The sequence below is a fragment of the Schistocerca nitens genome, chromosome 2, assembly GCF_023898315.1.
Source record: "Schistocerca nitens isolate TAMUIC-IGC-003100 chromosome 2, iqSchNite1.1, whole genome shotgun sequence".
Classification (NCBI taxonomy): Eukaryota; Metazoa; Arthropoda; class Insecta; order Orthoptera; family Acrididae; genus Schistocerca; species Schistocerca nitens.
Genome location: NC_064615.1, coordinates 83,799,466 through 84,087,823, shown reverse-complemented (window position 1 = coordinate 84,087,823; position 288,358 = coordinate 83,799,466). Strand labels below are relative to the sequence as shown.

At 43.4% G+C, this 288,358-nt stretch overlaps 1 pseudogene; it reads right to left on the bottom strand.

Annotated features, from left to right (window-relative positions):
- Positions 1 to 170,759: 170,759 nt before the first annotated feature.
- Positions 170,760 to 170,877, bottom strand: LOC126238327 (5S ribosomal RNA; annotated as a pseudogene).
- Positions 170,878 to 288,358: the final 117,481 nt, after the last annotated feature.

Below are 288,358 nucleotides of genomic sequence, written 5' to 3'. Positions count from 1 at the left end.
GGAAACTAGCAATGTGTCTTGACAAAAATAAGATAAAAATGTAAAGCTCGTTGCTGTACTGGTCCAAGTAATTTAATCCTAGCTTCGGAGCAGAACTAAGACAATCGTGGATAAAATATTGTTGCTTTGGTTTTTTGTAACTGCGAGTCATGTAAATTTCGAGCGGCCTTTTAGCGATTTGTGTGAAACTGCTGCTCCGAAACGCGCCTAAAATTAAAAAAAAAAGAAAAAGAATTTATGATCGATTTTTTTTGAGAACCGAACGTGCAGTGGTAATGGAGGACACAACAGATAGTTTGTTGGACGAGGATATGATGGGGACAGTTAGTATTCGCGTCCACTATAATTTCGAACCCCCTATGATTAATTCTGAAAGGATGTCATTATATGCAAAAGGTCCTATTTAAGCTATTACCGATTTCGGGTGATTTTGTCCGCCTTCGAGTGCCTATATATGTCTTTATTACAGGGTTGGTGTCGTCAGCAAAATGTTGTTATCCTGCCATTCTGCGAAGGGAAATTTCCGCATTTAATGGTCCCGACAGCTAACAGAGGTTCTATAATAAAGGGAAGGGATATAGAATCGTGGTTTAAAAATACGCTTAACAGCTTTCGGATGTAACGCTTCGTCTGTGGCTATTGGATGCTCAGAATATAAAAATGACAAGCTAAGACGTGCGCAGTGGAACGCTTCGAAAACATGCAGCAGAGAGTGCAGCCGAAAGTTGCACTGAGTTATTAATTTTCATTTCTGAACTTTTAACGCTAATTCAGAACGGAAGTCGCAATGAGACATTAGCCTTACGATATCTCCATAGTCCTGGCAAAAATTATTACGCTATTTCCTAAGTACACGAGTAAGTTTATTACGGGAACGGCGCCGAGATGGTTAATGCTATCCCACGAGTTGCCAGCAAAATATTGGTTCCGCCTCTTCGGTATTGCTCACATACATGGATGGCAAAGCGGGAAACATTCGTCTATTCGCTCTTTGCGAAACAACCGGCATTTCTTTTTCTTTTTAGTAAAGCAGCGAGTGTGTCGTGTTGCGGGAAAAGCGCGCCCCCAGACTTCCTGGTTTGCGCTGGCTGGACGCTATCTCGGCTGGCGACCAGATCTCAGCTTCGCCGAGCCGCTGGCCTGTGACACAATATTGCGCTCGCGCTGTATTCCCTTCCACTTCCTTCTCGTCTCTTAGTCTTTTGACTTTTATTTCGTTCTCGTATCACTGTCAGGAGCAATGCGTACTCTACTTTGTCATGTGCACTCTTTTATTTAATTCATGCATTAATAAAAAAATATTTCTGACTTCAGTTGTGAACAGTGTAGACACACAAATATTGCCCTACCGGGGCATTGTAGTCAAATTATGTTGTTCTTAGATGTAGAGACTGCAAATTTTTAGATAGATAATTTAGGCCTCTAGTAGATGCTTCGTGTCAGGTACCATTGCGTTGACGCACTATTGAGGCTGAGATGGAACGTAGGTGCGGGGTATTGTAAAGTTGCCTCGATACAACAAATTTCAGACCTATAAGTTTTTTTGCCGCCGTTTTACTTTTCCCTGTCAGCGGAAATTTATTTTCAAGCTGTTGCATACTAGTGTACGGTGTGACTTAATTGTGTCACCTATGACAACTACCTCGCTGTTTCTTAAAATATGTTTTTGTAGTTTCTTTTAATGTTATTAACGTCGCTAGTGTGACTGGGCAGGTAACCTAAGAGAAGGCTTCTCTGAGATTTTATGTAGATAATAGGCCTGCGCCTGTTTCACGAACGCAATACACGAGAACGTAATGTTTTCGTACTCCACAGAAAAACACAAATACTCATTTCCCGTACTGTCTTAATTCAATATGCAAATACACTACTATAACTGGCTCGTCTTAAGAACTTAGTTATACTGCGAAACGTTACTACGATTTCTTGTAGTGTAAATAACGGTCTAGCTTTCATTTCTTTTTAAATTAATTTTTCTAAATTTAGTGCATAATCCATTTGTTATTTGCCGTTTTCACTAATGACTCGATTTCAAGCTTGGGATTATTGTGCGAGAAAAATTGGAATACTGTATCAGTTTTCAGCGACTTACGTTTAATTATCGGTCACTTTTCGATCAGAAAAGGACGAAGATTCCGTGGAAATGGACTTGGTGCTAAGATCGACAGACGTCGAAAGTATGTTAAGTAGGGCAAAATTACTTTGCACAGACAGCCTCAAGTAAACGCTTGCATGTCAGTATGTATAGGCCACGCCGGCCGAAGTGGCCGTGCGGTTAAAGGCGCTGCAGTCTGGAACAGCAAGACCGCTACGGTCGCAGGTTCGAATCCTGCCTCGGGCATGGATGTTTGTGATGTCCTTAGGTTAGTTAGGTTTAACCAGTTCTAAGTTCTAGGGGACTAATGACCTAAGCAGTTGAGTCCCACAGTGCTCAGAGCCATCTATAGGCCACCAAAGGAAGCCATTTGGGATAGATGATCACAACATACGATCAGAGCGATCAGCTAAGTCTTATTTAACGAAAGAATTAAAAATATAAATTCTTCTCTACCGCCATTGCATACTTTTTGCTGGTTTTATCATTAAATCGCAGGCACGTTTGCCTTTTTTTTAATTTACCTGTTTCCTGAGTGACAATGAAAGACAGATTAAAAAATATAGGATGACAGTGGAGTAGGAAACCATATCTTAGCGGCCAGAAGTTCGTTAATATTATTCGCTGCACCTACCGTCACGACTTTGTTTGCAGAAATCCGTACCGGAAAGTCAGAATAAAGTGCTTGGATGTTTTCTCCGAAAGGTACGAATCCGTCTATACCCTTGACAGTCTGCCTGTACCCTTGTCACTATGAAGATCACGTCTATCATCTTTTTTTTTAATTTACCTGTTTCCCGAGTAGAACTGTACTACTATCGTCAGTATTTTCGCAGAACAAATGTAAGTGCGCTAAATTTAGCGACTCAGATCTCATTCATAACATTACGTGTAGCAGCACAGTGGCTTGCGAGTAGCCACGGTACAGACACGAGCTGTTGGTGAGAGCGCGCGTGAGGCCCGCACGGTTGGACAAGGACGGAGCGCAGTCCGCGGCGATGCGGCCGCTGATGCCGGGAAGCGCGGGGTGTGCGGCCGGGAGGTCGCGCGCCGGCCGCCGCACCTCACGGCTGCCTCCGCCGCCGCCGCTGCTCGTTCGCGCAGCGTTGTCGTCGGCTACGCAGTTACGGTGGCACAACGCGGTTGTTTTGTAATGCGCTTCTCGGCAAGGGGGAATGCTCCTTGCCGGACAAGGAACATCTACTCTGTGCCGATTCTACGCTGTACAAAACCTGATTCCCAAAAAAAAAAAAAATCATGCAAGTCACGAGCGCTTTCTAATCTAACGTCGTCATATGCAGTGGAACGCATATCCATTTCAATTACTGTTTTCTTCTGCTCACGAACGAAAGAAACGAAAACTTCCTGAGTATTATTTTAGCGAATCTTCAGTGGTTTCGCGTGACACACAGAGACAGTAAAATATGTTTGATGACTAAAAGTCTGTTGATTGTATTTCAGTTTTTATTTCCGATACGTATTTCGTATCGAAAATTCCATGGACATTATTTGCAAGCCTTACGAAAAAATTTATACAAAACTTTGAAAGCGTGCCGATGGAGCTTACGCACCGAAATACGTATCGGAAAAGAAAATAGAAATACGCACAGTCGACAGATTTCCTAACAATGAATCAACAACGTACTACTAATCGTAATTGTAATAAAAGTACCTAACAGCAGACACCGCCTCGTAATTATTCAGCATCACCGCTCACGTTGGGTAAACATCTAAAACTGGGAACAAGTAAAATTCTAAAAAAAATATTTCTGTCTCCTACGTTGTCTGCATACGTAATGACAGTAAGTTTGAAATGTACATATTACACCTCAGCTCTTTCTATGACCGTCTGAGAAAATACGTTATCCAGCCAACGTCATTTAAAATTTTCTTCCCCGCCCTACATTTGTACGCGCCGACATGAGATCTTGCTTTTTTCCTTTAAATTCATTATGTTTGCGACAGCATATTGTATACCTTACGTAAATGCGTAAGGCATGTTAGCCGTTCGCGTGTCATTTGGATGTAACGGTAGCGTCGAAATACGCACGTACAGTCCTCGCTACTGTCGCACAACTAAGCGTTGTCTGGCGCCAGATGAAACGGCCACTTTTAGATTTCGCGAGTGACAATTGATAATTTCGACACAATTTTTCTGATTATTGTTGCTTACTACTTGACGAGAAAAGAGGACAACTAACCGTTGCTGATTGGGCAGAAGGGCCGACGTAAGTCGTTGACTGACGCGGATACTCGCACATGTTCGACGCCAAACTGCTGACGAAGTGCTCTGCCTGGAACGCAATTGCACGAAAGTAATTTCCCGTTTCGTCGACCCGGCTTTCGTGCAGAAATCCTGCGATCGGGACACGCCAAGTGCGCACCTCGCTATGTGGCGCTGCGATTGGAACTCCAGATAACTTGTCTCATTAGCCTGCGAAATATCACGCGGGAACGGAAAGTTTGCGCCTTCAGCATAATTCTAACAATTTCAGCGAGGCGATGACATATAACGACAGATTTTGTGTTTTGCAGAGGATTACGATTTTTAATCGTTCGGTGGCTAATGTTCGCCTCAGACGAATGAGAATCTTCTGTCCATTCAATTAGTATCTTAACACAGATTAAGGAAAGAACTTCATGGCGATGGATCCTTAAAATATTCAAACTACAGACAACACTTGGTCGTAGTATTATAGAAACTTATGCAACGGGTGACAAAGAAAGACAGTAAAAAAAATAGGGTGGCAGTGGAATAAGAAATCCTAATTTAGCGCCCAGAAGTTTGTTAATATTATTTTCTGGTCTTGCCATCACGACATTAGCGGAAAATCAGAATAAAGTGCTTGGGTGCTCTCTCCGGACGATACGAATGTGTGTGTACCCTTGTCACTGTGAAAAGCAACTGGTGGACAGCAAAATCAGGCACCACTGATAGAACCCGTAAAAGGCGTGTCACGAGAAAAGGATGATGTCTCCTGGGAACTTCATCAATGGTTAGAAACTGCGGAAAAGACAGCGACATCTATCGCAAAATGAATGATCAGTTCTTGTTGGGTATGTCTCATAACGAAAAGAGCGATAGATGCGAGGCAGGTTTTGGCCAGCATATGGCACAATGAGATGTACTCAAACGATTTTTTAACTCTAGGAATGCCAGAGTCACAGAGACAAATACACGAGAAAAAGTCTATCCGAGACGAAAGCCCACTGACAGCGTTCGTTAGAAGCGTGTCACGAGGAAAGGGCTGCCCCACGGAAACCTGTTAACCGTTAGGAATTAACGGAAAAACAGCGATAGTTACCACAAAATGAATGACACGGCTCCTGCTGGGCTTGTGCCATGGCCAAAAAGCGACAGGTGCGTGGCAGAGATTTGGATAGAATGTGGTGCAACATGACGCACTAAAAAGCTTTTCAACTGTAGCGCTGTTAGACACGAAGAGGCAGATACAGAAGAAACACAGTCGGTCACACGACGCTACCCAAATCCTTACCTTGCATCTCTGGCACATACCCAACAGCAATCGTGACATTCATTTTGTAATAACTGTCGCTTTATTTCCCGCTATACGGTCCCTAAAGATTAATCACCTGCATGATGCTTTCCACGAGACGTTATCCTTTTCTCGTGACACAGCCCTAACGAACCTAGAAATGATGCTGTGGAGCAACAGGCCTTCAACCGCAGACGTTAGCGAAGGTTGATATCTCGGTGGCGAGTGACATTTGAAATAATCCTATCACAGTCTCACAGACGTAGCCCTACAGCGCGAACTGTTCCGGATCTCTTCGAAAGATATGCTGTACGAAGAGGTGCTGCCGTCTCAGCGCCATAGAACCTAGCCGTCAGTCTGACGCGAACAGTTCCAGCGACCTTAGGCTAACAACCTCACGAATACGAGCTACCTGTAACTATAGGATACGGCGTAAGTTGTCGGCAATTCCACCGGGGTTGCCTCGCGCTCGCACTAGAATAGTGCGAAGAGTTTCCCGGCGACACTCGGTGCAGTCTGCAGGTACCAACCTTCCTGATATAATCCGTACGTGGTTCCGGCTGGCAGGGACGTCTCGTTAGTGAACCGGCCTCATCGGCGACGCGACGAGACCCCGGCGCGCAGCTCCGCATACGGCGGCGCTCATCTGCTGACGCACTCACTCTCACACTGGCCGTCCCAGACACCTGGCAGTTGTCAACGCACGAAGGAGCAACTGCTGCCGCAACTAACGGGTGACAGTTTGCTGGCAACACGCAATTCGACAGGGCAGGGGCGAACACAGGTTGCGCTAACTCGTGGCAGCAAAACTGTCGCGCGGACGGGAGGGCTGGCGGCTGTCGCGCGTCTGCGGCTCTCTCGCGGCACTGTGCTGTTCCCGCGCTGGGTCGGGGCACACTGGTCGCCGAGAGCGAACGGCGGACTCGCCTGCTTGCAGCCCGCTAACTGCAGCTATCGCAAGCTCGGCGGGTGGCCGCGTGTCAGGGGCTGCCTTCGCGCCGCTCGTCCGCGGCCGGCCGCTATTGGCTGACGCTGGAGTCCGGGCCACGCCCTGAGCTCCGCCTCTTCCCCCACCAGCGCGCCGCGGGGCGGGCGAGAGGCGCCGGCACGCCGGGCGCGCGCGCGCGCGCTCTCCGCGCACACACACACACACACACACACACACACACACACAGGGAGCGGCGCGGGCTATGCGAGTCGTAATAAACCGGCCGCCTCTACCCCTCCCGCGCCCCCACCTACCCCGCAGCTTCCATGTACCAGCCCTGCGACGCCGAGCCGGCGCGGTTATTTACGAAAAACATCCGGCGAGATGCGGTGGCGCCGGCAAACTCCCGAAAGACGGGCGCCGTCGTCGTCGGCGACGCCGGCCGCCCAGGGACCGGCGTCGCGACGCTCATCCCGCGCTGGGCTCGGCGCGGCGCGGCGCTGTGCGGTCGCGGTCCGCGGTCTCTGCGGTTTTGCTTCAGCCAGGCCCCCGCTTATTACAGAGGCTCTGCAAATGGGGATCGGATATAACGCTACCTTTGTTGCGCGCTAATCCCGACATCCACCTAAAGTGACAGTGTGATTACCTGACGTAGACCGAAAGACGAAAAATCGAATCTCATCCGATATCTGACGGTAGTTTTAAGATCTTCCTCCCTGTGTTGAGAGATGCCGTAAAGACGAGATACGCCAAGTGCATCAGTGATATTCGTGAATTCTCCAGGCCCATTGTTAACGTAGCGGTTCTACGTTTTTCCTAAAGACTCCACGTAATGTGCTGGGTATATTTTTTCGTCTTTGTTTTACCTTTCATGTCCAACCAAAATAAGCAGGGCAGGTAGTTACAAAACTACACATCCCGGCGACAAATGTAAACGGATCTTGGTGCGAGCCCCGGGGAAGTGTGTTGGCACCCTTATTGGCAGAAAATATTAATAGTAAACTTATATATTTTGGCAGATGGTGCAGTTGTCTATAATGAAGTACTCTGAAAAAAAAAAAAGAATCCTCCGCCCATACAGGTCTCGGAAGGCCCATCGGTACCGACCGATCACCGTATCATCCTAAGCAACTTGCGTCATCGGATACGGGCAAGAAGGGTCGTGGGGTCGTCATACCGCTCACGCTGCCGTTTCAAGTTTACGTGACCTGGAGCCGGTATCGGTCAAGCAGCTACAGAGGCTGAATGCACGCCGGTAGGTCAACACTGCATATCGACCCAGTGGGTCACCCACTCAAGTGCCAACAATGTCTGACGGTGCTTAACTTCAGCGATATGAAGCGACTTGGAAAAAAGCTGCACAAATATGCAGCCAGATCTCGATAAGATTTCAAAGTAGTGCAAACATGACATCTTGTTTTAAACGCTCAGAAGTGTAAAACTGTGCATTTTACCAACGAAAAATCTAGTAAACAGTGACACCAATGTCAATTTTGTAGGTAAAGCAAGTAGCAGATTTAGCTTGGTAGGTCATCTGGAAAATGCAGTCTACAAAGTACACTATACTCGTGCAACCCTTAGTAAAATATTGTTCAAGTGTGCGAGACGGGTACTACATAGGACTAAAAGGGGCTTTGAAAGCAAACAAAGAAGGGCACCACAACAGCTCGCACGTTTGTTTGACCCACTTGAGAGCGTCACAGATATGCTGAAAAACCGGATCTGGCCGACGATTGAAGGTAGATGCCATTTGCCTTAGCTACAACCCAAGGTAAGTTCCTGAAAACGTTGGTGGGAACTCGGGGAGTCGATCAGTATCAATGTATTGCCAGCATTGTGGCTAGTGGGTGGAACTGAGTATGCGTCAAAGAGTGTATTCAACGACTTGACAAGACTAAGTTCCTAACACACTCGTTCCGGAGGGATCACCGCTTTAAACTGAGACATCGCGTGCGGACTGTCAGGCTAATTTCGAACTGTAGATGGTGGTCTACCCTTCTTTAGTCTCACCCCCGTATGGATGCGGCGCTTACTTCGAGGCCAGATCTTTCTGAGACCACAGCGACAGGTTTCCATTGCTAATGCTGGCCCGCCAAACCTGCTATGCTAACTTGGTTTATCGGCACGAGTTAATAGTGAAAGACGCTAACTGTATTCACCTGATTACGACGCCGACTCTCTCCGTAATGTATGTGTGTCCCCTCTTTACAGCGCGTGTTGAAGTCCTGACTTGACCGTCGCCTTACCAAAGCAGTCTGAACAAGACTCCGTAAGTACTGGCGTGGTGCACATCACCAGGTAAGCCGAGCAGCGTGTTTTCTCTCGACAGTTCGCCTTGCTTTAAACGGAGCTTTAACTGTTTTCTCGTCATATTCAGGCGTAGTTCAATGCGACGCCTGTAATGGCGGAGACTTTTCTCTGTTGCGTTATCCATCTCATTGTAGGAAGTTCGACTTGCTGGTCTCCTGTAGCACACGTGCGGCGCCTGTATCTGGACGGACAGCTTTACTGGCGTCCAATTGCTACTTTTTTACATGGCACACAACTTCCGGAAGACTAAAACTGCGGGAATCGTTGCCCACTGTTGTGTTTATATCTTAATTCTTGAATCGATTTTCTAACCTGGTCAAGTATCGGTTTGTCGAGCGTCGTTTTACTCGAATGGCGTATGGAGATCAGTAGCTCCGGTTGCCGATTTAGAGCACGATGGTTCTCTTCAGTTCATTATATGAGGTGAATAAATTCTTTCTCAGACCAATATTTTATTCCGGTTCTGTGGGCAAAATGTCATTCCATGTAGATTAGATATTTTTAAAAACAAGAAGGAGCCTGACGACGTAAGCACGTACCAAGCACGGTTGAGGGTTTACATGAGAGCGAAAATCGAATGTGCAGGAGGTAATTGGAAAGTAGTGTTTTTACATGACCAATCAGAAGCGCTTTTGCAAAATCTGTGTACGAAACCCCACGGAAACGTAGTAGAAGTGACATCTTAATCTGCGGAGGAAAATGTGCTCGCAACCTGCCAAAGAATCGTAAAAGTCTATTATGTGTGTTGTTATACATATCGTCCTGTCGACGACAACGTCACTAATGACACAGCACAAGCTTCGACAGGACAAGGTTGGGGAAGGAAATGTGCCGCGTCATTTTTAAACGAACATGCTGGTTTCTCCTTAGTCGACGCGGGGAAAGTACAGAAAACCTACCCTGGTGGGCCGAACTTGTAGGTCGACTCCTTCCGAATGAGGAACCAGCGTTCTCTAAGATGCTGGTGTGCTACGTTTCTTTTGAGGAGATAGAGAACCATGGCAGCGCCTGTTCAAATGACGGCGAGAAACCGCCTAAAAACCACGCCCAGACTTGTTTGTGCGCCAGACGTGTGGTTGTTAAGCCGCCTCCGCAGCTTATCTCCATCTCTCTGATGCTGGAGTTCTGTGCGTTACGCTACACAGCCTAGTCTATCTTGGTTTGCTCTAGTTTAAAATCGTATATTACTTTTGAATTAGGCAACAGCGAACAGAAACGCCAAACGAACATATCTGGATTCGAAGCCACGATCTACTGGTCCCGGTGTCAAGCCCTAGCTAGCCCGACTGACGGGACCGACAGTGACTATTTTTTCCGAGAGAGGAATGTAACAATGGGTATGGAGTCAGGAACGTGATATCACCAGAAATGAGCGATTGCCGATGTGATTTACGTTTGTAGCTCTGCTTACGCAAAAGAAGCCTCAGAATTTACAAACAGGAATGCTGTACAGTCGGACGTACGTACAGTGATGGTATATGGAATACGTTTCCTTCTAGAAGCAGCACCCCAAAGCAACTCCTGTCCCTGACTGCTGTTTTAGCAAACGCCAACGATCATTAAACCAGCACAGCTATCCCACAACCTGTTGTCTGCCAATTAACGTCATCCTCTGAGAACTTGGACGGGTGGAGAGATACTGCAGAGGAAAAGTGGGGAAAATGGAAAGATGAAAACGACACTGACGTTTAGTACATGAACGCGACATTCCCATGTTCACTGTGTTGGTAGCTTTTCTTGTCCTTATCTTCTGTCGCCATCTCTGCACCTCCCACAGAAAACTGAAGAGTGCTCCACTTTAAGCATTTCATATGAAAGAAATAAGCGAGAACGCTGTGGGTTTACCAGTTGTGGAGTAATTTCCGCAGCGAGCTGCTCCGTAGACTTAAGTACAGTGCGAGTTTTCCGAGGATTGTGTTGTTTCTTCAAGGTTTTCAGTGTGTAATCGATTTTAGGAGAAGCACAAACGAATGTAAGATCGTCTAGAGCGTTACAGTATAGTACTCCTGCCTGGTTATTTAATCATACATGTTTAGAAAACCACTCTAAGCACTGACACAATCTCTCACCCCACTGCATACGTGTTCACCATAAAATAGAATTATCAGCAGAAGACACCAAAAGAAATCATGCGGACAACGGACGTATAGGTGGGAATTCAAGTTGTGCCACCAGCAGGATTCGAACGCTTTGTTGACGTTAAGTTCCGTTAGAAAGTGGAATTACAAAGACACGTAATGTCAACCTCTATGGTGCCCCTCGCCCAAGTTCTCGTCACAGCACGTATGAATCACAGCACAGCTGAAGTATAAATAACTATACAATAAAGAAATAACACTATACATAAAAGAATGTCAAAACAAATAAAGTATCGAACAAGTGATCGTTGTCGAGCTCGAATAAGTTATTCGGTTTAGCAAGTGTGTAAATATTTCTTGGCTTAACGCTTTCGTTGACTTAATTACTGATTAGGTTCCGTTTCGTATCGCCGATTTTCATTTCGTTAAGGTATTAGCAGCTGTAACTTACTGCTGAAGATGGATGAGAAAGCGGACGAGATTTGACAGACTAAACATAAATCGATATGAACAAGTTATCATTAAGGTTTTCTCGAGTATACTTTAGTGGGCCGATTTACAGAATGCTCTTATTAGCCATTCCTTATATTAGTCAAAACGTAGAAAACTACCGGTCAGCGGTTGCTAAGGTAACAACCGGCACATTTTTCTCTTGGCAACAGACCTGTGTAAACCTAACAAAATACGAGCGTACGGAATATAACACCAACAGTGTGTTAGGGTTAAAGAGTTACTAGCAAACAAAACATTGCACGTCATTCTCGATGGAAATAAGTTTTCAGACGTAAAAGTACCTTCGGGTATGCTCTAAGGGAGTGTTATAGGTCCATTACTTTTCGGAATATGCATAAATGGCATACTAGACAACATCGGAAGTACCATGAGGTTTATCGCGAATGATGCTGTGTTGTACAGAGAAGGCGCAACGCTACAAAACTGTAGCGAAATACGAGAAGACCCGCGGACGATCGACGTTTGGTGCAGGGGTTGGCAAATGACCCTCGACCTAAGCAAATGTGACGTACTGCGTATCGTATACGAAGACAGAAAGAGCCATTATTGTACGATTACACGTTTGCGGAACAGTCAGAGGAAGCAGTTGTTTCCACAAAATATCTAGGAGTATGATTAAAGACCTATTTAAAGTGGAATGAGCACATAAAACTAATCCTAGGATATACATTGGAAGAATCTCTAGGAAATGTTGCCCGTCAACATACGAGGTAGCTTCCATACACTCGTTCGACCAATACTTGAATACTGTTCGTCAGTACTGGATGTTTACCAGATGGGTTTGATAGAGAAAATCCGCAAATCTTAAGGCTCTACTTTCGAATACATGAGAGTCCGCAAGAGAGGCGTTCTTGCTTTCCTTGAGGAGTCAACCAATGCATTGCTTCCTCCAGCGTATATCTCGCGAGAATAGCCTCAGGATAAAATTAGAGAGAAGCTTACCGGCAGTTGTTCTTCCCGCGAAGCATTCGCGACTGGATCAGGAAAGGAGGGTAAATAACAGTGCTACTCAAAGTACCCTTTGCCAAACACCACAAGGTGGCGGAGTGTATATGTAGATGTAAATACAGGTATTGGTTCGAGACGGGATCCTTCGTTGTTTGACAATAGCTCCTCACATGCAAAATCACTAATTGGTACTTACATAAAAAAGGTAAGACAGTCACCGCCTCAATGCGGATCTGAAGACCACATTCCTTTGCTAGGCTGTCTTGATCTTGTCTTTCTGCGATGTGAGAACCATCTCAGCTAACCAGTTGTTGAGGAAGGTTAGGTAGCTGCAGAAATTCTGAGAGCGTTGTGTTGCAAGAAGGTTTGGGCATGATCACGAGGAAATCCCAGAAATTATAGCTTCTGACGCACCATTTGCGCGTCGAACAGGGAAAGGGGGAGGGAATTGACAGCGGTATCGAAAGTACCCTCTGCCACACGCCGTAAAGTGGCTTGCGCAGTAGCGTAGATATAGATGTAGCTTAACAAGTAACGCGTGATCCGATTTACAGTGCGAAAAGCAGTTCAATTCACCGTCAGTATCAGAAAGAGTCTCACAGTCTCTTGGATAAACCATCTATTCGAACATAGAACGTTAGGATCTATGGTCAGATGCTCCCAGAGCGAACAGGCAAACACAAAATAAGACATGAATATTTTGTCAGCGTTCATGAGTCATCGGCATCGGGTCCTTGGTAAGAAAACACTATCCTATTCCGAGAAAGATCAAGACAACTTCGGTTGTGGCTTAGCTGAAAGAACTTATTCAGTATAAAATAAAAAAAGTAACAGATGGAACAGCGATGAATGACCTGAGGTTTGAACGGGCATCCCATGAATCCAGGTCCAGTCCCTTAACCACAGCACAGCCTCACACGAAAAAGTCGGAAAATGTTACACGTTTCTAGCCGAAAGTGCTGAAATTTCGCGTTTCTAAAAGCGATCCCCTATTTAGTAGTTCTTCTGTGTATACCATTTTGTGAAACGCCAATGTTTCAGTCCCTACTCGTACATTAACGTACATATGAGAGATTCTAGCGTATTCACATGGCGCGAATAACAAGATAAAATTACGTAAAAACGTGGCACGGTATCAGTGTCTGCAAATTATGAGGCAATTTCGTGGCTATAGAGCACTCACGGGCCTCAATAAATGCGATTACTAACGCGTCGTTTGGGACGGCGGATCTGCAACAATTGAAATTATTTCGGTTCATTGCGCGCGTTGCTAAACACGGTGTTGGCGGCGGCAGGCGACGCTCGCGGATCGCAATAGCGGCCATTAGGCTTTCACAAAAGCTAGGGCAGCGCCATACATCCGATTTTTCTTTTTTGTAGATATCCTATAACTCTCATCTGGTGACACTGCGATAGCGGTCGCTCGCAGGGTACGTCTTTGAACTTAAAGCATCTATCTTTTTTTTTTTTAGAGCTCCGAACCTCGTGTTGGTTTTCATAAATAAGCAAGCAGCGAGTTTGCGGTTTCGAAAAGCACTGCCGTTGGGTAAAATTCGGACGATAGCAGCTTTCGGATTGTTTAACTGTTTCACAATAATTTGATGTAGAACTGCATTTGTTTGTTATTATGAATAGTCATTTATGGAACTCAGTTATTTGTTTGCTTGAATACTTGGTTTAAGTGTCTCCGAAGCTAACTTCTGAGCAGTAAGTTGTGTTTGAGCAGTTTGGATAGTGACAATTTTCTCCACTCTTTCATTTCCGTTTTGTGAATAGATTGGGAAGTTGTGCATCCTGCAATAGTACGAGACATCGCAAGGTGGACCATTTAGATGGGCGTAACTCGGTGGAGACCATCTGAGGACAGATGACATCACGGCTATTGCCGCGCGACCGTCCCAACAAATCCGCACGACCCGTCTTGGAGCAAGTGCAGTGTCGTTGACCTCCAGCACGTTACCAGCGCACTTCAAAGTGAACCTGAGCAGTCGAGAAGACTGACAACGTTAAGATGGCAAATGTTCGTAAATGTATTGATGTCAATTGTGTTTTACTTAAGTATACTCCTGAACCATAGATATTCCCGACTAGTAAACTACGTCTACCTTCTAGTCAATATTAGATTGCGTATCGTGTATGAGAGGGGAAGATGCTTTATAAGATATAGCCTACTTGCATTCTTATCCTCCGCTACACTGCTTTGCAAGACTGCCACTCCCATGTCATTATTTGCCTATCATTATTTTCTCTTTCACGACAGTTACCTGAAATAAATTAAATAATTATTTTTCTTTTATATTAGAAGCGGCTTTTCGGAGCGAATTGAATAAGCGGCAGCAAATGAAAACGAGACAAATCGGAAAAAAAGTATTATACAAAAGTAAACGCCATAATTGGTAATACATCTATCCAGCTATGAAACAAGAAAAAGTGTTTGCGGTTGCCTACGGAACCGTGATTGTACCTCTTCGTCCGAAGCAAATCGGAGGCCACGAACGTCTTTCTTCAGGGCTACGAAAATGCAGAAATCGCATGGGGAGAGATCGGAACTGTGTGGAGGATGTCTAATGGCGTCCCAGCGAAACTAATGCAGCGTACTTGAAACAACGTTGGCAACATGTGAGCGGTCATTTGGTTTTGCAGGTTGCTCCGACTGCGCCGCAGAAATGTCGCTGGAACGCCCTCAGACATCCTCCTTACAGTTCCGATCTCTCCCCATGCAATTTTCGTATTGTTAGAGCGCTCACGAAAGACATTCGTGGCCGCCGTTTTGCTTTGGATAAAGGGGTGCGTGCCTGGACACGATCATGGTTACGTAGGCAACCGCAAACATTTTTCCATGACCGCCTTGTCTCGCAGTGGGATAAATGCATTGTTATGGAGATTACTTTTGAAATATTAAACAGTTTAGTTACTTTTTTCCATCTGTCTCGTTTTCACTTGACTTCCCCTCATAATCGCAATAACAGCGACACTCAGAAAAATGAAAATTTCTACTTCTTTTCACAATGGGGCTATCTTTCGTCTCCTAAACTGTTAGAAAGAATTCAGTTAAACACAGTCACTTGTGATTTCGCCAACGTCCTTCTAATTTCCAAACTATTAGCTGTAGTATCAAGTATTAAATACTAGTAAGCCTTGAATGGTACGCACGACACTGGAGTTTGGCAATGACAAGACTATAGCTACTTCTAGATCAGGCGCGAAAATGTGAAAAACGTGAACCAAAAATGATCGAATAACTAAAGTGTTTTAGGCCTTCGCTGCCCGTAAGAAAACTGTAATGTCATATGCGTACCTATCAGGAACAACGAACAGTAGAATAAGATGACACTATCTCCGTTTTAGGTAGGGTGTGGTGGGTTGCGACCAGTAGGCGCATACATCGTCAGACTATATAATCTGCAGGACTTTCGGACCACAAGGAGTCTTTTACTGTACTCCAGCCCTGAACTGGAACGGAAAACCCTGAACTCGGTAACGTATCTCATGCACGAATAAATGCTTTCTGTTTTTCATTCAACAAGAACGCAAGTTCATACAATGCAACTCCCGTACAGCGCATGATGGAAGAGAAAATCTTGTTTTTTACTTTTTTTCATTTTTTCCTATTTGCTCTTCTTATTCTACTCATCAAAACTGTGCACGGGCATTATTGCTTTTACGCTTCCTTGCGTGGTAAAAACAGTAATTTCTCTACTTTTTTCATCGTGGTATCTACGCGGTACGCACTTAACGCGTCTGTCAGTACGCCTTTTCGCTCCTTCGCCGCTCTTGCAATACCCCAACCGTAAGTTTGCCGAACACGTGTGTAACGCACTTGAGGCGAGAGAATAGAGCTACCGCGACTTGTGTCACTCTTATTTGAGTGTTTTCAGTCTTTACGCCCGCACAAGTGTCTTATAGCAGACTTCTTGCGTTAAGCTCGAGATATTCGAGATTCTCCCAGTGAGCCGCTTTCGACCACTCGCTTCTTCTGCAACGGTGATATTCTAACACATTAAATCACTTAGAAGCCCTGTGCTATTTCACTGATGTCGCTCCAGTGATTTATCACCCACCACTGGTGTACGAAACCGCGTGGTTTTTCGTGCTCGCGTGCACCATGAGGCTATTAAAACGCCCTTTCAGTCGTCTCTGGAAGTAAGCAGCACTTCAAGTGACATACGAAGACTTTCTTCCGGTGTTCGATGCTGAGTTTTGCTATGCACACATGTGACGTAGCTTCTTGACAGAACAGACCTTGGATCTTTCCGTTTCACGAAAAACGCTTTAGCTGTGCGACAGATATCTTTGATAGCTTCAGCGAAGATTTTACTGGCATGAAACTTTGAGTCATATATGAGGTGTGCACTGATAGTCAGTTGTATGCTACGCACGGAAAGCAACTCTCTGGGTTCTAATCCCAGGCTGTTACACCATTTTAGCTACTTTTATTTATTGATTTATTAAACTTTACAAGATTAGAGGCATCATACTCTCTCTTACACGCCGCTACAAAATGAGAATTTACTTTTTGATAAGTGTAAAGTCCTAGGGCTAATATAGGCATTAATTTGATGATGATGATGATGATGTTTGGTTTATGGGGCGCTCAATTGCGCTGTCATCAGCACCCGTACAAAGTTACAGTTTTTGCGCAGTCCAGTTTCTTTTCACAATTTAGTCTAGTCACTCTCACAAATGATGATCATTATGAAATGATGAGGACAACACAAACACCCAGTCTCCGGACAGAGAAAATCACCAACACGACCGGGAATCGAACACGGGATCCCGTGATCCAGAGGCAACATTAGTTTGAGGAAAAAATTTCTGAGAATGCGTCGGAAGCATAGCGTTGTATGTAATTGAATCATAGCCCTTGGGAAAAATTGGAAAGAAGGGAATCGAAGTGACTGAAACGTGGTGTTATTTTAACATGCTGAAAACTGTGTGGACTGATAAGATAAGAAAGGAGTAAGCTCTCCGCAGAATCGGCGAAGAAAAGAATATACGGAAAAAATTGACTGGAAAATGGTACAGGAAAACAGGACAATGACTAATACGTCCGGGAATAGCCTCCTGTGGCGAGCCGCAGAGGACATAAACTTTATAGAGAACAAGAGAGACAGAAATATATCTACAGAAATAATCGAGGACGTTGTGCCTAACTTCTACTCTGGGATGAAGAGGTTAGTACAGGAAAGGAAGTGTGATGGACCAATCAGAAGACTAATGACAAAAGAAGGTGATAACTCAATGAAGACGCCATGTATCGATGTAGTAAGATGTGTGTCGGGATATGGTTGAACTGAAATTCCGTTAACAGCGTCATTTGCCGGTATACTTATTCACAGTTCCACATGCTATAAAACTGATTTGCCCATCTCATATTTCATTACAGCAAAGATTTACGAACCATGTGACTCACTTTTATGTTACCTCTATATCCAAATAGCTTCAGGCCATTACGATGCATTTATTAATATTGTAACCTTAATTGATGTACATATGTTGACAATAAACGAAACTGGTCGCATTGCTAAGGAACTACATGTCGTGGCATATAATTGTGCGACTGTTTCCCGACCTGGAACTCTATCATTTCGCTGTGAAAAGTTCCATGGCGATCGATCAGTTCATTGCTAGTGGGCGAGAATTTCGTTACATTTGTAGTGTTACGCTCCGCAGGAAGGCAAACAGGGAAGGAATCCGGCACATACTCACAGAAACCGTCATCGATAAATGTTTTGAGCTATGAAAATAATGGGTACGGACATATGCAGACTGAAAGTGTCCTTAGCTGGAAGGCGACGCCATTTTGTAAGTTCTAACAAGGGAACCTCGCCATCGCACCCCCCTCAGATTTAGTTATAAGTTGGCACAGTGGATAGGCCTTGAAAAACTGAACACAGATCAATCGAGAAAACAGGCAGAAGTTGTGTGGAACTATGAAAAAAATTAGCAAAATATACAAACTAAGTAGTCCATGCGAAGATAGGCAACATCAAGAAGACTAGGAGCCAAGGAGCGCCGTGGTCCCGTGGTTAGCGAGAGCAGCTTCGAAACGAGAGGTCGTAGGTTCAAGTCATCCCTCCACTGAAAAGTTTAATTTTTTATTTTCAATTTACGTGACAAACTCTTATGTTTTCATCACTTTTTTGGGAGTGATTATCACATCCACAAGAAAACCTAAATCGGGCAAGGTAGAAGAATCTTTTTACCCATTCGCCAAGTGTACAAGTTAGGGGGTCGACAACATATTCCTGTCATGTGACGCACATGCCGTCACCAGTGTCGTATAGAATATATCAGACGTGTTTTCCCGTGGAGGAATCGGTTGACCTATGACCCTGCGATCAAATGTTTTCGGTTCCCATTGGAGAGACACGTCCTTTCGTCTACTAATCGCACGGTTTTGCGGTGCGGTGGCAAAACACAGACACTAAACTTATTACAGTGAACAGTGACGTCAATGAACGAACGGACAGATCATAACTTTGCGAAAATAAAGAAAATAAAATTTTCAGTCCAGGGAAGACTTGAACCAAGGACCTCTCGTTCTCTAGCTAATCACGCTAACCACGGGACCACGGCGCACCTTAACTACTAGTGCTCTTCATGTTACCTATGTTCGCATGGACTACTCAGTTTGTATATTTTACTAATTTTTTTCACTGTTGCACACAACTTCTTCCTGTTTTCTCGATTGATCTGTGTTCAGTTTTTCAAGGTCTATCCACTGTGCCAACTTATAACTAAATCTGAGGGGGGTGCGATGGGGAGGTTCCCTTGTAAGTTCTGCTGAATGAGTATCGTTTGTCGTGTGTCAGACCTCATTAGTTAACATTTTTCAGCGGAAGACTAAACTACGTCCGCAGTAAACTGCTCATCCACTCCCACTGAGTTGAACGATTCCGATGAAATGAATCACGTAGCACGGACACACAAAGAAAAACAAACAAACAAACCAGTCTTCCACTAGTTTGCTGCGACCAGGAGTTTCATAGCAGTGGAAGGAGCTTCATATTGTGTTCACTGCACCAGCCGAAGATTTTACTTAAGTAGCACTTTTAGCAAAATTCTCACACGAACTGTTTGCGGAAGAGTGCAAAAGCTGATAGAAATTGACCCCGGGTAAGATCGGTTTGGGGGAGAAATGTGGAAACATGCGAGGCAATACTGACCGTGCGACTTATCTTAGAGACTGAAAAACGTAAACCTACGTTTATAGTATTTGTAGATTTAGAGAAAGATTTTGACAATGTTACCAGGAATACAGTTTTTGAAATTCTGAAGGTAGCAGTGAGCGGAAGGTTCAAAAAATGGCTCCGAGCACTATGGGACTTGACATCTGAGGTCATCAGTCCCCTAGAACTTAGAACTACTTAAACCTAACTAACCTAAGGACAGCACACAGCCATGCCCGAGGCAGGATTCGAACCCGCGACCGTAGCGGTCGCTCGGTTCCATGAGCGGAAGGGTATCTACAGTTTGTACAGAAACTGTTCTGCAGTTACAGGAGTCGAAGGAAATGAAAGGAGGACATAGTTAAGGAGGAGATAGACAAGCTTGTAGCTTATCCCCACTGCTGTTCAATCTGTACACTGAACACGCAGTAACGTAGAAGAAACGTGGAAGAGGAATTAAATTTCAGCAAGAAGAAATGAAACCTTTGATGTTTGCCGATGGCATTGTAATTCTGTCAGAGGCAGCAAAGGACTTGGAAAGGCAATTGAACGGGATGGATAGTGCCTTGACAAGAGGTTATAAGATGAGCGTTAACAAAAGTAAAACAAGGATAATAGAATGTAGTCGAACTAAATTAGGCGATGCCACGGATATTAGATTAGAATATGAGACACTGAAAGGAACAGATGACTTTTATTGTTTGGAGAGCGAAAAAACTGATGATGGCCGAAGTAGGGAGAATATAAAATGCAGACTGTCATAGAAAGAAAAATGAGAAATTTGTCAACTTTGAACATAAATTTAGGTGTAATATCTTGTGGTCATGCGGTAGCGTTCTCGCTTCCCGCGCACGGGGTTCCGGGTTCGATTCCCGGCGTGGTCAGGGATTTTTCCCTGCCTCGAGATGACTCGGTGTTGTTGTGTCGTCTTCATCACCATCATTCATTCCCATTACGGTCGGAGGAAGGCAATGGCAAACCACCTCCGCTAGGACCCTGCCTAGTTGACGGTGCGGTCTCCCGCATCGTCCCCTACGCTCCTCAGAGTATGGGACCTCATGATCATCTTTTCTACAGATATAAGTCTGAAGTGTAGCCTTGCGCAGAAGCGAAAGGTGGACGATAAACAGTTCGGACAGAAACAGAATTCATGCTTTTAATATGTTATGATGCAGAAGAATGGCAAAGCGTTGGGTTGGACAACTTCTGTGAGGGTAGTGAACCGAACGACGGAAAAAGTAAATTTACAGTTATCGGATGATGGGGCGCATGTGGGGCATGAAAGATTTTTCAGTTTGCTAATGGAGGGAACAGTGCGGGCTAAGCATTGTACAGGATGGTGAAGAAGGGGTACAGATACTAATGGAGAAGTTCAAATATGTAGAAGGCTGGATAGAGCCAAACATCCACGAGAAAGAACCCTTTGCATCAGGGGTAAGCAACATGGAAACAGTATATCAACAACTAAAAGCGTCTACAAGAAGAAATCGACGTTAATTTCCAAGATAAGACTTTGCTGCGCAGTGATACGATCGGAGACTCTGTACGCCACACAGTGGGTTTCTATGAACAGGATAGGTCTGATTGAGAAATTAGACATAAGAGAAATTCTAATCCCAATGAAAGAAGACGATGAAGCGACACAACCATGAACTCCAAACACATTTAGGAAGAGAACTGCTTTCTGTGGTCACATTGCCTGTACGAGTCTTACAAAATTAAAAAAGCGAGGTTTACCGAGGTAGAAAAATACTTGCAAGAAATGGGGATTGCGCTGGAGGTTATCCATAAACGCTCAAGAATAAACTCCAATAGCACATTAGTTTCCAAGAAAAGCCGGAATTAAAAACTAGCAGAACATGGACTGAGGTGAGAAAGGAACAGCAAAGGAAAGAAATGCGGGATACTGGGCTAAAAGCAAAGTCCAGGCACAAGAAAAAGGAAGAGTGCAGTTGAAATACCGACATCGGGAGATGGCCGACACGAAAAGAAGAGAAGAAGAAGAAGGGGAGATCAATGCTCAACTACAGTAAGCAGGTTCAAATGGATGTAGTCCTAGGCTGCAGTAGATAATGAAGAGGTTGGCACGGGATAGGCTATCACGTAGAGCCGCGTCGAAACAGTCTTCAGACTGAAGACTGCAAGAACAACAACAACGACGACGACGATATTTTTGGAATGAGCATGAGCTGACGTGGTCGCTAGCTGACCCATTGCTGCACGGCTGCAGCAGAGTCTGGTTGTGGCGTTCGTATAACGCCAGGCGCCGCTGACTCCCCCACCCCCTCCCACGACACCGCCTCCGCCGCCGCCGCCGCCGCCGCCCAGCCTTACGTAACTCGCAGCTCGCAGAGAGCGCGTAGCCTCCGGCCTCAAGCAGAGCGCATTGAGAAATTGCTCTGCCGTTGTACCCCAAGTTCGTACTCACAAATCGCTGCAAGTCGGGTCATCTAATTTTTCGGTGATCTATGAAGTGGTACAGGGTGTTTCAAAAAGAATATACCTATTTCGAACATATATATTTATTAAGCAGTAAGACACACAACTATGTAACTTGGGACACATATTTACGAATCTCTCAAATCTAGATTACAGATGTCCAATTAGATTAGATTAGATTAGTACTTGTTCCATAGATCATGAATACGACACTTCGTAATGATGTGGAACGTGTCAGGTTAATAAAAGGTATCTATACAAGACACTTAATATTTTTAATTTTTTGGGGGGGTTTGGGAAATTACCCACTTACTATATCCAAAAATTCATCTAATGAGTAGGAGGAGTTGCCATTAAGAAATTCTTTTAATTTCCTTTTAAATGCTATATGGCTATCTGTCAGACTTTTGATGCTATTAGGTGAGTGACCAAAGACTTTTGTGGCAGCATAATTTACCCCCTTCTGAGCCAAAGTTAGATTTAACCTTGAGTAGTGAAAACCATCCTTTCTCCTAGTGTTGTAGCCATGTACACTGCTATTACTTTTGAATTCGTTCGGATTGTTAATAACAAATTTCATAAGTGAATATATATATATATATATATATATATATATATATATATATATATATATATATATATATCGTGAGGCTACAGTGAAGATCTCTAGCCAGGATGATCTGCTATGAGCTCCAGCAATTATTCTGATTACACGCTTTTGTGCAGTGAACACTCTTTTACTCAATGATGAGTTATACCCCAGAATATGATGCCATACGAAAGCAGAGAATGAAAATAGGCGTGGTAAGCTAATTTACTGAAATGTATATCGCCAAAATTTGCAATGACCCTAGTAGCATAAGCAGCTGAACTCAAACGTTTCAGCAGATCCTCAGTGTGTTTTTTCCAGTTCAACCCCTCATCAGTGCATACACCTAGAAATTTTGAATATTCTACCTTAGCTACCGATTTCTGATCGAAGTATATATTTATTATTGGTTTCATTCCATTTATTGTGTGGAACTCTATATAATGTGTTTTGTCAAAGTTTTATCAGAGCCCATTTGCACAGAAGCACTTAATGATTTTCTGAAAAACATCGTTTACAATTTCACCAGTTAATTCTTGTCTGTTGGGTGTGATAGCTATACTTGTATCATCGGCAAAAAGTACCAGCTTTGCATCTTCAATATGTTCTCCACCAGTAACGCGAAAAATACGGGATGTTCAAAAGGTCTCTCCGCAGTGCCGTATGATTGTTAGCCGCGCGTGCCGTATGCGGCAGTGAATATACCGAAATGAAACTCAGTGAAATACAAGTTATTAATTTATTGAATATTCATTTTTACTTACAAATTTTCACATTCAATGTTGCAAGTGTCCCCCCTGTTGTTGAATACGCAATTCAATTCGTCTAATCATGTTTCTAAACACAAGCTGTAACATTTCTTCTGTAGCAGAAGCATTGAAAGTGGATATTGCAGGTTTCAATTCATCGATGGGTTTTGGACGGTTTTTATAGACAGTTGCTTTCGCTGCACCCCAGAAGAAAAAGTCAGGTGGCGTTAGGCCAGGTGATCGTGTAGTCCAAAGTCCCTGTGAAATTATGCGAGCACCAGAAACATCAGCAAGCAGTGACATTGAAACGGGAGCTGTATGCGCGGTTGCACCATCTTGTTGAAAATAACCGTTCAGTATTTCACTTAACACAAGTTCTCCTACGGATGGGTACAGAATATCACTGCAGTATAGTTGTGCGTTTATTATTTCGTTGAAAAATATGGGACCCACAATCCGACATCTAGAAATTGCAATCCAAACTCCTATTTTCACAAAATGAAGTGGTTCCTCATGAATACACGATGGATTTGCAGTACTCCACATACGAGAATTTTGCGAGTTCATGTACCCGGATAAATGAAACCACGCCTCATCAGTGAAAAACGTTTCATTAAGAATATCCCTTGCATTTTGTTGAACGAAATTTTTGAACCATTGACAATAATGCAGTCTCTTGCCGTGATCAGTATTTTTCAGTTCTTGCACGACTGTCACTTTGTATGGGAAAAGTTCTAATTTTTTCCTTGCAGTTGTGTGGGCCGTTCCGACACTAACATCGATTTCCTGGGCGAGTTTTCCTACTGGCTTGTTCGGACTCATGGACGTTTTATCGGAAATATCGAGTAGTTTATCCTCAGACGAAACGCTAGGACGACCACTTCTCGGTGCATCTGTCACTGAACCCGCACTTCGAAATTTGTTAATCAAATCTCGCACAGTATCGCGATGTGGGAGTGTTGTCTCCGGGAAAACTGAACTAAGGGGGGTAGGACGTCAAACGGGCCGACTTGGAGCAAGAGAGGCACTACAGGAGATTTTAATTTCCACTGGCTATACTTTTACAAATAAATTCATAAAGCTTTGTCAGCATGACCAGGAAGGATTAAGGATTCACACTCATAGCAGTGGAAGTTCAAAAACATAACAAAATAATTTTTTTACATGTGAAATTTCATCATTTTTTCACTTACTATTGACTGCATTTGTTGCTATAGGTACATTTTTCTTCACAAGTAAGAGAGATTCTTTGATGAATTTTGCACAGCATACAAACCATACTTACAGGTGTATGAAACTCTAGAATTTTCCAAATCTATTAAAAACAATGGTAAAAATTGAGATAATTAACCACAAATTTTTTTCTAAACATAAAGCTTAAAACGTAAGAGTGTAGTGTCGGCAGACTTGCCAACACTACGTACACTAATTGAAAGAGGCGGCCAAGATGCACGCGCTAACTCACGAAGGATAGAGTGAGGTCTGCAACAGGAGACGTAATGAAAGCTATAAAGAAAAGTATGTAGCTTCTCGAATACTTAACTTTAATCCATCCTTTATATACATCGTTCTTGATGAATCAAGTGAGACATCTGGATAATGTGGCGATACAAGTGAGGCTCTTTAGATACAAGCTATCTAAGGCTAATGGCGCCTTGCTAGGTCGTAGACATGGACTTAGCTGAAGGCTATTCTAACTGTCTCTCGGCAAATGAGAGAAAGGCTTCGTCAGTGTAGTCGCTAGCAACGTAGTCGTACAACTGGGGCGAGTGCTAGTACGTCTCTCGAGACCTGCCGTGTGGTGGCGCTCGGTCTGCGATCCTGACAGTGGCGACACGCGGGTCCGACATGTACTAATGGACCGCGGCCGATTTAAGCTACCACCTAGCAAGTGTGGTGTCTGGCGGTGACACCACAAAGAGCTCATTCATTTTTTCATAAATTAAATAGATTCTAGAGTTTTAGACACCTGTAAGTATGGTTTGTATGCTTTGCAAAATTCATCGACCAGTCTCTCCTACTTATGAAGAAAAGTGTACCTATAGCAACAAAGTGAAAAAATGATGAAATTTCAAACGTAAAAAAATTTATTTTGTTTTGTTTTTGAACTTCCGCTGTTATGAGTGTGAATCTTGAATCCTTCCTGGTCATGTTGACAAAGTTTTATGAATTTACTTGTAAAAGTATAGCCAAGGAAATTAAAATCTCCTGTGGTGCCTCTCCTGCTCCAAGTCAGCCCGTTTGACGTCCTACCCCCCTTAAATGCTTGACGAACTGAAACTGTGTATTTACCGCCAGCTTTGAACACTTGTTCGACTAAAAACACACGTTCTTCAATGGTTAGCATTTTAACAGTGACAAAAACGAAACAAACGAACAAAGGAACTAAACTTAAACGTTCACGTCAACACGTAACGACACACACCAACGATACTACTGACGCTGCGTGAACTAAACAAAACAGGGGAATGTCGGGAGAGTCCACTTGAAGGGAAGTAACGCAGGCCGGCGAACAATCATACGGCACGCGCGGCTAACCATCATACGGCACTGCGGAGAAACTTTCTGAACACCACGTATTTCGTCGATACTCTAATTCCTCCCTTACTCGAGTAGGCATACCCTTCGTTACTGATGTAATGGCAGAACGGATACGGTTCTTCAACTCTTCTAGGTTTTGAGGTAGTGGTTATGCATAAACGTTGTCCTTAATGAAACGACACATAAAGAAGTCACAGGCCGTCAAACTCCGGCGACCTTGGAGGCCAGCTGCGAAGTGCTCAGTCACCGGCTGTTTTACGACCACTCCAACTTTGGATGTATCTCGTACAAGTTCAGTGCGTCCGTGTGGGTTCTGTAGACCCCGAATTCGAACTTCGCTTTTGTTTACTTTCCCATTAAGGAAGAAAGTCGCTTCATCATTGAACACGCGGCGTTGTGCGAAAGTGTTATCATTGTCAATAGCATTCTGAACCTCGTCAGAAGGTGCCACACGTTTGCGTTTATCATCGTGAAGTAGAGCCCGTAACAGCTGTAACTTCTACGGCTTCATAACCAACGGACGTCTCAAAACACTTCAGACTGTTGTTGTATGCATTTCTAAATCCCGACTTATGACGACCTGATTTTGTAGGTCTACCTCGGAAAGCGGCTTGACTTCGTACGGGCCGGCCTGTGTGATCGAGCGGTTCTAGGCGCTTCAGTCTGTAACCGCGCGACCGCTACGGTCGCAGGTTCGAATCCTGCCTCGGGCATGGAAGTGTGTGATGTCCTTAGGTTAGTTAGGTTTGAGTAGTTCTAAGTTCTTGGGGACTGATGACCTCAGATGTTAAGTCCCATAGTGCTCAGAGCCATTTGAACCACTTTTTGAATTCGTACGATATTTTCGTCGGAAATATGAGAGCGGCTACGACTCTTTCATTTACATACACATCCTCTGTCTACAAACTGTCGGTGCCATCTACAAATGTTCCATCCCTTTGGAGGATCAGTTTGGTATCTCAGCCTGAAACGTCTACGCAGTGTAATCACGGAATAACACTTCACGAACTCGAGAACACAAAGTGGTTTCTGCTGCAGAGCGGCAGTTTGGCAAACAGAAGACAACCGACTTCCAGCGGCAATGAATATAAATTAGACAATGTATTCGTTCCTCCAATAACGGAGCTGTGCCGCAGAGATCGATAGTTTTGACAACATAATAGTTTGAATTACGTACATTCTTTTTGAAACATCCTGTACATTGTTTTAGATAATTTAGACAAAAATCGCATGAGACATTAATAGCTGGGAGAAAAATAAAGCTTGCTGTAAGTAGTTAACTTGGTAATGTTGCAATGGCGCAGCGATCCGCCGGGCGTCATCAGCAGACATTGCAGCAAAAGGGGGACAACGCCGATGCTAACTAAACTCGTCGTCTGGAATCCAAATGTCATTTACCGAATGAAATTCAGTGGCAGACAATTGGTATACGAAGGCAAGTTGAACTCAAACAGAAGTAGTGGGTGGTCAAATGTTTGCTCTTCTGTAGTTTAAATACTGTGGTTGCGATTTGGGAGAACAGATTCTGCTTTACAAGGTTCAAGTAACGACGGGTAAGCTTGTGACGTGCGCCAATGGTAACTTTGCGGCGAGATTTTCTCGGTGGAAACACGCCGTGCCAAGTACACAGTCACTTTCTGGATATCAGAGAGAGAATACGCATTAATCACAGCAGTCTTACCAGAGGTAATGTTCATTTTATGGCAGAACACGGTTCGTACCTCCAATGCAGAATTGGTAAGAGACCATCAGTAATGTGTGAATACTGTAACTTAAGTCGCCTTTCACAGGAAAGTTGCCGCGGGAGATTAGCCGAGCGGTCTCAGGTGCTACAGTCATGGACTGTGCGGCTGGTCCCGGCGGAGGTTCGAGTCCTCCCTCGGGCATGGGTGTGTGTGTTTGTCCTTAGGATAATTTAGGTTAAGTAGTGTGTAAGCTTAGCGACTGATGACCTTAGCAGTTAAGTCCCATAAGATTTCATACACATTTGAACTTTTTTTTTTTTTAAATATGAAAGTTGCAGTCAACGTAAAACTCGCAGACATGACCACCACAACGCTACCGAACGCTGCGGTTTGCTCACACGGTCCGTGTACGGTAACGTGATCATAACACGGCCGCAGTGCTCTACAGCAGGAATCGGCGTCTAAAGTTGACGCAATCATGAACTGGCTTTTCACTTTATCAAAGACAGGAGATAGTGTCTCCACGCTATAGTGTTTATGATAATTTGCACATTTGACGATGTACAAGTACTGTTCTTTAAGTGGATTTATCAATACATAGGCCCATCATTCTTCTCGAGTTCAAGCAGACATGATGCTTTCGTTCGTTAATTTGCCGCGTGGATCCGGGTGTCGTTCACTTCCCTCTCACAAGCTAGCACACGCTAAGCTATACCAGCTGCTCAATTAGAATACGTTCCCGGTCGGGTCGGAGATTTTCTCCGCTAGGGGACTGGGTGTTGTGTTGGCCTTACGTTCATATCATCACAACTGACATTCGACAACTGAGGTGGCTGAATGGAAACATCCCGAAAGCCAATAACTTGCACAAATAAGAATTAGGATACAATTAGTATTGTCCGCAAAACACGCTCGATGCTGTGTTGACTCCAGAGATGACGAAACACACACTAACCGAAGTACTACTTATGCTAAAATAACGTAAGTACCATTATGTAATAAGACCTGTAGAAAATTTAAATGAAGCGGTAGTTGTCGGAGGTTTTCCTACTTAGTGCAAGCAAAACTCGTCATCTATCGAGGTAGCCTCAAACCGGAGATTATCAATAGAATTTCGTTCAGCTGAAGGTTCTAAAAACTGATTATCACTGTAATTTTTCGTTTTTGTTTTATTAATTAGTTAATTTCACTTAATTAATGTCTAATTATGTGTTTGATTTCTTTTATTACTCACAGCTATACTGTATAAACTACTGTTTTTAGTAGTACATTATTAAAACCAAGAATTATAAATACCTTTACGTAAATGATATTCAGTGATGTGTTTTGCGATCTGATTTTGTCATACAAGACATCTTCAGGAAACAAATAACTGAATAAAAATCAAGTAACTATGTAGGCTTACGCGTCCGGTGTCAAGATGATTGAAGTCCATGAATCAATGTCGTACAGTGGAACGAATATGATCGCTGTACATCAGAAGCGGCCGTCTGCATTTGCTGTAAGTGCAAGGATAACGATGTCATGCGAACGATGCGTTGCGGGCTTCATGGAGGCGTTATTACACGAAAGGAGTAGCGTCTTATAATCGCCCTCAAGAAAGAAAGGAAAAGGGAAGAAAGGTTACAATTTTAACTACCGTGGATGCAAAGGTTAGCAAAATCAGAACACAATTTCGGATTGGGCAGCGCTGGGGAGAAAATGAACTTTCACTTAGAAACTATCGTAATGTCTGTGGAAACCACGGACTGCCTAAATCATTGAGTCATTTTCCGATCGAACGCGATTTTTAAGCGCTGCGGCACCTCGCAGATGTCAACCAAAGGGCCGGACGGGGTGGCCGAGCGGTTCTAGGCGCTACAGTCTGGAACCGCGCGACCGCTACGGTCGCAGGTTCGAATGCTGCCTCGGGCATGGATGTGTGTGATGTCCTTAGGTTAGTTAGGTTTAAGTAGTTTTAAGTTCTAGGGGACTGATGACCTCAGAAGTTAAGACCCATAGTGCTCAGAGTAATTTGAACCACTTTTTTGCGCATACATTTCAGCAAGATATTGCCCGCCCGCTCACGGCGACTGTTTCTTGTGCTCGTCCTCGTGGTTGCCAAACGCTATCTTGGCCGGCAAGATCGCCGGATCTCTCGACAACTGATAACGTTTGGAGCATTATGCGCAGCACCCTCCAACCATCTTTGGGTTTTGACGATCAAACAGGCCAATTGGACAGAATTTGGTACCATACCCCTCAGGCGGACGTCCAACAGCTCTGTCAATCCTTGTCAAGCCAAACAAGAGCTCTAATAAGAGCCAGAGGTGGACCAACGCATTATAGACTTGCTCAGTTTGTGAAGCTCGTACTCTTGGATAAATGATGTAGTTGCTATGAAATTGCATTCATTTGTTTGCCTGTATTTGTACATCACAGCTACCGATTTCCACCACAGTCGGATAATTCCTTCGTGGTACGACCTTTTTTTCTTAGAGTGTATCTTGTACACTGCTGGCCATTAAAATTGCTACACCACGAAGATGACGTGCTACAGATGCGAAATTTAACCGACAGGAAGAAGACGCTGTGATATGCAAGTGATTAGCTTTTCTGAGCATTCACACAAGGTTGGCGCCAGTGGCGACACCTACAACGTGCTGATATGAGGAAAGTTGCCAACCGATTTCTCATACACAAACAGCAGTTGACCGGCGTTCCCTGGTGAAACGTTGTTGTGATGCCTCGTGTAAGGAGGAGAAATGCGTACCATCACGTTTCCGACTTTGATAAAGGTCGGATTGTAGCCTATCGCGATTGCGGTTTATCGTATCGCGACAATGCTGCTTGCGTGTGTCGAGATCCAATGACTGTTAGCAGAATATGGAATCGGTGGGTTCAGGAGGGTAATACGGAACGCCGTGGTGGATCCCAACGGCCTCGTATCACTAGCAGTCGAGATGACAGGCATCTTATCCGCATGGCTGTAACGGATCGTGCAGCCACGTCTCGATCCCTGAGTCAACAGATGGGGACGTTTGCAAGACAACAACCATCAGCACGAACTGTTCGACGACGTTTGCAGCAGCATGGACTATCAGCTTCGAGATCATGGCTGCGGTTACCCTTGACGCTGCATCACAGACAGGAGCGCCTGCGATGGTGTACTCAACGACGAACTTGGGTGCACGAATGGCAAAACGTCAATTTTTCGGATGAATCCAGGTTCTGTTACAGCATCATGATGGTCGCATCCGTGTTTGGCGACATCCCGGTGAACGCACATTGGAAGAAGCGTGTATTCGTTGAAACGTCCCCTTTGAACAATTATACATGACTGTGCTTACACTGACAGACAATATTTTTTGGCGCAACGCAATCTGACTTTCAAAAATCCCTACAAAAGAATGGCCCTGACTAACATTAACCTATACGTTTCACAAATCACTTACCTCACAAAAATCTTCGTTATTCGAACTACTGCAATATACAAATTTACTGTCTCTGTCCAAAACTCCGCCATCTCACTCCCCACATCCACCACTGCTGGCGGCTCACCTCCAACTGCGCAACGCTACGCGCTGTTAACAGCTAACAGCCCAACACTACAATAGCGAATATTACAACAATGCCACCCAGCCACAGACAGCACAGCCAGTGATTTTCATACAGAGCGCTACGTGGCGTTACCAATATAAATACCTAGACAGCCTACTTACATCGTCATCGCCATACTGGCGTATCACCCGGCGTGATGGTATGGGAAGCCATTGGTTACACGTCTCGGTCACCTCTTGTTCGCATTGACGGCACTTTGAACAGTGGACGTTACATTTCAGGTGTGTTACAACCCGTGGCTCTACCCTTCATTTGATCCCTGCGAAACCCTACATTTCAGCAGGATAATGCACGACCGCATGTTGCAGGTCCTGTACGGGCATTTCTGGATACAGAAAATGTTCGACTGCTGCCTTGGCCAGCACATTCTCCAGATCTCTCACCAATTGGAAACGTCTGGTCAATGGTGGCCGAGCAACTGCCTCGTCACAATACGCCACTCACTACTCTTGATGAACTGTGGTATCGTGTTGAAGCTGCATGGGCAGCTGTACCTCTACACGCCATCCAAGCTCTGTTTGACTCAATGCCCAGGCGTATCAAGGCCGTTATTACGGCCAGAGGTGGTTGTTCTGGGTACTGATTTCTCAGGATCTATGCACCCAAATTGCGTGATAATGTAATCACATGTCAGTTCTAGTATAATATTATATTTGTCCAGTGAATACCCGTGTATCATCTGCATTTATTCTTGGTGTAGCGATTGTAATGGCCAGTAGTGTATTTTCTCGCACAATTTTGTTCACCTTTTATTAATTTGTTTGTAAGTTATCTAATACGCAATCTTTAAACTATGTACCTACTCGCTCCGTGACTTAGTAGCTATGGCTCGCTTGGTCAGATGGAAACAGATGGATAAATAAATAAATAAACTATGTAGAATGGTCGTTAGCCGTGTGCAGAGATTTACGGTAAACTGACCGCAACGCTTCATCCGGGTGCTGAGGGGGGACAGCGTGACGCAGTGAGAGTGCAGGATTAATAAGGACGACTTGTGCGCTCTGCACCGGGCGCAGCGCTCTTTTTGTCCGGCTGTGGCGCGGGGGCGGCGCGTCAGCTATCGGCAGGACGCGCTGCGGCATTACTGCGCAGCTCATTTCAGACGACTTAACTCCCACTTCTGCTGCAATATCGCGGATTAATAATAAAATTACTCTTTTATGCAGCTCTGTTTTACTCTCAGTGTATTGAAAAAGATAGTGCACTTGCTCAAGGCACAGAGATTGCTGTCCGCATACAAAAATCCGAAACCGATGCAGATTTAGTGGGAAATCTAGTTAAATTAAAACGAATATTAAGTTTTTGATGTTTTATTCGAAACCCTACTTTTATACGAACGCTAGATTCTCATATGAAAATTAAATTTGCACTGCTCGGTTACGAAAATGTAACTTTGTCAGCTTACGACTTTCACTGTTTAATTCCTTGTACATTTACACTCTATCTCTCTCTCTCTCTCTCCCCCCCCCCCCCTCTCTCTCTCTCTCACAGTCACACACACACACACAAAGAGACACACACGCACACTTCCAAGCAATGTTAACGATATTTTGTCCTAAGCCATTTTTATATACTGACTACAAATGATTTACTGTACAAATCTGTAAGCGATTTAAGTCTAGGCGAAATATACGATCGTGATAGCTCTACTGGTCCACAGTCTTCTTCAAATATCGGTTCTCTCTAAATTTATCTAACAGAGTTTCACGAGAGGAACGTCGTCTTTCTTCAAGGAGTGCGATTCAAGTTCGTCGAGTATCTTTGTTACATCTTGATATGGGCCCTTCCATTCTATGAGTCGGGGAGTGGAATGTCAGAAGGTTGAACGTGGTAGGAAAGCTAGAAAATCTGAAAAGGGAAATGCGAAGGCTCAAACTAGCTATAGTAGGGGTCAATGAAATGAAATGGAAAGAAGACAAGGATTTCTGGTCAGATGAGTATAGGGTATTATTAACAGCAGCAGAAAATGGTATAACAGGAACAGGATTCGTTATGAATAGGAACGTAGTGCAGACAGTGTGTTACTACGAACAGTTCAGTGACAGGGTTGTTCTTAACACAACCGACAGCAAACCAACACCGACAACGATAGTTCAGGTATACATGCTGACGTCGCAAGCTGAAAATGAAGAGATAGAGAAAGTATATGAGAATATTGAAAGGATAATACAGTACGAAAAGGGAGATGAAAATCTAATAGTCATGGGTGACAGGAATCCAGTTGTAGGGGAAGGACTGGAAGAAGAGGTTACAGGAGAATATGGGCTTGGGACAAAGAATGAGAGAGGAGAAAGACTAATAAATTTCAGCTCGCAATAGCGAATACTCTTTTTAAGAGTCACAAGAGGAGGAGGTTTACTTGGAAAAGTCCGGGTGATACAGGAAGATTTCAGTTAGATTACATCACGATCAGTCAGAGATTCCGAAATTAGATACTGAATTATAAGGCGTACCCAGGAGCAGAAATAAACTCAGTTCACAGTTTAGTAGTGATGAAGAGTAGGGTGAAATTTAAGAGACTAGTCAGGTCCAATCAATATGCAGAGAATTGGAATACGTAAGTACTGACGAATCAAGAGTAATGCTTGAAGTTCTCTGAGGCTATACATACTGCGATAAGGAATAGTTCAGTAGGCATCTCAGTTGAAAAGGAATGGACATCTCTAAAAATAGCAATTACAGAAGTTGGAAAGAAAAATATAGGTGTAACGTATTATCCTGAGTGAAGTATTTCTTCTGTTATCCATGGTTTCTTTGCAGTTACCTTCTGCAAAGAAATCGCGGGTAACAGGAGAAATACTTCAGTTGATCGATGAAACAAGGAAGTACAAGAATGTTCAGGGAAATTCAGGAATACGGAAATACAAGTCATTGAGGAGTGATGTAAATAGGAAGTGCAGGGAAGCTGAGACGAGATGGCTGCATAAAAAATGTGAAGAAATCGAAAAAGAAATGATTGTCGGAAGGACTGACTCAGCATATAGGAAAGTGAAAACACCTTCGCTGAAATTAAAAGCAAGGGTGGTAACATTAAGAGTGCAAGAGGAGAGAGCGGATAAGTGGAAAGAGTATGTCGAAGGCCTCTATGAGGGGAAGATTTGTCTGATATGATAGAAGAAGAAACAGGAGTCGATTTAGAAGCGATTGAGGGTCCAGTATTAGACTCGGAGTTTAAGAGAGCTTTGGAGGACTTAAGATCAAATAAGACAGAAGGAATAGATAACACTTCATCAGAATTTCGAAAATCATTGGGGGAAGTGGCAACAAAACGACTATTCACGTTGGTGTGTAATCTGTGTGAGTCTCTCGACGTACTTTCGGAAAAATTTCATTCACACAATTCACGAAGACTGCAAGAGCCGACAAGTGCGAGAATTATCACACAATCAGATCAACAGTTCATACATCCAAGTGTCTGACAAGAATGAAATACAGAAGAATGGAAAAGAAAATTGAGGATGTATTAGATGATGATCAATTTGGCTTTAGGAAAGGTAAACGCACTAGAGAGACGATTATGACGTTGCGATTGATAATGGAAGCTAGACTAAAGAAAAATCAAGGCACGTTCATAGGATTTGTTCATCTGTAAAAAGCGTTGGACAGTGTAAAATGGTGGAAGATGTTCGAAATACTGAGAAAAATTGGGGTAAGCTACAGGGAGAGATGGGCAATACACAATATGTAGAAGTGTCAACAAGGAATAATAAGAGTGGAGAACCAAGAACGAAGTGCTCGGATTAAAAAGGGTGTCAGAGATGGATGTAGTCTTTCGATCTTACTGTTCAATCTGTACATCGAAGGAGCAAAGATGGAAATAAAAGAAAGATTCAGGACTGGAATTAAAATTCAAGGTGAAAGGATATTAATGATACGATTCGTTGATGACATTGCTATCCTCAGTGAACGTGAATAAGAATTGCAGGATCTGCTGAATGGAATGAACAGTCTCATGAGTACCGACTACGGCTTCAGAGTAAATCAAAGAAAGACGAAAGTAATGATTAGTAGTAAAAACGAGAACAGCGAGAAACTTAACATCAGTATTGTTGGTCACGAAGTGGATGAATTTAAGGAATTCTGCTACCTAGGCAGCAAAATAATTAATGACGAACGGAGCAAAGAGGACATCAACAGCAGACTAGCACTGGCAAAAAGGGCGTTCCTGGCCAAGAGAAGACTACTAGTATCAAATAGAGGCCTTAATTTCAGGGAGAAATTTCTGAGAATGTGCATCTGGAGCACAGTGAAACATGGACTGGGGGAAAACCGGAACAGAAGAGAATGTAAGCGTTTCAGATGTGGTGCTGCAGATGAATGTTGAAAATTAGGTGGACTTATAAGATAGTGAATGAGGAGGTTCTGTGCAGAATCGGAAAGCGGTATGTGGAAAACTAATATTTTGAAGAATCAGCCTCAGTTGCGCAAATTTTCTGGTCTTTACCAGGTTTCGGCTAAATTAATGTAGCCTTCTTCAGGAGCATAAAATTGCTATAACATGCCAGAGTAAATCACAGTCAACATTAAAATTAAAACCTATAGTAATGTGGTACCATGTCAAATTAAAACTACTTAAGGGGAGGTTTACTATCTTTTGGTTCAAAAAATCGATTTTTTTTTAAATTGCATTTTTGGTTTCATAAAAGTGTTTAGAAACCACCCCTGAAACAGTTTTTCCGAATACGGAACGGAAATGTTTGTTATTCGCGGTTGAACAAAAAAATGAACCTGCCTGCAATCGGCCTTTTTCACGCACCAATTTTTTTCGGGAATTTCGAGTTTGTAGCCGCGAAAAATTATTCTATGTGCTTGCCCATGACTAAAACTGATAAAGTGATCAAGGAGCTTACGACGTACTACGGGTTGGCAATCCGACGGCATTCCAATTCGGTGGAACAGATGAAGGCCATTTGGGCAACGTATTTCCACAAGTGTTCGACGGATGACCACACACAACACCAAAACTGTCCGGCTGGGGTAACTAGTTGGTGCAAGTGGCGCATTGCAGAGGCTACCGGACATGTGGACGAATATCAACACGACCAACCGTTCTCCAAAGAAGTTCAAAAAGTGATTCATCCGATCTACGAGGCCCTTTCAGAGGACGAGTTATTGTACCGGTGCTTGGGAAGAAACGCACAAAATTCAAATGAAAGTTTGAACGCATGTGTTTGGAAGCTAGCCCCCAAGCATTTGCATTCTGATGCGAAGACTGTGGAGACTGCGACTTTCCTGGCAGTGAGCAGCTTCAACGAAGGGTATTCAGCAATTCTGAAGACCATGACAACGATGGACGTCACCCTGGGATTCTATCCGACGCAGTTCGCCAAGCATTCGGATGACCACCGGATTCAAGCGGCCGAAAACCGCTTGTCACCGGCCGTGCGAGCGGCTCTGGAGCAGCGCAGGATGGCCCAGATCGAGCAGAAGTCCTCTATGAGGAAGAGGAAGGACTAGTTTATGGACCCTTAATAGCAAATTGAACGTAAGTTGCATAATATTGCATTTAGATGAAGTCAAAACTTAAAACGCGTTTTTTCGAAATGACTTTTTTTTATCCCGCGGTATTGTAACTTCAAATCTATTGAACCGATTGGCGTGATTCTTTGTTTCCGACGAAGCTAACTAAATTGTCTAGGAGTTGTACCACATTTATTCCGATCCATCAACTATAAATATTTTTACTTGGCCGACGAAGTCGAGAAATCGATGAAAGAACCCCATTTTTTTCAAATGGCCGCCATTTTGTTTCCTATGGTGCAAATAACTTAAGCGAGGTACAACTCCTAAAGAATCTTATATACTTCGCTAACGTCAACTAAATTTTGATTTCAGACGAGCCGGCTGACCTGCGACATACCGCGCGTGGAGGTCTACATCGAAATTTTGTTTCGTTCCGACGGCACTTCCGCTTTTGCTCTTCGACATTTCCGGTCGAAAAAATTCCTGTTTGTAGAGGCAATATTAATAAAAATTTTGACCAAATTTGACATTGATATCTATAACACATACCGCGAAAAAAATTCTTAAAGAACATGCTTCTTTCGGGCGAAAGATAGTAAACCTACGTAGTTGCCGCTGCCATGCGACTACGAGGTGTAGAGATGCCGGGACTGCACTTCAGTTAAGCAGTTTTAATTCGACAGGGTACCACAGTCCTATAGGTTTTGATTTTAATGTTGACTGTACTTTACTCTGGCATGTTATAGTAATTTTATGCTTCTGAACAAGGCTAGATTAATTTAGCCGAAACCTGGTAAAGACTAGAAAATTTGCGCAACTGAGGCTGATTCTTCAAAATATTAGTCTTTCACAGTTGCTGACGGGACTGCAATATGCTAAAATTGTTATGTGGACATTGACAAGGAGAAGGGACAGGATAATAGAACATCTATTATGACATCAGGGAATATCGTCCATGGTACTAGAGGGAGCCGTAGAGGGCTATAACTGTAGAGGAAGACAGAGATTGGAATACATCCAGGAACGAATTGAGGACATAGGTTGTAAGTGGTACTCTGAGATGATAGGAATTCTTGCATTCTACTTCGTTGACAGATGCGCCGTACTTCCCTTGTAACAAATCTAAGCATTCCTTTCGCCTCCCGCGCAACGGACTTCACATCACTTCTTATTATACCGTTAAACATTTATATGATGTGACGTGCTCCAGATACTCAGCGCTAATCTTGCAATCGGGTACTATAGTGCTCTTTCTCTTTCTTATGGGCTACATCTTGAATGAGGCGCAACTTTCCCCCAGGATGGAATGTTGTATCCGACCTGTCTGCGTTCAGTATCAGAACGTCTTCTAAGAGTTTCTGAAACATGTATGAGGCGGAGTGTAAGTTCCACCGTGGTATTACTCTGGTCGGATATGGGAAAGCGCCTAAAACCCACATCGAGGCCAGCAGGAACACCAGCCTTCATCATGAATTCGCTGGGTGCATTCGATATGTGATCGGCGCGCCTTGTCCATGTCCCGAAAGCTGGCGCCTTAAGGCACTCGGCTATCCGGGCAGGTCCTTGATCCTAAACTTAATTATAAAAATTACGGCAGGATTGTGTGCTCATGCATATAGAAGATATAACTTCGTGAAATCGGATGTTTATTTTGAAAATTAAGTCTGTTTAGGCCTGTGCGTAAGTTGCAATGTACCCGAAGCTTCTGTGTTTATTCTTGTACTAGATATGGTCTTGCGAAAGAGGATGAATCTTTTTGAAAGAGAATTTGATATAAATTAGCTACATTGTTTTAGCTAATGTTTTTCTGCTTTCTATGTGTCTTGCGTAGATGTAAGTAACATATTTTCTACATTCGTTTCCATAAAAACGGACAAAGTTTTGCTCATATTTCCGTTGATTACGCACGGGAGCAACTAAATGAAAATCACTCAGTTTTTTGAACAGAGGTAGGAGGAATATTTGATGAGTGGTTTTGGAAGATGGCTTGCAGTATAGTAAAGCCGTGTCTTCGGCGACCTTTCGATGCATCGTTAGATGAGAGTACGAGATTGTGCGTGCTCACTCTTGTTGGGTGAAAACTTTTCTATGCGACAGTGATATATGACTGCGCGAGCTGTTAGCAACCAATCTACTTCACGAAAGTCGGTCGGAGTTGGCGTCCGGCTAAGTGCGGTCCTCTGTATTCCTTTATCGAGTTTAGGGCAGTTGGCGGCGGACGCTTTCGTAGGTCACAAGCTGCCTGCAGTAGGCTCGCAGGAGATTTCTGTTCACGCAGTCGCTCTGGTGTCTTTTTCCAGTTAATGTGTTCTCCACCTGATGCGAGCAACAGAGACTGATGCTACGCTAGGCGGCAGGCAGTCAAATCAGTCGTTGTACGGAACGTAACATGCACGTCAGAGTTGCAGGCTTCGAATTACAGGAGCATCATGGGAAAGGAAAGGGGCGCGTCTGCTGTTTCCCACGAATGAAGGAATCCAGCGCAAAATTTCAGCTTGCGAAGCGTTGCTGTCGACCGGATGCCGCAGTGCGGCACGTAGCGAAATTGTACGCTTCCAGTAAGGAAAGAACAAACCCTCATCTAGATGACAGCTCTCGGCGGTGGCTTCTTATTGAAATCTTAGACGTAGCCTGACGCTGAAAACCTGATAGTTGCTAATAGTATCGTAAGTAAGACACTGAAAACCAAGGAGGAGTGATGAACTGAGAAAAAAGAAAAGAAAGTTCCTATTAAGAAATATGTAAGGCAACTTTGCTGATTATTGCTACTGTTGTGCAACGAGTATATCAAATACGTAAGGAAGGGAAAGAAAGGTTCAAATGGCTCTGAGCACTATGGGACTCAACTGCTGTGGTCATCAGTCCCCTAGAACTTAGAACTACTTAAACCTAACTAACCTAAGGACATCACACACATCCATGCCCGAGGCAGGATTCGAACCTGCGACCGTAGCAGTCGCACGGTTCCGGATTGCGCGCCTAGAACCGCGAGACCACCGCGGCCGGCTGGAAAGAAAGCTGAACACGATAGAAGTACATGCAGAAGTAGAGCTGCGCTCTACCAAAACTACGGTTCGGTACTTTTAGCCCACTATGTAAATGACGTACTAAACAATAGGGTTACCTGTGGTATTGGTAGCACTGACAGGGAAAGATACATAAAGAATGTGTAAGAGAGACACTGGGAGCCGGCGACTTCTCCTTGTTCTTTCTTTGTTTGGTTCTTTTGTTTCGCTCATTATTAGAACCGCACATGATTTAGTGTAAGACCATTGTGTGTTTTACATCCTTAAAGAATATAGATTGCATTTTATAAGCAATAAAAATTAGTTGATGGCTTAACTTCTGCGCTTTTATGTAACCAAGGCAATTACTTTCGATGCAAGTGCATTTTACAAGCACGAAAGTAAAAAATATGTAATTATTGTTATTTTTTACTCACTAGAACGTTCTTCATCATGTCGAAAGGCAAGACAGGATGTTTTATGTAAGTTAGACAAAGTATTGAAGAAATGTTTTGCGGGTATTTTTTCTTTTACTTTTTTGGTGAGGAAGTTGAGTTTGCTCGCGCTATATGATAAATCTGTGTTGTTTTCTTTGTTTTTACAACTACATCTCTATGTTTCATGTTATAAATCAACCATTTTGAATAAGACTTGATTTAAACATTGGCAATTTTAGATGTGCTATGAGTACTGTTTATTTTCAGAGAAGAGAGAGGAGGATAACCATGTAGAACAAAAATGTTCTGTAGGTTGCCCGGCCCTTTGTATATTCTCACTCCGTTTCTAGACAGTTCATCGCTTCCGGCTTGTAGGGGAACCTAGTAAGACACTGATCGCATATGTGAAGAAAGCGGTCATTGTGAGGTAGCACCCGACAGTTACGCAACACATGTAACGTACAGGTAATGCAGGGACGACCTTAAGTGACCAAATATACTAGGGGAACTACCGCAGCCTTCGCTTACTTATGATAGTATACCGTAGCCTACTGTAGTTTTACAGCTGTATACAGAAGAGATGCCAAAAATACGATACCGAGATGATTTTAGTTCTTGTAGTCAACGATTGGAAGATGTGTTGTAAATGGTGAGGTTACGAAGCACAGGCTAGCAGAAGATTAAGAATAAACAAAGCGAAGACGAAACTGAAAGTCATAGTAGACTTCTTTGCAGAGAGCTCAATACGTCGCTCTTAACGGAACAATAGTGACAGGTTTAGCGAATACCCACAGGAAAAATGGTAGAACCGTTATATGTGTGTGTGTGTGTGAGAGAGAGAGAGAGAGAGAGAGAGAGCGCGAGCCCGCCTGCGCCCGTGTGAACTAGTAGAAAATGTTGAAAGATCCATGACGCTACTCGCAAATGATGCGGTTGTCTACAAGAAGGTAGGAGCGCCAGAAGACTGTTGCATTTTGCAAAAGGGCCTGCAGAGGACTGATGAATGGTGCAGGGGTTGGCTGTTAAAGCCTGACATTATTTTGGTCTTTTACAGTTACATGGACCGGTTAGGAGAGAGGACCGAACCACACTTCTTGTAGTTTGTGAAATATGTCAGTTTATCAATTCATGCACCGTATCTTTGTGAACAAGGGAAGATAACACGATTTAGGAGCAAGACCATTTTTCTCCCCGGTATATTTCTTCGTTCGAGAAAACGGTTTAGGCTCAAAATATGTGCCTAGAAACAACAGGCGTACCACAAGGAGATAAAATTGCATTGGGAAGTAGAATGTCTTTGGTGGAGCTGTTACTTGCAGATTTAACAACGCCTACACAAGAAAGCCCTTACAGATGACAGGCGGACTTTTCAAAGTACACGCGCGCACATATGATTAGTTCTGCCATTGTTTTAGCAGATAGGGACTGCAGAAACACAGCAACGGTACATTCTCAAGTTCCACGCCTTTAGTCGAGGCTGGGCGTGAACTTGTGACCTCCGTTTTACAAGACAGCGCCACCGCCCAAGACCCGAGAGGCCGGCCAGTCACCCTTTTATTCTTCTACATCTACATCCATACTCCGCAAGCCACCTGACGGTGTGTGGCGGAGGGTACCTTGAGTACCTCTATCGGTTCTCCCTTCTATTCCAGTCTCGTATTGTTCGTGGAAAGAAGGATTGTCGGTATGCCTCTGTGTGGGCTCTGTTGTTGTTGTGGTCTTCAGTCCTGAGACTGGTTTGATGCAGCTCTCCATGCTACTCTATCCTGTGCAAGCTTCATCTCCCAGTACCTACTGCAACCTACATCCTTCTGAATCTGTTTAGTGTATTCATCTCTTGGTCTCCCTCTACGATTTTTACCCTCCACGCTGCCCTCCAATACTAAACTGGTAATCCCTTGTTGCCTCAGAACATGTCCTACCAACCGATCCCTTCTTCTAGTCAAGTTGTGCCACAAACTTCTCTTCTGCCCAATCCTATTCAATACCTCCTCATTAGTTATATGATCTACCCATCTAATCTTCAGCATTCTTCTGTAGCACCACATTTCGAAAGCTTCTAATCTCTTCTTGTCCAAACTAGTCATCGTCCATGTTTCACTTCCATACATGGCTACACTCCATACAAATACTTTCAGAAACGACTTCCTGACACTTAAATCTATACTCGATGTTAACAAATTTCTCTTCTTCAGAAACGCTTTACTTGCCATTGCCAGTCTACATTTGATATCCTCTCTACTTCGACCATCATCAGTTATTTTGCTTCCCAAATAGCAAAACGCCTTTACTACTTTAAGTGTCTCATTTCCTAATATAATTCCATCAGCATCACCCGACTTAATTCGACTACATTCCATTATCCTCATTTTGATTTTGTTGATGTTCATCTTATACCCTGCTTTCAAGACACTGTCCATTCCGTTCAACTGCTCTTCCAAGTCCTTTGCTGTCTCTGACAGAATTACAATGTCATCGGCGAACCTCAAAATTTTTACTTCTTCTCCATGAATTTTAATACCTACTCCGAATTTTTCTTTTGTTTCCTTTACTGCTTGCTCAATATACAGATTGAATAACATCGGGGATAGGCTACAACCCTGTCTCACTGCCTTCCCAACCACTGCTTCCCTTTCATGCCCCTCGACTCTTATATCTGCCATCTGGTTTCTGTACAAATTGTAAATAGCCTTTCGCTCCCTGTATTTTACCCCTGCCACCTTCAGAATTTGAAACAGAGTATTCCAATCAACATTGTCAAAAGCTTTCTCTAAGTTTACAAATGCTAGAAACGTAGGTTTGGCTTTCCTTAATCTTTCTTCTAAGATAAGTCGTAGGGTCAGTATTGCCTCACGTGTTCCAATATTTCTACGGAATTCAAACTGATCTTCCCCGAGGTCGGCTTCTACCAGTTTTTCATTCGTCTGTAAAGAATTCGCGTTAGTATTTTGCATCCGTGACTTATTAAACTGATAGTTCGGTAATTTTCACATTTGTCAGCACCTGCTTTCTTTGGGATTGGAATTATTATATTCTTCTTGAAGTCTGAGGGTATTTCGCCTGTCTCATACATCTTGCTCACCAGATGGTAGAGTTTTGTCAGGACTGGCTCTCCAAAGGCTGTCAGTAGTTCTAATAGAATGTTGTCTACTCCCGGGCTCTAATCTCTCTGATTTTATCCTCATGGTCTCTTCGCGAGATATACGTAGGAGGGAGCAATATACTGCTTGACTCCTCGGTGAAGGTAAGTTCTCGAAACTTCAATAAAAGCCCGTACCGAGCTACTGAGCGTCTCTCCTGTCGAGACTTCCACTGGAGTTTATCTATCATCTCCGTAACGCTTTCGCGATTACTAAATGATCCTGTAACGAAGCGCCGCTCTCCGTTGGATCTTCTCTATCTCTTCCATCAACCCTATCTGGTACGGATCCCACACTGCTGAGGAGTATTCAAGCAGTGGGCGAACAAGCGTACTGTAACCTTCTTCCTTTGTTTTCGGATTTCATTCCTTAGGATTCTTCTAATGAATCTCAGTCTGGCATCTGCTTTACCGACGATTAATTGTATATGATCATTCCATTTTAAATCACTCCTAATGCGTACTCCCAGATAATTTATGGAATTAACTGCTTCCAGTTGCTGACCTGCTGTAGTGTAGCTAAATGATAAGGGATCTTTCTTTCTATGTATTCGCAGCACATTACACTTGTCTACTTTGAGATTCAATTGCCATTCCCTGCACCATGCGTCAATTCGCTGCAGATCCTCCTGCATTTCAGTACAATTTTCCATTGTTACAACCTCTCGATAAACCACAGCATTATCCGCAAAAAGCCTGAGTGAACTTCCGATGTCATCCACAAGGTCATTTATGTATATTGTGAACAGCAACGGTCCTACAACCCTCCCCTGCGGCACACCTGAAATCACTCTTACTTCGGAAGACTTCTCTCTATTGAGAATGACATGCTGCGTTCTGTTATCTAGGAACTCTTCAATCCAATTACACAATTGGTCTGGTAGTCCATATGTTCTTACTTTGTTCATTAAACGACTGTGGGGAACTGTATCGAACGCCTTGCGGAAGTCAAGAAACACGGCATCTACCTGGGAACCCGTGTCTATGGCCCTCTGAGTCTCGTGGACGAATAGCGCGAGCTGGGTTTCGCACGACCGTCTTTTTCGAAACCCATGCTGATTCCTACAGAGTAGATTTCTAGTCTCCAGAAAAGTCATTATACCCGAACGTAAGATGTGTTCCAAAATTCTACAACTGATCGACGTTAGAGATATAGGTCTATAGTTCTGCACATCTGTTCGACGTCCCTTCTTGAAAACGGGGATGACCTGTGCCCTTTTCCAATCCTTTGGAACGGTACGCTCTTCGAGAGACCTACGGTACACCGCAGCAAGAAGGGGGGCACGTTCCTTCGCGTACTCTGTGTAAACTACTTTGCCGAACACTGGTAAGCTGTATTTCCGGCTTCATTCGTGGATTTGCACTCGCCGTCTGTCTGATCTACCTAAATCGCTTTCTTTGTGAAAGACGCTTCCGACTTCCTTCATCATTCTTTCTCGGTCCGAGCTTGCGCTCTAATGATCTGGCAGTCGATCTCGCTTTTTTGTTTCACTACTATCCTTTTTACCAGCTCTGTCAAAGATTTTCCGGACATCTTGCGAAGCTTAATTCTCTTTAAAAAGCAAAGGGGAGTGGGTAATTGTGCGTAGCGAGTATTCGCATGGGTTCAGTATCCGAAGCTCACGGTAAATAAGACGATTTGCAATTACTGATGCCTCTTGTGATTCCTGAAGTAGCAAAGAACGACAGTGAAACAACTGTGGCATGCATGCGTGTGAGGTAAATATAACAGGCCAGTTGTTTTTTTCAGCAGTCAAAAAACGAGAAGCTAAGCGTACAGTTATTACTGATTTACTTCTGTCTGAATATGTTATTAAAATATGTAATTTGTTGTATCACTGCATGGATTTACATTTTAAATATAACGGCTTAAGATACAGAATCTGTATCTATTTCTCTGTCTCTTCCGTTAATTCGAATTGGTGATGACCGTAGACTGAGGAACAGTACTCCGAATTGCGTGTACTATTTCGTGAAGCGGCGAGTTGAACAAATCCATAATTTATGGTAGATGAGAGTACAGGAGCCACTTGCGGACCGACTCGCCCCGGTGTGGTGTGGGAAGCCGCGACAGCTGCTACAGAGTACGCACCGCATCTGTCGGCAGGAAGCGGCGGGCCACAGAGGCGAGCGCTTGTTGTGGCTGCCGAAAGTACGGCCTATGAAATTTATATCAGTGTAGAGTATTTCCGATGCCACGACTGCCAATGGCGCCGCTGTTAGTTGCAGGTGGCCTATCCATTCCGCAGGGGCGTCTCCCTTAACTGGTGTCCCGTGCTGTGTACACGTTACCTTTCTCCATACAGTAGGAGGCGGAGGGTCTGTGCAAGAAGTCTGTATGAGGACGTAACCCCATGACGACCTGCTCTCGAAAGCAACACCGTCAATGACCAAAACTCGCTCAAGGATAAATTTACCCACTATCCAGAATATACAAATAACAATATCCGGTGAAATTTCTTACTTTGGAAGAACTTATAACTGCAATATGGTTTCTTGCAGTGAACATATGGTGTGTCGTGGGGCGATCAATCTGTTTTTAAAATAATTGAAAAGCCACGATCGCTTCAATCATTTATTAGATGACCGGTTTCAGCACTCTGAAGGCGCCATCATCAGATCTGAAACGTGGATTAACATTTATAAAACCATATGGACATCGTGGCGTATGAGGCAGACCATCACCGAGTGATGATGCCGACCGATGTTAGGCGAGCAGTGGTAGTTTCTTCTGGTGACTTCAGTTTTATATTTTATGGAAAGAATGACCAGGAGAGCAGTTTTTTATTATTTTTTATTGGTTGTGACAATGATTTTATCAGATGGTCTGCCTCAAATGCCATGATGTCCATATGGTTTTATAAATGTTGAGAGGCACCCACTTGCCTTTCTCATACTGTGGCATCAAGCAGTCAGGCCTGCAAGATGAGTGGTTTGCCAAGCGAGTGGATTCTTCCTTAATTTATCGAGTAACATGAATTCTCGTATCTTATTATTTAGTTACAAATTACTCTCCTGTATGAATAATACGCAACGGAAACACGCATCTGACTATCAGTCGTTTATAGAACTCTGACTGTACACTACGCACTGGCAATACCACATTTACTTTTTGTCTTTTATTTAACGGCTTTTATATAAATTCGGAACATTATGACAACATACAATTTAATGAAAAAGGCCACCAATCTCTTTCTTTTCACTATCTGATTTATTCCTAAACACACAAATTCTACAACCTACAACAATATCACATGAGAAATTCCGCCCAGTGGGCATGGCTTTACATTAGTGGATCTCTATATTATGGTCTCGTAATTTATTTTAAGGCTACAGTGCACTTTCTGGATAGGATGGTGGATCTTTTATTATACCTCACACTTCAACTCTCACAATCATCCTCACGAAACTTTCCTCCAGATCGAGCGATACAGAAGGAACAAGCATAACCCACAAATCTTTTGAAACTACCTAGCTACTCCCCCATGCAAACCACACATACCCAAATTACATGACATACACCACACAACAATATGAAATACTACACAAAGAATGGTTACAACATGATCACTTTCAGCTTTCCCACTTCAGTTAATATTGATCCCAGTTTCACACGACACTGCCCCACTTTGTAATTCTACTTTCCTACTGTGAACTCTGGAGATAAACGCACGTCTTCCTGTGCAATGCAAGCCACGTGGCGTTGCTGGATAGACGGCCGACTCACCTTGATTCTCTCTCAGAGTTTAAATCTAGCGTCACACGGAATGATATTTCTTAAATATTTCAACTTATGATACACACGCTATTTCTTAAATATTTCAGCTTATTGTACACACGCTAGTAATTCAGCTTAACTTAAGCACACGGAAGTATCTCAACTTATAACTACACGTGGTTTCATTGTGACCGTTGGTTTACTACAATCCCCTTAAAATTACCTGCCTGACATTTAATTCTCCCCACAAAAGTTCCTGAGATAGAGAAATTATTAATTCAAGCTACTCTTAAATATTCCACATCCATACCATGCCTCCACTCTTTCATTACGGAGCACAACAAAAACAGGTCTTTACAGCAGAAGGTCCAGCGGCAGAGTGCTGAAACATGGCCGTATTCTGGTTCTCTCGCACCTCTGTCGAAGTGGGAGAAGCACCTTGCTACCTTATTGGTCAGCCACATTTCAGGCGCTCAAAGCTCTGGTACCTTTCATCTCTTTGGTCCCACCAAAGGTGGCCAAAGGATCGACTCAAAGATGATCATATATCCACATTCACTATCTGCAGTTAGCAGATGACCATACATTCATTCATTTCACAGATCTCACCAAACTGGATGTAGGGATTTACTTTGTGGGAGTGTACATGCGATCAATTAAATAAATAAATTGTCATTCTTTCCCACACTGGTATCCGGCTTCGCTGCATTAATTGAAATTGAGTTATTTTTACACAAAAAATGTGTTGTTCTGACAAAAATAATGAAGTATTTCGTACCTATTTTCAATGTTGGGCGGTACTGTACCCTTTCAATGTTAATCCACGTTTCAGATCTGATGATGGCACCTTCAGAGTGCTGAACCGGTCATCTAATAAATGACTGATGCGATCGTGGCTTTTCAATTGTTTTAAAAATATGGTTTCTGTACAAGTTTTAGATGACCTTTCGCTCCCTGCTGCCTTCAGAATTTCAAAGATTACATTCCAGTCGACATTGTCAAAATCGGTCTCTAAATTTCATTACTCGTACATGTCGCGAGATGATGAACCTGGTGAAAGAGTCACTTTACAACCCTTTGTTATTGTGCAACTTCTGTGAGTGGAATTGGACGGTAGAAAATGTACCCTCCACCATACACTGTACTGTAACTTGTGGATTACGGACGTGTATGCAGGAAACCAGTAATTATTAGAGCACCAATGTCACCAAGTTTTTTCCGTGACATTCGTTGACTAAGTAAATTACGTTCTTATAAATAGTATTGTCGGTTTCCTATCTGATATGTTTCATCTCTCTCTCTCTCTCTCTCTCTCTCTCTCTGTCTCTCTGTGTGGCACAGACGGAATGTGAAGAACGTAGCAAGTTGCACGAACTTATGGTAGGTATGGATTCTCCGTTTCCTTCTTAAGGGGGATAGGACGTAAACGGGACGACTTGGAGCAGGAGAGACACCACGGGAATTTTTAATTTCCACTGTTTATAATTGTAAAAATAAATTCATAAAGCTTTGTCAGAATGACCAGAAAGGATTCTGGATTTACACTTATAGTGGTGAAAGATCAAAAATATCAGAAAATAATTTATTTTTTTACACATGTATTTCACCTTTTTTTCACTTACCGTTGGCTGCATTTGTTGCTATATGTACACTTTTCTTCATAAGTAAGGGAGATTCTTCGATGAATTTTGCACAGCATACAAACCATACTTACAGGTGTATGAAACTCTAGAATTTTCCAAATCTATTAAAAACTGTGGTAAAAATTGAGGCAGTTAACTATAAAATTTGAGTTTTTTTCTAAACATGAAGTTTAAAATGTAAAATCACATTCATTTTTTTCATAAATTAAATAATTTCTAGAGTTTCATACACCTGTAAGTATGGTTTGTATGCTGTAAAAATTGTTATTTTTTTGAACTTCCACTGCTATGATTGTGAATCCTGAATCCTTCCTGGTCATGCTGACGAATTTTTATGAATTTATTCTTAAAAGTATAGACAGTGGAAATTAAAATGTCCTGTGGTGTCTCTCCTGCTCTTAGACGGCCCGTTTGACGTCCTACCCCCCTTAACTACAGAGAGTACCGCGTCAGTTCATCAGGAAGACGAAACCGTGTCACCGCTCCACACAGCCAAGTGCAGTTTTTCTTTTTTATTCTGATATTGAGACCCACCCAATTAGCGTAATCCAAGCTATGTTTCTGCAAATAATTGTGTCAATAAGTGTAGTCACCGTGTTCTTGGTGTCTCGTCTTTCATTCGTTGCTAAGCAAAATGCCCCGAGTCCCACGTTTATTCCCAGGCACTGCACAGATTTTAAATAAAAATAGTCTGCAATGACGGCTGAAGACTTGCAGTGCGTGAAATCAATCTCACTCTGCCAATGGGTTTCTCGAAGAAGGCCGAAGAGCAGATAGAGGTTCAGGGCGTCTTCTCGTCCCAGTGGTGGCACAGTGCCCCTAAAGACAGCAATTACCAATGATCAACGGTATGAGGGCGCAGAAGGCAAGGGAAACCACTGAATTAAAGACACTGGAAATGTTGTTTGTAGTTGAAAAAAAGTCTCAAATGGCAAAAGATGCCACATTAGTCTCACAGTCGTATCTCCGGAAGGGGACTGCCAAGGGTGAGGGAAACATGAAAAAAAAAAAAAAAGATAAGAAAACCAGTGAAAGGGTAACATTCTTTGAGTCGGCACATGATATGCCAGAAATCTGAATAGAAAAGCTTGAAAATCTATAACAGAAAATTGCAAAAGCTGGTCCTAGATATAACAGGAGTCAGTGAACTGGTACAAGTGGAAGATAAATAAACATAGGTTAAGATCAACGGCAGGTAAAACTGGAGTAATTGGAGTAGGATTCGTCATGAGTAGGAGAGTAGCTTCTGGGAACAGTTCAGTGAATGGACAAAAAAACCAACGACAACAATTTTGCAGGTACACATGTCGACGTCACAAGCTGTATGTAAAGAGACACAGAGAGAGTATATGAGAGAACTGAACGGTTAGCTCAATATTTAAAACGAGACGAAAATTTATTGATACATGGAGTATTGGAACGCTGTAACAGGGACAGAGGTAGTGAAGAGTGTGGGCTCCGTAGCAGGAATGAGAGAGGAAATAAGACCCTTGAGTTCTGCAATAAATTTCAGCTAATAATCGCAAATACACTATTGAAGAATCACAAGAAGAAACTTTGTACTTGGAAAAGGCCTGAAGACACCGGTATATTCCAGCTGGATTAGATCATGATCAGACAGAGATTCCGAAATCAGTTATTAGATAGTAAGGCTTGCTCAGAAGCAGATATAGACTCCGATCACAGTTTAGTGATGATGAAGAGTGTATCATAGGGGTAAGAGAATCACCCAGAACCCTCACGGAAAGAAGTGGGATACTGAAGTACTGAGGAACTGTAAGGTGGTCTTTAAGGTCTCTAACGCTGTAGATACTGTGTTGATGAGTCTCCTAATGGATTTATCTAAAAAGCGCTATTGCAGAAGTTGGACAGACAAATATAGGTGCGGGGAAAGTAACGGCCAAGAAACCTTGGGTAACACAGGAAATACTTAAATATTTCGCTGAAAGAAGGAAGTAAAAAAAACTGAAGGCAAAATCTTTTACTATGTTAGGTGATGTCATGTTCAATTTCTTAAAGAAGATTAACGTTTCGACCGCTCTGCTCGGATCTACTTTGAGATATGCTGATGTTTACGGTTAGCTGAACACTAAAAGGTCCTGAAGAAGATCCCAGCAGAGGGGTCGAAACGTCGATAGTGTAGAAGAAACTCATGTTTAATATAACGTGACCTAACACCCTAGAAGTTTTTATCATTGGTGAGAACGTCGACGAAAGTCTACAGGCTTACACAAGTACAAAAATGTTCAACGAAAAACTAGAATACAACAATATTTAACTAAAGACACAAATAAATAGGATTGGAGGGAAACCAAAGCGAAGTGATTCCGGGAAAAATGTGGAGAAATCATCGGAAGGACAGAATCAGCATATACAAAAGAAAAATAACTTGGTATGGAATTCAAAGCAAAACCGTCAGCATTAAGACGTAAGAGGAATACCAATGTTAAGGGATTTTTCCAGTCCAGAGGTTTCAAAAAAATAGTTATTTTACGTATTTTTACTCCTTCTAATCTTAAGAACATATGGTCAGAAGGATTTTGTCTGGAAAATATTCTTTATATCTGAAAATCACGTTTCAGTGGAACCACGCATGTACACCTCTTGGCTCTTGCGCCGTTTGCGACTTCGATCAATATTTATTTCTCTCCAAAGCTACTGAGACACTGTAAGTCGGAGAAGATATCAATATTGGAGTTGTGCTTGCCCACCAGATCGCTCAAGCATATGCTTTCGACAAAAGTGAGATGAAAAAAGCGTTTATGGCGACACTACGTCACAGGAGTTCAACGAATGACAACCCTCAGCAGGATCACTGTTCTGAAATTAGTGTAAATGGAAGCAAGCTGAGATGAACGGGACTCTGGATACCTTTTATCATAAGCCCCCACTGAGGAATGATGTTACTGAAACTATTGCTGATGTGATGTGTACTAACATCTGATGAAGACAGTTTGATGGAGAGATGACTGCAGGTACTAGTAGATGGGAACAATGGCAGGAGGGTGTCCACAATGAAGAAATCAAAGAAAAACTGGGAATGGACTCTATAGATGTAGCAGTCAGGGCGAACAGGCTTAGATGGTGAGGTCATGTTACACGCATGGGAGAAGCAAGGTTACCCAAGAGACTCATGGGTTCAGCAGTAGAGGTTAGGAGGAGTCGGGGTAGACCAAGGAGAAGATACCTGGATTCGGTTAAGAATGATTTTGAAGTAATAGGCTTAACATCAGAAGAGGCGTCAGTGTTAGCACTGAATAGGGGATCATGGAGGAATTTTATAAGGGGGACTATGCTCCTGACTGAACGCTGAAAGGCATAATCAGTCTTAAATGATGATGATGATGATGACATTTATATTAACAGTTTCTGGAGACCAGTCTATTGCTAAATATTGTTGAATCTCTGGTACTCTCTCCAGATGCGTATAACAAACATCAGCGGATAAATGGAGCTCTGAAAACTCACACATTTGCCCGAGGAGCTGATATTGATACTAATAACAATAATAATAAGCTACAAGTTCTTCGTCTGCGATTTCCTGTGTAGTCTCCTGGCGTCGAAAATGCAAATTGTCGGCCATATCACCATATAAGACCGCACCCGAATCGGGGTCTAGGGTTGACGAAAGGTGAAGAAAACCTTGACACCGCAAAACGCAAGAAATAAACGGTTAACAAATTCAAGTAGGATGTGATTCAGAAATGGTGCTTCGATACGCAAAACTTCAACAGGAATATTATAAATAAATATCTCGGTAAGAATGGGATGTTGCCCGCATCTCGTGGTCGTGCGGTAGCGTTCTCGCTTCCCACGCCCAGGTTCCCGGGTTCGATTCCCGGCGGGGTCAGGGATTTTCTCTGCCTCGTGATGGCTGGGTGTTGTGTGATGTCCTTAGGTTAGTTAGGTTTAAGTAGTTCTAAGTTCTAGTGGACTGATGACCATAGATGTTAAGTCCCATAGTGCTCAGAGCCATTTGAACCATTTAGCCAATGGGATGCAAATCCACAGAATTTGATATTTTACCTTCCATAAGCAAACCAAAAACGCTCGTGGAGATTAGATTCAATGCTCTCTGAATCAAACGGTCAGGGGAACACAGAATATTTCACAACACTTTTAAATCCTAGAGATTCTTTGCTTGGTACGTATAAAACTCCAGGGGGCTGTACCATTGACCTAATAATTATTTTCTAAACATAAAAATGTTGTAATATGGAAATGAAGACTTTGCCATCCGATTTAGAGAACACGAAACGTTTTATCCAAGTCTATGAACACTTTTTGGAACACATAGCCTAAAAAAACCAAACCTCCATATGTCAGAAATTGGTTCAAATGGCTCTGAGCACTATGGGACTTAACATCTGTGGTCATCAGTCCCCTAGAACTTAGAACTACTTAAACCTAACTAACCTAAGGACATCACACACATCCATGCCCGAGGCAGGATTCGAACCTGCGACCGTAGCAGTCGCGCGGTTCCGGACTGCGCGCCTAGAACCGCTAGACCACGGCGGCCGGCTCCATATGTCAGAACATTTGATGCTTGCACAAACATTATATGATTCCCGCCAGAAAGGGGCATTCGATGTCATCGTCGTTTTAACCTGTCGAGGCATGAAATACTTTTTACGTTACTGTACAATTCCTGTGTTGACAACTCACGTTATGCATAGTTACTTTAGACATGCAGGCGAACTGTTCCTCCAGACATGTGTGCATGTCTGAAAGAACATTGTATGTCGTGAATTGTCAACACCGACCTTGTACAATGTTATGATAAGTACTTCTTATATGTGTGGTTGCGGCCACGGCTTTTTCATCTTGTATTTAGGACCGATGTGAAATAGGACGATCACGTAAATTAGTGTTAGGGAAGACGAATAGAAGACACTTTTTTTAGTAGGATTCTGGGAAAATGCTAAACACCTATAAAGGGAATCGCACACAAGAAGGCAGTGCGTCCAATTCTAGAGTACTGTTCCTGTTTGTGAAGTTCTTACCAAGTACGTGTGACATCGGAAATCAAATTCATAAGCGCACTGCCAGGATCGTAATAGGTCGGTATAGCCCATACGATAGGGTAACGGAAATGCTCGGCTTATATGCAAATCTTTGGGAAAAAAAGGCGATGAATTCTCGCGAAATCATGTTGGGTAAATTTAGAGAATATGTAATTGAAGAAGACTAAGCGATTATCAAGAGTAGGGCGCGTACAGAAACTTACAGGCAGTGACTTTCCCCTCGTTCAATACGCGAGTGGGATAGAAAAGAAAATCGGAATTATTGATACGATGCATTCTCCGTCGTGCTGCACAGTGACTTGCGGAGTATATATGTAGGTGTCACATCCAAAAAATTTATCACGTAATATGCAATATTTTCACACTTATTGGGTAATGTTAGTGAGAAGTTCCGTACACTAAGACTACTAAAACCATTAGCATTGCGAAAAAGGGTGTTCCACAACGTAGTTCCTACGGACCAGTCACACACTGTGCGCCACGAAATGGTGCCTAATGCCTGCATGTCCGTCTGACTCAACGATTCGTAAGTCTTCGTCATCGTTATTTCTGTCACCATTCTCTTGTGAGTCAGTGTACTCCGCTGACCGAGACAACGTAGAAAGCTCGGTTAGTACTAACCAGACTGTACTAAGCTAATATATACTAAAAAGATCTGTTGTAGTCTGCTGCTACTTTGAGCTAGAATAGCCAGTAAAGAAACCAACTGTGCAAAAAATGTCAGCAGCGATTAATCACTGAGCAGGAAGTAATTCATTACGTTTACAATGAACGCCATACAGTTGTTTTTGTGGTATTCAGCCCGACGGTTGGTTCGATGCAACTCTTCATCGTGTGCAAGCCTCTTCATCTCTGCATAAATACAAGCTACATCCATTTGAACTTGCTTGCTATAGTTAAGTCGTTGTCTCCCTCTACAATTTTAACCTCCCCCCTCCCCCTCACTGCATTCCCGCCACTTCATAATTCCTTCATACGTCAAGATATGCGTTATCAACCTACCGCTTCTTTTAGTCATGTACCATAAATTTATTTCTCCCCGTGTCGGTTCAGTACGTTCTCACCAATTTTCGACCCATCCGTCTAATCTACGTTCTTCTGTAGCACCATTCCTAAACATTTTTAATCTCTTCTTGTCTGTTTAGTTGCCCACCTTTCACTTCCGTACAGTGCACATTTCAGACAGATAGCTTCACTAAGCATGTACAATGCTACTAATATTCGATGCCAGTCAATTTTCCGTATTTCAGACACGCATTTCTTGCTACTGACAGTCTGCATTTTTGTATACTCTATGCTTTGGCGATCGTCATTTTGCTGTCCGTAAAGTAAAACTCAACTTTTAGTGTCTCATTTCCTAATCTAATTCTCTCGTCATCGCCTTATTTAATTCGGCTACATTTCATGACTCTTGCTTTGTTTTTGCAGATATTCATCTTTAACTTATCATCGACACACTATTCATTCCGTTCAACCGCTCTTTCAATATCTTTCCCCTCTCTGGCAGAGTTATAAAATAATGAAAAACCTCAATTTTATACGATATTGCAGTGCCTGTGTTATTCTGAATTAAGTTTAAATGTTTCTTTGGACACACATGCATGTTTTTTTTATCTCTGTTACCTTCAGAATGCCAAAGATTGTACTCTAGTCAACATTGGTGAAAGTTTTCTTTAAGCCCACAAATGCTTTAAACGTTTGTTTGTCTATCTTCAACATATGTTCTAAGACAAGTCGTAGTGACAATACTGCCTCAGTATAGAAAACTAAAATAGAATCTAACGAGGAGGTGTTTTGAGAAACTATCGGCTCATATTCGGGTCGATCTGATTTGAAATTCCGATCTGCATGTCCAAAGGAACAAGCTCTATGGAGACTACAGCCGTTATGAAATACATGAAATGTGTTCACAATTGCGAATAATGACAACCATCAGCTGTATAATGAAATGAAGACAATGAAAATTTGTCCGGACCGGATCTCGAACCCGGATTTCACGCTTATTGTGAGCGGTCGCCTTAGCATTGAACAATCAGTAATGGAAAGCAATGAGAAAGCTATCCGAGCACGGCTCGCCGGCCAGACCCAAACTTCGGTACGTCGTCGACCATGTCTCATTTTTGTTTCTTCTCCCTGACCTTTATATACCCATTTTCAAATTTCTCATTGCTTTCCATTACTGATTGTTCAATGCATAGATTGAATAACATCGTATGGAGCCTATAATGGTGCCACACATCGTTCTTAAACTATTGCTTTCGTTTCTTGTCCTTGACTCTTATAACTACCGTCTGGCACCGTAAGAGTTGTAGATAATCTTTCATCTACATCTACATCTACATCTACATGGATACTCTGCAAATCGAATTTAAGTGCCTGGCAGGGGGTTAATCGAACCACCTTCACAATTCTCTATTATTCCAATCTCGTATAGCGCGCGGAAAGAATGAACACCCATATCTTTCCGTACGAGCTCTGATATCCCTTACTTTATCGTAGTGATCGTTCCTCCCTATGTAGGTCGGTGTCACAAAATATTTTCGCATTCGGAGGAGAAACTTGGTGATTGGAATTTCGTGAGAAGATTCCGTCGCAACGAAAAACGTCTTTCTTTTAATGATGTCCAGCCCAAATCCTGTATCATTTCCGTGACACTCGCTCCAATATTTCGCGATAATACAAAACGTGCTGCCCTTCTTTGAACTTTTTCGATGTACTCCGTCAGTCCTATCTGGTAAGGATCCCACATCGCACAACAGTATTCTATAAGAGGACGGACAAGCGTAGTGTAGGCAGTCTCCTTAGAAGTTCTGGTACATTTTCTAAGTGTCCTGGCAATAAAACGCAGCCTTTGGTTAGCCTTCCCCACAACATTTTCTATGTGTTCCTTCCAATTTAAGTTGTTCGTAATTGTAATACCTAGGTATTTAGTTGAATTTACGGCTTTTACATTAGACTGATTTATCGTGTAACCGAAGTTTAACGAGTTCCTTTTAGCACTCATGTGGATGACCTCACACTTAGCATTATTTAGGGTCAACTGCCACTTTTCGCACCATTCAGATATCTTTTCTAAATCGTTTTTTAGTTTGTTTTGATCTTCTGATGACTTTATTAGTCGATAAACGACAGCGTCATCTGTAAACAACTGAAGACGGCTGCTCAGATTGTCACCCAAATCGTTTATATAGATAAGGAACAACAAAGGGTCTATAAGACTGCCTTGGGGAACGCCAGAAATCACTTCTGTTCTACTCGATGAATTTCCGTCAATTACTACGAACTGTGACCTCTCTGACAGGAAATCAGAAATCCAGTCACATATCTGAGACGATATTCCATAAGCACGCAATTTCACTACGAGCCGCTTGTGTGGTACGGCGTCAAAAGCCCTCCGGGAATCCATAAATACGGAATCGATCTGAAATCCCTTGTCAATAGCACTCAACACTTCATGTGAATAAAGAGCTAGTTGTGTTTCACAGGAACGATGTTTTCTAAACCCATGTTGACTGTGTATCAATAGACCGTTTTCTACGAGGTAATTCATAATGTTGGAAACCAGTATATGTTCCGAAATCCTGCTGCATATCGACGTTAACGATTGGGCTGTAATTTAGTGGATTACTCCTACTACGTTTCGCTCACTTTTTTTTATCCCTGTTACTTTCAGAATTCCAAAGAGTGTATTCTAGTAAAAATTGTCAAAAGGTTTCTCTAAGCTGGCAGATGTTTTAAACGTTGGTTTGTCTTTCTTCAACATATGTTCTAACACAACTCGTAAGGACAGTACTGCCTCAATGTAGAAAACTAAAAACGATTCTAGCGAGGAGGTGTTTTGAGAAACTATCGGATCGTATTCGCATGGATCTGAATTGAAATTCCGATCTTATTGTCTTCCTTCCTTTTATGCATAATTAAAATATTTACTACTGTGACTGTTCCTAAAACTCATTGGTAAATAAAAGTTGCGTTTCGGTTATTGCTACACAGTGCATTCCCAGGGCTCGAGATCCATTTTCTGATGCTAGCAATAATTAAAACACAGGAAAAACAAGAATAAAATGATAATTAAATAGACACCCTAGCTGCAAACAGGCGTTGATATACTTCACAGGGGACATGTTGAAAATGTGTGCCCCGACCGGGACTCGAACCCGTGATCTCCTGCTTACATGGCAGACGCTCTATCCATCTGAGCCACTGAGGGCACAGAGGATAGTGCGTCTGCAGGGACTTATCCCTTGCACGCTCCCCGTGAGATCCACATTCCCAACATGTCCACACCACTACATTCGTAGTGCGCCTAATAGAATGTGGATCTCTCGGGGAGCGTGCAAGGGATAAGTCCCTGCAGACGCACTATCCTCTGTGCCCTCAGTGGCTCAGATGGATAGAGCGTCTGCCATGTAAGCAGTAGATCCCGGGTTCGAGTCCCGGTCGGGGCACACATTTTCAACATGTCCCCTGTGAAGTATATCAACGCCTGTTTGCAGCTAGGGTGTCTATTTAATTATCATTTTATTTCTAGCAAAGCTGCATGGTCATCCACGGTATGTGTTCTTTCGGGAACAGATACTACCGTCATATATAGTTAAAAACAAGAATGTCGAGAAGAAGGAGAAGAAGAAAGAGGCGCCCTATAGAATAAAACTGCCGCGAGAAAGCTGTGGACTCCACTCTGGATCTAAGACTTCCACACTGCAGATGTAGTAATAAACATCGATGACTTCGGAGTAATTTACGATTAGCTGATGTGCGACTCGGCAGCGTGGAGAGCCCTAGCTGCTGTGCTCGGAACGCAACTGCTCGTACATTCGAAGACGTCAGCCGCTGGTCGTCTTCGACGGTCGTAGCGGTGGACAGTAAGATCACTATCCTCTGTTTAGCAGGCGCTGTTCAGCTATTCTGACAACCAGCGTTTGCTGTGACAGCACACCACAATGGCGTAACAGCCGCGAACGCCGCAGTAGTACTCGTCACTGACAGGCAGTATAGAGATGTCTGTCCCCCTCCTCTTCCGTGCTTGTGCAATATCGAAGCCTCAATTGCTCTTCGCCATAAACTGAATAGTCCACTGTATCGTCAGCCTCTGTCGTCCAAGGCAGTCTACTGGGGGAACACAATACTCTATAGCAGTGGTCTCCAAACTTTTTAGTCCGCGGGCCACAGTGACTCCTCCACGGAGTCATAAGGGCCAATATCTACCTAGTGGGATTAAAGCACTCTAGCACTCCATGACCACCGTAATGTAAGGCTAAAGGAAAGATGAAATCGCAAAAATCTAAGGTTGTGGGAATAGCTAGCACTGAAACGAACTACGATTTTTATTTAATTACATAATTTTGATTGGTGGACGTACGTGACCGAAATTCTGGCGTATTGTATTCTGGCGAATTTCACCGACAAAAAAGTATGTCACTGCACATTCTGTATGTATTTTACAACGTAATCAAAAGAAAGTGAAACCTCGCTTAAGAAGCATCTTCCATAATGATTGATTACTAAGGCTAGTCGCCGAAGTGGCGTCCATTTGAAAGACTTGCACCAGACTCGTGAGTAAAATAAAACGCAAAGAATTTTTTTACTTAAAATATTTTCGCCAAACTAGTCTGTTAACCGTTCTTTTTTTTCACTATCGCACGGAGAATGGTCTGTCTGTTTATTGTGGATAGCCACAAGTTTAACCATGACCTTCCGCTTTGTAAAGATAAAGCTCCGACAATGTCGCGGTGTATTGGTCGCGATAGGCCTCGAAACTCAATTGTTGCCAGTATAGGTGTGGTGTCACCGCCAGACACCACACTTGCTAGGTGGTAGCCTTTTAATCGGCCGCGGTCCATTAGTATACGTCGGACCCGCGTGTCACCACTGTCAGTGATTGCAGACCGAGCGCCGCCACACGGCAGGTCTAGAGAGACTTCCTAGCACTCGCCCCAGTTGTACAGCCGACTTTGCTAGCGATGGTTCACTGTCTGCATACACCCTCATTTGCATAACTACAGTTTAGCATAGCCTTCAGCTACGTCATTTGCTACGACCTAGCAAGGCGCCATTATCAATAGATATTTAACTTGTGATGCCTGTACCGTCAGACCGATGTTCTACAATTATGGATTAAAGTTAAGTATTACATCAACTACGTACTTCATTTGCTACTAAAAATTCCCTTAACTGTTCCAGACCTCACGCCAGTCTGCGTGAGCTTAACCCGTGCCTTTCGGCTTCCTCCAAACCCCGTGAATTGGCTCCTGCCAATTCACAACAATAGGTACCACCTCAAATATTTTGGCGGGCCGGATACCGGGGATGACCGGTCAGCTAACGCGGGCCCGTTTGCCGGCCCTCGCGGGCCGGTCTCGGCCCGCGGGCCGTAGTTTGGAGACCCCTGCTCTATAGCACGAGTGCTGTCTTTTGGGGCTCGATGTCCTACGGTGGTCATTTTTTGCCTATCAATTTCTCTACTTTTTTGTTTTTGTTTAAGGATAGCAGTTAGTTATGCATTCACGATAACACTGGTCCTGTCGACGCACCACGAAGGGGTAGTTACCCCGATTGGCCATAAGTTGATATTCAAACAGGTATAGACGACAAATGCAAGACAGAAAACTTTGGCGCCGCGAGGGGTAGCCGCGCGGTCTTTGGCGTCTTGTCACGGTTCGGGTGGCTCCCCCCGTCGGAGGTTCGAGTCCTCCCTCAGGCACGGGTGTGCGTGTTGTTTTTCTTAGCATAAGTTAGTTTAAGTTAAAAATGGTTCAAATGGTTCTGAGCACTATGGGACTCAACAACTGAGGTCATCAGTCCCCTAGAACTTAGAACTACTTAAAACTAACTAACCTAAGGACATCATACGCATCCATGCCCGAGGCAGGATTCGAACCTGCGACCATAGCGGTCGCGCGGTTCCAGACTGTAGCGCCTAGAACCGCTCGGCCACCACGGCCAGCTAATTTAAGTTAGGTTAAGTAGTGTGTAGGCTTAGGGACCGATGACCTCAGCAGTTTGGTCCCTTAAGAACTGACACAGTAAACTTTGGCAGCCGATGAATGACTGTGTGACGCTGCGGCGCAATTTCACTGCGCATCTGGCGAGGACAGCAAAAAGGCTGCATGTCGATACCAGGGCATAAAGGTGCGAATTTCATTCCGTGTGCTCAATTGGACAGTGACTATGCATAGCAGACAGTCGCGTGAACAACATACGCAGACGTCAGCATTTGAGAGAGGGCGTATAGTGGTGTTCAAAGAAGCCAGTTGGAGTAATCGAATCGCTCGACATTTGCATGGGAACGATGCCACAGTTCGACGATATTTGAAGGAATGGGTGAACTATGGCCGAATGCAATGTAAAAAAAGAGAGCAGTTGACCTACAGAGATAACAGAAAGTAAGGAGACAGTAGTCGTCAGGGAGGCGCTCAGAGCCCCCGATTCATCACTGTCATTGAATCGACTTCCACCCGATGCATCAATGACCACAAGAACCAGTAATAGGCGGCCACGGAAAGGGGGCTGGCTTACGGTGCCCTTTGCGCTGACTACCATTGACCTCCCTGTATAGCCGGCCGAAGTGGCCGTGCGGTTAAAGGCGCTGCAGTCTGGAACCGCAGGACCGCTACGGTCGCAGGTTCGAATCCTGCCTCGGGCATGGATGTTTTTGATGTCCTTAGGTTAGTTAGGTTTAACTAGTTCTAAGTTCTAGGGGACTAATGACCTCAGCAGTTGAGTCCCATAGTGCTCAGAGCCATTTGAACCATTTTTGAACCTCCCTGTATATTGTTGTCCAGCTTAATCCGTTTTTAGCTGTAGGTACGTTTCACAAGCTTTTGCTTATCCCTGAAGGCCTTTTATATTTCGTCGTTCCGTATTCTCAAACCTTCTTTCGTTTCCATCCAGTACTTCATCAGCTGCTCTTTTCTTGTTCTTTATCCCCTGCCATTCTTCATTAATAAACGTCTTCGTTTTATTTTCTACTAGGTATATTTTTAAGAAGAAGTGCTGCTAACAGACTAATCAAGTTGGTGAACAAATGTTTCACTACGTTAACGGTACTTCTTGTTTAGAATATAGCGTGGAAATACGAGAACGCATATTCCCGCCTTATTTCTGTTTTCTACGCTGCCAGCATTGTCCTTAGGATAAGTCGCGGCTTTTCAGTTCTCTCCACCGTAGTTCGGTAATGCAGCCCCAGTCCGGCGCCCGTCGCTAAAGGTAGAAGTGCGCGCATCTTAAGGTACGTTGTCCAAGACGCGACGCACACTAGCGACTGCGACGGGTCGCTACGTGACGTCAGAAGTTGCCTGCTGGCGCATGCGCAGTTCGAGTTTGGGATGCGACGCGCGACTGTTGCGGCAGCTGTCGCAGCACTGCACCAGTGAGCAGTGTTGCGACGGAAGTCGCACGACACAAAGACGTACGGCTGCCAGAAAGCCACTCAAGGAAAACTGAAATGAGCCACTCACAGGATGTGATGCTCTGTGAGCTGGTCTCGCAACATCCTTGCCTTTACGATTTGAAGAACCCTAAATATAGAGACTATGTTCAGAGCCAGAATTTGGGAAGAAATTGGTGCACAGTTGAAACTGGCAGGTGAGTGAAATATATAATATTTTCCCATTAATGCAAATTTTTCAGGCCTGTTATGAAAATCATATAATCCATGCAGATGTAGAATTAGAATGATGAAAATGAAGGTCAATTTTCGCATTACTCTTTTTTGTGACGATAAAAATTGAAAACGGCAAGTACATTATAAAATGAACAATCTAAAGTATAACGAGAAAGTTAAATTTTACAATACCTTCACTTCGAAAGTAAACGGTAGATTGGTGTCTTGATGATACCTTCTAGTTGTGAAAAACCACCACCAGATTGTTGTACAGCTTTCTGTAATCAATAGATGTTCGTTTTTGAGGAAGGCGTTTCTCAACAGATTGCGCAAACAGTTTGCTGCAATAAGTAATTTGTCACATTCACTTCAATTCATTGGTAGAAGGTGGTGCTCAAAAAACTTGTGCCAAAAGTGCACTACTGTTTTACAAGGCCCTTCTGGTCTGACACAGTTCACAATTGAAATTCGTCTTTTGTAAATCCTGGAGTCATCTTTGAGTGCAGCTTGGCAAGATTAAATGTTCATGTCATCCATAACGATGTATGCTGTCAGAATATAAGAATATGGAAGTTCATTTGGATGGGAATAAAGAGTCAGTCGGCTATGAAAGTTGCCTTAGCTTGTTCCAAAAGTTTCTGCATGGGAGAAACTGACAAGTATAATTTGGGGAAATTTTGTGAACAAGCACGGACATTATTTCTTCCACATTTCTGCTAGTGTATACTGTAGACGTTCAGAATGAAAATTCTAGAGATGTTTAAGGTGAAACCCTATCTTGTTGTCAAGAACTTGAAACAATGCAATGACGCTAGCGTGCGCTTATTGTTAATAAACTTATCTTTCATTGGAATTTTAGGTGAAATGTGCAAAAACACATGGAGGAATATTCGGGACTCGTATCAGAGAAATAAACGAGAAAGAAAGCTTGGAACAGGTTCAGATGCCTCAGCAAACCCAAGAAAATGGGTTCTGCTTGATCACTTGGCTTTAAGAAACCTACATTTCGTGGCATTTTAAATGAAATTGTCAAAAGCATATGGAGAAATATTAGTAACTCATACCGGAGAAATATATGACATAAAATCGTTTCATTAGGTCCAAATGTGTCAGCGAAACAAAACAAATGCATTCTCTATCGTGTGATGACCACACGATTCTCGTTGCGCGTCGACAGAACTGGCGGCTAGTCGCGACGCTCCCGGAGATATATGAGCCCAAATCTCGGAAACGGAGATCGATATCATTCTGATCTCAACTTTAAAAATAATTTCGATATGTTAGCTTCTTTTCATCGGCAACGATGTATGACCTAACGTGAACCATACGTAAAGTAGCCAGCGACCACATATTTCACTGTACACAATTCAAATTTTATGCAGTAGGTTACTTGTAAATTAAGTATCGGAATAACTGTGACGAATATCGGAAAAATAGACACCTCATTATCAAGCTGTGATGTGAAACTGTAAGATACGCAAACATCAATTTTTTGTGCCTTTTACTTTCCTCACAATTGATAGAGAAGTAATATACAGCGAAAAAAACACGCAAAACCGGAAGAGATACTTTTCAATTTTTTAAAGTAAAAGGAGAATCTGTATCGAAAAAGTAACTCTGGGAGCCGATGTAACTTTGTTGCATTAACATACAGTATTTTTTACAGCAAGAAAATCGGAATTCTTATTTTTCTTATGTATTAGAATCCGCCGCCGCCGACCGGAGCTTGGGAAACGGCGACGACTCCAGTCGTGTTGCGGCCGTGTCGCCGTCTGCCAGGGTGGGAAAAGAGGAGGGGGCAGCGTCGCAGTCGCAGCCAACTGTCGCGTCTTGCACAACGTAACTTTACTGTGAGATTGCGGAGGGCAGCGACTGGCGACGCGCGACGCGGCGCGTCAGCTGAGGGTCGGGACAACATGTGGCGGGGATGATGTATGCAGGCCGCGGCAAACAGGCGCGCCCGGCCCCGGGCTGTTTACAGCAGCTGGACTGTCGCGGGAAAAACAAGTCCGCCGTTAATTGACAGGCGGGCGCGCGCTGGAATTCGGAAACGGTTCTTCCGTGCGCCGAGGCGGCAGCTGGGGGCGGAAACGATGAAGGAAGTCAGAATTCTATTACGTAAATTTGCCTGTCCGTCATGCAGTAAGTTGAACGTACTGTTGAGCTGTAGCTGGCGGTTAACACAGGTCCTCTATTATCAGTCCGACTCGAGGTGATGGGGGATAACACAGATTTTCTGGAGTTCTTGTTTTGAGAGATTCCGGTTACCAGCGCCTAACTGGGGAGCACAATACAAGAACTGCAATGAATGCTGTAAATCTTACCGTACCACGGAGTTATGCTGTGTGTAGGTTTGGAATGTAAAAATAAGCTGACTTATCGGTTCCACTCAGTACTAAAGCAGGAGACTTTGATTCAGCATGAAGTCTTCCGTCTATTAAGTCGACGATCTGAACGTGCTCATCATGTTCCACCTCTACACAATAAAATTTTCGGTCGAACACACTGCTCTCTGATGTAAGGTTTAGAATACACCTATTTCTATATGTTTTTCAAATCCGATCCTCTTCCGCTTTCCTAGCATGTATCTCGTCGTTCCACTGCTTTCATGATTTGTCTTTTTTTTTCTTTTTTGTGGTAGAATGCCCTTTCCGTCGCCACAGTCGTCTGTTAACGTAAGAAAGTGAAGTTTGTGGATCATCTGCCTGTGAATCGTGGAAACTTTTTTCTATGTTTTACGTACTGTGTGGTTATAATTAAAGTGCAGCTGCTGACGGAGGTGCAGTGTGGGAAATAATTGTCGTATTTCACCGAAACTTGGTAGATATTCTAATGCGTTAATGCGGAACCTATTTACACCGAAAAAAAATAGTTCCAATTTTCGCTATCAGCTGCAAATCTGGCGCTGTGAAATCAAGAAAGAAATACAGATCATCAGATGAACGTCGGCCGAAGGACCCGAGACAGAAGCCAATAGGCACCTTGTCAACAAGTGGCCACGAAAGCCTTAACAATTTTGTACGTACAGAAATGTTTCCATATGTAATATATTAGGAACGGAATATCTGCTGAAATGGCCAAATGAGTGAAAAAGACATCATTTCTTATGCGCTTGACACGTTACACATCGTAACGGTTACCGTGAGATTGATCAATGCAACACGTAACTAACTAACTATGTCGATTGTATTGTTAACCGCTGCTTACGTAAATTGTTCAGTGTGAGCACCGGAGATGTCGACTACATGCTGTACAGCGCGAGATTTGCACCTGGTGACAAAAAATAAATAAATAAATGTTCAAAGGGCTCTGAGCACTATGGGACTTAACATCTGAGGCCATCAGTCCCCTAGACTTAGAACTACTTAAACCTAACTAACCTAAGGACATCACACACATCCATGCCAAAGGCAGGATTCGAACCTGCGACCGTAGCAGCCGCGTGGTTCCAGACTGAAGCGCCTAGAACCGCTCGGCCACAGCGGCCGGCCCTGCTGACCAAAATTGGAAGTAATTTTTTTCCAGCGTAAATCAGTTCCTCATTAATGCATTAGCACGTCTATCAAGTTTTGCTGCCATATGGTAATTAGAGCCCATACTGGACACCTCTGAATGTTACTATAACCATCCAGTTCTTTGTGTATCGAAATTTTTGAGGCGGGGATTGGGACCACACCAACTTTAGCTTAAACGAATGTTGAAAACAGCAGAAAAACCGCATTGCGGCTTGTCGGTGTACCAGCCCTACCGTCGTTACTTCGCTGCACAGACTTCATCCGAATCTAGCTCACCTTCCTGTCTCGGAAACTAGCGCACTAGACGTTAAGCCGCACAACAGATTCTTTCATAAAGCTGATCCAAGGGAATCTGAAATGTATCGTAAAGCAAAATCGGGCTACTTTGCATAAGATTTAACTTTTTATCTTGTTCCAAGCTGTTCGCCGAAGATTAACCGAGAGGAATTTTCAACTTCTTGAAGGGTGACTGGTAAATTGGGAATATGACACAATCAGACAGCCAAGTATTTCTGATCCTCGATATTTTATCATTTAAGATAAGAAAATGCAAGGAAAAGAAGGAAGTAAAGTGGTCATAAATTCTAAAACTGCTTTCAGCACCACGAAGTTTCATCTGTCGTCCGAGTTGTCATCCGTCGTGCTCCAACAGTATTCGTGGACCTAAAATTTAACATGAAATCCAAGACGTGTAGGAACGTGTCATTTCCCACATACCTAGTGCACTGCTAGACCTTAATGTAACCTTAAGTGACAGAGAAAAATCCACAAGCGACTGTGATTCTCGCGAATAGTTTGTTTAGAGGTCTGATGGTTAATCATATAGCACAATCTATGCAGTTTTTTACTGCTGTGAGTTAACTTTTACACTGAAATACGTGTCATTATTGTTATTGTGTTCTTCTGTCGAAATATTGGTTTAATTCAGTTATCCATGCTACTCTATCCTCCGCAAGCGGTACCGTATATGTCCTATGAACCGATTCATTCTCTCATTCAAATGGAGCTTTAAATTACTTTTCTCCCTGACTGGATTCAGCACCTCTTCGTTAGTTATCCATTCTTAATCACATAATGTCCAACATTCCTCCATAGCACCACATATGAAGAGCTTCTGTTCTTTTCTCGTCTGCACTCTTTATCGTCCACGTTTAACTTCCGTCCAATTCTACACTCCAGAAAGACAGTCAAGGAATCAGAATTAATATTAGAATGTAAACACATAAAACTGCAACCAGTCACTTTTTCGAACCTTTTGAGGATCATCTTCAGATGGTTTTCTCGAAGTTAAATCACTATTTGTAGCATAATGAGCATAATGCTGAGTGTTGGCTTCGACAGTATGGCGGCATTTTTCTGTTACTGTCCATCTCTCTGCTCCCATTTTGAAGGCCAGTTGCTACACTTCACACACTTTTACAGTCTTATGCATTTACACGGTGATAGCGAAACTTTGCCAGCATCCAGCATATTAGATGCTAATCTTTTTCAGAAACGTTTTTGTTGCTATTGTCTGTCAATTTATTGCTTTTCCTCTACATTAGCCATCAACAGTTATTTTACTCCCCGAAGCCCGTCCTATCACTGCCTCATTCCCCAACCTAATTCCTTATTCATCACTTTATTTAATTCGGTAACACTCCACCACCCTTGTTTTGTTGATGCTCACCTTGTAACTTCTTTTTAAGACACTGTCCGTCCTATTTTTAATCAGAGTTCTTTGCCGTATCTGAAAGAATTACGTCATCAGCAAACCTTAAGGTTCTCACTTCTTCCTCCCCCCCTTTCACCTAACTTTAAATCCCTTCCCAAATTTCTCTCTAGTTTTCTTTATTGCTTACTCAATGTACTTATCGATACCACTATATGTCACTCCCTTATCAACCACTGCTTTCCTTTCATGTCCTCAGACTCTTGTAACTGTAGTCTACTTTCCGTAAAAGTTTTGGATAAATTTTTAGTCCCTGTATATTCTCCCTGCTACCTTCAGAATTTCAATGAGTATATTCCAGTCAACATATTCAACACCTTCCTCTAAATGTACAAATGTTAAAAAAGTACGTCTTTCTTTCTTCCGTTTATGTTATAAGATAAACTGCAGAGTCAGCATTGCCTAAGGCGTTCCTACTTTTTTCAGAAACCAGACTGATCTCCCGCGAGATTGGCTTCTACAAGTCTCTCTGAAATTCCAGCTGAACAGTTTGGTTTGGATTAGATTAGATTAGATTTACTTTCATTCCAATTGATCCGTAGTGAGGAGGTCCTCCAGGATGTGGAACATGTCAGAAAAACAACAATACATGACAAATATTTACAACTAAAACAAATAAGCTAATGTACCATTCCACAGGTCCCAAGTGGAATGATCGTCATTTTTCAATGAACACTAAGAGTCATTTTACAAATACTAATCACTGAATTTAAAATGAAAAAGTTTTTTATTTATTTATAAGGTAATACAACTACTGTAATACTTATTTACAATGAACACATTACTGCACTGAAATGGTGCAGAAGTTAGATTATACTAACACACACACACACACACACACACACACACACACACACACAAATTTTCAATGAACACATTACTGCACTGAAATTGTGCAGAAGTTATGTTGTACTTATATACAAATCAGTTGGTTTTACTAAGAAATTCATCAATGGAGTAGAAAGAGTTGGCCACAAATAAATCCTTTAGGCTTCTCTTAAACTGAATTTCATTGGTTGTTAAGCTTTTTATGGCTGCTGGCAAGTTATTGAAAATGTGTGTTCCTGAATAATGCACACCATTTTGTACAAGACTAAGTGACTTTAAATCCTTGTGAAGATTATTCTTATTTCTAGTATTGATTCCATGAATTGAGCTGTTGGTTTGAAAAAGGGATGTATATTTAATGACGAATTTCATTAAGGAATAAATATATTGGTAAGCAGTAGTTAGTATCCCTAGTTCCCTAAACAGGCTTCTGCAGGAGTTTCTTGAGTTCACACCACATATAACTCTCACTGCACGTTTTTGTGCCCGGAAAACTTTAGCTTGGCTTGATGAATTACCCCAAAAAATAATCCCATATGACATTATGGAATGAAAGTAAGCATAGTATGCCAGCTTTTTCATGTTTACATCCCCTATGTCTGACAAAATTCGCATTGCAAACAGAGATTTGTTAAGACGCTTCAGCAGTTCTGTGGTGTGTTCCTCCCAGTTGAATTTATTATCAAGCTGTAATCCCAAGAATTTAACACTGTCCACTTCTTCTATCTTCTTGTCATCGTATGTTAGACATATACTCTTGGGACACCCCTTACAAGTTCTGAACTGCATGTAGTGTGTTTTTTCAAAGTTTAGTGACAAAGAATTGGTTAGGAACCAGTGATTAATGTCCACAAATATTTTATTGGCTGATCTTTCTAAGAATACACTTGATTTGCTATTTATTGCAATGTTTGTATCATCGGCAAACAAAACAAACTTGGCATCTGGTAATGTTACTGATGAAAGGTCATTGATATACACAAGACAAGTTGATTCCGAATGCATTTTCACAGCGTTGACGAATATGCCATCTTACTCTGCGCCGTTGTAGATTTTTCTTTTCCACAGACGAGGAAACTAACAATAGTCCCCATGGAATATTTGAGACGTTCAGCAATGTGAGTAGGAATATAATTTCCAGATGCAACTAGATCGTAATGACGCAGCTAGAAGGCCCTAACCGGAACCGAACTAAGTCACCGAGTCGTTGGAATCCTATCCGAACAAAGCTGAGCTTATATCCCGATCTGGAAATTCAGATATTTTTTCTGTGGTTTCCCAAAATTGCGTCAAGCGAACCATGGACAGATTCTCAGGGGGATCACTACATTTTCCTCCACTCATTTTTCGCTCAACAGTTCTAACGGACAGGTAGTACTGATTTTCGTTTAGGCGATTTCTTACATAAAATTAATAGAACAGTTGTTGCACGTTCGTGAGCAACTGTGGGTGGCGCACGTTTTTCACATAACGTGTGTTTACGAATTGCTACGCCATAAATAACGGAAGTTTTCCCCTAGACTCGGACAAGTTTCAGAATTCCCTATTACTCACACATTCCACATGACAATATTCATATCATTATTCGTTACCGGTTACTGCATGCAACCATTTTTGTATGAAATCGCAACTTCACACAAACCATGATTCCAGGCGTGGTTGTATCCGAATGCATAGGCAACGAACTGGGGTTCATGAAACGCATTCCATGTACGTATCATATGCCTGCTTATTTATTCTGCGTGCTCGAAAGATTTTCCAGAAACTATGACATAAATAATATTCTCATTTAAACAACGAGCTGAATGAGGTGGCGTAATGATTAGTGATTTGTAATTCGTGGCTTGGAGAAAGAGCATTCAAATTCAAGGCCAGTAATCCTAATATTTCTTATGCTCTATACAGAATTTCAGAGAGGGTAACTGCTTGCAAATTGTTTTAACTCTCTCCTGATTGAACTGTCTGTAATAATCTACCCTTCTATGGAACTTCGTGAAAAAGGAGAAATGAGAATTAATGGACCAAATGACGAGCCAAGTAAGAAAGCCGCTAAACAAACGTTGTGTGTTCGTCGGAAATTTTTTTCATTCTTTGGTGGAATGTGCTGTTGGAGATCTCGGTCCATTGTGAAGCTTGGATCTTTTCAGTCAGATCCCAGCGCGCCGGAAATGTAGCTGGAGGGAATTCCCCACTGAGGAAAATAGGGAGCGGATTTCCAGCGGTGTAATTTGCCTTACAACGAAGCTGAACTTCCCTAACTTTAGCCGTGGGCTTTAGGCGATTGGGACTTTGTTTCTTCATCACGGGACAATAATCCACCTTGATCACACACTAATTTTATTGAATACCAGTTTGTACTATACGAAAAATGTGGCTCCTTTCAAAGCATAGTGCTATATGAATATTGTAAGGTTAAGCGATCATATGGTACTAAGATTTGGAATTAAATACATTTTGCAGTGACCCTTTTGATCTGAAGAACTGTTAATCAATAAAGTTACTGATTGCTCGGTACAGATCATCCCGTAATAAATTCCAGAACAATAATAATTTCCCAGTCGTATTAATTCGTTGCTCTAGTCGTCTGTGTACAAATGCATTTGATAGCGGTTTACCTACGTAAACGGATTCCCGTGACAACACACAGCTAGTAATTTCATAATAATATTACTAATAAGTTGTCTGTAATACGTGTTGTATAATTTCTGAAAGCCAGTCACAACCACGAAACGAAAAATATTGTTGCACAATTATATGGGCCTGTCGTCGAGAGCAGCGTTGTGCCCTATCAGCTTCGGAGGTAAATGGGAAATTGATGGAGCTCAAAAAAAAAAAAAAAAAAAAAAAAAAATTTTGAAAGTTGAATATGGCCGTTTCAATTACAAATTATTGACCTCTTCGGAGAAGAAATACGGAAAATTAAGGCGAAAGATTCTATGAACATCACGACTTTGCAGCACATACGTTACTTTTTTTAGGGAGGAAATCTCACGAAGTGTACGAAGTAGCCCAGTTGCTGATACACCAACTGTTGTTTGCAATTATATGTATGATCGGCACATATCTTCCACAGTTCTGCGTGCTCTTTCTTTGTACACTGTATACCCAGGAGCTATTGGAACCAGACCGTATTTTTTATTGTACAGGTGATCAATCGGTCTTTCCATGTCTGATGCTGCCTGTCACTGCTTCCTTCTCTATGCCAACATCTTCAACTCAGAGTAACACTTGCTCCCTACGTCGAGCTTGTGTTCAGTTTTTGATTATTTCACTAATGTAGTCGTTATGGTCTTCAATCTCAAACAGGTTTGATGTAGTTCTCCAGGCTAGTCTAACCTATGAGTAAAGTACACCCATTTGAACGTGCTTATATTTGTCAATCTCTGCTCTCCCTACACAATTATTACCACCCCTCCGTAACTATTTCCTCCATTAATACATGACCATTCGGCAATGCATTAGATTTTTCTACCTACCGATCCCTCCTTTCAATCAAGTTGCACGTCTTCTCCTCAGTTCAGTTCCGTACCTCCTCAGTAGTTATACTATCTTTGGATCTAAACTTTGGCGTTTTTCTATAGCGCCACAGTTCAACTGGTTCTGTCCTTTCCTTGTCTGAACTGCTTGCCTCCCTCGTGTCACTTCCGTACAAGGCAAGGAAATACCTTCAGATATAGTCATAACATTTAAATTTATAGACTCGCATTCGGGAGGACAACGGTTCAATCCCGCGTCCGACCATCCTGATTTAGGTTTTCCGTGATTTCCCTAAATCGCTCCAGGCAAATGCCGGGATGGTTCCTTTGAAACGACACGACCGACTTCCTTCCCCGTCCTTCCCTACACCGATGAGACCGATGACCTCGCTGTTTGGTCTCTTCCCCCAAACAATCCAATCCAATCCAAATTTATAAAAAAATGGTTCAAATGGCTCTGAGCACTATGGGACTTAACATCTATGGTCATCAGTCCCCTAGAACTTAGAACTACTTAAACCTAACTAACCTAAGGACATCACACAACACCCAGTCATCACGAGACAGAGAAAATCCCTGACCCCGCCGGGAATCGAACCCGGGAACCCGGGCGCAGGAAGCGAGAACGCTACCGCACGACCACGAGCTGCGGACTTAAATTTATATCCGATATTAATAAACTTGTGTTTTTCGGAAATTTGTTATTGCCAGTTCGCGTTTTATATCCTCTCTGCTTCAGCCATCGTTGCTTATTTCATACCCGAATAACAAAACTCTTTTGATATCTGACTTCATAATCTCATTCCCCTAACATCGCCTGAATTAATTCGACTACATTCCACTGTGCTTGCTTTTACATTTGTTGATGTCCATCTCGTAATCTCTTTTTTCAAGACACTTTCAAAACGCTATCCATTCCACTAAACTTATCTATCAAATCCTTGGTCGCCTCTGACCTCAGAGTCATTACTTATTCTCGCTGAACTTTAATTCTCTTTCCAAAATCCTTCTTGGTTCCCTTCACAGCTTGTTGAATTTACAGGTTGGCTAACATCAGCGACTGGCTACAACAGCATCTCACTCACTTCTCAGTCACTGCTACCCTTTCGTGCCCGACTCTTATAACTGGGCCGGCCGCGGTGGTCTCGCGGTTCTAGGCGCGCAGTCCGGAACCGTGCGACTGCTACGGTCGCAGGTTCGAATCCTGCCTCGGGCATGGATGTGTGTGATGTCCTTAGGTTAGTTAGGTTTAAGTAGTTCTAAGTTCTAGGGGACTGATGACCACAGCTGTTAAGTCCCATAGTGCTCAGAGCCATTTGAACCATTTTCTTATAACTGGAGTCTGGTTACTGTGCAAGCCTGTACTTCGTTCTTGCAAAACTCAGAATTTCGAAGAGCGCATCCTGGTCGACATTTCTCGAAGAATTGAATCACTGGAGGAAAGGCGACATTCCTTACGAGGAACACTATTTGAGAAAATTTAGAGAACCAGCACTTCAGGCTGACTGCAGAACAATTATACTGTCACCAACGTACATTTTGCGTAAGGACCACGAAGGTAAAAAAATTAGAGAGATTAGGACACGTACGGAACCATATAGACAATCGTTTTCCGCCGCGCACCGTACGGTGGCGTACGGAATATGTTCGTAGATGTAGATGTAAATCTATAAGAGACAGTCAACAAAAACGAGACAGATGGAAAAAAAAAGTAAGTAAACTGTTTATCGTTTCAGTGGCTCACGGGCGTCGCGTCGAATAATATTGTGGAAGCTGCATAATATTTCAATGAAACAGCCGCTCTTCAATTTCAGGTGCATATGACGTGTTGTTGCAGTGGCTCGCTAGCAAAGCGCAGGCACCAAGGGATGGGCTATAACGTCATCGTAGACCAGGGGTTCCCAACATTTCTTAGACCATTACTCCTGAGTGCAATTTGACATTAGCTAGTGCCCCCCCCCCCTCCCCACTGACTGTACCCCCTCTCCCACTTTATGACCAACTTTATCACCTAACTAAACATTAGAATAAAAACTTCCTGGCGGATTAAAACTGTGTGCCGGACCGAGACTCGAACTCGGGACCTTTGCCTTTCGCGGGCAAGTGCTCTACCAACTGAGCTACCCAAGCACGACTCACGCCCCGTCATCATAGTTTTACTTCTGCCAGTACCTCGTCTCCTACCTTCCAAACTTAACAGAAGCTCTCCTGCGAAAATCTCATTCTGTAAACAGTAGAATGAAAGACTTTTCTTGGAACACTTTTATTTTTAAAATGGTGAAGGATGAATGATATTTATTTATTTATTTATTTTTAAGAATGAATGACGAAGGAATTTGTGGTGCATCGAAAATGTCACTCACAACTGCTCCTCAGATAAGTACGCTAACTACCCGCAGCGATTTAGACACTTGTTGCATTACTCATCTGCATTGCGCCACTTGCTTGTACCCCATTTAAAACCAACAGAGTTAAAATATGTCCACTATACTTACTGTTCGTAAATCACTTGATTACTGGATTCCTTACTTCTGAACTGGCAGAAATTGGAAGACTTCAGACTTTTAGTGTTTTGGGTCTGACCACAGCTACTAATAACAGCAGTAATAATAATAATAATAATACTGTGTACAGCATTGTAGTCGCCCTTACGTAGTTGCAACTGTGTCTTGCTGTCAATTAATTCAATTATCTGTTTCGAAGCGATTAATGAAGCAATTACTAGACTACTGCAGGTACTATCTACAAACTGGAGCAGACATTTTCTTGAGATATTTAGCATTTGTTACGTATATGTCTCACTTTTATCATCAGTGGTGTACGGGACAAAGTACAACATATGTGTGTAGTCGGTGGATTATTTGAGGAACCCGTAACCTCCGAGGTGTTAATGCTACTATTGAGACAAAGTAATTTTTGAGAACTTGTATCATCAGTATTAGAGTCTGACAAAATTGCGATAATAGTAGTTATGTAATTATGTAATAGTAATAGTAATAGTAACTTTGTTTTGAAAATAATTTGGCTTCGTGACTGAAACAGAATCGAATTCTCTAGCTTTAGCTCCAAGGAAAATTTCATTTTGCCCCTCAGAGGGTAATTACCCCCATGTTGGGAACCACTGCGTTAGGCGGATCTTAGAGCACGGCAACATCCAGCGCCTCCTGCCGGTGAAACGGGCTACGGTCTTGGCATGCTCGACACGGCAAAAGCGCGGCCGCCATTCGCTGCCCAGTTGAAGTGTGCAGACTTCGATTCCCCGTCTGCGGTCGACGATGCCTTAGTACCGCCAATGCTGGTTTCCATGCCCTTCTGAGCTGAAGTCACGTGCCCCTGTTAATCATGGTGTTACTTATACGTATGTCGACTGCTTCTTTAATGTTGGAGCCGGCCGAAGTGGCCGTGCGGTTAAAGGCGCTGCAGTCTGGAACCGCAAGACCGCTACGGTCGCAGGTTCGAATCCTGCCTCGGGCATGGATGTTTGTGATGTCCTTAGGTTAGTTAGGTTTAACTAGTTCTAAGTTCTAGGGGACTAATGACCTCAGCAGTTGAGTCCCATAGTGCTCAGAGCCAGAGCCTTTAATGTTGGAGTTCCAGTACGTGGAAGCTAACGAAACGATCTCTCTCTCTCTCTCCATAGTTCATTCTTTTCCCCTGTCAACACAGTGTTCAGCAACAGCAGACTTTTCTGGATGATCCATCTGGTGTGACTTCTATGTTCAGCGCATCTATCCTTAAGCGTGCGACACGTATGGCCAATGTGTAATTTCCCGCACTGGCACGGAATTATATGTACCCCGGTCTCCTTAGACCTAGGTTGTCTTTAACAGAACCTAACAACGTTTGCACTCGCGCTGGAGGGGGGAAAGACACATTTTATTTGATGTTTCTTGAACAGCCCGCCGATCTTAAAGTACACGCCACAAACATTTGCTTATTTTTTTCGTAGTTCCACACAACTTCTTCCTGTTTTCTCGACTGATCTGTGTTCAGTTTTTCAACGTCTATCCACTGTGCCAACTTATAACTAAATCTGAGGGGGGTACGATGGGGAGGTTCCCTTGTTAGTAAAACCAAGGACGGGTGGCGCTGCACAGGGAAGCAGCACAGGTACAGTGGCGTAGCTGCGTGGTGTGGTGAGAGTGATGACAAAATGGCGGCGGCTGGCCGGCTTATCTGCGGAGGCGGCGGTGCCGTGCTGGTGCCTGCCTGCCTGCTGCGGCGCGGTCGCTGACCCGGCAGCACGCGGCAGCTCGCGTGCGCGCCGGCACGCCCGCTACGGCCAGCCACTTCATTAGGCCCGTTCTCTCTCCCCGTCTCCCCGCATCAGCTGTATCCACCGTACAGCATAATTCAAGTTCCCGAGCCAGCTCTTGAACCGACGGGTACGTACGTTGCACACGTCGAGCAACTTTACTCTCTACATACGGACTTTCTGTCCGGGTCATGCTATCCCAGAACTTAATTAAATATAGTTCCCATCCCGAGGCCGTGACTAAGATTTCCGGAAGTGGCCCTCGGTTGGAAGGCAACTGGCAAAACTGGAATTCCCCTTCTAGAATTGCCAATTGGGACTGTCTGTCCCACTATCATTTCGCCTGATATTTGGCTGATGAGTCCCTGACTGTTTAGATTAGATTAGATTAATACTTGTTCCATAGATCGTGAATACGACACTTCGTAATGATGTGGAACGTGTCAGGTTAAAAGATGTCTGTACAAGATATTACATTACACAAAATATTGCATGACACTAATGTTTAAGTTGTTTTTTTTTCCCTTAATTTATATCTAAAAATTCAGCCGATGAGTAGAAGGAATTGTCATCTAGAAATTCTTTTAATTTATTTTTAAATGTTGGTTGGCTATCTGTCAGGCTTTTGATGCTGTTTGGTAGGTGACCAAAGACTTTTGTGGCAGCGTAATTTACCCCTTTCTGTGCCAAAGTCAGATTTAACCCTGCATAGTGAAGATCATCCTTTCTCCTGGTGTTATAGCTATGCACACTGCTATTACTTTTGAACTGGGTTGGATTATTAACAACAAATTTCATAGGTGAATATATGTACTGTGAGGTTACTGTGAGGATCCCTAGATCCTTAAATAGATGTCTGCAGGATGACCGTGGGTGGGCTCCAGCAATTATTCTAATTACACGTTTTTGACCAATGAATACTTTTCTACTCAACGATGAATTACCCCAGAGTATGATGCCATACGAAAGCAGTGAATGAAAGTAAGCGTAGTAAGCTAATTTACTGAGATTCTTATTACCAAAATTTGCAATAACCCTAATAGCATACGTAGCTGAACTCAGACGTTTCAGCAGACCATCAATGTGTTGCTTCCAATTTAACCTCTCATCAATGGACACACCTAAAATTTTTGAAAATTCTAGCTTAGCTACAGACTTCTGTTCAAAGTCTATATTTATTACTGGAGTCGTGCCATTTACTGTACGGAGCTGGTTCGAATCCTGCCTCGGGCATGGATGTGTGTGATGTCCTTAGGTTAGTTAGGTTTAATTAGTTCTAAGTTCTAGGCGACTGATGACCTCAGCAGTTGAGTCGCATAGTGCTCAGAGCCATTTGTACGGAGCTGTATATACTGTGTTTTATCAAAATTTAAAGAGAGTCCGTTTGCTGAGAACCACTTAATAATTTTGTGAAAAACATCATTTAAAATTACATCACTTAGTTCTTGGTTTTTGTATGTTATTACTATACTTGTATCATCAGCAAAAAGAACTAACTTGGCATCTTCATCAATGTGGAATGGTAAGTCATTAATGTATATCAGGAACAGTAAAGGACCTAAGACCGAACCCTGTGGGACCCCGTACTTGATAGTCCCCCAGTTTGAGGAATCAGCTGTTGTTTTAACATTACATGAACTACTTATTTCAACTTTCAGTCGGTCATTGCTGGAACAGTCCACTGAACTTATAAGATGAAAAAAGTCTTCTTCCTCTACCTGTGAATTTCCTGCACCATGCGACGTCTCTCGCATCTAGGTTTTCATCTTCTGCCTCACCAATCCTACATTTCTGTTCTTCATCGTACGTCTCACCCCGTCGTTCGAATGCAGCAGGGGTCTTGCTGTTTTTCTGTGTTATGCAGGCCTCCAGTGCCATATTCTGGAAGGATATCTTTCCTATGGTATTCTTCTGAGATTTCCATACCATATTAGCCGTTTATTTTCAGTTGTGTCTACAATATCCTTGGTAACTCCTATCTGTACTCGTAGCACTTGGTTTCTTATTTTGTCTCTTCTTGTTATTTCACAACTTCGTCTCCAAAACTCCGTTTACATTCCCTTTAATTTTTTGTCATTGACCCTGATGATCTCCCACAACTGAGCACCATACAGAGCAACGCTATCAACTATAGTTTCGTCTGACCCCCTTTTCAAATATTTTGACGTAATTATTTTCAGCCATTAATGGCTATGTTTGTGCACCGTTACTGCGTGGGATAATTATTTATTTCAAGTTTCTGCTACCAGTCACTTTTTATTTTATGCTTAATCTAACATAATGCAACGCGTTTCGAACATGTTCTGTTCATCTTCAGGCGTTTATACATACATACATATAGAGAAATGTTACTTACATTGAGTTCTAGATTAATCTAGTTTAAGACTACTTATTTTTAAGTAACATGTCTCTATATGTACGTATGTATGTATAAACGCCTGAAGATGAACAGAACATATTCGAAACGCGTTGCATTATGTTAGATTAAACATAAAATAAAAAGTGACCGCCATAGCCGGTCCCAAGCCCGGCTGAAAAAGGAGGAGGGGGAGGAGTAACACCTCATAAAAAAACCTTGGTTCACCTGGCCCGGGTGATAGTACCTCGTGAGGGCCCCTTGCCAGGGACACGGTGAAGACCTCAACGGCAGTGAAGGCGGAGATGAAGATCATCGGTACGGCGGAACTGGCGGAAGAGGCAACCTTGCTTTTTGGGATACTATAAAAGCTATCGTCCAAGGTTATTTGGACAAAGGGCACGGCGGTTCCACAGGTTAGTGGCGGTAACCCAACAGCGTCTGTTCCACATGTTAGTGGCGGCTGATCTATAAAACTCAGAAGGGAACTCTGAGCTTAACCAGACTGAGATCTCGATTTCAGTCACAAACCCAGTCCAATTAAATCAACACGGAAACAGCACCTTCAAAGACAAATTACCCCAGTGGGTCAAATCCCACGCTTGAAAAACCGCAAGTGGTCTATTCGGGTTCTGGGGAGACCACAGAAGTGTGCATGGAGGTAAATCGAAGTACCTCAAAACCCCGTACTAACAAAATCAAACCAAAATCTAGAATTTGGCTAATGACATTTAATGTAAATTCTCTCTTAAAAATGGGAAAACTAAAAAACATCCTGGACAAATCCAGAGAACGTAAAATCAAAATTATTGCATTTTAGGAATCACAATATACAGATGAAAATCCTTTTGATTCGGAAGGATACAGGATATACAAAGGAAAACCTGGAAAACGAGCCATGGCAAATTGTCCACAATTTGGAACTGGATTTATAGTAGATACATCAATACTTGATTCAGTCGCAACTTTCATATCTTATCTGGGTCGGCTCTCCACGATGACAATAAAATCAGCTAATAAGATATACACCCTAATCAACGGACATGCACCAACTAACATCACTAACAAAAACAAAATATAAGAAGTAGAAGAATTCTGGAACCAATTAGATAATATTCTCCAAAAAATCACAAATAACCATGTCAAAATCCTTATGGGCGATTTCAATGCACAAATCGGTAAAGAAAAGAAATATCGATATTGGGTAGGTAAATGGTCAGGGCATACACAGACCAACCGGAATGGCATGCGACTCATTGAAATCTGCAAAAACCATGACCTATTTTTCAAATCAACATTTTTCAAGAAAAGAGCCGCGAAAACGAAAACTTGGATCTCACCTAATCTACACTCCTGGAAATTGAAATAAGAACATCGTGAATTCATTGTCCCAGGAAGGGGAAACTTTATTGACACATTCCTGGGGTCAGATACATCACATGATCACACTGACAGAACCACAGGCACATAGACACAGGCAACAGAGCATGCACAATGTCGGCACTGGTACAGTGTATATCCACCTTTCGCAGCAATGCAGGCTGCTATTCTCCCATGGAGACGATCGTAGAGATGCTGGATGTAGTCCTGTGGAACGGCTTGCCATGCCATTTCCACCTGGCGCCTCAGTTGGACCAGCGTTCGCGCTGGACGTGCAGACCGCGTGAGACGACGCTTCATCCAGTCCCAAACATGCTCAATGGGGGACAGATCCGGAGATCTTGCTGGCCAGGGTAGTTGACTTACACCTTCTAGAGCACGTTGGGTGGCACGGAATACATGCGGACGTGCATTGTCCTGTTGGAACAGCAAGTTCCCTTGCCGGTCTAGGAATGGTAGAACGATGGGTTCGATGACGGTTTGGATGTACCGTGCACTATTCAGTGTCCCCTCGACGATCACCAGTGGTGTACGGCCAGTGTAGGAGATCGCTCCCCACACCATGATGCCGGGTGTTGGCCCTGTGTACCTCGGTCGTATGCAGTCCTGATTGTGGCGCTCACCTGCACGGCGCCAAACACGCATACGACCATCATTGGCACCAAGGCAGAAGCGACTCTCATCGCTGAAGACGACACGTCTCCATTCGTCCCTCCATTCACGCCTGTCGCGACACCACTGGAGGCGGGCTGCACGATGTTGGGGCGTGAGCGGAAGACGGCCTAACGGTGTGCGGGACCGTAGCCCAGCTTCATGGAGACGGTTGCGAATGGTCCTCGCCGATACCCCAGGAGCAACAGTGTCCCTAATTTGCTGGGAAGTGGCGGTGCGGTCCCCTACGGCACTGCGTAGGATCCTACGGTCTTGGCGTGCATCCGTGCGTCGCTGCGGTCCGGTCCCAGGTCGACGGGCACGTGCACCTTCCGCCGACCACTGGCGACAACATCGATGTACTGTGGAGACCTCACTCCCCACGTGTTGAGCAATTCGGCGGTACGTCCACCCGGCCTCCCGCATGCCCACTATACGCCCTCGCTCAAAGTCCGTCAACTGCACATACGGTTCACGTCCACGCTGTCGCGGCATGCTACCAGTGTTAAAGACTGCGATGGAGCTCCGTATGCCACGGCAAACTGGCTGACACTGACGGCGGCGGTGCGCAAATGCTGCGCAGCTAGCGCCATTCGACGGCCAACACCGCGGTTCCTGGTGTGTCCGCTGTGCCGTGCGTGTGATCATTGCTTGTACAGCCCTCTCGCAGTGTCCGGAGCAAGTATGGTGGGTCTGACACACCGGTGTCAATGTGTTCTTTTTTCCATTTCCAGGAGTGTATTACTAGGTGAATATCAGTTGGATCATGTAATGATCTTCCGCGTAAATACAGTAGAAATCATGAAACTTAAAATCCTTAATGGACTAGACCTAGATTCCGACCATTACCCAACAAAATTCTCCCTAGATGTCATTCCAGAAAAAAGAAAATTCACTAAGAAATCTCCACACCGTAAATATGATGTACAAAAGATAAATGGCAATGAACAATTTACAAAAGAAACGCAAAATTTAAAACCACAAAATTGGCAACAACTGCAAGCAGTACTTTTAAATGCAGCTGAAACTGTAGCACCGCAAACAAGAACATGTAAACACCCATGGTGGACAGATTAGTGTGACCAACTGATAAATCTCAGACAACAGGCGTGGCAAAATTGGTTGTGCAACAAAAATCAAAAGACCCTGAAAGATCTCAAGGATACCAGGAAAACAGTCACAAAAGCAATACGAACAGTCCGTAAACAACACGAAGACAAAAAATTCCAACATATAGAAAATGATTTCAAGAAAAACAATTCCCGAAATTTCTACAGAGTATTCAAACAAAAATTAACAAAGTACTCTCCTCCATCACTCCAGTTCAAAAATGACCATGGGGAAATTGCTCATACCAACACCGAAAACTGTGAAATTCTTGCAAAATACTTTTCTAAATTGCTGAATTGTGAAAAGCCTGCGGAAAAATTTGAGTTCCATCGTACGCAACGAAACCCAGACTCAAAGCCACCAAGTTTACAAGAGATTAAAGAGATAATTCAGTCACTGAAAAATAACAAAGCATCAGGAGAAGACCAAATCATCGCAGAATTATGGAAAAATGCAGGAGAAAATCTTATTGCAAAACTCAAAGAAATTATACATGAAATCTGGAAAACTGAAAAAATCCCCACAGATTGGAAGACTGCAATCATACATCCTCTGTACAAAAAAGGAAGTAAAACAGACCCCCAACAACTATCGTGGAATCTCTTAATTGTCAATAACATACAAAATTCTGTCTAAAGCCCTACTAAACCGCGCAGAACCTCAGCTGGATTCAAAACTAGGCGAATACCAAGGTGGGTTCAGAAAAGGTTGATCATGCGTAGAACAAATCCTTAACTTGAAAAACTCAATGAAATATTTACATAGTACTTCAAACAAAAGTTATGTCATCACGTTTGTCGACTTTAAAAAAGCATATGACAGTATAGACCGAGAATCCCTTTTTGAAGTATTAGCAGAATTTGGAGTAGATCAAAAGACAACAAACATCATAAAAGAAACACTCACGGAGACCGAAACCAAAGTAAAATTTATGGGAGAACTGAGCACAGAATTTGAAATAGACACAGGAGTACGACAAGGGGATGTACTGTCCCCAGTGCTCTTCAATTGTGCTCTTGAAAAAGTTGTTAGAGAATGGAAAAAAGCAGGTGCACCAGCACACAGACTGGGACCAAGACATAAGGGCATAGAATTAGGCTGTTTAGCATTTGCTGATGACATGGCACTGATCGCACAAGACTTTACCGATTCACAGAAACAGCTAGAATTATTACAAGAACTGGCAGCTAAAATAGGATTACAAATTTCATTTGAAAAAACAAAATTTATGACTGACATCAAAGATGCACCTTCTCATCTCAAAATTGGTAATAACTACATCTCTCGAGTAAAAGAATTTAAATATTTAGGTGAATGGATTGCAGAAAATTGTAATGAAAAGAAATCTGTCAGATCAAGAGTCCAGAAAATGGAGACGGCGTTTCAGTTAACAAAAAACACTTACAACAAAAAGAGTCTCTCGTGGAACTGCAAAATACGACACTATACAACAGTAATTAGACCCGAAGCTCCCTACGCATCTGAGACACTAAACCTTCAACACAGAACACTAAAAGAGGAATTATAAGTGAAAGAACGTAAGATAATGAGGAAAATCCTAGGACCAAGAACTAAAGATGGGGTACATTATCCAAAACCCAATGCAGAAATATATAAAAATGTCTCCAAAATAACAGACACAATGCGCATGAGAAGAATCCAATTCAAGGGGCACTTAGAAAGAATGGACTCAAACAGGTTAACGTACAAAATCCATACATTTTTAAAGAACAAAACTACAAGACCGAACTGGTACAAACAGACGGAAAAAGACCTGAGAGAATTAGGGTCTCCAAATCTACATGATAGAAATGAAATCAGAAAAATCACAAACACAGGAAAAAGAGAGAAAAACTAACCGACATACATGGTCTACGCAACGAAAGCTAGCCCATTCGTTGTTCATGAAGGAATACTGGGCGAAAAGGAAGGCCAACAAATATTGATTACGCGTGGTCCTAAGTGATCCATCCGCGAAGAAGAAGAAAAAGTGACTGGTAGCAGAAACTTGAAATAAATAATTATTTTGACGTAGTTTTATTCCAAATAATAAAATGTAACTGCTTAGTTGCCACCTTTCCCTTTCCTTGTCTGTGCTGTATTTTCTCGTTGCTTCCTCCTTTGTCCGAAATGATTGTCCCTAAAAATATTTATACAGTATGATCGTCTACACTTTACTGTAGATCCATTATCCATTACAAGTTCGTATGCCTCCGACAACCGAGAATTCAGTCTCAGTAAGATTAATTTCAATGCCCACAGCTCATATTTGTACTTAAGCTTTGTTAACATACAAGACACATCCTCTTCTTCCTCGCCGAAAGCGACCTGATCGTCGTCGAAATTGAAGGAAAACAGGATGTCATCCCCTACTCTGATTCCCAACCTTCTGCACTTCCTCCTCCAGTTACAGTGTTTCGTTCCAAAATATTTTGAAGAGCATAGGTCCTAATAAGGATCTTTGAGTCCTTTGCTAACCTAAAGGTTCAGTGATAGGAAGTTCCCAATTTGAAAACGAGAGTTAATATCTGAATATACACTCCTGGAAATGGAAAAAAGAACACATTGACACCGGTGTGTCAGACCCACCATACTTGCTCCGGACACTGCGAGAGGGCTGTACAAGCAATGATCACACGCACGGCACAGCGGACACACCAGGAACCGCGGTGTTGGCCGTCGAATGGCGCTAGCTGCGCAGCATTTGTGCACCGCCGCCGTCAGTGTCAGCCAGTTTGCCGTGGCATACGGAGCTCCATCGCAGTCTTTAACACTGGTAGCATGCCGCGACAGCGTGGACGTGAACCGTATGTGCAGTTGACGGACTTTGAGCGAGGGCGTATAGTGGGCATGCGGGAGGCCGGGTGGACGTACCGCCGAATTGCTCAACACGTGGGGCGTGAGGTCTCCACAGTACATCGATGTTGTCGCCAGTGGTCGGCGGAAGGTGCACGTGCCCGTCGACCTGGGACCGGACCGCAGCGACGCACGGATGCACGCCAAGACCGTAGGATCCTACGCAGTGCTGTAGGGGACCGCACCGCCACTTCCCAGCAAATTAGGGACACTGTTGCTCCTGGGGTATCGGCGAGGACCATTCGCAACCGTCTCCATGAAGCTGGGCTACGGTCCCGCACACCGTTAGGCCGTCTTCCGCTCACGCCCCAACATCGTGCAGCCCGCCTCCAGTGGTGTCGCGACAGGCGTGAATGGAGGGACGAATGGAGACGTGTCGTCTTCAGCGATGAGAGTCGCTTCTGCCTTGGTGCCAATGATGGTCGTATGCGTGTTTGGCGCCGTGCAGGTGAGCGCCACAATCAGGACTGCATACGACCGAGGCACACAGAGCCAACACCCGGCATCATGGTGTGGGGAGCGATCACCTACACTGGCCGTACACCACTGGTGATCGTCGAGGGGACACTGAATAGTGCACGGTACATCCAAACCGTCATCGAACCCATCGTTCTACCATTCCTAGACCGGCAAGGGAACTTGCTGTTCCAACAGGACAATGCACGTCCGCATGTATCCCGTGCCGCCCAACGTGCTCTAGAAGGTGTAAGTCAACTACCCTGGCCAGCAAGATCTCCGGATCTGTCCCCATTGAGCATGTTTGGGACTGGATGAAGCGTCGTCTCACGCGGTCTGCACGTCCAGCACGAACGCTGGTCCAACTGAGGCGCCAGGTGGAAATGGCATGGCAAGCCGTTCCACAGGACTACATCCAGCATCTCTACGATCGTCTCCATGGGAGAATAGCAGCCTGCATTGCTGCGAAAGGTGGATATACACTGTACTAGTGCCGACATTGTGCATGCTCTGTTGCATGTGTCTATGTGCCTGTGGTTCTGTCAGTGTGATCATGTGATGTATCTGACCCCAGGAATGTGTCAATAAAGTTTCCCCTTCCTGGGACAATGAATTCACGGTGTTCTTATTTCAATTTCCAGGAGTGTAGATTTCTAACAGCTTTTACGTAACATTTATGAATTTTTTGGTTATTCATTGCTTCCCACGTCCTAGAAAAAGGTACACACATAGGCCTTCTGTAAGTCTATAAAAGAATGTGTGTCCAAGTTATGTGTCATTCTTTTGTCGTCACCTGTCTAATGCTGCAGATATTATGTTTACAGAACCCTCCTGCCCGGAAACCACTTCTACTTCCTCAAAATATATCTTATTCCTAACCTTAACGATTTTATCTTATTGTTTCGATATAGAACTGAGAATTGTGATGTCTCGTTATTTTGCGCAGTAATCGTTGCTTTCTTTTATAAATACGAGTATGTTTGTGATGAAACCTTTCTTAAGCTCGACAGAGATTTCCTCTCTCCTAAGACAGAGATTAAATAACTACATAGGGAGGTTAAAGTTCAAAGAAGCACCGATGGTGATAAAACAGCTAAGAAGAAGTGACAGAAGTAGTATAATCTTACAGCTGATAAGCCTAGATAGATATAAGATATGCTATTTAAAGAAGATCGATCCGAATTTCAAGATATATACTCCTTTGCAGGCAACGAACATAACACAGAAATCCACGAGATAACAACAGCGGAGTACAGATTATAGTTAAACAGTTCAAAAATGGCAAAATAAAACGACCTGGAACTCTTTGTGCGGATGTTGAAGACGGGGCCAAGCGTATTGTTTGAATCTAATGAAAAAGGTTAATAACAACCAAAATTCCGAACTCACCTCTTTAAGCGGCTTGCGGATGCACTGTTGACATCGAACAAGTCATCGACTTTACTAATAAGGGTAGCACTCACCCAGTGGGTCCCCAGTTTTGCAAGGCTTTTACGCGATTGAAGTATATACGAGGGATTGTGGTAAGGGTTTAAACATCACCTCCAAAAAATGAAGTAAGGGAATTAATTTTTGTTTTGTTTGCAGGTACATGTCTGCAGTCGTGGTACACAATCAAATCCTCGCCGCTAGTGTAATCAAATCGAAATGCTTCAGTCCTTGATAAAGCGAAGTTCGCTCGATAATTCGTGTTCGGCAGCAGTGGAAATGTTGCAGCCGTGTCAGACCAATCCATATGGCTACAGAAATCATCTGCACTGGCTTGACACGGCTGCAACATTTTTACTGCTACCGAACACGGATTGCCGCATGAACTCCGCTTTATCATTGGACTGCGGGATTTTGATACGGGTCCTGCTACAGCGGCTATTTCAATGTGTACCAGGGCTGCACACACATACCTGCAAATAAATAAAATATTAATTCCCTCTTTTATTTTTTGGAGGTGACAGTTAAAACTTTATCACAACCCTTTGCACTCTGAGGTAACAAACACCGCCCTAGTACGCAGCCGCTTCTCAAACGTTTTCGAGAAATAAACGTTCAAAGATTAACTAATGCCATAGGACAGCGTCAAGCATCGAGCATCGGGGTTAGCACAACGGGCCAAACATTTTCTGGCGCGTTCGGAGAAAACTACTACATTGTTGCACGCCAAGAGAAAAATACTGGATCGTGCTTACTGCATTACTCTTCGCTCCCTGGCACTGCATCAGATCACACCTCCAGTATTCGTACCAAAAATTATACGTGTGTGCCAATTCTTTTTAAAAGTGAGCGATGTGTGTTTTCCGCTATCAGTGTTAGAAATGAGGATGGTGCTGCACTACACTGTTTTCACACCTCTGGCTTTCCATCGACCCCTGAGAAACTCTCACATGTTAATACTGCGAACAACGGATGAAGGGCAAGAGGTAGATCCCGGAAAGCGTTTGAGGCGGTGCCCCACTATTGACTGTTAACGAAGGTACGAGCATATGGACTAGGTACCCAGGTATGTGAGTGGCACCCAGCGCGTAGACCTCGACGACGGGTGTTCGAGTGTTCGTCAGAGACAATGGTACCTTCAGGAGTCCCAGGGAAGTGTGATAGGACCGTCATTGTTTCCGGTACAGATAAATAATACGGCGGACAGTGTGGGCAGCAATCTGCGGTTGTTTGCTGATGATGCTGTGGTGTACGGGAAGGCGGCGAAGTTAAGCGACTGTAGGAGGATCAAGATGGTGTGATGAATGGCAGGTAGCTCTAACTGTGGAAAAAAGTTAATGCGGACGAGCAGGAAAAACAAACCTCTAGTGTTCGGTTATGGCATTAGCAGAGTCCTGCTTGACACAGTCACGTCCTTTAAATATCTGAACATAACGTTGCAAACCGATATGAAATGCGACGAGCGTGTGAGGATTGTGAAAGGGCAGGCGAATAGTCGACTGCGGTGTGTTGGGAGAATTTACGAAAAGTGTGATCCAGCTGTAAAGGAGACCGCACACAGCACGCTAGTGTAACATATTCTTGGGTACTGATCGAACGTTTTGGATCCGCACTGTGTCGGATTAAAGTGAGATATCGAAGTAACTCAAAGGTGGGCTGCCAGATTTGTTACCGGTAGTTTCGATCAACACACAATTGTTACGGAGATACTTCGGGAACTCAAATGGGAATTCCTGGAGGGAATCCGGCGCTCTTTTCGAGGAGCAGTACTGAGAACATTTAGAGAACCTGTATTTGAAGCTGACTGCAGAATAGTTCTGGTGCCGCCAGCAGATATTTCGCGAAAGTACCATGGAGATAAGATACGAGGAATTATGGCTTATACGGAGGCATATAGGCGTATAGACCGTCGTTTTTCCCTCGCTGTTTGACAATGGAACAGGAAAGTAAATGAGTGGTAGTGGTACAGGGTACTTTCCACTACGGACCGTACGGTGGTTTGCGTAGTGTTTGTGCGTGGAAGTAGATGTACACTACTGGCCGTTAAAATTGCTACACCAAGAAGAAATGCAGATTATAAACGGGTATTCATTGGACAAATATATTATACTAGAACTGACATCTGATTACATTTTCACGCAATGTGGGTGCATAGATCCTGATAAATCAGTACCCAGAACAACCACTTCTGGCCGTAATAACGGCCTTGATACGCCTGGGCATTGAGTCAAACAGAGCTTGGATGGCGTGTCCAGGTACAGCTGCCCACGCAGCTTAAACACGATACCACAGTTCATCAAGATTAATGACTAGCATATTGTGACGAGCCAGTTGCTCGGCCACCATTCACCAGACGTTTTCAATTGGTGAGAGATCTGTAGAATGTGCTGGCCAGGGCAACAGTCGCACATTTGCTGTATCCTGAAAGGCCCGTACATGACCTACAACATGCGGTCATGCATTATCCTGCTGAAATGTAGGGTTTCGCAGGGATCGAATGAAGGGCGGAGCCGGGGGTCGTAACACATCTGAAATGTAAGTCCACTGTTCAAAGTGCCATCAATGCGAACAAGAGGTGACCGAGAAGTGTAACCAATGGCACCCCATACCATCACGCCGGGTGATAGGCCAGTATGGCGATGACGAATACACGCTTCCAATGTGCGTTGACCGCGATGTCGGCAAACACGGATGCGACCATCGTGATGCTGTAAACAGAACCTGGATTCATTCGAGAAAATGAAATTTTGCCATTCGTGTACCCAGGTTCGTCGTTGAGTACACTATCGCAGGCGCTCCTGTCTGTGATGCAGCTTCAAGGATAACCGCAGCTATGGTCTCCGCGCTGATAGTCCATGCTGCTGCAAACGTTGTCGAACCGTTCGTGCAGATGGTTGTTGTCTTTCAAACGTCCCCATCTGTTGACTCAGGGATTGAGACGTGTCTACACTGTTACAGCCATGCGGATAAGATGCCTGTCATCTCGACTGCTAGTGATACGAGGCCGTTGCGATCCAGCACGGTGTTCCGTATTACCCTCGTGAACCAACCGATTCCATATTCTGCTAACAGTCATTGTATCTCGACCAACGCGAGCAGCAATGTCGCGATACGATAAACTGCAACCGCGGTAGGCTACAATGCGACCTTTATCAAAGTCGGAAACGTGATGGTACGCATTTCTCCTCCTTACACGAGGCATCACAACAACGTTTCACCAGGCAACGCCGGTCAACTGCTGTTTGTGTATGAGAAATCGGTTGGAAACGTTCCTCATGTCAGCACGTTGTAGGTGTCGCCACCGGTACCAACCTTGTGTGAATGCTGTGAAAAGCTAATCATTTGCATATCACAGCATCTTCTTCCTGTCGGTTAAATTTCGCGTCTGTAGCACGTCATCTTCGTGGTTTAGCAATTTTAATGGCCAGTAGTGTAGATGTCTTTCCAGGAGGCTGCAAGGAAACTTGGAAGGAGCGGCTGTCTATGCAACAAGTGTGTAGATGAGGGTGTGTCAGATGAGGATCTTATAGGTAGGGAATGGTTGTCGGACTTTCCCCCATGAAAAATAGATCGCTTAGTCGACGACAGTATGCCATACCACAATCTTAACAAGTGTCGGGTTAGAAGCTAGAGGCTGAGAGCGTTGCGCTAGGAAATAGCTGTCCGAGCGAGCCGCGTCGCCTCGGCTGCCTGCGTACGTAGCGGTATCTGCCGCAGGCGGCGCCGTCAAGGCTCCGGGCCCCGCCGGGTCCACGCCAGGCACAACCCGAGCCCCCGGCGCTTCTGCCGCCACGGGCGGCATCCGAAGTTCATTCTACTACACTACTGGCTATTAAAATTGCTACACCACGAAGATGACGTGCTACAAACGCGAAATTTAACCGACAGGAAGAAGATGCTGTGATATGCAAATGATTAGCTTTTCAGAGCATTCACACAAGGTTAGCGCCGGTGGTGACACCTACAACGTCCTCACATGAGGAACGTTTCCAACCGATTTCTCATACACAAACAGCAGTTGACCGTCGTTGCCTGGTGAAACGTTGTTGTGATGCCTCGTGGTAGGAGGAGAAATGCGTACCATCACGTTTCCAACTTTGATAAAGGTCGGATTGTAGCCTATCGCGACTGCGGTTTATCGTATCGCGACATTGCTGCTCGCGTTGGTCGAGATACAATGACTATTAGCAGAATATGGAATCGGTTGGTTCACGAGGGTAATACGGAACACCGTGCTGGATCCCAACGGCCTCGTATCACTAGCAGTCGAGATGACAGGCATCTTATCCGCATGGCTGTAACAGTGTAGACACGTCTCAATCCCTGAGTCAACAGATGGGGACGTTTGAAAGACAACAACCATCTGCACGAACGGTTCGACAACGTTTGCAGCAGCATGGACTATCAGCGCGGCGACCGTGGCTGCGGTTACCCTTGACGCTGCATCACAGACAGGAGCGCCTGCGACTCAACGACGAAACTGGGTGCACGAAGGCAAAACGTCATTTTTTCGGATGAATCCAGGTTCTATTTACACCATCATGATGGTTGCATCCGTGTTTGGCGACATAGCGGTGAACGCACATTGGGAGTGTGTATTCGTCATCGCCATACTGGCGTATCACCCGGCGTGATGGTATGGGGTGCTATTGGTTACACGTCTCGGTTACCTCTTGTTCACATTGACGGCACTTTGAACAGTGGACGTTACATTTCAGATGTGTTACGACCCGTGGCTCTACCCTTCATTCGATCCCTGCGAAACCCTACATTTCAGCAGGATAATGCACGACCGCATGTTGCAGGTCCTGTACGGGCCTTTCTGGATACAGATATTGTTCGACTGCTGCTCTCGCCAGCACATACTCCAGATCTCTCACCAACTGAAAACGTCTGGTGAATGGTGGCCGAGCAACTGTCTCGTCACAATACGCTAGTCACTACTCTTGATGCACCCAAATTGTGTGAAAATGTAATCACATGTCAGTTCTAGTATAATATATTTGTCCGATGAATACCCCTTTATCATCTGCATTCCTTCTTGGTGTAGCAATTTTAATGGCCAGTAGGGTAAAAACGTTTATATTTTATGTAAAACGTGACAAAGTACATCTGTCATCAAACTGAATGTTGGTTTGAACGCCACAGTGCTTTACTATGCATTATCCTGTAAGAGGTAGTACGCTGCTGCCTTCAGCCGGCATTTGGACTGAGTTACGTGGCTAGTTATAGGGGGACCTTCAGATTGAGGTGGGCTCCGAACCACAGTCCACATTGTCGTTCCTCACAATAACAAATCATTGTCAGAGACGAAAGAAGTGAAACGTTGCAGGTAAGAATCCCAGGAATGACTGGTGATCGACCGTGATACTTTTGGGTCCCTATTGTAGCACTTCACACCTTTCTATTTAGTTTAAGGATTCTATTATTTCTGGCTACGCATTCACTTTACTTCTTTACTTATTTCACATGGAGACTTGGTGATAATTATTGTTTCCGCTTCTCGGCCTTTTTCTTATACGAGGTGTGTGATAAAAGTATGAGAGTGACAACACTGCGAGCGATCTGGTGACGCTGTCTTGCTCTACTTGTGTTCATACCCTCCAGGCGGTCAGTCAGAGTTTCAGCTCCGTACAGCCATCAGTGATTTTTGAGAGCGCCATCAATTCTGAGGTTGTTAGAAATTTTGACTTTCAAAAGGAAACGAAACAAAGATAAAGCTATGATATTCAGTGCTGCAGAAAATTGGAAAACAAAAAACATGGAAATAGAATTTGAAATGAAAAATTGTTCAGAAGAGCCAATGAAGCTAATGGGCTCTAATTGCGGTATGCGAGGCAAAGGTTAAATGGACTGAACATATTTTCAGAAGAAAAAAACCTCGTTGACCCACTGAATAATTGAAGAGAAAGGAGGGTTTTAAGATGTAAGTAGTAGACAGGAAAAAAAAAAAAAAACAAATCACAAGCTACAGCTGTTTTCCCAGTATTCTGTAAAACAACAAATTACTTAATCATTATAATAATCAAGGTCCACTTTTAACTCGTGCTCCCTTGGAACTGATTCATGCCCACACCTTTTAGATGTCTCACAATTACATTCTACACACAGCGCGCTTCGCTAGGCAGAATGCAGCGGCTCGTATGCAGTCGAAACTGTAACCGCAATGGAAGCCGTGAGCGCCTTCTACAAGTTTCAGTCTTATCGTCCCAGAAGCGAAGTACTAAACACATGAGTAAATGTCAGTGAAAATGACCTCATTGTCGAAGAACCAGAACTCGACGTGGCTACCGCTTTTAATATTACAAAAACACTCCCAATGTCTGTGCATATTTTTGGACTACTTACGTGTATCTGAAGATTGTATGAGAACAGTTATTATTATCAGCACAAATGACATTAAATAATAATAAAATAATAATAATAATAACTGCCATTAATAATTATAAAGAGTATTAAGAATGACAATAACATTGATTAGTTTAGTACGTTTGAAGCTGTGTTTATAGTCATCAAAAACGGAAGAGATGGTGATGGAAGAGAAGATCGAAAAGAAAGTGACAGTAATTGTTAAGAAAGAACAGACTTTCACTAGAGGACTGTCTAGACAAGGGGGAGAGAAAGTGGTGGTGGACAGGGGTTGACAAGAATTAGCTGCGTACAAGTACGTCGAATATATAGTTATTTTGACAGAAGAGGACCGTAAGGAAAATCGTTCTAAAGATGTGTTCCTGATGTAGAAAATGATTTTGAGGACATGAGTGTGTAATGTAGTGGTATAGAAATGCTTTTACTTTGTTGAAAGCGAGTATTTCTGCTCTGCTGTTTATTTGAAAACTGCAGTACCAGAAAAATCTGACAGCTTTGATTGCTTCGTAATTTAGTCGATCTAAAATCGAAGTGTGCGCTCACTATTGCCAATATTTTTCTCAGCATAGCGACTGTGAACCCAGGCTGCAACTATACATTCGTGGGAATGAGCGAAACATGTCGCTTTCCGTTTACGTTCGGAAAAGTAGATCCATTTCTTACTTTGATCCGTTGATCCGTTTCTTACTTTCATGTGGTTTTATAGAAATCTTCGTCATTTTCGGGGTATTTAGTTTTCACGCTACTTTATTACCGGGTAGATAAAATAGAAAATGTGTGGCTGTGTGTCTCAGTAGCCTCGGGAAGTGAGTGGCGGGAAGTCTGTTTGAAGCGTCACCTGGCGGTATGTAACCTGTATCTTCGTGCTGGTGCAGTACTGTGCGGATTAAAATGCCACTAGAACCGTACGAAATCGAAGAAGTTAAGTCAAATGCGAGGAGGAAAAATGAAAAAGATGTAAAAATAAAGAATTTCAAAGTCAGAAGTTCAGGTTTTTTTACACACTTGTCATTACATACGAGGTATGTTAGAAAAGTAACGAGGCTGATTTTTTATCGACCAAAGTTTTCATTTTTTTCGAACAACAATATTGTCCCTTCAGAGTAGTTCCCTTCTGCGGCTATCCAGCGACGGAGTCGTTTTTCCCTGTCTTGCTAGCAGCGCTGAAAGGCTGCAACTGGAAGGGCCTTTGACATGTGGGTCACATTCTTTCGAATGTTCTCCAGAGTTTTATAAGACATTTTTTAATTTGTAGAAATGAAAACAGTCACAAGAAGCCAGAGCAGGTGAGTAGGGAGGCTGTGGAACAACAGGACTTCCACTTTGAGGTCAAATACTGCGTTATAGAAGTGGCCGTGTGACATGGGGCGTCATGATGATACAGCATCCACTTGTCCACTTATCTGCTATGTCCGCTCTTATTAGTTTCACCCTTTCCTGAGCCTTTGAAGGTTCCTTTGAAGGACATCTTTGCAAAACACTCGATTGACAGTTTGTCTTGGAGGAACAAATTCCTTAGTTGCGATACCCCTATTGTAAAAAAGACATTGCTTTTGAATTTGGAATGTCTCCCTGACCGAGGTTTACCTTGAACGTGTTCTCGGCATTACAGAAATGATTTGTTCCTTTGAAAAATTTCTGCTCGTGATGAGGAATATTCCCCGTAGGCTTGTTTCATCTTTCGAAATGTCGCACTCGTAGATTCCCAAAGTTTTACACAAAACTTTACGGCATAACGTTGCTATAAATTTCAACATTTCACCTCTCTCTCTACACAAAATGGAGTCTTTTTCACGTAACATATTTACTCCCGCAGCACTGCCTATCTCTGGAGCAGTTCTGAAGCGAATGCCACGATGTGGTTCCTTCATCTTCGGAATCAAATCAAAGTCACAAGGACGTAATACCGGGGAGTATGGTGGATGGTACAGTACTTCTCAGTCCCATCGACCGAACAGAGCGGCCACAGCTTGCACTGTATGCGCCCGCGCATTGTCGTGCAAAATGTTGGGTCGGTTGCGCAAAAAGTGTCGCCACTTCTTTCGCAAAGCTGGTGGCAGATGATGCTCCAAAAACGAACAGTAATACTGTGCATTGACGGTCTGCCGTGGAGGAACGTAATGCGTTAGAATTACACCATCGCAATCGTACATGAGAATCGCCATAACTTTAGACCGCTCCATTCGCACCATCAACAGAACAGGCTCTGCTAACGGCGTACTACGCCTTCCACATCGCTGGCAACGGGTTCTACACAACGCTGGTGACTACTTTGAAGGACAGTAACAGGTGCGAACATGTAACTCTTTTGTATCGATGGTGAATAAATAATTGCAACTATTTAAGTTTCAATCCTCGTATGTGGACAACTGCAGCGAATTCTATACATAGTTAAAAGATCTTTTTTAAAAAAACTATGGTAAAATTTCTAAAAAATTATAGAGTTCGCTTGTAGTTGCTAGTCCTCATTTATTGCGTAATCAAGGTAAAAGCGGTTTCGCAATAATCAGTCGCATCTTCCTGTTAATTTGGCTTGATTACATCAAGCCATTAAATCAGTAGCATCTCCCAATGGTCTAAAAGGCACATATTTTGCCATTATCAAATGCAGTGGATTTTGTAAGCTCCGACAGCAAGATAATTACAGGACATCACTGAGGGACATACTAATTTGGATAGGTGTTGAATTCCCGATAGTACTTAAAAAGACATTCAGCAAGGCTACGATGAGGAAATGATGCCATGGTGCGCAGACGCAGCCGCTAGTAACTCATAGCGGAAACTGACTTACAGTTTCCTTGCTGTTTGCCGTTTCCTCCATGACTTACTAGCGGCTGCGTCTGCACACAATGGCATCATTTCCTCGTCGCACCTGAGATAGGCTTTTTTTAAGTACTCTCAGGAATTCAAAACCGGTCCAAATCAGTATGTCTCTCAGTGATGACCCGTAATTATCTTACTGTCGGATCTTACAACATCCACTGCAAGTGATATTGCTCAGTGATGATGTGTTGTTATGTAAGAACATTTACGAATCTTCCAGCATGCATTACATTTCATGCTGAGGATATGTGCCTTATAGAACGTTGAGAGAATGTATTGGTTTTATGGCTTAATGTAATCCAGCCAAATTAACCTGAAGATGCGATTCATTATCGCGAAACGTGCTGTACCTTGATCCCACAATAAACGAGGATTAGCAGCTAGAAGCGGACTCTATACAGTTTTTTTAGAAGATTTTACCACAACTTTTTAAATGATCTTTTAAATAATTGCATCTCGTTTGATGCCTTATCCCTCTTACTTTTGTACGCGTATTTCATTGAAAATATCTACACAACAGTGAAAATATCGAAGATATGAGATTAAGGTCTTGTTTGGAAACAAACTTGTTGCATTCACTCATGATCATTGCTCTTGACGAAACTAATGCGCCCTTTGTTCTTCTCTCTCAAGTTTGCATTCGGTACTGCTCGGTTCTGTGTCTGCTTTGCTTCGTTGTATTGTACAGTTTGGTGATTGCACAATTCAAGCTCTTTTACTTATGTGATGAACTACATCTACATATTTTCGCATTCGGAGGAGAAACTTGGTGATTGGAATTTCGTGAGAAGATTCCGTCGCAACGAAAAACGCCTTTCTTTTAATGATGTCCAGCCCAAATCCTGTATCATTTCTGTGGCACTCTCTCCCATATTTCGCGATAATACAGAACGTGCTGCCTTTCTTTGAACTTTTTCGATGTACTCAGTGATTCCTATCTGGTAAGGATCCCACACTGCGCAGCAGTATTCTAAAAGAGGACGGACAAGCGTAGTGTAGGCAGTCTCCTTAGTAGATCTGTTACATTTTCTAAGTGTCCTGCCAATAAAACGCAGTCTTTGGTTAGCCATCCCCACAACATTTTCTATGTGTTCCATCCAATTTAAATTGTTCGTAATTGTAATACCTAGGTATTTAGTTGAATTTACGGCTTTTAGATTAGACTGATTTATCGTGTAACCGAAGTTTAACGAGTTCCTTTTACCACTCGTGCGGATGACCTCACACTTTTCGTTATTTAGGATCAACTGCCACTTATCGCACCATTCAGATATCTTTTGTAAACGTTTTGCAGTTTGTTTTGATCTTCTGATGACTTATTAGTCGATAAACGACAGCGTCACCTACAAACAACCGAAGACGGCTGCTCACATTGTCTCCAAAATCCTTAACATAGATAAGGAACAGCAAAGGGCCTATAACACTACCTTGGGGAACGCCAGAAATCACTTCTGTTTTACTCGATGACTTTCCGTCAATTAATACGAAATGTGACCTCTCTGACAGGAAATCGCAAATCCAGTCACATAACTGAGACAATATTCCATAAGTACGCAATTTGCCTACGAGCCGCTTGTGTGGTACAGTTTCAAAAGCCCTCCGGAAATCCAGAAATACGGAATCGATCTGAAATCCCTTGTCAATAGCACTCATCACTTCATGTGAATAAAGAGCTAGTTGTGTTTCACAAGAACGATGTTTTCTAAACCCATGTTGACTGTGTGTAAATAGACAGTTTTCTTCGAGGTAATTCATAGTGTTTGAACACAATATATGTTCTAAAATCCTGCTGTATATCGACGTTAACGATATGGGCCTCTAATTTAGTCGATTACTCCTACTACCTTTCTTGAATATTGGTGTGACCTGTGCAACTTTGCAGTCTTTGGATACGGATCTTTCGTCGAGCGAACGGTTGTATATGATTGTTAAGTATGGAGCTAAGGTATCAGCATACTCGGAAAGGAACCTAACTGGTATACAGTCTGGACCAGAAGACTTGCTTTTATTAAGTTATTTAAGTTGCTTCACTACTCCGAGGATATTTACTTCTACGTTACTCATGTCGGCAGCAGTTCTCGATTGGAATTCTGAAATATTTACTTCGTCTTCTTTTGTGAAGGCATTTCGGAAGGCTGTGTTTAGTAACTCTGCTTTGGCAGAACTGTCTTCGATAGTATCTCCATCGTTATCGTGCAGAGAAGGCATTGATTGTTTCTTGCCGCTAACATACTTCACATACGACCAGATTTTCACAGATGCAAAGGTAACTGGGATATCACACTGAATAAATCGTAATTATACCGTTACTCTGTAATCAACCGCCGAGGACCTCGTGTCACTTGCACTGAATTACTCAGATAATATGCTTGTACAGCCTCCGCAACTTTGTGGGGGGAGTTCGGTTCCATCCTGTATAACATCAGGCGAATTCCTGGCGTTATTCCTCAGCAGAGGCACGTGTAAAGCGCCGTTCGGAATGACGAGCTGTCTTAGGCGAGCAGTCTGGAATCGTCGGCAAGGCAGCAGAAGCGGGAAGCGGCGCGGCTGCGTAATGACCAATACATATTATATATGGCAATCAGCACGCGGCCATCCGTCATAGCGCAGCCGGCCGGGATCAATAGATTAGCGTGGCCAATAGCGCCGGCCGGCCGTGGGCCATTGTTTCGCAACACAATCGCCGCAGAGTTATGCCCACACGCCAGCGCCGCTGCCGCGCGCGCATACGTTAACCGCCGGCCCAGGTGAGCGATGCGCGTTTTTCTCCGCGCCGAGGCGGACGGACCGTTGTGCGTTTCCGCGAAGTACACTTGCGGACAACAGACGGAGAGAGCCGTCAGCTACATTGTGTAAGTCGAGACACACTGCTGTTCTGTCACGAATGCCAGGAATATAGCAGACGAATAGTTCATAGTTACTGACTCAGCTCTACCGTAGCTGATAAAGGAGTCGTGTACTCAGCGGCAGCGCGAAGTAGACAACAAAGTGCTATTGGGAAGGAAATACCCGGGAGAGTATTACATTGGCGATATGCGGCTGCCCTCATTCATGTACACTGAACGAAAAAAAAAAACCGCGACACCAAGAAGGAGTTGTGCGACATAAACGAAATTCGGTAGACGTGTTTGTACACTACTGGCCATTAAAACTGCTACACCACGAAGACGACGTGCTATAGACGCAAAATTTAAGCGGCAGGAAGAAGATCCTGTGATATGCAAATGATTAGCTTTTCAGAGCATTCACACAAGGTCGGCGCCGGCGGCGACACCTACAACGCGCTGACATGAGGAAAGTTTCCAACCGATTTCTCATACACGAACAGCAGTTGACCAGCGTTGCCTGGTGAAACGTTGTTGTGATGTCTCGTGTAAGGAGGAGAAATGCGTGCCATCACGTTTCAGACTTTAATAAAGGTCGGATTGTAGCCTATCGCGATTGCGGTTTATCGTATCGCGACATTGTTGCTCGCGTTGGTCGAGATCCAATGACTGCTAGCAGAATATGGAATCGGTGGGTTCAGGAGGGTAATACGGAACGCCGTGCCGGATCCCAACGGCCTCCTATCACTAGCAGTCGAGATGACAGGCATCTTATCCGCATGGCTGTAACAGTGTAGACACGTCTCAATCCCTGAGTCAACAGATGGGGACGTTTGCAAGACAACAAACACTGCACGAACAGATCGACGACGTTTGCAGCTGCATGGACTATCATCTCGGAGACCATAGCTGCGGTTACCCTTGAGGCTGCATCACAGACAGGAGCGCCTGCGATGCTGTACTCAACGACGAACCTGCGTGCACGAAGGCAAAACGTCATTTTTTCGGATGAATCCAGGTTCTGTTAACAATGATGGTCGCATCCGTGTTTCTTGTCATTGCGGTGAACGCACATTGGAAGCGTGTATTCGTCATCGCCATACTGGCGTATCACCCGGCGTGATGGTATGGGGTGCCATTGGTTACGCGTCTCGGTCACCTCTTGTTTGCATTGACGGCACTTTGAACAGTGGACGTTACATTTCATATGTGTTACGACCCGTGGCTCTACCCTTCATTCGATCCCTGCGAAACCCTACATTTCAGCAGGATAATGCACGACCGCATGTTGCAGGTCATGTACGGGCCTTTCTGGATACAGAAAATGTTCGACTGCTGCTCTGGCCAGCACATTCTCCAGATCTCTCACCATTTGGAAACGTCTGGTCAATGGTGGCCGAGCAACTGGCTCGTCACAATACGCCAGTCACTACTCTTGATGAACTGTGGTATCGTGTTTAAGCTGCGTGGGCAGCTGTACCTGTACACGCCATCCAAGCTCTGTTTGACTCAATGCCCAGGCGTATCAAGGCCGTTATTACGGCCAGAAGTGGTTGTTCTGGGTACTGATGTCTCAGGATCTATGCACCCACATTGCGTGAAAATGTAATCAGATGTCAGTTCTAGTATAATATATTTGTCCAATGAATACGCGTTTATCATCTGCATTTCTTCTTGGTGTAGCAATTTTAACGGCCAGTAGTGTACATCTGAAATATGATGTATATTCAAATTTCACTCCAGTGGCAAAAGACTGGCACTAGTAGCGCCTCTACGTTTGCTTTAAACACGTACTGTAACGGTCGTGAGAGTTAGTTACCTTTGAGGATGGACGTGGTGCGTTGATGTTAGTCAAGAACGCCTTTAAGGCGACAACGACGTCATTATGAACACCTTGAGATTGAACGAGGTCGTTTAATAGGGCAACGAGAAGCTGCATGTCCCTTCCGCGGTATTGCAGAAAGAGTCAGCCACTGTACATAACTGTTGGCAGCGATTTTCATAGACTGACACCGGACGGCCAATTGGCACTACCTGGAGGGAGGCCATCGTGTTCGGCGTATGGCTCTGGCGCTTCGTATTGCATCTGCGCAGTTGGCACTACAGTGACACAACGAAGTGTTACAGATCGGTTACTTCAGAGACAGATCCGAATCAGACGTCCTGTAGCGTGCATTCTGTTGACCGATTTGCGACTTCAGTGGTGTCAAGCGAGAGCTCATTTGCGGGCAGGGTGCGCGTCTCTTGTGTTTTATGATGAAAACACGGCCTCTGCGCTGGTGGTGGCCAGAACGCAGCATGTCATTCTCAATGGAGAGAAGTCTTCCGAAGTAAGAGTGTTTTCAGTTGTACTGCAGGGGAGTGTCGTAGGACCGTTGCTATTCACAATATACATAAATGACCTTGTGGATGACATCGGAAGTTCACTGAGGCTTTTTGCGGATGACGCTGTGGCATATCGAGAGGTTGTAATAATGGAAAATTGTACTGAAATGCAGGAGGATCTGCAGCGAATTGACGCATGGTGAAGGGAATGGCAATTGAATCTCAATGTAGACAAGTGTAATGTGCTGCGAATACATAGAAAGAAAGATCTATTATCATTTAGCTACAATATAGCAGGTCAGCAACTGGAAGCAGTTAATGCCATAAATTATCTTGGAGTACGCATTAGGAGTGATTTAAAATGGAATGATCATACAGGTATACAATTAATCGTCGGCAAAGCAGATGCCAGACTGAGATTCATTGGAAGAATCCTAAGGAAATGCAATCCGAAAACAAAGGAAGTAGGTTACAGTACGCTTGTTCGCCCGCTGCTTGAATACTGCTCAGCAGTGTGGGATCCGTACCAGATAGGGTTGGTAGAAGAGACCGAGAAGATCCAACGGAGAGCAGCGCGCTTTGTTACAGGATCATTTAGTAATCGCGAAAGCATTACGGAGATGATAGATAAACTCCAGTGGGAGACTCTGCAGGAGAGACGCTCAGTAGCTCGGTACGGGCTTTTGCTGAAGTTTCGAGAACATACCTTCACCGAAGAGTCAAGCAGTAAATTGCTCCCTCCTACGTATATCTCGCGAAGAGACCATGAGGATAAAATCAGAGAGATTAGAGCCCACACAGAGGCATACCGACAATCCTTCTTTCCACGAACAATACGAGATTGGAATAGAAGGGAGAACCGATACAGGTACTCAGGGTACCCTCCGCCACACGCCTTCAGGTGGCTTGCGGAGTATGGATGTAGATGTAGATGTAGATTTCGACATAAGGAGGTCAGGTGAGCGCCCGCAACCAATCTGTCTGCATGCTAGACGCGTTGGACCTACACTTGGGGTTACGATCTGGGGTGCGATTTCGTATGAAAGCAGGAGCACTCTTGTGGTTGTCCCACGTACCCTGTCTACAGGTTACTACGGCAGCCTGGTGATTCGGCCTGTTCTGCTGCCGTTCGTGAGCAGCATTCCACGCTCTAAAGAGTCCACATGTTGCCTTGGCCAGCTCCATCTGCAGATCTATGTCCAGTCGAGCGCTTATGAGATATTATCGGACGACAACTCTAGCGTCATCCACAAACAGCATTAACCGTCCCTGTATTGATCGACCAAGTGCAGCAGGCATGGAACTCCATCCCACAAACTGACACACGGCACCTGTACAACACAATTAATGCACGTTTGCGTGCTTGCATTCAACGTTCTGGCGATTACACCGCTTATTAATGTAGCAGCATTTCACATTTGCAATGGCTTATCTCGCGCTTAGATTAACCTCTGATCTTACAATGTTAATCCGTTAAATATGCTACCGAGACAAATGTATTCCCGAAATTTCATTACTCTACATTAATTTTCATTGTTTTTTTCCAATTTTTTTCGTTAGTGTAGATTTAACATTTAGGCCAGCTTACTAAGCTGGGTGAAAGACGCTAAATTTGCTGTAGGAGCGGCAAACGGGTGACTTCAGTTTACTGCAGAAAACACGCGAAATTAATGAATGTGCTATATTTCTAATAAAGGATTATCAGTACGAATAGCTTATCAAGCAGCGCGCTGGCTTGCGAGCCATGGAGGCGATGCGTTGGATTAACGTACCGCTGATCTGGTGCGCCTTCCAGCCTGGATGAGATTTTTGGGCGGTTTCCCGCGCTCCCGAACTTCTGCCCCAGAAAGTACGATAAACAGACGGCTTACACGGTTGACTTACGGGTTAAAGGCCGTATAAGGCGACACGAAGGACGTCCATCCACGTAGGAAAAAAAAAAGAAATTGAAAAAAATGTCAAATCATGAAATTATCGGGCGTCATACGCCGAGATAAACGCTACGAAAGAGAGAGTAAATGACAAACTAGTAATGAGTCACTGTCGTTCTTCTGAAATTGTCAAAATTGTTGACAGAAAACCGCCGCTGTGTGGTAATTTCCCTCCGTCTCAGGTGCATGATCACCATAGAAACCGAGGCAGTGTAAAATAAAATATATTTACAACAGGGAATGTAAATCTCTGTTAAAAAATGTAGGCGTGTAATGTAATAAATACTCCACATGACGGATGATTTTCGGCAAAAAGGTGAGAAACATTTGTCGGCGTTCATGAAAATGTAAGTAAATGCGCTAAATTTCAGATGCAGCGCGGAAGCACTGTAACAAATATATCTGAAAAGGCCGTGCGCAGAATCATGTTTTGGGGAAGGGAGGGGGCAGGGGGTGGTTGTCATGTTGCTTGGCTCCTACTTGAGCTAGAACATGGGGGAAAAGTTTTTGGCTTAGCCCGGATCAGCGGTTATTTTTATAGCCATCCGAATATATTTCTTATTGTAAACGTGTTAAAGTATATTAAGCAAGGTTTAAGTGACGAACCGGAGCTGGCGCCCAGGCAAATTGTGCGAATTTATTAATTCGTTTTTCGAAAGATTTTAATTGGGCTGAAATTAGTGCTCAGCTAATGACACCATTTGTATCTACATCGTTCGGATTTTACATGCGGAAACAATCTACCTCAAATAACTCTGGGCTAGACCGAGGCTCATGGTTAACATTTGGTCCACCTCTGTATCGGACCTTGGTGTATGATAGGTTTTAATCGTTCGAGAAAATCTTGCTTCGTTTGGATTTCACGTGCAAGAAACACGTTGTTCTGGGAGGTTTTTTGAAGCATGCCACTTTTTTACTTTAAACTTATGCGAATAGTTTCAAACTTTGCACGAAGGTAGATAAATGGATAAAGTCAAAACCATATTTTTACCAAATAATTTTCAAGCGTTATCGAGATACGATGGCTTAAAGTCGAGCTGAATGTAGCACGTAAACTACATTCTTACGTGAATTGAATGCGCGGAAGCGATTTAAAGTGATTCAAGTAAACAAAATACGCATTCTTACGATAAAATTGAAAACTTGCTTTCAAAACTCTAGCTTCATTACGATTTTACGTGAAAAATATACGTATTTTCTGATTTTTTTTTACGCTTTCCACTTCTATGTTTCAGGCTTTTGCAAATCGGTTAAAACTGTATAAAAAAGTTGGCCAAATACATGTAACTAACGGTCGTCCTATTGTTTTATGAAAGCTTTATCCGTTACCATGATATAAGCAACATGGTTCCAAACACAGTAAAAAATCGTATATCGGATCAGTCATAAAGATATTTGAACGGTACGAAAGTTACTATTACGAGTAACTTAAATTGGAAGGAACACATAGAAAATGTTGCAGGGAAGGCTAACCAAAGACTGCATTTTATTGGCAGGACACTTGGAAAATGTAACAGATCTACTAAGGAGACTGCCTACACTACGGTTGTCCGTTCTCTTTTAGAATATTGCTGCGCGGTGCGGGATCCTTACCAGAAACGACTGACGGAGTACATCGAAAAAGTTCAAAGAAGGGAAGCACGTTTTGTATTATCGCGAAATATGGGAGAGTGTGTCACAGAAATGATACAGGATTTGGGCTGGACTTCATTTAAAAAAAGGCGTTTTTCGTTGCGACGGAATCTTCTCACGAAATTCCAATCACCAGCTTTCTCCTTCGAAAGCCAAAATATTTTGTTGACACCGACCTACACAGGGAGAAACGATTACCACGATAAAATAAGGGAAATCAGAGCTCGTACGGATAGATGTAGGTGTTCGTTCTTTCCGCGCGCTATACGAGATTGGAATAATAGAGAATTGTGAACGTGGTTGCAGAGTATCCATGCAAATGTAGATGAGTCATCGCCTGAGTCAACAAAATTATATTTCGGATGCCAAGCTATGGCGGTCTAATGTCAGAGTTATGGTACATCAGAGTTATGCTAGAATCAGAATGAAAACTGCACCTATCGTAGCACAAAAAACGCAAGTATGTCCTGGGCGGCGTTAGGGCTTTTCGACTTATCTGGCAGCTTCAATGACATTTAAATCAAAACATCATGGCATCTTCGCGCGTTTTTACTTGGTAGTGGTAGTACCTTCGTTTTGTAATGCATCGTCTCAAGCAAAGTGACATGATACACAATTACACGTCGCATGGCATGACACATGCCATTATGTCATCCAATATGGCATTTGTCATGTCGCGTCATAAAAAGCACGAATCCCTACTCTGGGATACTTCCCGTTATAAATGCACACCCACTCACGGGTACTTCCTATTGGAGATGCGTCCTGCTCTCTAGAACCACATAAATTTGTGTCAGGTGGGTCTAAGAGAGCTCACTGTGATGAGGAAGTAGGATTAACTCGTAAAAAAGTGCGTATGTGTTAGGAAGTCTTGATTTAAATTCCTTGAAGCTGCCGGATAAGTCGAAAAGCTTCTTTTACATCCCTAGCTCTGCACAGGACGTAGTCGCCTTTTTTGTTACGGTGCGAGCATTTTTCATTCAGGTGGAATTGAATACGTAAATGAAAAGAAAATTGTCACCCAAGGATAGAATCTACATCTACATACATTCTCCGCAATCTACCATACGGTGCGTGGCGGAGGGTACCTCGTACAACTAGCATCTTCTCTCCCTGTTCCACTCCCAAAAAGAACGAGGGAAAAAAGACTGCCTATATGCCTCTGTACGAGCCCTAATCTCTCTTATCTTTGTGGTCTTTCTGCGAAATGTAAGTTGGCGGCATTAAAATTGTACTGCAGTCAGCCTCAAATGCTGGTTCTCTAAATTTCCTCAGTAGCGATTCACGAAAAGAACGCCTCCTTTCCTCCAGAGACTCCCACCCGAGTCCCTGAAGCATTTCCGTAACACTCGCGTGATGATCAAACCTACCAGTAACACGTCAAGCAGCCCACCTCTGAATTGTTTCTATGTCCTCCCTCAATCCGACCTGATAGGGATCCCAAACGCTCGAACAGTACTCAAGAGTAGGTCGTATTAGTGTTTTACAAGCGGTCTCCTTTACAGATGAACCACATCTTCCCAAAATTCTACCAATGAACCGAAGACGACTATCTGCCTTCCCCACAACTGCCATTACATGCTTGTCCCACTTCATATCGCTCTGCAATATTACGCCCAAATATTTAATCGACGTGACTGTGTCATGCGCTACACTACTAATGGAGTATTTAAACATTACAAACATTACAGGATTCTTTTTCCTATTCATCTGCATTAATTTACATTTATCTATATTTAGAGTTAGCTGCCATTCTTTACACCAATCACAAATCCCGTCCAAGTCATCTTGTATCCTCCTACATTCACTCAACGACGACACCTTCCCGTACACCACAGCAACATCAGCAAACAGCCGCACATTGCTATCCACCCTTCCAAAAGATCATTTATGTAGATAGAAAACTACAGCGCACCTGCCACACTTCCATGGGGCACTCCAGCTGATACCCTCACCTCCGATGAACACTCACCATCGAGGACAACGTACTGGGTTCTATTACTTAAGAAGTCTTCGAGCCACTCACATACTTGGGAACCAATCCCATAAGCTCGTACCTTAGTTAGGAGTCTGCAGTGGGGCACCGAGTCAAACACTTTCCGGAAGTCCAGGAATATGGCATCCGTCTGATACCCTTCATCCATTGTTCGCAAGATGTCATGTGAAAAAAGGGCGAGTTGCGTTTCGCAGGAGCGATGCTTTCTAAAGTCGTGCTGATGCATGGACAGCAACTTCTCTGTCTCAAGGAAATTCATTATATTCGAACTGAGAATATGTTCGAGAGTTCTGCAGCAAACCGATGTTAAGGATATTGGTCTGTAATTTTGAGGATACGTCCTTCTACCCTTCTTATATACAGGCGTCACCTGCGCTTTTTTCCAGTCGCTCGGGACTTTACGTTGGACAAGAAATTCGCGATAAATGCAAGCTAAGTAAGGAGCCAACGCAGTAGAGTACTCTCTGTAAAACCGAATTGGAATCCCATCAGGACCTGGCGATTTATTTATTTTCAACCCATTCAGCTGCTTCACAACCCCAGGGATGTCTATCACTATATCCTCCATACGGGAATCTGTACGAGACTCAAACGGTGGTATGTTTGTACGATCCTCCCGCGTGAAAGATTTCTCAAATGCTAAATTTAAAATTTCAGCTTTCGTTTTGCTGTAAATATGCTCTTGTCTTTGTATGGTAAATGAGTTTTTTGATAAGCTTTGAAAGAGAAATACGTGTTCTTTGCTATTGGTTCTTAGAACGTGTTCATCTAGCAATTATATAAGTATTTCGTTTGCACTACAAGAGGGGAAAGGAAAGTTTAAAAATGTGTGTGTAAATGTCTCGTAATTTTTCATGTAAATTATTGCTGTCACCGGCCTCATCGTGTACCGCCAACACAGGCTGTGCGAGACCCATGAAAATCTGGTAGCTTTTAAGATGTATTGCTTTCAGAGGGCGCTCTTCGCTGTGCCGTCAGTTTCGTGTTGCGTAGAGAGCGGCCCAAGTTTCGTCCGTCTCCTCGCGCTAAGTGTTCCATCGCATGTCTCGCAATCATTTGTCACCCTGTCGCAAGTCATTTGTGAGCAAATGACCCAACTTCCGGGGATGCTCGCGCCTCGCTCCCGTGTAGAAAATTCCGACCTTCCGCATCAGGCAGTCGCGCTGCCCGTCACACGGTAATTACCCGTAATAACTGAGCTCGGCTCTCCGGCAAACTTGAGCGGATCGAAGCAGAGACGAAGGCGTCCTCGCGCAGGAGGTGTTATTAGAGAGTTTGGTATTAAATGAAGCGATACAATAGGAACATCGGGTGAAGTTTAGCGCCATCTTTAGGTCTGCTGGCGATAAGAACTACGAGCAGCTGGCCAGGTCGCTGGATGCTAATTTAGGCCACCAGGTAACCGCTTAGTTGCCTTGTCCGCACGCATGGACCCCAAACGAACACGTAGTGCAACATTATAGGATGAAGCGCATCTTATACTTTTCGCAATACTCATATTGTAGTCAGTGTATGTATCAGAGACAGATAAGAAACAAAAAACTGTTGATCCATTAGCCTCCTATCAGTAACGTACAACACATCCATTAGAATTATCACCAACAACAAGAAAAAATATTAGATTTTAATCGAACAAAAGATTATGCAGAATTTAATACCTTATACGACACAACGGACTATTTACAAGCCGTCGGCGAAAATGTAAAAAGCAATTAGGGGAATGTCTGGGGTTAACAGGTTTTAGGAAACTTCTGAACTCAGTTCCAACAACATATGTCTTTTGGGAACAGGGCGTAGGTTCACCATACGTTGGTCTGCTGACGAATGTATTCATTGCATCGCTCCTACACCTTCAGAATAGTATAACATTCATCCTTATCAGTGGGTGAGTGGTCAGCACAGCTGACCGTCATATGGAGAACCGTGGTTCGATTCTCGATACTACCATGAATTTTTCCTTGATGGAAGGTCTCGAACGGGGTGCGCTCAGCCTCCTGATGCCATCTGAGGAACCACTTGACCGAGTAGTAGCCCCTCCAGGTCACGAAAACTGACAACGACAGGGAGAGCGATGTGCTGAACCTTCGACTCTCCATACGGCATACATGACGCCATTTGGCGGAGGATGAAGCGGTGGTCGGTCGGTACCGATGCGCCTGCCAGTGCCTGTGGAGACTGTTCAAGTCTTTAAGTGCGAAATTCAGAACTAAAAGAAGACTCAGGCAAGAAATACTATATCACCAAACTACATGTTAGCAGTTGAAGAGGAAGTTTTTTGATCCTTAAGATCGAAAAATATAGAGGCAATGCGTGTCAATGGAAGATATCTGACCTACCCTCGTTCGTTTTGGTAATGACGTTGTACTGTTTCCCTCTGGGGCACACGAACTTCAAAAACAAGTGGAAGAACGGAAAGAAGCGTAGTTGAAAATGGGTCTGTAGATCAGTTATGATAAGACTAAAATGATGTGTGATCATCACTTCGAAAGTAAATTAGTGCAAATGAACAACGAAGTCATAGAATTACTAGATGAGCTATTGTATTAAGTGCAGTTGAAGGCAACGAAAGTGTGACAAACGTATGAGACGATTTCGATAAATTAAACAGATTTTTCAAGAAACTTACAATGTGTGTGAAACGATAAATTTACGGTCAGTGTGTATCCCCTCTTTTGAGACGTAGACTTTTAGCATGAAAACCATTCGAAAACAGAGTGTTGCTTAGCGGGAAATGTACAAAAGTATGTTGGGAATTAACAGGAGTGATAGAAAAACAAACTGGGAACAAAATTATGTAGAAGATGTGATTATGACTATATTGAAACGGAAATGGATCTGGGTTGGGCTAACGGACGGTAGATCCTTGCTGGATTCCAAGAAAAAGGGAAAGACCAAGACACGACCTGATGGAAAGTGTGTAGGTGACATACGGAAACATCCTCGCGTGCAGCTGAAGACAGCAATGTACTGTATAGTCTTACAGAAGGTCTTTCTCTACCAGTGGATCTAAATTTGGTGCTGCTAGTGCTATTTGTGAATCGAGGTTTTCTGAAACCAACGTGATTATCATATTCATTAGTAAGTTACACAGGTATGTATGCGGCTGGTCCCGGCGGAGGTTCCAGTCCTCTCTCGGGCATGGGCGTGTGTGTTTGTCCTTAGGATAATTTAGGTTAAGTAATGTGTAAGCTTAGGGACTGATGACCGTAGCAGTTAAGTCCCATACGATTTCACACAGATTTGAACATTTGAACAGGTATGTAAACAATACCTGAATTCTACTTTAAAATTTAGATCGTATCGTCTTTTCTAGTGCTGCATCTGGATGGGTGAATCGTTGTTCTAGTCGGTAGGGAAGGTAATTTACCTTCAATAGAAATGTACGCTGTGCTGGTTTGGCTATATTCGTAAACAACCATTTTTGTTGTTACTGTTTTGTTGCATCTCTACATAATTTTCATTTATGTAACATTAAGTGATTTTGTATCATTACTTATTAAATTTGCAATACAGTAGAGCGAAGAACAGTTTACGTTGGGGAGCCCTTCCCTCCAAATAACATGTTCACTCATTGAGGATGCAGCAGCCATTCGGCAAGTACCGTGAACGGAATGCTTCTACTGTGATCTGTTTTGGAGTAGTTTAGAAGAAATTTGAAAAATAAAACGAAACAAAATGAACCATTGTGTTATTCGAGCCACATTCAAACAGGCAAGGAGTGACTATCACTCATGTAGAGCATTCTCGATCCATTCTTGCTAGTGTGCTAGGACAGTCATTTGAATTCTTCCGTAAACAGAATACGGGCCGCTTGCATTTGCCTTGTACTGAGGGACAAAATTAATGCAGGTGACGGTGCTGCTGTGGTGAGGCTCGTCTTTTGGTAATTTGGTGTGAGCGACGCAGCCCCTGGCGCGGCGTCCTCTTCCCAGATGCTGACTCATAAAAGCAGCAACCCTCGTCCGGCCCTTCCTCTCATAAAAGCCCTACCTCCCGTCCCCTCCCCCGCGCTGTCTTAGCTCGAAGGGAGGGAATTGACAAAAAATTCCTCTAACCGGAGTTTACGGTCGGCGGCGGAACTCCTTGGACCACCTGCGCATACCATCGTTTATAGCTCTTTCACCCCTTCGCTAAGTTAGACTCCGATCCCAGTGCCATCTACAACACACCGTGGGCACTAACGATCATTCTTTGTTGTGGAAAATATTCGTCCAAGGTCAATCACATTACCTTCTCATTCCACTTTGATACCTTGAACGAGGAAGCAAGTGAAATACTCGTAACTCGATTAAAAAATATTGCCAATGATGTTATAGCAGGCATTAACAGCATCCAGGTGTGTGCAGGTCATTTCACAGCAAAGCTTTCAGAACTTTTCATCATAAAATCTGGAGTGAACTCACATTTTGACTGTGAGAATACGACGATATTCCAGGAATAAATTGCGATGTGCTGAAGAGGAAGCACGAACGGTGTGAAGATTTACTGTACGTTTACTGTTCTTGCTGGTATGTGCTTTCCGTTGCTTTTCTACACAACTGTCTTCATCGTTGACGTACTTATTTTTATTTATCCTGACAAGATTAGAGTAATCGTGTCCTCTATTAACCTAACCAGACATTCTATATGTGTTACATTATGTTCATAACGTCACACATATCATAACACTACACATCGTTGGATCTATTGTCAAATGTGTGGTATTTTAAACAGTTTTAAGACAAAGCTCTACAGTAGAGAGCTACTACTCTTAAATGGCGTCTTTTTAAATGGTGATTAAGTGGATGACACACACATGTACTAAACAGAGTCAATGATTCCAGACTACGTATAGGTAAATGTGGTTTTACGTACAATACCTTCTGAAGAAGATAGTTTTAAAATCGTCGAAAGTAAGGTCAAGGTTTAATGAACTTGTATGTTGCAGCTGGTTGGCCTTTATTTGCAATCCATTAAAGACTTATTTTCTATTGGAGACAACTTTCAAAAATAACTACAACTCAAATAGTGGAAAACAGTGGTATATATAGCAGAAAAACAGAGTTTATATTAATTCATGTAAAGTAGAAAACTAAAATAGTTTTCAGTCAGATTTAAACTGGAGGCCGTTTAGCAGTAGCGTTGAGAGAAGGGGTTTGAAAAGGCAGATAAAGAGGATTCAGATACAACACAAGTTACGAGGAAAGGGCGTGACTGAATGAGAAAAACGGAAACAGAAAGAAGCAGAACTGGGAGAGGATGGAAGTATTTCCTTTATTGACAGAGAGAAATTGCTTATATGTGTCAATCTTTTGGGTAAATTTAGGGGGCTGGCAAAAGACAGGCTTCAGCTTTTTCACATGTGCAACAGGGCGTTGAAATGTGCGAGGAATGCGGGGTAGCTTGTCCCATAGGTGGACAGCACCAACAGAGAAGCATTTTGCGAAGTTTATTTTTTATTTTTTTTATGGATTGGCACAGCTAGGAAGTATATAAGTGAGCTTTGTGTTGCGATTATGATGAGACGTACTTAATGTGTGACGTAATGTGCTTGGGAGTTTGCTCAATGACCTGATGAACCAGAGATAGCGAATGGTTATTACGTTTGTCTGCGCGCATCCATGCTAACTAGGGGTATAAAGTAATGACATGGTCAAATAGACGGGTGTTACAGATGTAGCAGATGTAATACACACAGTATTTATGGTTAGTTTTAACTTATAGGCTCTACATCTACATCTACATACAAACTCCGGAAGTCACCGCACGATGCATGGTGGAGGGTACCACGTACCACTCTAACACGTACCCCTACCAGTCATTTCCTTTCCTGTTCCGCTCGTGCATAGAGCGAGCGAAAATCTACTTCCTAAAAGCCTCCGGACGAGCCCTAATTTCCGGCATTTTATCGTCGTGGTCATTACGGGAAATGTTCATTGACTGGAGTAGAATCGTTCTGCAGTCGGCCTTAAATACCGGTTCTCCGAATTTCCACAATAGTGCCCCATGAAATGAGCGATGTCTTCCCTAAACGGATTCCGACTGGAGACCACGAACCATCTGCGAAACACGAATACTTGGCATGCTGATCGAACCTATCGGTAACGTATCTGGCAGCACGTCTCTGAAGAGCGTCGCTGTCTTCCTTTTCGGCGGGCCAGCTTCCTTGTAGGAACTTGCTGCCTATGGTGTCAACATTTGCACACAAACTTGTTGTCAAGGTTTTAGACATCGAAATGAAAATGTTGTCTCGTGAAATATACATTCTTTCCAAGCGACGCTTCGCGTCTTTTCAGTAGTCTTCCTGTTACGTCTGATTGTCGCCCACTTCGTCTTCTTTGTGAAATTCTCACACTCCACCGTGATAAACATTCGCTCCCATCCATTTACTTCTGACCACCAGCAGCGTCGTCCCCGTAAACCTTACAGATCTCTGAGAATGTCTGTTGCTGTCATATTTCTCGCATTCGCAAAATAAGTTTGAGCCATAAAGCAAGAATGAAATAGCGTCAGATTTGTACATATTTGAAAACATGCATACAAAATTAAATTCAAATGTTGTGTCTTAACAATCAAATCAACAGTTCATTAGATGGTGTAAACAGAAAATATAAGGTGTATTGTATTGCCAGAGTTCATTAGAAAACGTTGTTTATAGATGACTTATCCTTATTATAATTCAATACTTCTTTTTGGGAATTCGCCGTTCTTAGAGCCGTTCACTGTAGCATCGAAACACACGCTTTCGACTTCATACAATCTCGATATACGTTTGGTTTGCGCATCTACACTGCTCAGGAAGACCATCCACAATGTAAATCGAAGACAGTTCGTTCCGAATAGGTATTTATTCTTAGAAACATTTTACTCTCGTTATTAGCGGAGGAAAGCACGAATCTTGTCTCTCATGCCAATCACATACCTGTTCTGAACAGTGCTCTAGTGAGTGAAACTATAATGTAGTTAAAGATTTACTTTACCTACTCATGGAATCATAATATAAGCTCTGGTTTAGATCTATTTCCGGAGGTTTCTCAGGGAGGTAGAACGCCATTATTAGGATAATGTGATGAAAATTATGTGGCACTGGTGTTAAGGAATGCACAAAAATGGAATATTTCGAAGCACGAAGCTTGTACTGGAATTCTGGACAAGAAAGGAAACACGAATCTAAAGTAATCTTGCTCATTAAACAATTTTCTACTTTACTTAAGAGATATCAGTAACACGTAAATCAGCAACTTCTCCTTGGTCGTGTGCTTGAAAAACGCACGTTTCGAGTACTTGTCCAGCGTTTTACACGGTGCGCCTCGTCGCTATATCGTATTGATGGCCCTCGTGGTTTCAAGCCGATACTTAAAGCTAGTTTTCTTCGTAAACCATACTCTTTTGTTGTCTGTAGATGCGTCTGAATGAATTTTCAGAAACGATTCAGAAATTTTAAAATTTTATTCTTCACAGTCACACTGGTTTTCATTTGGTGACGAAACACACAAAAAGTTTATCGATACTAGACCAAACGTTATAGGTTACTTACCACCGGCTGTATATCACCGTCTTTGATGCCACTTGTTTCAGTTACATGTGTGGTTCGCTCCCCTAGTGTGCGTTGGTATTTTAAAGGAAGCTTCATCAAATGAGTGATGTACACCGACAGTTCTACGAATATTAGATGTGAGTTGTTAACATTCATACTGGAACCGTCGCCGCGGTGCTGTCATACTGCCATCCAAGCCATAGGAATCAACTAAATTCTGTAAGTGACAAGAACTTCGTATTCCGTCTCTCTTTACTTTCCTTTCTGCAAAAAATCTGCTGATGCGTGAAGTTTTTCTTTCAGATAATGATGTGGACAAATAGTATTGATACCAGAATTAAGAAAAGTACTGAATGAACGTCATAAATGTAAATATTTCGTGGAAATACAATAATATTTAACATACATTTGATAATACTTCACATTACACAACTGTGAAATTGTTGTACAGCAGGAACTAGAAAAATTAGCGATAGTGTACGCTCGAAAGTAACCTACAGAATATCAGTTAAAGGCGTGATAGATTATCCTCGTCGAGATACAGGGTGCAATAGAGCATTTGGCGTTGCTATCTCCGTGCATTGTCTTGAAAGCAGAGTGCATATTAGGAACTACGAATGCTTTCTGTAATAGTTGTGTCCGACTCGTCGGGTTCAGAAGCTATGTATTAGCATTATCCGTAAGAAATTTTAATATGAGAGTATTGTGGATCCCGAAGAAGTTCCGAAAATAATTTATTTTAAGTGTCTTCTGAATGGTTCATAGGTAGCACAAAAATTTTCGGTGCAGGAAAGTTTCAAAAAAGAAGCAACATATTGTGCAGGGATTCGGAACGAAGTGATCGAATCGTTGTCATTAATCCACCAACTTCGAGTGCCCAATGGAGTCAGAGGATATGGTTGTTCAATGAATAGACTCGTTTCGAAAGGAGCAGGGTTCAGGTACCCTGCACTTATCATTTATGGCCTTGTCGTGGTTCCTTCAAATAACTTAAGGCAAATGCCAGACCTGTTTCTTCACCAAATCCATAGATAGTCTCTTTCCACTTGTTTCCAATACAACATCTTCAATAACGTACATGCAATCGCAGAAACTGAGGGCCTGGTACACAAAAAGTATACCAAAGGAGAAAAGAATCAACACCTCTAATGCGTGATGGCGATGGTAATGTTACCGACAACAGCGACACTGAAACAGAAATATTAAGCACCGTTTTCGGAAATTCCTTCACCAAAGAAGATGCAGTAAATCTTCGAGAATTCGAATCAAGAACAGCTGCCAACATCAGTAATTTGAAAGTAGGTATCTTTAATTTAGAAGGAGATATCACCAGTATAGCGAAGCAACTAAAATCAGTTAATAAAGGCATTTCTCCCGGCCCATACTATCTGCCAGTCAGGTCCCTTTCGGAGTATGCTGTTGCATTTTTAGCTTGATATAAAACCGCTCGCTAGATCAAAGATTCGTATCGAAAAACTAGAAAGACACACCAACGGACAAGAACCAAAGTAGAAGTAACCTGCTGAATTATAGACCCCTGTCACAAACATTGATTTGCAGGAGGATTCTGGAGCATATATCGTGTTCGAACTATGTGAATTACCTCGATGAGACCGACTTATTGACAAACAGCCAACACGGATTCAGGAAATATCGCTCTTGTGAAACACAATCAGCTCTTTATTCTCATGAACAAATGGGTGCTATCAACAATGGATGTCAAATTGATTCCAATTATTGGATTTCTATAAAGCTTCTGACATTGTTCCTTACAAACGGCTACTAATCAAATTGTATTCCTGCGGAGTATCATCCAGCTGTGCGGCTGGGTTCGTAGTAATTGACAGAATGACATCGAGTAGAACAGAAGTAATATCTGGATATCTGGCGTTCCCCAAGGAAGTGTTAAAGCCTCTCTCCTTTTATTGATCTATATAAACGATTTAGGAGACCATCTGAGTGGCCATCTTAGATCGGTTGCAGATGATGCTGTCGTTTACCACCCAGAAAAGTCGTCACAAGTTCAAATCGGATTGCAAAATGGTTTAAAATAATTCAACTAAATACTTGAAGTGGAACCATCACACAGAGAACGTAGAAAAGGCGAAACAAAGACTGCTTCATATTGGCAGAACACTTAGAAGATGCAACGTATTTATAAAGAGGCTGGCTACATTACGCTTGCGCGTCCTCTTATGAGTTAGTGGTGCCCAGTATGGGATATTTACCATACAGCAATGATAAAGAACACAGAAAAATTTCAGAGAAGGGCAGCACGTTTTTATAGCGAATTAGGAGAGAGATATGCGACCTGGAGTGGTAATTATTAAAACAACTACATTTTCCGTTGCGGCGATATCTTTTAAAGTAATTTCAATCAACAAATTTCTCTTTCGAATGCCAAAATATTTTGTTGGCACCCAGCTACGTAGGGAGAAATGACCACCGTAATAAAACAAAGGAGAGCCTGCACGGAAAAATTTGTGTGTTCATTTTTCCCACCTGTTGTTTCAGAGTTGTACGGCAGAGAGATAGTCTTAACGTATTTCTGTGAACCCTCTTCTAAACACTTTAGTGTGAATTGCAGAGTAAACACGTAGAAGTAGTACAAGAGTTGAGATCATAAGCTTTAGTGGCTCATGGAGAGCCAACGAAACTGGCAGAGATTATGCACTAGCGGATTTTTTTCAAGAGAAGGAAAAGTAATGTAATGCTCTTAAACAGGTAACACGATCAGATATTGCGTCCTTAGCCCACAAGCGATCAACTACCGAAATGTCAGCCGTCAAATACCCCCGTCTGGACCAGCCTGCGCCTACGTAAGTCACGTCCTACTGATTTGGGTGTCAGAGTAATGGAAGAGCTGCAGGAGATTCAGATTCGTCGCGTGATTGTTTACTCAGCCCAAGAGCGTCACGTATATTCGAAACAGTGGGAAGCGCTGCGAGAGAGATGTTGTGTACCACGTAATGAAGTCTCTTATGATTCCAAGAATGAGTATCCGAAGAAGAATTAAAAAAAAACATATTTCCTTGCAGGCAAAGTCCACGAGAATAAAATTTGAGAGATTTAGTGTTGTCGCACAAGCAGCCGAGCTCCCGCACAGGATCCGGGAATGGAACCAGAAAGGTAAAATGTTGTTAGCAAATTGCGTACCGTCACTCGGTAAGGAAGATTACTGGGTACAAATGTAAATTTGCTGCACCATAAGAGATATTCGCAGTTACGTGTGAGGCATCTGAAATTAGCCACGACACTTGCTTAGGCTATAAGATTCACTTACGACATTTACTATACTCAGTGAAACTGGAGAAGAAGTACAGGATTTTCTGAATGTAATGAACGTTCTATTGATTACAGAATGCGGACAGAGAGCAAATCGAAGAAAGACGAAAGTAATGAAAAGTAGCATAAATGACGTCAGCGAGAAACTTAACACAGAATTGACGATCACGAAGTCGATGAAGTTAGGGATTCTGCTACCTAGACAGCGAAATAACCCATGATGGACAGAGCATGGAGGACATAAAAATCTGACTAGGGCTAGCAAAAAGGGCATTCACGGCCAAGAGAAGTCTGCTAGTATCAAACATAGACCTTACTGTGACGAACAGAGATTGTACATTTGGAACTCAGCATTACATGGTAATGAAACATGAACTGTGCAAAAAAACGGAACAGAAGAGAATTGAAACATTTGAATTGTACTGGTATGGTAAAGAACGAGGAGTTCTCCGCAGAACTGGCGAGGAAAGGAATATATGGAAAACACTGACAAGAAGAAGGGACGGGATGATAGGAGATCTGTTAAGACATCAGGAATAACTTCCATGGTACTAGAGGGAGCTGTAGAGTGTATAAAACCGTAGAGAGAGAGAGAGAGAGAGAGAGATGGAATACATCCAGCAAATGATTAAGAACATATCCACCGAGGCCCCTCCGCAACCCCTTGAAGCATGTAAAAGCAATTGTAAAACATCCCATATAAATGATGAAGACTCATGTCTTATTAAGAAAATCGAATATTTAAACATGGTTGACAAGAAGACAGTGCATTCTGAAAAGGAGTGCATTCTGTCACTCGAGAATGCCATAAACGGACGAAAAGGCAGTGATGAATAACAGTCCAGCCAGAATCTGTTGTCATTTCTAAAATACTACAAGACTGTAGACGCAAGTAAATGGAAAACAGCTTTTGTGCCTCATTTCTTGACCTAATTCCCTCAGGGTTCGCCTTATTTGACTCGGTTACATTCAGTTACCGTTGAACCGAATCGAAATATCAAATGTGGAGTGCAAGTCTCAGCCTACTTTCGTCGTCAGCAAACTAGAATGTGTACATCCAAAGTGTTTTGTAATGCTAATCGGCCCTGGTCACTGCGGAAATCTCGTCGATGTTTTCAGTTAACTTGTTGGCTCTCTATGGGATGATATCACTTAGTTTCTTGCCAGTATTTGCGTTATTTAACCATTTGTTTGGAGTGCAGCTGGCCGGGCCAAATAAAATGATTGTTTACAGGATATGTTACTTTCTTCCAGTGAGAGTTCACATCCACACTCCAGCACTGCCCCAGCAGAAAGGCCGCGCGGGATTAGCCGAGCGGTCTTAGGCGCTGCAGTCATGGACTGTGCGGCTGCTCCCGGCGGAGGTTCGAGACCTCCCTCGGGCATGGGTGTGTGTGTTTGTCCTTAGGATAATTTAGGTTAAGTAGTGTGTAAGCTTAGGGACTGATGACCTTAGCAGTTAAGTCCCATAAGATTTCACACACATTTGAACATTTGAACCAGCTTTCAAGGACACCGAGCATCATGCCACTGGCCCTGTACCACTTGCGCCGCTTCCGCCACATTACCGTCATACCAAGTAGTCTTTCCAAAATAACAACAATATCCACGACTTTCGCACGTTCTGGCATTCTAAGATTATTATTTAACACAAAATTTCGCTGTTCTTAAGGAAATATCGTTACTTTGTTTTACTGAAGTGGAACAGTTCTGCAAGACATGTGGCGCAAGGATGCGATATCTAAGAGTATAGATTTCTGGTGCAACAAACGATATAAGGGAATAATATTTTTGAGCTATTTTAAAAAAAGTCTCTAGGTCCTAGGATGTCGTCTGCCACATACAAACTGGCTCTGGGTACTATGGGACTTAACATCTAAGGTCATCAGTCCCCTAGAACTTAGAACTACTTAAACCTAACTAACCTAAGGACATCACACACATCCATCCACGAGGCAGGATTCGAACCTGCGACCGTAGCAGTCGCGCGGTTCCGAACCGAAGCGCCTAGAACCGCTTGGCCACCGTTGCCCGCCTGCCACATACATCATTGTTATTGTATTTTATTGTAATGTTATAGTGTCCAGCTCAGCAGCCTTAGTTCCGCTGCCGGCCGCTGTGGCAGAGCGATTCTAGGCGCTTCAACCTGGAACCGCGCTGCTGCTACGGTCGCGGGTGCGAATCCTGCCTCGGGTATGGATGTGTGTGATGTCCTTAGGTTAGTTAGGTTTAAGTAGTTCTAAGTCTAGGGGACTGATGACCTCAGATATTAAGTCCCATAGTGCTTAGAGCCATTTGAACTTTGAACCATTAGTTCCGCTCTCCGCCCCTCCACCTCTTCCCCCCCCCCCCCCCCCCCCCCGCCGTCGCTCACTCGACACCCCCCCCACCTTTCTCTCTCACTGTCCCCTCCACCACTGTCTGTCTTTTTCACTCTCTTCCGATTTGTTGTCCAGTGGCTGCTACGTTATGTTAAGGGTGACCTGATCCGAAATGCATAAACACCGCAGGGTGGGATGTGGCGAGGTGTGCGTTTGCGTTACCTTGTGTGCAGGAGGCCGCTGGCGTCACGGTATGCGGTGGCGGCGCTCAGAAATTCCTCGGCGACTGCCCGAGAGGCGGCTAGCTAGGTAGGAGCCGAGCCGGGCCGGGCCGGCTGGTGTGGGAGGTGGGAGGGACTCGCGTTTCGCTGAGCCCGGCTGCTCGACTCCGCTCCTCTTCTGCAGACGCTGCGACGCTCTCTCCTGTGTGTGCCGCCGCCTGCCACGCTGCGACGCCACACGGGGCAACAAAACACGTGCGCCGAGACACGCGCACGAGACGCTTCGTCCCGGAGGGGTTTCGCGTCTCTTTGCGTAGACCCTTGTGCAAGTGCATACTTTCTGTCCCGAACAACGTCCCAGCATATACAACGCATTTCAAAAATAGTTTTTCCAACTTTCAAGGACGTGTACGTCTCAAAAATGAGATCGACAGAAAGTGAAAAATGGCTAAGAAGGGATGGCTAGAGGACAAATGTGAGGATGTAGAGGCTTATCTCACTAGGGGTAAGCTAGATACTGCCTACAGGAAAATCAAAGAGACCTTTGGAGAAAAGAGAACCACTTGCACGAATATCAAGAGCTCAGATGGAAACCCAGTTCTAAGCAAAGAAAGGAAAGCAAAAGGTGGAAGGAGTATATAGAGGGTCTATACAAGGGCGTTATACTTGAGGACAATATTATGGAAATGGAAGAGAATGTCGATGAAGATGAAATGGGAGATATGATACTGCGTTAAGAGTTTGACAGAGCACTGAAAGACAAGGCCCCAGGAGTAGACAGCATTCCGTTAGAACTACTGACAGCCTTGGGAGAGCCAAGCCTGACAAAACTCTACCATCTGGTGAGCAAGATATATGAGACAGGCGAAATACCCTCAGGCTTCAAGAAGAATATAATAATTCCAGACCCAAAGAGAGCAGGTGTTGAGAGCTGTGAAAATTACCGAACTATCAGTTTAATAAGCCACGGCTGCAAAATACTAACACGAATTCTTTACAGACGAATGGAAAATCTCGTAGAGGCCGACCTCGGGGAAGATTAGTTTGCATTCCGTAGAAATGTTGCAACACGGGAGTCAATACTGACCCTACGACTTATCTTAGAAAATAGATCAAGGAAAGGCAAGCCTACGTTTCTAGCACTTGTAGACTCAGAGAAAGCATCAGACAATGTTGACTGGAATACTCTCTTTCAAATTCTTAAGGTGCCAGGGGTAAAATACAGGGAACGAAAAGCTATTTACAATTTGTACACAAACGTATGCCCAAAAGCTTGAAAATTTTGTAAGTAGGCTGTTTAGGTTTTTATGTTGGTAACACCACGTAGCGCTCTGTATGAAAATCACTGACTGTGCTGTGTGCAGTCTGTGGCTGGTTGGCATTGTTGGAATATTCGCTATTGTAGCGTTGGGCGGTTGGATGTCAACAGCGCGTAGCGTTGCGCTGTTGGAGGTGAACCGCCGGCAGTGGTGGATGTGGGGAGAGAGATGGCAGTTTTGAGAGCGGACGATCTGGACGTGCGTCCGTCAGAAAAGGGAAATTTGTAAGACTGGATGTCATGAACTGTTATATATATTATGACTTTTGAACATTATTAAGGTAAATACATTGTTTGTTCTCTATCAAAATCTATCATTTGCTGACTATGCCTATCAGTAGTTAGTGCCTTCCGTAGTTAGAATTTTTTATTTAGCTGGCAGTATTGGCGCTTGCTGTATTGCAGTAGTTCGAGTAACGAATATTTTTGTGAGGTAAGTGATTCATGAAAGGTATAGGTTGGGCCATTCTTTTGTAGGGATTATTGAAAGTCAGATTGCGTAGCGCTAAAAATATTGTGTGTCAGTTTATTGATGATCCAAATAAGTAAAGAGAGAAATGTCTGAGCACGTTCAGTTTTGCTCAGCTGTTTGAAAATCAAATAATGTAAGACGTTTACCAGCATAGTAATTTATAATTTTCCAAAGGGGACGTTTCAATTTCTACAGGAACTCATACGAAATACAACTTTATAACATGGGCAGCCACGGTCGTTGAAATTCATGATAAATCGAACTTACCGCAAACCGGTACTACTCGATGATTCATTCACACGACCGGTTTTGCTGCGTTAAAGCAGCATCTTCAGGTGATACTATATAGGAAGGAAAGCATACTTGTAGGTATGCATACGACAGCATGCATATCTAATATTTTCCAAACCGTCACCCATAAAAACGGGATTTTCCGGTGCTCATACCTTGGGCTCTATTGGTGATAAAAATGTTCTGGTTAGCCCTTAGACAAGGGACCACTTCTACACTAAACAGAACGATCGTCTTAGTGTCGCTATCCTATAATACAGGGCCAAATTATGGATATTACACACTTCCTCTTGTCTGGGCAAATGATTGTAAAACGGTTGGTTCTTCTTGCATTTTATGTGGTATACGGTGAACATGATGGGACTTACGGAGACACCATTAGTTTATTGGCGGTTCCTCGGAAAATCCCTCAAGAACTTTTTCTTACTGTATTTTCGCCGTCACCAACGGACCAAGACGCAGCTGAGGGTTCCAAGACGGTTATGCACAGCAAGTGGCAGAAATTTTTAAGACATATTTCTACGATCCCGATCTCGAACAACCTTGAAAATTTTCTTGATAGGCGGCCGCTGTGGGCGAGCGGTTCTAGGCGCTTCAGTCCGGAACCGCGCTGCTACTACGGTCGCAGGTTCGAATCCTGCCTCGGGCATGGATGTGTGTGGTGTCCTTAGGTTAGTTAGGTTTAAGTAGTTCTAAGTTCTAGGCGACTGATGACCTCAGAAGTTAAGTCGCATGGTGCTCAGAGCCATTTGAACTGAAAATTAGTGAAATGTGTCCAGTCAGCAGCTGTTAATGACCGAAGGTGACCACAACAAAGCAGACCTACGACAGCGTCTGAATATTCCCCGTGAGGTCACTGTGTCGTAAGGCAATACTGATTCCCGTGCTGACAGTCCTTCTTATCTCAAACTGATACTGACACACAATCTAAACTTGAAACGACTTGGAGGCAAGCTGAGAAGCTAAACACTATACACTGGCTAGACTGTCGCGTTCACTATTGGAGAGACAAGAGAATGCAGGTCGTGTTGCCTGCAATGCGCCGGCGGCTGTGCGCAGCGATTTCCTGTGATCAAAACAGTACTGACAAAGATGTTTACAACTATAAATCGCAGACCAAGCAAGTAATGAGAGATATACTGAGGTGAGTACTTTCACGCTCTGCTACTCCCTCCAATCTCAAATTAACCGTTCTTGGATGCCGTGGCACATATACCACTAACTTCTCCCTTGTTCAGCTCAGCATTTTACATGTAATTCTGTCCCCACCTAGTCCTTTTTGTATTTCTTCATCTCGTGCTTTACCTGTCCACTTACTTTTTAAAATTCCTCTACAGATTTCCAGTTCGCGTTTAAATTTCCTTTTCTACTATTTGACTGGAAACCGAATGTGAAGCTTTACCATAAGCCTTTTTCTGAACTTACGGGACCTTCCATACTCCTTTTTGGGTCCTACGTTCGTAGTCGATAGCTTCATCCGATAGAAGCTAGCATCAATTGATTACTAATCAGTAAAACAGAGCTAAAGATTTTCGCAGTGAAAATGTCGTCTTGTACCTTCGGAAATGTTTGTACTCGAAGATGTGTTTCGTTCATAGTCCGAAAAAATTAAAGTAGCCATTATACTTTGTAACTATGAAAATTGAACGAAGTTATTCAATTGATATAACGTACTTGTAATTGTAGAGTACTTAATGACAGGTGAATGAATGTTATTTGATATTAGGATGAGAAAGAGGAGACTGGCTGGCCCTAACTTCTTAACAAGACGCTGTGTTGTTGAATAGATTACCGAAAGAAAAGAAATAAAAACAAATATTATCATTTTATTATTTCACTTCACCCAATAATTATGTGCAGTTTTGGTGTTGCAAAATCATCACTACATATTATGAAGTCTCCCGCGGCGTTTTTCTCTCTGTATGTGAAGGCCAATCGCAGGATTTACTGTAAGGATTTTGCTGCGGTTTTCACTGATAGATGCACCGATTCATGACGAACGTTTGCGTTCATACAATAATTTATTACCGCTTCGCCAGAGAAGTCGGCCGACCGTAGACACTTAAAACCGCACTGTTTTGGGTCTGCTTTTCGCTAAACAACACTCTGAGTATAGAGGTTCCATTGTCCTTTCGAACTGGGGTAGAAACTTGGATCAGTGTTTCTTACATAAAATAATGTTTCTGCCCAGTCTGCTATGTCTTAAATCGCCGTCGGTTTCAGAAATTCGGGTCGAATCATAGTAATCGTACAGTGTTCATTTTGAGGTTGAGGGTCACTCTGTGTTTGCTTACAGATGAATTTATTTCTGGAAAGATTCCGTCTTGAGCAAACACATTTTTCCCTTCTCTTTATCCAGACATGTTTGCTGATGTTACAGCATCATCAATGAGCTTTTTATTTTCTTTCTATTAAATAACAGGAGAATTGCTCATTATTAGCTGTACGTATAGAAATTTCGGTTTTTGAAAAAAGTATTTACAAGTATGAAAAGAAAAAGCTATTTTTCTATATCCCTTTTTACCACGTTTTGTGTTTTTTTGTGCTTAGCATTATAATTGTTTTTCTTTCATAGTTTTTCTTCTGCAGTCATAAAGAACTTAATTGTGTGTGTGTTGGTTTAGTCTTAGGCTTTGAGAGGCGTATCTAACGCTCTCTCTCTCTCTCTCTCTCTCTCTGTGTGTGTGTGTGTGTGTGTGTGTGTGTGTGTGTGTGTGAACGAGAGAGAGAGAGAGAGAGAGAGAGAGAGAGAGAGGCAGGGTGAGGGAGTGAGTATGTTGAGATTTCGTGTGTGTTTATGTGTTTTTGGAATTATGTAGTCCCACAGTTCTTTGAGAACAGAGTACGTAATTCAGTTGCAGAGAGCTGTGCTTGCATTTATTATTTCTTATCCTTTGACCTCACATAAAAAAACAACAAACATTCTAAAAACAATCACAGGACAAAACTGTTCCTAATTTGACGACGAGTTCTACTCACTAGTGGGATCGTCACTCAATTTACTCCTAGTCAACAACTTCCTTACTAACACTAAGTAAAAAATATCAAAAAGACCCAAACAACACAGGATAGTTTATTGACATCGCTATGAATATGATATCATATGCCTTCTAGATGGAACACTCAGTTGCATCGAACAACTCCACAATGACATAAACACAATCCAACCAAAAATGTAGAAACAGAAAGTAACAAAAATTTAGTTTTCCTTGACCTCATAATACACAGACATAACAACAGACATCGGCTTTCTGTGTTCAGGAAAGTTACCACCACCAGCACAGCGATACAAAAAAACACAGACCACACTATTACACATAAACAAGCCAGTTTCCAGCACGTGCTGTACTTACTGACTAAGAGTCGCTCATTGAAGACAACTACAAAAATGAACTACAGATAACCAAACAAATAGCTGCAGAGAGTGGGTACAGCACAAGCATTATAAAAAAAATTGCAAAATTAAAACAAAAATGAAAGACATGTGCACACAAAAACAAGCAAATAATAGCCAACATACAATAACACGCAGACAATAAGCGCACACAATGTACATACAAACACACATGAACAAGAAGCACCGGCAACAACAAGTAAATGATAGGGTCTCAGTTACTACAACAAAACATCTCGCAGGATGGGCAACATACTCGGAAAACAAGCACTAAATAGCCTACACAGCTCAGAACAGAGGAAACTAAGAACAACCAATACCAATACAAACAAACACAACATATCGGATATTTATAAGCTGACGTGTCAGGAGTGCATTTCACTTTGTACCCTGCAGACAAGCAGAAATTTCAACATTAAGTACTCAGAAGACCATTAAAAAGTAACAACCGTCATTCTACGTTTGCAGGTCACCTTATGAGCAAAGATCACAGACTAACAGACATCAACACTGACCTAAAAATTCTCAAATGCAACAAAAGCCGACCACAAAAACTAATAGCTGAGAAAAACTACCAAACTCAGAGAGCCACAGTTAAAGGAAAGTGAATAGTAAAGGATTGCACAGCTCACCGCGACGCAACTGTCTTCGCTGCGCTCAAAGGACTGTCCGACGATCCACCCCCACAACGGCTACACACAATATCAAATACACCTCTCAAAGCCTAAGAGCAAAACAAGATTCAAAAGTCCCATTCACAACAGATTCAACTGTCCGCCATCTTTTTTTCATGTCTCATTAACAGTGACACAGTGCAAATTTCAGGTTCATGTTTCACTGCAAAGATGATGGTGAAAGCAGAAAAAGTAAGTGGCAACGTATTGCACACACACACACACACACACACACACACACACACACACACACACACACACTCCTATCCAGCTAACCATGACACTCCCAGTCATGAACTTCCGATGTAAATAACTTTCTATATTAAGTTCTCTACGGTTGCAGATGACAAACTTTGAAAGAAAAACTACTAGAATACAACGTACAGAAAACCGCAAACCAGAGCATGTGATAACTAGTGAATACAGGGTTTTTATTTTAACTTGAAACAAATATCTCGAAAAATACGCATCGTATGAAGAAAATGTTCCAGATGAAAAGTTAATATTAGAAAAGGGGACATCTATCTGTACTAAAACTAACAACTTCCTGACCTCCCTCCACACCCCCATGGAGGAGGAGTCAGCTTGTTGTTTTTATAGGAGACTGGATTCTATGCCAAACAGTTTCGCAATGTCAAACTTTTTTTTTTCCATTCGTGGTAGTTGGCGGTGTAATCAGCGCGAGAGCTACGGCAGTTGGACAGAAGAATACACGGAAATCAGTCACGCTGATGGCGAGGTTCGAAGGGACTCACTGGGACAAGCATCCCGACTGTGGGGACTCACCGAAATCAAAACCCGAGGGGAAACAGAAAACTACGTTACGTTACGCGTAGCTTACTTGCCAAATTTTTAAATGTCTAAACGTACATTTTATTGCGAAATAAAATTTGCAAAACTAAATTAAATTTTTGACAATAATATCAACTGTTCAGAACAGAAATTTACTTTTTTATCGTAAATGTAGACACAAATGGGTCCATTCTTAATTTCAAAAGATGAAAAAAAAATTCTCAATTACAGCGTCATCTACCACGAAGGGGAAATAATGTTTCTGGCAAACCCTAGGTATCTTTAGCCTTTAGCGTAGAATCCGAATTTGCAATAACAATGGCAGTTTCGGGGGGTGGGGGGGGGGGGTGGGGGGGGGTGTAGGCGGGGAGGGTAGTTAGGTAATGATCAATTTTACCACAGACAGATATCCGCCCTTGAAAACATAAAAGTGTCATCTACAACGGTTTTCTCGAACGACGCGTATTTTTCGAGATATTTAGTTGTTAAAACATACACCCTGAATAAAAAAGTTCGTCTGTTTTCAAATTTATTGTTATTTTTCTTAAACACAGAGTTTCCTTTATGTACAGATAGTAAAGAGCAATTTTCCTGCTATTTAATAGAAAAAAATAAAAAAAAACGCCGATGGCGTTGTATCTTTGGCGAAACATACGTGTATAAAAAGAAGTAAACATGTGTTTGTTCGAGGAGGAACCTATCCAGACACAAATTTAAGTGTACAACCGTGCGAGAGAAGACGTAAGCGACATGGGTCAGTGCTACGGGAGAAATGCATCCTCAAGGTCCGAATAAAGGAATGCTCTCAACCGATGGAGAAAAAGAAATTGAAATGTATTGTTTCTCTTAATAACTCCGAGTTAATTTACAAGACTACCAATAGAATTGAAACTCTGAACGACAATTTGCTGTAAGGTAAAGTGATATGTCCTACAAAATAACTAAAGTGCGATATGTCACATTGGCCAAGCATTTCTGAGTGATGAATTCGAGGTGTCGACCGAACGTAGTGGATTAGGACAGCGGAGTACCCTACATCATCGGAATACACGGACTGCCTCTCAAGTTAGACCACTACCCGTGCTTTGTATCATTACTGCTTGACTGATCTAGTGAACCATATGTAATGAAAAGACGGCGACGAGATCATAAAATAGTATGACTCCTTTGTTCCTCTTTTTTTTCATTTGTCGTTTTTCACTGAGCGAGGTTCCGCTATTTTCCATGGGTTCGCTAAATTACTTCATGCAGATGCCGAAGTGGTTCCTACTATAAGGCCACGTCCAACTACCTGCCCCATCCTTGCCAAACTCGACCCGTAAGTACGTAAATACCTATATACAAGGTTATTACAAATGATTGAAGCGATTTCACAGCTCTACAATAACTTTATTGTTTGAGATATTTTCACAATGCTTTGCACACACATACAAAAACTCAAAAAGTTTTTTTAGGCATTCACAAATGTTCGATATGTGCCCCTTTAGTGATTCGGCAGACATCAAGCCGATAATCAAGTTCCTCCCACACTCGGCGCAGCACGTCCCCATCAATGAGTTCGAAAGCAACGTTGATGCGAGCTCGCAGTTCTGGCACGTTTCTTGGTAGAGGAGGTTTAAACACTGAATCTTTCACATAACCCCACAGAAAGAAATCGCATGGGGTTAAGTCGGGAGAGCGTGGAGGCCGTGACATGAATTACTGATCATGATCTCCACCACGACCGATCCATCGGTTTTCCAATCTCCTGTTTAAGAAATGCCGAACATCATGATGGAAGTGCGGTGGAGCACCATCCTGTTGAAAGATGAAATCGGCGCTGTCGGTCTCCAGTTGTGCCATGAGCCAATTTTCCAGCATGTCCAGATACACGTGTCCTGTAAAGTTTTTTTCGCAGAAGAAAAAGGGGCCGTAAACTTTAAACCGTGAGATTGCACAAAACACGTTAACTTTTGGTGAATTGCGAATTTGCTGCGCGAATGCGTGAGGATTTTCTACCGCCCAGATTCGCACATTGTGTCTGTTCACTTCACCATTAAGAAAAAATATTGCTTCATCACTGAAAACAAGTTTCGCACTGAACGCATCCTCTTCCATGAGCTGTTGCAACCGCGCCGAAAATTCAAAGCGTTTGACTTTGTCATCGGGTGTCAGGGCTTGTAGCAATTGTAAACGGTAAGGCTTCTGCTTTAGCCTTTTACGTAAGATTTTCAAAACCGTCGGCTGTGGTACGTTTAGCTCCCTGCTTGCTTTATTCGTCGACTTCCGCGGGCTACGCGTGAAACTTGCCCGCACGCGTTCAACCGTTTCTTCGCTCACTGCAGGCCGACCCGTTGATTTCCCCTTACAGAGGCATCCAGAAGCTTTAAACTGCGCATACCATCGCCGAATGGAGTTAGCAGTTGGTGGATCTTTGCTGAACTTCGTCCTGAAGTGTCGTTGCACTGTTATGACAGATTGATGTGAGTGCATTTCAAGCACGACATACGCTTTCTCGGCTCCTGTCGTCATTTTGTCTCACTGCGCTCTCGAGCGCTCTGGCGGCAGAAACCTGAAGTGCGGCTTCAGCCGAATAAAACTTTATCAGTTTTTCTACGTATCTGTAGTGTGTCGTGACCATATGTCAATGAATGGAGCTACAGTGAATTTATGAAATCGCTTCAATCATTTGTAATAGCCCTTTATATATGATTAGCGTTCTTTTCCTTGGTCTTAAACTGTAATGTCAAGACATGTCCAATATCCTCTAAACAGTTATGCTGGAACTCGGGAATAGGTGCAGGATGCCTGTCTAACGGCTTCTAGAGCCGACAAAAATTTGATTTTCGATATTTCACGTAATTATTGACTGAATTTAAAAAATTTAAAATGCTGTGTTAGACTACTCCTTAAAAGGTATAATCTTATATTACAAGTTTAACACAGTAAAACATTTATTGCCCGCCAGGTTAGCTGTGCGGTCTAACGCACTACTTTCCGGGCGGGAAGGTGTGCCGGTCCCCGGCACGAATCCTTCCAGCAGATTAGTGTCGAGGTCCTGTGGGACGGCCAGTCTGTGATTGGTTTTTAAGGCGGTTTTCTATCTGCCTTGGTGAATGGGGGCTGGTTCCCCTTATTCCGCCTCAGTTACACTATGTCGGCGATTGCTGCGCAAACACTTTCTCCACGTACGCGTACACCATAATTACTCTACCACGCAAACATTGAGGTTACACTCGTCTGGTGTGAGAAGTTCTCTGGGGGGTCCACTGGGGACCGAACCGCACAATAACCCTGGGTTCGGTGTGGGGCGGCGGTGGGGTGAGTGGACTGCTGTGGCCTGTTGTGAACCACTGAGGACTACGGCGGGACGAAGCCTCTCCGTCGTTTCTAGGTCCCCAGTTCCATACAATACGAGACATTTATTTTTATTGAGGAAGCGTAACTGACGGCACGCAAATACGCGGTCATCATTGATTCAGTATTTGACAATGAAGCACTTAGCGATTTCCAACAAGCTTTAAACATAATTTCAAACATTTCCTAAACTTTTTCTTCATTATTTGCCTAAAGTCAAATATTTAATGCATCAACTTATTTGTAAAATAATCAAACTTTTGAAGTTGTTTTGTGCATGATGGGAGTGGATTCTCTAGAGTCGGGCGTTTGCTGATGGAGGTAGATTTTCGATGAAAAGTGTAAATGACATGAGCCGAGTGTCACAATGTTTACGAAGAAAAGGGCCACGTCGCAAAGACATGATACACTAATATTTCTTATTTTCCCCATTCGGTTTCTTTCTTTCTTTTTTCATTCATTAGTTCCTGCCCGTCTGTGGACATCCTCTACTCCAGTTTCCTCGCAAATGTTTGTAGTGTCTTTCGACTTACTTCGTTTTAAATTTTCCTCCTTTTCTTCTCTTGCCATTGGCAAATTAATGTGCTCAGCGTATCTTTTTACCTGTCCCGCAATGTTGCCTCCTCTTACGGTAAGACTCTTTCCTTCCGCTGTCTTTTGACTACCTAGTCATTTCTTTCTTTATTTGCCCACGTAATTTTGAGCATGCTCCCGTAGTATGGTATATTAAATAGCACTGATTTCTTCTTTCATAGTTTTCCCATTGGCTCACCTTCCACTTCTACAAACGGAAGCTATCTACACATCATCTCCAGACGGTGAAGAGTTCCATAGTTATTTTTTAATGAGTTTCTTCGACAATTTTTGGCTAGCGTTTTTTCTGTTCTTTTCATGTGTTTTTGTTTAGTTTCTCCTTGGACGGAAAAATGTCCCAATCAGCCTGGTTGTTTTATGTAAGATTGTTGTAAGTCTTTCCTCAGTTTGAAGCTGATTCGGGCCCTATTATAATACTGAATCTGTTAGCCCTAACAGCTTACCTCAAACTTTCACTTAAAAAAAAAAATCACTCTACAACGAACGACTGCTAGAGCAATGATGATTGATTACAACGTTTCGTTTAAATACTTTAACTGCAGCTTGGTTGTTTGGTTTTTCCAATTTCATCAATACCGCTTCGTCTGGGTAGAAAATTAACTATTCGAACATTATTTGTTGATTAAATGATGAAGACGAGACCAGCGCATGACATTTTAGTTTTCAGGTACATCAGCCTATTCTGAAAGGAATGTGTTCCTACCCTCGTCAAAAAACCTGTGTAGTATATTTACGTTCATTAATAAACAAGAAACAAAGCTTACATATATCTTCGGTTTGCGGCTCGCTAAAGGGCTCTCATTCATATCTCCCCGCTGACCCGGTTTCCAACTTCGCGCTGTCATTACCGTAATGAGGCTTGCTTGCCAAGTTCCTTTCCTCTCATCTTCCTGGTTCAGTTAATAACGCTGCTTCTGATAATCTTTGTTCCGACGTCAGCCGCAACAAACAAGTTGTTTTGCGTTCAAAGCAGTTAACTGTTTGAAGTTCATAAATTATTGCAATTATCTACTTCGTTGGGTATCCTTTTATTCTTTTTTCAGATGAAATTAAACAGAGCCCTTCCAGTTATTTCTTGTCCATTTATTTGCTAGTTATTGACACCATACCGCTTACAAAATCTCTTGACCTACCCTCAATGACGTTGCGTACGTCCACCGAGAATAAATGTGTACTGGAGATCTTGGAACAGGCATGGTGCCAATAAATATCTAAGTAAACGAAAGAAATAATCTGTAAAAATCTGAATAAATGAACAAGAAATAACACAAAATAAATATCATCTGCGCTAGAAGTGTTTCAATGTACAGCACATTCTCGATTGTCTGGGTGCGAATTTCCGGTTTAGTTTCCGTGCATAGTTTGACGATTTTTGAAAAAGTAAAAAACGAAGCCTGAAGTATAGTGTTATAATTAGAACTAATATTATGGTATAGAATATAAATTTATGGTTGTGAAGGTAACGAAAATATCCACGCTCTGTTAAATTGGGCTGAATATGAAACAGGATTTGAGCAGAAAAGTGACGCGAATATAGTGTGTGTTCGGTAGAGGAAGAGAGCGAAGACGAGGCGGTCTAGGATACCGTTATCACGCACAACGAGGCACTGACATGCGTTGATCTGTTATTATGCTATGCAAGACAAAACTCGTTTCACTACACCGATGTTTTGACGCTCCGGGAATTGAGAACAGTAGTCATAAAAAAGAAAGTGGATGGAAAGCAGCAACGAAGTGAGCTGAAAGCTTGTGTCTTTTAAGAGTAACTATGTAAAAAAGTTGGTGATGTGTACTATATTTTGACACCATGTACTATGTTCGTTTCGACGGCGATCCAATAAATTTGCAGTTGCATAATTGATCCATGAAGACTTATTTCAACCACTAAGTTCTGTGTTTGCAAATAATCCCCATAACATTGTTTTTAATACTGGTTGTAAGGGATGACACGTAAGTTAATGAACTATAGTGTCGAATCCAACAGTTACTAAGGATATCCTATGTTTCCTTTTATCTTTAGAAATATAGTGAACTTGATGTCATAGAGGTGCTCATATACCAGTATTAATAAATATCTCACTTGTTCCCATGTATTGTTATCAATAATGGGCGTTTTTAATAATAAACCGTATACTGTTGGGTATGCCATGTATTTTTATTAAATTTATTCATTTTGCACATTTTTAGGTAACGGCATGATACTACGAAAAGGGTCTTCTGCATTGTATGTACTGCCAAGAATGTATTATCAATGCCTCTGTCCTTTATCCTCTAGGTTTTACTATTAAGTTTGTAATTTATGTGCATATTAGTGCGTGGTAGTTGTATAACTCAATGAATGTTGTTACATGAATTGTAACTTCTCCTAGTGAATTAATTTCATAACTCGAATCAGCCATATTTATCTTCTCATATATGTTATGAGCATAACTTATCTTCATATCGTTGCTGATATTATGACGTCAGTGGGCCCTACGTGCTGCCTGCTTGAACTATTCTTTTTGATTGACACACAGTAATGCAAATGAGTTGAATTCCATCTGTGTACTAGTATGGGTCACTGCATAAAAGGTGTTTTATATCGCTAAAGCGACTATCTCTTGAAAAAATTGTCGGTTATTTGATTATTTCTCAAAGTAGTCAAATTCTCAAAATGACTGTACACGGTAAGTATTCCTCTGTTCAAGCTCACAAGTATTGCTGTTCTATGACAATTATCATTTAACTTTTGTCTGTTTTAGGTTTTTCTATTTTGGACGCTGTGGAATTTGCGCAACCCATGTGTCGAAGGAAATTGCTCCAGTTCAAGTAAGTCTATTATTTTGTATCGGGGTTAACTAATCCTTTAAACTGTAATATTATTCTGGTATCTAGTTCCAGAAGTTAAAAAATGGTCTAACAGCCGAAACTGCAGTAGCACAAGTAAAGATTTCAAGTTCAGCCAGTTGTGGTACCATTTTGTGATTTATTGAAGAGAAAGCGTTACAACTGAAATAGACAAGATTTTCGAAAACGTGAGAAGCGGCGAGGGTCAATTGTGAGAGAGTGTTTATGATACTGGGGCGAAATTCCACCTTATGAATGATGCCGTTTCATTATTTTCTTCTACCCAAACACGTTACAGCACTTTTTGTGCTACCTTCAGTGGTTTTCTTTCTTCTTTTTTTTACTCTGTGCTATCATTTACATATGTTGGTGGTTTTATATCTACCATGCATTCCACAGCTTGTCAGGTTTTTTTATGCTGTTGTCTTCCTTCCATTGTTTATGAAGTGTTTAAACACTAATTTCATTTGGTATTTCCATTTTGTGTTGTTACACACGTATGCCATATATTATATGGATAAAACACAAGTTTTCTGCCGATATTTCACACCTGGAATTACATATCATATTAACATTGCATTTAAGCGCTTGCAAGGTCAGGCAACAATAGCAAAAGAAGTATGCATTTCAACACGTGAAAAACAAGGTAAACGAAAGCACAGAATAAAAATAAAGCAATGACAAGCTGTAGAATGCGTTTTAGATACAAAACTACCACCATACGTAACTGCCAGTTTCATGTGAACAAAAAAGTAAGTAAACATCCACTGATGATAGCACATAAAATGCTTAAACTTGTTTGGATAGAAGGAAAGTAAAGAATCGGTGTCTTGCATCTGGCGGAATTTCTCTCCAATTTTTCTTAGCAAACGCGGAAAATAAGAAGAGGTACAACATCTAAAAGGTGTTTATGTCGTACAAATCCCAGTTTTTGTATTTGCCACGTAAGCAGGACTCATACAGCCATAATCTTACATATAAGATTTAATACTTTGCAGAGCAATGTACACTATTATGTTTGATTTCTATCAGATGTTTAACTTTCCTAACAAAAGCGATATAAAAAGCTATACAGGGTGAGTCACCTAACGTTACCGCTGGATATATTTTGTAAACCACATCAAATACTGACGAATCGATTCCACAGACCGAACGTGAGGAGAGGGGCTAGTGTAATTGGTTAATACAAACCATAAAAAAAATGCACGGAAGTATGGTTTTTAACACAAACCTACGTTTCTTTAAATGGAACCCCGTTAGTTTTGTTAGCACATCCGAACATATAAACAAATACGTAATCAGTGCCGTTTGTTACATTGTAAAATGTTAATTACATCCGGAGATATTGTAACGTAAAGTTGACGCTTGAGTACCACTCCTCCGCTGTTCGATCGTGTGTATCGGAGAGCACCGAATTACGTAGGGATCCAAAGGGAACGGTGATGGACCTTAGGTACAGAAGGGACTGGAACAGCACATTACGTCCACATGCTAACACCTTTTTTATTGGTCTTTTTCACTGACGCACATGTACATTACCATGAGGGGTGAGGTACACGTACACACGTGGTTTCCGTTTTCAATTACGAAGTCGAATAGAGTGTGTCCCGACATGTCAGGCCAATAGATGTTCAATGTCGTGGCCATCATTTGCTGCACACAACTGCAATCTGTGGCGTGCCGCAGTACATCTGGTGTAATGTCGCCGCAGGCTGCCACAATACGTTGTTCCATATCCTCTGGGGTTGTAGGAACATCACGGTACACATTCTCCTTTAACGTACCCCACAGAAAGAAGTGCAGAGGTGTAAGATCAGGAGAACGGGCTGGCCAAGTTATGCGTCCTCCACGTCCTATGAAACGCCCGTCGAACATCCTGTCAAGGGTCAGCCTAGTGTTAATTGCGGAATGTGCAGGTGCACCATCATGCTGATACCACATACGTCGACGCGTTTCCAGTGGGACATTTTCGAGCAACGTTGGCAGATCATTCTGTAGAAACGCGATGTATGTTGCAGTGCTCTCCGATACACACGATCGAACAGCGGAGGAGTGGTACTCAAGCGTCAACTTTAGGTTACAATATCTCCGGATGTAATTAACATTTTACAATGTAACAAACGGCACTGATTACGTATTTGTTTATATGTTCAGATGTGCTAACAAAACTAACGTGGTTCCATTTAAAAAACGTAGGTTTGTGTTAAAAAACTTACTTCCGTGCATTTTTGTATGGTTTGTATTAAACAATTACACTAGCCCCTCTCCTCACGTTCGGTCTGTGGAATCGGTTCGTCAGTATTTGATGTGGTTTACGAAATATATCCAGCGGTAACGTTAGATGACTCACCCTATATATATATATATATATATATATATATATATATATATATATATATATATATATATATATATATGGATAGCTGTAAGTTTTACTTATTTAATTACTACTTTTATTTTATTTATTTGTGAGTGTATGTTTGTTTGTTTGAGTGTGTTTGGGCTGGTGTTGTCTGATAGTTCTTTGAGGGTAGAGAGCAGAGTTCCGTTACTGAGAACAGTGTATTCATCTATTATTTGCTTTCCTTCAATTACTGCTTTTTGTATTTGATAGTTTTCTTGTTCAAATGTGTGTGAAATCTTTTAACCTAAATTATCATAAGGACAAACACATACACCCATGCCCGAGGGAGGACTCGAACCTCCGCCGGGACCAGCCGCACAGTCCATGACTGCAGCGCCCTAGACAGCTCGGCTAATCCCGCGCGGCATAGTTTTCTTCAATTATTTGTTTTAGTTGTTGGAGGGGGGGGGGCTATTGATGGTTTTGAGAATTTTCAAGTCAGCGCTGATGTTTGTTGGGCTGTGTTTCGTGTCCATAAGGTGTTTAGCAAGTGTAGAATGACAGCTGTAACTTTTTCGTGCTGTTCTGCGTGTCTGGTATTAAAGTTTCTGCTCGTATGTCCTACATAAATTGATTTCCAGCCCTGGCTTATCAGTTGGTAAATACCAGATGTGTTGTGTTTGTCTGTTCTTGACTTGGCATAATCAAAAGTCTTTGCATTTGCAGGGCTCTTGCATTCTGTGTTCCGCCTCTCTGGGATTGTAAATTTTAAAACATTTAAAAAGTCTGTAGCTGGTAACACTACATGTCATCTCTACCCCTGTCCTAAGCGTTCTTCTCGTGATGCGAACTGTATGCGGCGTCGGTGGAACCAGAAAGTGGCCAGGGCGGCGGCTGCCCGCTCCCGACACGAATGCGACGCGGCGGGTCCCATGCAGGCCGCGCCTCGCGCATTCGGAACGAGCGGCGTGGAGCACGAGGCCGGAAGTGGAACGGAACGCCCGCGTCGCCTGCCGTCTGCCCAGCGCATTCCTGCCACCGAGGCGAGGCGAGGCGAGGCGAGGCGACTGACCCTGCGGAAACCCACTGTGCGGCGTCAGAGCATGGAGTGGGGGCGGGGCGCGCTCTTTCGTAGCAGCGGCGCTCCTGCAGCCAATTGACGAGGCGCCAGCCGCGACGGTCCTTCGGCGAAGACTACATCCCTCCTGGAACGGCGCCCACTGCATCGCGTGTATCTCATTCGTGCCGTCAGTGTGCCACGCCTGGGGTACAAATGGGCTCCGTTTTATTTCCTGGTGTGCCGAATACGAAGATAAACAGAAATGAGAAGAAATTTCCTGGCAGATTAAAACTGTGTGCCGGATTGAGACTCGAACTCGGGACCTTTGCCTTCCGCGGGAGAGTGCTCTACCATCTAAGCTATCCAGGCACGACTCTAGACACGTCATCAGACCTTCGATACCGCCAGTACCTCTTCCCCTACCTTACAAACTTTACAGAACCTCTCCTGCAGACCTTGCAGAACTAGCACTCCTGGGAAAAAGGATATTGCGAAGACATGGCTTAGCCACAGCCTGAGCAGAGCACTCGCTCGTGAAAGGCAAAAGTCCCGAGTTCGAGTCTCGGTCGGACGCCAGGAAGTTTCATAACAGCACACACTCCGCTGCAGAGTGAAAATTTCATTCTGAGAACTAAAAAAGTCGCGTATTGTTTGTAACAAATGCATAAGCCACGAGCCATTTGTTCCTATTCCATGAGATTTCTCGATGGCAGCCTGATGAGATCGACATCTTGCTAAGGTACACTACTGGCCATTAAAATGTCTACACCAATAAGAAATGCAGATGATAAATGAGTATTCATTAGACAAATATATTGTACTAGAACTGACATGTGATTACATTTTCACGCAATTTGGGTGCATAGATCCTGAGAAATAAGTACCCACAACAACCACCTCTGGCCGTAATAACGGCCTTGATACGCCTGGGCATTGAGTCAAACAGAGCTTAGATGGCGTGTACAGGTACAGCTGCCCATCCAGCTTCAACACGATACCACAGTTCATCAAGAGTAGTGACTGGCGTATTGTGACGAGCCAGTTGCTCGGTCACCATTGACCAGACGTTTTCAATTGGTGAGAGATCTGGAGAGTGTGCTGTCCAGGGCAGCAATCGAACATTTTCTGTATCCAGAAAGGCCCGTACAGGACCTGCAACATGCGGTCGTGCATTATCCTGCTGAAATATAGGGTTTCGCAGGGATCGAATGAAGGGTAGAGCCACGGGTCGTAACACATCTGAAATGTAACGTCCACTGTTCAAAGTGCAAACAAGAGGTGACCGAGACGTGTAACCAATGGCAACCCATACCATCACGCCGGGTGATAGGTCAGTATGACGATGACGAATACACGCTTCCAATGTGCGTTCACTGCGATGTCGCCAAACACGGATGCGACTATCATGATGCTGTAAACAGAACCTGGATTCATCCGAAAAAATGACGTTTAGCCATTCGTGCACCCAGGTTCGTCGTTGAGTACACCATCGCAGGCGCTCCTGTTTGTGATGCAGCGTCAAGGGTAATCGCACCCAAGGTGTCCGAGCTGATAGTCCATGCTGCTGCAAACGTCGTCGAACTGTTGGTGCAGATGGTTGTTGTCTTGAAAACGTCCCCATCTGTTGACTCAGGGATCGAGACGTGGGTGCACAATCCGTTACAGCCATGCGGATAAGATGCCTGTCATCTCGACTGCTAGTGATACGAGGCCGTTGCGATCCAGCACGGCGTTCCGTATTACCCTCGTGAACCAAACGATTCCATATTCTGCTAACAGTCATTGGATCTCGACCGAGGCGAGCAGCAATGTCGCGATACGATAAACCGCAATCGCGATAGGCTACAATCCGACCTTTTTCAATGTCGGAAACGTGATGGTACGCATTTCTCCTCCTTACACGAGGCATCACAACAAAGTTTGACCAGGCAACGCCGGTCAACTGCTGTTTGTGTATGAGAAATTGGTTGGAAACTTTCCTGGTGTCAGCACGTTGTAGGTGTCGCCACCGGCGCCAACCTTGTGTGAATGCTCTGAAAAGCTAATCATTTGCATATGACAGCACCTTCTTCCTGTCGGTTAAATTTCGCGTCTGTAGCACGTTATCTTCGTAGTGAAGCAATTTTAATGGCCAGTAGTGTATTTCGGCTAACAACCAATCAGCCATCTTCAGGTGAGTTTTACACTGGAGATCGCTGGCGCACGTAGCTGACTGTATGGCGGAAATAGGCGCAGTGGAGCACGCACACATGTATTCTGTGGCTGAGCGCTTTCTGTCGAGTTTAGCGCCCTCTATCGGATGCTGCTCCATATGAGGAGCGCTGACGCATGCGCTAAGGCGATATTGCACGGACGCCTCCTTTTGTACTGCGGGCCTGCAGAGTTAAAATCCGTCTGCCGGAGTAACAAGTTTAACTGTCACTAGACGTGTCATTTAGCGTGAAAGTTTGTCTTTCTGGAGATATCACAAAAGTTGTTGGATCCCAAGCCATATCAAGTTGAAAGCCACCATTACGATTAATAATACCGCTGTTGTTTTCTATGGGTTGGAAAAGGCATACCTGCATTTCTACAGTATGTAGAGCTACAGAAAGCTTATGACAGTGTTGGCTGGAACACGCTGTTTGAAATTCTCAAGGTAGCAGGGATAAAATACTGGGAGCGAAAAATTAATGACTACTCCTGTAGAAACCAGACTGAAGTTATATAGAATCGAGGAAAATGGAAACAGAGCCGAGAGTTGAGTGAGACAGAGTTGTAATCTATCCCAGACGTTATTCGAACTATACATTGAACAAGCAGTAAAGGAAGCCAATGAAAAATCTGGAGGGTCAGTTGAAGTTCAGAGACAAGAAATAAGAACAGTGAGGTTAGCTGATGACATTGTAATTCATCCAGGGACAGCGAAGGACTTGGAAGAGCAGTTGAATGGAATGGACAGTGTTTTGAAAAGAGGTTGTCAGATGAACATCAACAAAAGTTGAAATGCAGCAAGCCCTTCGACTCAGCTCTTTTAATTTATTCAACTTTAATTATGCAAGATGTATGAGACAGGCGAAATACCCTCAGACTTCAAGAAGAATATAATAATTCCAATCCCAAAGAAAGCAGGTGTTGACAGATGTGAAAATTACCGAACAGTCAGTTTAATAAGCCACAGCTGCAAAATACTAACGCGAATTCTTTACAGACGGCTGGAAAAACTAGTAGAAGCCGACCTCGGGGAAGATCAGTTTAGATTCCGTAGAAATATTGGAACACGTGAGGCAATACTGACCCTATGAATTATCTTAGAAGAAAGATTAAGGAAAGGCAAACCTACGTTTCTAGCATTCGTAGGCTTAGAGAAAGCTTTTGACAATGTTGACTGGAATACTCTCTTTCAAATTCTAAAGGTGGCAGGGGTAAAATACAGGGAGCGAAAGGCTATTTACAATTTGTACAGAAACCAGATGGCAGTTATAAGAGTCGAGGGACATGAAAGGGAAGCAGTGGTTGGGAAGGGAGTAAGACAGGGTTGTAGCCTCTCCCCGATATTATTCAATCTGTATATTGAGCAAGCAGTAAAGGAAACAAAAGAAAAATTCGGAGTAGGTATTAAAATCCATGGAGAAGAAATAAAAACTTTGAGGTTCGCCGATGACATTGTACTTCTGTCAGAGACACCAAAGGACTTGGAAGAGCAGTTGAACGGAATGGATGGTGTCTTGAAGGGAGGATATAAGATGAACATCAACAAAAGCAAAACGAGGATAATGGAATGTAGTCGAATTAAGTCGAGTTATGCTGAGGAAATTACATTAGAAAATGAAACACTGAAAGTAGTAAAGGAGTTTTACTATTTGGGGAGCAAAATAATTGATGATGGTCGAAGTAGAGAGGCTATAAAATGTAGACTGGCAATGTCAAGGAAAGCGTTTCTGAAGAAGAGAATTTTGTTAACATCGAGTATAGATTTAAGTGTCAGGAAGTCGTTTCTGAAAGTATTTGTATGGAGTGTAGCCATGTATGGAAGTGAAACATGGACGATTAATAGTTTGCACAACAAGAGAATAGAAGCTTTCAAAATGTGGTACTACAGCAGAATGCTGAAGATTAGATGGGTAGATCACATAACTAATGGGGAGGTACTGAACAGGATTGGGGAGAAAAGAAGCTTGTGGCGCAACTTGACTAGAAGATGGGATCGGTTGGTAGGACATGTTCTGAGGCATCAAGGGATCACCAATGTATTATTGGAGGGCAGCGTGGAGGGTAAAAATCGCAGAGGGAGACCAAGAGATGAATACGCTAAGCAGATTCAGAAGGATGTAGGTTGCAGTAGGTACTGGGAGATGAAGAAGCTTGCACAGGATAGAGTAGCATGGAGAGCTGCATCAAACCAGTCTCAGGACTGAAGACCACAACAACAACAACAACAATTATGCTACAGAGGATAGTTGAACTAGTTTAACAGGAGGCATGAGACCACAGTGGTTGTATGAGCTGATTTCATTTCCTCTTCTTCACTTCTGTAATCTAACATGGTACTGCGTATTTCACTTTGCATTATTATCGAGCTTTGAAAGCTAGGAATGCTGTGGTTATGAGACAGGAGGCTTGTAACAAGACCCAGTGAAACGAGCCACGGTGAACCGTAGGCCCACAGAACTATATGGAGGAGAGGAGCAGGAACAGCTGCCGTGCCATGTCAGGAGTGAAAGTTGCTTTGCCGAATTGTGAACAGGTGGAGAGACTATTGTGCAGTTTAAAGTATAGTCAGTGAGATCGTCAAGGTAAAAACTTTCGCTCCAGAGTACAGAGTTCTGTCAGCGGGTGGTAGGTGCCAGGAGCAAGTTAAAAGGAATTCTTGAGTAAATAAACATCTCCTGGCCTTTCTGAAAACTTGACGAAACAGCTGTGAACTTCAGAAGTTGCAAAAGAGTTGGCGACTAGCCTCATGAACAGATTTTTAGCATTTCACAGAACCTGTAATACGAGGCTATCTGATGGCTAAATGAACGCGACTGGCGTGTTTGGAGTGACGTCAGGAGGACGTTACACCTGACGGGAAGGTTTTAAAGAAGAGAGGAGGAAATTCAATTCGTTGCCTCGTTGATGTTTCGCTTTTCCTTGACGGGATATTTTGCCAAAGAAACAAGTACGCTATTGGCGGACTGTAGTAACTTTTGAGAGCATTGGTGCACGCATTTTGTTGGCGGAAGAAAGGAGCAAGCTGCTTTTTAGAGTCTTGAAAATATCGAGTCGCAGTAGGGCAGACAGTGAGCAGAAGTCGGAGGCAGAAATCGTAGCGCTCTACAGGCTGTGCTCTCAGCTGGCGGAGTCATTTGAGGTCCAATGTTGAGTCCTCAGATGAGTCATCGTAGCGCTGCACTTCATACCGGAGAGGCGCAGTGTCTGCACTCTTCACATATTACATGGAAGATTATGGTAAATGTCGCTTACAGGTCTGGCATATTAGGACACACAAGAGCTATAGTTCCAACTTTGTGATAGGTTTCACTGTCTAATAGTCGCCAGTGCATCCTCAGATCTTTGGAATGCTTAGGTTTTTATTGCAGACAAACAAGTCACTGTGAACGTCATATAATCAGGATACAATTCATTTCACAATGTCAGATACGAGATTATTGAGCAATTCCACCTCGCTGATTAACTTTGTCAACTCATAGTTTTTATTTTTGCAGTTGTCATCGGAAAGTATGTCATTGCAATATTGATATTAACATAATTGTTTCCAGTTCGTAATTTTTCAAAATGTCTTTGTAATAAATCACAGAGGGCGTTTTAATTCTTGTGTTTATTATCACAGTCAATCCTTTACAGTGATAGTTCCTCGCCTTCAGATTCAGTGCTAGGGCCTATATAAATTATAACGTAAGTAAATTCGTTGCGTACGTTAAATTCAGCATTGAATATCACAGGTATGCCTGATTCATGATTAACTCAGATTCAGCTAAATTCGCTTACATACATGTGGCATTTTGCGAAGTAAAACAAGGATAATGGAATGTAGGCAGATTGAAACTGGTGAAGATGAGAAAATAAGAAAATGAGACTTTTAGAAATTGTAGATAAATTTTACTGTTTGAGCACCAAAATGACTATGGGAAAGCAGACAGAATATACAACGCAGCATGGCAATTACAAGAAATACGTTTTTGAAAAACAGAAATTTGAAATTTGTTAAAATCGGATATAAATTTAAGTGTTAGGAAGTCTTTTGTGAAGGTATTTATTTGTCTGGACTGTAGCCTTGTGTGGAAGTGGAACGTGGACGATAACCAGTTCAGCCAAGAAGTGAATAAAAGCTTTTGAAGTGTGCGTTACGGAAGAATGCTGCAGATTACATGGGTAAATTGGATAACTAATCGAGACGTACTGGATCGACTGCGGAAAATAAAAATTTACGCACCACCTGACTAAAAGAAGGGGTCGGGTGATGAGACACATCCTGACGAATCAAGGAATCAACAGAATAATTATCACAGGATTACGTCCGGCTTAATGCAACAATTAAGCACGACGCAACTGCGGAAGAAGTGAAAGAATTATCGTAGCTAGGATGTAAAATTACACAGGATGACTGGACTAGTGAAGTTACCAGAAGTTCATGTGAACAGGCGGAGAAAGTATCTATGGCACAGGCACGAGCTCGCATCTTTGCGCCTGTGGTGCTTCTTCCCTGGCTGCGTCTTGTTCGGACGACACAGCAAGCGGGGAGGATTCTGTTACTCTCAGCGTTCTTCACACCAAATCATGTAATGGCTCAAGCCGACCGGTGTGGCCGAGCGGTTCTAGGCGCTTCAGTCTGGAACCGCGCGACCGCTACGCCCGCAGGTTCGAATCCTGCCTCGGACATGGATGTGTGTGATGTCCTTTGGTTACTTAGGTTTAAGTAGTTCTAAGTTGTAGGGGTCTTATGACCTCAGATGTTTAAGTCACATAGTGCTCAGAGCCATTTAATGGCTGAGAGAATACAAATGTAGGTAGACGCTCGACTTCTTCGGGTTCCCCAGGTTCAGGCTAAGATACGCATGTTTCAACTGGAACATCTTGTCCTCGTTCTGCTCGCTGACCTTTTCCACAAATGTTTGCAGTGTAAGACTTGTTTTTTGGCTGATCGTGGTCTCCGACACACGCAGATTATGTTCCTCCCTTTTCCTCTTGTGCGGGATGGCTGTCTCTGTTATATATCTCAGATACAATTCCATTTTCTGATTTTATCCTATATGCTGAAACATTTTACAGATATGAGGAACTCCATGGCTGGTGTTTTTTGGAGGCTAGCATTTGCTCCATATGACAAGGTAGGTAAAGGTAGCACTAAGATTCAATTTAGGTGAAACAGATTTAACTCTATGGGCTGTCAGTCAAACGCTCTGTTTAAATGTTGCACTGGTAACAGGCTGTCGATGAAATGTGGTCAGATAATTAGCGGCATCCTTGGTAGCGTAATATGGGACTGTTCCTCCTTTCGTTGTAATGTTACGTTAGCTAGGTAGGTGGACTCGAGACTTTAAATGTATGACGCAACACTGTGTGGCTGACTGCTGACGTGGATTTTCATTATAGCTTGCACCGGCTTTGAGGCGTCACATTACTAGCTTTTTACATCGAGCACACTTTGGCTGTGGTCGTCGCTTTCGCTAGTGTCACAGGATGGATAGATATCGCACATCCTCTTTTATACTGGACACTAGACACCTACCATCAATTCTTCAACCTTCCGAGCCCCCTCCCCCACCCCACCCCCTCCTGAAAGAGGAAAAACTTTGGGTTTTTCGAGAGAAACTGTGGGACCATGCCATAATAGTTCCATTCGTGAACATTTGCTCATGTACAAAGAGGGCAGCACAAATGTGTTGTGGCGTAACCACAAACACCGGAACAGAGACGAAACGCAAGAGCAGTGAAGGCTGTGAGGAAATGGCTGCCAATGGTGCGCGGAATCGGACCCCTAGTGCTACGCTGTCAGATTGTAATACGTATCAATTGTTTCCTTGGACCCGCTGTATAACAAGAACTATGTTGTTTTCATGTCACCTCTCGCTAGCGACATTTGCTGCAAAGAAAGTTAAGAATTGTCGGTTTTCTTTCTGGAAATAAAACTACTAATGTTATTTGATTTAATTGCCGTATAGCATTCCGAGAGTGCAACATACTCCACGAACCCTATTAGCGACGAGTGGGCAAGACCCCACAAATGGTCACAGGTTTGTTTAAGCCACGAATGAGTATCACGAAAACGCTGAAAAACCTGTTCAGGCAGACGCTTCACGACAAACATCAACTACCCCGGGAATGTATATTTATAACGTTTCGACAACTAGTCTTAAGGGGGGAATCTAAGAATAAGAATTTACTTGATATGACTGCAGTAGAGACCGTGTAGGCAAGATTAAGCTACAGCTCGCACAGACGCCCTTAAGCACTCTTCCCAGGCTCCATACTCAAATGGAACGGGAAGAAATTCTTATATGTGATACGATCGAAAGTCTACAAGGAATTGGATTACAGATTATGGATGTAGAAGTAGATTTAAAACGAAACCACAAATATGACGTCAGATGACTTCCTTGATCTCCGTGGTAAGCGATCAAGCTACTTTGCTATAATAGCTGCGCTATCGAGGGAACGAACTCTACGTAATCTTGCTCTTCAAATATTTATTATGAAGCTGCTTATCACCCGATATGGTATTTGTGCTCTATTACATTCCCTTCCTCCCGACCCGCCCCCCCCCCCCTCCCCAAGGGAAAAAACTGAAATTTTGTTTAGTGAAGTTGTTATTTTTGGTATGAATGATTGTGTTGAAATAATAAGGAAGTAAATAAAAGTAGTAATAAATTTTGTTGAAGTGATTACATGGCAAAAAGTAAACGGTGAAGAGATCGGTGCATAGTCATAACTTTTAGACAGATTAAAACTACGAACAAAGGCAGCTCTTCAGAACACCTGCTTCCGTGGCGTCGGCTGAAGTACACCCTTCTGCCACAATACGGTGCCAGCAAGAAGCTTTTGGAACGTTTATTCTCGTCTGAGTCCTGTAAGTTTTGTATACACGCGGAGAAGAAAGAAATGGGGACAAGACTTACAAAATCCCTTTTAGATTTCCGGTACTGTTAGGTGTTTCACTGCTCCTGCTCTTCGTGTCGCTTTCATTCGAGTAAAATCCCTCGGACAGTCGGAGATTATAGCGAGCGGTAAAAGTGCTACGTAATCTTGAAGCAGTAATAAATCTTCCAACTTTAACGGTGTTGCCGACTTACTACCAGCATAACATTCATCTTCTTGGGCTGATTCTGAGACTAGAGCTTTTCGAGGGTTACGCGATAACTATAAGAAATTTTGGCTCCAGGAAAACGTGTCGTAAAACTTGCCTCTCGAAATTGCGTCCGCGGAGCACTTAAAAATTTATGTTTTCTGACGGTAAATTCGGGGAGCAACAGTGCAGCAGAACAGTTTACGAGACGCAGGTGGTACAACTTTTATCCAAACCCAGAATACAGCCCGCTCGCGGAGGACGGGCTCAACAAGTGACGCAACATATTCGAAACAAAGAGATAAGCCTCGCTTTCCGACCGGAACAAATCGGAAGGTTCAGAGAAGAGGACTTACGGATGAGTATAGTCTGTCTATAAATTGATGAGAAGACAGCAATCACCGTGGGGGAAGTGGCCTTTCTCGGAAGAACGCTACAACTGCTGTAGAGAAACACTAATAATCTATTTTCTGTTTCCCATCTGGCGGTTTTGTCCAGCGTCCGATGTTTTACGCCGAGCCTGTTTATGTGGGTATATTACTAGCGCCAGTTAGTTAACTTTACGTATTTGACGGGATACTTAGCTACTAATGCGGTGAAGTTAACCCTACTACTTCGTCATAAAGTGTGCATAGTGCTAAGAGAAAGTACCTGAAGAGCGAAGAGCGTTCGGTCGTTTCTGGCGTGAACTGCGCTCGTTGCAAAGAGGCGGTACAAAAAGAACTGTTGGGTGATACCGCGAGTCCCAGTCTGTCTAACAAGAGTCAACCTCGTCAAGTAGCCGGCCGGAGTAATTCTAAGTTCAAGGGGAATGATGGCCGCAGATATTAAGTCCCATAGTGTTCAGAGCCATTTTTAACCTCGTCAAGTAGGCCGCCTCAGAAAGGCATGGTGTATTGAAACTGCAAAGGAAGATCGCTAAGAATTCAGCTAGGAAACCCGTTGGTAATGACAACTTCCACATATCATCAGCTGGACAACCACTAGAGATGTAGGAGTCTAAAAATACATTACTGGCCATTAAAATTGCTACACTAAGAAGAAATGCAGATGATAAACGCGTATTGCTATTTACAATTTGTACAGAAACCAGATGGCAGTTATAAGAGTCGAGGGGCATGAAAGGGAAGCAGTGGTTGGGAAAGGAGTGAGACAGGGTTGTAGCCTCTCCCCGATGTTATTCAATCTGTATATTGAGCAAGCAGTAAAGGAAACAAAAGAAAAATTCGGAGTAGGTATTAAAATTCATGGAGAAGAAGTAAAAACTTTGAGGTTCGCCGATGACATTGTAATTCTGTCAGAGACTGCAAAGGACTTGGAAGAGCAGTTGAACGGAATGGACAGTGTCTTGAAAGGAGGATATAAGATGAACATCAACAAAAGCAAAACGAGGATAATGGAATGTAGTCAAATTAAGTCGGGTGATGCTGAGAGATTTAGATTAGGAAATGAGACACTTAAAGTAGTAAAGGAGTTTTGCTATTAAGGGAGTAAAATAACCGATGATGGTCGAAGTAGAGAGGATATAAAATGTAGACTGGCAATGGCAAGGAAAGCGTTTCTGAAGAAGAGAAATTTGTTAACATCGAGTATAGATTTAAGTGTCAGGAAGTCTTTTCTGAAAGTATTTGTATGGAGTGTAGCCATGTATGGAAGTGAAACATGGACGATAACTAGTTTGGACAAGAAGAGAATAGAAGCTTTCGAAATGTGGTGCTACAGAAGAATGCTGAAGATAAGGTGGGTAGATCACGTAACTAATGAGGAGGTATTGAATAGGTTCGGGGAGAAGAGACGTTTGTGGCACAACTTGACTAGTAGAAGGGATCGGTTGGTAGGACATGTTTTGAGGCATCGAGGGATTACAAATTTAGCATTGGAGGGCACCGTGGAGGGTAAAAATCGTAGAGGGAGACCAAGAGATGAATACACTAAGCAGATTCAGAAGGATGTAGGTTGCGGTAGGCACTGGGAGATGAAGAAGCTTGCACAGGATAAAGTAGCATGGAGGGCTGCATCAAACCAGTCTCAGGACTGAAGACCACAACAACAACAAACGCGTATTCATTGGACAAATATATTATACTAGAACTGACATGTGATTACATTTTCACGCAATTTGGGTGCATAGATCCTGAGCAATCAGTACCCAGAACAACCATCTCTGGCCGTAATAACGGCCTTGATACGCCTGGGCATTGAGTCAAGCAGAGCTTGGATGGCGTGTACAGGTACAGCTGCCCATACAGCTTCAACACGATACCACAGTTCATCAAGAGTAGTGACTGGCGTATTGTGACGAGCCAGTTGCTCGGCCACCATTGGCCAGACGTTTTCAATTGGTGAGAGATCTTGATAATGTGCTGGCCAGGACAGCGGTCGAACATTTTCTGTATCCAAAATGTAGGGTTTCGCAGAGATCGAATGAGCGGTAGACCCACGGGTCGTAACACATCTGAAATGTAACGTCCACTGTTCAGAGTTTTCGTCTATGCGAACAAGAAGTGACCGAGACGTGTAATCAATGGCACCCCATACCAACACGCTGGGTGATACGCCAAATGGCGATGACGAATACACGCTTCCAATGTGCGTTCACCGCGATGACGCCAAACACGGATTCGACCATCATGATGCTGTAAACAGTACCTGGATTCATCCGAAAAAATGACGTTATGCCATTCGTGCACCCAGGTTCGTCGTTGAGCACACCATCGCAGGCGCTCCTGTCTGTGATGCAGCGTCAAGGGTAACCGCAGCCATGGTGTCCGAGCTGATAGTCCATGCTGCTGCAAACGTCACCTAACTGTTCGTACAGATGGTTGTTGTCTTGGAAATGTCCCCATCGGTTGACTCAGGGATCGAGACGTGGCTGCACGATCCGTTACAGCCATGCGGATAAGATGCCTGTTATCTCGACTGCTAGTGATACGAGGCCGTTGGCATCCAGCACGGTAGTAGATGGTGGCCGAAGTACAGAGGATATAAAATGCAAACTGACAGAGGCAAGAACGGCGTTTCTGAAGAAGACAGATATGTTGACATCGAATATAGATTTAAGTGTTGGGGAGTCTTCTCTGAAAGTATTTGTCTGTAGTGTAGCCTTGTATGGAAGTGAAACATGAACGATAAACAGATGAGACAAGAAAGGGAACAGAAGCTTTTGAAATGTCGTATTACAGAATACTTTCGCACGACCAACCTTCTTATCATCCGTAGGCGGATCATTTCAAAATGAAATTCTTACGAGTGATTCGCATAATCATTCATTACGATAGCTCACCAACGACTCTGCAGACTGACTATTACTGCCCGCGGCTCTGAACAGAGGGCAAAACTCACTCATTGTTATGGCCACAGATGTGGCCGACGTTATTGCTCCTGAGTTTCATATACAAATGTAGGCAATTGGATGAGCTGTGAGAAAAGGAACCTTTCATCTCCCACTCTCATAACTATAGTTTGGTTACTGTGTGAGTTGTAGGTAACTTTTCCTTCCCCGTATTTTATCATTTCTACCATTACAATAGCAAAGAGTGTGTCAATAGAGGAATCTACATCTACATCTATACTCCGCAATCCACCTGATGGTGTGTGGCGGAGGGTACCTTGAGTACCTGTATCGGTTCTCCCTTCTATTCCAGTCTCGTATTGTTTGTGGAAAGAAAGATTGTCGGTATGCCGCTGTGTGGGCTCTAATCTCTCTGATTTTATCCTCATTGTCTCTTCGCGAGATATACGTAGGAGGGAGCAATATACTGCTTGACTCCTCTGTGATGGTATGTTCCCGAAACTTCAACAACAGCCCGTACCGAACTACTGAGCGTCTGCCCTGCAGAGTCTTCCACTGGAGTTTATCTATCATCTCCGTAACACTTTCGCGATTACTAAATGATCCTGTAACGAAGCGCGCTGCTCTCCATTGGATCTTCTCTATCTCTTCTATCAACCCTATCTGGTAGGGATCCCACACCGGTGAGCAGTATTCAAGCAGTGGGCGAACAAGTGTACTGTAACCTACTTCCTTTGTTTTCGGATTGCATTTCCTTAGGATTCTTGCAATGAATCTGTCTGGTATCTGCTTTACCGACGACGATTAATTTTATATGGTGACTCCATTTTCAAACACTCCTAATGCATACTCCCAGATAATTTATGGAATTAATTGCTTCCAGTTGCTGACCTGCTATATTGTAGCTAAATGATAAAGGATCTTTCTTTCTATGTATTCACAGCACATTACACTTGTCTACATTGAGATTCAATTGCCATTCCCTGCACCATGCGTCAATTCGTTGCAGATCCTCCTGCATTTCAGTAAAATTTTCCATTGTTACTACATCTCGATATACTACAGCATCATCCGCAAAAAGCCTCAGTGAACTTCCGATGTTATTCACAAGGTCATTTATGTATATTGTGAATAGCAACGATCCTACGACACTCCCCTGCGGCACACCTGAAATCACTCTTACTTCGGAAGACTTCTCTCCATTGAGAATGACATGCTGCGTTCTGTTATCTAGGAACTCCTCAATCCAATCACACAATTGGTCTGATAGTCCATATGCTCTTACTTTGTTCATTAAACGACTGTGGGGAACTGTATTAAACGCCTTGCGGAAGTCAAGAAACACGGCATTTACTTGGGAACCCGTGTCTATGGCCCTCTGAGTCTCGTGGACGAATAGCGCAAGCTGGGTTTCACACGATCGTCTTTTTGGAAACCCAGGCTCATTCCTACAGAGTAGATTTCTAGTCCCCAGAAAAGAACATAATACGTGTTCCAAAATTCTACAACTGATCGACGTTAGAGATATAGGTCTATAGTTCTGCACATCTGTTCGACGTCCCTTCTTGAAAACGGGGATGACCTGTGCCCTTTTCCAATCTTATGGAACGCGCTCTTCTAGAGACCTACAGAACACCGCTGTAAGTAGGGGGGCAAGTTCCTTCCCGTACTCTGTGTAAAATCGAACTGGTATCCCATCAGGTTCAGCGGCCTTTCTTATTTTCGCCTATTTAAATTGTTTTTCTATCCCTCTGTCATCTATTTTGGTATCTACCAATTTGTCATCCGTGCGACAATCTAGAGAAGGAACTACAGTGCAGTCCTCCTCTGTGAAACAGCTTTGGAAAAAGACATAAAGTATTTCGGCCTTTAGTCTGTCATCCCCTGTTTCAGTACCATTTTAGTCACAGAGTGTCTGGACATTTTGTTTTGATCCACCTACCGCTTTGACATAAGAATAAATTTTGTTAGGATTTTCTGCCAAGTCAGTACACAGAACTTTACTTTCGAATTCATTGAACGCCTCTCGCATTGCCCTCCTCACACTACATTTCGCATCGTGTAATTTTTGTTTGTCTGCAAGGCTTTGGCTATGTTTATGTTTGCTTTGAGGTTCCCTTCGCTTCCGTAGCATCGGTTGTTGTACCACGGTGGCTCTTTTCCATCTGTTACGATCTTGCTTGGCACATACGCATCTAATGCATATTGTACGATGGTTTTGAACTTTGTCCACTGATGGTCAACACAGTCTGTACTTGAAACGAAACTTTTGTGTTGAGCCGTCAAGTACTCTGAAATCTGCTTTTTGTCACTTTTGCTAAACAGAAAAATCTTCCTACCTTTTTAATATTTCTCGTAAAATGTGTGTAGATGGATGTGGAAAACCCGTATTTATCGCTATGAAGGTGGTCCGCGCACCGTAATCAGACCTCGAGACCTCTCGAATTGCCTTTGAAGATGATTGAAACTCCTTTTAAATGGCCACCTAGCATTTATGAACTACTACTGCTCTACTGTGCCGGCTGGTGTGGCCGTGCGGTTCTAGGCGCTTCAGTCTAGAACCGCGTGACCGCTACGGTCGCAGGTTCGAATCCTGCCTCGGGCATGGATATGTGTGATGTCCTTAGGTTAGTTAGGTTTAAGTAGTTCTAAGTTCTAGGGGACTGATGACCACAGATGTTAAGTCCCATAGTGCTCAGAGCCATTTGAAACAATTTGTTATACTGTGGTCTTCAGTCCTGAGGCTGGTTTGATGCAGCTCTCCATGCTACTCTATCCTGTGCAAGCTTCTTCATCTCCCAGTACTTACTGCAACCTACATCCTTCTGAATCTGCTTAGTGTATTCATCTCTTGGTCTCCCTGTACGATTTTTACCCTCCACAGTGCCCTCCAATGCTAAATTTGTGATCCCTTGATGCCTCAGAACATGTCCTACCAACCGGTCCCTTCTTCTTGTCAAGTTGTGCCACAAACTCCTCTTCTCCCCAATTCTATTCAAAACCTCCTCGTTAGTTATGTGATCTACCCATCTAATTTTCAGCATTCTTCTGTAGCACCACATTTTGAAAGCTTCTATTCTCTTGTTGTGCAAACTATTAATCGTCCATGTTTCACTTCCATACATGGCTACACTCCATACAAATACTTTCAGAAATAACTTCCTAACACTTAAATCTATACTCGATGTTAACAAATTTCTCTTCTTCAGAAACTCCTTTCTTGCCATTGCCAGTCTACATTTTATATCCTCTCTACTTCGACCATCATCAGTTATTTTGCTCCCCAAATAGCAAAACTCCTTTACTACTTTAAGTGTATCATTTTCTAATAAAATTTGCTCAGCATCACCCGATTTAATTCGATTATATTCTGTTGTGGCGTAACAAGCTAGCTACGCCACACTGAAGTAGCCGAAAGGCACGCGTACACACACGCCGACTGGCGTGAAGTCTGGAACAGGATACGTTATGAATGCTATAAAGAAAAGAGCGGAGCTTCTCGTATACTTAACTTTTATTCACTTCTGCGGTACATCGCTCTTGATAATACAAGTGAGACTCTCTCCAGATATGGTTAATGGCGCCTTGCTAGGTCGTAGCCATGGACTTAGCTGAAGGCTATTCTAACTGTCTCTTGGCAAATGAGAGAAAGGCTTCGATCAGTGTAGTCGCTAGCAATGTCGTCCGTACAACTGGGGCGAGTGCTAGTAAGTCTCTCGAGACCTGCCTTGTGGTGGCGCTCGGTCTGCGATCCTGAAAGTGGCGACACGCGGGTCCGACATGTACTAATGGACCGCGGCCGATTTAAGCTACCACCTAGCAAGTGTGGTGTCTGGCGGTGACACCACATATTCCATTATCCTCGTTTTGCTTTTGTTGATGTTCATCTTATACCCTTTTTTCAAGACGCTGTCCATTCCATTCAACTGCTCTTCCATGTCCTTTGCTGTCTCTGACAGAATTACAATGTCATCGGCGAACCTCAAAGTTTTTATTTCTTCTCCATGGATTTTAATACCTACTCCGAACTTTTCTTTCGTTTCCTTTACTGCTCGCTCAATATACAGATTGAATAGCATCGGGGAGAGGCGCAACCCTGTCTCACTCCCTTCGAAACCACTGCTTCCCTTTCATGACTTATGAACTATGACCAGGAATTAGACAAAATTCGTAGTAAACAATACGGTCAAACCAGGAAGCAAGGCTGTTGCTGGCGATATGCGTCAGTGGCCGCCTCGCCTGCGAGATGGCCGGTGGCCGCGGTTGGCAGCGGGGCAGGCGTGTGGTAAGTCGCGACGTAGCGGCCGTCAGCGGTTGCGCCTCCGGTAATCGAAGCAGGTACCGCGCGAAGCGTGCATAATGCAGCCGGCCGAGTGTGCGCCCGTGTAGGCCGGTGCAGGCCGCGGCCGGGGCGCTGTCGATGCTCGCACTTCGGTGCCCACTCCTGTCACGTGCCGCAGGGTCGCCGGGCGACGCCCTCACGCGGTGTTAGAAGTCATGCAGGAGGAGGATCTGCCAACACTGGGTGTGCCATTTATCTACACCACACCAATTACCTTCTGTCCAGAAGCAAAATACACTACTGGCCATTAAAATTGCTACACCAAGAAGAAATGCAGATGATAAACGCGTATTCATTGGACAAATATATTATACTAGAACTGACATGTGACTACATTTTCACGCAATTTGGGTGCATAGATCCTGAGAAATCAGTACCCAGAGCAAACACCTCTGGCCGTAATAACGGCGTCGATACGCCTGGGCATTGAGTCAAACAGACCTTGGATGGCGTGTACAGGTACAGCTGCCCATGCTGCTTCAACACGATACCACAGTTCATCAAGAGTAGTGACTGGCGTATTGTGACGAGCCAGTTGCTCGGCCACCATTGACCAGACGTTTTCAGTTGGTTAGAGATCTGGAGAATGTGCTGTCCAGGGCAGCAGTCGAACAGTTTCTGTATCCAGAAAGGCCCGTACAGGACCTGCAACATGCAGTCGTGCATTATCCTGCTGAAATATACGGTTTCGCTGGAATCGAATGAAAGGTAGAGCCACGGGTCGTAACACATCTGAAATGTAACGTCCACTGTTCAAAGTGCCGTCAATGCAAACAAGAGGTGACCGAGACGTGTAACCAATGGCACCCCATACCATCACGCCGGGTTATACGCCAGTATGGCGATGACGAATACACGCTTCCAAAGTGTGTTCACCGCGATGTCACCAAACACGGATGCGGCCATCATGATGCTGTAAACAGAACCTGGATCCATTCGAAAAAAATAACGTTTTGCCATTCGTGCACCCAGATTCGTCACCATCGCAGGCGCTCCTGTCTGTGATGCAGCGTCAAGGGTAACGGCAGCCATAGTCTCCGAGCTGATAGTCCATGCTGCTGCAAACGTCGTCGAACTGTTCGTGCAGATGGTTGTTGTCTCGCAAACGTCCCCATCTGTTTACTCAGGGGTCGAGACGTGGCTGCACGGTCCGTTACAGCCGTGTGGATAAGATGCCTGTCATCTCGACTGCTAGTGATACGAGGCCGTTGGGATCTAGCATGGCGTTCCATATTACCCTCCTGAACCCACCGAGTCCATATTCTGCTAACAGTCATTGGATCTCGACCAACGCGAGCAGCAGTGTCGCGATACGATAAACCGCAATCGCGATAGGCTACAATCCGACCTTTATCAAAGTCGGAAACTTGATGGTACGCATTTCTCCTCCTTACACGAGGCATCACAACAACGTTTCACCAGGCAACGCCGGTCAACTGCTGTTTGTGTATGAGAAATCGGTTGGAAACTTTCCTCATGTCAGCACGTTGTAGGTGTCGCTACCGGCGCCATCCTTGTGTGAATGCTCTGAAAAGCTAATCGTTTGCATATCACAGCATCGTCTTCCTGCCGGTTAAATTTCGCGTCTGTAGCACGTCATCTTCGTGGTGTTGCAATTTTAATGTCGAGTACTGTAAACAATCAGGCAAATGTTGTATAGCTACCAGACGTATACTAACCAGCATGATTTCCTGCCTTGTAACTTTGTTCATTACCGAAAACGTAAACAGCTTTAAGTCTTTTCTAAATGGCACCCAAAATTTTTGTCGGAAGTCCACTCTCTCCTCTCAAGACCTGTCACATCTACACCTACATCTACATCTCCATAATCATTCTGCAATTCACAATTAAATGCCTGGCAGAGTGTTCATCGAAACACTTTCAAGCTATTTCTCTACCGCACGATCTCTGATTAATCTTCTTTTTATTATGATGATGATTTCTTTCTATTTAGGTGGGCGCCAAAAAAATATTTTCACACTCTGAAGAGAATTTTGGTGATTGAAATTTCATGAGAAGGACCTGCCGCAAAGAAAAAGTCTTTGTTTTAATTATTTCAACCCCGATTCGCATACAATTCATGGCATTCTCTCCCCTATTTCGCGATAATACAAAACGAGCACCTTTTTAGAACTTTTCGATGCCCTCCGTCAGTTCTATGTAATGTGGATCTCACACCGCACAGCAGTACTCCAGAAGAGGGCCCACAAGCGTAGTGTAAGAAATTATACACTGTGAGTCACTAACTATTGCCACCAGGAATAACTCCGAAAGTATGATAGCTGTAACATTTGTGGGACAAATGTTGCATGGGACAACGGGGGACATAATATGACGTTGATTTTTTTGTTGCTACGTGCGGTCGCTTCATTGATATGAAGGTCAACTTCATTATTTTTTTTAGATAGGATGCTATAGTTTGGTACTTATTTTCTGATAGCGGCTATCGAGACGAATTCAATGATGTGTAACAGTAAGGTCTTTGAAGGTCAACGAAGGTCACGAAGGTGGCATGACCGTCCACTTACAGAAGGTGTTCGAAGTGATGACCATTGGTATCAATGCAGTGCTGCAATTTTCGTATCATGGATTGCGTGGTATTCCTTATCATTTCGGCGCTTATCGAACCAAATGCTCTGAAAATTCTCTCTCGCATATCTTCAGGTGTAGTTGGAACGTCTTTAAAAAACAATGTCTTTTACGAATCCCCACCAGAAAAAAACCAGAGGCGTCAAGTCTGGCGAACAAGCCGGCCACGACACATCTCGCCCACGTCCAGTCCAACGATTTCAGAATTGTCGCTGCAACTCATTTCTAACCGTCAGTGAAAAATATGCCGGACACCTATCGTGTTGCTACCACATTCTGTTCCTTGTTTCTAAAGGTATTTCTTCCATACCGCTCTCCCTGCAATAATGATACAATAACAAAACGAATAACTCCGAAAGTATGATAGGAGCCGAAACGTTTGTGGGACAGAAGTTGCATGAGACCAAGGGGACCATAATATGACGTTGGTTTTTGGTTGCTAGGTGGCTAGGTGGGGTCGCGTCAGAGATATGAAGGCCACCATTTTTTTTTAAATGGGATGCTGTAGTTTGGTACTTATTTTCTGATAGCGGGGTGGCATGAACGTCCCCCCCCCCCCCCCCTCCCCGTCATATGGGTATGAAGTGTTGATGTTGGTGAGGAAAAATAAAGCAAAGCTACCGGAAGTTGAAATACAGTCCCTGAGGTCGCTTTAGGGCTGCGCAAGGGAAGATTACGTTATCAGTGAGCATTATATCTCATGACCTACAAAATGGCTCTGAGCACTATGCGACTTAACTTCGGAGGTCATCAGTCGCCTAGAACTTAGAACTAATTAAAACTAACTAAGCTAAGGACATCACACACATCCATGCCCGAGGCAGGATTCGAACCCGCGACCGTAGCGGTCGCTCGGCTCCAGACTGTAGCGCCCAGAACCGCACGGCCACTCCGGCCGGCTCATGACCTACATATACGGTTTATAATTAAGACTTAAATGAACACAGACAAAGGTGCTTCTTTCATGTCAACCGCACGGATAACTACTGGCGAGCCCATGGCACTATGAAATGTCGGCCAAACGCTAGAAGAGGTGTACGCTGGTGACGTTTGGTACACTGCTTGAAAACCTCAGCTTGCGATATAATATTTTTTGGTTCCCTTCACCTTTGAGCTACAGGGAGCTGGCATTGGTATATCATTCCGTGTAGTGGCATTGGTATATCATTCCGTGTACTACACATCCACCATTGTTCATGGAATACAAATATAACTGCAGGTTTGTCCCCTATAACTGAAATGTCATCAGGGGGAAAAAAAAGGGGGGTGGGGGGTCCGCATGATATTCACAATGAGGATACACTCTACGACTCTCTTTACTTTCTTTCTCTCTCTAGAAAAACTCTCTCGCTTTTAATCTTCACTAGAAACAGCGTCTCTGTGTGTCTTCAGATATGGCTTACTTACATTTAAAAACAAATTCTTTCAGAACGTTTCTTTCATGTTACGTTTTCAGATTTTAGTAAGATTAAGCTTAGTATTTCTGTGAAAGGAGGAATAAAGATTATGCACCCATAGCCCCACAGTCAGCTTTTAGTTTTTAGAGAGCAGTTCGTGGCCCTCGGTACAAATTTACTGCGAAGCGGTGCTTCGGGCCTTTTTACAAGAGTGTGCGACAGCGCTCAATTTCGTACAAAGGCTCACGTAAGCTATCCTTACGAGAAATGACAAAGGCCGTCAGCTTTCTGTACACAAATAGCGTCGAAACTACTCTACAAAAGATGGTACTCGCAAAGCTTGACGTAAGTGAAAAAAAAAAAAAAAAAAAAGGAAAAAGAAATTAGAGATTCCTCTCTCCTTCTCATAGGACACACTGCGAACGAAAGCTGCGGTTTCCCTCGTCCCGCTTGGCGAAATTGGGGCGATGATTTCTTTGGTGCTCGTTACGGTCTTTTAAAAAGTCCCCGGCCGGGGCTTTTCATCTCGGGTAGGTCGCCGTCCCGGCAGAGCCGGCGCTCCTTTCCCTCCAGCAGTGATCAGCAAAAATTGCACAAGTTGCGAGATATATTGAACGTGGCCCGCGGCGCGCTCTTCAAAGACCCTCTTCTCGGCAGGGCGCTCGCCCGCTGGCGACGAAGGCCGAGGTGGGCCGAAGCGGGCGTGCCACCAGGAGCGCTGGCGCCGCCGCCGCCGCCGCCGCTTTTTGTGGCCGCGCCGTGGGAGAGCGAGGGGTCGGGGCAAGGCGCACGGCGCATGCGCGGCGCGCTCGCTCGGCCCCGGTCGCCCCGCCGGCACGCATTAATCGCGGCGCCGTGGGAGTGCGCGCCGTCAGCTGACTGAGCCGTGGGCTCTGGCCGGGCCCTTCTCGAGCTCTCGCGGCGATGCTGAGGTTGCCGCCTCGGCACCGGCGGCTCTGCTGGGAAATGCTTACCGCGCCGCTGTCATCACATTTGGTACTATAGATTCCGTCACTGATAAGAGTGACTTGCGTAACACAGGCGTAGACATACTGCAGTGTTCTGAGAAGCCCCGCATCCCTAGGTCAAAACAGTATATTGTGTACTGGAGTACTTACGTAAACTTATGGAAATCACGCGTTCAGCAGACCTGCATGGGCACAGTCGTTCCTTACACAGAGAACTATGCGTCTCCATGTCCTCCTTAAGACCTTGAGGAGCAACTCAGGACTCACGCTTCAAAAGAATCCGTCAGCCCTTTCGCGCAGTTCATTAGCTTCGAACGGACGTTGAGCCACTTGGGACTATATTATTTCCTATAATTTTTTCTCTTCGTGGCGACCATTTCAATTGGTCTGTAGACGTTACTGACCCGCTCACCATCCTGCAGCCTCGTAACTGTCCATTAAGTAGCTCACACGCCTGAATAGCTAAGTGTGCTGGAGCTCACTCCCTCCCCCCCCCCCTTTCCTATTATTCCCGATTCCCTTGCCTCGAACTGAGGTGTTAACCCCCCCTGCAATATGTCCAAATAAGAAATTGCATTCAAGTACTCTTCAAAAAAAGATGTCATGAAGACATCACGGCCCATAAAACACTAGGCGGGATCCTTTCCAATTCTTGACGTAATGACGATTTTTCCTTAGGCCAGAAAATCGCATTCCTCCTGTGCGAACCGCAGTATCTCGGACATTCACCAGGAAATAACGCTCATGAGTGTCCACCGGTATTTGGAAGTCGTGCCAACAAAATACAGCAGGTTGCAATTCAATACTCCATGTCGTTGTCAGATAACTGATTCACAAACGGCTCTAAATCGTTTCACTTTAAGATCTTTTTTAATGTGGTTGCCCATTGTTGACTTCAGCTACTGTTTTGCGAATGTATTTCATTCAAGACTATACACTTGTACAAGTTTGTTGGCAGGGGGACTCCCCCGCCCGCCCCCCCCCCACCCCCCCCCCCCACCCCACCCGCATCCTTACCACGCAACATCAAAAGGGGAGTTTCCTGTTGGTGTGGTTATTTTCCGCAACAAAAGAATAAATATTCCTTTTATTATAAATTCGAATCCTTTTTTGCTACAATAAAATATTTATTTTTAAGACGTGTTTTTCCTTCTTATGTTAACTGCATCTTCAGTAGACTTTTTTTCTGGAACAAAACAGTTTTACTTTCATAAATCTACAGGAAACCAGATCTCTGTGGAGGCACATCCAAACAAGAAGAGACAAACTTGTAGGGCACATCCTACGACACAACATCATTGGAACAATAGGAGAAGAGAAGGCATAGGCGGGGACGACCAAGGATATCACACATGCAACAGATCATGAATGACGTTGGATGTAACACATACGTGGAAATGAAGAGGAAGGCAGGCAGAAGAGAGGAATGGCGCTCTGCTGCAAACCAACCTCAGGGTTGAACACTAAAATAAGAAGAAATGTACTTACAGATTCGAAGCAAAAAAAAAAAAAAAAAAAAAAAAAAAAAAAAAAAAGAAATTGTCTGAAATGTTTCGAATCTGTAAGTATACTTTCTAAATACAGAATTGTATTACTCCAGGAAAAAATTCCAATGAAGAAGCCTATAATATAAAAAGGCGAAATGCCTCTGGAAAGTACTTATAGTGTGCGAAGGAAAAGGATTTCAAATTCATGAAGCGAATATTCATCACATCGAAAACTTACAGCTCGTTTCCTTACACGGTATTGGCTCTTCTGCAGCATACCTTTTAAAGCAGTGACGGCACAGTATGCAGACACATCCTGAGAGTGTTAGCTTTGTTCGAAACGAACCATACGATGCCGTCCTTCAATTCACAACATTGTCGACTAAATTACATAGAAAAGAAAATTATAAAACAAATAGAATTCAAAACAAGACTTATGTGTTTACTAATATATAAAACGGATTTTGAATGCCATATAGCGCAGTTATCCCGAAAACATTAACAAAATAAAGTGAAGCAACCAGAACGGGAGGAAGAAACGGAATGAAATTTCACGGGTAGATCTTATGTCAGTGATTACAAAATCATGTCAAATTTACAAAAAACTTGACAGTATGAGCGCAGTTATCAGTCTGACTCTGTACTCCCTCTGACGTGGCTGCATGCAGAAGTTCGATGGGAAGGGTGCCATAAAGCCTTTCTATAGTCAACTGTTTTAACTGGTCCTTGATATCTTGGACACTGCCACGAGGACCGGAGCTGGCGTCCGAGCTGGTCCCACGTATTCTACCAGGGACAGATCTGGGGATTCATGTGGACACGGGTGTGCCTCAACATCGCGCAGACTGTGCACAGAGAAATGTACCACAGGCGGACGAGCGTAGTCGTGTTGGAAAAATGGCACTGCGATACTGTCACGTGGAGAGGTAGCACATGAGGAAGCAGCATGTCCGTGACGTATCACCGTGCCGTCAGAGTTCCTTCAGTCACTACCAGCCGTGACCTGAAGTCGTGCATTATGACTCCCCACAATACGACGCCAAGAGTAACACCGCTGTGCCTCCGAAACATTGGAAGAATGGGATCTCTCCCTAGGTCGCTGCTATTTTCGCTTACGATGGTCAATTACACTCCTGGAAATTGAAATAAGAACACCGTGAATTCATTGTCCCAGGAAGGGGAAACTTTATTGACACATTCCTGGGGTCAGATACATCACATTATCACACTGACAGAACCACAGGCACATAGACACAGACAACAGAGCATGCACAATGTCGGCACTAGTACAGTGTATATCCACCTTTCGCAGCAATGCAGGCTACTATTCTCCCATGGAGACGATCGTAGAGATGCTGGATGTAGTCCTGTGGAACGGCTTGCCATGCCATTTCCACCTGGCGCCTCAGTTGGACCAGCGTTCGTGCTGGACGTGCAGACCGCGTGAGACGACGCTTCATCCAGTCCCAAACATGCTCAATGGGGGACAGATCCGGAGATCTTGCTGGCCAGGGTAGTTGACTTACACCTTCTAGAGCACGTTGGGTGGCACGGGATACATGCGGACGTGCATTGTCCTGTTGGAACAGCAAGTTCCCTTGCCGGTCTAGGAATGGTAGAACGATGGGTTCGATGACGGTTTGGATGTACCGTGCACTATTCAGTGTCCCCTCGACGATCACCAGTGGTGTACGGCCAGTGTAGGAGATCGCTCCCCACACCATGATGCCGGGTGTTGGCCCTGTGTGCCTCGGTCGTATGCAGTCCTGATTGTGGCGCTCACCTGCACGGCGCCAAACACGCATACGACCATCATTGGCACCAAGGCAGAAGCGACTCTCATCGCTGAAGACGACACGTCTCCATTCGTCCCTCCATTCACGCCTGTCGCGACACCACTGGAGGCGGGCTGCACGATGTTGGGGCGTGAGCGGAAGACGGCCTAACGGTGTGCGGGACCGTAGCCCAGCTTCATGGAGACGGTTGCGAATGGTCCTCGCCGATACCCCAGGAGCAACAGTGTCCCTAATTTGCTGGGAAGTGGCGGTGCGGTCCCCTACGGCACTGCGTAGGATCCTACGGTCTTGGCGTGCATCCGTGCGTCGCTGCGGTCCGGTCCCAGGTCGACGGGCACGTGCACCTTCCGCCGACCACTGGCGACAATATCGATGTACTGTGGAGACCTCACGGCTCACGTGTTGAGCAATTCTGCGGTACGTCCACCCGGCCTCCCGCATGCCCACTATACGCCCTCGCTCAAAGTCCGTCAACTGCACATACGGTTCACGTCCACGCTGTCGCGGCATGCTACCAGTGTTAAAGACTGCGATGGAGCTCCGTATGCCACGGCAAACTGGCTGACACTGACGGCGGCGGTGCACAAATGCTGCGCAGCTAGCGCCATTCGACGGCCAACACCGCGGTTCCTGGTGTGTCCGCTGTGCCGTGCGTGTGATCATTGCTTGTACAGCCCTCTCGCAGTGTCCGGAGCAAGTATGGTGGGTCTGACACACCGGTGTCAATGTGTTCTTTTTTCCATTTCCAGGAGTGTATATTAGTGCAGAACCACGATTCATCACTGAGCATAAAGCGACGCTAGCCATCAGCAGTCCACTCTTCCTGGTCGCAGTATCACTACAGACGCAGACTTTCGTGGTGTTAACGGCTGCCTTTGCATGAGATGGTAATGCCCTAGCCCGGCTACTGGTGATCTCCGACCAATGGTCCCGGATGATACAGAATGTTGCAGGGAATCCATTACTTGTTCTCGGACGGCCGACGCAGATGTGAAGGGCTTGTAATGTGCTTGGTGCAAAATATGGCGATTCTCCCTTGTGGTGGTGACACGTGATGGCCCGTAACCTCGACGCCCGGTATGACTGCCCTCACTTCCCCAAGCAGTCCAGCTCCGGGCCATTGTCACAGCTGAATGCCCCAAAAATCTGGTTACTGCACGATTCGACCAACTGGCCAAATGTAGACTCATAATGGGCCTCCTTTAAAACTTTTATCAGATGCTGAAAATGCTGTCTCACGTGAGTGTGTGGCATCTTCGTGTTCTTCACAGTGATCACAACATCTGATATTGTTCCCACCGTTTACATATCGTACCAGATCTGCCAGAAACAATAAACACGAGGAACTCTAAAGCGCACCACACTGGTGACTGCTCTACTTGTCACAGACAATTTCAGCTGTAATCGTTTACATACCCGGCGAAGGTTCGTATGTGTACAAAGTTACACTGAAATAAATGTATTGTGGATGCTTCTCTTTTTTTGTCAGGTAGTCTAATTTGAGACGTTCCTTATATAAAAAAAAAGCTCCAACAGTGAGATAGGGTTTATAAATGTGAATAACTTTTTTATGTATTCTTATCTCTTTTCCTTTGTTTGAGATACTGGCAAAGAAAGGATAAACAATCCCCCCACCCTTGTTTTTAAATCAGTGAAATATAATTGGAAAGTAACGATAAATAAATCAGTTATTCACAGTTACGACCCTTTGGTGACTTTTGTCCCAGCGTTTACTTAGAGGTTTACTTATTTATCAGATTCCATGAGGACATGGGAGCCAAAGCTACTGGATCATGCAACGAGTCAGTACATGGTTTACATAATTCCAAATAAATAATTTCCAAGCAAAAGAAACTAAAGAATAAAAAGGAAATAAATTGTGAGGGGGTATACGAATAAATAACACATTACAGGCTGGCTCTGAGCACTATGGGACTTAACTTCTGAGGTCATCAGTCCCCTAGAACTTAGAACTACTTAAACCTAACTAACCGAAGGACATCACACACATCCATGCCCGAGGCAGGAGTCGAACCTGCGACCGTAGCAGCTGCGTGGTTCCGGACTGAAGCTCATAGAACAGCTCGGCCACCGCGGTCGGCGGTATGTACTCAAAGATGGGTTTTCTCACTGGTCTGTTCTTATTCTGGTTTTATTCAATCTCTACACACCAGACCTGTCGAAATTGACCTGCCGGAAATTCCAATATGCAGATGACTTTCCAATTTCATACCAGAGTGAAGATCGTTCTGAATGGACAAGCACCTAACAAACAGCCTCACGCTATGCATATTTCAAGAAATGGCCGCTTAAACCTAATGTTTCTAAAACAGAAGTATGTATTTTCCTTCTGTCTAATCGCCTAGCATGAACGAAGATCAGCCCATAGTTTGACCCTTTTGGTTTAATGAAATACAAGGATATGACAAAATGCCATGGTGTCACATTAGACAGAACGCTGACATATCACAAACATCTTTCCAGCACAGCTGACGACGCTCAAACACCAGTGAACCTGATGAGGAAGCTGCCAGGGAGTGTGTAGGAAGCAAATATCTGTTCTCTGTGGAACATCCCTTGCGTTCATAAGCCGTGCACCAGGATGTTATGCACCAGTTTGACTTCGAAACGCTCATTTGAAGAAAGTTCACATTCTTTTAATGTAACTATCAGAACTACAGGGCTATTACAAATGATTGAAGCGATTTCATAAATTCACTGTAGCTCCATCCATTGACATATGGTGACGACACACTACAGATACGTAGAAAAACTCATAAAGTTTGGTTCGGCTGAAGCCGCACTTCAAGTTTCTGCTGCCAGAGCGCTCGAGAGTGCAGTGAGACAAAATGGCGACAGGAGCCGAGAAAGCGTATGTCGTGCTTGAAATGCACTCACATCAGTCAGTCATAACAGTGCAACGACACTTCAGGACGAAGTTCAACAAAGATCCACCAACTGCTAACTCCATTCGGCGATGGTATGCGCAGTTTAAAGCTTCTGGATGCCTCTGTAAGGGGAAATCAACGGGTCGGCCTGCAGTGAGCGAAGAAACGGTTGAACGCGTGCGGGCAAGTTTCACGCGTAGCCCGCGGAAGTCGACGAATAAAGCAAGCAGGGAGCTAAACGTACCAAAGCCGACAGTTTGGAAAATCTTACGGAAAAGGCTAAAGCAAAAGCCTTACCGTTTACAATTGCTACAAGCCCTGACACCCGATGACAAAGTCAAACGCTTTGAATTTTCGGCGCGGTTGCAACAGCTCATGGAAGAGGATGCGTTCAGTGCGAAACTTGTTTTCAGTGATGAAGCAACATTTTTTCTTAATGGTGAAGTGTTTAAACCTCCTCTACCAAGAAACGTGCCAGAACTGCGAGCTCGCATCAACGATGCTTTCGAACTCATTGATGGGGACATGCTGCGCCGAGTGTGGGAAGAACTTGATTATCGACTTGATGTCTGCCGAATCACTAAAGGGGCACATATCGAACATTTGTGAATGCCTAAAAGAACTTTTTGAGTTTTTGTATGTGTGTGCAAAGCATTGTGAAAATATCTCAAATAATAAAGTTATTGTAGAGCTGTGAAATCTCTTCAATCATTTGTAATAACCCTGTATTAGAGGTACAGTCAGATGTACATTACATGCTGGCTGGCAATACATTCCAACATCTGTCCAGCTCATCTTCGTCGAAAGGCGCCTTTCTGCAGCCTTTACCAGAAAGTTTCTGAAAGTGGGTCGATCCCTAAGATGTACTCTCGCTGGCTAGGAAACGTCTCCAATCCAGAAGACAAGCATATGAAATAGGTGTCCATATGCTGCCCACTGGGTTCAAGTGGAATGCATAATGCAATGTGACTGGCAAGCCAGAAAACTTGGTACCACGAACTTACTGACAACTCAAGTGTTAAAGTTCCAGGCTTTCATCATCCTTGAGAGATTCTGCTACAGCCTAGCAGATACCGGACTGTAGAAGACATATGCAGTGTTAAAGTTCCAGGCTTTCATCATCCTTGAGAGATTCTGCTACAGCCTAGCAGATACCGGACTGTAGACGACATATGCGACTGTGGTGATATTCAATGAACCACACTGTAAATGAGTGTTCTAACTGATGTTTCCCTGGTGGAATCAAGAGTCTACATGAAGCATCCAAAGAGGCGCTCCACTGGCTTTAATCTTCTGACATTCCTGTGTAGTCTGGGCCGTTTACTGTTTATACAGTGTAAATACTTGCAGATGTGTATTTTTGGTTTAAATGTGAATTGCGTTTGTTGTTGTAATTGGTGCGTACGTTAACAGTAATAATAAAGGTGAAATGAATAAAATAACTCTATGGGACCGCATGCAACTGAAGGTTAACTGTTCTCCAGACGTCTCAAATTTTTCGCATACAAATCGAGACTCAGTATTCGTATTTAGATGCAGTTTAGAGCACTTGACACCATAGCTGTTGCGAAAGAGTTTTATTTCTGTGTGTGAAATCTTATGGGACTTAACTGCTAAGGTCATCAGTCCCTAACACTACTTAAATTATCCTAAGGACAAACACACCAACCCAGGCCCGAGGGAGGACTCGAACCTCCGCCGAGACCAACCGCACAGTCCATGACTGCAGCGCCTTGACCGCTCGGCTAATCCCGCGCGGCAGTTTTATTTCTCTTACAAGGGCACCTCCCCATCGCACCCCCCTCAGATTTAGTTATAAGTTGGCACAGTGGATAGGCCTTGAAAAACTGAACACAGATCAATTGAGAAAACAGGAATAAGTTGTGTGGAACTGTGAAAAAATAAGCAAAGTATACAAACTGAGTAGTTCATGGGAAGATAGGCAACATCAAGGACATTGGGAAGGCAGGAGCGCCGTGGTCTCGTGGTAACGTGAGCAGCTGCGGAACGAAACGTCCTGGGTTCAAATCTTCCATCGAGTGAAAAGTTTAATTTTTTATTTTCAGTTTATGTGACAAACTCTTATGTTTTCATCACTTTTTTGGGAGTGATTATCGCATCCACAAGAAAACCTAAATCGGGCAAGGTAGAAGAATCTTTTTACCCATTCGCCAAGTGTACAAGTTAGGTGGGTAAACAACATATTCCTGTCATGTGACGCACATGCCGTCACCAGTGTCGTATAGAATATATCAGATGTGTTTTCCTGTGGAGGAATCGGTTGACCTATGACCTTGCGACCAAATGTTTTCGGTTCCCATTGGAGAGGCACGTCCTTTCGTCTACTAATCGCACGGTTTTGCGATGCGGTCGCAAAACACAGACACTAAACTTATTACAGTGAACAGAGACGTCAATGAACGAACGGACAGATCATAACTTTGCGAAAATAAACAAAGTAAAATTTTCACTCGAGGGAAGACTTGAACCAAGGACCTCTCGCTCTGCAGCTGCTCACGCTACCACGGGACCACAGCTCTCCTGAACTGAAATTGTCCATGATGTTGCCTATGTGGCCCATGGACTACTCAGTTTGTATATTTTGCTTATTTTTTCACAGTTCCACACAACTTCTTCCTGTTTTCTCAATTGATCTGTGTTCAGTTTATCAAGGCCTATCCACTGTGCCAACTTATAACTAAATCTGAGGGGGGTGCGATGGGGAGGTTCCCTTGTTAGAGTCGGACGAGCGGTAACCAGGTTATAGATTTAGTGACAAAATGCATTGAGAACTAACCTTTCTCAAAGCTTCTGCCGTAATTTTCTCCAATAGCAACACAACGCCCTCTCTTCCGGAAGCAGCAAAGATTTTTCATGACTGACACACATTCTGCTGTCGAAATTGCTAATGAACTAACTAAGTAATTAAAACAAGATAAGTACATCAATAGACTCCACAACGTAAACCAGCGTACGCTGCCACACGGAAAGCTGATTCTTAAGTGTGCCTGTACGACAGTGGAAGCGTCCTTCCGAGTAAGACCACTTCTCCGACGAGTCCTCCTCGCTCTTCAGTTTACAGACTGACTACATAAGGATCGGGACCTGTAGGGAACGGGTTTTCGTATAAGCAAATTAATATGAGCGTAGTTTCTTTTCACTGCGATGAGTGGCACGTGTCTAGTGGATTTCCACTCGAGGGAAAGGCTCGACATACCTTTCTACTGTCTTGTATATTTCCCTAGGACGCATCCTGTTGGCTCCGGGGATGTTCACAGAGCTCATAGAACACTCTTTAGAGGCACTTCAGGGCTCGTCCAAATGTCTGAATTGTCCGCGTGACTTCGTTGGAATTTTTTAAAAATATTAGGAAGTATTCAGAAGGATGTAGGTTGCAGTAGGTACTTGGAGATGAAGACGCTTGCACAGGATAGAGTAGCGTGGAGAGCTGCATCAAACCAGTCTCTGGACTGAAGACCACAACAACAACAACAACAACATTAGAAAGTAAATAATTACTGGAGGACCTGACAAGAGACGGCAGCACCCGAAAGGAGACAGCAGAAGTGTGCAAAAACATAATAAATAAAAACTTGCAATATTGATTAACCGAATGACCAAATGTTGAGTTTCTCTGAGCGGAAATAACGTTAGGTCTCGAATCAGTTGAACAGGTGATTAATTAAACTTTTGTCGTGGGTAAAACGGAGACTGAAGACGCTTGTCAATACTTACAAATATACTAATATTGGGGGCTGTTCGGTTTTGTCAACAAAACATTGTCTTTACTGCCAGGCGTATAATTACATTGCACATTACATGGCCCACGTGGACGACTGCAGCTGATTTTCTTGAGAGTCCTCCTTCACCGTGCTCTGCCAGTTCCACCATCCGTTCATTTTTGACTCGTATTCTGTTTTAAAACGTGGGCCTGGATGTTATTACTTGATCTCATTATTGATATATTTCTTTAAATGCTTTAGTTCAATCTGGCTTTCTGGTTGATGGTGGAAAGGACAGTCTGCCACTCATCGCTCTAGCGACATGCGCGGCCGGTGTAGACTTACGAACTTCGCCATACTGACAACGTTGTAGAGCAAGAATGAAACTTTTACCGCTGCAGCAGAGTTCGCAGTGCTTTGGAAACTTCTTAGGAGATTAAAACTGTGTCAACAAGGGCAATGTTCCGCGTTCGAGTTTCGGTTTAATCTGCCAAGAAGTTAAAAAGAAAAAAAAAGAGCCGGGCGTACTACTGTGCACATTGAAACGTTTCATTCGGAAACAGTCCCGCGGGCTTTGGCTAAACCATTTCTCCACAATATCCTTTCATCGGTGACGTAGTTCCACAAGGTAAGAAGGGGAACTTCTGTCAAGTTTGGAAGATCTCTCATAAAAAAATCAGCGTGTGAACAATGACTGCTTGACAGAGACAGGTTTTGAAATTTAAGGACGGCCACCTTCTTTCAGAAGTTCAGTAATACTGAAGGCTGATCTGTTAGATGCTGTGCCAACATCGATTTCTGCCTCGTTTCGGTTAACCTGGTTAAAATAGTACTCTCTTGATATTTAAACAGCATCGACATTGCATCACTGAGTCAGAAGTAGGAACGCGTCGCGATTTATTGGCCATGAGGAAGTTTTGGAACCAAATGGTTCAAATGGCTCTGAGCTGGGACTTAACATCTGAGGTCATCAGTCCTCTAGAACTTAGAATTACTTAAACCTAACTATCCTAAGGACATTACACACAACCATGACCGAGGCAGGATTCGAACCTCCGACCATAGCGGTCGCGCGGTTCCGGATTGAAGCGCCTCGAACCGTTCGGCCACAGCGGCCGGCAGTTATGGAACCACTCAAGACATAATCGCATGGGGGTGTCTACTGAAGCTGCTTTGTAAACGATATGCACATCATTGATAGAGTTTTGGTTCAAATGCAAACAACAAAATTTCGGTGGAATTCACCTAAATACACAGAAAAATTTCTTTTAATACGGTTGGTTGTTATTTCCTTCGGTACTATTAATTTTATTTTATTAGGTAGCCATTTCCATTTATCAAATTGAGGGTAGCAAATACTAACTCTCTCTGCAGAGAGCGTGGTGAGTCAAACCTCTGCATCATCTTTAATGAATATAAATTATTTATTCATTATCTGCTAAGCGCAGAGTTGCACATAAGACCGTTGTAATATTGGGCAGTTGACACAGATTAAAGAATTGGTCGAAAATGAATCAGATAAGTGCACGATCTTCAATTTCAAAGTTTTTAAGAAGAGTACAGTCTGTTACAAGTGTTAATCTCGTTAGAGATACAGCAACGTTTAGTATTTCAAACCTTATCATTATTTTATCCGTAATGGATGTCAGTTAAATTAGTGGCGTTCAGTTAAAGATTTTTCAAACGAAAATCCTACATGCAAGGTATACATTACCTGATGAACAGTACCCAAACACATTAATATGGGATGTGTCCACCCCTCTCCTTTATCACAGGACAATGGGGTCTGAATATCTGGAGGAATGACAGCGCATTCTCCCTAAAGAGCCGAAGCCCGAGAAGGAACTGATGTTGGACGCTGGCGTCTGGAGCGAAACCGACGTCCTAATGCATCTCAGAACTCTTCCATTTGGGAAACTGGGCGGGCCAGTCCATTTCAGGATCGTTATGGTCCACTAACGATCACCTCGTAACTGCTGCTTTATGACAGGGTGTGCTGACCAAATGCCCCTCCATATCCACATTCAGTGACGCCTGTGGGTTGAGGATGACACGGCGGCCGGTCGGTACGACTGGGCCTTCCAAGGCCTGTTCGGACAATCATTGGCTCCGAACTGTTCTTCTACTGCACGCAGTACATTGTGCTGCAAAATGCAGCGTAAGCCCAGTAAGGGAGCCACATCGTACCCATAAAAGCATCATTATACCGTAACACCAGCTCCTCCATACTTCACTGTTGGCACTGTACGAGTACATAAACTCCGCCCGAACAGGCCTTGGAAGGCCCAATCGTACCGACCGGCCGCCGTGTCATCCTCAGCCCACAGGCGTCACTAAATGTGGATATGGAGGGGCATGTGGTAACCACACCGCTCTCCCGGCCCTAAGTCAGTTTACGAGACTGGAGACGCTACTTCTCAACAAGTAGCTCCTATTTGCCTCACAAGGGCTGAGTGCACCCCGCTTGCCAACAGCGCTCGGCCGACCGGATGGTCACCCATCCAAGTGCTAGCCCAGCCCGACAGCGCTTAACTTCGGTGACCTGACGGGAACCGGTGTTACCACTGCGGCAAGGCTGTTAGCGATACGATATACATGATCGGAGGTAACGTCCTCCAGGCCTTCGCCAAACCCAAGCCCTTCCACCGGAGCGCCGCTGGCTATAACATGATTCAGTACTCCAAAGCATTCGTTTCCAGTCATTCACTGTCCAGTGACATCTATCTTTATGCCACCTCAGGCGTTGGCATCAGATTCAAATGGTTCAAATGGCTCTGAGCACTATGGGACTTAACATCTGAGGTCATCAGTCCCCTAGAACTTAGAACTACTTAAACCTAACTAACCTAAGGTCATCACACACATCCTTGCCCGAGGCAAGATTCGAACCTGCGACCGTGGCAGTCGCGCGTTTCCGGACTGACGCGCCTAGAAACGCTCGGCCACTGCGGCCGGCGTTGACATCAGAAATGTGTGGCGTGTGAGAACTGTTTTTTAACTCCCTACATACAGTTATTTTGATAGCTGGACCTGCCGGTGGCTCTTTGGATTCCTTCCGCTGATTGCTTCCAATTTTTCATAATCACCCTCCGCAGTAATCGATGGTCCTTGTCCGTCAGTATATGACGTCTGTCTCGTTTTGGTTTAGCTACGGCTGTTCCTTCGCCTTTCCACTTCACAGTGACATCTCCATCTGGCAGCTTTAGAAGGATGAAATATCGCTGATTGATCTGTTACTCAAGTGACATCCAATGATTGCCGCCCGCGGTGGTCTAGCGGTTCTAGGCGCTCAGTCCGGAACCGCGCGACTGCTACGGTCGCAGGTTCGAATCCTGCCTCGGGCATGGATGTGTGTGATGTCCTTAGGTTAGTTAGGTTTAAGTAGTTCTAAGTTCTAGGGGGCTAATGACCTCAGAAGTTGAGTCCCATAGTGCTCAGAGCCATTTTTTTGACATCCAATGATTATTCCACGATCGAAGTCACCGAGCTCCCCCAGCCGTCACATTGCACTGTTACTGCTTCTGTACTGAAAATATTCTCCGTCTTCTTTTATGCTGGCGGGTCGATCTCTCATGACATCTTGTAGCCAATTCCGCTTTGCGTAGGGGTGTTCGGATACTTTAGAACAGATGGCGTATGTCTAACGCTGTGAGGTGAGGAATATTGTAAGTTGTTGGTGCGTCGTATTCAACTGCAGACTGTCTTTACGGCTTTCGTGGCTTCTCTCAAAAAGACCATTTTGAATGTAGTGAAGTGAAATGCTATTAAGGACTACTCTACGTGACGTACTTAACAATGACTTGAACAGTATAGATGTATATACTAATGTAGATGCTTGTGAAGATGTACAACAACAGTGTGGACGACAAAACGATGGGTTGCTTTCAAAACTCACTATTGCTTCAGTAATCTCCAAACTCTATGAGAAACAGCCACAAAGAGAAGAAGAAGGAAGGAATAATACCATTCCTTACAATTAAAGCTGAAGAAGCATTGAAAAGAAACATCTTCGCAGAAGGGCGTAATGATATATTTACTCAACAGAAGGCTGGACACACATTCAGAATAGAGGATCACTTCTATTTTCTAAGTTAGGTACGCAATTTTGCACACGAGCGAAAACAGAGACCATCAGTCGATCGTAAGCAAGAAAAAATTGAACAACGATGTTACTGTAGGACAAATATGTCTCATTTCTTACTCACGGAGGCTACCTGCAATTAGGAAACGTGATCTGATGTTAAGTGCACACTTAGTCACGGGGTTGCCTAATCCTTACTCAGTCAACTTTGGAAAGCCGCCGGCCGTTGTGGCCGAGCGGAACTAGGCGCTTCAGTCCGGAACCGCGCAGCTGATGCGGTCGCAGATTCGAATCCTGCCTCGGGCATGGATGTGTGTGATGTCCTTAGGTTAGTTAGGTTTAAGTAGTTCTAAGTTCTAGGGTACTGATGACCTCAGATGTTAAGTCCCATAGTGTGGTGTCACCGCCAGACACCACACTTGCTAGGTGGTAGCTTAAATCGGCCGCGGTCCATTAGTACATGTCGGACCCGCGTGTCGCCACTGTCAGGATCGCAGACCGAGCGCCACCACAAGGCAGGTCTCGAGAGACTGACTAGCACTCGCCCCAGTTGTACGACGACGTTGCTAGCGACTACACTGACGAAGCCTTTCTCTCATTTGCCGAGAGACAGTTAGAATAGCCTTCAGCTAAGTTAATGGCTACGACCTAGCAAGGCGCCATTAACCATTTGTACCATTGCATGTATCTCAAGATAGTCTCACTTGTATCATCAAGAAAGCTGTATACCAAAGGACGATATAAAAGTTAAGTGTTCTAGTAGCTACGTTCTTTTCTTTATCACATTCATTACGAATCCTGTTCCAGACTTAACGTCAGACGCGTGCCCTTTCGGCTACTTCACTGTGGACTGGCTGCCTTAACAGTCCACTACACATAGAGCTCAGAGCCATTTGAACTTTTTTTTTTTTAAAAAATGGCTCTGAGCACTATGGGACTCAACTGCTGTGGTCATAAGTCCCCTAGAACTTAGAACTACTTAAACCTAACTAACCTAAGGACAGCACACAACACCCAGCCATCACGAGGCAGAGAAAATCCCTGACCCCGCCGGGAATCGAACCCGGGAACCCGGGCGTGGGAAGCGAGAACGCTACCGCACGACCACGAGATGCGGGCAAGGTTTTTTTTTTTTTTTTTTTTTTTTTTTTTTTTTTTTTTTTTAAGCGACGGCCGAAGTGACCGAGCGGTTCTAGGCGCTTCAGTACGGAACCAGGTTAGTTAGGTTTAAGTAGTTCTAAGTCTCGGGGACTGATGACCTCACATGTTACGTTCCATAGTGCTTAGAGCCATCTGAACCATTTGGAAAGCCTCAGCTACTTTAGTAGGCGCCCGTCTTTAAAGGTTACAGCTGCAGCGAGCATTAGGACTTGGCTGGGCGCCAAGGTAACAGTAACATTGCCTGTACCACCAAGTGCCTACTCGAACATACTGGCAGTTTTTTTACGTGGGAATCTCAAAACCTGTCTACACCGAAGGCCGCGAGAAACTAGTTTACTCGGAATGTCAACAGAGACCTACCCCCCCGCTGCTGTCATCAGCCCCAGCTGTTTCCGGCTTTACAGTGTTTAGTGGATAGTAATTCCGCTTATCAAGTTGTCAAGGGGTGACAGAGGAGCGTTATCGTCGGCCCTCGCCGGTGATATATCGACGCAAATATTGCGACACACTCGGAATGATCTATCACTCGACGGCAAACACTGCTGAATTGCGCTGGGCACCCCAGCGCCTTGTGAGAGTGACGGACATGTTTACAATTTCTTTGACAATTCCATTTCACACTGTGATGCGTTATTGAGAAAAAAATGTGTTCCGTTATCTATGAAATGTCGACGAATGAATTACTGTGGGCTACTAATGCTCAGTAAAGGTTATGATACTGTTTATTGGACCTTATGACGCAAAGTCCCTCTCTCTCTTCCTTAACACCATTGTGATAACGCTGTGGATTGCGAAGCTATTGCACGCTTAGTGGTCTCACACCAGCAGAGAGACGAAACGTTGCAATGAAGAAGCGATCGCAAACAGTGACTGTTCAGTGAAATACAGGGTTTGGACAAACATACAGACCCCTAGCCCTGGGGCCTAGAGGTAGCGTCTTTGATTAGTAATCAAAACGTCCTGTGTCCCAGGTTCGAACCCCGCCACTGCTCAGATTCTGAATAAAAATCATCACAATGGCGGCTCAAGTTTCCGTCATAAAAAGTCACCCTCATACAGCCTGTGGCGTTGTCAAAGAGGGCGGAGGAGCGGACAGACGTTCAGGGCACTCTCTTGCTCCTGGGGTGGGAAACTGCCCCCAGAGGTGCAAGAATCAGCAATGATCAACGGCATGAGAATGCAGAAGGCAATTGAAACCACTGCATTACAGACTCAAAGCGTGGCCTATAATTGCAAAAGTGTCATCATGATCTCTCCATTGTCAAAAGATTCCCAACTAGTCTCCCATTCGGATCTGCGAAAGGCGACTGTGGACTGCCAAGGGAAAGACGACCATGAGGAAGAATAGAATAACCAACTAAAGAATAACGTTCCACGAGTCGGGGCGTGGAATATCAGAAGTTTGAACAAGATAGGGAAGCTATAAAAACTGAAAAGGGAAATTCTAAGGCTCAACCTAGATATAGTCGGGGCCAGTGAAGTGAAATGTAAAGAAGACAAGGATTTCTGGTCAGATGAGTATACTATTCACTCTGAATAGTTTAGTGATAGGGTTAATACGGATTGAGAGAAATCGAAGACAGAAGAAAGTAATGAAAAGCAGCAGAAATGAGAACAGCGAGAAACTTAACATTAGAATTGGTGATCACGGAGTAAATGAAGTTAAGGAATTAAGCTACGTGGGCGACACGTTCGTCATCTGGCCACATGGTATGGATAAACTCCTTGACTTCCTTACACATCTAAACTCCATACACCCCAACATCAAATTCACTATGGAGACTGAAACGGAGGGTAAACTACCTTTCCTTGACGTCTTGGTCAAGAGAAGGCCTGACGGCACCCTAGGCCATGGGGTGTATCGGAAGACAACGCACACTGATCTGTATTTGCACGCAGACAGCTGCCACCACCCTTCACAGAGGAATGGGGTGCTTAAAACTCTAGTACATAGGGCGCGCACTATCTCTGACGCAGAGAGTCTACCCCAGGTATTGGAACATCTGAGAACTTTATTTCGAAAAAATGGGTACTCAGAGTGGCAGATTCAACGTGCTCTCCGCCCAACCACTACAGCACAACCTGTGGAGATGGATGAAATCACGAGGGAGGAGGTAGGCACTGCGTTTATTCCATATACAGGCGCACTCTCGGGGAAAATATCCCGCATTTTGAAGAAACACCGGGTCGGAACTGTGTTTTGCCCTCCGAATAAAACTCGTGCACTGGTGGGGAGCGCCAAGGATGACCTCGGTTTGAGGAAGGCCGGCGTGTACCAGATTCCGTGTCAATGTGGCAAGTCGTATATTGGTCAGACGATGCGTACCGTCGAGGATCGATGCCGTGAACACCAGAGGCACACTCGACTGATGTATCCGAGCAAGTCGGCGGTCGCTGAACATTGTTTGTCGGAAAATCACAGCTATGGAGTATGAACGCACGAGGATTCTGGTACAGACGTCGATATACTGGGACAGCTTTGTTAGAGAGGCCATCGAAATTCGCACCAATGACGACCTCATAAACCGTGACTGTGGCTATAATCTTAGCAAGGCTTGGGAACCAGCGATTGGGTTAATCAAGAGTACATCGAGCAAATGTATAGTTGTGACGACCACGGCGGACAGAGCCATCACACCGACGTCATCTCAGACGCCGTCGCAATCTGTTCCACCGCGCGACCGTGGCGCGGGGCGCGGACGGCGGAGTGAGCGCGCCGCGGGCGGAGGGTATTTAAATCGGCCGCCGCCGCGACCTAACCCAGTTCCCTCTGAGCAGCCACAGTGTACGGATCTCCGTGCCGGCACGTTCACAGGAGCTCAGTCCGTCAGTTCACCTGATGATGGCGACATGTATGATCGCCGAAATATTGTGCCCGTTGGACACTGTAGACCGGCAGTACACCCGTGGATATTTTGATTATCAAATACGCCGGGAGAAACTCAAGAATCACAAAAGTGTCATCATGATCTCTCCATTGGCAAAAAGGGCTTTCCTGGCCAAGAGAAGTCTACTAGTATCAAACATAAATCTTAATTTGAAGAAGAAATTTCTGAAAATGTACGTTCGGAACACAGCACGGTATGGTTGTGAAACATGAACCACGGGAAAAGCAGAAAAAAATAGGATCGAAGTATTTCAGGTTTGGTGATACAGACGAATACTTGAAATAGGTAAGGAATGAGGAGGTTCTCCACAGGATCGGCGTGGAAAAAAAAATATACGAAAATTACTGACAAGAAGAAGGGCAGGATGGTAGTAGATCCGTTAAGACATAGCGGACTGACTTTGTAAGTAGGCTGTTTAGGTTTTTATGTTGGTAACGCCACGTAGCTCTCTGTATGAAAATCACTGACTGTGCTGTGTGCAGTCTGTGGCTGGTTTGCATTGTTGGGATATTTGCTATTGTAGTGTTGGGCAGTTGGATGTGAACAGAGCGTAGCGTTACGCAGTTGGAGGTGAACCGCCAGCAGTGGTGGATGTGGGGAGAGAGATGGCAGAGTTTTGAGAGCGGACGATCTGGACGTGTGTCCGCCACAAAGAGTTAGTACCTTCAATAGTTAGTACCTTCAATAGTTTGAATCTTTTATTTAGCTGGCAGTATTGGCGCTCGCTGAATTGCAGTAGTTCGAGTAACGAAGATTTTTGTGAGGTAAGTGATTCATGAAAGGTATAGGTTATTGTTAGTCAGGGCCATTCTTTTGTAGCGATTATTGAAATTCAGATTGCGTTGCGCTAAGAAATATTATGTGTCAACTTGGTGTTGATCAGAATAAATAAAGAGAGAAATGTCTGAGTACGCTGAGTTTTGCTGAGCTGTTTGAAAATCAAATAACGTAAGGGGTTTTCCAGTACAGTCATTTATAATTTTTCTAAGGGGACGTTACAACTTCCATGGTACTAGAGGTAGTTGTAGAGGGTAAAAGATGTAAAAGAAAACAGAAATTGGAAACATTCAAAAAAATAGTTTAGGACATAGATTGCAAGTGATACTCTAAGGTGAAGAAGTTGCCACGAGAGAGGAATTCGTGGCGGGCCGCATCAAAATAGATGAATGATGACACAAAATAAATAAATAAAATGAAAACATCGCGAGAAATGCAGGCTTGAACATAAATCCAGATGTTGGTCAAGCCTGCAGGTGGCGATGACGTAACTGAACATGAACGGCACCGTTACAATGTTGTCAATACGTTCCAGCTGTCAGTCCCGGGCGGAACAGTGTTCTGTGTACTAGTGAGTGCATTGTGTCGGAGCCAAGTGAATTCGAACATGGGCAATTGTCGGTGCTCGGATGTTGTGCCAAAGGAACCGAAGTGTAGCCAAGGGAGCCGAAGAGTTTGATGTTTCAAGAGGCACCATATGTATACGGAAAGCGGAAAAACGTCATCCGCCAATTTACAACGCGGAGGAAGCTGTGTGTTGAGGTATCGAGTTATCACTTGACGGTCACAGAAGAGGACTGTGACGAAAAACGAGAGGACGACAGCTGCAAAAGTCACCGCAGAACTCAATGTCGCTCTCGAAATGAGGTCCATAAGCAGGGAACTGCAGGGCGAAATGGAATTCCAAAATCACCCATCAGTGTTGTTATTGGCCCTAGCCGAAGCCGTAAAGATATGGACTGTGGGACAATGGAAGAAAGTCATTTGTTCGGATGAGTATTGTTTCACATTCTTTTCAACTTTTGGCCGAGTTATCTGTTTTCGCCGTCCCTAGGCTACGATGCAGACTGCTTGCTGCCGAGAGTGAAAGTGGCAGGGGTTCAGTGATGATTTCGGCAGTCATGTCGTGGTATTACATGGGCCCCATGTTTACTCTCCACAAGGTCGCATTACTGAAAGGATTATGTGACCATTTTGGCTGATGGTGCACTACCTGTTTCGCACTGGTGTTGCGGTGTTCCGAAAAGACAGGACCCATGTTCACACAGCTCGCATCGTCCAGGAGAGCTTTTGTGAGCACTGGAATGAATTTCGTGTCTCTCTTGGGCACCATAATCATCAGATCGCAATATTACTGAGCCTTTATGGTCTACTGTGAAGAGAACAACATCTGATCGTTATCGACCTCCATCATTCTTACCTGAACTTGCCACTGTTTTGCAGGAATAATGGTAGAAGGTTTTCTTGAAAATCATACAGCACCTGTATTTATCCATTCCGGGACGACTGGGGGATGTTTTGAATGCCAACGGCTTTCCTACACCGTATTAAGCATGGTAATGCGTTTGCTGTTTCCACGTTTTTTGTACGCCCCCTGTAAATATTTTAGTTGTACCGAAATGCAGGAGGATCTGCAACGAATTGATGCATGGTGCAGGGAATGGCAATTGAATCTCAATGTAGAGAAGTCTAATGTGCTGCGAATACATAGAAAGAAGGATCCTTTATCATTTAGCTACAATATAGCAGGTCAGCAACTGGAAGCAATTAATTCCATAAATTATCTGGGAGTAGGCATTAGGAGTGTTTGAAAATGGAGTCACCATATAAAATTAATCGTCGTCGGTAAAGCAGATACCAGACAGATTCATTGCAAGAATCCTAAGGAAATGCAATCCGAAAACAAAGGAAGTAGGTTACAGTACACTTGTTCGCCCACTGCTTGAATACTGCTCACCGGTGTGGGATCCCTACCAGATAGGGTTGATAGAAGAGATAGAGAAGATCCAACGGAGAGCGGAGCGCTTCGTTACAGGATCATTTAGTAATCGCGAAAGTGTAACTGAGATGATAGATAAACTCCAGTGGAAGACTCTGCACGACAGACGCTCAGTAGCTAGGTACGGGTTTTTGTTGAAATTTCGAGATCATACCTTCACCGAGGAGTCAAGCAGTATATTGCTCTCTCCTACGTATATTTCGTGAAGAGACCATGAGGATAAAATCAGAGAGATTAGAGCCCACACAGAGGCATTCCGACAATCTTCCTTTGCACGAACAATACGAGACTGGAATAGAAGGGAGAACCGATAGAGGCACTCAAATACCCTCCACCACACACCGTCAAGTGGCTTGCGGAGTATGGATGTAGATGTAGATGTGTGATACAATTAAAAGGAGTGTTTCAACTATTGCTTAGGTAAAATGTAAGGTATTACCGAAATACCTTGGCTGTCAATGTGACCTCGGTCTACTATTGCAGATGTATCGAAAGCGTTTGAGCCAACTAGATGATTTCAGTTTTTAATTTATTGGTTTTTCCAACAGCCTGTTACGAGAATGAGTTTTCTGCAGCGGAGTGTGCACTGATTTGAATCTTCCTGGGAATTAAAACTTTATACCGGACTGGGACTTGGAATCTTTGCCTTTCCCGGGCAAATGTTGTACCTTTCGAACTACCCATGAAGGATTCACGACTTGCCCTCACAGCTTTACTTCCGCCAGTATCTCTCTACAACACTGTCTGCGATAGGCGAAGGTCCCAAGTTATGGTATTTCTCTGGCACACAGTTTTAATCTGTTAGGAGGAAAAGACACAAGACTAAAATTTAGACTGCGCTGACGAACGGATGTGCTTCAGAATCAAATTCGTTGATAACGTGTACTGATAGGGCGAACTTTCCATCTTTTGGCGTTGTTCCGGGCTACAGGTTAGAGACGAGGCAAACGCATAGCGGGCAGGTGGTAAGAAAAGCAGGTGCAGCCTACAACGGGAGAACTGTTGGGTCGTGGCCTCGACCCCAGGTTATTGCTGATATTTCCTCTACCTTATCCTTCTGTGTGCATCGCCAATGTGTTGGTTGCCCCGCTGGGCCCATGTAGCATTTCATTTCGTAGTCCTACTTACGGTCTCCTAAAACTTGTTATTAGATCCGGCCAGGAGGAAACGAGGGGATGGGACGACGTAACCAAGCAACGACAGAAGAGCTTTAATACTGACAATGATACAATTCAGATGTTAATTTTATAGTAAGTTTAATGGAGAAACGTATGTTATTCTTCAGAATGGAAGTTCCTCGAACATAATTACGTACAGAAAATCAGTTGCAGTACGGCGTCATACTGCACTGCCTGAATAAATTCGCACTGGGACTGGAGATATAGACACAGATAACAGACACTATATTTTTCTTGCTAAGTAAAGAACTTTATGCTCTACAGAATTGTTCCAGCTGCTGATTAGAAACAATGGTAATAAAACACAGGTGCAGATTAAATTAGACACTTAGCACTGTACGTAGTCAAGAGTATATGTTATTAATTTACGATGTGATTGAAGATCATATTATTAACATCAAGTGGATAGTAAAAAATTTTTTCTTACATTACTGATTCGAGGATGTGAATTCGTAACAGTTTTGAGATAGTATTTCCTTCTTTTTTTTATTTTTCGAAAGAATTTTGATATACCGGGTGATCAAAAAGTCAGTATAAATTTGAAAACTTAATAAACCACGGAATAATGTAGATAGAGAGGTAAAAATTGACACACATGCTTGGAATGACATGGCGTTTTATTAGAACAAAAAAAAACAAAGTTCACAAAATGTCCGACAGATGGCACTGGACAGCAAAACGTCAGTGACTGCGCATGACAATCGTGTATAAAAGGAACTGTAATGAGAGAGAGAATCAGATGCGCCAGCAGTCGCAGCATGTTGACGTTACCTGAAAAGGCGCTTTTAGTGAAGCTGTATTATCAGAATGGGGAATGTGCTAGTTCAGCGTTACGATCCTATCAGCACAGGAAGGGGATTCGAACGGGAAAAGGTCCGTTGACAAATGCAGCTGTGGCGAGAATGATTTCGAAGTTCGAAGCCACGGGTTGTTTAGACGATAGACCCCGTAGCGGCCGACCGAGCACAAGGCGTAATGCTGCTGAGACAGTTCAGGAAGAAATGGAGACTAGCGGGTTCGTCTATGCACGGGGAAGTCAGCGGTCGTGCAGTCGCACGCCGCACCGGCATTCCATACACTACTGTTTGGTTGGCACTGAGGCGTACCCTCCGATGCTATCCGTACAAAATCCATCGGCATCATGAACTTTTACCTGGCGATTTGGTGAAGCGGAGGGAACTTGCGGTGTGGGCGTTTCAAAAGATGGCGGAAGATGACGATTGGTTGAGTAACGTGTTGTGGACCGACGAAGCTCATTTCACGCTCCGAGGGTCTGTTAACGCCCACAACTGCAGAATTTGGGCTACCGAAAATCCTAGAACTGTCGTGGAAACTCCATTGGACGACGAGAAAGTCACGGTATGGGTTGGATTTACCACATCTACCGTATCGGGCCTTTTTTCTTCGAGGAAATGCGTGATTCTGCTTTTGTAACTGCTACCGTGACGGGTGAGAGGTACGCCGATATGTTACAGAATCGCATCATCCCCAGACTGGCTGATAAACACCTGCTGGAACGTACGATGTTTATGCAGGATGGCGCTCCACCCCATATTGCTAGACGCGTGAAAGATCTCTTGCGCGCGTCGTTTGGTGATGATCGTGTGCTCAGCCGCAACTTTCGCCATGCTTGGCCTCCCAGGTCCCCAGACCCCAGTCCGTGCGATTATTAGCTTTGGGGTTACCTGAAGTCGCAAGTGTATCGTGATCGACCGACATCTCTAGGGATGCTGAAAGACAACATCCGACGCCAATGCCTCACCATAACTCCGGTCATGCTTTACAGTGCTGTTCACATTATTCCTCGACTACAGCTATTGTTGAGGAATGATGGTGGACATATTGAGCATTTCCTGTAAAGAACATCATCTTTGCTTTGTCTTACTTCGTTATGCTAATTATTGCTGTTCTGGTCAGATGAAGCGACATCTGTCAGACATTTTGTGAACTTTTGTATTTTTTTGGTTCTAATAAAACCCCATGTCATTCCAAGCATGTGTGTCAATTTGTACCTCTCTATCTACATTATTCCGTGATTTATTCAGTTTTCAAATTTATACTGACTTTTTGATCACCAGGTAGAAATCCAAATTCCTTGCTTCCAGAGAGGGTGCAGAACCACATCCACATATTGAAAGGGAAATATGACAGATTGTATTCTTCTCTTGCCATGATAATTCAAATTTATAACTGAAATATTTTCAACAAATACCTCGCTTCCCCCACCCATCTTGGATGGTGCGTAGCTCCTGGGACATGTACTCCACAACGTGGGACTTAGTGACTACGGACGTGAGATACTCAGTGGATGCCATCTGAGTAACACACCCATCAGGGGCGTTTCAGTCCTTCTGAATGGCCCAGTTCGACTGTTGGTACAGTGATTGTGAAGTGGAAAAGCGAAGGAACAATGGCAGCTCAACGGAGACTGGGCTGACCTCATGTACTGGACGAATAGTGGCCTTCGAGTATTGCGGAGAATGACTTTGAAAAATAACATGAAATCAGCGCAAGGAATCACTCATTACTTCCAGAGAGCTATCATCAGCCCAGCTAGTATAGAGACAGTGCGTAGGGAGTTAAAAAGAAAGTTGTACAATGGTGGCAGCTCCTGAAAGCGACGCCACTGGACAGTGAATGAATGGAAACGAGCGATTTGGAGGGATGAATCACGCTGAGCCAGTGCTGCCAAAGCGGAGTTACTAAACACAGCCTTCCGAAATGCCTTCACAAAAGAAGACGAAGTAAACATTCCAGAATTCGTATCGAGAACAGCTGGCAACATGAGTAACGTAGAAGTAAATATCCTCTGAGTAGTGAAGCAACTCAAATCACTTAATAAAAGCAAGTCTTCTGGTCCAGACTGTACACCAATTAGGTTCCTTTCGGCGTATGCCGATGCATTAGCTCCATACTTAACAATCATATACAACGGTTCGCTCGACGAAAGATCCGTACCCAAAGACTGGAAAGTTGCACAGGTCACATCGATATTCAAGTAAGGTAGTAGGAATAATCCACTAAATTACAGGCCCATATCGTTAACGTCGATATGCATCAGGATTTTAGAACACATATTGTGTTCAAACACTATGAATTACTTCGAAGAAAACTGTCTATTCACACACAATCAACATGGGTTTAGAAAACATCGTTCCTGTGAAACTCAACTAGCTCTTTATTCACATGAAGTGCTGAGCGCTGTTGACAAGGGATTTCAGATCGATTCCGTATTCCTGGATTTGCGGTAGGCTTTTGACCCTGTACCACACAAGCGGCTCGTAGTAAAATTGCGTGCTTATGGAATATCGTCTCAGTTATGTGACTCGATTTGCGATTTCTTGTCAGATAGTTCGTAGTAATTGACGGAAAGTCATCGAGTAAAACAGAAGTGATTTCAGGCGTTCCCCAAGGTAGTGTATAGGCCCTTTGCTGTTCCTTATCTATATAAACGATTTAGGAGACAATCTGAGCAGTCGTCTTCGGTTGTTTGCAGATGGAGCTGTCGTTTATCGACTAATAAAGTCATCAGAAGACCAAAACAAACTGTAAAACTATTTAGAAAAGATATCTGAATGGTGTGAAAAGTGGCAGTTGACCCTAAATAACGAAAAGTGTGATGTCCTTAGGTTAGTTAGGTTTAAGTAGTTCTAAGTTCTAGGGGACTGATGACCTCAGTAGTTAAGTCCCATAGTGCTCAGAGCCATTTGAACCATTTGTAACGCAGTGGAGAATATCATCCCTGAAATGGACTTGTCTGCCCGGAGTCGCAATCTGAACCCAACAGAGATCTTTGGGATGAGTTTGACTTCGTTCCAGACCGCAGTCCTAGATCACTATCTTCTCTGTTTTCGCTCTTTAGGAAGAAATGGCTTCCATTCCTCCACAGACATACCGATACCTCGTTGAAATTACCCTAGCAGAATTCAAGCCTCATAAAGGTGAAGGGTGGACACACCCCATATTAAACTCCACGAATGGGTGCCTTGATACTGTTGATCAGATAGTGTAAGATAATATTCAGCGAATGAACGTAATAAATCGTTCAGACATGCGAGCACCCCACAGCGGCATTTACCATTAGATTAATCATTCAAGAATATGGATCGTGAAGGTTCTGCGATACCATTTTTCTTTCAGAAATGTTTCTAAAAGTATGCGTTCCAGATATGAATAGTACACACAGAGGAACCGCGATGTCTGTATGCTAATAACACCACCATATTCTTGTTATTACTCATTAGTATGAAAACGAAAGCAGTGATTAGGTTGAACTCCACGTTTCTGCCGAAAATCGTGATTAGTTCCTAGTTCACACTTAAGGGAAGAATCGCCAACAATAGCATTTTAAGCCCTTGGGCGATAAAATAAGTATTGAGGTCTGTCGTTTTACCTGTTACCCTGGGGCATATTGGTTATACTAGGGTTTCGTTCCGATATATAACAATTCATCTGCCAATATGTTCAAGAAGTGGAGTTACTGTGAACGTGCTGTTTGTGACAATAGGACCTACTGTGGAGAACTGCTGGCTCCACACTTTCAAAGGTTGTCGGAAACGTGAATGACACTGAATGCTTCGAACTGGATGTCAAATTTGAACAATGAGCTTTAAATCCATTGTGTGTATATATCGTACTTAAATATTTGACTATCGTTTTCCGTGATTTCCCTAAATCGCTTCAGGCAAATGCCGGGATGGTTCCTTTGAAAGGGCACGGCCGATTTCCTTCCCCATCCTTCCCTCACCCGAGCTTGCGCTCCGTCTCTAATGACCTCGTTGTCGACGGGACGTTAAACACTAATTTCCTCCTCCTCCTTATACCAGTGACAAACCCGGCGATAGTATAATAAATTATACCGAATTTTCACGCTTGTTTACGCTCAGTAAATTACGATGTGTTAAATATGTGCTCGCAGTCTTAGTATTTTGGGAGTGTTCTGTTAAGCCATACGTTGATAATAGTAATAATAATAATAATGACCTTTCCAAAAGGAATATTTTGCTAATGACCTAGATATTACACTAACAAATTCTTTTTGTGATTGAGATCAGGCTGTAACGGTGAAAGCATGTTGCCACGATTTATCTCCAAAAACATCTGTCACTGGATTATTTTCACTGCTCTGGAATTTTAATCGCAACGTTTATGATTGTGTTTTTCTGACGACGCCAGTCTTTTCAAAATGCCTGATTCTTTCGTTCTGGAATTTATCTTTGATGCAACGTTTCGACCATTTCAGTCTCCTAAGAAAGACGATATACTATCTGCCTTTTTATAACACCTTCGGGTTATACCCCATAACGTAGAGAAAAGAGTTACACATTGGTTTCGACTAATTTCACCCGTTCGTACTGGTGTGAGAAAAGAGTCTCTCTGTAAGCCTGAATCTCTTTAGTACTAGCGTCATAGCATTTGTTCGCGATATAAGAGGAGGGAAATGATGTGATCTTAGCTCGCCTGCAAAAATCTGCTCTCGGAATGTTACCAGGTGTTTCCTTTCCTGTAGCGTCTCCCAAGAGAGTTCACTGGGCACTGCCGCACGATGCTATGCAAAATGTTGGACTAGTGTGTCGAAGACATCATCCTTAGCGAATGATTTACAGTTTCTAAGTACTCCTCCAACGAAACTGTTTCTCCGTCACCTGTATTCTCCCTTCTACATTGATATAGTAGATTTTTGTGTGTGTGTGAAATCCTATGGGACTTAACTGCTAAGGTCATCAGTCCCTAAGCTTACAAAATACTTAACCTAAATTACCGTAAGGACAAACACACACACCCATTCTCGAGGGAGGACTCGAACCTCCGCCGGGACCAGCCGAATAGCCCTAAGACCGCTCGGCTAGATGTAGTAGCTAAACATTAAAAAAACAGCATGGATAATCCAAGATATTTGACTGTAGATAATTATTTCAGAGACAAACCGGCTATAACATAAGAAATCATTATTGAATTTTGAAGCCTGTGTTTACTCTCTTTACGTTGCAGTACGTTAATGATATATTCCTAGTGTTAATACTAACTTTTTTTCTTCTGACACACGTTACATATTATAATAATGTATGTATGTATGTATGTATGTGAGTGCTTGTGCATGTGTGTGTGTGTGTGTGTGTGTGTGTGTGTGTGTGTGTGTGTGTGTGTGTTTTCTCCACATCTTCCCATAAACCACTGGCTATGATTTCAACCAAACCTGGTAAGCACACCCCTTACTGTCAGGCAAGAGTCGCTGTCGGCGTAAGGACCACTTACGTATCATAGTGAAAAACTCTTCTTCTTGAACGACGTTTAAATTTATTATTTCTGTGCTACTAACTCTGCTCACTATAAATTTCGCAGACACTATCCACACATACTCCTAAACGCACCTACAAAGTTATATCATGGTGCCACGAGATGAACACTAAGATGCGTGAAAACTTGCAGCATCATGGATGGCGTTAATTTCTTCTCTGCTACTAACACTATTCGCAATATGTTTCGCAGACAGTATCCACAAATGCCGCTAGATGTACCTACACAAGTACGACACATAGTTGAAGAGCTATGACGTCATAAACACTGAGATATGTGGAAAAATGCCGCATCGTGCATGTAGTTTTCATATATTTATTTTTTCCTACTAAGACACTCCTACAGTTGAGTCAACTTAAGGAAATCCCTGATACCTGGCATTGCTTTTGAAAGCTTTCAATTGCGAAGCGCAGACGGCTGTAGGCGGAAACAAGAGCCGCCTGTAGAGCCATCAAGAAGCGTTGCCATACAGACGTTTACAAAATCGCATTGTAGACGAGCGATGCAGCTGTACTTACAGATTTGTAGATTATACAAATTTATTTGTACAACTGTTTGAAATTATGAAAGGTGTGTTCACGAACACATGGAAACGAAATTTTTCCGATATTACACTAGAAGAACAGTTCATTTTTCCGTTTTTAGTAGAGAACTGTCAAAATGAATGCCCGGACAATGCCAGATTTGTCAGCTATTAATTTTATAATTACGTGAATTCTGGGAATACAATTACGTCGTTCCTTACGGAAATCGTTCGCCACAAATAGGCTCTATGGATTCGAATGAGATCCAGTTTTAGTGGATGGTGTAATCGGCCGATATCGTTTATAGAACTCTCTCCTTGGGTGGTACAAGTGATTCACGTGTTCCGAGAGCCTTTACCGGCTGGTACGAAAAGCAGTGAATTAATCTTACAGCTCAGTAATTTCTTGAAATTGCTTTTGTTAGACGGTCAGGCCTGTTACTTTTCAAAATTGTCAGAATTCGTAGGTGAGGGCGTCGATTCCACAGAATATTGACGCAAATTGCACTACCCCTTTTCCGTGCTTTTTCTCCCGATACGAAAAAGAGGTAAGAATATTCGGTAACGCACCGCAATACACACACACAGCACGCGTTTCGCAGGAAACGGACGCGTATGCCGGCGCGACGGCGCAAGCCAGCATCTGCTGTCCTGCATCTTAATGGTGTTTGAGCCGTCAATATTTGAGGGTTTGTCAAGAGCGACATCAAAAATAAAGAAGGCGACATGCGCGCCGCGGTCACGTAGCCAGGGGTGGGGGAAGAGGAAGAGCTGCGGAGAGGGGCGGAGCACAGCCGCCTGCGCCGGAGAATTAGGCGAAGATTAGGTCTCTCGGGACCCGCGTCAATATTTGCCCACAAACACACATTCGGAAACGCTGCCTGGCGGAACCTCTGAATAATTGACAGGCGCCGTGCTGCCGGCCCGAACCACCGGAATGCCTTATGTCGACCGACTGGACAGCGTCTGCGCTCCGGTAGGCTGCGTTTGGCGTAGCGAATGCCTCCCAATACAAAAAGATTGCATACTAGGAGAGGAAACTGCTTCACAGAAACGTATGGGACAAGCACGTTCTTGTACGAATTAAGTCAGATACCAACCAGTGCGTGTCCAGAACTGAGTACTCTGTGTACCACTGCAACACCGACTCAAAGGGAGGCTTCGGCGCTTGTTGGTGACGTCACGTCAGCTAGGCACGGCGAACGCCAGGTCTGTTGCAGGCAGAAACGCCTGGGCGTGCTTATCACTATAAAAAAAATGGTTCAAATGGCTCTGAGCACTATGGGACTCAACTGCTGAGGTCATAAGTCCCCTAGAACTTAGAACTACTTAAACCTAACTAACCTAAGGACAACACACACATCCATGCCCGAGGCAGGATTCGAACCTGCGACCGTAGCGGTCGCGCGGTTCCAGACTGTAGCGCCAGAACCGCTCGGCCACCAGCGGCCGGCTTATCACTATAAATCTCTTATTTTTGGACAAAATGTTTGGTATTATTTTGCATTCTGCAGTTTTATTTAGATGACAGATTTTCTTACTATCGTAAAGCTAGAAATGAAGATCGTAGTTCTGTATTACTGAATCCTGTCGAAACAAACGTAGATCAATATGAGAAGATGCTTTGCCCCATTGCAAGCTTCGGAAATTTTACATTCGAGTAACTACATTTACTTGATCAATTTTGCTATCGAAACTTACCACAACCCCCTTATAATGAACTCGTTTCTTTTATTTATTTATTTATTTTTGTTTGACATCGTTACTGAAAATGTGAACTAATTTACATGTGTTAATGTCCAACTGTTGCCAGTCAATAGATTACAGTCGTTTTCAACGAAAGGAATTCTAAACAGGAAACAAAATGGCTTCATACATCGAAAATACTGCTGAACATAAACTTTTTTAAACATGCACATTAAAAGCCCGCATCTCGTGGTCGTGCGGTAGCGTTCTCGCTTCCCACGCCCGGGTTCCCGGGTTCGATTCCCGGCGGGGTCAGGGATTTTCTGTGCCTCGTGATGGCTGGGTGTTGTGTGCTGTCCTTAGGTTAGTTAGGTTTAAGTAGTTCTAAGTTCTAGGGGACTTATTACCACAGCAGTTGAGTCCCATAGTGCTCAGAGCCATTTGAACCATTTTGAAACATGCACATTAAAAAAGATAAATATTCCCCTTTTGCAACTGAAAGGAGACACTTTATAAGATAAAAAAAATTATTTGATAAAACATCTCTCTTTTGCCTCTTCTTCTGTCCCCCTCCCCCAACGTGTACAATCGCAAGGTCTTTCATTAACATTCAGTGCTCCTCACCCCATAGTGAACTCAGATACCTAAAGAAGAGCACCAATATGTTCACAGTTTCTTGTAAAAGCAACCCAGTACAAACATAACTTCCTCAGATTTACAAATAAGGTAAAGAAGTACGAATTCTGTCGCTGCTGACCACGATATTGTTTTTGTATGTCAATCCTTAAAACAGGTGGAAATTTAAGTTCAGGAGTACACTATTTGATAAGAAGTGTAATGAAATGCACAATTCTCTCAGAACAATGTGTGTTGGTCAACTACCGCCAATAGTGTCACATTTTCCTGTGTCAGAGAGGGAGACACCGCCATTACGAGTATGCCTGCAACAGACCTGGCGTTCGCCGTGCCTAGCTGACGTGACGTCACGAACAAGCGCCGAGGCCTTCCTTTGAGTCGGTGTTGACCACTGTCACTTGTCCTTTTTCCTATTCCAGTCGCGAACGGTGCGCGGGAAGAACAATTTGTTCGTAAACCGTCGGCACGCGGACCGTGTATTCGAACGGTGAGCCTCTCTGGCGTCATATCATGGGAAAAAAAAACACGTTAAGGGGGTCTTTCCGAACTTGCAGAGCAATATACACTATGTGATCAAAAGTATCCGGACACCCCCCAAAAACATACGTTTTTCATGTTAGGTGCACTGTGCTGACACCTACTGCCAGGCATTCAATATCAGCGACCTCAGTAGTCATTAGACATCGTGAGAGAGCAGAATTGGGCGCTCCGCGGATCTCACGGATTTCGAACGTGGTCAGATGATTGGGTGTCACTTGTGTCATACGTCTACACGCGGGATTTCAACTCTCCTACACATCCCTAAGTCCACTGTTTCCGATGTGATAGTGAAGTGGAAACGTGAAGGGACATGTACAGCGCAAAAGTGTACAAGACGACCTCGTCTGTTGACCTACAGAGACCGCCGACAGCTGAAGAGGGTCGTAATGTGTAGTAGGCAGTCATCTATCCGGACCATCACACAGGACTTCCAAACTGCATCAGGATCCACTGCAAGTACTATGACAGCTACGCGGGAGATGAGAAAACTTGGATTTCATGGTCGAGCGGCTGCTCATAAGCCACGCATCACGCCGGTAAATGCCAAACGACGCCTCGCTTGGTGTAAGGAGCGTAACCATTGGATGATTTAACAGTGCAAAAATGTTGTGTGGAGTGACGAATCACGATACACAATGTGGCGATCCGATGGGATGATGTCGGTATGGCGAATGTCCGGTGAATGTCATCTGCCAGCGTGTGGTGTTATGGTGTGGTTGTGTTTTTCATGGACGGTACTTGCACTCCTTGTTGTTTTGCATGGCACTATCACAGCACAGGCTTACATTAATGTTATGAGCACCTTCGTGCTTTCCACTGTTGAAGGGCAATTCGGGGATGGCGATTGCATCTTCCAACACGATCGAGCACCTGTTCATAATGCACGGCCTGTAGCGGAATGGTTTACACGACATTAACATCCCTGTAAAGGACTGGCCTGCACAGAATCCTGACCTGAATCCTATAGAACACCTTTCGGATGTTTTGGAACGCCGACTTCGTGCCAGGCCTCACCGACCGACATCCATACCTCTCCTCAGTGCAGCACTCAGTGAAGAATGGGCTACCATTTCCCAAGAAACCTTCCAGCACCTGATTGAACGTATGCCTGCGAGAGTGGAAACTGTCATCAAGGCTAAGGGTGGGCCAACACCATACTGAGTTCCACCATTACCGATGGAGGGCGCCACGAACCTGTTAAGTCATTTTCAGCCAGGTGTCCGGATACTTTTGATCACGTAAATGACTTGGATAGTTATCTCAATATACTAAGCAGGAAGAGTATACTTTCTCACGCAGTTTATATCCGCTCACGCGGTGCAGATATAGGTGAAGTAGAAACAGTTTTAATACAGAAGACGGCATTTGTTGTTTAGCATCTCGTACAAATCATGGGAAACCTAGGACAAGTTCTGTAGTAGTGTTTCCAAAGATTATCTACCTTGTTGGATTTTCAAAACGGTTGTTGTGCGCTACAGTGTTCTCCGATGAAATAAATATCCTGAAATGCTGGTCATATGGACCACTTGAATGTAGCCCTTTATCTTGATGACAAGTTTTCAATTGAAACTATTTGTCTCTTTTCATAGCACTCATTTTAATTATACATTTATTCCATCAGATCTCGTCGAACCATTCAGGTTTTCGTTTATGGTCTCCTTTCTAGAAATTGTGCCCAACATTACTTACAGGTACTGAAAGTTTGAATCATTTCTCATCCGCAGAGGTGCATAACTTTCACTAGTACGAGCACAGAGGTCAACATATTTTCTGATATTTCCTTAAAACAGCCAATGAAAGCAACTGAATTGTCTCAGTCGAAGCACGAGGTCAAAATACCTCGATTCAAATGATTAGTTTCACATAAGAGACGACGCATTAATTGTTTATAATTAATTTAAAAACTCATAACTCACATGAAACTTTGCTAAACCAAAACTTGATTTCAGATGTGAGCTCCTCTGATCTTTTGGAGTTCAATTATTAGTTCAGCATTTTCATAGTGTTTCTGTTTTGCTTTTTGTCCGTTTATTCCTCCTCCTCCATGTCAACAATGTCAAATTGGATTTCAGTATAATCTGAAATTAAAGAATGGATAACGTCATTTAAAAGACATTTTGTGACTACGGCTTATGGTTTGACTGACGGCAAAGCAATGACGTCACAAGGCACCATTACAGAAGATGCTCTCTCAGCTGAAGGTGGGCAGAGCGCTGGAGTATCTCTTGAGTGACGGGAATGACTGATAGTGGGTGACTTGACAGCTACGTCTGTGTATCACTTAAGATAGCGCCGCAGTTTGGTTTTTGAGTAATGGTAAATGTTAGGAGTACTGGAGGGTATCATATACGAGTACATGTGGTCGTTGGTGATGGATGTCGATAATAAGACAAATAGTCCTACAGTCTTTCTTTGTTTGTTATTCAATCCGTAGTAAAACCTAAGATATCAAATGAAGCCACAGACCGCAGTCCTAGACGGACACTGCTACGAAAGTACATTTGAGAATTAACCTTACATAGTGCTCAACTTTTAAGAACCAACGACATTCAGTTAGGAGTTTGTTTTATTTTCGACCAAACGTGTTTCAACTATTGGTTCTTGGCCTCCGTATTTTTTTTATTAGAGATGTAGTGTTTCCTGGAAGCATATTTAATCTTACTATTTATAGTTACAAGACTGTGTTTTATCAAACAGAAATGGTTCAAATAGCTCTAAGCACTATGGGACTTAACTTCTAAGGTCATCAGTCCCCTAGATTTAGAACTACTTAAACCTAACTAGCCGAAGGACATCACACACATCCATGCCTGAGGCAGGATTCGAACCTGCGACCGTAGCAGCAGCGCGGTCCCGGACTGAAGCGCCTAGAACCGCTCGGTCACAACGGCCGGCTGTGTTTTATCACTTACTAACACAAGGGCCAATGACACACAGAAAGAATAGGAAACATAAAAGTGATAAATAACAGTCATATTCTGCCAGGAAATACTACATGTCTGACTTTGGGTAAATTGAAAAGGAAGCTGTTGAAATGTAGATATGCCGGAAAATGACAGAACAAGCTGGACGGAAAGGAAAACCAATCTGGAAGTCCTAAGGGAAGTCAACGAAGAAAAAAAAATGGTTCAAATGACTCTGAGCACTATGGGACTTAACATCGGAGGTCATCAGTCCCCTAGAACTCAGAACTACTTAAACCTAACTAACCTAAGGACATCACACACATCCATGCCCGAGGCAGGATTCGAACCTGCGACCGTAGCGGTCGCGCGGTTCCAGACTGTAGCGCCTAGAACCGCTCTGCCACCTAGGCCGGCAAGTCAACGAAGAGAGGAGGTTATTAAAAGAAGTGGGAGAGAGAAAAATAAAATTTAATGTACATGTCATCAGACACAACACTTCCATGATTGACATTCCTGGAAGAAGGTGATGGCAAAGTAAGGAAAAGGCCAGAATAGGAAGAAGTATTTGAAAGCCATCGAGAGGAGAATACGTGACGATTGCATGGAACTGAGACAAACAGCCAGTATGTATAGTATGTATTTACAGTATGTAGTACATATGGACCACCCGTGTTGCCTAATAGTGATAAGCGAAAAAAAATTGAATTGAAAAACATCGATAATTTTGTTCTAATGCGCATGATTATCATAACCTGTAACAATTATGAGTGAATAATATTTATGATGATTTTCAGTAACTGTTATTATCATTCCCGGCGGGGTCAGGGATTTTCTCTGCCTCGTGATGGCTGGGTGTTGTGTGATGGCCTTAGGTTAGTTAGGTTTAAGTAGTTCTAAGTTCTAGGGGACTGATTACCATAGATGTTAAGTCCCATAGTGCTCAGAGCCATTTGAACCATTTTTTTGTTATCATCATCTAAATATTGTGTGTTATTCCACATACGAGTGACATAATCGTAGTGTGGAACCGTATAATACGTAAAAACATACACTGAAGTGACAAAAGTCTTGGGATACCGTGTCGGAGCTCGTTTTGGCCGGCATAGTCCAGCAACTCGCCGTGGTATGGACTCTAAAAGTCCCCTGCAGAATTATTGAATTTGTTGTCTCTGTTGCCGGTGTAATATTTTGTGTCCATACTGATTTCTCAAATATGTCTCATAAATGTTCGATGAGATTCGGATCGGGCGATCACTGGGGCCAAATCATTCGCTAGAACTGTCCATATCGTCCATAAAAATTCCATCGTTGTTTGTGAACATGAGGTCCATGAATGGCTGGAAATGGTCTCCAAGTAGCCTAACGTGACCATTTAGTCAATGATCGATTCAGTTGAACCTATACCATTGTGGTGCTACCACCAGCTTGCGCAGTCCCTCACTGACAACTTGGGTCCACGGTTTTGTGGGGTCTGCACCACACTCGAATCCTACCATCAGCTTTTACCAGCTGAAATCAGGACGCATCTGCCCAGGCCACGGTTTTCCAGTGTGCAACCGATATTGTCATGAGGAGCCCAGGAGAGGCACTGCACGCGATGTCTGCTGTCTGTAAAGGCACTCGCGTTGACTGTCTGCTGCTGCAGGTGACACGTTCGTCGTACGTCCCACATGGATTTCTGCGGTCACTTCACGCAGTGTTGATTGTCAGTTAGCACTGGCAACTATACGCAAACGCCGCTGCTCTCAGTCGTTAAGTGAAGACCGTCGGCCACTGTGTTGTCCTCGGTGGAGGTAATGCGTGAAATTTGGTATTCTCGACACACTTTCGATAGTTTCGATCTCGGAAAATTGAATTCACTAACAATTTCCGAAGTGGTACGTCCCATGTGTCTATTATTCTGTTATTTCCCGTCGTGCGGCCCTGATGACGTCGGGAACCTCTCCAAATGAGTCACCTGATCATAAATGACAGCTCCACCAGTGCACTGCCTTTTATATCTTGTGTACGCGACACCACCGCCAGCTGTATATGTGGATTCGCTGTGTGGACATTTGCCACGCCTGACATTTGCCACATTCGCCCCTTCGCCAGGTAGCGATCCCTCAGGTAAGGGACGCCCTTGTAGAATGAAGGCTTTCACGACCGGGTGACATGGCTGTTGATATACTTTTCGGGATGTGAGGTCGTGGTCCAAGAACTTTTCTGCTCCTTAAGTTTCGTCCAGAACTGCGCTGGACTTCCTCAGAGGCGCTGCTCCGCTGAGTCTTGCCGACTCGGCAAGACTCAGCGGAGCAGCGCCTCTGAGGAAGTCCAGCGCAGTTCTGGACGAAACGTAAGGAGCAGAAAAGTTCTTGGACCACGACCTCACATCCCGAAAAGTATATCAACAGCCAAGGGACGCCCTTCCCCGCACTACCTCTGTCCGCTTTCAAACTGCCGTCTCCACATCCTACTCGGTACAACCAGTACGTAAGGGACCTTCTTCTTCGACATCTTGGCGAAATACAGAGCTTCTTTTCCGAAATCGAAATATTTATAACTTTTGGGAAACGAAAGCAATTCCGACGATTATGTAGGTATGTAATTAGTTCTGCCAAGTATAAACATAGATTCCTCTGTCTGTGCAATAGCTTCCTTTCACGCTTACTTATTGCGATAGAAACAGTCCATCGCCATGGGAGCAACAAGAAAGGAACGATGTAAAAAGAATGCGAATGTACGCTAATCATTACTTTTCGATCACTGCATTTGTGCCAACTTTAAGTACTACAGCTGCATGCCCAAAAGACAATAAGGAAAGAAGAAATGGGAATGGGAATGTTTGAAAAGAAGAACGACATACTCCATATTAATTTACTCTCTAAAATACGATATCCCTTGCGGCGAAATATTAGTAAAGTGTAGCGGGACAATGTTCAAAACATGACTGGAAATACGTTCACCAAATAGAGATAGGAACATCAGAGATTGACATGTCATCTAAAGTCAACGTACAATTTTAAAATGTTAGAAATAACGAATATTTACAGGGTCACAGAGAAAGCATCCTAGGTTTTGGAGGGAAAAGCTGTAATTCTAATGATCTGCACTAGAAAAGAAACAAGAAGCACAACTTAAGGAAATATAATGTAATGTATGTTTCAGCTCACAAGCGACATTGAAGCAGATAGTTCCTGTGACTTAGTACGGGCAGAGGTTATATTCGACAACCGAAATAAATTAATAACTGGCTCCTTGTACCGACCCCCGGTCTCAGATGAAACAGTTGCTGAACAGTTCAAAGAAAACTTGAGTCTCATCACAAATAGGTACCCTGCTCATACAATTATAGTTGGCAATGACTTCAATCTACCTTCCGTATGTTGACAAAAATACATTTTCAGGCCCTATTGTAGATAGAAAACAACTTCCGTAATTGTTCTAAATGCTTTTTTAAAATTATTTTGAACAAATATTTTATGACGCCATTCAAATTTTAAATGGTTACGAAAACACACTTGACCTCTTAGCCACAAGTAATCCTGAACATAACGACGGATACAAGGATTAGTGAACACACAGTCGTAGCGAGGCTCAATTCCGTAACAAAGAAATTCAGCAAAACTAAACGCGAAATATATCTATTTATAAAAGCAGCTAAAAATTCGGTTGACGTCTTTCTAACAGACAGTCTCCAATCCTTCCAAACTATGTAAGTGAAGACCGTATGTGGCTTAAGTTCAGAGAAATATTAACAACAGAACTCGGGAGATTCATACCAAATAAATTAATAAGAGACGGAATTGGTCCCCCATGGTACACAAAACACGACAGAAAGCTTCTACAGGAGCACCGAAAAAGGCATGTATAATTTAGACGGACGCAAAATCTCCAAGATTGGCGAAGTTTTACCGAGGATCGGCATTTAATAGTTCCCACAACGAAAGTCTCTCTAGAAATGTGGCGGAAAATGCAAAGAGATTCTGATGTTAAGTAAACCAGCGGCAAGGCTCAGTAAGTACCTTTACTGCGAGACAGCGATGAGGCGGAGGAGGGGGAGACAAGGGACCCAACCCCTCGGAGCAGGTAAAATCGTCGCAGATGTCCGGCATTCACGACTTTTCTCTCCCAGTGTAATCGTGCTATGGATCTGTGTAATAGGTGAAAACATATTTGTTTGAGGGGCTCTGCCAATAAACACAGTGGTGACTGAATATGTGAATTTTCAGCTTGACAGAAAAGTTATCAGTAATGAATAAACTGAAATATTTCTGTAAGATTGAGAGGCACCCACATGCCTTGCTCATACTGTGGCATCAAGCAGTCAGGCATGCAAGATGAGTGGTCTGCCAAGCGAGTGGATTCATTCTTAATTTATCGAGTAACATGAACTCTAGTACTCACAATTAAGTTACAAGTTATTCTCCTGTTTGAATATTACGCAACGGAAACGGAAACGCGCATCTGACTATTAGTAATTTACACAACTCTGACTGTTCACTACGCACTGGCAATACCACATTTTCTTTCTTATTTAATGGCTTTGATCAACACGTGGCCATCGCAATGAATATGAATGGCGCACACATTATAAATTCTGGGTATCATGACAACATACTATTCGAAGGAAAAGGCCACCAATCTTTTTCTTTTCACTATCTTATTTATTCCGATAAATTCTATAAACTAAACACACAAATTCTATAACCTACAGCAATAACACATGAGAAATTCCGCCCAGTGGGCATAGCTTTACATTGGTGATTCTCTATCTTATGGTCTCGTAATTATTTAACGCTGCAGTGCACTTTCTGGATAGGATGGTGGATGTTTTGCTATATCTCACAATTCGACTCTCACACCCATCATCACGAAAATTTCCTCCAGATCGAGTGGTACAAAAAGGAACATGCATAACCCACTGCTTCTGAAACTATCTTGTTACTCTCCCATGCGAACCACACATACTTAAATTTCATGAAATACATCACACTGGCAACATACAATACAAATAATAGTCACAACGTTATAATCACATCACTTTCAGCTTTCGCACTTCAATTAGTATTTATCCCACTTTCACATGACACTGCCCCACTTCGCAACTTTTCTTTCCTACTGTGAACTCTGGAGGATATATGCACGTCTTCCTGTGCAATGCAAGCCAAGTGGCGTTGCTGGACTCACCTTGCTTCTCTCTCAGAGTATTATAGTTTGAATCAAGCGTCACACGGAAACATAACACGCAAAGTAATATTAAGAACATATTCATTACACACGCGAGTCCTCATTTGATACCATGGACGAGTACTTCTCTTTATCCTTTGTCTCATACACAGATTGAGACTCACACAGTACTCACCACGTGGAAGTACTCGTCTCTAATTTCAAGTCCTGCACACGCCATTTCTTAAATATTTCCAGCTTATAGTACACACGCAAGTAATTCAGCTTAACTTAAGCACTCGGAAGTATTTCAACTAATTGCTACACGTGGTTTCATTGTGACCGTTGGTCACTTCCGAAGATTACTGTGATCCCCTTAATATTACCTGCCTGACATTTAATTCTCCCCACAAAAGTTCCTGAAATAGAGAAATTATTATTCCAAACTACTCTTAAGTATTCCACATGCGTACCATTCTATCCACTCTTTTGTCTTTACGGAGCACACCTAAGACAGATCTTACCAACACAAGATCCAGCGCCAGAATGCTGAAACATGGCCGTTCTTCAGGTCATCTCGCACCTCTGTCGAGGTGGGCGAAGACCATGCTACCCATTGGTCAGCCACATTTCAGGCGCTCAAAGCTCAGATAAATTTCATCTCTTTGGTTCCACCAAAGGTGACCAAAGGACCGTCTCAAAGATGATCATATATTGCACATTACTATCTGTGGTTAGCAGACGACCATACATTCATTCATTTCGCAGATCTGACCAAATTGGGTGTAGGGATTTATTTTGTGGGAGTGCACATGTAATCAGTTAAATAAATAAATTGTCATTCTTTCCTACACTTGTATCCGGCTTCGGTGTATACCAGTGTTGGAAAGAATGAAAAAATGTTGGAATGTTATACCTATTTTCAATGTCGGGCGGTACTGTACCCTTTCAAGATTACACACGTCTACACTCGAAAGACAGGCGACGTTCCCCGTTCCCAAATGTGAAGAAAGAAAATATCCTACACTTACACGAGTGTGAAGAAGTAACGCAGGCCGGAACACAAGCTTCCTACCTGTCGGGCACGATTGCCTTACACGAAATTCGAGGAGACGAGAAAATGTGCGTCGGCAATGAGGTGGTTAGGGGAGGGGAGGGGGGGGGGGGGGCGGTACTGGTGGGAAGCCGCGAGCGCGTCCGCCGGCAATTCTGACGGCGCAGGCGTTTTTAGGCGACTGATGGCGACGGGAAATTCGATTTAGCGACAATTTCCGGGACCGGGGCGGCGCGGCGAACGTGGCCGGCGGACGGGGTTCCTTGCCCGGGAGTCCGGCCGCGCTTCCCCGCAGGCTCCAACCAAAGTACATTTTCCCTTCGTTAGTTCGAGGTAATTTGGATAACTTCGTTTCCTCTTTACTCATACCTAGAGGCAATTCTAGGGACGACTTTTCTTATGGCAGTTTCAATGGTTGGTGAATTTGCACCTCTTTTCTCAAATATGGACACTCGTCATGAATAATCAATGCGATATAAATGTAGTATCCGCAGTAGTATACATACATACATAAACTACTGAACAGAAGAAAGCTTTAACTCTCTGATTGTCAGTCGACTTCGACATAAAATACAGCATAAAAAAATGGCTCTGAGCACTATGGGACTTAACTTCTGAGGGCCGGCCGTTGTGGCCGAGCGCTTCTAAGCGCTTCAGTTTGGAACCGCGCGACCGCTGCAGTCGCAGGTTCGAATCCTGCCTTGGGCATGGATGTGTGTGATGTCCTTAGGTTAGTTAGGTTTAAGTAGTTCTAAGTTCTAGGGGACTGATGACCTCAGATGTTAAGTCCCATAGTGCTCAGAGCAATTTGCCCCATTTTGAACTTCTGAGGTCATCAGTAAGGACATCACACACATACATGCCCCAGGCAGGATTCGAACCTGCGACCGTAGCGATCGCGCGGTTCCAGACTGTAGCGCCTAGAACCGCTCGGCCACCTCGGCCGGCAACAGCATAAGGAAAATGGAGTTCTTAATAAACACACAAAGACACATGAGTATAAGATAAAATGTGGCTCCTGTCCGAAATTTCACGTTGGCCCAACTGTTAGATCTTTGGATCTCCTGTTTAGTGAGCATTTCAACGTAGACAGCAATAATATTTCTTATTTTTAAAAATATGCGGCTATGGATTATTCAGTCTGCACATTGAGCAAGCAAGTTGGAGAATCGGCGTTTGAAGCTGACTGCCGAACGATTCCAGTGCCGCCAGCATACCGTAAATCGCGCGTAAGGACCGCGAAGACAAGATACCTGAAATTCGGAATCTTACGGAGGCGCACAACGGTCATTTCTCCCTTGTCCTGTATGCAAGTGGAACAGGAGGGGAAACGACAAGTAGTGGTACAGGGTACCCTCCACCACGCACCGGCTTACGGATTACCTATGGAGGTGCAGAATAAAAGCCCGCATCTCGTGGTCGTGCGGTAGCGTTCTCGCTTTCCACACCCGGGTTCCCGGGTTCGATTCCCGGCGGGGTCAGGGATTTTCTCTGCCTCGTGATGGCTGGGTGTTGTGTGCTGTCCTTAGGTTAGTTAGGTTTAAGTAGTTCTAAGTTCTAGGGGACTTATGACCACAGCAGTTGAGTCCCATAGTGCTCAGAGCCATTTTGCAGAATAAAAGAAACCAACGAGGAATTTGAGAAAGTAATTGAAATTCACGTAGAAGAAATAAAAACTTAAAAGTTTGCCGATAAAATTATTATTCTGTCAGAGACGGAAAAGGATTTTGAAAACAGAATGAATACTGTCTTGAAAACATATTATAGTTCAATATCAACAAAATTAAAACAAGGGTAAAGCCATGTAATCGTATTAAATCAGTCTATGCTGAAAGGATTAGATTACGAAATGAGACTAAAAAGAGTAAATGAGTTTTGTTATTTGAGCAGTAAAATAATTTGATGCCAGAAGTAGAGAGGCTATAAAAATCAGAATGGCAATAACAGGAGAAGCATGTCCGAAAAAGAGGAATTTGTTAACACCGAATATGTATATAAGTTTTAGGAGGTCTGTTATGAACTTATTTGCCTGGAGTGTAGCATTATCATCATCATCATCATCATCATCAGCCAATTCAATTATTAAATGATGTGGCCTCTTCGAGTCGTGGATTCAGGTAGGCTTTCAGAAGTCTTCTCCAATGGGAGGGTCTTGGGCAGTTCTCTGCCAGGTGTTACCAGGGATCTTCTTGATGTCTTTGTCCCATCTGTCTGGTGGCCTTCCTCTGGGCCTCCGGTGCTCTCTCGGACTCCACTCCAGTACTAGCTTCGTCCATCTGTCGTCTTTTCTTCTTGCGACGTGGCCAGCCCACTGCCATTTCAAGGAACCTACTCTCTCTAAGATGTCATTAACCTTCGTCACAGACCGGATGTCATCTGCCCTTTTCCTGTCCTTTCTTGTACAGCCCAGCATTGATCTCTCCATGGCTCTCTGTACTGTCCTAAGTTTCCCTTTTGTGAATGAGTTCAGTGTCCATGTCTCGCAGCCATACGTCATCACAGGAAGAATGCATTGATCAAATACTGCTTTCTTCAGATTTACTGGCATTTTTGATCTGAATACTTTTGAATTCTTCCCAAATGCTTGCCAGCCAAGCTTGATGCGTCGATAGATTTCTGGCCTTATCTCTCCCTTCATATTTATAATCTGGCCAAGGTAGACATATTCACTGACCTCTTCTAGTAGACTGTCCTTGACTTTCACATCTCCAGCTGGGACCCATTTGTTGGATATTACTTTTGTTTTGGAAAGGTTCATGTTCAAGCCAACCAGCTGACATGTGGACGATAAACAGTACAGACGAGAAGAGAACAAAAGCTTTTGAAATATGGTGCTACAGACTGAGGCAATGGAAGTGGAGAGTAAAAGTTGCAGAGGGAGACCAAGGTTTCAATACAGTGAGCAGGTTGAGACGAATGTGGGCTGCGGTAGTTATGCAGAGGTGAAGAAGCTTGCACGGGATGGACTAGCATGGAGAGCTGAAGCCCACACAAACAGATCAACATGTTAATTTCATTCATTGGGTCCTAAGTGAAGAAATTTGAAGTGCTTCAGATCTTCCGCAATTTAAAAAAAATAGTTGTTGAATGAACAAATCGATTTCCATAACGAGGCCTTTTTCGCAGTAGTTTTTGGATGTTCGTCATTTCCACTTTCGCTTTGTTGCGGGTTCCTTTTTTCTGCCGGTTCGCATTTCCCGAATAGTAGTTTGATTTACCAGTTGTTTACATTTTGACTGTTCAGCGTACATTTGCATCCGGCAGCTACTTACAGACCGCTTTAATCTTAGTTTCCTTGTATTCTAGTATCCCTGTTTTCTTTTTTGTTGCGAGAGTGCAGTACCTGTGAACAAAATGAAATGTAGGTACGGTCTTTCCGTGGTTCTGTAGTGATTTCTCAACTGCTGGCTGAGAGCGTACTGCAACCAGATGACAACAGAGCAACAATGAATGAAATGAAAATTTTCTTTCAGCGTCGCAAGGCTGTACTGGACTGATAATAGAAGTGCAAAAATACAGACGGGTTACAACGGGGATGGTAGAATAAGTTCCGAACTCTTAACATTCATATATGAGATAAGTTTGAGGGCGTCGCTACAGTGTTACTGTGCGAGCACGTCACGGCCTGTCCGGATGCGAGAGGCGAGGCGTTGCAACATTTTACGTGATCACCGTTCATATATGTGGTCATTGCGCATGCGGAAGTTGGATATGCAGACCAAGAGTTTGGAAGATTATGAAGACAATAATATTGAAAGATTACACCTCAGGACCACCGGATTCTCCAAAGCGGTTCGAAGACTTCGTATTACGAATGGTTTGAAAGTACGGCTTGTGATGAACAGTAAAGGAAGACGTGTGGTCTGACGTCATTCAGTTTGTTTATTGAACTCTGTTGTAATTGTAAGAGCTGAGTGTATTGTGGCCACGTAATTCCACACGTTCACGAGAAGAAGAAAATGAATCTACCAGGGGATGTATGTTGTGGTCGGTCATCGTGCTGTTCGATTGGTCACTTCTTCTTTGAAGGTACTGTTGTTAGTCTGGAATAATTCAGTGACATCTGTTTCCCGGATAGTCAAGAACTTTTTGGCGATGAGAGATTTTGCTTGAAGCAATGTGGTATTTCACGTAACTAACTTCAGGTCCTGAAGGCGCACGTGGATGACTGTTTGGAGTACGTGTAGGTCGATGAAAAACTTTTCAGTTCGCAGCATGGGTTTCAAGGTCAACGCCTCTCGACTGCTACATTCAGGGCAAATGCCAGCAACACCGAAACTGCTACGAAAAATCTCTTAAATTGACAGCTATATTATCCTCTAGTTCTGCGGCTTGAACACTATAAATTCCTAGCAGTTACACTAAAATGGTTAGGACATACCGTTTTGGAAAATTTTGTACCTCCTCCTGCTCACGCCGCTCGTTCGCTTGGTTGGACAGTCATTGTTGATAGCATATAAAGAAAGCAGTGAAGCTCAGTGCAGAGAGTCCGAACACACATAAATTTATTCCGAGATGCCTTTGCGAAGGCGTAACTCGTGTAAAATTGTTGTTATTTATTCTGAAAACATTGCAATGTCTTATACGCATCACTCATAAACGATATCTTAAAACGCATGTGCAAGTTTCTTTCGCAAAATTGAGTCTTTTCATTATGGATCGATATGGAATGTGTTCGTATTACTATAGATGGATATGGGATGGAAGAAATGGAGTCGATAAAACAATGCGACACCGTATACTATAGTTTCCGTGAATGGATGTAGGACATGATGGGTGAATTTCCGTCGACAACCTCTTACATATTATCGTCGTGAAATACTGTAATTCAAGACAGGAGACTGTTGTCACACGATCTGCAGTCTAACGTGGTGAACTTTCCTAACCTTGTCGGCCCACTACTGATGACAGAATTCCTTCCGATCAATGCATACCATCTGTCTCCGCCGGTCGCGGTGGCCGAGCGGTTCTAGGCGCTTCAGTCCGGAACCGCGCGACTGCTACGGTCGCAGTTTCGAATCCTGCCTCGGGCATGGATGTGTGTGAAGACTGGCATTGCGCGCACGCGATGCGATAAAGAAAGTATATAAGCGGTGCAGAACAATCTAACGTCGATACGAGGCGAAAATGGGAAAATCTGCTGACAAAAGCGGCTTTGACTAAAGGCTGACTGTCGTAGCCCGGCGCCTGGGAATGAGTATCTCTGCGAAGTTGATCGGCTGTTGTTATGTTCACTTGCGAGCTTTTATGGTAAGTGGTTGAAGGACGTTGAGACCACAAGTAGGCGACAACGTGTTTGACGTCCACGCCTTACCAAAAGGTTGCGCGAATGTTAAGCATAGTAGATGGCGACCTGTGGCAGATCTGGCGATGGTGCAGGCTTGAGTGTTTCAGAGCACAGTATTGGACACGAGGTTCCGCTGCAGGTGACCCTATGTTTTTCCATGCCCTTCCAACGACATCGTGAGCTACGGATGTAGTGGGCTCGGGATTGTCGAGATTGGATTGAGGATCAGGAGAAACGTGTCGCCTGGTCGGATGAATAACACTTCTTGTTACACTAGGTTTATGGTCGTGTCCGGATAAGCCAACATCCAGGCGAATGGTTGCTAGAAACATGAACCGCGTCATGGCTGTAAGCTGCTGGGTGCAATATTATGCTATGGCTCACATTCACCTAGGCTCACTCGCAGCCTGTGGTAATAACAGAAGACACCATGGCAGCTGATTATAGCGGGCCTCCATGCTTGATGTCTTCCATGGCGGCGACGGCGTCTTCCAGCAGAATAACCATCCGCGTGACAAGGCTAGAAAGCTGCTGTAGTGGTTTGGGGAACTTGATAGTGAACTTCCGTTGATGTCCATCAAATTCTCTTGATTTGAACGTAACGGAACATAGATCGGACATTGGACGCCAGCTACGGCTCTAATTTACGTATTGCGTCATCTGTACGTAGAGATCTGGTGCCACACACTTATGAAAACCTAACAAGGACTCGTCGAATCCATGCTACACAGAATCGCTGCCGTATGGCGTTCCGTCAGTGTACTGTACGATTATAAACGGAAACACGTATTATTCATTTTTCGCCTTAATATAGATAATCGCTTTGATATTTTATCCATGCTGGATCTTGTTGAATTCCGTGACTGTTTTTCAATTAAGGATTTCTGATGGAGAACGTAAACGACCATAAGTGCTTTTCAAAAGCTTTAATGCCGTTACCGGTTTCGGGGTATCTTTCCCATCGTCAGAGGGCTACGCTCGTATTACTGTAATTAGACGAGGATAGCCATCTGAAGATGAGTATGATAGCTCTCAAACGGTAATGGAACTATAATAAAGGTTTTTAAAAGTATTCGTGGTTGGTTGCGTTCTCCACCAACAATCCTTAACCAAGTAAGAAAGTATCTTTGCTATATAAGCGGGGTCCTGAAATGGCTAGTAATTTAGAATTGGCTCACTGCTTTTGTGAACTTTGCGGAAAGTTCAGTTGATAAATCGGAACACAGATTCAGTTTAGCAGTCTAGTGAATCATCCCTGTTCCAGAAGCCGGGTTGCCAAATCTCGCGAAGCGTTATTGTTGAAGTATTTTGAACCGAAATTGTACTGAAAGCTACACAAATATTGTCATGATACTATGTCTGAAACAGTAAAGCTGACTGGATGTACAGGTCGACCTACGACTAACGGTCTCTTTTAGATTAGGTAGTACACCTCTGTCAGTGGTGGGAGAGAGACAGAGCGTACGCCATTCACTTGGGGACTGTTTGCCCTTTCAGTAACCCTGCAGCAGTGGACTGTATAATCTCGCTTTTTTTAATTGTAACACTAATTGATCTGATAGCGAACAAGTGAGCTTTTACTTAAATGGTTTGTTTTTCTTTCCAACCAATGTTCCCTAACATAAAAACTATTCATATTAGCCCAAAGTAAATTTTTTACGTATGGCTACACGTCCTTTTATTACTTTTTAATCCTTTGTGAGCATACATTTATAACATGGAGCATATAGCAGGTAAGTTTCACTACCTGTTAATTTATCTTTTGCAGAACAGTACCTGGAACCATTTCTGCTCCAAATTTATTACCTGGAGTCGGGACATGAAATTAACAAACGTGAACTTTTTTTTATAGTCGTCAGTCTAGTCTGACTGGTATCACGCATCCCACCACGAATTTCTCTCCTGTGCCAACCTCTCCATCTGAAGTGGCACTTGCGACCTACGTCTCAATTATTTGCTGCATGTATTCCATACCCTCTACAGCTCCTTCTAGTACCATGGAAGTCATTACCTGATTCTTTACAGATGTCCTGTGATCCTGTCCCTTCTTGTCAGTGTTTTCCATATACTCCTTTCCTCACCATTTCTCCGAAGGACCTCCTCATTACTTAAATTATTAGTCTACATAATTTTCAACATTCATCTTTAGCACCACATCTCAAATGCTCCGATTCTCCTCTGTTCCGGTTGTCCCACAGTCCGTATTTCACTATCATACAATGCTGTGCTTCAAACTTATAGTCTAAGAAATTTCTTCCTCAAATTAAGGCCTATGTTTGATACTAGTAGAATTCTCTTGACCAGGAAAACCCTTTTTGCCAATGCTAGTCTGCTTTTTGTTTGCCCCTTGCTCCGTCCGTGGTGGGTTATTTTGCTGCCTAAGTAGCAGAATTCCTAACCTTCAATTACTTCGTGATCATTAATCCCAATGTTTGGTTTGTCGTTGTTCTCGTTTGTGCTATTCCTCATTACGTTTGCCTTTCTTCGATGTACTCTCAATCTGTATTCTGTACTCATTAGATTGTTCATTCCATTCAGCAGGTCCTGTAATTTTGGCTCTTGTATATGTTGTTCATTACCCGTCCCTCCCTACAGCTTATCCCTATTTTCCTCAGAATTTCAAACATTTTGCACCATTTGACATTATCGAACGCTTTATCCAGGTCGACAAATCCGTTGAAGGTGTCTTCATTTTTCCGTAGTCTTGCTTCCATTGTCAACCACAACGTCAGAACTGCCTCTCTGGTGGTTTTATCTTTCCTAATGCCAAACTGATCATCAACTAACACTTCCTCAACTTTCTTTTCAATTCTTCTGTACATTATTCTTGTCAGCAGCTTGGATGCGTGAGCTGTTAAGCTGACTGTGCGGTAATTCTCGGACCTGTCAGCTCTTGCAGTCATCGGAATTGTGTGGACGATGTTTTTCCGAAAGTCAAATGGTATATCGCCAGACCCATTCTACACACCAACGTGAATAGTCTTTTTGTTGCCAGGTCACCCAGTGGTTTTAGAAATTCTGATTAAATGTTATCTAAGGTAATGCCTTATTTCATATTCAGTCTTTCAAAAGTCTTTTGAATTCTGATTCTAATACTGGATCCCTTTTCTTTTCTGTATCGACTCCTGTTTCTTCTTCTATCACATCAGACAAGTCTTCCTCCTCATATAGGCCTTCAATTTATCTTTCCATCTATCAGCTCTCTCCTTTGCATTTAATAGTGGAATTTCCATTGCACTCTTAATGTTATGACTCTTGCTTTTAAACTTCACCGAAGGTAGTTTTTATTTTTCTATATGCTGAGTCAGTCCTTCCGACAATCATTTCTTTTCAGATTTCTGCTGATGCAACCATTTCGCCTTAACTTCCCTGTAATTTTCATTTATTTCCATGCTAAGTGACTCGTATTTCTGTATTCCTGAACCTCCCTCAACATTTTAGTACTTCCTCCTTTCATCGATCAACTGAAGTATTTCTTCTGTTTTCCATGGTTTCTTTGCAACTAAGTTCTTTGTACCTATGTTTTTCTTTACAATTTGCGTAATTGTTTTTTTTATTTTTCATTTTTTTTAGGGTTGTCCATTCGTCTTCAACTGAACTGCCTCCTGAGGTGTTCCTTATCGCAGGATCTACAGCACTACAGAATTTCAAGCGTATGTCTTGAACCGTTAGTAATTCCGTATTCCACTTCTTTGCGTATTGATTCTTCCTGACTAGTCACTTAAACTTCAGCCTACTCGTCATCGCTACTGAATTGTGATCTGACTTTATATATGCTCCCTGTTACGCCTTACAATAAAGTATCTGATTTCGCAATTTCTGACTGACCATAATGTCATCTAACTGAAATCTTCCCGTATGTCCCGGCCTTTTCCGAGTATATCTTCTCCTCTTGAATTCCTGATCAGCATATTCGCAATTACTAGCTGAAATTTATTGCAGAATTCAGTTAGTCTTTCTCCTCTCTCATTCTTAGTTCCAAGCCCATATTCTCCCGTAATTCTTTCTTCTACTCCTTCCCCTAAAACAGCATCCCTATTTCCCACAACTATTAGATTTTCATATCCCTTTACCCGCTGAATCACCCCTTCAATGACCTCATATACTTTCTCTATCACTTCATCTTCAGCTTGTGACGTTGGCATGTACACCTGAACTACAGTCGTCGGTGTCTGTCTGCTATAGATTCTGATGAGAAGAACCCTATCACTGAGCTGTTCATAGTAACTCACTCTCTGCCATAACAAATTCTACTCCCGGTATACCATTTTCTGCCGCTGTTGATATTATCCTATACTTATCTGACCAGAAATCCTTGTCTTCCTTCCATTTCACTTCACAGACCCCTACCATATCTAACTGCCTTTGCAATTCCCTTTTCAGATTTTCTAGCTTCCCTACCACATTCAAGCTTCTGACATCTTTTTGTCATAGAACCAGCACCCAGCATTGTGCTAGCAATTGTAACACCCCACCCATCACTTAGCTGGTTTTGGCATGTGTTCACCCCAACTAATTGACTAACAGATCAACAGAGAGTGCAAAACAGCCGCAATATCGGATAACGCAAAAAAGTAATATGGCCCTGTGACTCCTGATTGAACTGCGGTGGCAGTGTTGACATTAATTTATTCAGAATTGATCACTTTTAATTAAAAAGGGGTGCACATTGATGTTATATTCAGCTATTGAACACCAGATGCAAATGTTGAACATAAAATTAATTAAGAAAGTGACTTGGGATTTCAACTACTTGATTGAAAACATGCAGTCGATTAGCACAAATTTATTTTAACTCCCGACCTTGAATCATCACATTACAAGACTCTCCTATCAGGCAGTGGTAATAAATTTCGTTTGCATGGAGTAAAGCACGATAACTCAAAAGTAATTCCTATCGACTGACCCAGGTGTAATGTGAAGTGTGAGAAGAATTCTACAGTACACGGCCCATGACCTTGTGGAAACTTTGCTGACGTGATCCAATAAATTAATCAGTGGCCGGAACGGGCGCAATATCACCGAATACAGCGTGGCGGAGCGACGTCGTTGTGTGGACGTCGGCCGACCTCGTGGTGCTGCAAGGCTGCGCTCATCTATTCACTCCTAGCTATCTTGCTCAGTACATAGCTGAACCAAAACTTTCTATCTACAAGCTCAATCGTTCCATTTGCTAAGTCCTAAACTGCAGAGATGCTCACTCTTTCTCAGGCAGGCTGAGTCCGCACTCTAGGCAAGCTGGGAACGGAAGACCTCTACTGAGACTTCTGCCAGTCCACTCTTCGCCTCGGTTTCCCCTCCAGCAAAACCACTTACGCCAATTGCAGCGCAAGTCGCGTTAATTATGCGTCGCTTCCCAGCGCCGACCAATGCCTGCTCTGGGAAGTGGACAAATTCCCACAAAATTTACCTTCCTCTCAACTTCTTCTATTTAGCTCCCCCCAGGCCACCCATCAAGGTTAGCGTCTGCACAAACACCAAGTTTTCCAGAATTCTGACTCCCAGGAGAGTACTTCAAATTCGTTGGTTTTACGTTCCCATCGGAGGCCAGCGTATTTCACACTGTCGCTCTTCACCTGATTTACTTCAGGCTCTGCGGACGTGAATTCAGTGTGAAGTTGCTATAGTCACGAACATGCATATTTTGAGCTCTATTGACCGCTCCACCGTAGCACACGGCTTTGTCGCAAGTTTCACAGAAAACGGGACGACGGACATTTATCAACAGGCGAACAAGTTCTCTGTCTGTTTCCCGGTACACCAGCATGGAGTCGGGGTCATCCACCCACTCACTGTCACTCATCTTAAGGTGGCTGGAGGCCACGCCGCGTTACTGCTTTCTCTGAGCTTGAGCCGCCCTAAGCTGCCTATTGTCGCTTCCCTTAGCCGCTCCCCCAGCTGGCCACGCTCAACTCTAAATGCTTCCCTGGGGTAAACTAGCGTCCAGTAAATCGACTCCTTTCCACAAAGTTTTCATGTCGTGTGAATTACTTCAAAACCATCACCCGACATTAATTATTCCAATACGTCCATACTATACCCTCTACAAGATGCATTGTGCCTTGTGAGTCATTTTTTGTTCAGCCGTACTGTTCGCTCAACGTGAGTTAGGTGATCTTTAATGACTTCATGTAAGGGGCATAGTTCTTGCCATCTTACACAATAATGATGTAACTTACTGAAGATGAACCTGAAAAGGTTAGAAAACCGGTTCATGGAATAAAACATAATTATTCAAAAAAGTGACTAGTTGTTCTTAGTCGCAGTGTTCGGTACTGTAAGCGGCTGAGCGGTCCGCGCAGGCGCGGCGACCTCACCCTACACAGTGGAGGCGCATCGCTTCAGAGGTGCGCTATCTCGGCCGGGGTGGAGTGGTTGCGACACGGGGCCATTTTACGGGAAGCTGCAGGCCGGGACGCGTGCCCCGCCCACCTGTAAGTGCGGAGCAGCGCAGCCCGGTGATCGGCCTTTGAAGCGTGCCGACGCACTCCCGGACAGAGCTCTCTCGTCTGTCAACATGAGCGCATGATAAAGCGCTTCCCGGCGGGTTCGACGTCGCACCGTCTCGTTAGCTGCATCGCTCTCTCCGCGTACGGCGCGGTGACTTGTCTCTCTCTCTCTCGTACTGTACATGTTTCCAGGTAGCTGGCCACAGCCTTTCGCGCTGCTTCCTCACCCTGTCGACCGTCCGGCCTCACTACGGTGCTCAGCATAACGTACCATGAAATGTACCTCATTTTTTCCTAGCCTAAACTGACAACTGTCAATCGCCAGCGAAGTTATTAGAGATCCTAAAATACACTGTGTTTCAAAAATATTTATTTACTTATTCATTTATTTAGCGCACGGTCAGCATGACCTACGCAAGGTATTTAACACATAGAAAAGAAAGTTATGACTATAAGTTGATTAAATTTACAATATTTATAAAGCACAGAAGGTTACACGCTTATGCCCAACTGCTGAACATACGCAATTGAAGCCTTAGTTGCTATTTCATTTATTTTTATTTACTCGTCAAGTTCCGTAGGACCAAATTGAGGAGCAAATCTCCAAGGTCACGGAACGTGTCAGTACATGAGATTACAACATATACGTAATAACAGATAACAATAAATGTTCATGAACCTTAAAAAAGTCAGTCCATAAGTTTAAGTAAATGCTGTCAGGAATACAATAAAAATCAGCTTAGTTTTTCAAGGAACTCCTCGACAGAATAGAAGGAGTGACCCATGAGGAGACTCTTCAGTTTCGATTTTAAAGAGCGTGGATTACTGCTAAGATTTTCGAATTCGAGTGGCAGCTTATTGAAAATGGATGCAGCAGTATACTGCACACCTTTTGCACAAGAGTTAAGGAAGTCCGATCCAAATGCAGGTTTGATTTCTGCCGAGTATTAACCGAGTGAAAGCTCCTTATTCTTGGGAATAAAGTAATATTGGTAACAAGAAACGACAATAAGGAATATACGTACTGAGAGGCCAATGTCAAAATACCCAGACTCGTGAACAGAGGTCGACAAGAGGTTCGTGAACTAACACCACTTATTGCCCGAACCGCCCGTTTCTGAGCCAAAAATATCCTTTTAGAATGAGAAGAGTTACCCCAAAATATAATATCATACGACAATAGCGAATGAAAATGAGCAAAGTAGACTAATTTTCTTGTTGAACGATCACTCACTTCTGATACAGTTAGAATAGTAAAAATGGCAGAATTAAGTCTTTGAACATCTTGAACGTGGGCATTCCACGACAGCTTACTATCTATCTGAACACCTAGAAATTTGAACTGTTCAGTTTCACTAATCATATGCCCGTTCTGTGAAATTAAAACGTCAGGTTTTGTTGAATTGTGTGTTTGAAACTGTAAAAACTGAGTCTTACTGTGATTTAGCGTTAGTTTATTTTCTACAAGCCATGAACTGAGGTCATGTACTGCACTATTTGAAACCGAGCCAATGTTCCACACAACATCCTTTACTACCAAGCTAGTGTCATAAGCAAACAGAAATATTTTGGAGTTACTTATAATACTAGAGGGCATATCATTTATATAAATAAAATATAAATAATAACAGGAAGTACTCTGGATCACCAGGAAATGATCGATTTGGGCTGAACCGTTTATCGTTCTGCACCTCTGTCACAGTTGGGCGAGTTTTTAATATCCATTTGCACAATGATTCAGCTCATCTTCCACTATTTGTCCTTATTTTATTGAGTGCAGGCCGGAGCTTGCGATGGTCAAACCCTGCTAGCTTGGTCGTCAGGGCATCTTCACCTGTGCTGGAGTTGCGTCGTTCTGCCGTATTTCTGTCCATCGTTCTGCTGTTGTTTCTCTGCTGTCCACCAAAGAATTTGCACCTTATAGTGGTGGGTGGCGGAAGCGAAGTCTGTGAGTACAGGAGCGTCCTCTTGTATAGGGAGGTAAGAATCACCAGCTATTTTTGTAAACTTCCGCTTCAGAGCAACTTCACGACGCGGAAATGGGGCAGCTATTTGGCTGAGAATAGGCAGCCAGAATGTTGGGGTACTTCTGATTGTTCCTGTGATGACGCGCATAGTCTGGTTGAGCTGCGTATCGACGAGTCTGGTGTATTGGCTTTTGATCCAGAATGCAGCTCAGTATTCTGCCACACGGTACAACAGCCAAACAGCATATGTAGCGGATGGTTCCCATGTCGTGCAACAAAGTTTTTGTAACATGTTGTTGCTTGACTTCATCTCAGCGGCAGTTTTCAGCAAGTAGTCTCTGAAGTCCTGTCAAGAGTGACCCATAGATTACGTGGACTTTTGTTATTTTCCTTCAAAGTATACCTTATTTTCTTGTTTGCGAGCTTGTTGTTAAGGTGGAAGCTCGTGACTTCTCTTTTGGCAGCACTTGGAAGTATTTGCTAACAGACTCAGTAACGCCCATATAGTTGTGGTTCGTAACAAGACTCCAAACGCCGGCCGGTGTGGCCGAGCGGTTCTAGGCGCTACAGTCTGGAACCGCGCGACTCAAAGAAAGTGTCGAATAGCACTTTCTTTGAGTTGTCAAGGTTGTACGCCTGGTTGGTTAGGAAGGAGTTGAAGTTTGTGATGGCTGAAGATGGGTGTAACCCCGAAACGCGTAACATGTTCTAATAAAAGAGTCTGTTGAACATCTCATGACTTTATTGCGTTTGTACAGCATTGGTTGCCAATTATTAACATAAAAATGATCGAAGGCCTCAGACAGGATTTTATGTCCTGTATATCAGACTCTTCGTAAGCGCCACCGATTAACAAAAGGCAGTTTACGAGGTACTGATCCGTTTTCAGGTAGCGGAAACTGTAGGTTGGTTGTAAATTGTGTTACCGGACGTTTTTAGTCCAGATGCTGTGGTTTCCGCAATGAGTATTAGATATTTCTTTCGGTTGCCAGCAGTGCGGCGTGCAGCGGTTTCTTGCTGGTAAACGTGTTTTGCAGGAAGTGTGGGAGCTGAAGTAGTACAACTGGCCAGGTGCCTGACCTCGCATTAAGGCGCCGCTTGAGAACGTTATTCGCCAGCATTTCCCCAAGCAATTACCGGTTCGTCTTGGTGAAATGAAAAGAATTGTATTGAAAAATATTAGTATTCAGAAGGCTGAAGAGCGACTTGGATACCATCGTGCCCGTATCTGTACAACCTCTGACCAAAAGGTCACAGTCGGAAGGGGGTTAGTGCAAAATCTCCCCGCTACAGAGAACGCGAGGAGAAGTCGGTGCACTCTTTTTATGAACTGTGTTTTAACTGTACTCTGATTCTTTATTACAAAGACGTGGAATTTTCAGGTGAAAAAATAAATGCTTTACGAGATGTTATTCGGTACAGGGTCGAGTAAAGAAATTCAGATAAATTTTTCATTTGTGTGGTCATATTGTCCGCAGTTGCTGTACAGTATTTTTGTTCCGTCGTTACAACTGCAAGAAAATACGTGTTTTTCTCACCAGACGCATTTCCCTTTATTAAAGCAAATAATCATCAGCGGTCTTTACTTAAAGGTATTTACAATTTGATTTGTTTTTAAGACCGAAAAACAGTTCGTTAACAATTTGTTGCCTTTTACTTACGGTAATTTCTGCTTTTTTCCCCCTGCATCAGGAAATCCCGTCAGCTAGGATGTCTTTGATTTGTTGCTTCATTAGACACTGATCTTATTTTCCGCTGCTTTGCAGAACTATACATTTTTTACGTTTTACACTGCACATTTTTCGTACACCAATGTTTATTGTTTATTTATATACTTCTAAGGTCTCTCCCTCTCTCTCTCTCTCTCTCTCTCTCTCTCTCTCTCTCTCTCTCTCTCTCTCTCCCCCCCCCCCCCCCCCAGTATACTGCGTTTTGCAGTGTTGCCAACATTGTCACTAGTGTGTCTTTGAACTATACTTTTATTTCTTTTTCTCTGCAGTAATTAATTATATGTGTGTTATTCTATTTATTTATGTTGCTGTATATTTATATACTGTGTAAGAATAATGAAGGAATAGTGATGGAGTTTTTACAGCAAAACAAACAACTCAATACAAAAGCAGATCCCAAAACCGAAATCAAAACCAGGCATCTATCAACAATCTGCTATCTATGAGATCAGCTGCAGAGACTGTGAAAAAATATGCATATGGATGACTGGCAGGACATTTGACACACCGTATAAAGAACACATCAGAGCACTGAAATACGGTACAAGCTATTCAACATTTTCAGACCATCTAAAACAGGAATACCACAGGCAAAGCGCTACTGAAAAAGCTATGAACATCATAAGAATGAGTAAAGACAGACACTTCCTCTCTCTCCTAGAAAATTTCCGCATACAGAAAGCATTAACTCAAAATAAACAGTTCCCAACGATCAAATAAGTATTGGAAACCAGAAACTATATAAAATAGTTGAAGAAATTTCGTGAAAAGAAAAGGGCATTTTCCATTCTTCACCCTCTCCCCCTCAACCCCCTTCCCCAGCAACTTCATTTCACTTCTTGCTCCTCACCTTTTCCTTCAGCTCACTCTCCATCACACTACTATTCACTTATGTCCACTCATCTTTACTTCGCCGGCCGGTGTGGCCGAGCGGTTCTAGGCGCTTCAGTCTGGAACCGCGCGACTGCTACGGTCGCAGGTTCGAATCCTGCCTTGGGCATGGATGTGTGTGATGTCCTTAGGTTGGTTAGGTTTAAGTAGTTCTAAGTTCTAGGGGACTGATGACCACAGATGTTAAGTCCCATAATGCTCAGAGCCATTTGAACCATTTGAACCAATCTTTACTTCTCCCTCCCTACCTATTCACTACAAGGAACTCCCTCACTATTCCTTCATTACTCTTACATAGTAAATAAATCCACAGCTACATAATAAAACAGCATGATACACATATAACTAAGAACAGAGAAAAAGGAAAAAAAGTATAGTTCAAAGACAAACTAGTGGCAATGTTGGCAACACTACAAAACACATTATATATATAGAAGTATACAAACAAACAGAAAAGAGTGTGTACAAAGCAGTGGAAAATTAGACCACAAGTATCAGTGTTTAATGAAGCAAGAAATCAAAGACGTCCTAGCAGACGGCATTTCCTGATGTAGGCGGAAAAGCAAGCAGAAATTACCGTAATTAAAAACCAATAAATTACTAACGAACTGTTTTCGATCTTAAAAACAAATGAAATTGTAAATACCTCTAATTACAGACCACTGATGAGGCTTTACTTCAATAAAGTTAAGCGCGTTTGTTGAGAATAACGAGAGTTTCTTTGTAGTAGTAACGACGGAACAAAAATACCCTCAGAATCTCGGATAAACGTGTGCCCAGTTATCAGTAGCTACTGACTGCTAAGTGGCTCAGTTCTGGAACAGCTGATTCAGGAATATGCTTCCTTAACACATCTACGATCTGTCGCTATTTGGATTGGCGCGTATTTGACACGCACGTGTGCTGAATCTTCCAATATAGTATTAATTTACAAGTTTAAAGACCAGTGCGTTTAAGTCTGTATCATGAATGAAATTTAACTACTGTAATTTAACCATAGATTAACGAAGCTGTAATATTTTCTCTAACCACATTTAAAGTTTTTGCTTCTGTTACAAATGAATAAAAAAGAGATGGACTCGCTTTTGCTGCTCCTGAAGAATTAAAAAAGACAAGTTAATTGGAGCATATGTCATCGTGTTTCTAAGAAACTTCGTATGACTTCGGCCGCTTCAGACGTGCAAAAATCCAATAAAGTGACGAAGACGCCAAGCATTATTCCATTTTACATCAGCGAACTGTTCGTAAGAACTGCTATACATATTTCCGTTTGATCAACACCTTTAGGAAGGATAAGCATGTAGACGTTTCTTTCCTTCAGTAATTCCATTTGTGAATTGATTTTATTATTCCTGGTCACTGCTGTAGCAACCTTCTCTGAAGATGGCATGGGCGACAAGCAGAAAATCCACACACTATTTATGACATTTGTCGGGTAACGTTTCTCTATTCATTTATGGTGGCTATCTTAGGAGATCGACAAATTTCATGCTTCTCTTCTGCCAGTTTAATTAACAGAAATCAGTAAAGAGGAAAGAAAGGTATTAGGAAACATACTGGTAGCAACGTTCAATTAGGATGTGGCACTGACGTACACATACTTGTATAAAAATTACATGGTCATCTTCAAAGAATGGGTCTTAGCAGGCTGGCAAAGAAAACTGTACACCACCCGGAAAAAATTATAGTGCTAACCAAACTGGCTTGCATGAAGATCTAGAGGAAGGAAATTGAAGACAGAACAAAATATAGAAACAAAATTTAGAAGTAGAACGGTTTCCAAAACAGAACTGTTCGAACAAGATAGGGAAGAAAGTGGACAGCAAAGGAAAAAAGTGAATCGATGGGGTATTGGAGAAAGCGCAAAGCTAACTTTGCTGCTCAAACATGAACTTTTCCTAGTCTGTAACGGCAGAAGAGTCATTGTTATGACTACACGACAATACGCAGGTCTGTGGTGTCACCGAAGTGCTGTACACTTGAGTCGTAAGGGCGACACATGGGGTCACATTCACTGGATACGCGTAGTCTAGAATTTTCTCAGAGAAAAGAGGGAATGCTTGAGATGGACGAGTGATGGAGACATAAAATCAATAAGTATGTGAATAGAAAATGACAGCCGGCCGCTGTGACCGAGCGGTGCTAGGCGCTTCAGTCCGGAACCGCGATGCTGCTGCGGTGGCAGGTTCGAATCCTGCCTCGGGCATGGATGTGTGTAATGTCCTTAGGTTAGTTAGGTTTAAGTAGTTCTAAGTCTAGGGGACTGATGACCTCAGATGTTAAGTCCCATAGTGCTGAGAGCCATTTGAACCATTTTTAGAAAATCACTGATGAAATATGAAGAATTACTTACCCTCAATCGGAACCATACGCAGTAGTTGGGCTCATAAAGATAAGACTGATCATTATCACTGTGCTATTAGACTAACGTCCACACACACACACACACACACACACACACACACACACACACACACACACACACATTTTCGCAGTGGTTCACAACGCAGTGAGAATGTCGCTGAGTCTTCAACGCTTCCTTTAACGGCGAGGAATCTTTTGTCACACGGTTGCCCAATATGTTCAATAAATAGAGCAAAAGGAAACATAACAACCTGTCAAATGTGTCACGTTACGAACCTCGCAAAAGAACGCGGAGGTGGCCTGAAGCATCTATCATTGCGAAGTGCATTTTAAACTCTGAGAACATCAACTAATCGTGCTTATTTTTGAACTACTTCATCTAAAAGTATATCAGCGCAACAGCTACAAGAATTGATGTTCAGACAGATTGCATACTTTAGTGTTAAAATCTAATGAAGCATCTTCGTTGTAGAGATGACGCCGTGCAATACACGAAAGCGTAAAAAAGCTTCTCCTTGAATTAAGAGGCGGTGTTGTGGTGTTGTTCTCGCGAAATTCTGTTTGGTGGTTTTAGAGAACCGATATTTGAGGAAGACTATACAGCAATTCTGCTACCACTGTTGTACATCTCTAGCCGGCCGGAGTGGCCGTGCGGTTCTAGGCGCTACAGTCTGGAACCGCGTGACCGCTACGGTCGCAGGTTCGAATCCTGCCTAGGGTATGGATGTGTGTGATGTCCTTAGGTTAGTTAGGTTTAAGTAGTTCTAAGTTCTAGGGGCCTGATGGCCTTACCAGTGCTCAGAGCCATTTGAACCATTTTTTTTGTACATCTCTCATAGGGACGGTGGAAACAAATAAAAAAGATTAGGGCTTCTATAGTGGCAGAGAGAGAGAGAGTCATTTATTGGAAAAATGAAATGAGCGTATGGCATAATTGGCCGGGAGGCCCTTATTCGGGGAAGTTCGGCCGCCAAGTGCAAATTTTATTACATTCGACGCCACAATGGGCGACTTACGCGCCGATGATGAGAATGAAATGATGATGAGGACAACACAGCACCCAGTCCACGAGCTTAGAAAATCTCCAATACAGCCGGGAATCGAACCCGGGCCCGCTTACATGAGAAGCGAGCACGTTACCTCCCACATAAGGAGGTTGTCCTTAATATAATAATCCCAATCCCAAAGAAAGCAGGTGTTGACAGATGTGAAAATTACCGAACTATCAGTTTAATAAGTCACAGCTGCAAAATACTAACGCGAGTTCTTTACAGACGAATGGAAAAACTGATAGAAGCCGACCTCGGGGAAGATCAGTTTGGATTCGTAGAAATGTTGGAACACGTGAGGCAGTACTGACCCTACGACTTACCTTAGAAGAAAGATTAAGGAAAGGCAAACCTATGTTTCTAGCATTTTTAGACTTAGAGAAAGCTTTTGACAATGTTGATTGGAATACTCTCTTTCAAATTCTGAAGGTGACAGGGGTAAAATACAGAGAGCGAAAGGCTATTTACAATTTGTACAGAAACCAGATGGCAGTTATAAGAGTCGAGGGGTATGAAAGGGAAGCAGTGGTTGGGAAGGGAGTGAGACAGGGTTGTAGCCTATCCCCAGTGTTATTCAATCCGTACATTGAGCAAGCAATAAAGGAAACAAAAGAAAAGTTCGGAGTAGGTATTAAAATCCACGGAGAAGAAATAGAAACTTTGAGGTTCGGCGATGACATTGTAATTCTGTAAGAGACAGCAGAGGACTTGGAAGAGCAGTTGAATGGAATGGACAGTGTCTTGAAAGAACGATATAAGATGAACATCAACAAAAGCAAAACGAGGACAATGGAATGTAGTCGAATTAAGTCGGGAGATGCTGAGGGAATTAGATTAGGAAATGAGACACTTAAAGTAGTAAAGGAGTTTTGCTATTTGGGGAGCAAAATAACTGATGATGGTTGAAGTAAAGAGGATATAAAATGTAGACTGGCAATGGCAAGGAAAGCGTTTCTGAAGAAGAAAAATTTGTTAACATCGAGTATAGATTGAAACATGGACGATAACTAGTTTGGAGAAGAAGAGAATAGAAGCTTTCGAAATGTGGTGCTACAGAAGAATGATGAAGATTAGATGGGTAGATCATATAACTAATGAGGAGGTATTGAATAGGATTGGGGAGAAGAGGAACTTGTGGCACAACTTGACTAGAAGAAGGGATCGGTTGGTAGGACATGTTCTGAGGCATCGAGGGATCACTAATTTAGTATTAGAGGGCAGCGTGGAGGGTAAAAATTGTAGAGGGAGACCAAAAGATGAATACACTAAGCAAATTGAGAAGGATGTAAGCTGCAGTAGGTACTGGGAGATGAAGAAGCTTGCACAGGATAGAGTAGCATAGAGAGCTGCATCAAACCAGTCTCAAGACTGAAGACCACAACAACAACAACAACAACAACAGTGATGAGGAGGAGGAGGGGGAGACAAGGGACCCAGCCCTTCGGAGCAGGCAAAATCGTGGCAAATGTCCGGCGTAGCAAATTTTCGCACACCTCGAGGATCGTCTGTACACAACACGAGTCAACGACATTGCTATTCTTCGTCCACGGATCAATAAGACAATCAGAAGTGTTGACGGTGTAGTGTTCACCCGTACACGGTGAGAACGCCAGTGTCGCCTTGCCCTACGAGAGACGAGTGGGGCACACACGCACCCTGCTTGTTTGTGGCGAACATCAGCTGGAGGTGGGCGTGGGAAAGCGGGCCACAGCGGCGTCGGGCAGTACAGCAGGCGGGCTGGGCTGGGCTATGCTGCGGCCCGCGCCTCACAAAGGAGCCGGCGGCCGGCCGGCCTGCAGACCGGTTCGGACACGGTGCGCGGTGCGCGCTCCAGCGCGGCCAGGCTGGCTGCCCTGCATCACCGCCCACTCTGCTCTGCAAGTCGGAAACACGGCCGCTAGCTTTTGCTCGGACGTCGGTTGCTGCGCCGTGCAAAAATGTGCGCCCTTTTTTTTCATTTTTGCCGGAATTTCCAGTTGACGGCCGATTGACACCGGACCTCACGGGACGGGATGGGGCGAATCGGGACGTCGACGCCGAGTGTGGTCGGAAAGGAAGTTTGGCCGTTGACGTTGGTGGTCGAACAGTAGCTCCGTCTGCTAACACCAGAGGTTAAGGGGGGACGTATGCGGTAGCGTTCTCGCTTCCCACGCCCGGGTTCCCGGGTTCGATTCCCGGCGGGGTCAGGGATTTTCTCTGCCTCGTGATGGCTGGGTGTTGTGTGATGTCCTTAGGTTAGTTAGGTTTAAGTAGTTCTATGTTCTAGGGGACTGATGACCTGAGAAGTTAAGTCCCATAGTGGTCAGAGCCATTTGAACCATTTGAACCTGATTCACTGTATGCTATTGAAATTTTAATTCCTGAATATTATGTTCCACCAATTTCTCATCTAACTGTGTTAAAAATCATAATTAACAAAAGCTTCTGTCCGGAAACGCGTGACTGCTACGGTCACAGGTTCGAATCCTGCCTCGGCCAAGGTTGTGTGTTATGTCCTTAGGTTAGTTAGGCTTAAGCAGAAGGTAAGTCCCATAGTGCTCAGAGCCTCCGCCGGGACCAGCCGCACAGTCCATGACTGCAGCGCCTGACTGCTCGGCTAATCCCGCGCGGCAGTTATTATTATTAGCTATTATTATTAGTATCGTATGACGTAACAGAACATATACAACTCCATACACAATGAATGTACAGGTTAATCTTTAAATCTGACAGTTATATCGTAGCCGACCGGGGTGGCCGAGCGGTTCTAGGCGCTGCAGTCTGGAACCGCGCTACCGCTACGGTCGCGGGTTCAAATCCTGCCTCGGGCATGGGTGTGTGTGATGTCCTTAGGTTAGTTAGGTTTAGGTAGTTCTAAGTTCTAGGGGACTGATGACCTCAGAAATTAAGTCCCATAGTGCTCAGAGCCATTTGAACCAATTATATCGTAGCACCCGATGTCACTTCATCCGTGTCTTTGAGGCAACATTTAAAAGCGAGTACCAGGCAGACCTCCACAGTATATCTTATCTATTCCTTGGCATCCGAACACACTAACACCTTCTTCAGGGTCTGGCTACGTCTCCGAAGCAAGGAAGGAAGATTATGTTTTACGTCCCGTCAAATGGTTCAAATGGCTCTGAGCACTATGGGACTCAACTGCTGTGGTTATCAGTCCCCTAGAACTTAGAACTACTTAAACCTAACTAACCTAAGGACATCACACACATCCATGCCCGAGGCAGGATTAGAACCTGCGACCGTAGCAGTCCCACGGTTCCGGACTGCGCGCCTAGAACCGCGAGACCACCGCGGCCGGCATACGTCCCGTCGACAACGAAGTCATTAGAGACGCCAGAAGCTCGGATTGTGGCAAAGTTGGGGAAGGAAATCGGCCGTGCCCTTTCAAAGGAACTATCCTAGAGCGATCTAACGAAATCACGGAAAACCTAAATCTGGATGGTCGAACGGGGGTCTGAACCGTCGCCCTCCAGAATGCGAGTCCAGTGGGCTAACCACTGCTCGACCTCGGTCGCCCCATCTCCCTTGCCCCGTTGGCATCTAGTTGAGTCTCGACCATTCGCGACGGGGAAGATCAAATCCTGTAACCTATTCCGTTGGGTTTTCAGCTGGCTGGGCGTTCTGGGGAGGATATTCATTGCAGCGTTCTTTACACTTCTCGGTAACGTCGTAAACGTCTTCGACCCGAAGATCGGCCCAAGTTGTTGGATTCCGGAAGTCGCTACTTAGAAATGAATTCTTATGCGACTTAGTCTTTTTAAGGATTTGCACATTGCAACTTTATTCTAAGATCAGGAGGGACAGTGAGAGTATATCTGGCATTACCAGTAAAGGACTTCATGGCCTCATTCAAACGTACGTCTGTCTCAGATGTATGTGCGCTGTTTTTCCACGCTGGAGCACAATATTAAGAAACTGAGTACACAATTGAAAAATGAAATGAGTGTATGGCATTGTTGACCGGGACGCCCCTATCCGGAGAAGTTCGGCAGCCAAGAGCAAGTCTTATTTCATTCGATACCACACTGGGCGACTTGCGCGCCGGTGATGAGGATGAAATGATGATGAGGACAACACAACACGCAGTCCCTGACCGGAGAAAATCTGCAACCCCGCCGGGAATCGAACCCGGGCCCGCTTGTATGGGAGGCGAGCACGTTACCACCCAGCTAAGCAGGCGGACAGTACACAAGTAATTTTGCAGCATTGCGTAGCTTATATGCGTTTGCTCCCCAGCTGCTTCCGGCTGTTTTATGAAGTAGATTCATGCTTGAACCAAGCTTCTTTATCAGATACTGCGTGCTGTTTAAATAAGTGTGTCCGATCGAGCGTGAGATATTCAACGACTTACTTTTGAGTGTCTTCGACCCCGTCAGACAAAATGAGTAACTTTCTGTGTGACTCTTTATTATGGAGATGGCACTGGTCGGAAGTCTTAATGCACTTGCCCACGTTGCTAGTTATGCCTCAACAGAGCTAGCGGCTGGGGAATCACTGACTGCCGATTTAGTCCGTCCCTTCCGTCAGGTAGTCGACAACGACGAAGTCTGCACTCGGTCGGCTATGTGCACACTCTCCGGGACTAGTTGTTCTTCAATGCACTCTGATCGTAATGGGAGAAAATACGGGACAGAAATGACTGCACTCTCTCTGGGATTCGCGCTGGATAACCAATTGAATACTACCACTGCTACAGTGTTCACAGTCATACGTTTCAACGGCAGTTGCGCTCGTAAGTATATCTGTCACACACAGCAAATAACCTTAGTATGGTTTGTTACCTTATCGACTTACTATCCTCCATGAAAAAGTTGCGTGGGTGTCGCAGAGAGTACCCAGCACAAATCTGCTGTGCAAATGACTGAGCCTAAAATACGATCAATTGGAATGAGAGGAGGGGATGACGACCAGGGCGTGATGATACACCGGCCGAGTGCGCAGCTGTTTACACCAGGACACCAAACAACCTTACACACTCCTCCAGTAGGTCACGTGGTTGAGCCGAATTATTCTCTTACGTATTAAATTATAAAAGCGACTTCCCGGCCGGAGTGGCCGAGGGGTTCTAGGCGCTACAGTCTGGAACCGCGCGACCGCTACGGTCGCAGGTTCGAATCCTGCCTCGGGCATGGATGTGTGTGATGTCCTTAGGTTACTTAGGTTTAAGTAGTTCTAAGTTCTAGGGGACGACCTCAGAGGTTAAGTCCCATAGTGCTCAGAGCCATTTGAACCATAAAAGCGACTTCGCTTCCATGATTTGCTGAAAAGACTAAAAAATACTCGAGTTTTCGACAGTTGTCTCTGTAATGCTGAAGCCTCCGGTATCATCCATAATTGATCCATAATCAATCAAGTTGGGGAGAATGCTGTGATCTTGCGGCTGGTGTCCAATTTGAAAACGTTCAAGTCGATTAAGGTATAGACATTAGTAACTTGCAAGAAGTTTAGCAATCGTAGCTAGCACGGCCGTTCTTTCTTCATCTATTTCTATATTTTATTATATTATCATTGAGGTTAAGCAGCTGAATATTTTATTATTTCTTAGTTAGTGTTAAATTAGTTCATATTTGGTATCTTCAAAAAATGTGTATGAATTCCTAAGGGACCAAACTGCTGAGGTCATCAGTCCCTAGACTTACACTCTACTTAAACTAACTTACGCTAATAACCACGCTTACACCTATGCCCGAGGGAGGACTCGAACCTCTGGCGGGAGCGGCCGCACAATTCGTGTCATGGTGCCTCATACCGCGCGGCCACTCCGCGCGACTTGGTATCTTCGTGTTTCTTGTTAACAACCTATGTATAACACACATCTGAAAAATGTCATCTACATTTACATCCATACTCTGCCAACCACTGCGAAATGCAGGAGGTACTTCCCATTGTACCTATTATTAGTCCTTCCTCCCGTTCGATTCACTTAGGGAGCGCGGGAAAAATGACTAAGGCGTCGGTGCGCTATGTAACTGATCTAATCTTTTCCTTACGATCGCTACGGGAGTGATGCGTAGGGTGTTCGATATTAGGCTTTTTCTTTCGCGAAGTGCACATTTTTACAATTTTCATTTTTTGAACATTTAGAGCAAATTTTCAGTCTTAGCACCACATTGTAATTTTATCAAGATCTGACTGAATATTTCTGCAGCTTTTTCCAGGCAGAACTTCAAAGGTGAAATACTACTATCGGAGCACAAAAAATTGCGAATATGTTTCTGTTTATTTAAAAGACTCTGACTGAAAAGTGAGGTATCAGCTGCCTCATCCTACCTGCCTGAGATTAATTTTGAAAAATTCCAAAAATTTTGGTATGCCAACATAGCATGCTTTTTTTTAACATGCAGCTCACCTCAGACTCCCACAAACTCACCCAACTATAACTCACTCACATCTACTAGTCCATCGCTGTAAGTTGTTCGTACCTATCCACTGCCAGTTCCCCTTTCTTACTCACTCATTCAGCCCAGCTCATTATCTCTTTGTGTCTCTCTGTCCTTGTCTCCTGTGTCACAGCCACAGTCCCATTCGTTCTGTCCCGCTACTAGTCTCCTCTCACTGTCATTGTCTCCCTTTTGCTCTCTCTTACTGATAATATCTCATTTCTTGCCTCCTACTACTGATGTGTCTTCTTTCTGCCAATATCTCTCTTTCCCTCGTTGTCATTGCCGTGCACTCTGTCATTATCACTGGCTCTCATACCCACTTGCAATTTCTCTTGCTCTTTACTCCTACACCCCCCCCCCCCCTTTCCGCTGCCCTTCACTCTTTTTCTTTTGCTAGCACTGTTGTGCCACTGACAACTCAGCTATGAGCTACGTTCCATTGCCACTGTAACCCTCTCCTTCTCTCTTACTGCCACTGCTTCCTTCGCTTTTCTATAACAGAATTACTGTCTACTATCTAACAGTATTTATTACTTTTCCGTCTCTTTGCCACTGCCAGTGTCTTCTTTTGGGCTTCAAATGGTTCAAATGGCTCTGAGCACTATGGGACCTAACGTCTGAGGTCATCAGTCCCCTAGAACTTAGAACTATTTAAACCTAAGTAACCTAAGGACATCACACACATCCATGCCCGAGGCAGGATTCGAACCTGCGACCGTAGCGGTCGCGCGGTTCCAGACTGAAGCGTCTAGAACCGCTCGGTCACAGCGGCCGGCTGTCTTCTTTCCTCTTAACATTAAAAAGCGCAAATATGTTCACACACAAAAATTTTTGGGAAATTTTTAGAGTTTCTTAGGTAGGCAGAATGACGCAGCTGGTACCTCACTTTTCAGTCTTTTAAATAAACAAGAATATACTCACATTTTTTTTGATCCGATAGCAGTATTTTCGTACTTGTTCCCTTCTTTCCCTGTTGCAGCAGGACATGTAACTCGTATGAAAAGAAATGTATTGGCTAGTAAAATTTAGATGCTTTATTTATGTAATATCGAAATAACGCAAAAGTAATTTTACTCTTAAGATCGAATTTTACGTGCAAAAAAATATTGCTTGTGCTTCAGTACTACAACATGGGCTTCCCAGATGATAACGGAAGTACTTTACACCATATTTATTTGTGATACGTCACTTTATAAACTACGTTTTCACCTCACACCGGATTTTACGTGTACAAGAAAGATAATTTTGAACCTCTATATCATGGAAAGGGATAAAGATATCAAGAAAATTTTCAACGTTGTTCTGGATCTGGAACTTAGGAATGTATCTTAAAAATTTCCGCCATTTGCTGTGCATAACCGTCTTGGAATCATCGGCTGGATTTTGGTCCGCTGGTGACGGCCAAAATAAACTAAAAAAATCCTTCTTGTGGGCTTTCCCGAGGAGCCGTCCATGAACTAGTAGTGCCTCCGTAAGTCCATCAAGCTCACCGTAAACCGTATCAAATGCGAAAATGAAGCAACCGATTTGCTCCATTTGTCTAAGCAAGAGGAAGTGTGTAATATTCACACTTTAACGCTGTGGTGCAGGATAGTGACACTGTCGCATGCGTACCGATTATGGGTGACTAAATCATCTGCAAAAATTCTGACGTTACTATTAATATTGTCTATAAGGTCATTAATATAGAATATGAACAGCAAAGGTCCCAACACACTTCTCTAGGGCTCGCTCGAAGTTACTTGTACATCTGTCGATGACTGTCTATCCAAGAGAACATTCTTCATCCTCCCTACCCAAGAGAATGTTCTTCATCCTCCGTACTAAAAAATTCTCAGTCAACTCTGGCTAAATCATCTGCAAAACTTTTGACGTTGCTAGTAATATTGTCTATAAGGTCATTAATATAGAACATGAACAGCAAAGATCCCAACACACTTCCCTAGGGCTCGCGCGAAGTTTCTTGTACATCTGTCGATGACTGTCTATCCAAGAGAATGTTCTTCATCTTCCCTACTAAAAAATTCTCAATCAAGTATGAGCTCTCTATTCTCTTGACTTGTAGTTTTGTTACTGTCCAATACACGTATCCATAAAGCAATGTTGGTTGTTTAAACGTGTGTGAATTCTTGAGGGACCAAGCTGCTGAGGTCATCGGTCCCTAGACTTACACACGACTTAAACTAACTTATGCTAAGAACAACACACACACCCGTGCCCGAGGGAGTACTCGAACCTGCGGCGGGAGGGGCCGCGCAATCCGTGACATGACGCCTAAACACTTAATGCATTAACAGTTTCAGCGCTCCTAGTTTCTAAATTTCACTGTAGGATGAAGAGTGAGGAGGCACTACGAATGCCTACCAGAGCGCAGCTCACACCCGTCGTGTGGCGCGCTATCGTCTTTCCTGAACTTCGGCCAAAAACATACATCCTCTATAAATACAGCCTGTTTTCCATATTTCACACTGTCCCTTCCCTTAAGAAAGTCAGCTTTATCTCAGAGACTAAGTGCCTGTCGAATTATACGTTTGTCTCTGTCGTTAATTAACGACTCCCGATTACATCCGTTAATTAGTCTGAACGGCGTATCATTCCGTAGCAGGCGTGGCAGCAGAGTTAATGATAGGATTGCGAGTGCGAGGCGACGTAAATAGCCCGTTCAGTCGGCAGTGAGACCAGCCAGTTGCCTCTGCAGGTAGCTGCGTAGCTCGCACGAGTCAGTACCTGCGCTGCCGCCGGAGGAGGTGAATGCGAGCCGACTCGGCCATCGATCGCGTCCTGGAAGCTCCAGACATTCATCTTTAAACCTCTTAAGTGCTGCAACAGCTCGCCGGGCCTTAAGCCCTCGTCATCTTCTTTCGAATTCCGGACCCGGGCCGCGCCGCCGCCTGCCCGTTACTAATTGCTCACCAACACGGTTCCGCTCGCTGGAGCAGCGGCTCCGTTGCAGTAATACACTTTGAATGAACAACACTAGTCAACCAGCGGGCCCGCGTGCCCGAGTTAAGAATAGAGCTCAGAACGGCGCCGGAGGCCGGAAATCGAAGGTACAGCTGGTGCCGTATCACGAATGCACTCACACGCGAGAGCGGCTGACGTGTTGCATGCAGCGCTACTGAAGCGCGGTACCGTGTTTGGCAGGGCTCGCTGAAATAAATACCTCAGCGGGTAAACGAGTCAGCTTGTTTATTTCTACTCGCTGTTCGGCGCGTTTTCGACAACGCGTCAGCAGAGAGCAATAAGGTGTCGCGCATTAAATTGCAACGTCTTGTCTGTACGGAGAGAGAGTCATACACGCCTGAAACGCGCCGATTAAATGATGATACTGATTGGGGGGGTGGCTTGGTAAGTCTGGTAAAAATGCAAGAAAAAATGTTTGTTTCGTAAATAATTCACTTTAGTTCTCGACATAGTCCCCTTTCAGGAGACTTCCAGTTCACGCACTTTCACCATTGGTGTGTGACAGTGCATTATACTGGTGAAAGAGCAATTTTTTGCTTGCCAAATTTGGTGTTTTTTCATTCAACGCAAGTTTCAAACGATTCAACAAAGAAGTGTAATAGGTTCTGTTGGGTTGGCAGAAGAGCCAATACCGTGTTACTAGAGGAGGCCGAAATGCACGCGTTTTAGCTCACGCAGGCTGGCGTGAGGAGGGAAGAACTATACTGAGGTAAGGTCTGGAACATGACAAGGAATCAGAATTCAGAAAGCGGACGTAATTAGTTTGATACTTAACTTTAATCCATTAATGATGAACGTCGCTCTTGACGGTACATGATTCACAATATAAATATCAATAGTAACTAAATATGGCTCCTTGCTAGGTCGTAGCAAATGACGTAGCTGAAGGCTATGCTAAACTGTCGTCTCTGCAAATGAGAGCGTCTGTAGTCAGTGAACCATCGCTAGCAAAGTCCGCTGTACAATTGCGGCGAGTGCTAGGGAGTCGCTCTAGACTAGACCTGCCGTGTGGCGGCGCTCGGTCTGCAATCACTGATAGTGGCCACACGCGGGTCCGACATATACTAACGGACCGCGGCCGATTTAAAGGCTACCACCTAGCAAGTGTGGTGTCTGGCGGTGACACCACAGGTTCAGGTTCTGGTTCTGCGTTTTTCCAAGTGACCTCCCCCCCCCCCCCCCCACCCGGACTACAATTTCCCATTTGATCTAAATTTCTTCCCAGCAAACCAAAGTTAGAAGTTAAGAAACAGGAAGAAGTCACTTGGAGCTAAGTCTGGTGAATAGGGTGGATGAGAAACCAGTTCAAAGCCCAATTCACGCACTTTCACCATTCCTATCACCTACGTGTGTGACAGTGCATTATACTGGAGAAAGAGCAATTTTTTGCGTGCTAACCTTGGTGTTTTTTCATTCGACGCAAGTTTCAAACGATTCAACAAAGAAGCATAATAGGTTCAGGTTATGGTTCTGCGTTTTTCCAAGTGACCTATGATGACAAAATGATATGTGCCTTCTTCGGTGCACTTCGACCATCCTTTGTCCATTGTTTTCGCCGTCGTTTTGACTCTGGTGTGTAATGATGGATCCAGGTTTCATCAACAATCACAAATCGGCGGTAGAAGTCCTGTGGATTGCGATTAAACATCGTCAGAAATTGTGCTGAAATTCTGTGCCGGATGCGCTTTTGGTCTAGTGTGAGCAATGGCGGTACCAACCTAGCACAAAGGTTCTTCATAGCCAATTCTCCGAGCAGGTTACTACGCGCTCGCTCAGTTGAGATGCACACAGTCTCAGCAATCTCACGGATTTTTATTCGGCGGTTTTTCTTTACCGTATCACGGATTTCGTCAGTGGTTTCCTTTGCGGTGACCTTATTTGGTCGGCCAGAGCGCGCTTCGTCTTCTAGTGAATTTCCATGAAAGAATGGAACATTTTTGTTGCGCCTCGTGGTTAGTAAGCCTCATTATTCTAAGGATCGTATAAAGATCCGACCACGTTTACATTCATTAATCGCCGGTCGGTGTGGCCGAGCGGTTCTAGGCGCTTCAGTCTGGAACCGAGCGACCGCTACGGTCGCAGGTTCCAATCCTGCCTCGGGCATGGATGTGTGTGATGTCTTTAGGTTAGTTATGTTTAAGTAGTTCTAAGTTCTAGGGGACTGATGACCTCAGATGTTAAGTCCCATAGTGCTCAGAGCCATTTGAACCATTCGTTAATCCAAAAGTAAATGGTCTTCAGTGATGGTGCAGAGTCCACTTGAACGTGACCCAGTTGTGTTTTGATCCGTCCAGCAGTCCAGTCCTTCAAAACAAAATGTTTGATAACAGCATAAAACTCGGATTTCTCCACTTTCAATTGTAGTCGACACACTGAAATTCTTGGAATTCTTTATACGATCCTTGGAATAATGAGGCTTACTAATCATGAGGTGCAACAAAAATGTTCCATTCATTCATGGAAATTCACCAGACTTATCAAACCGTCTTCGTATTAATCAGGAATTGGACAGCTAAGACAGGCCAAAATATACACAAAACGAATAAATATTTCGAAGTACCGATTTCACTAAGTTGTAGCTGACAAAATGGGCGAGTTTTATGACATAAGAAAGTAATATTTAACGTTTAAAGCTGCTGAATTAGGACACCGCTTTGTTTTGTTGTAATCGAACTACATACTTTTTTCGGTGGTCGTGGAAAAAGCCTTAGAAGAATAATCTACGGCATAACACTTATGGAACTTGATCAAGTAGTAACGAGGTAAGGGCGCCGGAGTGCACTAGCCCACCAGTAGGAGAAGCTGTCCAGCATGCGTCTACCCTGCTGTACCAAATCCAAGCAAACACGTTACTCAGCGTTCGTAAGGTTTCATAATGAAATTTTCGCAAAAATAGCTAGGTAATTTTGTCAACGCAGGCTGCAAGACACTATCTTTCATTCGTCGAAGGCGTAAACATTGCAGAACAGTTTTCGGTGTGATGTCGGAAATGTTGCGTTGCTTCCCCGCTTTTGACACCGAAGGTAAGACGAATTTCGGTCGGGACAGAAATTCTGTTGTTACCGCCCACCATCCCTCTCTCTCTTTCTTTCTTTCTCTCTCTCTCTGCGCGCGCGCGCGACAGTTACTAACATGAATCTGCGTAAGGTTTTTGTCAAAACACGACTTAAAAAAAGTGCTTCGTGAGTTGTGCGTACAAATGTTTGTGCATCATAATGAATGAACACATGCATCTGCATCTGTAGTTCGGAGAATCAGATCTGCATTACTTTAAATGTATTAAGCCACTTGATAATGTGAACAAGTACGTGAAACCTGTTGCTTGTCATACATAATCGCATGGCAGTTTTTAATAAATCTTTATTTCACTGGAATCATCACAGTCCTTTGTCTTTAATGTGTGAGCCGGCCGAAGTAGCCGTGCGGTTAAAGGCGCTGCAGTCTGGAACCGCAAGACCGCTACGGTCGCAGGTTCGAATCCTGCCTCGGGCATGGATGTTTGTGATGTCCTTAGGTTAGTTAGGTTTAACTAGTTCTAAGTTCTAGGGGACTAATGACCTCAGCAGTTGAGTCCCATAGTGCTCAGAGCCATTTGAACCATTTAATGTGTGATATATGCTTTGCGAGGCGTTCCTACTACCAAGCGTATTTGCTTCAATACTTCGATAGTTAATAATGATTCACGCATCACCAGTGAAGCAGTTTACTTCCCTCTCACTTACCCAAAATTTCGTTTCGTAACAAGAAGAATTTATACAAAATAACTGGCTGACCACTTATAGCTCAGGAGATGGAACAAAGACTTCTCCATCAGCGAAACATCTCAGAAACAGACGACTAATCAGTGTTTCTTAATATGATGTGTAGACCCACTCAACGACCAACACTGTTTGGTACCAGCGTTTAGTGGATTCACTAACATTGTTAACGAGTTCCTGAGGGATACAACTGTAAGAAACCCAGTCAGGTGGCTCGTTGGCTACGACGCTAGATTCATGGTTCTCATGATTTACCTAAATCACTTTAGATGAACGTCAGGTTAGTTGCTAAAGGCCGATTTCCTTTGCCAATCTTAAACAACAGAACGAGAACTCCATTTCTAATGGTTACACCAAGGCAAGACGTTTAACTGTAACCTTTCTTCATTAATCCTCAAGAAAAGTCATCTCCAGTCGTGCAGACACTGGCTTCCTTGTGGCATATTTACCAGGCTTAATCAAATGGTTCAAATGGCTCTGAGCACTATGGGACTTAACTTCTGAGGTCATCAGTCCCCTAGAACTTAGAACTACTCAAACCTAACTAACCTAAGGACATCACACACATCCGTGCCCGAGGCAGGATTGGAACCTGCGACCGTAGCGGTCGCGCGGTTCCAGACTGTAGTGCCTAGAACCGCTCGGCCACTCCGGCCGGCTACCAGGCTTAATCCCAGTAGCTTTTCAGTTCGGTAGGCACGTCGCTCACAGCAATTGGGTACTACTGTCGCCATATAGCTTATCGTTCATGAATTAACTCTGCAGACATAAGCATTGACGTCTTAGTACAAAATGTCACGACACATCGCTCGTCGAAACAAGAGATCGGGAGATCTAATCTTTGGACCTTGAAAATGTCAGATTATCGCTTGGGATGATGTGAAGGTTTGTGAGTCTATAATGTTGCTTTCTAAGTGCACCATTAGAGGTTCACTACAGTGCGAGAGACTGGGCGCAGTAATTACGTCGCGTTCCTGACTGTCTTCTTACGACCGAACTGTCAGGTTTAGCAATAAATCGCAATACGCCAGATAAGAATACACGACTTTGTTCTAAGTGCCGCTATCAACAATGAACATCTGCGAAATGTCTTCGGGCATTACGGTGACGCCTTTGTTAAGGCACACATTCTATGGAACCACTTCTTGAAATCGACTGTCAACAGTATAGATTGCTGCTTTGATGCTGCCTATTCCGACACGCTACGAGCTAGATAAAACGATGATCTCCGGCAGTATTTGCTCGTTGAATTATCTAAACCTAGTATTATTACAGGATGATACTGCAAGGAAGCGTCAGAAGATTGGACCATTGAACACCGAGTAAATTCGGGGAACTATTAAGTGTCTGAATGGAAGAATATATACGATTATGATCAGATATCAGGTAGAACACTAAGTATTTGTGCTCTGTGTGTTAGCATACAAAGTTAGATGTGTAATACTCATTATCAGCTACACTGTGCCTGAACGTCTTATATACTATCGATGGAAATCCATTGTCTTAAGGGTGCCTACCATCGTCCTCGTATTCCATTACAGTCGACCGATGACTCCCAAAGTTAGAAAGTAATTGGGCATTGTACCCTTTCATTAGTCATATATCTATTTTACGTGTCCTCATGAGCGGAGCGACTGTTAATCTGTTGTGATGCTGAAGATACAACCATTGTCTATATAGATAGTGAATCTCAACGAGCGTACCCTGAGTCTGAGCTAGAGAGTAGTAGTTTCGCGATGACTGACGAAATACTTTTGTTATTTTACAAAAAATGGCGTTGGATACTCTTTCTACTCGTCAGTATTTGCTAGAAGTGCTGGTTATCTTTGCATTAATACTGAAGTGATACATCCGTCTGTTTGGCGGGGTGCAAGATCCTCTCGCTTCTAAACTGATACTGTCATTACTCAGCTTAGCCGCGAGTCCGTAGAGGGTGGTATATGTGACGTACAGTATAACTGGTCAGCATTTCCACCCGGAATTTGCGAGTCTAAGTCGGACCTTCCTTGATCCGCCTTGGTGGGTCGTGTTGTCGGATTTCCTCCTACCTGTGCGCGGTGCAGTTCCCGTAAATGTCGTCCCGTGCAGATTCGTCATTGGCGCATTGGAAGCCTCTGTCGGTGGAAGCTAATTATCTGACATTGCTGTCGATCAACTTTTGGGTATGTATTTACCCGAAATTAACATATAGAATGCCGTAGTATCACTTTTATTCCTATTAGATCAATAATGAAACACTCATGCCACAAACTACTCGTAACCGAGAGCATGGCTAACGCCGACTGCCGACTTTGGCGCGCAGTCCGTATCTCTTACTAGTTTCGTCACAGTTCGTGGATTTCCGATCAAGTTCGTACTTACTAAGATATGCATTTGTTAATGAACGGGTGTGAATTTTGACGAGGCAAAATTATGATAAATAGTTTTAAACATCCAGAGGCTCCTCCTAGTATTCATGTTGTCATAAATGACTTTAATTATTAAATATAAATAAACCAAATCGGTGACTTTGGTGCCAAGATGGCGGTACTTCCCGTCATGTATATTTCCCAGGCTGACGCTTGTTGCTACGGTCTAGCTCTGAGCCCCACCCCACTACGCGCGACATATGGTCGCTTCGTCACCTAGCCAGCCAGCGTGGGAAATGCTCTCCGACTCATGGCCGACTACGGACTACAGCACTTCCTAACTATTGAATATATCAATAAGTGACAATAATTTATTAAATTCTTCGTCACGTAAGATGCACCTTACAGGGGGCATGATGGGAGTTTGGTTTATACTATTTGGACATTTTTTGCTCACTCTATCTGCTGGCTGTGCCAACTCCCATTCCCTCCCTCGCCATATCTTTACTATTGCCGCACTCTTTTTGTACAGGGACTCGACAAAAATATGGAAACAGCAAAAACACAACACATTACCGTGTATAAAACGTTGTAGAAAAAACTTAGGCAATCAAATAAGCTTCCAGTCATTTCAGAATGCGTAAACACAGGTGCCGAATGCTTTTTAAGGGAATCTTGTACCATTCTTCCTGTAAAATAGCGGCAAGTTCAGGTAATGTGATGGAGGTGGATAGCGATGGCGTAGCGTTCTCTTCAAAGTAGACCACAAAGGTGCAATAGTATTGAGGTCTGCCGACTGTGGTGGCCAGGAAGTTGCAACAATTCATCCCGGTGCTCACAAAACCAGTCGTGGACGATGCGATCTGTGTGAACAGCATTGTCGTCTTGGAACACGGCACCGCCACTTGGGAACAAACATTGTACCACGGGATAGATCCGATTAGCCAAAATTGTCACATGATCCTGGGCAGTAGTGCGACGTTGCACAGTAACCAAGTGGCCCACGGGATACCACGATATGGCTGCCCAAATCATCATCGAATCCTCGCCATGGGAAGTAAATTTGGCCAGAAGTTGGTGTGCAGCAAGACTCATCCGACGATTTTCTTCCATTGCTTCATAGTCAGGTTTAATGGCTTCGGCACCACGTTTTCTTGTAGGGGCATTTGCATCACTGATGAGTGGTTTTGAAATTCCAGTTCCCATTTATGGAGCACCCTTCGTGTTTTGGTGATGACAGGATTCGCTAGTGCGACAGTCAGTTCTGCAGTGACTTTTGCAGCTGTCGTCCTCTTATTTTCCATCACAATCCTCTTTAATGACCGTCTGTCACGATCAGTCGACACTTAGGCCGCGCTGTGACTTAGCCCTTTCTCAATGCGGCATAAATCTTCGATACGGAGCATATTGAAGCACCAAAAGCTTCGGCTTCTTTGCTTACAACGTACCCACCATACGAGTACGAACAATTTGCCCCTGTTGGAATTCTTTAGCTCCGACATCTTGCACTCACAGCTGCACAGAACGCTTTTCTGATCTCGACTGACAGTTGCAACGTGTTGAGGACAGGTGCCATTCGTGGTTAAATACAACAGCGCAACCTGCAGGCTTACCTAGCAAGTGCAATATGTTCAATAATGCATTTCTCGTGGTTTCTCCAAATTTTTACCCAACCCCTATAGTAACTCTCTGAAGAAGTAAGGAAGCTCGTCCTATCCACTGTAAACTCACTAGGTTACCTAGGAAATGGCAAAGGATCGGCTGTAGCCATTTTAAAAGGCCTACGTGATATTCTCCTCCAGTAATTTACTGAAACCACTGGAAAACTAAATCATATTGGTTGGGCAGGTGTTGAGTAGCACTCGTTGAGAAAAAATGTCTCCTTCCTTAATCACTGCGCCACCTCACTCAGTATTCCTCCACTAGTAATGCTCGCTGAACGCTTTCTCGGTAACGCGACGGCCTTCTCCAATATGTACAACTTCACCTGCCCGAAACTTTGCAATTAGGGAGAATGTCCTCGTCGGGCAGAGTTCGATCAGCCTGAGTGAAAACTGTCTCGTATCTGTCACGTGATGAAGAGACTAGCAGCTATCATTGCACTCTCATCATAATGGCTGCCACAGCTTTTGATCATGCCAATTGCAATGCGGCTGTTTGTGACGCCCTATTTAACGCTTCGTGCTTTGTGCAACACAGGCTCATATCAGCTTCGTTATTGTTACTCTGTCGACTGGCGCATAACATTGTTGCTGTTGTTCTTTGTTCGGCAATCCTCTCACTTTCATTTACCGACTCTGATGGTCCAGGAAATTTCGTTGTTCCTATGTATCCTGATACAAGCTCGTTGTAGGATAGAAGGAAAAGTTTTGTCGCACTGTATCGACAGGGTAATAGCGAAAACTGTGCTGACGAAACGAATTCAGCATTATCTGTAGTCACTGTCTTAAGGCAGTCTACCATCTTCCACGTATTCTATAACAGTCTACGGATAACTGCTAATGACAGAAAGTAACTGAAAATTGTACCTACTTAACAGACACAGATACATATGAGAGGAGTAGCCATTTTCTTCTTACTGTAGCACTGTTAAGCAGCTGTACTCTAAGACGTGAAATACAAAACATTCTACTCAGGATGGCCCTTTAATCTGATCGGCCCCGCTCCGCGCCGTTAGATGGAGTGAGATCACCTGTGCGAATTAAATGGCATGCATATCGCACAGATTCTGAAGACACGGGCACTAAAATTAGTGTCGGCTGTAGCTACATCCGCAGCTGATGGTGGTATCTTCTGAGTCATGCTGTGGCTTGGCGTTTTTCGTATAGTAAATCTGCGTGATTGCTCTGCTATTCACAATAAAGTGCCTGGCAGAGGGTTCAATGAACCACCTTCAAGCTGTCTCTCTAGCGTTCCACTCTCGAACAGCACGCGGGAAAAACGAGCACTTAAATTTTTCTGTGCGAGCCCTGATTTCTCTTATTTTATCGTGATGATCATTTCTCCCTATGTAGGTGGGTGCCAACAGAATGTTTTCGTAATCGGAGGAGAAAACTGGTGATTGAAATTTCATGGGAAGATCCCGTCGCAACGAAAAACGCCTTTGTTGTAATGATTGCCACTCCAATTCACGTATCATGTCTGTGTCACTATCTCCCCTATTTCGCGGTAATACAAAACGAGCTGCCCTTCTTTGTACTTTTTCGATGTCATCCGTCGGTCCCACCTGATGCGGATCCCACACAGAAGAGCAAGACTCCTGAATAGGGCGGACAAGCGTGGTGTAAGCAGTAACTCTAGTAGACCTGTTGCACCTTCTAAGTGTTCTGCCAATGAATCGCAGTCTTTAGTTTGCTCTACCCACAATATTATCTATATGATCGTTCCAACATAGGTTACTTGTAATTGTAATCCCTAAGTATTTAGTTGAATTTACAGCCCTCAGATTTATGTGACTTACCGCGTAATCGAAATTTTGCTGATTTCTTTTAGTACTCATGTAAATAACTTCACACTTTTCGTTATTCAGGGTCAATTGCCACTTTTCGCACCATACAGATATCTTATTTAAATCATTTTCCAAGTTGTTTTGATCATCTAAGGAAACAATCTAAGTAAGACGGCTACTCAGATGGTCTTCTATGTCGTTAATATAGATCAGGAACAATAGAGGGCCTATAACACTTCCTTGGGGAACGCCGGATATTACTTCTGTTTTACTCGATGACTTTCCGTCTATTACTACGAACTGTGACCTTTATGACAGGAAATCACGAATCCAGTCGCACAACTGAGGCGATACTCCTTAGGTATTAGTATTGACAAAGGTTCAAAGAGAGAGATAATAGTGGGTAGGGGGGGGGGGGGTGTTGGGGCGTTAATAGGAGGAGACTGTAAAGAGAGAGAGAGAGAGAGAGAGAGAGAGAGAGAGAGAGAGAGACGAAGGCTCGTCGGCAATCAGATTTTAAACTTTGAATTTGTAATATGGTTGTTTCATACCTTACCGCCAAGCCCCAAGCCGTTCGACTGATACACATTCTTCTACAAGGAAGTAAGAAAAAATGGCGACGACGGTTGTGAAACTATCGCTAAACTGAAATTCAGTAGAATGTACTTTCTAATTCCCCTTCAGTTAAATGTCAATAAAGGTTAACTATAATGTAGTATTAATTCTGTCGAAAAAATCATGAAAAGTATTTTTATTTGCTGTAAAATAACATTTTACTGCCTGTCATCATTTTACTTTGTTTTCTGCACGATTCCTTTCCCGAACTAATTCCTTGTATCAGGTGCTTTTCTCGTTTATTGAAAAATTTTGTGGGTGATGATTGCGATGTGTGAGCTGCTGCATTATCCTTGTGTTTTTATTGTAATATAAACCTACGAAATTTTGTAATTAGTAATGTATTTTCATCTACAGGTTATCTCAGAATTTTACGACAAACTTCGAGGGGTTGTAGAGCGCATCTTAAGTAACAAATAGCGGATAGGAACACGTGACCGGAAACGTCATCCAAAGACGCTACAGGGCGTAGAAGTTAAGGCGTCGGCGCCTGCCATTAGGCCACCCCTAAGGCAGCAAACGTGACTTTGTACGCTAAGGGATCGCAGGCGGAACTTTTCGCAATGTTGTTAAAATTCTGTGATCGCAGCTGACTGTCACGATCACCAGCGGGGGAGATGGAGCTAGCTGCTGTGTGGAGAGGCCTTGTCGACTATGAATGCCTTTGTGGATGCCGGTTTTGCACGCGGATTTCCAAATGCAGTTTATTTTTCTCCTGGAACCCTCTAAAATCTACAATGTTTTTCGGCATATAGTCTTTCACCAGCAATTTCTGATGGGTCAAATGAAAAAAGTGAGAAGATTTCATATTTAGCACTTTTTTACTGGTTTAGCAGAAAACGTGAAGAAAACCTCTAGATATCAAAATGCGTGTCTCAAATTACGCTCAGTTACACATCTCATGTATTGATGTATTGATCTAGAATAAATGCATACCGCGCGGGATTAGCCGACTGGTCTGAGGCGCTGCAGTCATGGACTGTGTGGCTGGCCCCGGCGGAGGTTCGAGTCCTCCCTCGGGAATGGGTGTGTGTGTTCGTCCTTAGGATAATTTAGGTTAAGTAATGTCTAAGCTTAGGGACTGATGACCTTAGTAGTTAAGTCCCATAATATTTCACACACATTGGAACGTTTTGAACAATAAATGCATTCCGAATGCGAGAGAGAGAGAGAGAAAAGAAAAGAAGGTGCCAATTTAGCATCTCATTTGTTTCGAAACCGATAAATAAGCACTTACGGTCGTGATGGGTAATATATCGGATTGTACTTGTCATAGTTTTCTTTTAGTTACGCCGGAGTAAAATTAGAAACATCACTGGGATATTTTATTAGAAATTGGACTCGAGTTCCTAAAACAGTACTTGTTACAATCTGTGGGCCATAGATAGCATCTCACATAACGCTTGAACAATTGAAGAGCGTCCTAATTTACCGCATCCTTTGGATCAGTACGTGGTACAGGAATATGACACATTCATGGAACATGAATATCACACATAAAGCAAAAAAAAAAGCAGTGTAGAATGATAAAGCAAAGTCAATTCGTATGGCGAGATCGACAGGGAGAACTCAAAGCCGCCTGAATTGGAAAAGTGTTTTCCATCCTCCGCAGTTTCCCTTCGCGAAATGCGAGCGTTGTGTGTTGTTCAAAAACACCAGTTCAAATGCAACTGTTAAGTGTGTGTGTGTGTGTGTGTGTGTGTGATTGTTGTTGTTGATGATGATTATGAGGGAACGGAGAAGGTGATACGCACCAAGTGGGTCCCTGAGTATCGCCCTAACTTCACGAGACACTGCGGAGAGGTTTGGAATTTAATCCGGGACATGGGCGCAAACACTGGTGATCAGGGGCTTTGCTCTACCACCGCTCCTATCCCCTCTGCCGTAAGGCTAAATTGACAACAGAGCGCGGCGTACCCCGAGGGTCACCCATCCGAGTGTTGACCACTTCAGCGGTACTAAACTTCGGTGATCTTTACGGGAACAGGCGTATCCACTGCGTTACGACCGTTGACTGCACAGAATTATAAACAAAGTGAAGTGAAAATCGGAGGCTCTACAAGATTAGTGGTATGGTTTCCGTAAGGAAAGCATTAGGCTAACAATACAACTAGAATCTGAATCGTTGTTGTAATGAGCCGAGCGTTTCCTGTGAAAGCCATTCCGTGCTCAAAATTTAATAAAAGCAGCCTGATGATCACAACTTTCCTGTGAGTTTTGCTGATTATGGATGGTACCTAGCCGAGCGGTTATAGGCGCTACAGTCTGGAACCGCACGACCGCTACGGTCGCACGTTCGAATCCTGCCTCGGGCATGGATGTGTGTGATGTCCTTAGGTTAGTTAGGTTTAAGTAGTTCTAAGTTCTAGGGGACTGATGACCTTGGCATTTAAGTGCCATAGTGCTCAGAGCCATTTGAACCATTTTTTGATGGTACCTATGCTGATAAAGAACAACTACAGCCCGCGCGGTCTTGGGCGCCTTGTCACGGTTCGCGCGGCTGCCCCCGTCGGAGATTCGAGTCCTCCCTCGGGCATGGGTGTGTGTGTTGTCCATAGCGTAAGTTATTTTAAGCTAGATTAAGTAGCGTTTAAGCCTAGGGGTCGATGACCTCAGCAGTTTGGCCCCACAAAATTTTCGAAAAATAACTACTTCGCTTTTGAATAGGTTCCGCCTTGAGCAAACACTATCTAAAAATAAACTTATTTGTAAGCAAACAAGGGCACAAGAGTGAATTTCGACCTCAAAATGAAAATAACTACAGTACTACATGAAATCTGGACCATGGTGTACTTTTCCAGATAATGCGTATTTAGTTTAAGATGTTAACTTTATCCACATTTGAATACAGAAATAATGTGTGTGCCAGGCAGTAGTGATACTGATCTCATTGCCCTCATTTCAATTCCAAATATGGTCGGTTTGCCGAAAATCGTCTAGTTTGCATGTTTCACAAACATGTCTTCCTCAATTTCCTTATAACCGGAATGGTTGCACGACTCATGGTTAACAGATCTTAGCACAATCTTCGGCTCGATACTTCATGGATGGTGTGTATCACGTAGTATGTACCAGTACCATTAATTAAGTATAGCGTATCTGCAACACTTTATTACTGGCTCGTCTGAGTTTCACATCCTCTTTGGTTTCGACATTGTGAGCGACTCTCACAGCCTGGCAACTGATAAGAATTAATGGAGTAAGGGAGAGGTTTCGTTGCGTCATCTTTACTAGATGCTACGAGGTGTGGCTAGAAAAAAACCGGACTAGTACTGGTGAAACAATAATACGAATGCAATAAGGCTGAAAGTCGCGTGGCCTGTCACGTGACTCTCGCTCCGCCTACTGCTCGAGTTTCATCTGCCTCCTGCACTCAGTCTGCCCGTGGCGTCTGTTTTAAGTAGTTGACGTTTTGTCTGTGCGTCGGAAAATGTTGAGTGTACAGAAAGAACAGCGTGTTAACATCAAATTTTGTTTCAAACTAGGAAAATCTGCAAGTGAAACGTTTGTAATGTTACAACAAGTGTACGGCGATGATTGTTTATCGCGAACACAAGTGTTTGAGTGGTTTAAACGATTTAAAGATGGCCGCGAAGACACCAGTGATGACACTCGCACTGGCAGACCATTGTCAGCAAAAACTGACATCAAAGGGATTGTGGACATTGATTGGGTACCAGAGGGACAAACAGTGAATCAGCATTACTACATTAGCGCCCTGGCTACCCTACGTGAGCGAGTACGGAGAAAACGGAACGATTTGTGGAGAAAAAAGTCATGGATCCTTCACCAAGACAATGCCCCAGCTCACAGTGCGTTGTCAGTGAAGACGTTTTTGGCAAAACACAACATTCCCATCTTAGATCATCCACCCTACTCACCTGATTTGGCCCCCTGTGACTTTTTTCTTTTCCCTAAAGTCAAGTCAGCTTTGAAAGGAACTAGATTTGAGACTGTTGAAGCAGTAAAAGAAAAAGCGACGGAAGTAATGTATGGACTTACCGAAAATGATCTGCAGCATTGCTATGAACAGTGGAAAATTCGTATGGAGCGGTGTAGAGACCGAGGAGGAGAGTACATTGAAGGAGATAACATGAAATTGTAAATAATTGTAAATAAATGTTTTTTCCAGCATCAGTCCGGTTTTTTTCTAGCCGCACCTCGTATATAGCTCCCCAAAAGGTACCCGCTTATTTACAGTACTCAGTTTGTCTTTGCTACTACATGATTCCATCTAGTATCTCTTAAACAAATACGCTTAGACAAGCTATTTTTAGAGTACCATTATATATTTCGATGGTTTGTTGAGGGTACTGGACTCACGTCCAGAAATAAATTAGAACTTTGCTAATGGAAAAAATCACATCATCCTACCTTACTGCATCTGTTAAGCAAAAGAGCTGTAGCAGTATACTGTGACTCAGGTAACAATTACATTTATTGCCAACTACGTACATCCCCCAGTACTAGTGAGGTAAATATGATCACATAAGGTCATTGTTTTCTAAACTATTGTCTCCGTAATATGTGCCTTTCTCCCTCTGAGTCATCTGTACCCAGTGGATGTTTCGTTCATTTTTTATATTTCCAACACATTATAATTTATTCATGGTTTTTGCACTGAGTATCACAGGAGACAATATGAGCAATTCAAATTGTTTATTTATTGAACGTAACATTTATGAGAATAGTATGACGACTGTTACGCTGAACAGCTGTTATCGGGACATCTGCAAAATTTCAGTATTATTTCCCGCTAATTTTTGTGCCTATTTTTAGGGCTTCTTGCCTCAGCCGTTGGGCCCTTCCTAGCCCCATTGCAGTGGATATGACCCGATAAACGTATTTAAAAATTATATCACCCTGATTTTCAAAGCTATTTGTTTCAAAATATAACTTTCTGGCTCTGAGTCAATTGCATCCAATGACCTACATCTACACATAACTCCACAAGCACCGTCTTATGCGTGGTGGAGGGTGTCCTGTACCACTACTAGTCATTACCTGTGCTGTTCTACTCACAAACAGAGCCAGGGAAAAACGACTATCTATATACCTCCGTATGAGTCCTAATTTCTCGCATCTTATCTTCGTGGTCCTTACCCCAGATGTATCGTATGATGGCAGGAGTAGAATCGTTCTGCAATCAGATTCAGATATCGAGTCTCGACATTTTCTCAATGGCGTTTCTCGAAAAGAACGTCGCCTTCCCTCCAGGGAAAATGAAATCGTATTAAAAGTGTGTCCAATAATCTAAACGTGTTTTTATTGAACTACTTGTTACAGGTACGTTTCGTAAAGAAAATTATACGAAATCATACAAGTCGTTCCTCATTAGAGTAGCGCGGAATGCAAAGAGAAACAACATAAAGGTATGCAACTAGACCTAAACAGCCTATAAATGTGTTTCCGTAACTACTGACAGCCCGCCCGGTTAGCCGTGCGGTCTAACGCACTGCTTGCCGGACGGGAAGGCGTGTCGTCGTATGAATCTGGACAGGAGCACAACTAATTAGCGAACTCATAAATACAGTAAACAGAAGTTTTACTTAACTTGTAGCTTTCTCCAAACGTTGCAATAGAACAAAGAGCAGTAAAGTGCAGCTATTGCAAAAGAGCGTCGTGCAGTGTGAGGATCCCACCAATCCACGAACATACTGTCGAAGGCTGAGACAGAAGGCTGTTACTGGGACTGGGCCGAGTAGCTGCCGCAGGCCAACCTACACTCCTGGAAATTGAAATAAGAACACCGTGAATTCATTGTCCCAGGAAGGGGAAACTTTATTGACACATTCCTGGGGTCAGATACATCACATGATCACACTGACAGAACCACAGGCACATAGACACAGGCAACAGAGCATGCACAATGTCGGCACTAGTACAGTGTATATCCACCTTTCGCAGCAATGCAGGCTGCTATTCTCCCATGGAGACGATCGTAGAGATGCTGGATGTAGTCCTGTGGAACGGCTTGCCATGCCATTTCCACCTGGCGCCTCAGTTGGACCAGCGTTCGTGCTGGACGTGCAGACTGCGTGAGACGACGCTTCATCCAGTCCCAAACATGCTCAATGGGGGACAGATCCGGAGATCTTGCTGGCCAGGGTAGTTGACTTACACCTTCTAGAGCACGTTGGGTGGCACGGGATACATGCGGACGTGCATTGTCCTGTTGGAACAGCAAGTTCCCTTGCCGGTCGAGGAATGGTAGAACGATCGGTTCGATGACGGTTTGGATGTACCGTGCACTATTCAGTGTCCCCTCGACGATCACCAGTGGTGTACGGCCAGTGTAGGAGATCGCTCCCCACACCATGATGCCGGGTGTTGGCCCTGTGTGCCTCGGTCGTATGCAGTCCTGATTGTGGCGCTCACCTGCACGGCGCCAAACACGCATACGACCATCATTGGCACCAAGGCAGAAGCGACTCTCATCGCTGAAGACGACACGTCTCCATTCGTCCCTCCATTCACGCCTGTCGCGACACCACTGGAGGCGGGCTGCACGATGTTGGGGCGTGAGCGGAAGACGGCCTAACGGTGTGCGGGACCGTAGCCCAGCTTCATGGAGACGGTTGCGAATGGTCCTCGCCGATACCCCAGGAGCAACAGTGTCCCTAATTTGCTGGGAAGTGGCGGTGCGGTCCCCTACGGCACTGCGTAGGATCCTACGGTCTTGGCGTGCATCCGTGCGTCGCTGCGGTCCGGTCCCAGGTCGACGGGCACGTGCACCTTCCGCCGACCACTGGCGACAACATCGATGTACTGTAGAGACCTCACGCCCCACGTGTTGAGCAATTCGGCGGTACGTCCACCCGGCCTCCCGCATGCCCACTATACGCCCTCGCTCAAAGTCCGTCAACTGCACATACGGTTCACGTCCACGCTGTCGCGGCATGCTACCAGTGTTAAAGACTGCGATGGAGCTCCGTATGCCACGGCAAACTGGCTGACACTGACGGCGGCGGTGCACAAATGCTGCGCAGCTAGCGCCATTCGACGGCCAACACCGCGGTTCCTGGTGTATCCGCTGTGCCGTGCATGTGATCATTGCTTGTACAGCCCTCTCGCAGTGTCCGGAGCAAGTATGGTGGGTCTGATACACCGGTGTCAATGTGTTCTTTTTTCCATTTCCAGGAGTGTATATCGCGTCGTCGGAGGGCGCTCGTAGTCAGAGCTGCTGAAACCGTGGCTCAGCGGCGCGCATCATTGGATCCACTGGGTCTCCGTGCGAACACTATCGGCGTCCAATCACCGTTGGTCCATCATTGTCAGGGGACATCGGCTGAAGTAATTGTCAATGTCAATAAATTGACCAACAGCCGCGTACGTTAAGATATTATTTTATTTTATTCTCAAGGCAACCAGTTTCGGCAATTCATTATGCCATCTTCAGGTCTCATATGCTTGAAACGTCCCCTTTGAAAAATTTATGAATTACTGTGCTCATAAACCTCTTACGTTATTTAATTTTCAAACAGTTGAGCAGAACTGAACGTACTCACACATTTCTCTCTTTACTTATTCTGATCAACACTAAACTGACACACAATATTTTTAGCGCAACGCAATCTGGCTTTCAATAATCCCTACAAAAGAATGGCCCTGACTAACAATAACCTATACCTTTCACGAATCACTTACCTCACAAAAATCTTTGTTACTCGAACTACTGCAATACAGCGAGCGCCAATACTGCCAGCTAAATAAATGATTCTAACTACTGAAGTAACTAACTACTGATAGGCATAGTTAGCAAATGACAGATTTTGATAGAGAACAAACAATGTATTTACCTTAATAGCGTTCAAAAGTCATCATATATATATATATATATATATATATATATATATATATATATATATATATATATATATATATCAGTTCATGATATACAGTATTACAAATTTACTCTTCCTGATGGACAGACGTCCAGATCGTCCGCTCTCAAAATTCAGCCATCTCTCTCCCCAAATCCACCACTGCTGGCGGCTCACCTCCAACTGCCCAACACTACAACAGCGAATATTCCAACAATGCCAATCAGCGACAGACTGCGCACAGCACAGCCAGTGATTTTCATACAGAGCGCTACGTGGCGTTACCAACATAAAAACCTAAACAGCCTACTTGCACGCTTCTACTCAAATAAATGAAATTGTCGTGTAACGCCATAAACCACTAGATATCGCGAATTTAATCGTTATAATATTGCTTCATTCGAAGACGTAAGAGCATCTCGTTTATTTGGATAGAAGCGTACTGGGCCTGAAGATGGCATACGAATTGCCGAAACTGGTTGCCTTCAGAATAAAATAATATCTTAAAGTACGCGGTTGTTGGTGAATTTATTGACATTGACAATTACCATCTGCGTCTGTCGGAAACATGCGTTTCCACTGCCAAATGTGAGACGCCAGAGAGGGTTGTATCGATCTGTGATACCATACGTTTGTGAGAAGAGCATGTTATGCTGCATATTAGAACAAGTAACGCCTACTATCTCATATGGAATTCAACAGCAAGAGGACCGTGTGCTATCGAGAGTGAGCTTAATCGTTGTGCAGTATTGCTGCTCTAGTTTGTCAGGATTCCACGACAGTGAATACGGAATCGATGGGTTCAGAATGGCCACGCAGGATCTCAACAGTACCCACTCGATTAATGCCAGAAAGGCAGATATATTCTTCACTGGGTCGTGCAGGATTCTACAGCCAATTCACATACCATGACTCAGGCAATGGGCTTGTTTGCAGCAAAAATGGTTCAAATGGCTCTGAGAACTATGGGACTCAACATCTGTGGTCATAAGTCCCCTAGAACTTAGAACTACTTAAACCTAACTAACCTAAGGACATCACACACATCCATGCCCGAGGCAGGATTCGAACCTGCGACCGTAGCAGTCGCGCGGTTCCTGACTGAGCGCCTAGAACCGCTAGACCACCGCGGCCGGCGTTTGCAGCAAGACTAGGGTATGCACAGGTACAGTACCACGGACTGTCAACACGACCACCTTTGTTGAGGCTTCCCTTGAGGTGGCAGCAGAGAGGCGCGCTCGCCATCAGTGGTAAGCCCGACGGCAACACCGGTCACGTGAGTGGCATCACGTCTTTCCAGAAGATTCCTGGTCCTGAGCACAGTATCACGAAGGGCGTACCTGTGTATGGAGTCTCCGATTTACCGGACGTCGCCAGATTACATTAATCATCGCCTTACGGACCCACTATATGAACTGATTGTAAACAAGAAAAGTAAAATTTCTTTATTCGCTATACTTCCTCGGGGCGGCTCTGAGCACTATGGGACATAACTTCTGAGGTCATCAGTCCCCTAGAACTTAGAACTACTTAAACCTAACTAACCTAAGGACATCACCCACATCCATGCGCGAGGCAGCATTCAAACCTCCGACAGTTGCGGTCGCGCGGTTCCAGATTGTAGCGCCTAGAACCGCTCGGCCACTACGGCCGGCATTCTTCCTCGTTTTGCAACTTTAATAACCAGCAGTGTGTGTGTGTGTGTGTGTGTGTGTGTGTGTGTGTGTGTACTCAAGATGCCAACATGACAAACCACTTGGAGAAAATCATCTCTTTATGAAACCACGTCCTTTCGAACAAAATTCTCGAGCTTTGTCACCTGTCCGTTATTGTCGTCAGCGGCTACTTCATCTACTATGGAACACCCCACGTGCGCACGGCAAACCGCCGCTAGTTGCTGACAACTGCGTCTCGGAAACCGTTGAGAACAAAACCTATGTTTACCTGCTTTTCTAACTACATATTTCTACTGAAAAACCGTATTAGTGCTATTACCGTCCGAGATGAGCCAGGAAAGGCAGAGATGGCGCATTTGATATCTACATCTACATTTATACTCCGCAAGCCACCCAACGGTGTGTGGCGGAGGGCACTTTACGTGCCACTGTCATTACCTCCCTTTCCTGTTCCAGTCGCGTATGGTTCGCGGGAAGAACGACTGTCTGAAATCCTCCGTGCGCGCTCGAATCTCTCTCATTTTACATTCGTGATCTCCTCGGGAGGTATAAGTAGGGGGAAGCAATATATTCGATACCTCATCCAGAAACGCACCCTCTCGAAACCTGGACAGCAAGCTACACCGCGATGCAGAGCGCCTCTCTTGCACAGTCTGCCACTTGAGTTTGCTAAACATCTCCGTAACGCTATGACGCTTACCAAATAAACTTGTGACGAAACGCGCCGCTCTTCTTTGGATCTTCTCTATCTCGTCTGTCAACCCGACCTGGTACGGATCCCACACTGATGAGCAATACTCAAGTATAGGTCGAACGAGTGTTTTGTAATCCACCTCCTTTGTTGATGGACTACATTTTCTAAGGAGTCTCCCAATGAATCTCAACCTGGCGTCCTCCTTACCAACAATTAATTTTATATGATCATTCTACTTCAAATCGTTCCGTACGCATACTCCCAGATACTTTACAGAAGTACCAGTGTTTGTTCCGCTATCATATGATCATACAATAAAGGATCCTTCTTTACTGTTAACGGAACAGCAGCAGCGTGTACACGTTGTGCGGGGGCCTGGTGTGACATCCAGCAACGTGTCGCCACGCCCTGACCTCCACGGACTGCGTGTCTGCACGTGAGACACCGTCTCATGCGACTTTCCCCGCACGCTAGCTGACCATATGTTAGGCACAGTCATTTGCGCGACACCCATTGTCCAGAGTACTCCCTCTGCAACTCCCACGCAAGGAGGTAAGCCACCGCGAGGGGTTTTTGTCGTGTATTTGCCCTGCATTTTGCGTGCGTCATGAAATACAGTTTATTGGGCACATAACGACAGAATGTAGGCTTTGTCACATTCGACTGCCTGACGGAAAAGAGATCCTGAATAAGATGGTTTTAGTGCGTCTCCTGTCCGTTTGCCGAGATGGAATAATTGAAACGTGGACAAGTGCTGCTAAACTACCGACGAAAACTTTTCGTTCCTCTCCTGCTAACATCTGTGTTAACACGGTGGCAATAAAAACTAGCTGGCTGCGAGTTTGTGCATTACGCTGCCCTCTTGGCTTGCACCCTGCACTAAATGCTTCAGTTTCGCTGTAGCCTGTATCACATACTGCTATTAAGCGGTCAGCAATTACTGGGTTCGCAGTAGTCATATTAATGGACCAATACTTCTAGATTCTGGGAAATACTACGCAACTGTCACAACAGCAGATTAACTACGGCAGTGTCTGTCGGTCCAGAAGAAGGACTACATAAATGCTATTCGAAGTATTACGTTTCTACAATACCTTATATTGAATCACGTCATCTCCTCATACGTCTGCCTACTACTTACCTGTCACCAACATACCAGAATAATATATGCCGCTTAAACAGTAGGCCCTGCGGGTCTTTTTTCTTTATATGCTGTGAAAAGAAAACCAGTTGTTGCGTCTGGAGAGCCATATTAAAATATATTCTTCTAGTGATGAATAATATTTCCCTAAGAACGTTACTCATTGGTCTTCATAGTTTCGGACATATTTATGTGAAACGTCAGACTGACATAGTCAGCAACGATATATTAGGGGAACTTTGCACAAATATAAGAAAAATGAGCATTTAATACGAACTTCCTCGATGAGCACAATGCTCGTAAGGGGCTAGAAAATGCCGTTGATCGGAAGGAGACTAACCGCTGTCTTAACTGTATCTAACTACATCTTTCATGAGATTTGTGGTGTCACCGCCAGACACCACACTTGCTAGGTGTTAGCTTAAATCGGCCGCGGTCCATTAGTACATGTCGGACCCGCGTGTCGCCTCTGTCAGGATCGCAGACCGAGCGCCACCACAAGGCAGGTCTCGAGAGACGTACTAGCACTCGCCCCAGTTGTACGACTACGTTGCTAGCGACTACACTGACGAAGCCTTTCTCTCATTTGCCGAGAGACAGTTAGAATAGCCTTCAGCTAAGTCCATGGCTACGACCTAGCAAGGCGCCATTAGTTACTTCATGAATCTAAATAGTCTCACTTGTATCATCAAGAATACTGTATACCAAAGGACGATATAAAAGTTAAGTGTTCTAGTAGCTACGTTCTTTTCTTTATCACATTCATTACGAATCCTGTTCCAGACTTCGCGCCAGTCGGCGTGTGTGTACGTGTGCCTTCTCGGCTACCCGTCTCTGTGGACTGGCTGCCTTGTCAGTCCACTACAAGATTAACGAATCAGTGCTCGGTGACAAAAGGATCGTCCAAACTCCGTCACTCTGAATTAACTTACGCACCAGACTACTTAGTTCACAAGGCTGGGTTCCATGGTAAGAGCCGGCCACTGTGGCTGAGCGGCACTAGGCGCTTCAGCGGTCGCGGTCGCAGGTTCGAATCCTGCCTCGGGCATTGATGTGTGTGATGTCCTTAGGTTAGTTAGGTTTAAGTAGCTCCAAGTTCTAGGGGACTGATGACCTCAGATGTTAAGTCCCATAGTGTCCAGAGCCATTTGAACCAAGTTAGGCCACTAGACACTGCTCGCACGTACAGGTAAACACTGTTGGAGCACGCCATGCATTACGCTACCATATGCCCAAAGAAAAAGTACCATACTAACATGACTAGGGGATGTGGAGATTCGATCACATTGACTCCTCAAAACAGCGTTAGCTACGTTATAAGCAGTCTTCTGCACGAGTCTCTTTCTTTCAACTACTGCTATGTTTTCTGTTGTTTAAGAAACAATTTCTGCTTGGCAGCTCCTTCTATTCCACAGATAAACTTCTGAACAGACAATATCTGCATGTGGTTGGGTTACATTTATCATATTTTGTTGTAGGTTTTGTTTTAAATAAGTATCAAGAAATGTAAAATTCCAGCTTGTGACAATGTTTTTATGCAGGAAACTTATTTGTAAACCATGACAGGTTCCACATCAGAGCGAGTTACCTAGAAAATCCACAAAATACTTAAAAAACTGAGCTAAACACTTGTGCTTAGTAAGAGTAAATTGGACATGAGACTTTGTATCAACTGTTCTGTTCCTTTGACAATTTCGAAATGCTTAAGCGCATAAAGAAGAAATAAAATAAGAGTCTGTCGACAAGAGAAGATTTTCATTATATAAATATCAAAATTACGCCACATGGCAGAGGATAACACGGCGGAGCATCGTAGAATTACTTTTGTACTTGAGGTTACGGCGTGTTAGTTCCAGCAATCACACTGAAGTGATAAAAGTTATGGGATACCTGCTAATATCTAGTCGGAGCGGCGTAGTGCAGTAACTCGTCGTGGCATGGACTCAGCAAGTGGAGGTGCCCTGCAGAAATATTGAGCCATGCTGTCTCTATAGCCGTCCATAATGGCGAAAGTGTTACCTTTGCAGGATTTTGTGCACGCAGTGCTCTCTCGATTAGTCCCGTAGATGTTCGATAGGATTCATGTCGGGCGATTTGGGTGTCCAAATCATTAATTCGAATTGTCGAGGATGTTCTTCAGTCGCGATCAGTTGTGGCCCTGTGACATGATGCTCTGTTATTCATAAAAATTCCAGGGTTGTTTGGGAACATGAAATCCCTGAACTCCTGTAAATGGTCTCCAGGTAATGGAACCTAACCATTTTTAGTCAGTGACCGACTCATTTGGACCAGAAGACCAGTCTATTATATGTAAACACAGCACACACCATTAAGGGGCTCCGGAACGCCCTATACTTGCAATGTTAAAATAACGCTTATAAATTACATCTTTCCTCACAAAGTATATGAGGTAGGAAATTGAACTTTTTACAGATTATTTATTGGAATATGGGCTACAACTTAACACAGGGATTTTACAAAATTTTAGTTCAGTTATTAAAGATGATTTTTTTTTCAATTGTAATGAAAATTCACAACATTTTTTTGCAATTTTTTATTTATATATTCAAAAATATACAGTTTTTTGGAAAAAGGCTGTGTTAAATTATGCAGAAGGTACTGTGTAACATTTACTGAAAGTTTGAAACAAATATGTTTGGAAGATCCTTAGAAAACATGTAATTAGTATGAGAAAATAAAAGTTTTGGGAATCGAGCGACAAAGATTGGATTAACTTTTTAGTGCATTCCAGGTCCATAGGATGGATTATCTTCATCCTCTGCAAACTCCTCCTCCAGCTTCCTCTTGTTCCTCCTCCTGTTTACTCTTGCTTGTATTTCTAGACTCTTTACAGCCCTGTCTGCAGCCCGAAGGCGTTCCTTGTCTAAAGCAAGCATCGCTCGTACCATGTTAGAACCTATCTTCATTCCCATATTTCTAAATACCTTGCACCTTACAATGTTGCCATCATTGAAAGTCGCAACAGCATCATACACACCAAAGTGAAGTGTTTCTATTCCAAAAAATACAGTCTTGGGGATTCTCGACCATATAACACTATTTACACTTTCATTGGGGTTTTGAGTTTTTCCGTGAATACACTTTTTCAACAGTTCAGGTGCTGCTAAGTCTCTGAAAATAGGTTTTATCACCTCCATTATTGCATGAGGCAGACTATGCTTATGAGTGTACACTTCACCAGTTAGCAAGTATTTTCTTTCCCACTTTGACTGCTCTGGGCAGGTGTACTTGAGAGGTTAGGTTCACTCACTTGGTTATCGTCTTTATTGTTTACAGTAATAACACATACCTTTGGCTTTCCAACATTTCTCCTTTTCTTAAAAGCCTTCAGAGGATTTCTAATAACTTTACTTTTACTCATTATTATACTTCAACAAAACAGAGACTCAAGAAACAGAATTAATTACGAATATTTTCGAGATAACGACAGAGTAAATAAACATGAAACAATCGACAATCACACCAGCGATATATATTGAACCATCACAGGTTAGCCACAACACATACTTTATCTCACATCACTAAAATGTACCTGATGAACACGGACGTTAATAATAACACCATTTGACAGCAGTTTAACAGCGCCACAGTGGGTCACGCCCATGTAGAACACATTTCAAAAAAAATTTAAAAATAGTTGTAGTCTTCGGAATTGAATAAATTATATATCTATTAAAAGGTAATAGTCTGCAGATTCAGAAAACGGAAAAAAGTAAAAACTGAACTTTTCATGATTTTGAGCCTTTCCGGAGCCCCTTAAGGAGCCATCACCAGCTTGCGCAGTGTCTTGTAGGCTTGTTGACAACTTGGGTCCATGGCTTCGTGGGGTCTGCGCCACACTCGAACACTACCGTCAGTTCTTACCAACTGAAAAATTTGTGGTAAGGTTCTATGGGACGAAACTGCTGAGGTCCTTGGTCCCTAGGCTTACACACTATTTAATCTAACTTAAGGGGGGGTAGGACAAACGGGCCGAATTGGAGCAGGAGAGGCACCTCAGAACGTTTCAATTTCCACTTTCTATCCTTTTACAAATAAATTCATAAAACTTTGTCAGCATGACCAGGAAGGATTCAGGATTCACACTCGTAGCAGCGCAAGTTCAAAAACATAACAAAATAATCTTTTTACATGTGAAATTTCATCATTTTTTTCACTTACTATTGGCTGCATTTGTTGCTATAAGTACACTTTTCTTCATAAGTAAGAGAGACTGTTCGATGAATTTTGCACAGCATACAAACCTTACTTACAGGTGTCTGAAACTCTAGAATCTATTTAATTTATGAAAAAATGAATAAGCTGTTACGTTTTAAACTTTATGTTTAGAAGAAAATCAAATTTTGTAGTTAATTATCTCAATGTTTACCACAGTTTTTAATAATTTGGAAAATTCTAGACTTTCATACACCTGTAAGTATGGTTTGTATGCTGTGCAAAATTCATCAAAGAATCTCTCTTGCTTGTGAAGAAAAATGTACCTATAGTAACAAATGCAGCCAACAGTAAGTGAAAAAATGATGAAATTTCACATGTAAAAAAAATTTATTTTGTTATGTTTTTGCACTTTCACTGCCACGAGTGTGAATCCTGAATCCTTCTTGGTCATGCTGACAAAGTTTTATGAATTTATTTGTAAAAGTATATACAGTAGAAAATAAAATGTCCTGTGGTGCCTCTCCTGCTCCAAGTCGGCCCGTTTGACGTCCTACCCCCCTTAAACAAACTTAGGCGAAAGACAACACACACACACACACCCATGCCCGAGGGAGGACTCGAACCTCCGACAGGGGAAGCCGCGCGCACCGTCACAAGACGCCCCTGACCGCGCGGTTACCACGTAAGGCATTATCAACTGAAATTCGGACTCATCTGACCAGGCCACGGTATTCCAGTGGCCTAGGGTCCAACTGATGTGGTCACGAGCCCAGGAGGGGGGCTGCTAGCAAAGGAACTAGCGTCGGCCGTCTGCTGCCATAGCCCGCTCCTAATTTCGTGCACTGTCCCAACAGATAAGTTCCTCGCACGTCCCACATTGATTTCTGTGATTATTTGACGCAGTGTTGCTTGTCTGCTAGCACTGACAACGCTACGCAAACGCCGTTGTTCTCGGTCGTTAAGTGAAGACATTGTTGAAAGATAATGCCTGAAATGTGGTATTCTCGGCACATTCTTGACACTATGGATCTAACAATATTGAATTCTTTAACGATTTACGAAATGGAATGTCCCATGTGCCTAGCTCCAACTACCATTCCGCATCAAAGTCTTTTAATTCCCGTCGTGTGATCATAAACAGTCGGAAACCTTTTGACGTGAATCACGTGAGTACAAATGACAGCTCCGTCAATGCACTATCTTTTATACCGTGTGTACGCTATACAACCTCTATATGTATGTGTACATATCGCTATCCTATGACTTACATCACCTCAGTGTTAGAGCGGTTCTAGGCGCTACAGTCTGGAACCGCGCGACCGCTACGGTCGCAGGTTCGAATCCTGTCTCGGGCATGGATGTGTGTGATATCCTTAGGTTAGTTAGGTTTAAGTAGTTCTAAGTTGTAGGGGACTGATGACCACAGCACGTAAGTCCCATAATGCTTAGAGCCATTTGATCCATTTTTGAACCTCAGTGTTCGTAGCGCTAAGTTACACAGCCAACCTATTCCACTAGGTTAGTTATAATAAAGGGATGGACTATGCGGACACGTGTCAAGATTGTTTTATTCGGCATTGTAAATGTATTTATGCATTTTTTAATGAAACAGATGATGTACGAGGAATTATGATCTCAAAACTAGATTAGTAGTAGAAGGCCAGCATATTGTCCAGTGACTTGTTACGTGTGTCACCCTGGCATTTAATTCAAGTAACTTAGGGAAACCGCAAAAGACTTAAATCAGGCACGGAATCTGCGCTCCACAATTACTGAATTTAATAGATTGAGATAATCCACAAAGTTCCAGTAGATCGCTGCAGATGTCCGCCTGATGTTACCTCAATATTGATCGCAGTAAGAAAGTTTTGTGTCCATAGTGGAACAAAGAGCTCATCTGCCGCGCATTATGGCTACGGTTTTGACTGCCATTTGGCAAAGAAAATTTGGCGAGATGGGGAAGGGGTAATGGTGGTAGTGGGAGAGGCCTATGTTGTCTGGAACTGACCGCATAACAAAGCTTTGTGGTTCGATATTTCGACAGTGCTAATGAAAAGGAAAACAAATGAAGAACAGAGAAAACTTTCCGCAACCCGGGAAAGCTTTTATTTAATTACATTTGAACGGAATAACGCGCCATTAAGTGACCACTGTGTACAAACGTATTTACAAACTAAAAGGAGAAAGAATCACACAACGTTATTTGTGAGGCAAGACAGTTACGGAAATGGCCGTTCGCGGCACAAAAAGAACGTAAAAAGGCATTCTCTTGATTTTTCTCTGCCCTACAAATTAAGTTATATGCAAACTAAAGTGCTCCGGAACGTCACTGCCAGACTGCCCGTCGTCTGTGCTTCGGATAGCGTGGTACGAGGTGCATTCAAGCTCTAAGGCCTCCGACTTTTTTTCTAATTAACTAATCGCACGAAATCGATGAAACTGGCGTTACTTCTCGACGTAATCACCTTGCAGACGTACACATTTTTCACAACGCTGACGCCATGATTACATGGCAGCGGCGAAGGCTTCTTTAGGAGTCTGTTTTGACCACTGGAAAATCGCTGAGGCAATAGCAGCACGGCTGGTGAATGTGCGGCCACGGAGAGTGTCTTTCATTGTTGGAAAAACCCAAAAGTCCACTAGGAGCTAGGTCAGGTGAGTAGGGAGCATGAGGAATCACTTCATAGTTGTTATCACGAAGAAACTGTTGCGTAACGTTAGCTCGATGTGCGGGTGCGTTGTCTTGGTGAAACAGCACACGCGCAGCCCTTCCTGGACGTTTTTGTTGCAGTGCAGGAAGGAATTTGTTCTTCAAAAGATTTTCGTAGGATGCACCTGTTACCGTAGTGCCCTTCGGAACGCAATGGGTAAGGATTACGCCCTCGCTGTCCCAGAACACGGACACCATCATTTTTTCAGCACTGGCGGTTACCCGAAATTTTTTTGGTGGCGGTGAATCTGTGTGCTTCCACTGAGCTGACTGGCGCTTTGTTTCTGGATTGAAAAATGACATCCACGTCTCATCCATTGTCACAACCGACGAAAAGAAAGTCCCATTCATGCTGTCATTGCGCGTCAACATTGCTTGGCAACATGCCACATGGGCAGCCCTGTGGTCGTCCGTCAGCATTCGTGGCACCCACCTGGATGACACTTTTCGCATTTTCAGGTCGTCATGCAGGATTGTGTGCACAGAACCCACAGAAATGCCAACTCTGGAGGCGATCTGTTCAACAGTCATTCGGCGATCCCCCAAAACAATTCTCTCCACTTTCTCGATCATGTCGTCAGACCGGCTTGTGCGAGCCCGAGGTTGTTTCGGTTTGTTGTCACACGATGTTCTGCCTTCATTAAACTGCCGCACCCACGAACGCACTTTCGACACATCCATAACTCCATCACCACATGTTTCCTTCAACTTTTGATGAATTTCAATTGGTTTCACACCACGCAAATTCAGAAAACGAATGATTGCACGCTGTTCAAGTAAGGAAAACGTCGCCATTTTAAGTATTTAAAACAGTTCTCATTCTCGCCGCTGGCGGTAAATTCCATCTGCCGTACGGTGCTGCCATGTATGGGACGTATTGACAATGAACGCGGCCTCATTTTAAAACAATGCGCATGTTTCTATCTCTTTCCAGTCCGGAGAAAAGAAATCGGAGGCCTTAGAACTTGAATGCACCTCGTATTTCTGCTTTGAAACTGGGACGAAACCAAATATTCGTACTTTCTGACGCTGGTCACTAACAAACAGTTCGTTGTAGTAGTTGACCTGCGGTTGCGTGTTTTACCTCTATCCGAACGTTTGCTCGTTGCTATCATCTGTGGGTGTAAACAAAGAACATATTGACGTTTTCTGTATACTGCATGTATGGTCGCAGAACTGCACGTCGGCGGTTCCGATAGGTTATCAACACACTCGGATTAATAAAATAAAGTGAATACTTTCGTCTTCTGAAATGGAATGTACATAAAATAAAATATAGCACGCGGTCCTACAGACTTTTATAGATGGGCTCAAACACAGAAAATGACTGTGTTATTTGAGATGGCGGATTACCCATGGTATGCAGAGCATTGTAATGAGGTCTTCAGATACGAAAAAATGTATGTTCTACGACTTACATATATACCGACCGAACAATAAGTTTTATAGTTAAGAATACGGATGGTTCAGGCACACACCGTCAGGTGATTTACAGAATATTGATGTAGATATAGAAGGCTTGACTTACTACATGATGATGCTTGTATAACATCTAATTACCCTCTCGAATCCAACCAACTTAAATCTCACACTAGTTAAGCACTGGATTTGCGTTAGGGGTAATCAGTGCATAATCGTCATTCGGATTTGGGCTTTTCTTGTAAAACTCTTAAAGTGAATTTAGAGATGTTTCAGCTGAAAAAAATTTCGGAATGGGAAGTTAAAGTATAGCCTTTGTTCCCTATTTTCGAAAAATCGGTGATATAATGTGATTGTCGGACCTCATTGTATACATATATTCTATTCGTCGTCTCATATAGTTAAGTAGTCACAAATGGCACGTATCAACGTGTGTTATACACCTACAAACGTGGTAGTTATACAATGCTGTCGAACTGATTTCAACGTGTTGTTAATGAAGACCTCTTTCCTCTTCCCCGATTTACTAGTTACGTCCATCGAAAACAGTCCGATTCTCGACGTCAACTTCATAACTGATTGGGATGCACGTTTATTGATTGTCGGTTTCTGGTTAGGATCGAAACAGAATTGCAGTTAATAGTTATGAAACACATTACTGTAAAATGTTTTCGCAAACCTGTTCTGATGCTAGTTTGGGAAGATGGCAACCGATACGTACCCCATGAGAAACCTACCTGTGCATAATTGCAGATTGGTTCACAGATTAGTTCAGCCTACAATCTTACCTGAAACTGGTCACACCATTTTAACATTTTCTGATACGTCTGTCTCACGACCAATTTAGCAGTGCCCTTGAACATAACAGCGTAATGCGCTTGGTGTAACAACAGTCGTGACACAAGGTGCTGGTTTTTTCACTGTGTGTCATTAAAAGGAAACAAACTTTCCTTCTGTCCAACAGAGAACAGTATCACTGTCGTTTTGTCAACACTATCCATGCTTTTCTCACCCTGTCTACTTCTGTTTTCTTCCATCTCATCTACTGTCCCATATTTCTTACTCCTCCTGTACCAGTCAATTTATTCTCCACATTTAATTCCTTCTGTATTGCTGACACACTGTTCTGTTAGTTGTCGTTATCCAAATTCGACAAAAAGTTTCCGTTAGGAGGAAATGGTGTAACACTATATTAATACGACCGACATTTATGTCATTCCGCGCATTCAGCAGTGTATTATTATTATTATTGTAATATTGCTCAGGTGCTGCGCATACTGTAGTTTTGACTCATTAAGGATGTCTAGGTGAACTAATAAAGGACCTGAAGGACGTATTATGTCGTGTTCATCTAGATCGTTAGAACACTAAGTAATATGTCTGTTCTGATGGAACAGTTTAATTATGTGTTTATGCATATTCTCCACTGGTTTTTTGTTGAGCGTGTGGCATAGAAATATATTTGTCTGTAGTATCAACTCGTAGTCTGCAGTAACGACATGAAATATTTGGGTATTTTGCACAAAAGCAACATACAGCAAAGAGGGTTTGTTACAAATTTTCCTGGGAGCACGAGAAAATGCCAGCGCATCAGAAGGAAGCGAAATATACAATAGCATTGCGTAAAATGCGTGGGTGTCATATATTGAATGAAACTTTCAATGAATAAGTAAAAATGGCCAGCGCAAGAGAGTCAGCAGATGAGTAAGTGCCGACACTGACTTCTTAAGACGTCAAAATGACACATCGTGTACGTTGTTTGGAACAATAAAGACAAGTGGTTTTGATATGCTGCATATATTCATCTGAAAGTAAAAATTGTATCCCTTGAAGAACGTCCAACGTGCTTTACGGTTTCGCGTTGGTATATACCTTTAAGCTAAAGCAAAACGATATCGAAAATATTTCGCACAAAATTCCAATGATAGCAGAAGATCTAAAACATATTCGACCATTTCGACAAAATATTTGGGTGCACGCTGCGAAGCCATGTGGAATGGAAGGATTAGTGAATCCAGCGAAATGCGTAAAAGGACGCCGTATAACAGGCCCTCGGCAACCTATTCATGAGTACTTCTCCAGTGGTTCCGATTTTCAAGCCGAACGTAAGAAAGAAACCGAAAGAACTCAGAGTGCTGTTGCTACGTCTGTAACCGATCCATTTAGCCTTTGCTAAGTGGCACTGTTACAGCAGAATGTTTTTGGAAAAATTTAGAGGACCACTCTTTCCGATACAATATGATCACGTGAGCATTAATACGAATAAGGTACGCTTATCGAGGACGCCCCTTTACACTCGAATCGAGTACGAGAGGAAGTAGAGAGCAATCATTCGAAGGACCAGCCTGCGCGCACACGAAGCTTGTATGTAGAAGAAGACTCAGACATATGGTGATTTATTTTCTGCGAATAATAAAGCAGACTCGCGAGACTAGTAAGACACGGGCCGTTCGAGGACTGTGTGAGCCACAGAGAGCGCCGAGTCCGAAGCGAGTCGAAAGACTCTCGCTGACCCAGTGTCGTAATACAAACAGAAACGAAAGTCACATGCTGCAGAAGAAAGAGCGCTGATAAGAGTATCCTTTAATGTCCGTAATTGGCTACTTTTTCTGAGTCGCAGCTGTCACAGTAGTATAAGCACGGTACTCAATTGCTGTCAGCACTGGCGCCATCGTTTTGTAAACTGATAGCGCCTATTTTCTTCCTCGACTTCTTTACCCTGTTTCTACGTAATTCCTCTCCGTAAATTCAGTATTGCAGTGGAGATTTCCACGTGGCTTCTGCTGTTACTATTAGAAATGCTTGGGTTTACGAGTGCAATTCTCTTTTACGATAGTTATTGTACAGTTGCGAAACTTATATAAATAGATCTCAACAACACACAGTTGACTAGGCAGCATTTCCGTAGTGACGTTCTTACAACTGAGGTAGCATACGAATACTGCGTAAGAGCTATTAGGGACAGCATGCAACACTCCAACATACGAGGTCATTCAATAATTAAAGAGAGAAATTGGTCTGGGTATAAAAAAAAACTGTTAGTAGGGCTAGTTTCGTAATTTTATGACTTTAAGTTGGTATCAATGGGATGAGCCCTGATCAGCTGATGCATCAATATTGTTTTGTTTATAACCTTATAAATACATTTCAAGAGTCCGCTTGAAGCGTCCACATTAGTTGAACAACGTTCTGTTATTCTTTTATTACTTGCTGAAGGCGAGAAACCAGTGAATATATACTGTACAATGTCTAAATTTTATGGTGAAGGTTGTATGAATTGTGCAAATTTTTGCAAGTGGGTAGAGCAGTTCAAAAATGGTAGCGACTCAGTGACTGACGAACACCGTTCTGGCCGACCAGTTGCAGTTTCAACTCCCTCACTAGAATGTCGAATTCATGACATTATTCGTACCGACCGCCGTGTTACTGTAGAAATTATGGTTGATAAGGATCACGTTAGTCCTGGTACAGTTCATAACACTATCTGTAACAAGCTGAAGTACCTGAAACATGTGCAAGATGGGTCCCAAAGGAATTGACCCGGCTATACAAGGAAACAAGCTGGAGGGTGTGCACAGAGCTAAGGGAACGTTATGAAAGAGATGGTGAGCACTTCTTCAACAAAATTTTAACTTGTGATGAAACTTGGGTTCACTATTATGAGCGAGAATCAAACAGGCAAAGCATGGAGTGGAAGCACACTAAACTCACCTGTCAAGAAAAGATTCAAAACCCAAGCATCACCAGGAAAAGTCATGTTGATGGTGTTTTGGGATGCTGAAGGTCCAGTTTCTTGTGATTATCTTGAAGAGCAGCATACAATGGCCAATACTACTCAGATTTGCTTTCAAACAAGGTGAAGCCAGCCATGAGAGAGAGACGTCGTGGATCTCAGAGGAGAGACAACACACGTCCTCATATTGCTCAACTAACCCGTGAAACCATCGACAAAATGGGCGGGAAAGTACTGCCTCATCCCCCTTACAGTCCTGATTCAGCACCTAGTGATTTCCATTTGTTTGGTGCACTGAAGGAGCCATTACGTGGGAAGAGGTTCCAAGACAACGAGAACGTGAAAAAGTTTGTGGGAAACTGGTTCAAACATCAAGGTAAAGAGTTCTTTGCAGCCGGAATAAAAAAGCTTGTAGCCCGTTGGAACACGAGCATAAATGTTCAAGGGGATTGTCTTGAAAAGTAGAAAAAGTATTGTTTTATAAAAACAAACGCTTTTTTCTTCAGACCAATTTGTCTCTTTAATTATTGAATGAACCTCGTACATACACATACAAACACATACACGTACGAACACATACAGGGTAAGCAAATTTTTTTATGGGGCAATGGAGAACGTTATCTTATAAATAAAGGAGAACAGTTATAATCCCATATTCTGACAAAGATTCTTCCACAACCCGCCTTGCTCTCACGAGTTGAGAATATTTACTTAAAGAAAGAAAACTAGCGACCTCTAAAACGGGCCGGATAAAAACAGCTTGCATCAACCTTTAGTACGGGCAGTGAAACGTATTTAAAAAAGAAAACTACAAATTAATTGCTGCTGCTGTGAGTGTTCGGCGCCATGTCCTTACGTGCGCATTACGTCTGTCAGAAACGCTGCAAATCGGGTCACAGATAATATAAAACAATATAAAAATCCTCCAATTGTTGGTTTAAGGCCTACGTTTGGTGGAACTGAGTACGAGATCCCCACTTTTCCTGTTCCAGTCGCGAATGGGGCGAGTTAAGAATGATCGCTGGTACGCCACCGAGTGTGCTCCTATCTCTCTAAACTCACAAACATTACGAGTACCTTCGTGGACTCTTCGCGAAATACACGTACGGTGAAGGATAGTATTTTCATGGAATTTTAATAGTAAATCATAGAGTCATGCACAGCGCCCCCCTTGTAACATCATCCATCTCTGTGACGCTTTCGCATTTACTAAGCCAATGCGTGACGAAACGTTTTTCCCCTTCTTTGTATCTTGTCTATTCCCTCCATCAGTCCTCTCTGGTAAGGATCCCAGACCGACCACCAAATCTCATGTGTCAGGTGAACGAGGCATTTATAAGCTTCCTTCTTCGTGGGTGGACTACGCTTGATGAGGACTTTTCCATTGTATCTCAGTCTAGAACTTTCCTTTCTGTTGATTGGTTTCTTATATCTCTTTAAATCATTACGTATGCGTACTCCCATAAATTTAATGGATGTGGCTGCTTCAAGTGCTTGTTCGGCAATCTTGTAAATAGGGTCTTCCCTCTTATTTCATAGTGGAGTTGTTTATGGAACAATACCAGCAATTGTCACATTCTGAGAATCTACTGAATCTCTCAATCGCGATGGTCGCAATGTGAAAATCTTCCCCTCAGAACATGAACGCAAGTTTCTAGCCCAAAAGCGCCATTTTGCTCGGTACCATAAAGCAAGTGGAACAGCAACGCATTTACAGCTGTGAAATATAGGAATGCGAAAACTGGTCACGCAGTGGATTGTGGTGCAATTTTGAATGAAATATATTCACAGTTCAACGGACGGAAGTCGCTGCTGAGGATTCAGCTCTTTCAAAAGAGAAGATACAGTCGAATCTTCGAACTATAAAGTATCTAAAAAAATGATTGAGAGTTCTATTTAACAGAAGATTGACTGGTGAAAGTGGAATATGAGAAAAGTCAAAGTAAGAGTATAAATTAAAAAACAGTGGTATAGTTTCAATAACTTTTAAAAAAAGTGGAAGTAGGAATTACCGAATAGAACTCAAAAGAAAGTTGGTTTTTACCTACTTACTTATTTTTTATTTATTTTAATAATTCAAACAGATTTCCGAAAATATACATGAAAAAAATCAGTTTGATCCATTAAAGTGGAAATGTCGTATGACATTGTTGGCTGGGAAATCCTACGGGATGGGTTCAGTCGCCGGTCGGAAATGGTGTTCTCCATAAGCGCACGATGGCCACTTTCCTTGCGGATATGTGAGAATAGTGTCAAAGGAGTATTTGTGGAGTGTATGTGAGTGTAACGGATGCGTGTTCAGTATAGTGTTATATTTTTGTAGTATGATGGTGATGAGATAAGGGGCAGTGCGAAATGCGGTGCCGGCACATACCTCACTCCTCTCGAATAGCACCCAGGGGGCCGCTAAGCGTAACGTTCCTGTCCCAGGGACGGATCACCGTCAGTACCGTCACATGCCCAAACTTCGTGGTACACTGCGGTCAGCTTTGGAATTTAACCCAGAAATACTGGTGATCGGGAAATTTACGCCACCACTTCTGTTCCGCTTGCTGGCCTAGTACTGGCAGTGACGATTTCATCCACCACAAGGACTCGAACCGGCGTACCTATGAGTCCAGTGCCACTGCACAGTCGTGCGTTCGCGACTTAGACTACGGAGACAGGTTTTTCCGTGCCGAACAAACTGTCATCAACACTTCCATTTTCTCCACAAATTATCTTAAAAATGACGTCATGCCTTTTAGTTAGACAGCCGCGCTTCACTAGCGGCGAACCCTTTAGTGCCAAGACAACAGCGAATGGCTAAGTCTGTTTTTCGCCCTTGCTGTTCGATCTATACCTCGAAGAAGCAACGATGGAAATAAAAGAAAGATTCAAGAGTGGGACTAAAATTCATGGTGAAAGGATATCAGTGTTAATACTCGCTGATGCCAATGCTATTCTCAGTGAAAGCACGAAGTACAGGATCTGTTGAATGGAATAAGCAGTCTAATGAGTACTGAATATGTACTGAGAGTAAACCGAAGAAAGACGAATGTAATAAGTAGCAGAAATGAAAACAGCGAGAAACTTAACATCAAGAGTGATGATGAAGAAGTAGGTGAAGTTAATGAATTCTGCTGCCTAGGCGGCAAAATAACCCTTGACGGACGAGACAAGGAGGATATTAAAAGCAGACTAGACTGGAAAAAAGGGCATTCTTGGCCAGGAGAATTCTACTAGTATCGAACATAGGTCTTAGTTTGAGGAAGAAATTTCTGAGAATGTACGGTTGTAGCACAGCATTGTATGTCAGTGGAACAAGGACTGTGGGAAAACAGAAACAGAAGAAAATTGAAGGATCCGAGACGTGTTGCTACAGAAAAATGTTGAAAACTAGGTGGACTGATAAGGTAAGGAATGAGGAAGCTCTCCGCAGAATCAGCAAACGAAAGAACTACATGGAAAACACTGACAAGAAGAAGGCACAGAATGATAGGGCATCTGTTAAGACCTCAGAGAATGACTTCCATGGTACAATAGACAGCTGTAGACGTTAAAAACTGTCGCACTGATGATTAAAAGAAAAAAAATCTCCGAAAGTTATTTGTAGTCCGTCACTTTGATGAAGGCAGTTCCAGTAAGCATTCTTAAAGACGCAGGAACTCATCCAGTCGGGTCCGCTTCTTTTCTCCGTTTCCAACAATCCAGTCTTTCTGTTTCGGCAGCGTCGAGGACGGAATCTCGAAAGTTTTCGCTATATCCTCCTTTTTTTCACTCCACGTTCCACAGCATCAGTGACCTTCTTTTTTCGGTGAAAGTCAAACACTTGCACTTCTTTGAAGTCAATTTTACAGCTTATTTATGTAATATAGTAAATTAAGCACAGCTGACAGAACAAAAAAGTCTCGTTACGCGTTGAATTACGAAACAGTTATCTGAACGACTAATGAAACAATTCGGATTACGTACTATTACATGGATGGTGTCTTCGAATTATAAAGGGTCTTCGGGGCGGTCTGTCGTCCCAATCGGTTCGATTCATCGGTTGTACCAAATCATAGGATTTCTTCGTTTTATTAAGTTTTTGCAAAGGCACAGTTCGATTTATCGAGCAATTAGATTTATCGATTTTAGAATTAGGAGGTCGACTGTACATATTCATGATGTGGTACAGCGCGGAAAAGAAAGAACAGTCCGAATCTGATAGCTCCGAGAATAGCGATTCTAGCTTTTTCATGGCAATCCTCTTTTCATATAAGAAGAATGGGCTAAATCTTCGTGCCACTCTAAAGCTGTCCTTTGGGAGAAACTGAATTCTGTTGTATTGAACTTTGATGTAGATTAATAACCGGAAAATGTGGGCGAGCGCAGGAAAGGCGGTTCGTGCAAAGTGCTGTGAGCGGAGGGCAAAGCGTAGCGGGACGCAGGTGCGCCGGGCCCGTGTTTTTGCCTCTCCTGGGGCCAGTGACCTCCACGCCGAAAGCCTAGCCAGGGGCAACTCCGAGCGGCACTTTGACGGCTCGCACCCAGAAGCCGAGATGACAGGCAGCGCTGCAGCCTCTTAGGGGAGAGACTCGGAAACTTAGCCGCCTCCCAGCCAAATTACAGAGCGTAACCATTTTTTCTCCGCAAAGTGATAATGTAGCTTGCAAACACGCGTCCACGGTTGCCAGTTCTAGGGTATTTTCGTTGAAACTACGTTTATGGGTTGATCTGAAATGTTTAAACAACGGACAAATTCCCTGGAAAAACGCTGATCAACAATGCATGTTTTACATGAAAATTAATAGATTTTCTTAAAAGTGCGCAATTACGAGGTGTGACCAAAAAGTACCAGGACGTTTTTTTTTTTTTTTTAAATTTCGCGGTCTTTATACATCCGGTTTTCATTTTTTTTTTCTCTTGTTGGAACACATGTTCCTGATGTATATTTGCATTTTCAGTTATTTTGAATACCTAGTTTATTCCAGAATGAGATCTCCTAGGCTGCGGGTAAGCCATGTCTCCGCAATATCCTTTCTTTCAGGAGTGCTAGTTCTGCAAGGTTCGCAAGAGAGCTTCTGCAAAGTTTGCAAGGTAGGAGACGAGGTACTGGCAGAAGTAAAGCTGTGAAGACGGGGCGTGAGTAGTGCTTGGGTAGCTCAGAGGGAAACCGGCACGGTAGCTCAGCGTGTTCGGTCAGAGGGTTAGCAGCCCTCTGTAATAAAAAAAACTGAGTTAATTGATCAACAACGAACTTAGTATTACGACGTCCGCCACGAGCAGATGCAACGAACGAAAGCGAACAAAATGATCTATATAAGGGTAGAGCACTTGCCCGCGAAAGGCAAAGGTCCCGAGTTCGTGTCTCGGTCCGGCACACAGTTTTAATCTGCCAGGAAGTTTCATTTAGTTTATTGTTGACAATCGAAAAGGTTATATGTGTTTTCGAGTGTTCGGCAAATTTTTGTTTTCGAAATATATCCCTCAAAGAAACTGCATTAAATTTTGCTTGAAAAATGAAATAAACGGCAGCACCAGATGTGGCTTTTGGCGAATCTACTACGAGTAAGATGAGAATTCACGAGTGATATAAACGTTTCAAAGTGGATCGAGAAGACTTTGAAGACGACGACCGCCCTGGTCGCCCTAGCACATCCATTACTGGAAGACGTAAAGAAAATGATTCTGGAAAATCGCCGAATCACCACCAAAGAGAGCTGATGATGTCGACTTATTCCTTCGCTCATGCCAAGCACCTTTTTCAAATTCTTTGGGCGTGAAACGTGTAGCGGCAAAGTTGGTTCCGAAATTGTTGAATTTCGACTGAAAACGACGTCGCGTAGACATCGCTCAGGATTCGCTGAATGAAGCCGACAACGATCCAGAACTTCTAAAGAAAGTTATAACAGGTGACGAAACGTGTATGACATCGAAACCAGGACCCATTCGCCCCAATGAAAACTGCCTGGAGACCCAAGACCGAAAAAAATTCGACAAGTTCGATCACATGTGAAGGTTCTTCTCACTGTTTTTTTTTTTTCGAATACAGTGGAACAGTGCGTCATGAGTTGCTGCTTTATGGTCGTATGGTCAATAAGGAATACTACCTGGGACTTATGCACCGTTTGCGTGAAGCAAACCGAAGAAAACGACCAGAATTGTCGCAAAACCACTCGTGGAAATTGCATCACGATAATTCTCCTGCTCACGCCCCAATGCTCGTTCGTGATTTTTTGGCAAAAAAACAAAACCGTTTTGTTGCCTGAGCCACCGTTTTCGCCGGACATGGCCCCCTGCAACTTCTTTCTGTTCCCGAGGCTGAAGAGAACCGTGAAAGGACGTCGTTTTGCTACCACTGATAAGATAAAAACAGAATCGCTGAAGGAGGTGAACATCATGAAGAAAAGGGTGTTCCAGAAGTGCTTCCAAGATTGGAAAAAAGCGATGGCTCATGTTTGAGAGGGATTACTTTGTAGGGGACGGAACAGATGTTGATCAATAAATTAAGATTCTTTAAGAAAAACAAAAATTCCCGTTACTTTTTGATCACATCTCGTGTATTCGAACCACCAAATGGAACGCAGCGGTAGAAGTTACAAAAATGGCACGTCATTTGGAAATCTAAAACAGCACGAGTAGAGTAGGAAAACGTTTAATTTTTAACTGTACTTCTACGCTGAAACCTTTCGTAGGTTACGACATAAACCAATTCGACCACTTTAATTTAATTTCCCAAAATGCCGCAGATGCCGGTATTGTTTCATCATCTGCAACGGAGCAGACAAGACTGCTGGTATAATAAGTCGAGGTATCTTCAGCATTGTAGTAGATTAGGTGACGTTGACGTTTTTTGTTCGTTGATAACTGTACGTTAATGGGAAAAACAAAGTTTCCTGATGACGATAGGATTATTTCTTCGTGGACACAAACGATGTTATCTGCTTCCGAGCGTAGGTAATATTCGGATTCGCAATACGCAACATTGCCCATTGGATCTAACGATTTCAGATTAATAATCAACGTTAGAAAAGAAAGTGTGGCCAACGAAGTCCCTTATGGGTTTGTATTCTCCATTCCATTGAGGAAATATTGTAGATGATGTTTCCTAAAAACGAAACGTATTGAGAGATTGCAGTGGAAACTGAATACGATGGCCGATTAGAGAAAATTGAGGCTGCGTTAGATGGCGATCAGTTTGACTTTAGGAGAGGCAATTCTGTCGTTGCGATTGATAATGGAAGCAAGACTAAAGAAAAATCAAGATACGTTCATAGGATTTGTCGACCTGGAAAAAGAGCTCAACAATGTAAAATGGTGCAAGGTGTTCGAAATTATGAGGAAAATAGGGGTAAGCTCTAGGAATACAGGAGCCAAGAGGGAATAATAAGAGTGGAGACCAAGAAGGGAGTGCTCAAATTAAATCGGGTGTAAGACAGGAATGTACTCTGTCACCCCTACTGTTCAGTCTTATATCGAAGAAGCAATGATGGAAATAAAAGAAATGTTCAGGAGTGGAATTAAAATTCAAGGTGAAAGGATAGCAATGATACGATTTGCTGATAACGTTTCTATTCTCAGTGAAAGTGAAGAAGAATTACATGACCTGCTGAATGAAATGAACAGTCTAATGAGTACAGAATATGGATTTAGAGTAAATCCAAAAAAGCCGAAAGTAATTAGAAGTTGTAGAAATGATAGCAGCGAGAAACTTTGAAAGGGTACAGTACCGCCCAACATTGAGAATAGGTACGAAATTCTTGTCAGAACAACACATTTTTTTTGTAAAAGTAACTCAATAATTTCAATTAATACAGCGAAGCCGGATACCAGTGTGGGAAAGAATGACAAGTTATTTATTTAATTGATCACATGTGCACTTCCGCAAAATAAATCCCTACATCCCGTTTGGTGAGATCTGTGTGGTGTAAATGAATGAATGTATGGTCGTCTGCTAACCACAGATAGTGAATCGATATGAGCATCTTTGAGTCGATCCTTTGGGTACCTTTGGTGAGACCAAAGAGATGGAAGTTACCAGAGCTTTTGAGCGTTTGAAATGTGGCCGACCAATAAGGTAGCAAGGTGCTTCTCCCACTTCGAGAGAGGTGCGAGAGAACGAAAAGACGGCCATGTTTCAGACTCGGCACTCTGGCGCTGAACCTTCTGCTGTGAAGACCTGTTGTTTTGTTGTGCTCCGTAATGAAAGCGTGGAGGCATGGTATGGATGTGGAATACTTAAGAGTAGTTAGAACTAATCATTTCTCTTTCCTAGGATCTTTTGTGGGGAAAATTACAAAGTGAGGCAGGTAATTTTAAAGGGATTATAGTAAACCAACGGTCACAAAGGGGCCACGTGTAGTTATAAGTTGAGATACTAGCGTGGGTACAATAAGCTGAAATATTTAAGAATTAATATCGTGTGTACCATAAGCTGAAATATTTGAGAATTAATAGCGTGTGTACAATAAGCTGATATATTTAAGAATTGCGTGTGTATCATAAATTGAAGTATTTAAGAAATATCATTCCGTGTGACGCTGAATTTAAACTCTGAGAGAAAATCAAGGTGAGTCGGCCGTTTTTCCAGCAACGCCACTTGGCTTGCATTGCACAGGAAGACGAGCGTTTATCTCCAGAGTTCACAGTAGGAAACTGGAATTACAAATTGGGGCAGTGTCGAGTGAAACTGGGTTAAATATTGATTGAAGTGGGAAAGCGGAAAATGATGAAGTTGTAACGGTTTTTGTGTATTATTTCAGATTGTTGTATTGGGTATGTCTTGTAATTTGAATATGTGTGTTTTGCATGGGAGTAGCAAGGTAGTTTCGGAAGATTTTGTGGGTATGCCTGTTCCTTCTGCATCGCTCGATCTGGAGGAATGTTTCTGGAGAATGATTGTGAGAGGCGAGGTGTGAGGTATAATAAAAGATCCACCATCCGATCCAGGGAGTGCACAGTTGTGGTAGATAGATTACGAGACCGTAGTATGGAAATTCTCTTATGATATTGTCGTAGGTTGTAGAATTTGTGTGCTAATGAATAAATCAAATAGTGAAAAGAAAGAGATTAGTGGCCTATTTCATTAAATTGTATGTTATCATAATGTCCCGAATTGGTATAAAAGCCGTTAAATCAAAGACAAAAAGTAAGTGTGGTATTGCCAGAGCGTAGTGTGCAGACAGGGTTCTATAGTCAGATGCGTGTTTCCGTTGCGTATTGTTCATGCAGGAGGATAATTTGTAACAAAATCGTAAGATACGAGAATTCATGTTGCTAATCCACTCGCTTGGCAAACCACCCATCTTGCAGGCCTGACTGCTTGATGCCACAGTATGAGAAAGGCAAGTGGGTGCCTCTCATAATTTCGACCCTGCCAGGATTCCTTTTGTTAGGATATTTAATTTGATGCCAGGATTATTTATTGGTCAGGATATTTAATTTTGTTGCCAGGATTCCGTTTTTGTCACGATAATTTTGTTGCCAGGATCATTTTTGTTAGGATATTTTGTTGTTAGGGTTTGCTGTTAATTTTTTTTATTTTTTGATGGAATATATTGGGTTAGCGCTAAGAAGTAAAATTTTTTTTCTGTTTGCAATTTCTTTCTGGATTGGTGAGGATCTTTTATTTTATTTTATGTAATTAATTGCGGTATCGCACAAGGCTAGAAGATCGTTTTATAATTTTTTTTTGCGTAATGTCCGTAGTAACTAGGTCGCAGGCTAAAAGTATAGTCACCATGGAGAATAACGATTCTGGCGTGAACGTAGCAGTGCAGCGGGAAGTAGCTGTAGATGGGTTAATGAGTGGGGACGGCAGGCGCTCCGAAGAGGCTGCATTGTTCAGTGGACCGCTGCAAGGGGACCCTTTATGCAGCGGGCTTTGTCCCCAAAGGCGGGCCTTTCCCGACGACGTGGGCGAGCAGGGACACGGTCAGGTAGAGAGTGAAAGTGCAGCTACCCTTAGCGAAGCTACGGTTTCTCAGGCGAACGAGGTGAGCGCGTCGAAAGTAGGAAATAACGATGGGCTAATGCAGTTTTTACAGAGAATGGATAGAGAGAATAAAGAAAGATTGGAAGCAATGAGTAGGGAGACTAAGAAAGGATTGGAAGCAAATAACGAAAGATTAGAAGCAATCAATAGAGATAATAAGGAGAGAGATAGGGAGACTAAGGAGAGATTGGAAACAATGGATAGGGGAAATAAAGAGGCAATGAGGAAGCTACACACAGTTATCGATGAGCGTCTGTCCGCAGTTAATAATCGGTTAGATGAGGGGGAGAAGAATCTGGATGCGGTAAAGCAAGTATGTGATGCTGTGAAAGAAAAAACCAATAATTTGGAGGTACGAGTAAGTGCAATAGAGAGCGATATTACCGAACGTGGGGACGTGTTGCCGGATGAGCGAATCAAAGGGATAGTAGAGGACTTACTTGCAGATAAACAAGGGGCATTAGACAGCGTAGAAGCTCAAGTCACACGGCAGGAAATGGCGCTAAATAAACACAGGGATGAAGTTGCGGTGGTAGTGGCCAGAATGAATACGATTAGCGCAGATGTAGAAAAGATCAGTATGAGAGGCGAAACAGGCTCTGACAGTACGCAGCGAGAGGTTTATGCCGACCAAGAGGAGATACAATCGCTATTGCAGTTTAAAGAGGCACAATTAGAAACAAATAGGAAACATAGGGAAGAACTAGCACAGTTGCAATTAGCGTGCAGAAGCGAAGGTGAAACACAACCAGGTAGACTGCAGAGGGAGAGTGAGATAAATTCAAAAAACGAAAATAGGCAGAAAGAGGAAGACGAACTCAGAGAGTTAGAAGAACGGTTGTGTCGGATAAAACAGGTGGCAAACCCAACTGGGTATAGCCCAAGGTCGGAAAACATAGATGCGGAAGAAGAATGTAGGAGGCACTTCGTGTCGGTACAAACGTACACTTGCTTTCCGGATCCTGATAATTACCAACATCCATGCCTGTGGCTGTCTCAATTTCAAGATTCATTACCTTCATCGTGGGGACCGCTCCTCAAAATGAAGTTTGTGTGTAACCATTTGAGGGACGAGGCTAGAGCAAAAATGCAGGAGGTTATTAAAGACTGTAGTAGCTACAAGATGTTTTGTGACAAGTTTTTAAATGAATTCTGGTCGAAAAGTAAGCAGGACCAGGTTAAGCAAAGCATATTGATGATGCCAAATTGTAACGAAGGTGGTATAAGGGATCCAGTGTCGTGCTATCAGGAAATGCTGAGACGAAACAGGTATTTGGATGTGCCATACGAAACTGGGGAGCTCATTAGGATCTGTATCACGAAGTTGCCAGTGAGATTGCGCAGAGATATAGTGATAGCAGGCAGAGGCTTGAACGATTCTGCGTCATTTCAGCACCTCTTACAGGAACTGGGAAATGAGAGTAACATTGTGAACGCCGACATGACTCATAGGTCAGACAGAGTTGAGGATAGGGACGGAAGAAACTATCAGAATGACAGGAGAGCAGGGAATCAGAGGAATGACGGAAATGGAAGATGGCGAGGAAATAGGGGGCAGAATTCATGGGGATATCGACCAGCAAACCGGGAAAATAGAAGATGGGACAGAGATGGAAGAAGAAGAGAAAATGAGAATGATGGGCGGAGAGAGGATAGGCAGTTATTGGGTTCACGACAGCACAATCATTGTCACAATGACGGAGGGACAAGAAGGTGACTACTTGATAGACGGGTTCAAACCAGGACTATTAATGATGTAAATATTAGGTATATCGATTACGGAAAACTAAGGGAGAATCTGTTAGAGGAGGTAGGAGATGTGGGGAGTGAAGTCCACCCAATAATTAGCGTAGAGATAAATAATATAATCGTACCTTGTGTTATCGACACAGGCAGTGTAATGAGTGTTTTGAGGGAAGATGTGTTCAAGTGTTGTAGTCTTACAAAACCATGGCCAACGTTGCCATTGCAAAGGACAACAGTGAGAGGGGCAATTACAGGAACGGGAATTGAGGTGAAGTTACAAGCGCAGGTAGACTTCGTGTGCCAGGCGAAGAGGTTTAGTACAGTGTTCATGATTGTGTCATCTCTAACTGTTGAAGGGATATTAGGCGTTAATTTTTTGAACCAATATAAAGCAGTCATTAACATGAGGAATGGTTCGATGGAGTTGAAACGAGACTCGGAGGAAATTACGTTAAGATTCGACGATTGCTTACATGGTAAAGATAACGCACACTTAGCATTATGTCTGGCGGTAAAGTCCGGTAAACAGGCACAGAATACGGGGTTCGAACAAGAGAAGAAGGAAATTCATAAATGTTTGGAGGAGGAGATCAGGGAGAAAATCTGGCATTTACGAGGGACCACGGTCTACGGGGAATTGCAGAAAATTTTATACGAGAATAGAAAGGTATTTAAACATGCTGCGGGTACAATAAGAAATTTTGTGTATAGATTCAAGGTCAAGCCACATAAACAGTTTAGGGCCCAAGTGTACCCGATACCTGTTGTGTACAAAGAAAGAGTGGAAGCTGAGATCGAAAGCATGCTACAACAAGGGATTATCGAACCAGCATCCAGTCCGTACAACAGTCCTTTAGTTTGTGTTGAAAAAAAGGATGGGTCAATTAGATTAGTTTTGGACGCAAGAAGGATTAATAAGATAATAGAGCCAGAGACAGATCGGCCGCTGACACTTGACGAATTGCTACAAAAGTTCCACGGGATCAGAGTTCTCAGCTCAGTTGATTTGAGAATGAGTTTCTGGCAGGTGGAGTTAGACAGGGGGTGTAGAAAATACACTGCTTTCTTGTGCTACGGGAAATCGTATCAGTTCCGGAAACTACCATTTGGGTTAAATGTATCATCCGCGGCATTTATCAGAGCGCTAAATACTGTCATTCCTAATGAAATAAAAGACAAGGTAACACAGTACGTGGATGATGTCCTGATAGCCGAAAGAAACTGGGAAGACCACAATAGAACGTTAGGCATATTGCTCGGTGCACTGGAGAGACATGGGGTGACCGTGAATTTGGGAAAGTCAGAATTTGGACGAAAAGAAATCGAGTTTCTAGGTCACATTGTGACACCAGAGGGAATAAGACCAAATCCAGACAAACTCGAAGCAATCAGAGATTTTCCGGTGCCAAGAACAAAACGTCAGCTACGGGGTTATTTAGGATTAATCAATTTTTACAGGAGGTTCATTAAGATTGGGGGTGCAGCGACACCTAGACTATGTCAGCTGACTGGAAAGAAAACGGTATGGAATTGGGACCCTGTCGCGCAGGAAGAGTATGAGGCGTTAAAGAAGGCACTGCTATCGGCACCTCTTCTCGGGCATCCAGACCTAGGGAAAGAGTTTTGTATGGCCACGGACAGTTCCCGTAGTGGACTTGGGGTAACATTGTTCCAAGAGCAAGAGCAAGGAGGAGAAGTAATACAACAACCTATTGCATTTGCGAGCCGAGTGCTTAGCAAAGCTGAGAGAAATTACACGGTAACTGAGCTTGAAGCTTTGGCAATAGTATGGGGTTTTAGTAAGTTTAGATACTATTTGTATGGAAGGCATACTAAAATCTATACTGACCACAAGTCACTACAGTTTCTAATGTCGGCCAAACTTAATCATAGGCGACTCGCTAGGTGGGCACTCTATTTACAGGAGTTTCAGTTTACGGTCACGTATATTCCTGGGCCACAGAATATAGTGGCAGATGCGTTGTCAAGGAACCCAGTAGGTCATGGTCAATGCTTTGATGAGGAGGTAAACGAGAACAGATATGATATATTGTATATGCAGGGCGTGCCGTTCGAGAAATACATAGGGACGGTACTCACAAATATCGCGAAAGAGCAGGATAAAGACGCGTCATGGAGAATGGTGAAGGACAGAGTTAGAGCGAACTTAGACGCCAATATAGCACGTTTTTATACAATTCAGAATGGGGTCCTTTTCTACCGTAGAAATCCAAACACACAAGACTGGGTGTTGTGTATACCAAATGAAATAGTCAACAAGTTGATCTGGTACACGCACCTAAGTTACGGGCATTACGGAGCAAGGAAATGCTGTAAGAAGTTAAGGGAATCAGTTTATTTCATTAGTATGGAGAGGAGGATCAAGAACGTGCTCGGTAGTTGCAAATTGTGCCAGAAGGCAAAATCATTAACTATCTCATGCAAAGCACCGCTTTTTCCGATAGTGCCAGGTAGACTGAGGGAATTCGGAGCAACAGATTTGTTTGGCCCGCTACCTAGGTCAGTGCAGGGATATAGATATGTTTTAGTGGCAGTGGAATTGGTGTCAAAGTATGTGACTTTTACCGCATTGAAACGTGCGACGGGAAGGACAGTAGCAGCAGCGATCGTTAAAAACTTTTTGCGAGAAGTAGGGACTGTAGAAAAGTTCATTGCTGACAATGGACCGCAATATAGATCCAGACAATGGCTAACCACACTGAAGAGAAGAAGGATAAAACCGGTGTTCATATCCCGATACCATGCTGCAAGTAACCCCAGTGAAAGAGTAGTAAAAGAACTGGGAAAATTGTGTAAGATCTACTGCCATAGGCAACACAGAAGTTGGAGTATTTTTCTCAAAGATTTTCAGGACATCCTCAATGAACTACCACATGGAGCAACTGGTTTATCACCAATTACGGTGCTAAAGAATGAACCACCACCAGATCGAGTCAGGGAGCTGGTAGATTTTCCGCGATCAGGAAAGCAGAGGCACACAGAAATTGTCAAGGTTGCGATAGAGCGTATTAAGAAAGCAGCTAAGGATAGGCAGGAGAAGCAGAAAGGAAAGATCCGTAAGATCGAATTGGCAGTAGGAGACAAGGTTCTAATAAAAACTCATCGATTATCTAAGAAGCACAGATTTCTAACTAGCAAATTCTTTACGGTGTACAGTGGACCATTCAGAGTGAGGCGGATTGTTCATGAAAATGCTGTACTGATTGAGACGATCAAGGGAAAACAATCTCGTGGGCTTCATCACATTTCTAACATCAAATTATGGAAAAGTTAAGGATAGATCTAAGGTAGGAAATTTATGGTAGATAGTCAGTGTGTTTATTTGTGGTGTGTAACGTTGTGCAGGGTCAAATCGAACGTAAGAATTTTCAGGCGGGATGTCAGGAAGTATGACGGAATAGACTGGTCAAATGAGTCATGAACAGGAGTCGACAGAGTGGTGTATGTACGTGTTTTTTGTCGTATGAATAAGGATCAAGCAGAAACGACGTGATGATTAATGAGTGAATAAAGATGGTAGATAGAGAAGCGACGTGATAAATAGTAGTGGATAAAGGTGAATTTTTGAGGAGAGAATCGACGAGAAGCAGTGTGAATAATAATAGGGAGATTCGACGTGATGAAACAGCGGTAAAATAAAGGTGAGTAGAATTGAATAATGTGGAGATGTCTTAGATGTATGTTACAGAGAGGCCTGTGTATGCTGCAATAGAGATTGATGCCAATGGCGAAGGAAGACCAGGAAATGATGGAGTAATGGACGGACGGAGAGCCGAAATACGAATGAAGAGATGAGGACAACTGCACAATGTGAAAGGACGTAAAGGGAGTATGAGACCCAGAAGGTGAACGTTGTGGAATACTGACGTAAGATGTAATGTAGGTGTAGATCTAATTCTAGGCATAACAATTGCGATTTGAGAAAAATAATATTTTTTGTTGTTGTTGAAGCCTCGTACCAGTATAACTAATCAAAACGGTACCAAGAATGTGTACAGCTATTTTTTTTGCAGGTTGATTAATTTGTGTATTTTTGTTCTTTGATGAAATATCGCGATTCTAAGTTGATATTTAGCATAAAGTGAATGCAGAGGTAAGCCGATGGAGAGAGGTGCCAGAGTGAAAGGACGAATTCGGAGACTGGAATGCTATCTCTGAAACAGCTTCATGTGTTATGTGGTTGAGTATAAGGGAGCAAAGGTATGGTATGTTGTAGTGAGTGTGGTGGTGTTAAGGTTAACTGACTTCTAAACCTATTCTGTTAGTGTGTTAATGGAATGAATGAGAGGGAAAATGTGATGTCTGGTGAGTGAGAGTCGTAGAGTATTGTGATCAATGCACACACTCCTGTAAAGGGGATGCTACCGATCCATAACTAAAAGATTATTGTGTTTTATTGTTTGTTGGGATGAACCTTGATGTGAGGTCAGGATCTGTCATACGTGTCCTAGAAACGTTGTTATATATAAGGAAATGTAAAGTATGTGAAGAGATACGAATTTTCAGTCTGTCACAAGCACAGAGGTGCATTATATGTTGTAGATTTAAAGTCACCAGTTTCTAAAATGTTTATTGTGTTAGGATGTTAAAGTAGTTTACTATTTAATAACATGTGGTAGGTAATTGAGAGTTGTGTAGATTATTTTCTCATTTTTTTTGTTAGAACACTTTCAAGGGATTTTAATTTCAGTGTGTCATAAGCACAAAAGGTTCATTGTATATTGTAGCGTGAGAATCAACAGTTTCTAATATTTTTTACTGTGATAGGATGTTAGAGTAGTTTACTGTTTTGTATTGTAAGTATGAGCGGTATAGATTGCTTATTATTCCTTTTGTTTTATTTTACACTTTCATGTTTTGTATGAGGGACGACAGGTACAATGAATAGCACGAGTGTGGGCTGTCTATAGAAAAAGGATAGATAAATGTATGTTGTCTGTGTAGAAAACTAGGGTGTATAATTTTAATGTAAGAATTTCCTTTTGTAATGTTGCGAGATGCACGGAAGATCTGGCTAATTGGGTGTCGTAACGCCCATACCGCTAACGGGCCGAGCTGACGTCACCACGACGACAGGCGACACAGCCGCGGCACTCCCCACTCCATTGTCGGGACGAGGTACACTCCACGCGCCCGCTACAGCAGGTCAACGGCCTGGGGCGACACGCACGTATCACTGGCCATTCATGAGATCCGCCACCCTTACGACTGGGGAAGGTATCCCGCGGAGGCAACAGCGGGTGGTTTTTTTCTGCTCAACGGCACGCGCAGCGACGCTACTGCTGAATGGACGAGGCGCGACAGAGCCCGGCGAGCATTTTTTACCTGCAGCTATTAACTTGTACTGGACTGTGGAGCCGTGAAACAAGATGACTGCGACTTTCCATAAGGTGGAAAGTGAAGGACTGGTGTTTCCACATTGTGAGAGGTGGAAAAGATGTTGTCCTTAGCAGACAGGACGATTGTTTTGTTTTGTCTTGACCACTGAATGGTGGGATCCATAAACTGTTTGACAATGACTTGTTAAGTGTGCTTTGTGAATGGCATGTGGGACACTTGGTATACTTAGAGGACAGTTGTCGTTTGGTGAACAATTAGAGTGGGACATTGACATTTGCGTCTGTAGTAGGAGACATTTCTTGGATTGGCGCGGGAATAAGTGCTGTTTGTTGAAACTTACGACTTTTAATTACACCATGAACTGAAAGGACAGAACCGTGGGTAATAGTAGTTGTAGGGCCAGTTTTTTGGACGAACAGTTTCGTGTGGATGGTACTCTGAGAGTGACTATGACATTTGTGTTTAATGAGAGATACAGTTTACTGTTCAGTGCGTGTTCAAAATGCCGAATTGAGTGACTCAAAGACTTTCGTCCGGGTAACCATGGGAGAGCTTTGACACCGAGACAGTGGTTCTAGGAAAACTATCAGCAACTTTTTGACCCCAAGAAAATCACAGAATGAAATGTTTCCGTGTGACTCGCAAGATAGGGAATAATGTATTTGTAATTGTGTAAATGTTTTTTTATATGTTTCATTCCTGAAGGGACAGCAAGCGTAATTGTATTTTATTAATAATTGTGTTTAGAATAGTTAGTGTTTGTTTTTTGGTTTGTTCTGGGTTATCAAGTTCACGTAGCATGTGTATTAGAATATTTGGTACAATGATGCTTTAAGTATTAGCCAGTGGCGTAATACTAACGTAGCGGCTCTTGTAGCATTGATCAGTAAGGTTGTCACAGGGGAGAAGAATTTGCATTGCACAACAAATATCGGAATTAACTGATGTATTTTGATGTCGTGCATAGTAATAATCTTGTTGGTGTTTTGACTGAAGCCACTTATTTCTATTATCACAGTGGTGATATTTCACATTAAAGTGTAACGAAGGCTAGTCGAAATGCAAGTTCTTGTCGTCTATATGTGTGACAACAGAGAAATGAACAGTAGAGTAAGATAAGAGAGCTACTGGTGGATTCAAGCACTTATTGTTAAACTATTTACTGCGTGTATTGATCAAAGTTGATGGACTGACTAGCTCAGCAGCAGGTATTTGTACTGATGGATATAGGATAAGGTTAAACTCACTGTCGAGTAGCTGTGGCAATTGCTTAGGTGAGGATAGTTAATGAGGTATGACATGATGTCTTAGACGAACTATATTACGTAACCAGTATGTAACTTGTGGTATATTTCATTGTTTTCCTTCTCAGTTTTTATTTCTCTGTAGGTTTGAGGTATATTTTAGAGTAATGGTATGGAGCCTGACATTCTACGTGTAACTAGTGTACGATTTTTTTTTCTTTTGTTGATTTTGTTTTGTATTTAGACTTTGCTGTGTAAGGGTTTTTTACAGCGCAATTTATGAATGTCAGATTACTTGCTCTGTGTTTGGACGGTGAGCTATTTAAAATTTCATGAGTACAATTAGAATTTTTTTTTTATTTGTTTTAGAATTATTGAAATTTGGATTACTCATAAAAATAACGAAGATCCCAGTAACTAAAGCAAATTTTAATCTCAATATTATTTTTTCATTTCTATGATGTGATGTTTTATTTGTCATGTGGATTGTTATATATTTGTATGTGTACGTTACTCCGGATTGTGGAGAGTACAATAATGCAACAACAGTCAATAATCTGGTCGTCTATTTGAGGTCACCAGGGGCTAAGGTCTCCTCCTGGTTATTTTGATGAATTGCTACGTTTGTTTTAATACACTTTTCTTAAAAAAAAAATGTTCGGAACTACCCTCGCATTGCAAGGATAGTACCGTGCCATTTTTTTTCTGCATGGGTAGCCGGTGATGAAAGGGTACAGTACCGCCCAACATTGAGAATAGGTACGAAATTCTTGTCAGAACAACACATTTTTTTTGTAAAAGTAACTCAATAATTTCAATTAATACAGCGAAGCCGGATACCAGTGTGGGAAAGAATGACAAGTTATTTATTTAATTGATCACATGTGCACTTCCGCAAAATAAATCCCTACATCCCGTTTGGTGAGATCTGTGTGGTGTAAATGAATGAATGTATGGTCGTCTGCTAACCACAGATAGTGAATCGATATGAGCATCTTTGAGTCGATCCTTTGGGTACCTTTGGTGAGACCAAAGAGATGGAAGTTACCAGAGCTTTTGAGCGTTTGAAATGTGGCCGACCAATAAGGTAGCAAGGTGCTTCTCCCACTTCGAGAGAGGTGCGAGAGAACGAAAAGACGGCCATGTTTCAGACTCGGCACTCTGGCGCTGAACCTTCTGCTGTGAAGACCTGTTGTTTTGTTGTGCTCCGTAATGAAAGCGTGGAGGCATGGTATGGATGTGGAATACTTAAGAGTAGTTAGAACTAATCATTTCTCTTTCCTAGGATCTTTTGTGGGGAAAATTACAAAGTGAGGCAGGTAATTTTAAAGGGATTATAGTAAACCAACGGTCACAAAGGGGCCACGTGTAGTTATAAGTTGAGATACTAGCGTGGGTACAATAAGCTGAAATATTTAAGAATTAATATCGTGTGTACCATAAGCTGAAATATTTGAGAATTAATAGCGTGTGTACAATAAGCTGATATATTTAAGAATTGCGTGTGTATCATAAATTGAAGTATTTAAGAAATATCATTCCGTGTGACGCTGAATTTAAACTCTGAGAGAAAATCAAGGTGAGTCGGCCGTTTTTCCAGCAACGCCACTTGGCTTGCATTGCACAGGAAGACGAGCGTTTATCTCCAGAGTTCACAGTAGGAAACTGGAATTACAAATTGGGGCAGTGTCGAGTGAAACTGGGTTAAATATTGATTGAAGTGGGAAAGCGGAAAATGATGAAGTTGTAACGGTTTTTGTGTATTATTTCAGATTGTTGTATTGGGTATGTCTTGTAATTTGAATATGTGTGTTTTGCATGGGAGTAGCAAGGTAGTTTCGGAAGATTTTGTGGGTATGCCTGTTCCTTCTGCATCGCTCGATCTGGAGGAATGTTTCTGGAGAATGATTGTGAGAGGCGAGGTGTGAGGTATAATAAAAGATCCACCATCCGATCCAGGGAGTGCACAGTTGTGGTAGATAGATTACGAGACCGTAGTATGGAAATTCTCTTATGATATTGTCGTAGGTTGTAGAATTTGTGTGCTAATGAATAAATCAAATAGTGAAAAGAAAGAGATTAGTGGCCTATTTCATTAAATTGTATGTTATCATAATGTCCCGAATTGGTATAAAAGCCGTTAAATCAAAGACAAAAAGTAAGTGTGGTATTGCCAGAGCGTAGTGTGCAGACAGGGTTCTATAGTCAGATGCGTGTTTCCGTTGCGTATTGTTCATGCAGGAGGATAATTTGTAACAAAATCGTAAGATACGAGAATTCATGTTGCTAATCCACTCGCTTGGCAAACCACCCATCTTGCAGGCCTGACTGCTTGATGCCACAGTATGAGAAAGGCAAGTGGGTGCCTCTCAACTTAACATCAGCGTTGATGGTCACGAAGTAGATGAAGTTAAGGAATTCTGCTACCTAGGCAGCACAATAAATAATGACAGACGGAGCATGGAGGACATCAAAAGCAGACTAGCACTGGCAATAAGGTCTTTCCTGGCCAAGAAAATCTACTTGTGGTGTTACCGCCAGACACCACACTTGCTAGGTGGTAGCCTTTAAATCGGCCGCGGTCCGCTAGTATACGTCGGACCCGCGTGTCGCCACTGTCAGTGATTGCAGACCGAGCGCCACCACACGGCAGATCTAGAGAGACGTACTAGCAGACAGTTGTACAGCCGACTTTGCTAGCGAAGCTACACTGACCAATACGCTCTCATTTGCCGAGACGATAGTTAGCTTAGCCTTCAGCTACGTCATTTGCTACGACCTAGCAAGGCGCCATTACCAGTTTATATTCAGTGTAATAATGTCTAAACAAGAGCGATGTTCTCCAATTGTGGATTAAAGTTAAGTATTCCAAGAACTACGTTCTTTTCTTTATAGGATAATTACTTTACCTTGTTCCAGACCTCACGCCAATCTACGTGAGCTTAACGCGTGCCTTTCGGCTACCTCCGAGTGGCTGGGCTGTCTTGCTACGCCACTACACTACTACTGTCGAACATAGGTCTTAATTTGAGGAAGAAATTTCTGAGAATGTACGTTTGTAGCAAACCATTGTATGGTAGTGAAACATGGACTGTGGGAAAACGGGAACAGAAGAGAATCGAAGCACTTGAGATGTGGTGCTACAGACGAATGTTGAGAATTAGGTGGACTGATAAGGTAAGTAATGAGGAGGTTCTGCGCAGAACTGGCGAGGAAAGAAATATGTGGACAACACTGACAAGGAGAAGGGACAGGGTGATACTACATTTTTTAAAAGATCAGGGAATGAATTGTAAAGGAAGGCAGAGATTTGAATACATCCAGCAAATAGTTGAGGACGTAGGTTGCAAGTACTACTCTGAGATGATGAAGTTGACACAGAAGAGGAATTCGAGGCGGCCACAGTCAGAAGACTGATGACTCGAAAAGAGAGAGAGAGAGAGAGAGAGAGAGAGAGAGAGAGAACGACGGGTGAGTTAGTGGTGTGCTTCCGGGTGTTTTCTTTCTATTTTCTGCACAATATTGCGAAGACCGACACAGATTTCTTCCTCAAGTTCTGCGAGTTGTGCTGTTATGTGCACTCGCTGCCTGGACTCCAATCGGACTGCGAGCCATTGCTGGTCTCGCGCTGTTGTTTGTAGCAGAATTCGACTCCTGAAGTCAACTTCGCTCTTCGATGCTCGTTTATATTTCAGAGCCCGCACTGATATTTCGTGGAACGCACATTCCTTCAGCGTTTCCCAGCTCTGACAGATGTTGTTGCTGGTGAGATACTAACAAACTGAGTATCAGACCCCGAAGCCTTGTTAAAACTGAAAGGCCCGTCCATGTTCATTAAGTTTTCTCATAACTCTTTTTCCTATAGGCTCTTTAATTACGCTGTATCAAAAGCTTGGAGTCGGAACCATAACACAGGCCTCATCGTATTTCATTTCATAAATATCCGAGATATTGCTCGGTGACAGCTGATTTGCTTGGTTGTTTTAGTGGAGTGTGTCTCTGATGTTCCTTGCATCTCTTCACGACTATTCTGACAACCTGCTCCACATAAGACATGCCAATTCGCATGGAATACGGTACATACCCGACTGTCGGAGAACAACCTAAATCTATCACCCTGAGGAAACTTGCGAAGCTCAATAACACGTTGACGAAAGGAAAAAGAGTACGCACTGGCAGTTTCTACAGGATGGGCGAACTGAAAAGTAAATTTTAGCTTTGTCCGTCTCAGTGTACGGTCTACTGCAGCAAATATTCCCGTTCTCATAAAAATAAAATTTCCTGTCATGAATTTAAGGCAGTATGCAACTACTATGACCTATTTTAACCAAAGTTGTGTTGAGAGTTTGGAGATGGTGAATAAAAAAGCTTGGCAGCCAGCGAATGTGTCAGTGGCCAAACAAAAAAGCGGTGATCAATCTGAAGGATGATTTTTACAGCATATTGGGATGATTTTTATAGAATACTGTTTTACTTGCCATATTCCGGTAGTAGAAACCTGGCTTACGTCCTGGAATGAACCGTCTCAACCACCCTTTTAGTAATTGAGGGCCGCCTACAGTTTTCTGTAATCCGAACCACAATGCAGTGTTTCTCACATACCAAAATGCTAACTCTGCGATTAATTTTCCACTGGGACAGAACTGTTAGATTCAAGAGTCGTGCTTCTAGGTAGAGAGTAGGGTTAATTATGAAGAGACTAGGATCAGTTATGAAGTTCTGGAACTCTGCTCGACCTTAAATCATTTTAGCCATTTCTGAACAGCACTAGCTTGGCTGGCAGTTGTCGGTTGGAATACAAGAAGGAGATGCAAAACAGATAGCGTAAGATAAAAGGAAAATTGGTTCAGACACCATCTATCATTCACGTATTTTCCAACGGTAGCGATAATACTGCGGCTAGCCCAGCAAGTTGAACACAGGAAGAGACAAGTGTTTCGGAGACAAATGGTTCAAATGGCTCTGAGCACTATGGGACTTAACATCTGAGGTCATCAGTCCGCTAGACTTAGAACTACTTAAACCTAACTAACCTAAGGACATCACACACATCCATGCCCGAGGCAGGATTCGAACCTGCGACCGTAGCAGCAGCGAGACAAAAAGTGAGACAATCCGCTGTGACAACGAGGAAATGCGTAAGAAAAATTACATCCCTTGCACAGAGAGTTTTTATATCGGTGAGTTATAAATCGCACTCGTGGCCTGTTGACTCACCGGCTATTGATGCTCCATTAGAACGTACAGCAACGGTGCTTTGGGCCTTGAGAGTCTTTGGTATGGCTGCTGCAACCAAAGTGTGCAAAGTACTTTAGCGTTATATTGACGGCAACTGACTTTCATATAGGTAATCAGGTATTTAAATATCTTTCGTGATTGTCACTTTACGTGGCATCTTTCTCCAAAATTACTCTGAAAATACGTTAATGACGCTCATTTGCAATTCAGCGAAACTTCTAAGAGAAATTGGAAGATAAATGATTCCGCCACAAAAACACGCTACCCACTTCACGGTGGCTGCAGGATACCACGAATACAAAAAGTTAGAAAAACTTCGCTTTCAATTTTAAGTCTAATTCTGTGAGCCGGAAGAAATTGAGAAGAACTGAATTCAGGCGAATTCCACTAGCTATGCATAGTATATGTATTCCTTGTTCTATATTTCACCTATTATGCGTTCTGTCTAATATGTAATTATGTAGAAGACCATTGGATATTGGTGCATGGAATTTTAGCCAGAGTGTGACTTTTTCACTGTTTCAATTAGCAAATAAACAGAAATCAGATCTTAACACAGATAAACTCTAACCCAATAGATTGTTCCCGCTGAAAGGAAGAAAAGTGTAACTAACAATAGTAATCTAAACAGTGTGGAAGGTGATGTTTTTACTACTAGGCTGTAAATCTTCAGACTAACATGCACTACGTATCTCTCTATTCTAATGCTCGATGAGACTTGAACACAGTACAAAACCTGTCCTAGCCTTCACGTCTGTAGTACTGAAACCGACGAGTGCTTTGCTGGAAAATGTTGTATAGCACTCGAATGGCGTATCACTGTATGCTCATACTCCATGTGTCCCTGTCAACCAACAGCTATCGACCCCAGTAATAACAATGTGAAATTTCTGTGTCATTTTGAAATGTGACGCGTGGGTAATGTGTACCAAGGCAATTTCTCGTAGGCCTAAGTAGCTGACATTGGTTCTGGACGTATGGCTGCATTACTGTAATTGTGTATAAACCCGTGGCGCTACGTGTAAATTAACGAATTGGAATCGATCCAGAAAATTGGTGGCCTTTCATAAACGAAAAGCGTCACTGCCCCAATAATCGTAAACACAATTCGTGTCTACAGAATGGCGCAAGCACGCAATAGAAATCTAAAAATACTGTTCGATCACTTTTCAGCGCCTATTATTAGCACAAAAACGGACATTTGTTTCTATTTTTAAGAATTACGTTCATTCGCGTTTCGGGCTATACCGGAAGTGATGATACGGCAGTTTTTAATTCAGTTCTTGGCTAGGGTTGTCTTTTTAATGAAACATCGGTATAACAGGGTATAGCTGTTGCCGATTTCAACGCTCGTACAAAATGTGAAGCATGTTGGATACATTGTTTTACGTCAGAGCTACGAAGCATCCTTTCTCCGACCGTTCCACTTCATCTTTGCGTTCCAGCGATCTGTTGCATGGACTTCATTAATGATTGCAGTTCTTTTTCAGACAGTGACAATGTTTCAAAACATTTTCCAGGTATGCTGTAAGTGGTTCGAACAATATTGCAAGTGTCTTCTCCAAAAACGACAGGAACATCATTTGTGGGAACATTAAAAATTGGCGAAGATTAAAAAGAGGTGACACACGGTTCAGCTTAACAGAGGAAATAAGAAAAGTGTAAATTTAAAAAGCAGGTAAATGAGCAAGTTTTACCCAGGAAGAGAATTCTGTTGACACGAATACCAGCGTGCGGTAGCACTAAAACGGTCTACGTGAAATCAGAAAATAGCAAAAAGAGAATAAAATCCTCTGAAATATACCAACTGAAATGGCAAGAGACCATATAATGGGAAGAAAGGGCGTTGCAACATGCTTTAAGACATGTGATTTATAAATTAATTTATGAGTTTATCGTTCGTGGCTGACACGGCAGTGTCAACAAAATAACTGAACAACTCGTCAAATTAGCAAGTGAATCAGCAGTGTAAATGACCGTTTTCTCTGTTTTTCGTGTATTTATTCGTGTGCCTCAGAGTCATTTATAAGCAAAGCTCCTTCGTAGCCAGTCCGAAATTGCGAAGTTAGTAGCGACACTTTTCATAAACTTTGACAGATAGCGCAGAGGTGGCCTACACCGATAGGAGAGCTACAATGGTAACAGACTACACAGGTATGCCGATGCAAGTCTCTTCCTGCTACGCTGGTGCACGTTTTCTATGATTTCGGTAGCGGTAAAGCGTTTCACTCTCTCGACAAGATCGAGATGTATGACATGTTCCAGTCTGGGCACTCCGTCACTTACGCCTTTGATATCTACGGGACAGTAAACAGTAATCGAATTTCTCTGATAGCGAACCGCAAGATAGGGAGGACTATCCTTAACCTATGTCTAGACATATCCTGGGACGTCGCTAAGCGCATGCCGGAGCGCAACCACAGAGTCTTTTTTCCCGTCCTTGTCAAAATTCAGTTACTCTTCAGAATGCATTGACTTACCGTTCTAATGACATCTTCGTCGACGGGCCGTTAAAACCTAATCTTCCTTTATTTCTAAAAACTTAGTTGTCTGTCGTTATTGCACGTCTCAAGAATTATAATAATAAAATACGAAGTAGAGCCTCTTACATGTTTTCACTCCAAACGTATCCAGGAACAGTCGTGTTTCAGTCACGCTTCTGCCATTCCATTTTCATTTTGCACGATTTCACTAAATTAGTCCAGGCAATGAATGGTGAATGCCGTTCCACAAAGTTTCAGCCTAAACCTTCTCCTGAGATGATTCTCCGTTTTCGATCACGTGGATGAGAAAGTGTTATTTTGCATTCGTACTTTGATGTTTCTGACAGAATTAAAGTCTGTGTAGTCTTTACCTGATTTAGGGTATTGGTAATAGGTAAATGCGTCCAGTCTCAGTAAAGTAATTAGCATTAGTTCACTTGTAGCAAACATACTCAAACGAGAAAATTACGGAAAATCTAAACCAGATAGGGATCTAAATCTGGTCACGAATAAAACAATTTAGCACTGTCGT